This window comes from Patiria miniata, unplaced genomic scaffold, assembly GCF_015706575.1.
Source record: "Patiria miniata isolate m_02_andy unplaced genomic scaffold, ASM1570657v1 HiC_scaffold_20, whole genome shotgun sequence".
Lineage (NCBI taxonomy): Eukaryota > Metazoa > Echinodermata > Asteroidea > Valvatida > Asterinidae > Patiria > Patiria miniata.
Window position 1 is genome coordinate 22,018,619 of NW_024037059.1, and position 213,432 is coordinate 22,232,050.

The window sequence follows — 213,432 nt, forward strand, 5'->3', positions numbered from 1 at the left end:
ACAGCCCGAAGACATTGCTTTTCAAGGGAGGATTACCCTTTGTTATGACTTGTAACATGTTAATTTTATAAACAGATAAAGGGAGGCCGGATAGCCTTCCCCAGCTCTCAGCCTAAACACATAAGACCGTGATAACAATTTCATATTAATAAGCTGTCAGCATCTTAAGATCAGGGTTTTAAGAAGTTAATATAAAAACTAAAGATCACGTATAGCAGCCGCGCAGTGGCACCCCTCCGTGAAAAAAAAGAGATCGCAGGTATATTATGATTATTGCAAACTTTTAAAACAAAGTCAAGAGACACAAGGACAAAAATATCACGTGACATACAGTTTAGAAACAACTCCCTTACATTTGGAGTTTTGTTTTGTCTCATGGGAACAGTAGACGAAATTTAATGGCAGTCGTAGCTTCGACATTTAATTTTGTTTTAAACGAGTCAAGAGATATAAAGACGAAAAATACCACGTCATACATTGTTTGTAATTATACAGTCGACCCTCGTTAATACAAACACTGTTAATACAAATTAAGCCTTGGTCCCGACTGTGCACAGTCGGGACCAAGGCTTAATTTAGTGTTTGTATTAACGAGGGTCGACTGTGCATAATGAATGGGACTGGTACGCCACTTCATACAACATTCTGATATAACAAACATTTTGGCTATATTATAGGTCCGGCTGAGTTTGTATTAACGAGAGATTGTTGCCTGTATTGTTTTGTTTTGTTTTGTTTCAAGGAAATCGTGGACAAAAGTGACGTCACAATAAGTCTATCTAAGAAACTGAAGCTGACAATAGATGATGGCCGACCATAGAGCAAAGGGTGGTCACTGTGTACGAACTGAGCTACCCATAGCATGCAGTGCTAGTTACCTTGAGTAAGAATCCCGAAATCTGTTTTGTAAATTATAGCTCAATCATGAGAACCCATGATGGAGTAGGGAACCAAAAATGAAAGTCGTGTGATACGTCTTTAAAAGAAGGAGACTGAAACTTGGCTCTGCATGACAAAAATGAGTTTGAACATGACAGCAGCACCAGCGGCAGCTACAGCTACTGACTGGTAATAATGTTTGTCAGACATGGAACATGAACCAGGCTAAACATCTTGGAGCGCCCCATGGATCAGTTCCAGCGGCCCCCTTGTGTCCTATACACCGTGCCCCTCTCTCTCACGGACCCTTCATCCCAGCTTGCTCAGCGGGTACATTCCCCCTAGTGACTCCGTCTATCAGTGGTAATGATCCAAATTGGCCAATTTGTCAGGGGTCGGCGGAGGTGGGACACCGCCGATGCGAAGCATGTTATCGACGACGTCAGACCTTAGCATGAATGTTCCACACTCAATCACTACCATCAGTATCGATTAAGATGCTTATCGGGTCGTGAATATAAAACGACAGTCAACTGTTGGATGTCGATGCCCGGTTTCGATAATTGCATATAGTCCAGGTCAACTTTCCAGAGTCACTCACACCCCAGCAAATTAGCAGCACCTCCTAAATATCACAGTTATTAAATCTAAAACAAAAAGTAACCAAGACGTTTGGCCACAAAGGGTACATCGCAAATCAATGTTGGAAAAAACTTCGAAATTAAACTTCATTTCTTATGAGTCGATTGATTAATAAGACGATTTGCCTTATTGGAACTATATTTTATTTTATTTTATGCATAAAAGGTTTTACAAAGACCAAGTCACTAGGTATGGGGTTTGCGGTAGCACTATGTACTCTACAATAATTACACAATACGGTATAAGGAGAGAGAGAGATGTTGGTCAAGACTATGAAAAAACTGGTGTCGATATATGTGCAGAAGTGCATCGGTGCATCTGTTCCTTGCTCTATGGTGCATCCAACACCGTGGAAGGTCATGATTTCTATACCTAAGAGGAAGTAATCAGATGAAGATGGCTTATCACTGCTTCAAAACCTGCTATGGCAAGCAGATGCCTTCACTGCTGAAACCATGAAAATAAACGTGTTTATATATACTGGTGTGCCCACACACGTCGACGTTGGATTCTCAGCAGAATTTGTTTTGACAAAAAGTGACAGCCTTTGATGTTGCTGTTGCCCAGCAAATGTGGAACGGGAAATCACCTGACGGGTCTTCCCTTCCCACGACGATGGGAAGAAGGGCATTATAGATGTAATAAAGCCTTCCGCGTGACAACAATTTACAATTTGTCAACTTTTTTAAAGCAATTAATCGATTACCATACAGGCTCGATTGACAGAGCGCCTTCAACCTGAATTGACAGGCACAACATTTCATACTGACTGTCCAGCCATACTAAAAACCTAACAATTTTTTTTAAATTATATTGGTGTGTCTTTTTTTTTTAAAGCTTTTCGGATTTTAAAGCTTAAACTAGAATTTACAGATGGCCTAGATTCCTGGTACGGGCACCAGTCAGTGCTGAGCCTGAAGTTGCGTTCGTAGAAAGTTTCCTAAACCGAAAACAAATATGACATTTACTGACTAACTGTGGTTTAAAATGGACAGTAAGCCCCGCCACAATATGACGGCCGAGCGTTGAAAGCAATCCTGTAAATATTTTGACATGTCCGCCGTCAGACTGTCCTTCAAACTCGTTCTTTTTTTATACCGTCCGCGGTCCGCACGAGCAAATAAAGCCAATAACACACCGCTGTAGGTCCAACATGCCAGGGCTGCAGTCCATAATAATTGTCGCGGTTATAGCTGTGCAAGGTATGCAACTGTTGATGACAAATTAGATTTTGATTGGTGCGTTTGGAAAAGTGGAAGGTAATACCTGACTCAGCACCTGGCCACGCCGTATGGATCCTGTATGCTTAAAACTTAACTTGGCAGCAAGCACATGTTTTTTTGTTTATTTCATGTTGAAAAATCCCAGACAGATTTCGAGAAAAATTTCAGGCGATATCGCTTCTGATTTTGGTATAATTGACCCAACAACAAACAATTAACCATGTGAACGAGCCAATTGTTTTTACAGCAAAGTATCTAATTCCCGGCATTTACCTTTCGATTTTAGAAATCAAGTTTTCTTTTCAAAATGACATATATACTTTCGTCGGGGAATGCCAAAATTGGTTCATGCAATATTTGTTTTTAATGTAATCCTTCCAAATGCACCTTTGTGTCCCCTTTAACCTCTTTTTCAATTTTCGTTTTGCCATTTTCAAGGACGGTATTTTGGCGCGTTTTTTTTGTTTTATGCTAATACGAATTTCCATATTCATGAACAAAACTGTGATATCATTCGGGCAGAAACCAGGGAGTCGGGTTGGCGTAGCGGTTCTTTCCTCGCCTTCCACCGCTGTGACCCGGGTTCGAATCCCGCCCGGGCCAATATGTGGATTGGGTTTTCAGTCCCTACCTGATTCCGTGGGCTTTCCCCAGAAAAAAAAATGATCTTCTGGGCTTTTCCTCCCACCTCTAAAACTGTTATTTCTTCTCATTGTCTTCTCTCTAAGTTGGTGTGATGTTTCCCCTGGGATGCTTTACCGACTCTAAAGATACAGATAACATCAATGTTACAGCTATTTCAGCACAAAAAAAGTTACTAGATTTTCGCTATTTTGCTGTTGTAAATTTTCTTTTCTTTAGTGATTCGTTGTTGTGTCAGTTCATGGAAGTAAGCCAGTGAGCAAACCTTTCTCACACATGTTTCAATGAGCAAATTTTGAGGTTCACAATTTGAACAGAAAACTCCTAAACTGAACAGTGTCTTCCTGAAAAAAACATCACAGCAACAGTGCCCTCAGTTGTCCGAAAAAAAGCATGAACATTTTTAAATGTTTAAAAAAGTGCACTTTTTAATAAATTTAACCAAAAAGGGATGTCAAATAGTTTTCATACATTTAAGAGGAGTAGAAAGTTGCCAAAAATATGTTCCTAAGAAAAATTCGTTGCATGAACCCTTTAATTGTTGACTTACCGTACATGTATATATCTGGGTCACAAGAATTCCAAAATATATCTGATACGCAGATAATGTTGAAAAGGTTGTTGTTTTTTTGCCATGCCCACATTAGTATACATAATTATTTCCAGCAACGAATAAAGCCACAAATTATGGATCTTATAACTGTCAACAGGTTGAGTAAAAAAAAAGCGGAACCCAAACCCCAAAAGTATATTTCATATTAAAAAAAATATGTAGCACCAAAAATAATAATGACTGGAAAGCCAATTTCATAAGCTTCTTTTAAATGAAAAAAATTACTGAAATTTCTCAATCCGTTCAAAGAATATCACCATTTAAACACAATGACCCTAAAACCTCTTTCGTCCAAAAATGCGATTTCAAGAATCGTCGTCATTGTCTTCAACCATCACCAGCGATAAAAACTCAGTTAAAAAGTTAAAAATTTGCAACAAAGTCCATTGAACCCCCGTCTTTTCAAAAAAGTGGATTTTATCAATCATTATTGTTTGCCTATAACCAGGATTGTTAATAAAGATATTGTATATTACAGTTGTTGACAGTTGTCGAAACAAGTATTCTGTGTCATTTTCTTTGTTGTTCCAAACAGTAAGAATTCACAAAAAATGTCTTGTTTTTTGGACGAAACATGTTTTAGGGTCATTGCGTTTAATTGGTGATATTCTTTGACCAAATTAAGCAATTTCAGTATTTTTTTCATCTAAAAAGATGGCTTATGAAATTGGCTTTCCAGTCATTATTATTCTTGGTGTAATACATATTTTTTTAAATATGAAATATAACTTTTGGGGTTTGGGTTCCGCTTTTTTTTACTCACCATGTACAACATTTGCTTTTGCCTTAATTTTCAGAAATGGATGGATTTTGGGGTTGGTATTTTATAGCACATAGTTTTGTGTTTACAGAGGTGCTGTAAAAACCAAGAAAAAATGCTGTTCTCGTAGTCTGGTTCCCTGACCCTACATGTACCTCAGACGAAACGGGGCAATTTATAGACGTCTGGGAATTGTCAGTTCAGGGAACCAGACTAGCTGGCTTGCACCCGTTCACGGATGTGTTTAACCGATTGCAAACAAAATGTTGACTAACTAAATTTGGTATATTGGGGACATTAGGGGGCAGTATTAAAAAACGTCTTCTTTTTTTCAAACGATGGTCGGCCGACCACCGTTAGAAATTGATACAAAAATTCCACTTTTCTTGCAAATGACAGCACACCACGTGCCATGATTTCACAGGATGCTTGAGACTATTATTCACTTATACAGTCAAGTACAATGTAGGCCTATAGGTATTTCATAATAATTTGGTGGTTTTTTTTATGTTTGCAAATGTTGTATATTACCTTTAAAGGTCACACTTATAATTCACTTACCAAGCAAGTCACAATCTGCTATGGGAAATCAGGTCCAAAAATAATTAGAGAACGTGTTTGAAAAGAAATTGTGTGACTGGCATCAAGACTAGCACTCTTACAGCTCAATTTAAAAATTTTCGAGCAATAGTTAATGAATGGAATAAATTCCACTTTTAAATGATCGTTGGAATTATCTTTTCGTGGTAGGCGTTTTAAAGCCTTAAGCCGAAAAAGGCGCATTCCCGACAAAAGCCCTTTAATTTGCTGTTTGCCTAATGCTACGAAATTCATGAAGCCCATTAACTTGATGAGCTTTTTCTTATAATCTGAATGCAAGAAAATTAATGTAAGAAGTTGCCTTCTTCATTATTTATAATATTATAGGCCTATACGAAAAGAAAGGCAGAAACATGTTACTATAACATATCATGGGATTTTTGAAAAATATCGCAAGAAATGTATATTGAACATGAGTAGAGCCATCATGGAAACAAGTCTTTATAAACTCGTATACCCTGAAAAGGCAGAACCATTAAGTTGCGTTCGTGTATACAAATCCTGAGATCGAGGTGGGTGGCCGGCTAGAAATGACTGGCGTAAAATGTCTATAATTCTTGCATAAACATCGCGGAATCACTGGCTGTTTATTCACACGGCTGTAGACATTTTGGTGGTTGTGGGGGAAACAAGTCGGTCGGAACCATACCCCGAAGCTCCATAGGGAGGGGTCGGAGTTTTCCGAACTTGGAAAATAACCGAAATTGTTTGTCATTTTTTATTTTTCAAAACCAGTGTGATACCTATTCATGCGTTAATACTGTAAACCAGCGTTTGACATAGGTAATTTAAAGTGCATGTATTTAATCATGATGGGAATGAATGCTGAAGATTTACGAGCTTTTTTGTTTAAATCGTTTAAAAGAATGTTTCTTCGAGTAAATTATTTACGATTGAGAATTTGAAATAAATTGTTATCATTCCTATACAATGCACTTCCGTAATACTAAAAACGTAGGGACATTGATTAATGGAGTAAGTATGTATAAGCATATTGGCTAGCAAACTGGGCGGGAATTTCAAAGTTCCGACCACCGATATCTTTGGGGGATCTTATTTCTCCATGCGCATATGCGATGAGTCCAATCGCTGGTACGCGGTTTTCACAGTTGCACCACCCGTAGCAGAGTATTGCTGTCGACAGTGACCATAAAATCTTCCCAAGACAGGAACCTCAATCGAAGCCGCCTGCAACCACCCAGGATAGCTGTCCCGGCCTTGCTTATTTTCTTAAGACTGGGGACAAACCATTGCCGGCCGGGAATGTCCGCGTTGAAATTATTTACCCAGTAACGTATACAAAGGGAACAATTTATGAGCAAAAGGCGTTTTATGTTCACGGACAAGTGGAAGAGAACCCGAAAAGAAGTCGGCAACCTAAGATGCGTCAAGAAGTTCATCACTTTTTCCAATTTGTTTTTCTGATTGCGTTGGATCGGACCCTCTTTCATGTATACGATCGGTAGGTCAGGGGTCAATGCGTGACTCGGTAAGGAATGCCTAACGGATAAATAGCGCATAAATATCTGACAAATGATTCATAAATATCGCAATTCTTAGCTACAAAATATCAGAGAGATGGAGTTGGAAGGTTTATCATAATGGATCTGTTGTTGGATTAATGTCACATCCAAAAATCAAGAGCGGCCAATGGCCCCGGGACACCGACTTAACCATTTATACCTGAGGTAGGGCATAACTTTTTCCAGCAAAAAAACCCAATAAACTTTTTTCGATATTCGCAATGCATCTTGGGATTGGATGACTAACAAACCAGGCAATTTGTACACAAACCTATGGGGGAATAGGAACCAGTCAAACTTTAAAGTATTCTTAATTATTTTTCCACGGTGATCACCGATTCACCTATAAATGCACAGAATTTAAGAAATATAATCTGCAAATAAAATTCACGTTTAAACTTAAGAAATAATAATAAGAAAGCATCTTTGAATTACGTCAGGATACCAGTCATCAGCACAGTGAAGCGGTTGTGATCGGTCAGTGTTTGGAGGCCTGACCTCGACATCTTGATTGTGATTGGTCAATATCGTGATATTAATATTCCCGAGTAACAAAACTGGTCTCTAAAAGGGATTTCCTGAAACTTTCTTCATTCTAATAGGCTTTAAAGAATTATGTTTAAAACGATTATATGTCAAATTACCATGTGTGAACAGATATTCACTAAATTCCTGATAGTATAATGAGGAGGAATTAAATGGAAGTTGCAACTGTTACTTGGCCCCATAGGTTTGTGCACAAATCGCCTGACGGTTTGTTTGTCATCCAATCACAAGATGATTTGCGAATATCGAAAAGGTTTACATGACTGTATTTAGTAAGGAAGCCACGCCAAGCCCCGCCTATATATCAGTGACGTAGCTTTACAATTAATGACCAATCAAAATCCTGTAAAAAAGAAGGAAGATCCTGTCATGGAGGAAGTGTTGTCCTTCTTCCATGATCCTATTAGCCTTTAGTCAAGTCCCACGCGCCTATACCCAGACCATCCGGACACGTAATGCACCCCGGATGCTGGCACGTAAAAAGACTAGCACGAGCGGCGAAGCCGCGGCTTCGCCGCTCGTGCTAGTCTTTTTACGTTTTTTACTGTATATAGCGCTTTCCATCGGATCAACAATCTCAAAGCACTTTACAATAATTATTCCCCCCTTCATCAGGCCACGAGACCACGCTGCAGCCGATATCAGCGCTCAATCGGTCCTCGATGACCCTCACTGGTACCCATTTATACTCCTGGGTGAAGAGGGAATTGTAGTAAAGTGTGTTGCCCAAGGGCACAAACACCACGATCCGATACAGGGTTCGAACCCACGTACCGTCGTACATAGTCAAACACCGTAACCACTGGACCATGGCATTCTATACTCATGCTGCCTATAGCCATATTATCACTCTGTCAAAGCTCACTCACAGCAGTCATCTTGAGCATGTGGTAAATACAGGGAAAGTCGACATGAAATTTTTGGCATATTAAAATTAATGTCCTCCTATTCGCGTGAACGAATTTGCCACAAATTCTCCATAACAATTATATATAGCAACGGGATTGAAAAGAACATGGTTATTTAAAGGGAAAATACAACATTTGCAAACATCAAAAAATAAAACTACCAAATCATTTTGAAATACCTTGCTGGACTGTTAGTGAATGACAGTGTTAAGCATCCTGTACTGTCATTTTCAAGAAGAGTGGTATTTTTGTATCAATTTCCAACGCTGATCGGCCGACCAGCGTTGGAAAAAAACTGGCTTTTTTTCAAATACTGGCCCCAGTTGACCATCGCACTTGTTTGCAATCGATTACACACCTATGAACGGGTACAAACCAGCTAGACTGGTTCCCTGACCTTACAATTCCCCAATGTATGTAAACTGCTCTGTTTCTTCTTAAATGGAGTCAGGGAGCCAGACTACAGGAAAATGATTGTTTTTCTTGGTTTTTATAGCTTTTTCGAACCCAAAACCTCAAAAAAGTCAGTGTAACTATATTTGCTATATATTTCCAACCCCCCAATTCCATCCATTTCTGAAAATTACAGCAAAAGCAAATGATGTATATTCCCTTTAACATTCGGGTTTAAATTTAAAGAGAAAATAAAGTTTACATTCTAATTGTTGAATTCATTGCCTAAACTTAATGGATATTGAAATTTATTTTGTCGAAACCGACAATGTTAAATGAGAATGATTTTGTTCATATTAGTTTGGTATATCAGGTTGAACAAAGAAGTTGACTGCAACAGGATTTGGACCTGCGACCTCAGAAATTCAGGATAAGTGGCAGGTTGAAATCCCCTTAAGGTCAGAGTTTCCTTATAGCTATATGAAGTAAACTGATGAAGCCTTTCAAATCTGTAACTGCCGGATTTCAATCCAATAATCATTCCTGAAATGCACAAATGAACACCAGCCTCTACTGACCAGTGACCAGAGTGTTGTGATCGCGTCTTTTTTTGGTAGAAATAGGCGTGGGAAACGGTACAACACCAAAGTGCAGGAGATTTTGAGGGTGAATTTAGAACAACAAACCACCAGCTTATCTTGTGGGGGAACAGGTGTGTAGCGAAGCGCCTACACCTTTGGCTTTGCCTGAATAAATGTTTTCTCATCTCTATCTATGCACAGTGTTAGTGGTGGAGTGACTATTGCTGCGTCAGGTGCGCCCTCTTTTGAGATCAAGCGACTTCACGCCCTCTGGTGACGCCACTGAGCAGTGTCAGTTCAAGATTTACTTTCAGGGTGCAGAGTCACTTCAGACCTGCAAATCGACTCCCATAGACCTTAGTGATAATTACGCATACTTCCAAAAATAGTACAGATACTCACAACTCTTGTTTAAGAAATCCATCAAATTAATGCTTAATTCATCATTTTCATTTTCTGTAAAATTTTTGTTCAATAATCCGATAACTTTTGGAGGAAAATTCCATCCAAAGATGATCACCCCGAAAAGTTGTCCAGTTGCCCATGGCTATTTTGAGAAAGGATGCCTGCGCTCTATTGCAAAATAGAGCAATTTTATGGCCCGATTTCATCCAATATTTCACGGAAACACGAGCTCGAACTGTTGTGCACGACTTCCAGCCATCTTCTTTTTACAAACCTTCAAGTTCATGGCCCACAGAATGCTCTAATACTAGAATTTGAGGGCATACAAATCGTGATTTGGCCCGCGGATGCAATTCTGGGCCTATTACAGGTCTGCACCCTTCAAGATCAGTTTCAACATGCCTGGACAACGAGAAAACCGAATCTCAACTTAGCCTCTACAGTGGACGATTTCCAAGTGAAAAACAGACAGCTACCGCAGGTGTAAAATGTGGGCATCTGCAACCCTCTGAAACAAGCTTTATTTTGGTCACAAACAGATCTGCCTTTCGACTCGGAGCAGACTGGCTCCTGATCCACACATTAGCGATACTGATTGTGGGGCGGGAACCAGCCAAGCTCGCGAGAACGAAATTTAGTCGTGCTACAAATAATTCGAAATTTGTAAGGTAATAATTCAATACATGATAACAGTAAACGTGGGCCGATTTTTTTCTGGTAGATGTGTCATTTAGAAGTGAATTGCTTCTGTATTGCTAGAAATATAGCAATATAGAAAAGGAATTTTTTTCAGGCCGAAACTCGAAAATAGCACAGGGAATGAAATCTTTAAAGGGAATGTACAACATTTGCTTTTGCTGCAATTTTTAGAAATAAATGGATTTGGAGGATTAGTATGTTATAGCAAATATTGTTACATTGACTTTTTTCACGTTTTGGGTTCGTAGATGCTGGAAAACCACGAAAACCAATCATATTCTTGTAGTCTGGTTCCCTGACCCAACTTAAGATGAAACGGAGCAATAATTTATAGACTTTGGGGAATTGTAATATCAGAGAATCAGTCTAGAAGGCTTGTACCTCTTCACAGGTGTGTAATCAATTGCAACGAAAATGCAGACTAACTAAATATGAAACACGAGGAGCACTTTTTGAAAAAAGAAGTTCTCCAACACTGGTCGGCCGACAAGCGTTGGAAAAATACAGTTTTTCTTGAAAATGTCAGCACACCAGGAGTCACAACTTCACAGGATGCTTTAGACTGTCATTCCCTAACAATCCAGTAAGTTATTTCGTGGTAATTTGATCATTTCGTTTTGTGATGTTGGCAAATGTTGTATCTTCCCTTTAATGTCAGCATGTTTGGTCATAAGAAAGATAGTGTGCTGAACTTTATGTACATGACTACTGTTTCAAAAACGTTGATGTACACATACGTATACAAGGGTTACGTCACAGGCTAATTTTAATACTCATGTGGATTCAAACATGATAGAAATATTCAATGTGTCATTGTCATAATACAAGTGGTGATATTTTTGCACTCAATTACATTTTACATTAACATTCAATATGACATTTTCATAACCTCTGTAATGTATCCAGAACTGAATATGGAACTAGAAGCGGTAAATACAACCATGAAGTTGTTTCTATAATGATACAACCAACATACCTGATGGGTGAAATGAAATCCCTTCATAAAACGTTGTGCTAGCCTCCACTTCATGCTGTCCGATTACTTTGTCCTGAATAGTATCTAGAAGAGTCTTCTTGCTGTGGACGGTGTCTGCCGGTCTGTCCAAGTTCAACCATAGAGCACTATGGTTCAACACAACTCACTTTGGCTTTCAGCGGAAATGCCCTCAACTTGGTGGGTCTCACAGTGGGATGCACGCGGTCTGACCGGAGCGGGAGCGACGTGGTCTCGCTTGGAAGGTCTAGCGCTGCTGGCAGACAGTCAGTGTATAGCCGGGTCGAGGTCAAACCACCGTGTTCTCGCAAACTCTAGACGGACCCAATCTTATTTAGTGTTCTCGCAAAATCTAGGCTGACCCAACTGTAGGAGAAACGTCAAGGGCGAAAGTTCTCGCCGTTAGGTTAGTCAGATCATGCGAACGAGGACTTCAAGTCAAATGCTAAGCTGCCTGATTTCAGCGGATGAAGCCAGGAGGGTTTCTGGCCAAAGCAGTGTCTGTGGTCACCATCTGTGGCCAGGAGAATTTGAGCGGGAAAACTGTTTATAAGATCCTTCTAAACACTGCTTGTGAGTCCTCGTAGACGGTTTTGAAATGTTTATAATACGTGTACATGTGCAAGCCAAGAATGTAGCGCTGAGGTATTTTCTTCAGGTGAATTGAAGTTGTGGAATTGTATTAACGACCAATGCATGCGAGGCATACTACGGAATAATAAACTTCACCAAGAAAATAAATGTCATTGGATTGATATTAATAAGAAGTTTAGCGTTTCATGTTATCAAGATAGAGTAAGGAGATTCCCCAGATGTGATCCTGAAGGAGGAAGAATTGATGAGATTACTCCTCCTGGCCAAAGGCAAAATGTTGTACCATCTTTCCATCACTCGTCACCAAATTCGATATGCCACAGCTTTTGTTGTTCCACAGGACTAAGCGTCCCCGAGTGACCTTATCATTTGACGGCGGGCTCTGAGCTTCGTTGTCCGCTACATCCAGGAACTGTCTCCCTTCGTCTTACTCAGAATTATTTTTCCTCCTCTTGAAAATCAGCACGCGCGAGGGGTGTAAATCACCCAATAAACGCAGCGGAATTTGGTAATCAAGTATACACAATCATGCTGATCATGTCCAATCACAGGAGGCAAAGTTATTTCAACGTAGCCAGGGTAACTATTAGCATTCCGGCCAATCGCGTGGCTCTTTTCAGGGCGTTCGGCGGACGTCCCGTTGAGTTTCCAATCAAAATGCAACACGATCCTTGGACACTGTGTGACGGTGTTGGGTTTTGGATGAGCCACTTGGGGATTTTGTAGACCTCTCCAGGGAACGACTAAATACGCAAAGGCTGTGTTCTAGTGAATGTGTCACTTGCTAGCTCGAGAAAGACCGTCTATGATGACTTCTAAAAGAACAGGGACCAGGCATCGTACTTTGTGACATGAATACTTCGTCATTAAGGCAGAAATAAATTGCAAAACATAATAGACTTCCGGATGTTATTTAACGTGGAGCAAAATAAAAAAGTTCAAAAATCGTCACGAAGGTTATGGCGCCAAACAGTCTCGTCCACTTATACACGATTTCACAGCATATGTTTACATCTGCTCCCCTACTGCACAGGCCTATCTGTAAACAGGTTTCGTCTTCGCATGCACTTTTTCCTGCGTTCGCTGAGTTCAAGTGCCCATGTTAATAAAATGGCTATCCTTCGAATGGCATTTGTGTCACATTAATGTCTTATTTAAGACATTATTTATTTGTTTCAGGTTTTTGCGCTGATAAAACCAATTTCCATATTCATGCCCAAAACTGTGATGTCGTTAGTGTCATAACGCGGGTTCAATGAGAGGTCAACTTAGTGGGGCTTATTTTCTTGAGAAGTTTATGGGGACGCAATGGATCGATCAAGTGGTTTCAACCAGTACAATTGTTGCCTTCTCCAAATTCTGAGTAGAGGAGGGGCACAGGCGCTGGGAGTGGTCATAGGCCTCGAGGTGGGGGAGGGGGTCGTGACACTCCCCCCCCCCCCCGTTAAGCCACTGGATCAATGAGCCGAAGCTTCGATCAATCTTATACCATTGTTTTAAATCATCTGTGTTTTTGTGGTTGTGAACCATCCGGTTTTTGTGCTTCTTTATCAATAGTCATTCACGAGTAAGTTTAGTCGATAAAATACATTTTAGGTTTGTAATTTTTACAGAAAATCTTTGAGCGAGTACTGGCTCATATATAAGGCATGGTGGAAGATTATATTCCTGCGTGGCTGAAGTGACAGCAACAGTACCCTTAAGGACGTTACAAATGAAAAAATGAAAATAAAAATGCACTTTTTAAATAATTGGAAATAAAAAGGATGTCTAAATATATTCATACCAACAAGTGAAGAACCTCGACAGTTGTGACTTTGGGTGTGAAATTCAATTCCATGTCCTCTTTCAAGACTATCATACTTTGAATTTATCCTTAACCCTAAAAGGGCCGGGGCGGAATCCGCCCCCCCCCCCTCAATTTTTTTTCCGCGATACCCTTGCAAAAATAAAAAAATCCTGATTTTTAGCCTCGAGTCTTGCGCAATATTTTCGGCGCTGCGCGCCGTGAAAACTGAATTTCCCCATATTTATTATGTAGTGCACAAAGCAGAATTACCATTGGTGCATATGAATAATTAATAAGCCACAATTCCAAAACCCTTCAACCTATAATTTCTTGGGTATGTTTCTTGAAATTTCTTGAAATTTTCTAATTTTTCGTCACTCGATGGCCAATATCTAAGGCTGCCCCCCCCCCCCCCACCCCGCCTCCCGGTTGTGAGATGTTCAAAATTACCCGGCCCTTTTAGGGCCAGTAAAAGGCTCCTTGTTTGACAAAGAAAATGTGTCAATACACATATTTAAGATTTGTTGATGGCGTCACTTTCAATGTTACTACATAAGGTTCCCGAAAAATCTTGAAACCCCTTGTTTAGTCACAAGGTTGAGTTCACTATGAATTGTCTATTCGAACTGTGTTTGCGGGAACCAAAAAAAGTCTGCTTTTGAGGATAGGCTGTATTCACCTGAAAATGATCCCTTGCCAAATCCTGTTGAACGTGACGTCGTGACTTTATGAACATAACTTGGCTTCTTAACGAAAGCAATGGAGGCAAATATTCTTTCCTGAATTTAGTACTACGGAACCGAAAAATTTGATTGAAATTAGTGAACAAGTATGAAATATCAGTTGGTTTGATAATGACAGGCATGCATGTATGTATGTAAACATGACTGTATGTATATTGCAACTGAAAACAACATTGGAAAGTGCTGAAAATGGTTAGAGGGTGTCTGAATTGATGAAAAATCTGTCTTGTCCGGAATCCCAAAAATACAGTCGTTCCCTTCAAAATCACAGCCCTACAGTGCGTCCCAAAACACCCGCAACATTTTTTTGCGAGGCTCTAGTGTCGCGGCGGAAACACTCGTACCGCTATTATTGTTATACCATTTTAAAGCTTTGAATCTTAACTTTATCCCTGGTAAGTATTGGTATGATTTTCAAAAGGTTTTTGAAAATGATTCGTGTTCAAATAAAGGCATGTCAAAAACAAACTCAACCGATTTCAAGGAAAATCAATCATGCGCATTTTTTCTAAGTGGAAATGGTTCATCATGTTCATGATGTGACGATCTCGTTGCCTTTTACTTTCTGTGTTTCCTATTCTTTTCGATCCATTGTTCTTCGTTTCAATTTCAATTTTGAAATTCACGTGCAAGTATGTAGGCTACCTATTGAAAAAGCGCTCTCAAAGTGTGACTCGAGTTTGCATCTGATGTTTCGCATCATTGATTTTCCTTAAAATCGGTTGAGTTTGTTTTCGACATGCCTTTATTTGAACACGAATAATTGTAAAACTATTTTAAATATCAAACCAATACTCGCCAGGGATAAACTTCAGATGACAATTATTGTTAAGCTTTAAAATGATATAAAATAATGGCGGTACGTGTTTCCGCGCCGTCGTGACGCTAGCGCCTTGCCAAAAAAAAAGTTGCGGGTATTTTGGGACGCGCTGTAAAGGCAATGGTTTGAAAAACTTTTTGGTCAACTAAATTCCCTAAATTTGTGTTAAATAAATAATCTATGATTGGAAGTACTGACAAATGGACTGTCGTAGGTCGATCAATTTTTATAATAACGTTTTACTGAAATATTATCATCATTTTTAGGCCTATAGGGCAGGGAAGCTATTTTGTCAAAGTTATTGAAGCAGATGTCGGTTTGCAATTTGTAAATGTCATAATCTCTGAGTTCATGATGTTTCTAGAGCTAGACGTAATGCGATATTCCGCAGCCGCTGATGGCCCCGATCTGTAATTTATCACAACCCTGAACGTCGAGTCCAGGTTAGATATCAGAATTCAGACTTGGATAAAGGCTAAGAAGAAGATAACAGTGGGGTCCATCTGTTTTGAATGATGCAGTGATGATTTATCATCCCCGCCTTCTCTCCTCCTTCTTGTTCCACCTCTCATTCCAGTCTCTCATCATCTTAACTGGTCTGTTCTAGATGAAGATGATCATGAAGCATTTTCCCCCTTCTCCCCCATCATAAACACCATTCTCAGTTTATACCTCGTGAATTCCTTGACGCCATCGAAGAGATTGCTCTTCTCGCAAATATTATTCCTTCAAATGGATACATGGCATCCTCGGTATCGTAACGGCCTGGGTGGTGTGATCAGGGCAGGATGGCTCAAGCGGGTTGATGGGCTGGGCGCTAGTTTTTCTTTGCAGCCAAGTATAGTCACTTTCCATTGTACGCATGCGTAGAACATATATCACATGATTTAAAGTTTCATCACGTGATTTAACTTTTAAGATTACTTTATACGGTTAGATCTCCATCGAAGACTGAAGCCACACCCTGACTTGTTACTAGTTAATGGTGGACGGGGATGTTCTGGATGCCGTAGTGAATTCTCATACCGTAGTTTTCCTTACGTTCTCAAAAATGGGAATTTTCTTTTATTCAAATAATATTGTGCTAACAAGCCCAACTAATCAATAAACTAAATGTCGCTTTTTACTTTGTATAAAGGAAGGCCGAAAACCATGGCGTACATGTAGCGGTACAATACTGACGCAAGCGAATCTATACTTGGTTGTAGACAAAAGTGTTTGCTAGGTCCGTGGTTCCTGCGTCATGCATGGCATCTTCGATTGTATCCAAAAATGGATAGTACGTAGGTTGAAAATCTCTGGTGAACAAAGTTTTCTGTTTTTAACTCCCAACCACTGACACTTTATGCAAAATCACACAAAACACAACGATCATACATTAACCTCCAGATGACCCGAACTTTTCAAATTCCTCAACAAACAGATCGTATTGGACATGCTGGAAATACACTCACGGTTAACAGGAAGGTGGACAAACGACGAACAAACAAACCGTGCAATTAAAATTATAGTTGTCAATTGGGTTTTTTTTCTGCATAACTTAAGTTGCATGTGAAGTATGAACTTAGTGGTAATGGCTTCGGTTTTTGCCATCAGTTTGACCGTGTTATTTGGGGGGGGGGTAATTTGGACACGGTCTTATAAAACACTTTACCCAGCTATATTTCACAAAGCCTTATCAATCGAAAACAAAAATAATGTTACAAAATTACTAAGCCATTGAAGAAAGGCGGTGCTTAAGTTTGCGGCGATTAGGGGTCTTTTCCGATTTTGCCTTAATTTCTCCCCATGCACGGTTAATTTCCAAAAATACTCTCAGCTGCTGCAGCTGAAAATCATTAAGACTGGACCGTACCACTTTGAGCCAGGGGCCGCCAAAATACGAACCTTGATTACCGTATGGTAAGTGTGTACTCTATCATTATGCTTTTCATACTGCCCCTCAATGTTTACATTAGAAGTTCAGAGCGATCCCACCCAGGCTAACACGACATGGGCGGTCCGGTCTCGGCCGGGAAGATCGACGTGTGTGGTCCGCTTTGCCCTAGCCTGCTACCACGGCGGTCCCGTTCAAAGTATGGCCGACCGTCAAACAAAATCTAAACTTTATTTCTGAATGATTGAATTGGAAACAACAGATCTCAAAGACTGTTTGGCAGTTATTTATGAATGTCTATACTGACTTTCCACGCGCTGATTAAATAGAATAACAATGCAGGAATTTCATTCAGATAAATAATAATAAAGAATGCGACTTTATAGTGTTTGGGTTAAGTGAAGAGTAATATCAGTGACGAAAAAAAGTTGCATTAGGTTTACCATACCCTGGACTGCGCTAATCATTTTGTGACGGTAGAGGGCCTTTGACTGTGGCATTAGCAAGAAAGCTATATTGAGGACTGAAAAATTTCCGTCTATTTCCGTTAAAAAAAAGAAATATGTTCAGGAAGTTTTAACACGTACTTAAGAAAAACATTCCTGCAAATTTTACTGAAATTCATTGTAACCCATGCTAGTGCTTCTGTATTTCTATCTAGTTTTAGGAAAAATAAAACCCGTTTATTTGTACTCAAGGGCGGATCGGGGGGGGGAGAAAGGGGGCCATGCCCCCCCCCCAAAAAAGAACCCACTTTTTTAAGCGATGTCGCAATAAAAACAGTCACTGCATACACCACCATCTTTTCCTCAAAAAACATTGGTTAAAGTGGTCAGAAATTGCCTCAGATCGCACCACAGAGCATCTAGAATCCAAAAAAAGTTCGGGGCCCGTCGGCCTTGAGCGGGCCCCGAACCCTACACAGTAATTTTTTGGACCCATTTTGGGGGACCAAATTCCCACCCCCCCTCCCCCCCGAATCTGTCCTTGTTTGCACTCATGCCGTTGGGTAAAATTCCCTTATTTTAAGGCAGTTCAAGTTAACCAATTATATATATTGTTTTAATTAAATATACGCAACAGAAACTCTTGGTAACATACAGATTGTACATTATTCCGGGATTCTTTTAAACGGAAATAAAACCGTTAATTTCTCAGTTTATTGAATTATATGACAACGAAGATATTGTGAGCTAGACCTTTATTCTAGGTACTCTTGTATTTTCCGAATTTTCTGTGCTTGGATTTTTTTCGGCGTTAAAGGGAATATACAACATTTGCAAACATCGAAAAATAAAAGTACCAAGTTTTGACGAAATACCTTACTAGGATGTTGGTAAATGCAGTCTAAATTATGGCACCTTGTGTGAAGTCATTTTCAAGAAAATGGTATTTTTGTATACATTTCCAACGGTGGTCGGCCGACCACTGTTGGAAAAACCTAACTATTTTTCAACTACTGCTCCAACTTTACACTTTTTTCAGTCAAAATTTTGTTTGCTATTGTTTACATGTTTCATGAACGGGTGCAGGCCAGCTAGACTGGTTCCCTAACCTTACAATTTTCTGGCATCTATAAATTGATCCATTTTATCTTTAGTGGAGTCAAGGAACCAGACTACTTGAACATTTTAGTTTTTCTTAGTTTTTCCAGCATTTTCGAACACAAAACTTCAAACATGTCAGTGTAACAATATTTGATCTATTATACTAACCCCTCAAATAGTTCATTTCTGAAAATTACAGCAAAAGCCAATGATGTACATTCCCTTTAATACATACGTCTAACTGGTAGTTTCGTTTAAAGAAAGGATAGCAGGGCTTACCAACAATACAAGAGCCCATGACTTGTAAGAAGAAAACAATCATTAGCACTGTTTTAGCAGTGGATGACTTTGTGAAAGCAATGCTCTCGTGGTTCAAAATAGACTAATTGTTGTTGGGTTTTTTTAAAGCAATACAATATATTTTACTTTTAAACGAGACATTGAACAATAAAAATCCACCCGTACATTTAGTCATGGAATTATTACTTTACCACGCATTTCGAATTATTTTCAGTCTTGACGACATAACTCGCAGCGGCGAGATCATCGGAGATTATTGTTTGTGGCCCGTCTACGCTTCCGTACCAAAGTAACGCATGATATAGCTTATAGGAACACTTCTCTTGTTTTCGTGTGGTTGCGGACGCCTTGAAAACATACACCTTGAAGATTCATTTAGAGTAAAAAAAAAAAATCGAATTTCTTGAAGAGCCCGGGAAAAAACTCGGGAAACTACCATTAGACTAAAATGCGATATTCCTATGGTAGATGATTTATTTTTTACAAAAGAAAAGCCATTCTTCCTTTTTATTTTACGAAAGTTTCGATATTCCACCCCCCCCCCCCCAGTCTTCCCCCATTAGAAATCTAAGTGACCGTGGTTAACGGGTTTAACATAAATTGTGCGCCCCCACTGTAACAATTCATACCCCATTGCCCCTCTAAAAAAAAACTGGCATGGCAACGCGCGGATGCCAGTGATTGCTATGTTTTCCTTTCCGTGTCAAGAGAGGGCGCACTGACGTTACTACGGATCATCGATATAAAAAAAACCGATTCACTCGTTCACACTGCATTTCTTCCAATGTGACCGCGTATCACTTTAAACGAAATATGACAAACATGCGAATTTCCTAAAAGTTGATTATCGTGGTTAAAACGTATGCATCACCATGTTCTATACTCATGCCGAACTGTTCTTTCAGCATGCACATAGACATCTTAGTTAGATGTCTAAAAAGTAAAATTTGGTTCAACCAGGGGCGGATCCAGGAATTTTTGCAGGGGGGGGGGTTTCGTCAACAAATCATTTGCTGAAATGTAGACAGGTTTTTTGTCCGGACACTTGGCCTCCGTAAAATCAATGTGGTGGGGGGGGGGGGGGGGGGCTCGTACCATACTTCGATTGGGGCGCTGTTCAAATCCAACGATTATTAACACTGTCTTTATTACAGAATAGTGTACAAATACCCCCTAACCAAGCTGGCTCCGTCCGTATTTTGTGTACAGGAGGACATCATTTTTGGTTGTCAGAGCGTGGGGGGAGGGGTCGCATTATTTTTAATGAATTTCTATGAAAAAAATAACTTTGATAGAGCTGGGTTCATTTTGTGTACCCCCCCCCCCCCCCTGGATCCGCGCCTGTTCAACACTATCTATGAATGCTGCATTTTGGGGCTCTGAAAGGGCGTTACCCACGAAGTACAGGTTTTCCCGGCTATTTTAAAACATTTTTCGTTTGAAACACTTTACTTTTGAAACACTTCACCTTTTTTGGGTTATCCCATTGACTTAAATAATTTCCTTGCACTGTCGAGAGGGGGCGCACTCACATTACTACGGAATTTTTCTTGCTGAACGTCTAAACCGTTTTTGCGCACGCGTAGCAGGTTGTTCAAAATTTCAACGGGGTGGATCAAATTCTGTCAAAGCGTACCGGGTTTTTCACCGAATTTTTCGAGATCGAAGCTTCAAAATTGTAGTTCATCCAGTGGAAAGCACTCAAAATGGATGCCTGTACACTAAAAGTCGGCATGAATGTGGACATTCAGCGAAGTGATGGTAATTTCATTGGGGTTTTACGAACATGACGAAGGTCAACCTGTGATATTCACACGATCATTCGTGCATAATTTACATGACACAGTCATGACAGTCAACTGTAGTGTTGACTTTTTGGCAATCGTGTACAGGGAACCGGGCCCATCTCCATGGTGTAGTTATGGGCCCGGTTCCCTGTAAGAGAACAAAACCCTTTAATGGTAATCCTTACTTTTAGGACACCTCTATTTTGTACGAGTTCTGTTCAAAACTGACTTTTGCAGATGACTGTCCAGTACCAAAGTGACTTTTGCAGGCTAGTAAAGAAGTCTTTTTTCTTCAGACAAACTCATGTTAGTTATAATTTTGAAAGCACTTTCAAAGAAAATGTGACTTTCCTACCTTTTTTTGCAGTTCGCCATCTTGCTTTTTAAATTTATTTTCTGTTTGTCATCGTCGTCTTTAACCCCTCATAAATCAAAACCCTGCCCTCTTTCTACAAAATCAAACCTGCTGATATTCAAGAGGTGTCATTGCCAAATGTTCAAATGTGTCAATAAATATCAGAATGTCACTTTTGAGTGTCATAGTCAGCTGTTTTGGTGAGTCTTTTAACCTTATAAAGGAAAGGGGTCCTAAAAGTAAGGATTACCCCTTTAATTTACTTGACTTACCAAAGTAGTTGGTGACATTAACAAAATTAAGAACGTACCTGTCATAGTTTGAGATAGAGGGAAGGGTTTCAAATTTTTGAGGGAAATTTGGGGGTAAAAAAACTATAATTAAGTATGCAGTGGCTATTGTTACGGCAGCCGTAACGCATTTCCCATTTTCTATCGTATGAGAAGAAAATATAAATAAGAAGGAAAAAAGTGAATTTGAACGTTATAAAATTCGGACTTTATTTCCCTTTTAAAAAAACCCTCCAAAGCCTAAGGTTAGAAAAGGAAAAAAAATTGAGTGCAAAACTGAGATGCGAACCCGCAACCTCGCGGTGCAAAATCCTACCCGCTATCGACTGAGCTGTCGCACTGTTCACCAAAACACGGGAAAACAAATATTTATATACCTGCGTGCGTATCAAAAAAGAATCGTTGAGGGCGCTAAGAACGAATGCCGTAACGATAGCCACTTCGAATTAAGTAAAGTGACGATGACGACAAAACGCAACGCCAAAGAAAAGATGGTGATCACCGCACTGTAATGTGCACGCGTAAGGTGTGCTGCATTGCACGGCACAAACCGTAAATCAAAGAAAGTGTTCCAAATTACAAAAAAAAGTGTAAGGAATGAGAGAAGTCTGCTTTAGGTTGAAAAGGTCATTTTTGAATGATAAAAAAAACACCCTTGACTCTTTTTGATCGAAACCAAAGAGGGGCCTGTAACTACTCAATCGCTGACTTTTTTACCTTTTACTCTGCGTGATTTAAAATTTTACTTTTTATTATATACCGTCACAGGTCGGGAACAATTAAATCTGACAAAACAAATAGGTCTAGGGCCCTACTGAGCCTTGTATTTGTAAAGAATAAGAACTAGGCCATTGGTTGTGATTTTTATCATGAAAACTTTTGGTTTTAATTGAACATAATTTTAATCAAAATAGCCTAAACATTAACATGATTTGCGTTCCTCATTAGGCCAGATTTGGTGGTAAAATTTAAAGTAAGAAATGTCTCAACATTGTGCTAAGTAAAGTGAATTTTTTATTAATTGTGAACTTGAAGTGAAATGCCCCTCTAGTCACTAGTGACAAGGCAAGTTTGTTCTGTCACTAAACGGCCTGTTTCACATGGAAAAGGGAGAATTCACGTTTGACTGAAGTTTGAGAGTGAGACTTCCAAGTTTTACATGTCAATGTGTTGGAACACTTGCCTGGCCCAGCTTATATTGTACCAGATTCTCCTGTACTTTATTCATTTATATTGAGTAACAGTCATCCATGTGTGGGACCTTAAAATCGAATAAGTTGATTGACATTCTTTCCTCTTTTAAAGATCAACCGACAATGATTTGCGGAACCTTAGTCTTGGTTCAAGATGGCCGATTTGCATGGTAGTGCACCGTCTTATGACTGGTTATGGCTGTTTGATTTACTCATACCAACATCTTTGGAATCCTGGATGGATCATGGAGGGGGGGAGGGGGCAATTGACATGCAGATTAGACTAGAGTTGAAATATTCAAAAACATTGAACAACTCAGCCGATTAGGGCATAAAAATCGCATTCAAATGCATGCAACTATTCTTTCAAAACCGAATGTGAAAAGTTGTAAAGCCCCATCGTTATTGTGAGAATTGCGATATACATGTTCTTGTAGTGCAGTGCGCTCTAATTTCCGCAGTCACTGATTGTGTTGGGGGAAAAAAAATAGATTGAACCATGCGATGCAGAAATCCCAAGATGACAATGTGAGCGGTTTAAAATTCGTTATTTGAGGGCGCATAGCAGAACAAACAAGCGCACGGTACCAGTATGAGGTGAAAACTAACGTCTTGAACCAAGACTAGTTGGACCACAGAATTAGAATCTTAACCGGTGAACTGTTGATTTGGTTGATCTCGACTCTTTCTTCTCTTTGCCAGGCCGGGTCCACTCAGCGTGCATCAGCGGAATCAGCAAAGCTACAGACAGTGTCACTGTCGAGTGGTTTGAACGTGGAGAGACAAAAGGGAAAGAGGTAATTAATAGGGCTGGCCGTTTTAGAATAATTAAGTATTCAATTATTCGAAATCTGCATTTGACTGAATATTCGAATATTCGAAACCCGCCGATCAAGTTTTCAAGCGCCAGATGCAACTGCATGCCGCACCCATCAAAGATTGCATGCAAAGGGTGCCGTTTAAATTGCTTGCTACTTCAATTGCGTGCCGCTTAAATTTGTGCCACTATATTTGCGTGCACAATCGATTGCGATTGCAGTACGTAGTTTATAAATGTCAAGGGCTTTAATTAATCCTAACTCCCTCGGCATTTTGCTAGGATGTAAGCTCAATCCTGCAAAATCCTCCAACTGCCTCCTTGTTAAAATTGCATACAGCCTCAATCCTGCAAAATCCTCCGTTATGTCTTGAATGTGGTCCTTGGAAGGTTGACCACTGCCTCAATCCTGCAAAATCCTCCAGTTATCACTGTCAATAATGTTAAGGCAGAGCCAGTGACATCCTGGAGCAGTGCAGAGGATTTCAAGTATAATATAGGCCTAAATTTATGCACGGCTGAGCATAAGTAACAAGGTTTGGCCCAAGACCTTGACACAGTTCATCCTCCAAAGTCAGCCACACATTTTTGCCATATAGCTTCAATCCTACAAAATCAATTTTTTGAAGATTTGGGAAGTTAGGGTTAAAATAACATCACAGTCATGTTTGTGCGTAGTTTTTCCCTTCCAAATTCGAGCCGGTAAAAAGCTATTCAAATACTTGGTTGATAAATGAATATTCAAATATTAGTATATGTGCAAAACAGCTAAATTCATCACAGAAACAGAAGAGTTAATTTGGAAAAAAAGTATGGTTTTTTGTTTTGTTTTGATTTTTCCCAATGAAAAATAACGACTATTTTGTGCTTAATCGTTTGCTCTTGATGTTTTTGATGCCCAGGTGGAGATATCCCAGGTCTATGCACTCAACCCAGAGCTGGGCCCTGATATGGTGCCAGATGCCCCCATACCCCACACCAAACCCCCACCCGCAGCCCCTAGCAATCGCCCTAGGCCCAGTAGCGCCAGAATGCCGTTATCCAATGTACAGCAACCACAGCAAATAGCTAAACCAGCCAGAGAACAGAATAGAGGTGAGCTCGAAATATTGCAATCCATGTCAAGAATTAAAATAATCACTGGACCGCTGGACTGAGTCTAACGATTTAAGTGTGGTTGGGGTGTTTTTTAATGACCCAAGTAGACTGATGGTTTTTCATACTAGTCATCAGTATAACTTCAAGTGCTCCATTTGAAGTCCCATAATTTGACATTTTTAGTCAAATGTTTGTACTGAAACTTTTTTCCATCTTTATGTACCGTTATACATGTATACGTTAAAGGCGTAATAGGATCATTTGTTTTCATGCATTTTTTCATTTGCAATAATAACACCATTCAAAATCCAAGGAAAAATGATCAAAACCTAACCTGTAAAAGTTTCAGCTCAGATGTTACACTTTTTGAGAAAACAGTGAAAAACATCCACAACCTTTTGTCAAAAAAATAATTTCATGAGGTGACAGATGGAATGTTCCATTCCACAAGGCAAAGCAAACTAGAATGGAACATTCCTTTCACCAAATGAAATTATTCATTCCATTGATGTGAACCATTCATTATTTGTTTTATACAACACCTGAATAAATTCATGTGCCCGTGCAATGGATGTTCTATTTTATACCGTGGAATGGAACTTCTATTTTTGCGCCGTGCGTTGCCAGCGTTGGGAGGAATAATTCAATGACGCGTGATCAACGACCTATGAATAAGATGACAGGGATTTATTCAGGCGTTGAATAATACTCTTTATTTCCAACAATGAGTCAATTGACTGATCGTTGGAAACCACCTATATTTCTTGATTATTTCTAGATGACAGCAATCCAGACGGAATAATTTCAAGGGGTGTTTAGTACCAGTGTGTTCTTTAATCCAAATAAGCTTTTTGATAACTTTCACTTGGTTACTTTTGGGAAAAATACAAATGATCCTATGTGCCTTTAAAGATTTTACCCTTTTCAAATTAACACTGTTTTCAATTCGTACAACAAATATTCCCTTCTTTGCCCTCGTCTTTCATATTTGTTATATTTTTATTGGGGGATGGGGCTAGAGCATATGTTAATGAAGCTCTTCATTAGTTCTGCCTGAACACTCTGTCATCACATGAACAATCCTACATGGGATAATTTAGGAGGCAGACGCCAGACCTACATTCTGTATACAGAGTAGCAACGAACCATATTATTCAAAGTGTTCACAAACTATATTTCAGGTTGTATGGTTATAAATTTTTGTATCTGTGCAGAATTCCAAATTACTATTAAAATTTTTTTTAAAGATAACTATGCATAGCCCATGCTTTTCAAAAAATTGAGTTTTTTCCTCCTGATAAAGTTTCCATTTCTATGTTTTGTTGTAAAGAAAAAAAAATTCTTTATGAATTCTAATTTGGGGCGTCTGTCACCCTCTGAAAAAGAGATTTCATTTTGTGCACAAAAACCTGCCTTGCGAGAGCCAAATTATTGTCTGGCAGCCAATAATTAAAATTTTGTGAAGAAATAATTCAATAACTAAACATTCGTGGATTTTTTTCTCATTCGAAAGTGAATACTTTTTATATTGCTAGGAAAATAGCAATTGCAAAAAACAAATCTATTTTTCATGGTGAAACTCAAAAATAGCACAGGAATGCATCTTTGACAAACAATGTTTTAGTGTACGTACAATTTATGCGTACATGTAGTTGTGTACCAGCCTGTATGACTGAAGAAACTGAACTGAACAAATAATTGTTAGACTCATGGTACTGTTTTACATTAGGTATTTTGTAATCTTGAATTCTCAGTCAATTACACGACTGCTGCATTTCAAACTGCATTTGTTTTTCTACCTTATTGTTTCACTAATTATGCAATTTGTCTAGTGCAGTTGCAGAGATATATCACTTTTGTCTCATTGCTCTAGTATTCACGCATGAACCCAACCAAGCGTATAGAGTCTTGGGCTCAATGCTGGTGTGAACACAATTTCATATTGTGTCAAAAGCCATCTTGATAGTTCTTGGTGGATACGCATGTATACATGCATGCAATGTTTATAGCAAGGAGTTAGAAATGTGACAGAAATGCATCATAAACTGAAAATTAAGGTTTCACATCGATCACCTACCGTACATGTAATTATTTATCATTATGTCCAAGACATAGTATGCAGACAAAACCCTCTTTTTATCTCTGGCTGCAACTTTAGCAGGCATATTAAAGTATGATTCAATTTACAAATCCTGTACAGACATTCTGGCATCGTGTACATATTTTCTTCAATCATGCGTAGCAAATCCTGTACATTACAGTTGCCCTGCAGTCTGTTATTTGGTAACTTTTGCGTCTGCTTACAAGATACATCTATAGGCCCACATGATTGTACACAGTATGCATGACTGTTAATTGGAAATTGAAAATGACTGTAATTTGAGAGCTAGTTGTGTTCTATTTACATGAACTTGCTGATGTTCAACTACAGAATTGATTTTTTAAAAATCAGATGCAGCAAGCCTATCCATTTATGCGACTCATTTTGATTCATAAATAACACAAATTTTAGAAAAATTGTTATGCTTTTTCCCCATATTTACTTTGTTTGGCTTGCGGGCATGTAAATTGGGATTAGTTTTTTTTATTTAGAAATATGGACTCAAACCACAAGTACGAATGGACATTTAGTTAAAATATCTTTTCATCTCTCTTCAAAAAAGAAATTATATTGATTTTCTACATTTACCTACATGTAAACTGTATCTGTACGCAGAGTATTTCAGTGGAGAAAAAAAAAGGTTCAGAATAATTTTCACTTCTAGGTATTTATATTGCTTAGAAATTCCTTGTGGGTCATCGTTATTCATCATAGTTTGTGTGTCATCATCTTCATAGCCTGAGTGACATCATGGTGTCATCCTGGTCAGACCCATTTGCATGTGCCAATAGTGACTCATCTCATAGCAAAGGACCTTGATGATTGCTGTATTATACCACTGGGGTTTATTGTTTATGTTCCCACCCACCAGACAAAAATAATACATACTAACAGCTGTCATTGTGTGGAGACTGGTAGCAGCTGGATAAATTGACATGATATTATTATTATTATTTTTTAAGTTCCTAGAATTTTACGCTTACATGAGGGATATGCAGTGCATGACCCTCGAATGAACGGGAAGAACTTCTTTCTTTTTTTAAATGAATAATCATGAATGAGGTATTTGAATTTGGCTTATTTTTTTTTTAAGAAACAAAAGCTTGAAAAGGACAATTCAGTTATTGCGATAGAAAGTTGACACCTGTGTGGCTTAATCACCATGGCAACAGTGACTGGTTGATAGCTGTATTTGTAGGTTTTATGTTTTCATGGACTAAAGTACATGTAGATGGGTTTCAAGAGAGATTATTATGATATGAAAAGGGCATTTAATAAACTTGTACATTTATACATTCATTATACATTAAAAAGAATTTGCAGATTTTCAAAAGGAAAGAATGGTATTGGACAAGGAGGGCACCGGTTGCAAGGAGAGGGCACCAGCTAACATGACCTGTGACCTTCTCTCTATAGATATAGACCTTGCTTATTGCCGACACGTGGTTGGCACACATGGGTTGCCAAACTATGGAAGCCCCAACTCTGCAAAAATGAAGAATAATAATGATTACCAAAATATAACTTGATTGTTTAAAATCCAAAATAATCAACTAACGTTGCAAAATACTTTTTCTTATGTACTGAGGGTGTTATGAGGAATTTTTTTGGGAAAATATTTTGCCAACCACGTCTTCAGTTTATGCGCTTGCGGCAGCCCATACAAAATGGCGCTCAATGTTTACAAACAATAGAAAGGTCTATTACTTCTAAACAAGGGAAACATGGATACAAACCTGTACTTAGATTTCACCATGCTCTTTTCCTCTTCCACTTTCTGTTTTCTTTTAATTTTCTGCTTCAGAAGATGGTAAATCACGTAAATATTACATTAGTGTAGTTTGGTTGCAGATATTTAATGTTTTTAGAAATCTTTTGATCTGTCCACTCCCCATATTTCCCTTGTTAGTGGTATGTAGTTGTGTATGTGTTTTCTTGCCTTTTTTGTTGTTGTTGTTGCATGTTCATGTCTTTTTGTTTTCTACATCGATTTGTTTATGTAGACAGTAGCTGTGGTTGGTAATCATATTAAACATTGCTCACATGGAACAGATTGAAGTACATACATATGTTTGTGTAAATCAAATGAACTGACAAGTGACATTGTATGATATATGGAATTTCACTTATAAATTCATAATTACTCTCAAACGATGTACTGTTATTTGCATTCATGTTTACATGACATTCTGTGCATACATGAAGTGCTGCCAAATGTGCATTCACTTTATGAACATACATTATACATGTACATGTCTACATAGTATATTGAATTATTCAGTACAATACATGAACATTTAACCGCAGATAATTTTGCACAATTCAGTTTTCTGAAATGGATCCTCATTTTCCAATTCTGATTTGCATGCTAACAGTCACCGGTATATACATGTACCGGTATTTACATGTACAGACTATGTACATACATGTACATACAGACTTTTATTAATCAGAATAAATTAATAGATACAGTACATTTTTGGGTTTTTTTTACTTGAACATGTTATACATTGTACATTTGTTAGATTTACATGTACAGTGTACAAATTGGTTGACTCCGTAAAGTTGTTTGACTGTGAACATGTGAATGTCTCAGACCATACATTGTAATAATGATCAATGTAGCATTACATACATTTGTAAGTCTTACTTGTAATGTTTTATTTTATTTGATATTAATTTTGTACATGTGATTGTTCAAAATCTTCAAGTTAGAATTGTGTAGATAAATGACTGTGCTGTGAAGTTTGTTTGGCTTAGATCCAACATTGACTAAGCGTTATACCATTTTGACCATTCTTTCCCATCTTTGTCTTGTCTTGTCTTTGTATCTGACCGTGCAGTATCATCAGCCAGGGTTGGTCGGCCAAGCGTCTTGAATGCTGCAGAGAATGGGGCCGTCAACCATCACTCCCCAGCCCCTGCTGGCCCTGTGCAGAACCTGCAGAAACAAGCCCCAAGTATGTCTGTCTGCTAATTATTGTCATTTGCATGTAGCAGTAGTCTCACACCTACAGGGTTGGCCTTGCACTAGCGTTACCATGACCACATTTACATTAAAAAAAATCCTGACTGCTTGAAAAAAGAGCTTGACTTGGGAACTTTATTTACCATGTGAAAATATGCAGTATCATGCTTAGAAAGAGAAGTGCAACATTCTGCACTGCTTTCAGACTGCGTGCTCTGTTGGAGAGCAAGTTTCCTGCACTATATGTGTCCCTTCAATTAACTTAAAAAAACCCTTCCCCTACTTTGGTCCAACAAAAATTTTCCCAAAGATTTTCACACAGAATATACATGTATATCCCTTGTAGTTTTGAATTTTATGTCTTTCATTGCTTCTGTGTTAAAATGAAGGCCTGTTAGGATACTCCTTATAAGCAATGCCTTTATTCAGTTATTTACCTTTGACCCTGATTTGTTTTCATTCCCAGCTGCTGCTTCTCGTCGAAGGTCCAACGTTGTCAAGGAGGTAGACAAGATTAAAAGAAACAGGGAGGAGAGACGAGCCAAGCAAGCTGAACAGGCTCAACAACGGAATCAGGTAGGAGCAATGACCCTCCCTCTCAATATTATGACTCCGCCTCCCATAGAGGGATAGGTAAGGGAGGAGAGATGAGCCAAGCAAGCTGAACAGGCTCAACAACGGAATCAGGTAGGAGCAATGACCCTCCCTCTCAATATTATGACTCCGCCTCCCATAGAGGGATAGGTAAGGGAGGAGAGATGAGCCAAGCAAGCTGAACAGGCCCAACAACAGAATCAGGTAGGAGCAATGACCCTCCCTCTCAATATCATGACTCCGCCTCCCATAAAGGGATAGGTAAGGGAGGAGAGACGAGCCAAGCAAGCTGAACAGGCCCAACAACGGAATCAGGTAGGAGCAGTGCCCCTCCCTCTCAATATCATGACTCCGCCTTCCATAGAGGGATAGGTAAGGGAGGAAGAGGGATAGGTAAGGGAGGAGAGACAAGCCAAGCAAGCTGAACAGGCCCAACAATAGAATCAGGTAGGAGCAGTGCCCCTCCCTCTCAATATCATGACTCCGCCTCCCATAGAGGGATAGGTAAGGGAGGAGAGATGAGCCAAGCAAGCTGAACAGGCCCAACAATGGAATCAGGTAGGAGCAGTGCCCCTCCCTCTCAATATCATGACTCCGCCTCCCATAGAGGGATAGGTAAGGGAGGAGAGACGAGCCAAGCAAGCCAATGGAATCAGGTTGGAGCAATGACCCTCCCTCTCATTATCATGACTCCGCCTCCCATAGAGGGATAGGTAAGGGAGGAGAGATGAGCCAAGCAAGCTGAACAGGCCCAACAATGGAATCAGGTAGGAGCAATGACCCTCCCTCTCAATATCATGACTCCGCCTCCCATAGAGGGATAGGTAAGGGAGGAGAGACGAGCCAAGCAAGCTGAACAGGCCCAACAATGGAATCAGGTAGGAGCAATGACCCTCCCTCTCAATATCATGACTCCGCCTCCCATAGAGGGATAGGTAAGGGAGGAGAGATGAGCCAAGCAAGCTGAACAGGCCCAACAATGGAATCAGGTAGGAGCAATGACCCTCCCTCTCAATATCATGACTCCGCCTCCCATAGAGGGATAGGTAAGGGAGGAGAGACGAGCCAAGCAAGCTGAACAGGCTCAACAACGGAATCAGGTAGGAGCAATGACCCTCCCTCTCAATATCATGACTCCGCCTCCCATAGAGGGATAGGTAAGGGAGGAGAGACGAGTCAAGCAAGCTGAACAGGCCCAACAATGGAATCAGGTAGGAGCAATGACCCTTCCTTTCATTATCATGACTCCGCCTCCCATAGAGGGATAGGTAAGGGAGGGGAGACGAGTCAAGCAAGCTGAACAGGCCCAACAATGGAATCAGGTAGGAGCAATGACCCTCCCTCTCATTATCATGACTCCGCCTCCCATAGAGGGATAGGTAAGGGAGGACAGACGAGCCAAGCAAGCTGAACAGGCTCAACAACGGAATCAGGTAGGAGCAATGACCCTCCCTCTCAATATCATGACTCTGCCTCCCATAGAGGGATAGGTAAGGGAGGAGAGATGAGCCAAGCAAGCTGAACAGGTCCAGCAACGGAATCAGGTAGGAGCAATGACCCTCCCTCTCAATATCATGACTCCACCTCCCATAGAGGGATAGGTAAGGGAGGAGAGATGAGCCAAGCAAGCTGAACAGGTCCAGCAACGGAATCAGGTAGGAGCAATGACCCTCCCTCTCAATATCATGACTCCACCTCCCATAGAGGGATAGGTAAGGGAGGAGAGATGAGCCAAGCAAGCTGAACAGGCTCAACAACGGAATCAGGTAGGAGCAATGACCCTCCCTCTCAATATCATGACTCCACCTCCCATAGAGGGATAGGTAAGGGAGGAGAGATGAGCCAAGCAAGCTGAACAGGCCCAACACTGGAATCAGGTAGGAGCAATGACCCTCCATCTCAATATTATGACTCCACCTCCCATAGAGGGATAGGTAAGGGAGGAGAGATGAGCCAAGCAAGCTGAACAGGTCCAGCAACGGAATCAGGTAGGAGCAGTGCCCCTCCCTCACAATATCATGACTCCACCTCCCATAGAGGGATAGGTAAGGGAGGAGAGATGAGCCAAGCAAGCTGAACAGGCCCAACAATGGAATCAGGTAGGAGCAATGACCCTCCCTCTCAATATCATGACTCCGCCTCCCATAGAGGGATAGGTAAGGGAGGAGAGACGAGCCAAGCAAGCTGAACAGGCTCAACAACGGAATCAGGTAGGAGCAATGACCCTCCCTCTCAATATCATGACTCCGCCTCCCATAAAGGAATAGGTAAGGGAGGAGAGACGAGTCAAGCAAGCTGAACAGGCCCAACAATGGAATCAGGTAGGAGCAATGACCCTCCCTTTCATTATCATGACTCCGCCTCCCATAGAGGGATAGGTAAGGGAGGAGAGACGAGTCAAGCAAGCTGAACAGGCCCAACAATGGAATCAGGTAGGAGCAGTGCCCCTCCCTCTCAATATCATGACTCCGCCTTCCATAGAGGGATAGGTAAGGGAGGAGAGATGAGCCAAGCAAGCTGAACAGGCCCAACAACGGAATCAGGTAGGAGCAATGACCCTCCCTCTCAATATCATGACTCCACCTCCCATAGAGGAATAGGTAAGGGAGGAGAGATGAGCCAAGCAAGCTGAACAGGCCCAACAACGGAATCAGGTAGGAGCAATGACCCTCCCTCTCAATATCATGACTCCACCTCCCATAGAGGGATAGGTAAGGGAGGAGAGATGAGCCAAGCAAGCTGAACAGGTCCAGCAACGGAATCAGGTAGGAGCAGTGCCCCTCCCTCTCAATATCATGACTCCGCTCCCATAAAGGAAAATGTAGTTAAGAGACTCTTGTATTGACAGTTGAATGTTATTATAATTCGTCTGACTGTATCTTCCCTACAGGATGTTGACGGCAGTCACCCACAATATGAGTTCATCCGAATGATCCGAGAGTACCAGGAGGATTTGGATTTTCGTCCAGTCACCAGTAACGACATGGTAAATATTATTCATCACCAACTTTGTACCGGCCAGATGAAACTTACAAAAGAATTTTTTTTTTTAACAAAGAATGTTTTTGTTGCCTTTTGAGATTCAAAAGCATGTATGGCACTGGTGTTCATAAGTTTGAGAAACATTCAAAAAAGAAAATTCCTTGTTCAAGAGTTTGGTGGGAAAAACCAAAGTCAAAGTGGGATTCAAAATCAGTTTGTGAGGTGGAATGTGGCTTATAATTGACTTTTTTTTTTGGTTGGATTCATTAACAGGTGGAGGACCATCAAATCACTGTTTGCGTCAGGAAAAGGCCCCTGAATAAAAAAGGTATAAATCTAAAGGCTGGTTCATAGTTGGCGCAAATAGTGAACGCGAATACGAATTTGGGAAGTCACGGTAAATTTTTGTGCTGTGAATTCACAATACTTGAACACATCTCAACTCATGCAAATTGCGTAGCGAAATTTTCATGAGGTCAAATTTGCTTCACATTTGCATTTACCGGCCTTTGGGCCGAGTCCAAACTTTCTGCTGTTCATTAAGATTATCAGGTGTTTACATGCGTGTTTCATCATGTGTGTATGTACTGAATGCCAATTCAAAATTGATTAACTTTTCTGTCAAAGAGTTTTACAAAAAAGTTAAACTTAAACAAATGCTGTATATTGTCCTTGATATAAAGCATATTTGTAGTAGTAAACTAGTCTGTTTTGTAATGTTTTATTTGAATCACTTTTAGGATTCAGATATGATAAAAGTCTGAATTCTTTCCATTTTCTGCAGAATCAGGAAAACATTTGCTTGACATGTCAACATGATGTCATGCTTTCTTTGCAAGTGTTTTCAGTTTCACGCTTCTGTGGTGATTCTTTTGGGTTGCAGCATATAAATTGCTAGCCTGATCAAGGCATGCTTGTAGAATATTCAAAGATGAAAATACAAGCTTTTTGATTTATATATTTGAGCTCATGCTGTTTGTGAACACTTTATTATGTGTATTGACTTGCCCTTCGTAAGGTAATTACAATCACTTCAAACATTTTATTTTGCAGAGATCAACAAGCGAGACGTGGATGTGGTTACGATACCATCCAAAGACTCGGTTATACTTCATGAACCTAAACTTAAAGTTGACCTGACCAAGTACTTGGAGAACCAGAATTTCCACTTTGACTATGGCTTTGACGAGCATGCTACCAATGATCTGGTTTACAAGTAAGTGAACTGTTGCTGTGTGGTGGGTTGACTAGCTTGCTTGCAGTCCAGCAGGTTTGCTAGTTGTTTCGGTGGCTGGCTCACAAGATGGCCCGCTAGTTAGGATTTAAATACACCCTTTTATATAGTCGGTGTTATTGGGTCAGGAGTCCATTCCATCTGTAACCCGAAAATATTTGGATTTTGTGTTTGAGGCCCAAATTCCATTGCAGTTTTCTCCATTCTTAAAGAGGTTGTGGAATGCTCGAAGACATTTCCGTCATTTTTCGGGTATATGTAGCCTAAGGTGTGATGAAATAAAAACGACTATTGTTTCTGTCATGAAATGAGTACAAAGGGTACTTTTGAGAGCAATTTTTCAGGTCCTGTTTCAACCCGAACGCGCAATTTGTGTAAAAGTCGTCGTTGCAGGCAGCAAACAAAACACAGTAAATCGTGACGTAATAAACAGGACTCGTTTATGCTACTCTGCATCGGGAGTCCTGTTTATTACGTCACGATTTACTGTGTTTTGTTTGCTGCCCGCAACGACAACTTTTACACAAATTGCACGTTCGGGTCGAAACAGGCATGACAGGACTTGAAAAACAGCTCTCAAAAGTACCTTTTGTACTCATTTTATGACGGAAACAATAGTCGTTTTTATTTCATCACACCTTAGGCTACATATACCCGAAAAATGACGGAAATGTCTTCGAGCATTCCACAGCCTCTTTAACCATTTCACGTCTGGTGATGTGTATACCAGCAAAGTAAGGTTTTGCGGTATTCAGAACGGATGATGAACAAACACGCAAGGAGCGAGGCCAGAAATATCTATCTGCGACCCGCTTGCAGGGATTGAGGCCAGATATACCAAGGTATACTACCCATAGATGACGGCCTGAGCCCGTCCGGCATCAAGGTTCTTAAAAGTCAATCCCGCGCCTGGGTCCGGTCAATGTCCAATTATCCTGGCACAAACTGGCTAAGAATTTCTACGCAATGTACCTTAGGTATTGAATATTACATTCTGCAAGTTTGATGAAAGAATCAGGCTTTTATACGCCATTTTTTGATGATTATCACCAGTCAGACATGTTCATGTTGCACTCAAGGTTTTCGGATAGCTAGTGACATCACTCGGCAAATTTCTACAAGTCAGCTTTGTTCCTGGTGGTAGCTTAGTGAATAAGCATTTTAGTTTGCTTGCTAGCTGGCAGGCTAGCTGGTCTTCAGAGTGGAGCCTGAAGAACTAAATGGTTAAAATAACTGGCTAGCTGGTCAGCTGACGGACTGAGTGTTAGATTTATTGAAAAGACTTTTGAAAAATTTTAAACCCAGTATTTTTAAGCTCTGGCAGGAGCTTCTACATGTCACTTGGTGGTCGGTTGGTCAGTCGGTCGTCTGTCTGTCTGTCCCCGAAAATTGACCGAAAATGTTTGACCAAAAATCAATGACTAAATGACCAAATGCCATGCCGTGGTCATAAAATGCTTTCTTTAAAAAAAGTTTTCGAAACACGGGTTTTGTTTCGATCAATGCGCAAGCACGTTTATTTTGCATATGCCTGTCCCCAAAAATTGACCAAAATAAGCCCCACAAGTTTTCCACAAAAATATAACTACCAAATTGAAATTTTAACAACAAAATAAATCTAATACATAACAACAGTTTGTAACAGTTCAGAAAGATGTTTGTGAAAAGTTTGTAAATGAAGGCAAAATAAGTGCAGTAAAGTTATAGTCATGTGGTATTTGGGTCATTCTATAAATTTGGGGTCCACTTTTTTTTCCGTCCCTGTTACATCTGACATCTATGATTGTATAATTCTGATGCACTCCTTACTGCAGTCATCCTCCAAGAGTGATTATGAATAGCAAGCTACATGTACCTACCCAACAAATAAACAATCATTTGAAGTCACTTTTAATGATGCTTGAATGGCAAATTACAAAGCACCAAGGTAACAGGGACGGGAAAAATGTCACACTTTGGACCCCAAATTTATAGAATGACCCATTTGTGTAATGGTTGGACGGTATCCAGAAGGAGGAAATGTCCCCCAAATTGACCAAAAGTATGGTGTTCCATATGTGCCATCGGCGGCGCAATTTTCACCAGAGCTTATTGTGCACTCGCACTTGGTTTTTTTTTGGGGGGGGGTCAGAGCGATGATTGCTAATTCTACATGTATTATCAATCAGTTGCATTTAGTTTTTGAGCAACTGCTGGAAAGAAAAAAGACTTTCCTTGAAGTTAGTTTGTTCTTGTGAAACAAATAACAGGAAGACTAACAAGCTGGATGTAAGTCCTAACAACAGAAAATACAGGAACTCAAATTCTGTCTGCCAGAAATTCAAGGTTCTCCGTCAAAATCGGTTTTGGCTTACAACCAGTTGGAATTTGCTTTTTAAGTTTGGTTTAACCTGTTTAGAAAGGGGGTCTTTTTTTTTTAAGTTTCACCAGTAGATGTTCACTTGTGTTCATACATGTACTATAACTTACTGTATTCATATTTAATTGACTTTGCTGCAGATTCACGGCCAAGAAGTTGGTAGAAACGATATTCAACAAGGGTATGGCCACATGCTTTGCATATGGGCAAACTGGTAGCGGGAAAACACATGTAAGAATCATATCCAATAGTTGAGAATAACTGTATTCATTAGATATTAGTTAAGTTTAAATCACAGTGATTTCAGCCTTTGGATTTCTGTGTTTCTAGTAAAAAAGATTTCAGCTACTAGTCACTACAACTGAAATTCGAACACTACAAAAACTATCAAATCTTTTCTTTCTTTTTTTTAAGAGTGCAGTAGACTCTCGTTAAAACAAACTCCGTTCGGACCTAGCCAAATTGTTTGTTATATCAGAATTTTGTATTAAGAGGAACATCAGTCCCATTCAGTGTGCACATAAATGCACAGTTGGGACCAAGGCTTCATGTTTGCTATAACCAGAATTTGTATTAACAGTGTTTGTACTAATGAGAGTTGACTGTATAATTTCTTGGGTTTAAACAAAACCCACTTGACAATTGTAATATATTTCAAATAAACATGATGATAAATAAATGACTGTTTTACTAACTCAGCAAATGCATGTTCTCCTCCCCCTGTCAGACCATGGGAGGTAATTTCAACGGCAAGAACCAGGACGTGACTAAGGGAATCTATGCATTAGCAGCGGCGGATGTCTTCAAGCTGTACAACAAAGCGGAAAACAGAAAGAAAGATTTGGTGATCGGCTGTAGCTTCTTTGAGATCTACAGTGGCAAGGTTAGAATTTAAAAAATCAATAAAAACCAGACAACTCGGTTCACTCTAGTGTTGTAATCTGCTCCGTAACGAGTCCATATCAAGTCCATCACAAGTCCATCACAATTCATCACAAGTCCATCAAAAGTCCATCACAAGTGCATCACAAGTGCATCACAAGTCCATCACAACTCCATCACAAGTCTTTACAAGTCCATCACAAGTCCATCACAAGTCCATCACAAGTCCATCACAAGTCTTCACAAGTCCATCACAAGTCCATCACAAGGCCATCACAAGTCCTTCACAAGTCAAGTCACAAGCTGTACATATGAACAGTGACAGTGGGATTCTTTTGTTCTTGTTCATCCTCGGTTATTTGTGACCAGACTTGTGAATTGACTTGTGACGTGTAACTTACTTGTCATCAAACTTGGAATGGACTCAACCACATCACTGGTTTGCTATTTTCATATAATCCTTTCAACTCTTGTCGAAGTAATCTGGCCAGGATTGAGAAAATGTGCCCAAATGTTTGGATCATTACCAACTAGAAATTATATGAATTTAATAAGCCCTGACATTTGGATTTTAGCTGAATCATTTCTGTTACACTCAAAAGGATTTTGCTAAACACCTATGCTCAAAGTTAATCTATGCTAATGGTTATTTCTGGTTGCTTTTCGTTCTTGAATAATTTAAATTTTGGGTATATCGGGCACAGCCCTAAATCTGCCTTGTTTGCATTCTCCTATCCCGTAACTGAGGTTTCACTGCTTAAAGGGTTAGCGCAGAATTTCTGTGATTGCGCTGTCAGCACGGAATTGTTAAACTGGTAAGCAGGTCTATGATTCTGGCCAGGTCCTCCTTGTATCATAAATATGTTTTGGATATTCTTGTGAGCACTTTGCATTTGTATTTTTATATACCAAAACCTTTGGCATATTGTACCCTTGGATAACTTATATCCTGGACTTAATCTGCACAAGAATCATTTTGTGAACTACCTACCCCTCCCCTTCCAAAAAAACACACCACACAGTAAATAAAATCAAATAAATAAAAACAAAACCAAATAAATTAAACCAAAACCAAAAATGCAAAACACACATAACCCCCAAAATCAAATCTTTAAGTTTTTTTTCCAACTACTAAAATGTGACATAATTATTAGGGTTGTTGTTCTCGGTTTTTTTGTGTGTTACGTTTTATCTGAATAAATATGACTGCACCTTCCCACTTTTAAGATTAAGAAGAAAAAAAGCAGTGGTCTACACATTACCTTCCCCACATTTTTGATTTTACCATTTTGTTTATGGAATTGAAAGTTTGGAGATCTACTTTATTGTTGTTTGTTGTTTTGGTGTAGGTGTTTGACTTGCTGAACAAGAAGGCCAAACTGAAAGTTCTTGAGGATCGGAACCAGGTTGTGAATGTGGTGGGTCTGGAAGAGAAAGCAGTCTCCTCCGTGGATGATGTCTTACGCCTCATAACACAGGGAAACAATGTCAGGTAAGCACCAGAAAACATCTGAAATGGCAGACTGTAGCCTGAATTCATCCAATTTGGAATTTGAGAATCATGTACGGTAACTTTACAGAGAATAATATACAATTGTTGCCTGCTGTGACAGGGTCCATGGTGTTTTGTACACCGGAGCAGGGCTCGAAATATCCACTGGACCGTGGACCATGTCTAGTGATTTTAGGGTCGGTCTAGTGCTGTGTGTGACTGCACTAGTCCGGCTGTCTAGTGTTTTTTTCTTGCACTATTTAAGCAAAATGACGCCCAAGTATACTAGCAGTTGAGGTCTGATTAGCGTGCTCTGTGTTCATTACTTGATTGATTAAAATTACCGACCAAAAAACTCCCTGTGCCGTGCCAAAACGCAACGAAGCTGCCTGGCCAACGCGCGCGGCAGTCATGCCAGTTGCAGACATACGTACGTACATGTACAGTACACACAGAGCTGCATGAAAATACGTGGGCCCGTATGTGCTAGTGCAGCAGTGACTGGTTCCCGCTGCGCCGCGCACTAAGGGCCAAAGAAGGCATGATGGAGATGCGGTAACCAGTCAATGCAATAGTCGCGCGGTGCATGCACACTGACTGCAGTCCAGTGTTTTGCATGCAGGCCGGATGGAATAGACATCGTAAAAATGCCAAGAAAACATCGATGGAGAAAGACGATCTTTGCAAGCTTATATTCACAGAACTTGATCTCTCTTGTCTGTGTATGTATTTCCCGTGTTCAAGTGTTTAAAAAATATGTATACTATACAGAGATTTCAGAAACACACAATGCAATATGCTCCCAGAAAACAAGAGTTGGATTTTCGACTATTGGGTGAAATTACCAGTGACATCCCTGTTTGAGGATATTGTGATTTGAGTCCTGAAACCAAGAACCGAGTAATGAGTGTCAAATCAGAATTTTGTTTTTAGAGTCAGAATAATTCTTCACAAAAAAAACATTCAATAAATGCGAATTATTTTATGTTTTATCCACAGGACATCGGGGCAGACCTCAGCTAACAACCATTCTTCAAGATCCCATGCTGTATTCCAGATCATCCTACGGACGAAGAAAGCTCGCAGACTTTACGGCAAATTCTCCCTCATAGATCTTGCTGGTAATACAAATCTGGTAGCATTAGTGCTCCCATTATTTTCATAGTCAGTTCTGTGTCATTTTCTGTCATTATAACACCAACATACTCGGTAGACGTGAGCTGTGTCATTTTCTGTCATGACAACATCAACATACTCGGTAGACAGAAACATTTGCCATCTAGAACATACTCGGTAGACAGAAACGTTGGCCATCTAGAACATACTCGGTAGACAGAAAAGTTGGCCATCTAGAACATACTCGTAGACAGAAAAGTTGGCCATCTAGAACATACTCGTAGACAGAAACATTTGCCATCTAGAACATACTCGGTAGACAGAAACGTTGGCCATCTAGAACATACTCGGTAGACAGAAACATTTGCCATCTAGAACATACTCGGTAGACAGAAACGTTGGCCATCTAGAACATACTCGAAGACAGAAAAGTTGGCCATCTAGAACATACTCGGTAGACAGAAACATTTGCCATCTAGAACATACTCGGTAGACAGAAACATTTGCCATCTAGAACATACTTGGTAGACAGAAACGTTGGCCATCTAGAACATACTCGGTAGACAGAAAAGTTGGCCATCTAGAACATACTCGGTAGACAGAAACGTTGGCCATCTAGAACATACTCGGTAGACAGAAACGTTGGCCATCTAGAACATACTCGGTAGACAGAAAAGTTGGCCATCTAGAACATACTCGGTAGACAGAAACGTTGGCCATCTAGAACATACTCGGTAGACAGAAACGTTGGCCATCTAGAACATACTCGGTAGACAGAAACGTTGGCCATCTAGAACATACTCGGTAGACAGAAACGTTGGCCATCTAGAACATACTCGGTAGACAGAAACGTTGGCCATCTAGAACATACTCGGTAGACAGAAACGTTGGCCATCTAGAACATACTCGGTAGACAGAAAAGTTGGCCATCTAGAACATACTCGGTAGACAGAAACGTTGGCCATCTAGAACATACTCGGTAGACAGAAACGTTGGCCATCTAGAACATACTCGGTAGACAGAAACGTTGGCCATCTAGAACATACTCGGTAGACAGAAACGTTGGCCATCTAGAACATACTCGGTAGACAGAAAAGTTGGCCATCTAGAACGATGTGCTTCATACCTTATTGATAGAATTCCCATTGACTTTGTATGTGTATTAACGTTGCAAAGCCAGTGGGGATTGTTTCAATTCCCACTGGCTTTGCAACGTTAATACACATACAAAGTGAGGTTTGTAGGATGTCGTTCAAGATGGACCCCTTTTCCGTCTACCAACATACCCATGACCCGAATAAACTTCTGTCATTGTTCGATGTTCCAACACGTCAGCGACGCATCTGGGCAGTAAAAAAGTAAAGTAGCCAGCAGATGCCCAATAGGTCAAGACGACGTTGTATATTAGATACACGATCACCTAGCGCAATCACAATGAATCACTGTTACCAGTAGGGCTGTCCTGAATATTCTGACTATTGGAATATTCAATCATCAACCGAATATCGAATAGCTTTTTGCCAGTTTGATCATTCGAAAAGAAAAAAGTATGCACGTGCACACACGACTATGGTGTCATTATAATCATAAAGTTGCATTTTTATTTTCAGATACCACACGCAAAAACAGCAATCTGGCACACGATTGTCTTATAATCTTAATTAGGCCAAAAAAAATAATACTTCTGCTTCCGATTACATGGCATTCGAAAAGAGGGTAGGTAGGTAGGGAATTTTTTGTGTGTACGATCACTCTGCGTGTAGTCACGGGGAAAAGGTAGTAATTGATGTTTTTGGGCGTTTTTTGTCTCATTTTTCTCATAAAAAAAATTAGGGTAGGGGCTGTCAGAATAGGGTGGGTAGGGAAACCGGAAGCAGAACTATTATTGTTTTGGCCTTACCGTGATTTCCATTGTCTTGTAATGAGGAACCAACATACTAGGAGATCACTCCGACAGTAGAGCACTGCTACAGTACACCAGACGACACAGACTCGAATCAAACTCTGGTGTATATTTCTTTGTCCTCAGGTAACGAGCGAGGCAAGGACACACAGAGTGCTAACCGCCAGACACGCATGGAAGGAGCAGAGATTAATAAGAGTCTGCTTGCCCTCAAGGAGTGCATCCGATCCCTAAGTCAGAGGGGCGCTCATGTCCCGTTCAGAGCGAGTAAACTCACTCAAGTACTCAGGGATTCCTTCATTGGTGATAAGGCCAAAACCTGTATGGTAAGTACAGCGGTGCCTTGTAGATTACTTGATATTCATAAAAACCTAAGACAGTTTACCTATTCCTAATGGATAAGAACTGTCACGTGGCCGGTCTTAAACGGTCGATAAAGACCAGCAGGCTGGTCTTAAACACATTTTTCAGTGTCACATGAAATTTGGACTCCTATGAAATCCGTGCCTTTTGATTTTTTTGACCGAAAAGGTATTTATGAATGGGAATAAATATGTGCTTGTTCGGTATTAAACACTTTAAAAAGACCGGTCGGAGTGTGGATGCTGATATGTAATACTGCGTTGTATCTGATGAATTAAGTTAGAAAAGCTTACGCAAACTTTAGTTCTTGTTAGTCATTTTAAGTGCTACCTTACTGTCCTATGTGTTTCTGTTGTATTAACCCTAACCCCCTTGAGTGATTTACTAGGACCCTTCCTCACTCCTGCAAATTCCAACACCATATGGTAAACCCTACACCCAAACTGTTGGACTCTGATTATGGTGGTATGCCTAACCCAATGTCAACCATAATTAGTTTACTAGTGCAGTACTCACTCCAACAGATTCCAACAAAACATGCAGTTGGATTTTGAAAGGGTTTGGGTGTGTAGGGTTAATGTATTATCGCACGATGGAAAATGAAGTCCATAGTTTGAACTACTGTTGTGAATGTTTTTTTGGAAAATATAGGTCAGCATCCAAAATAATGTGTTATGTCTATCAATTGACTTTAAGGCTGGCTTTAAAAATTAGCTTCAGGTGGGCTATTTTCTTGAAGAATTGTGTGAAATTCTCAGATTTCATTTCAAGAGTCAATTATTTAACACACTGAAAGTGTTTTGGAAGTTTATGCTGGATACTGTTTATTTTCTTGCTACAGATTGCAATGATATCACCAGGCATGAGTTCATGTGAACACACACTCAACACGCTACGTTATGCAGACAGGGTTAAAGAGCTAGGTCCAGGGGGCAGCCCAGGGGCTGGTGACTACCCAGGAGACATCAATGCCTTACCATCTAGTCCTGAGAAGCTCCCTGAGTGCCTATCACCTAGTAATAGTGACTTGGCTATGCTCTGCACACACAATGTAAGTATGGCATGTCATCTGTTTGGTGGACTGTATTGTCAGACTTGTATTTGAGCCCTCTAACCTCGAGTCTGAGTTTAACTCCTCAGTGTCAGTGTCAAGTCCCAGTCCTGAGTCCGAGTCGCGAGTCAGTTGAGACGAGTCAAAGTCACAAGATAAACATTTATTCAATAAAATTTATTCAATTTGAAAAAGAGCCTTTTTGTCAATTTGCCATTGAGTCTGAGTCAACATCAAACCCTAGTTTGAAGTGTCAAATTTAAGTCCAAGTCCAAGTCATTGTCATTAGTGACTCGAGTCCAGGTCTTAGTCCCCAAAAACTTGACTCCAGTTGGACTCAGTCATGAGTCGTACATGCAGTCCACTAATAATAATAATAATAACTGGACTTATAGAGCGCCAAATTGCCAAAGGATACAAGGTGTTTATTATTACCCCTGCTCATCGGGCCAATGAAACATTCCAAATACCATCTCAGCTCCCTGGGGAGTATACAGCTCGATGCTGCCATTTGGGCGCAAGGCAGCTACAATCATTCACAATAACCATCTCTGCCCTAACAGGTACCCATTTACTCCTGGGTGGAGACAAGCAATGCGTGACAAAATGCGTGACAAAGTACGGTGCGTGTGCACACGCACCGTAGCCGCAGGCTGGACTCGAACCCACAACCCGCGGAATTACCTGCAGACCACAAATTCAATGCTCCAGACCACGAGGCCACAGCACTCCACTAGTGCAGTCCACTAGCAAATGTGTGTCCAGTCAAAAAATGACATTCCAAATTTGTGTAGTGTAACTGCATTTTGTACTGGACAGTGAAATTATGGTCAGACACCGGACATTCACTGTACTGTAAGCGAATTGTAAACTGCATGTGATTGCTCAAAATTGATTGTACTTGGTCCGAGTTTTGTCTGGTTTTGTCTGAGCAATTTTTGCGCCAAATTTTACCCCTTATGATGGACAGCATTCACCTTCAATCTTTTTTGTTTGTTTTTAAATATAAACAAAATATGTAGCAAAGCTTGAAATCAGCACGTTGTAGATCTTGAACTTCTAGATTTCTTGATTTCTCAGGAGGAGGAAGTCTCAGCGGAGATGTTTACCTTTCATGAAGTGATGAACCAACTCCAGGAGATGGAGGAACTAATTGTTGATGATCATCGTATATGCCTAGAGGTAAGAGATGGTTGTGGCCACACCCTTTCTGACATCTTCTTATCCCTCCCCCCTCTCCTTCTCCCCCCCCCCCCCCCCCCCCCTCCCGAAAAAAAGTGACAATTAAGGAACATCTGTTTTTCGTCATGAATAATACTGGTTATTGTCAGAAACACATCATCCCTATTAAAGATATAGTCCATCATTTGTAATTCTTGCATTTTGTTTGTTTGAAGCAACAAAAGTGCTCAAAATCTAAAGAAGGGTACTGAACAACTAACCTGATGAAGTTTCATCTCAGCTTCAGCTGTATATTCCGAGAAAAACAGCATTCTAGTATCTCAATTTCAAATCAAAAGTTGCTGAATCATGTTTTGAATTGGGCCTGAATTCAGCGTCCGAGACACGTTCTCACTGAGCCGATTGCAGCTACGCGATGTCGCACACTGATCCGACGAATTATAGCAACCGAGCGTGCGTGTGCGTCGTGCAAATGCTTGTGCGCGCTTCGCCGAATAACAAAACGAACAAATTTCCTACGGTGCGCCTTAAGAAGCACTGTTAAAAAGGCCTTCTTTCGTTGATTTCATCAAAATGACAGCTTGCCAGAAAGAATAATTTCACAGGGAGTTTAGTCCCCTTACTATCTTTCAACCAAGTATGTTTTTCAACAATAATTACGCCAGTTACTTTTCGGATAGCTGCAAATGATGGACTATAGCTTTAATGTTTTTGTGCGTGTTTCTGTCCATTGATGTCTCCTCATTTCAATTTTCTGTGTCATTGGCGTTAGGAAACCCAGCAACTAGCAGCTGAAGAAGTCCGGTTGATTGAGATGACTGATGAAGTGGATTATGACATAGAAGGTAAGAATAACCAGGCCTATGCATTGATTGGTGTCTGGATTCTGTTGTTCAGCTACTGGACTATCCCATAGCCTTCAAGCACACAATTAAGTAGGGATGTGCATTGACGGGTAGTACGGGTACCTGAGTACCCGTTTGAAAGAAACACGGGTACCTGTTAAAGAAATCCAGCCCCAAAATTCAAATCTGGGAAGTTGCTGTTCAGATTGTTCATAAAGGTCCGCACGATAACACTACCATATCGGTGCATCAATGCAGCAAGATACAAGTGTGTACAGTGAGCTTTATATCTTAATATTGTAAACTGCAACTTTTGTGAGTGTCATAAATGAGAAACATGTTTTGTTTTTCCATGTAACCTGGTTTTCATTTTGAAAATTCCCCACAAGTGATGTTCAAAACCTTTCTTTTTTCATTGTCTGAGAAGTTACCAAGTAATTTGTAAAGTTGGTTACGGGTACCCGATCCCATGGCTGTATCACATGAGGCAAGTTACAGGCAACTTGTTGCAAGCCATCTCTCAAAATAAGACAGCTGGTTGTTACTTCCCTGGGATGTTCTGAGGATTTTCCATAAACTGTTGGGAAAAAAAATGCACTTCATTCTTTCCGGGGTTGTGTTAGCTTGTTGGGCATTTGATTACCACCATGTTGCCTCTGAAAATGGCCTTGTGTGACTTGGCCCTTAGATTGTCAGGATCCCACAGGAAGTATGTTCCATTGGATCAAATTGGAATTGCGTGGCTTGGGGTCGATGTTTGTTGTCCTATTACCCTGAATCAAATGAAACCCATTGCCTTGTATTGCAGCATATGATGGATTGAATGCCATTGTACCTTCTACCATTAGACATTGTGTGTGATCTCCCAATGTTTTTGTCACCTAAACAAAGTTTGGGAGACACTTACCAGTCCTAAATTCTGTAAACCCGTAGACCTGTTTGTTAAAGTTTTGAAAACTGTATCACTTCTACATGCTTTCATGGATTTTTATGAAACTTGGATGCAGTGACCCTTGGGTGTGAAGACACAATTCTTCATCAGATTACTGAGGTCAAAGGTCATGTAGTGGTCGTTAGAGGTCATTGTTCAAATATGCTTCAGATGTTTCTTTGTCTACAGAATTTCATGGATTTTGATGTAACTTGCATGGAGTGATCCTTGGGTGGGGGTTCATTACAATTCTTCCAAACTTGGAGGTCAAAGGTCATCTAGGGGTCATTTGAGGTGGTCGTTTTGAAAAATGCACAAAATTTTACCTTTTTTTATTAACACAAAACATATAGGGATTGACCGCGGAAAAAGGCAACACATGTGGTCCGAAGACCACTTGTTTAAAGAGCTGTACTTTTTATCCTGGCTATAAGCCGGAGGGGGATATTGAGATAGCGCATTCCTTCTGTGAGTATGTCTTTGTGAGTATGTAAACACCGGCAATCGTGGACTAGGGACAAAAGGGTTAGGGCACAAACAATACGTCCACGATTGACTGATAGTCCATGATTGAAATTCAAGGTTACTATTGCTAAAAACAATCGAAACATTGTCAGTATGAAAACTTTAGAAATATTTTACTCATGAACTTCAAATTTGGTTTGTGGGTTGCTCTGGGTAATCTTATCCAGCCAGGACAAAGGTCAAGCTCACTATTGCTAAAACAATAGAAATTTTCCATTTTGGTTGGGGACAATTACAAGTATCCGTATTAACTGACTTAATGAAACTGCCAGCATGCCAGGGGGATCGCCCAAGTCTCACTTGCGGTATTTTTTGTGTGTGCTTGAAGTCCTGTTAATACCTTGTGCCTAAACTTAATTAAACCACAAAAGGTTTTCATGTTAAAAGAGCAAAGAACAGTATACTTAAAGGTCATGGACACCAAAAGCAAACATTCAAAAAAGAAACTGCCAAAATTTCATAAAACATCCTACTTGATTGTAGATAAATAATAGGATCAAGGATCGTGTGAAATAATTACGCCTAGTATGCTGTCATTTTCAAGAAAAGAAGAATTACCGCCATTTCCTTGCGATAGTTAGGACCAAACCATCACACTTTGAACGGAAACTGTGCTTTGCGTCGAGAAAAATGAAGATGTATTTTCACAGTTTTTTTTCTCAAAAAGTATATCTACTGAGTTGAAGTTTTGACAGGTTAGTTTTGTAATAAACTGTTTCAGATTTATTGTATTGTTGTTCCTTGAATCAGCAAAAACACATTTGTTTTGGTTGCAAACGGTGTCCATTACCATTAAGAGCCATCATTTTGAAGAAAAAAACAGAAATTGGTGATTCCAAAAGATATGCCGAGTGATACATCTTTGGAAATTCATGTGGTGGTTTGTTGAGACTGGCTCCCAGTTCCTCTCTTATCACTCTGCCTTCTCAAATGTAGGAGGCTGGAACCATTCTAGTGGGTTTTATTTAACATGGTGCATCTTCATGTGATCATATTTTTAGTCTGCATCGAAATGTGGAAAAATGCATAGACTTTCACTCAAGCCTGCTGGAACACATTTTTGCCGGGGAGTAGAGGGTTCTTTAGTATATTCCAGCATCCAAAAAGGTTGAGGGTGCTGCAGCACCCACAGCACCTCTCGTTCCAGTGGGCTTGCTTTCACTGTTTTCTCAAAGAGGGAGTTCAGGGGTAGAGTAAAGTTAAGAGCATGTTTTGGTTTCTATTTTATAATGATTTTCTTGATTTTGTCCCCTACCATCTGTCGTCCCGCATAGATTACGTGGCCAAGCTGGATGAGATCCTGACCAAGAAGATTGACATGATAAGCCAGCTCCGAGACAAGGTCAGCAACTTCCGCGGTCAGCTCCAGGAAGAAGAGAAAGCTAGTAAGAACATCAAGAGACCCCCTGCACCATGAGATGAAGACACTCTCCAGTCCCTGCCTAACTCCCCCTCCCCACCCCGCCCCACCCCACCCCACTCCATCCTAAACATGCCAGTCAGAGCTCTGCACAGCAGACTTTTAGTTCTTTAACACTGACCCGTTAGCACTTGTACAAGTTGTACTACATTGTATCACATTGTATTTCTTCCCTGATGAAGCCACAAACCACAGAGTGGTGGGGCGGTTTTAGGCGGTACCCGGAGTAACCGGCAGGGCAGTTTTTGGCAGTACAGGGAGTACTGGGTGAAAGGCAAGTTGTGACTTGTTGCCCTTTGAAGATGGTCAATGCACACAATCGCTGCATTGTAGCCTACTACTTTTTAAAGAATATATAAGTACCAAGATATTTGGATTGTAAGTGCTTAGGGAAGTACTTTAAAAGTACTCTAGTACAAGAACTAAAATGTGTTTGTTAAATGGAAGAAAAAGCCTAGAATACAAGTTGAAGTACTTAATGTATGTACATGTAATAGTACAATCACAAAACATCCTGAAGCAAAAATGCTGTGTCAAGTGCTTTTGAATATTTGTCTGGATCTGAGTTCCCAATAGAGTACCGAAGTGAATACATCATGCGCACAATTATGTGTGTAAAAGACATTAGCGTGTGATTCAGCCCGTGAACCAACACGCGTGCGTACTTCATTTGTTTGCACTACACTTTCTGGTTCTAAATGACGTCACACTTCGGTACTCTAAAGATTGATCCACTTAGCCCCACCCTATAATGCATTGACCAATCACGGCCATGATTAATGTCTGATATATACATGTATGCAATGTCCAACCTGCATGCATAATGACGTGGGCGTCCGAAACATGCATTGAAGGGTACGCGCAGTGGGCTCGGCTGAATGGACCGGTCTATTCATGAATACCACATGAAATTTTATTTGTGTACCATTTTTGAAGTGCACCATTTTGGAAAGAGTTATTGAGTATGGGACTTATAAACATACTAAGTCCTTCCTTCGTTACAAGAAAACCCTTTTTTTACTTGGAAAAAAAAAAGTCCATAATTTTATTCTGGAATTACTGATACTTGTGACTGAAGCAAAAGTCACATGCAATGTAAAGGCCGGTTCATACTCAGTGCAAAAGCGAAGGTGGACGCAAATTTGTGACATCACACAAACTTTTCGCGCTGTGAATTTGCAGAGAACTTCAACACATTTCAACACTGTCAAAGCTGCAACTAGGGGTGTGCATCGGAACCGGGTACCCGAGTACCTGACCGCTGATGTCAGGAACCGGTTCCAGATTATGGGATCGGGTACCTGTAACCAACTTTACAAATTACTCAGTAACTTCTCAGATAATGTAAAAGAAAGATTTTTTTTAATGCCATTTGTGGGGAATTTTCAAAATGAAAACCAGGCAACATGGAAAAACCAAAACAGATTTCACGTTTATGTGCATGTTAATGCACGACAGATGACTCTCGCGAAAGTTGCAGTTTACACCGCAAAGCTATTCAGACAACTTCCGGGATTTGAATTTTGGGGTTAGGTTCTTTTATGGGTACCTGGGTGTTTTAATTCAATAGGGTACCCGGTTCCCGTACTACCTGCGTAAATGCACACCCCTAGCCGGAAATGCACACCCCTAGCTGCAAGGAATGTTTAATGACGTCAAATTTGCATTCACATGAATGGGAACCGGCCTTAACACATTCTGAATTGCTTATCCCCATAGATAGTTTTGAGCATTCCATAACTGTTTTTTGATGACCAAATTTCCATGAGAATATTTAAAGTCAGATCTTGTGTAACTTTAAAAATCTAATTCCGATATCCAGATTGGATACAGCATAAAAGTATGGGAAAATCCTGGCAAAAAAAATTACAATGCTGAAAATTGGCTAAAAAGTCAATATCAATTACAAATTACATCAGTGTAAAACTGTTCATTTTCACGCTGAACACAGTTTGCCTAAAAAAAGCAGCTTTATTGTCCTGGAAACCCGAAGTTGTTTCCTGCGACGAGATTATTCAGAACCATTGTAAATTAGATGCTATTTATGCGACTTTTGTTTTCCACGTATGCATGATACTTGTACAGTTCTAAGGTTAGGAAATCAATATGTAAATATCTGACGTGTTACCAGTGCGTGTGTGTGTTTGTGTATATAGCCTGAAAGCAATCTTGGTTTTGCAATGCAGGGTGCGTGTCTGTCAATACGTCAACCATTGGCCTTTTGTAAATTAATTGATATAAATAAGCCGAATTGAATTCCGAGTGCAAAAATAACTTAAAAGATAGTTGGTCCAGTGGCACCCATAAGTACTAAGTGATGGGTGGATGGTCTTTCTGGTCAATTTAAGTGGAAGAAAATATGCAGTGAATCAATTGAAAGTCAAATTGGAAATTATATTAGACATCAGATGTCCATTGTTTGGTTATGAAAATAAAAGACAAAATTCCAGGTTTGTTTTTGTTGGCTTACAGAGCTGACAAAGAAACTAATAAATCTTGCAAACACGAAACCTATATAAGATGATGAAAGTACATGTATGTATTCAAAATTTCTTGATAATTAAACTCGCCCGAAAAAACCCCACAGGTTTCTGCTAACTGTTGATTCTTATGCAGCAAAGCAAGGAAACTTGGACAGTGTACCGTCACTATCCTGCCAAATTTCATGGCAGTGCTAACTGACGATCACCAGTCCGCGCTAGCATAAGAGTTCTGCGCTAACCCTAGAACCACAGAATCTCAAAGTAGCGGGATGTAAGCATGTGCATATGCCGAAATTCATTCTTAAACATGTAAGAATTCATTGTAAAACATGCTAACCGTTAGTATGGAATTATTATAACGAACACATTATTAATTTCCATTGAAAAGAGTAATGTCTGAAATCAAGATGCCCTTGAGCTAGTGGTTCCAAACGACTACAACAGCTGATCCTTTGACTTGACCAGTTCACGCCGGGATTATTTTGACATTGACCAGACCCAGGCGTGGGATTTGTTTTTCACGAACCTCGATGCCAGACGGGTTCAGGCGGGCTATCTGCGGGTAGCAAACCCTGATATTTCCAGCGTCGCTCACTGCGAGCGGGTCGCCGATAGATATTTCCGGCCTTGCTCGTTGCGTGTATATCCGTCATCCGTTCCGAATACTGCAAAACCTTTGCGTGTATACACGTCATCCGACGTGAACTGGTTAAGTCACTCCGAATTGTTCCTAATGTTGGAAGTTTCATGTTCTATTTGGAGCGACTTTTAAACACCAGTCTAAAAAAAAAGTGTAAACACTAAACATCACAATGAAATTGGTCCTTTTGGTGTTGAATGCTGTTAGAAGAAACCGCAGTATCATCTGGATGTTTAATAGTAACTAATAATCAGTTCATAATTGATTGTTTAACTGTGTGGTAATTTACATTCAACATTCAAAATGATAGGATAAAGACATCACTTCCTATTCAACAGATGTCTCATCGCACACTATGAAGAAGTGGTGAATATATCAAGTCCAGTTGATATCATTATTGAATTATACATAGATATGTTTACTGTATTTATTTTTTACATAATTCTCGTACCAAAGCATTCCTTCACTGTGTTGCATATTTTGTGTTGCATATTTTGTGTGCCATTATGCAGACTACTGTTCCATGTTTATTTCTTGGCATCTGCACAGAATATTTCCCAGCTTTATCCGTCCAGTTTCAGTCACTTGTATGCTGTTTTGTTTGCCTCTTTGCCTGTCGTTTTTCTGTTTAATGGTTAATGTATCCGTTTCAGATGAATATGATTGTTTTATGCATGATTTAGACGTGCTTATGAACCCTGGAACGTGTTGATATAGTTCGGACAAAGTACAGTACAGTCTGTGCTATTGAGAAAGCATTTTTAAGTAGACCTGGGGACAAGGTTGCTGCAGTCTTGATAGAAAAGATTCAATTTTGTTTCGGATAGTACAGGCCAGTTTGAATTTATGCTTTGCGCCCAAACGAACGTTAATATGTGCCAGTCACATATTTTTCATATACACTCATTGATCAATCTGTTTGAAGAGAGAAAATTGAAAAAGTGTAATATTAAACGTTCATAACCAGCTGATCATCTGAAATTGAGCAAAACTTTGATACAAAGAAACTTGTAAATTAAATATTTGTCAGTTTAACATCATACACCATATCTCTGCTGTACTTTGCATGCTCACCTCGAAATACTGTACCAATAAAATACGACTGTTTGAAATGTCTTCACTGCTGTTGAATGCAACGTTGTCTCGTCTGGAGTTTTGTTCATTGGCTCTAAAAGTGATTCAGATGTGGTAAACTGTTAAGATTCTTTGCAGTGTCTCATTTGATGTGGTTGTTTTATTGACAGGGTTGGCTTTTTCAAGATTTTATGTACGGGAAATTAATTTTCGATCAAGTTTTCGTGTTTGACTTTGCGCACAGTAATCTCCTACACAGCAACGACAGCCAGAATGCTGTTCCATCAAGCACCGGTCCTCCCCTACCTCTTAATTAATTATACTGGCTCCATTGTTGGAAAGAGCTGCAAATGCGCTATGATTGATACGATTCAGCTAGCTCCAAGCCAGTATATGTATGCACAGTACACAGGAAAACCCATAGAGGGATATATACACAATATTCGCTAGTCAATATTGGAGCGGGAGTGTAGGCTTTCGAATAATCAGGGCTCGCGTGTGGCAGTGTTGACAATATTGATTGCTTCCAAAGGGCACCGGCTGGCCAATTTGCCGTTGCCTTGGCAATTAAAAGACTGATATTTTACAGTAAAATTTGTTCTGCTGTGGATACGTTCGTGTTACATCAACAGGCTAGTGGTTTTATACCAACCAAAGACATTATGGGGAGAAACTATATTTGTTTCCTAATTTGTAATAATTTGCCAATCTTAAAGGACCATGTAATGTAATTTTTGTTAATGCAATGCTTGGAAATTGACCTTTGTGTCTCATTTAATGTTACATGTATTTTCGATTTTCATTATGACATTCTGAAGGGCGTTTTGGTGCCTATTTGGGTTTTTTTTATGCTAATGCATTCTGCATATTCATGAGCAAAAATGTGATGTCATCAGTTTCAGGCAAAAACCTCAATGTTACAGCTATTTCAGCATCAACAGTTGCTTCAATTTTGGATATTTTTCTGTCATAAATTTTCTTTTCTTTGGTGATTCGTTGTTGTTTCAATACATGACAGTAGTCCAATGAGCAAAGTTTTCCCCCAAATGTTTTCAGTGAGAAACTTTTGGGATCACAATTTTAACAGAAAACCCTTAAACTGAACAGTGTATTCCTGAAATGACATCACAGCAGCAGCGCCCTCGTTTTTCCAAGAAAAGCATGGAAAATTAAAAAAATTTAAAAAGTGCCCTTTTCAATGAAATTAACCAAAAAGGGATGTCAAATAGTTTTCATACATTTAATAGGAGTAGAAAGTTGCACAAAATATGAGCCAAGTACAATTTATGTCATGAGCGTTTTAAATCTCTGTCATCTCAATCAGGTTTAACAAATGGATTGTTTGCTGTCACGGACAGCTTACTCAGAATAAACTTAGATATCTGGGGAGTGTGGCGTAGTGGTTAGGGTTCGTGACTCATGATCAGAGGGTTGGTAGATCGAATCCGGCTGCTGGTCATATGTTGTGTCCTGGCCTTGGGCAAGCCACTTCACTCCCACTTGCCTCTCTCCACCCAGGAGTATAAATGGATACCAGCATTATAACAAAATATTATAGAATTATACCTGGGGAGTAACCCGCGATGGATTAACATCCCATCCGAGGGGGAATAGAAATACATGTTTTCTCAATCGTTTCGTGCGATTTTTTTTTAAGATACCGACTTATGGCAATTCCGACTTGAGTCAAGTCTAGGGCGAACCCAGTGGCGCCCAACGGTTACTTTAATTTGTGATTTTTCAAGCCCGCGTTCAACTCCACATCGTTTCACACTTGTTTCGTGCAAAGCGAGCTTATTTCGCTCTGTTGCTACTGTTTCGAGCCCTGGCGAGTTTCAATGTGGGTTGAAAATCTGAACCCTGGTCTGGAGCGCGGTTGAGTTTAGGGTTGACACATTTCAAGTGTGAAACGCCTCGTGTCTTCAACCCTGCGTCAACCCCGAGATGTAGGGGGAAAAGTGATCGATCGCTCATTCACTAAAAACCAGACCTGTGCCCTTTGGGCTTTGTGCCCCCTCCGATCCCCCACCCCCATCAGAATTTGGAGAAGGCGAGAAAAAACTTTGTAGGCTACTGTTTGAAACTATGACCAAACCCATGTTGTGCTGCCTTTAGAAAAGTGAGGCCTCTAAGGGGTGCACACATGATGTTCCCCAGTCCCTATTAAGTTCCCCAGTCCTTACGGTTATGGTTAGGGATATGGTTAGGGTTGGGGACCGGGGAACATAGGGACTGGGGAACATAGGTGAGCACCCGTCCCTCGTCCCTATGTTCCCCAGTCTCTATGTTCCCTGATCTCCAACCCTAACTCTATTAACCATATAGGACTGCATATAGGGACTGGGGAACATCGGGTGCCCCCCCCCCCCCCGTAAGTGCTCTACTGCATGGGACCCATTTACGCTACTGACTCAAAACAGCCAAACATCACATTGGCATAGATCAGTGCATGATGATATTGATAACCCATTAATCGATAAATCAACAAACCTATCTGTCAATCAAATCCCAGCAATCAGATATCTAACGCTCAGTCACTAACTGAATTCTGCTCTCTGCTATAGGCTTTATGTCATTGTGTCTCTGAAAAAAAAACAATGATTAGGTCTCCATTAGTTCGCAGTATATAGGCCTATACTAACAAAGGAAGATTGTAATAAGAGCATTAATTTATATTAAATGTGACTGTAAGCCTAACAATGCGCTGCAAAGATCAATCAGGTCATACAGTCACCAACTGGCGTTCTCGCACTGATTAACTACCCGGGTCTAAATTCAATCCAGACGATGTTTTTTTTTTTTCAGTTGTATTGTCATTCACTAGTGACGCACAAAACCCACTTCAGAAATGTAGAGCAACTTCAGTAGCCAAGTATCGTGTTCTATAAACCGGCGATATAAATATCTAATTGGGGCATAATAGGCTTGCACTATGTGATTTCATCGAGGCTTCGGGAATTGATACAATTCAAGCAGCGTGGAATTTGGAATTTTGAAAGTACACGACATAATCGGGCATACATGTACATGTACAGACAAAATGTACACAATGTACACGTACAGTGTGGATGCTCGGATTAGGTATTTCGTAGGCCCAAGTAGTGTTCCGTATGCCTTATATACTCCGTCCTACGCACCGGCCGCGAAATTCAAAGAGCACCATACAAATCAAGGGGGTCCGCTCATAAGTCCGACGCCTCAAAATCGCATCCCCTAACCAAATAAAGGCCCATAAGTCCGACGCCTCATAGCTCCGACGCCTCATATCTCCGACGCTTCGTAAGTCCGACAAATTAAACGCCTCGTCATAAAACGGACTTATGAGGCGTCGGACTTATGAGGCGTCGGACTGCGAGTGCGAAGACTAAACGGCGTGGAGGCCGCCTATTAGGGCCCCAGACAAAAATGGATTCTAGACGCTCTGTGGTGCGCGATCTGAGGCAATTTCTGACCACTTTAACCATTTTGTTTTAGCAAAAGATCATCATTTTAACATAATTTTGAAGGTTAACAAGGTTTGGAGTAATTGAACGAGCTTTTCTGAGCTATGGAATCAAAATACAAAATGTAGGCTACATTTTTTTTATTTGGGGACGAAAATAGGTGTGTTTTTTTGTGTGTGGGGGGGGGACGACATGTCCCCCGTTCCCCACATTGACATATACCCTTTCACATGGGAGCTAATATTTGTAATATTGTTTTCTTAAAATGTATCATTTTTTTATACACACTGTATATCTGTGTGTATAATTATGTGTATAAAAAGGGAAAATCTAACAAATCGCGGTTACATGGAAGAGTGGTATATACCTTCATTTCCTGATCCCTGATGCAGTCATGGATGACTGAGAAACATGGATATCAAAACAAACTCATACTTTTTGCCAAGTTGGTATTATTTCGCGGCAGCATGAACTGGCCATTCAACGCTCATTGTGGACTCCCCTTCCAAAAGTGCACAGTGACTGTGCAGTTAGACATGAGCTCATTCGCCACTCGGATTCAGCTCAATGCGGCAAAAGACGATTTTTACCTTCCCCTTTGAAATCAATGTTACTCAGTCATTCGTGACTGCCGGGGTGCAGGTAAGGTGGATATAAATAGAAATCTACACAAACCACCTTTTAAAGGCATAAAAGGATCATTTACTTTTCATGCAATTTGTTCGTTTCCAATAATGCGGCCACTCAAAATCCAAAGAAGAATATTCAAAACCTAACCGGTTGAAGTTTCAGCTGAGTGGATATTCAATTTTTGAGAAAACAGTCGAAAAGCCATGTACAACCTTCAATGATCACGAAACACGATTTCGTCTATCTATGGCACTCTTTATTCCAAATATCAGTCAATTGACTGATGTTGTAAATCACCCATATTTCTTGATTTCTTCTACAAATGACAGCAAGCCAAACAGAATCATTTCACGGGGTGTTTAGTAGATTTTTATTATAATAATTCGGTGGGCTACTTTTGGGATAAATGCGAATGATCCTATTATGCCTCTGGATGCAACCATGCTAAAGTACAAATTGTCAATCTTTAAAATATATATATCTTTGGATTACCTTTTTGATACACACTGGACAGTCCTATTGGTCCAAAATGTCGTTAAATTTACATAATCATGGGGGGTGTAATTACGACACTGTCTTTTTCGTGAATTCGCTTTCCATTGTGTTGTTATTCGAAACAAAGGCGAAGGTATAATACACGTAATAAACACCTCAGATTGGGGTTCCAAAAACGATAATCCAAATTGGTGCAGCCAGGATTTTGTACCGCAGGTGGAACAGGGCCTAACTTCTTTTGCAGTGGAAATTTCAAAACGGTATTGCCTTTTACGACCGTTTAAATTTTATGTGTACCGTGACCTGTTACTTTGGACTCTTTTTAACTATTCCCTGCCACTATTCCTCTGCTGAAAGTTGTATCAGATTGTAAAACTTTTTACGGCACACTTTTCAAAGATGTTCCTATTTTTAGAATTGTTTCATAACAATTCATTCTTACCACTACTCTCTTTTGTAATCATTCTCAACAGCGGAGCGACCGCATGCTGCTACCGTGAATCTCTACAAATTCCCCCATGAATAGATTAGGGCCTAGACCTGATTCCGTCTATAATCTCGGCGTTTGGTCCCATCATCAAACAAGGCCATGCGCATTGAGGTAAGCCGCGCGTGCATTCTGATCAGCGGTAAACTTTGAGGCCGTCGGACTTACGAGGCGTCGGACTTACGAGGCGTCGGACTTACGAGGCGTCGGACTTACGAGGCGGCCCCAAATCAAGCCAGGGCAAACTGGTATAGGTCCCAGCTCTAAAAACCTGTTGGCACCAAGGCCATCCATCGCTAAGTGGGGGTGGTACACAGTGGCGTAGCCACGGGGGGGGGGGGGGGGGGGGGCACGAAACCTTGTCCCCCCCCAGTCGCTCCCCCCCCCCCTCCACTGAGATTTTGAGTTTCTAAAAAAATTATCATTGATCTACACGACGCCCCCCCCCCCATGAAATGTTCCAGCCCCCCCACCCCCCCCCCCCCCCCCTTCCCCCTGAAAAATTCCTGTCTACGCCACTGGTGGTACATATCTTGATCAGAACTACTGCGAGTGCGAAGGCATAAAAGGATCATTTGCTTTTCATGCAATTTGTTCGTTTTCAATAATAACACCACTCAAAATCCAAGGAAGAATATTCAAAACCTAACCGGTTGAAGTTTCAGCTGAGTGGATATTCAATTTTTGAGAAAACAGTCGAAAAGCTAAGTACAACCTTCAATGATCACGAAGCACGATATCTATGGCACTCTTTATTTCCAAATATAAGTCAATTGACTGATCGTTGGAAATCACCCATATTTCTTGATTTCTTCTACAAATGACAGCAAGCCAAACAGAATAATTTCACGGGGTGTTAAGTAGTTTTTTTGATAATAATTCGGTAGGTTACTTTTGAGATAAATGCGAATGATCCTATTATGCCTCTGGATACAACCGTGCTAAAGTACAAATTGTCAATCTTTAAAATATATCTTTGGATTACCTTTTTGATACACACTGGACAGTCCTATTGGTCCAAAATGTCGTTAAATTTACATAATCATGGGGGGTGTAATTACGACACTGTCTTTTTCGTGAATTCGCTTTCCATTGTGTTGTTATTCGAAACAAAGGCGAAGGTATAATACACGTAATAAACACCTCAGATTGGGGTTCCAAAAACGATAATCCAAATTGGTGCAGCCAGGATTTTGTACCGCAGGTGGAACAGGGCCTAACTTCTTTTGCAGTGGAAATTTCAAAACGGTATTGCCTTTTACGACCGTTCAAATTTTATGTGTACCGTGACCTGTTACTTTGGACTCTTTTTTAACTATTCCCTGCCACTATTCCTCTGCTGAAAGTTGTATCAGATTGTAAAACTTTTTACGGCACACTTTTCAAAGATGTTCCTATTTTTAGAATTGTTTCATAACAATTCATTCTTACCACTACTCTCTTTTGTAATCATTCTCAACAGCGGAGCGACCGCATGCTGCTACCGTGAATCTCTACAAATTCCCCCATGAATAGATTAGGGCCTAGCCTGATACCGTCTATAATCTCGGAGTTTGGTCCCGTTGTCAAACAAGGCCATGCGCACTGAAGTAAGCCGCGCGTGCATTCTGATCAGCGGTAGGCCTAAACTTTTTCTCTATTAGTATTACAGTTTAATATAGGCCTATATGTCTGAGCTGTCGATTGAACCGTGATTGAACACATGATTACATGTTTAAAGCTTGGTGATATCAGAATAATTCGCCGTTCTGATGAGGCCCTGATTTTAGTTGGTAGAAAACTCTTTGTTCCCGTCGCCATTATAAAATGTAAGTGCTTTGGAGTTAGGCGACTTTCAAATTAGCAACGAAACTGAGGACTCTCTCCCTTGGGGAGAATTGTTTAAAAGAAAAAAAGGTCCTCCGTTGTCATATACTGGCTATAAGCACTGACAGTGCAGAAACATTTAGACCTACAACTCAATAACTCAATTAGCATAGCGCTTACAAACATGAAGAAATTTACCAGTGAAATATGACTATAAGCTTAAGGGTACACTTTGGAAAAATTTCTCTCATGAGAAAGTGGTGGTTCTGAAAAGAGCCAGTGGTGAGAATGAATCTCGATGTTTTGTTCTCAAGAGACTGCTGGACTGCTGGAGGATGCTACGAGCGAGGCCCTCGTTTATAAATACTCCATCACACGTTTATGCTGCGTCATGTATACGTGTCGAACAAAATACATGTCCCACTTTTGATCCTAACTAACCCCGTTGTTTACCAATGGCATTAAACCAAAATTTCAGATCATGTGAGCAAGGCATGACAAATTTTATGGAACGAGTTTTATCTGCTCTGTGCAAGAGGTTGAGGTTTAAACGCCATACGCCACAATTATCATTTTCAGAATGTCGATACAGCGCCGAGACGGTGGCGGAAGGCTCGCGCTGCGACCGAAAGCTTCCGAAGGAATGCAGGATCACCCCTGATGTCACTGCACACCTCCTCGATCGTGTGTTGCACCAAACGATCAAGGAGGTATGCAATGACATCAGGGGTGATCCTGCATTCCTTCAGAAGCTGTTGGCCGCAGCACGCGCCTTCCGCCACCGTCTCCAGCGCTGTATGGACATTGGAGACGCGAAGTCGAAAGTGGCAGACCCTGAAAGTGAGTATTTTTTTCGTACGGCGTTTAAATCCCACCCTCTTGCACAAAACTCATGAAACTCGCTCCATACGTTCGTCATGCCTTGTTTAAATGATCTGACATTTTGTATTCCATTGGTAAATAAAACGACAGATTTATTTAGGATCAAAACAGTACTGACATGTTTTGATTTGTTGACACGTAGTACCATTTTTGAATGTGACGGTACCTACATGTATGAGACGTCGGGATCGTTTTGCTAAAGAACCAGACAAGGTTTCCCTTAATGCGCATGACTGTATAACTGTTCACCGAAACCCACAACACTTATCCTCCTTATAATGAAACTGGAGGATTTACGCAAGGGAGGATTATACCACCAATTCACCGGGACAAGATCCAGTGAATACAACGGTGGTATTTTTAAGTTAAGCCCGTCCGCGGATTACCGACTGTTAGTGTTTGTTGCCAAGCTACTCCAAGTTCTAACGACCTCTTCGCGGATAACCCAAAAACTACTCGAAAAAAGACACGATTTGTTTGGGTTTGCTGAAGGCGCAAAGCATAAAAACACTTAACGTGAACGGTCTCATAATGGCCACTTCTTGCGTCAACATTGTCGTGCTTTGTTGGGGTTTTTTTGTGGGTTTGCTTCTACTTTTTTTTACTTCTCCAAAAAAGAAGAAATGTCTACAGTATATGTATATATCTTTTCCGGTGGGCCATTTTTGTTGAACAAATTGTTGAACAAAATGCAAATATTTGTAACAAGGAACGAGTTCGTGTTCTATTAAATTACCAGTCAATTATTAACCAACAATTTTTTTGCAATCGATATACAGATAATTCATACATCGCTCAACAGTATTAACATATAATTGAATAAACACATTTTTTTTTAAAGTTAGATTGTCAATTTTTACAACCAATTGCGAACTGGATGGACTGTGCTGTCACACTTAAAATGATGCTTCTCGAAAATATTGCACTAAACAGCAATCGCTGCATCGTAGTACATTCCTCACGATATAGTAGTTGGCCAATCTCCTACAGTTAAAAGTAAACGCTTCATGAAAAAAAAAACCTCAGCGAAATTACCGAAATGATTATTTCGAAGGAGAGGATTCAAAGACGCTACGAAGTTCTTCCCCAAGAAAGCAAAATTCTCAATTAATTATACCAAATTCTTCTATTAAAAAAACCCAGCCCTTTTGTCGTTCTATCGTGTCAAAAAGAGTTAATCATTGCAGAGTTACTCATTTATAATGTCCCCCCATTTTCGACTGATTTATGTGAATACGCATGACTTATTAATACGAGGGAAAACAGATGGTCCAACCTTATTTCACGGTACTGTTGACACACACATTATACTGGTGAATATTTAACCGGAAAAGCAAGCAAACAAATGAAGCTTTTTAGAGCTTTACGTGTGATAACGAACCACAAAAAAATGGCTCCATACATAATGATACTAGAGTGACATGAATAAGTTTGTCATTGGAAAGAGCGAGATGTGAGATTGAAGATATGGAAACTTTAACATCAAGTCAAACTATTTAGAAATTACATCCAATAATGAAAAATTGTCTGCGAAAGATATTTTGCGGGAAAACAAATGGTTAGGCTGCTCAGATTTATCCAAGACTAGGAATTGGTTACAACAATAATAATAATGAAACTGTTGGTAAAACTGAAAAGGAAACCTCAAATTCCGGTGTAATAGCCACTAACACTGTGACATCGCATTTTTCTATCTTTATCTTATCGACAAAATCAGGTAGTTCAGCAAATAAGTTAGAACAAACTATCCACTGTAAATATTTACAAGTGCTTTATATTACATTAGAGCTTTTAATGCGATAAGACAAGCTGATTTTTAGTGTTCTTTACGCTGATAAATAAATACCTGAAGGAAAAAAAATACAGGCACTTAAGCTCTGTTCTGTTCTGCTCAATTATTTTGGCTTTTCAAAGTTTTGCAAGGTGCATTGTTGTTCTTTACTTTTGGTACTGATTTATTCATAAGCAAAATGCGAGTGAAGCTTTGTATGAACTTCTCATGGCGGATCCGTATGTAATTCTCCAAGGCACAGTGTTCAACATTTCTAAGCCATGCATGATTGATCAGTTAATGGTTAAGCAAAAAGAACATGAGAAAAATACCTTGGTAACAAGAGGCTTGTGGGTCGTTTTACAGAGTAAAGGTAAAAGATAATACAGATGTGTTTAAAGGCTTCCAGAAAGACCAAGCAATTTTCTCCTGTTAACCACACGTGTTCCCGTTCCCCCGTCTGTTTTTCGACCGTGATTGTTGTGGCTCTCAGACGGGGCGGTGGGGGCTAAGTTACCGGCCGGCCGTCCACCGTATCGCCGGTACAGGTCCTGTTTAGCCTCGTCGAACTGAAACCTTCCGTTCTCGATGAAACTTGCCCTGCGTTTCATCATCAGGCGGAACTCCTTGGCTTTGACTAAATCAGCGATATTGCGGAAGGTCAGTGGTTTGGAATCGATGCTATCTTTAGGAGCCATGTCTGCAATTGTCGTGAGTTTGGCTCGGACGATCTCCCAACCCCGGTGTCTGCGCGGTTCGCTCAGTTCGTTATTGTTCGTGTCATCCGTATGCTGAAGTTTACCGTCTTTGGGCATGTCGCCCGAACCCCCCACTGTTGACGATTGGTCTTTCCCGACAGTTCCCCCCAAATCCCCGTTGTTCTTTGCAAGGACCGATGTTTGTAGGGAACTCCATCTCTTACTCAGTAACCGTTTACCAACTGGAGGGGTCGGCTTTTTGGAGGGTGCGATTTTCAAATCATCCAAAGCCAGCCTGTACTCATCACTCACGTTAGAGCTGATTTTCTTCTTACGAGTCAGTAGGAGCAAGTCAGCGTGCACGGCATTTACATCTTCCTCGTCATCGAGCTTTTCTTCGGGTAGTGACCGGCTCTGCAATCCTCCAGCTCCTGCTGCCAGGCCTTTACGTGAGCCCGGCCCATGCTGGGAATACGGAGGTGGTTGCGGCGTCGCCATGCCCGCGTTAGACGCTGGCGACGAGTGGGTGATGGACGGTAAGACTGACGTGGATTTTCTCCTGCTTCTCCCACTTGAAACCTCCCGTAAATTACTTCCGAGTGTCGGCACCGGGCTGCTGGCAGATTCACCTGCCGAGCTCAGCCGGCGGGTTCTCCGGTGGTTGGCCGAGCTGTTTGGTGGTCTCGGGCTGATGTTTTCACTGCTATCACCGTGTGATGTATCGCTGACGGTGTTCACACGCGATGATGATGATAACGATGATAACACATGGTTGTGCGCATGCCGCATCGCCCCGTCATCGACATTCAACGCAGGTGTTCTCTCTCGCTGTTTCAACAGTGATCCGGGTCGCCTCCTCTCCCTGCTGCCTGGCAACGTTTCCTCGGCCACCTGCATGATGACAGGTCGATGGGGGTACAGGTGTTTCCCCGACTCAGTCAATGACGGCGATGTCGAGTTGTCAACTCCATGACTGCTCTCCTGGCTGTCGTCTGACACTGACCTACGGCGCACGATGCTCCTGTGTTTATCCAAACCCTCACCCCGCACTAAATCTCCACTTGAGAAACTCTTACTTTGAGCTCGTCTTTGATTTGCACTCTCTCTACGATCCTCGGTTTTAATCTCCCTATAAGCTGCTTTCCCTTTGGAATATGCCCGCTCACTATAAGCCCGTAACCTTCTCCCCGTAGTAGCAGCATACGGATGATGATTAGCCTCATGGTTCTCATAATCAGCCGCGGTGTTGCCTAGAAACCCCGCTCTCTCATCTAGTTGTAATTCCGTCTTTGTGGAATACAATCCAGCGGGGATAGAATACCTTCTCACCCGCTGACTGGAGACAGGCCTCGGTCGCTGGACCGGGGTAGCCCAACGATCATCTCCCTCCATGCCTGCCATTGGCTCTTCCCCCAACACTCAAAAAGAATACCTACAGCAACTTGTTCATTCATGGAAGGTCGACTGGTTTCGTAGCACGAGAGCGTTAATAATGATGTTTGAGTAATGTGAAGACGACAAAAACGTCAGACAAAGCTAAGCATGTAGTTCCCGAGGCCAAATTGGCCAGGGCAATGGCCCAGTCCGTAATTTGGGAATCACTACAAATCGTAGTTTTTGTTCAGATCTTCTTGCGGAAAATATCCGGACAAAAACAGTCACTGCTGAGGCACGTTATCGCGGTAAACTGCTAAGGCAAAACTAATATCCGCAGCTTTTCTTCAGATCACGGTGCAAATGAGATCCCAGTTGAAAAAGACCTTCGAGAGATTTTCAATGGAAATGTTTCCAACACTGAACGCACGATCTCGTTTCGCTGAATCTCGTCGAAAACACCTTGAATATAAACACAAGAATTGTATAAATCTTTCCGTTGAATTCTGTTGAATTATTGTTTTCCTATAACGGCCGAAATATTTACATAAATGCCGGGTTTAATATTGATTTGGCACGTTTACCATTTCACATTGACCAAAATGACTGATGTCTCAGCATTGAGTTTGGCCTCTCGGGGACATCACTATTATCCAATCACAAAAGTATTTTCGAGGTGTAACACCGTCGCATACATTTGGTATGGGCCTACTAAGTATTTTATACAAGGATATTTTAGGCGCAGCCTCGCAGGTTGGTATTCTCCATCCATCTTAACGACCAAATCGGGGTCAGTAATTGAATTGGACCGCAGTGGAGTAGAAATCCCCTTTTTGGGTTTCTCTCACACTTTCAGAAGCGATGATTAATTTCCACGGCTCTGGGTTTTAAAAAGCTCTGTCTCCAACAAGATGAATTAAGCAGTGACTATAATTATATCCATCAACATAATGACCAATTTTCTGGAAAGAGAAAAAAGTGGAAGGCCGTAAGACTTTACGAGTGCGCCCAAGCGTCGATTAGCAAACACCAACCTAATCATAATAAAACAAAATCACGGGAGACTGCAACGACGGTTGTCATCATAATGCTCCGTTGGAAATTATTAATCTGTACAACAGTTTATTGTGGACATTATTCTGTAACTGCCGACTGGTGTAGGAGCCCGCCGTTTTCTCATTAACTTGTCATTTTCACTTGATTAATTGGTTTGTAATGAAAGGGCTATGAACTCTTAGCATGTGCGCGCTAGCAGCATTTATTTCAACATAATAGGTGGAATTAACGCATAATACAATGACTATCCCTAATTCCTGAAATTTAAAGAAGAAAAATCAAAAGAAGTAGGCCTATATTCATTTATATAGCCTATAATTTAGGTTTTTCAATATACTCTAAATTGGATGACATAGCGGCAAATTATGGTAACCGCATAGGCCTTCGCATGTTGCGTTGCATTATATGGGACAGTTTTGGGCTGTGTTATCATTGAATTTGAGCTGAAAGCTCATAATAATTAGCGTTAATACATGTATGCAAGAAATAATTCGGATGGCGTTGGGTAATTTACACGGTGCAATTTGGAGTGGACTCTTATTCATCGGATGACACTTTTTACTCTCCCGAAGAGCGCCCCCTTAAGTTAAGAAGCTGCCATTACATATAATCTTTAAAAAATCTAATTCCTTCAGTTTTTAAAAAAGTACAATGTACAGTTGTTCTGAAGAGGCAAACACAAGTCAGTACTTTTCTAGATGCTCACAATATTATTGTTTGCACATTACCGCAATTACATTTATAAAATCGAAAAACATTAATGCTCAGCATCACACACACAAAATGTTCCGAGGTCGTATTTTTTTATTACATCGTGTTTTCTCAACTCAGCGTGTTATTGCAGTGCCCTAACATTTTATTTACGACAGAGCATGATCCGTTACAGCCACATTAATCCCGACCATGGGTGGATCAGCTTTATCTTATCGTGAATATAATATATAGACTGGTTGTAGACTCTATTGTATTGGTCACATTCAGTTTTAGTGCATCGCAAATTTGTCGAGTGTTCAGGTAGAAACTTGAACAAACAATAAATATAAAGTTCAAAACTGCATTTTAGCATTCAATGGTTCCCCTTATACAGTAACGGGGGCCTAGACACTGGACTGCCTCCGTATCTAGGACGCGTATCCTGGATACGGCGGTAGTCACGCATCGGGACCCATTTATTATGGGCCACAGTTCCCCATGACGACTTTTGCGGTTGTTAACTGCGGTTAATTATAGTCAAGCAATATAATTGGAAAAGTATGTTCGTCTGTGTTTGAATTGCACAGCCTTTGTGTTTGAGTATCGGACTGACTCACCGACTCCCATACTGACTGCCTGGCCGTGCTATCGTATAGGGTTACCCCGTATAACACCAATAAATGGGCTCAATCCGGCCCATTGCTGTGCAGACTGATACTTCCAGCGAATAGCCTTTCTGAATCAATGGAGTGTTCAATGTAGGGCCTATATGCTTTGGACCAGCTTTACCATAGGCTTGCCTATAGTCTTGTTAAATTGGAAGCCAGAAAAATAAAGTATTTTTCGGGATAGTCAATTCGAAATACTGCTGTGGTACTTTTTGCTTGCTTACTGTTGTCCGTTACAAGAACATTTTGTTATTTTGATACCTTTCTGACGGCCATTCATTAAAAAGTACAGAATCTGGTGCATGTTTCGTTATTAGTCGCTTTTACACTTTGTATTCTCGGAAAACTCGATGTCAGTCATTACTAGGCCTATTTGGATTGGATGTTTACAGCTGAGTTGTTTACGACTTCGATTCCCCGCGCATTTGTTGTTTGTATAAAATGCATCGCTGTCCAAATACTAGAAGGCTTGCCTTTTACTTGTCCACATTTACCAAAACAAAGTAAAAGGGCTACGTTTCTATCCGAAGTACAGAGAAAGTGAACGTGTACATACCGTAAAACCATCGTGGACCTCTGGAATGGTTGAATTCTCGGCAACTGATGTCGACATTAACATAACATAATGCTACATGTAGTATCCAGCATTGTATGGCTGTGCGCGGCGTGGTTTGCTTTGTTGTGCTGGTTTTAATCAGGGTTCAAGAGTCGAAGATGATCCCGCCAGATAAAGATGATTGATAGGAATATAACGAGCAAGTAATGACTTTTTTTCTCTATTCTATTCTAATAAACATTATTGCACTACAGGTTGATGACGAAATGGGCTCAAATTTGCATCAGCACAGGAGAGTAACAAGGGCCTACTCAAAAAAGTATCAAACTATGATGGATGCACAATCGTTTTGATTTTTCTGCTTCGGGTAAAGTGCAGATATGGAGAAAAAGTTTATTTGTTTGTTTGTTTGTGTGTTTGTTTCTGTTTGTATTTTATTTTGGCCGTATTCCCGCTCCAACTTAGCTGACGGACAAAACTGGCTGTGTTTATTTGTTATCTTGAATATTGTAGAACGATGCGTTTCAATCGCAGGTCAGACGTGTGCCCTAGCTATTATAACACAATCAACTTCCAAATGTTTGTTCAGTACTCTGCAGTGTATACATGTAGTGCGGTGATAAAGTCCGCTTGGGGTCGGCATAATAGTTTAGCCTACTATCAGTTGATCACATAGACCATGTGACATTATGTTGTTGTTACAGGGCACATGGTCTATGATCGGCCTCTGTTTTACACATGCTGAAAGTTTGTAGTGCATCCTGCGCAGGGCTTTCGTCCCAGGTTAGGCAACGCATCTGCATAATTCATTAATTAATTAGGAAAGGCCTATACTAGAAGGGAATTTATGCAACCTTACTGATTTCTTATTTGGTGCAATGAAAGTTGTGATAACTTCGAGTTATAGACCTAATGCCTTGAGGCGGAGTCGGAGGGCAATAGTTTTGTATCACTAGGATAGGCATGAGCAAACCTTTTGTGCATTCAGCTGATAAGCATTCCACAGATTCATGCAATAATTCTGAGGAATTGGAAATAAGTGGTTTTGTAAATCAGAGAACAGCCTCGCATACATGAAGGCTCTAACGCGTAGGCCAGCTACCAATGAAGATGAGAAATTACTGCAGGCTGACCTAGACAACCTCATTGGATGGGCTACTATGTGGGGTATGCGATTTAATGCGAGCAAATGTAAATCGATGCGAGTCTCTCGGAAACGCAACCCTGGGTGAACCTGCCTATGAGATGGATGGAGTGGGTCTTGAAGCAACCAAGGAATTTACGTACCTGGGCATAAAAATCCAACATGACTTGGGATGGGAAAATCAGACGCAGCATGCTGTTACCAAGGCAACGAGAGTCCTCAACTTCATCAAACGAAATTTCTACATGAGCTCCAAAAACGTTAAGGAAAGGTTATATTTCACACTTGTCCGGCCACTCTTAGAATATGGTGTAGCAGCATGGAACCCTTATAAAATCAGTCATCAGTCTGCGATAGAGAAAATTCAGCACAGAGCTGCACGCTTCGTTCATGGAGATTACACCAGACAGAGTAGTGTCTCCCACATGTTATCGTCTCTTGGATGGGAGAAGTTAACTGATAGGAGGGAAACCCACCAGATCACTCAACTCTACAAGATCATCACTCACACCATTGACATTGATGCTTCAGACTTTCTTCAACCAAAAACACAGAGATCCAGGAGGGGGAACAACAACCAATATTTAACATAGTGCAAACATCCTCAACTGTATTCAAGAACTCATTTTTTCCAAGGACAATTAAATTATGGAATGACCTGCCCCAACACATCACCGACTCTTTGACGCACAAGACCTTTAGGGACAACTACTACAACCACATCATGACCGAGACCTAGGTGCCGACACCTCCCCGTGACCTCCTAGTCAAGATCCCTAGATGATGTTTCAGGAGGAAACCAACCAAGTACCAAGTACCAAGTAGCTACTGGAGACCCTAATCTCCTGGCATGGTCTCTGGTTATGGCGCCCTCATTGTTCAAATTTGAAACTAAACAAAATGGCGGCCTCCATATCGACGAAAATCTTTATTCTTGTCTCCCGGCCATCAGCAGCGATTGTTCCTCGGATTACCCCTTTAACTCCATTACTAGGTGAAAATTTCGTCTTCAGAATCTGTGGGGTGAGGTTCTGTAGTAATTTTAAGACAAAAGCAGCCGTAACTAATGGACAAACAGACACTGACTTTGTGGACGGCCACGATTTGTCCGACCATGCCGACGAACAGCCGCGGGTACAGGAGCCACCACCGATATGGAAGATGACCAGGCGGTATCTGGCCAAACAGTATGCAAAGCAGGGAAAAGCATCAGGTGTTGATCCCAGTATCATGTGGCCAACTCAGACCGAACTTGAAAATATCATCAAAGATGAAGAGGAGTGGTGCCCGTCTTTGCAACAGATGCAGTCAGAAATAGCAGAAGAAAACCATGCCATCGAGTTGAAAAGAAAGAAAAGGTAGGCCTAAGGCTAGAGCTAAGGAAATCATGTAGGTCAACAGCCCGGGCACTTAAACTTGTGCATGTTCTTTCACCCAACCCCCAACCCCCCTGTCTTTCATGTTGTAAAAAAAATAAAAGGAAAATGGATTTCTGTATTTAGGTTGTATCGAAGATTTGATATAAATGTATGTTCCTCTATAATACTAAGGCAAGGGGGCTCTTAAAGTATGTTTTCTCTAGCTTGAGTAACTCCAGCTGACATGTTCATGTGAATGAATATGAGCATGTCAGCTGGAGTTACTCAAGCTAGTTTTCTCTGTCGTGAGTCAGATTTTAATAAATGAAAGTTGTGATCTAGATTAAGACAGCGAGTGTTAAAACTAATTCTTCTTTTCTTGTCTAAACAAGTAAATATACAAAAAGTAATGACACTGTGGTAAGCAGAGGTACTGTTTGAAAAAAAACAAAAAAACATGAGTGCTGTCATCCACATGATCAATCTCTCACTGCACTTGTTATTTTGGGATCATTTTAGCTAGTGGTTTTGATTTGATAAATCATCCCCTTAGAGTTGAATAAACTTCTCTATAATTGTTCTGACTTGTAGAATTTTCTTTCCTTATGCAGAGAGCAGTTGATTGCAGCCAACATGGCCAAGATGCCCCGCATGCTCGCTGAGCACCGCAAGAAGATGACAGAGAAGGAAGCATTGGCACAGGAGCAGATCGCCAAGCGGAATCGTCTCCTGGAGGAGGCCAAAGAGAAACTGGGATATGCCATTGATCCCCGCAGCACCCGCTTCCAGAAGATGGTCCAGGAGATTGAGAAGGAGGAGAGGAAGAAGAAGAAAGAACTGAAAAAGAAAGGCATCATTGTATAGCGAAAGCACCACACGTGGATATGAGACTGTAAAATGAGGCCAATGGTCAATGATGACAAGGACTTTGATTTTTCAAGTTGATTTTTTTACTGCATACGTTTGTACACACTGCTCCAAATGAAGGTATAATGGACTTTCTTTGGTAGTACAAAATCATACCATCTCCCACAATAAAACTTTGTTCAGCAGAACAAATCTTTTGAAAATTTAGAGTATAATTTAGATAATTGAAAAAACATTACATTGCAATCTACAAGCCTCATCAATTTGGTTAAGGGTTGTGCGATCGAAAGGTGAAAGATATGTTTGAAGAAAAGGGACAAAAAAGAACAATAAAAAGTAAATGTTCAAAAACTAATGTATCAAATTCAGAAATAGGAATTTATTTCAAGTTATTGCATGTTTTCTAGAAGCCTCAGTATGAAGTTTGGGTGTGTCATCTCTAAACCTGGAATTTTGAACCACAACGCATGCGTTTAATAGACAACATAAAAAGCTTTTAAGTTAAATAGGGATGATATACAGAGCAGTCATGAAGGGTCAATATACAAAGGGTCAAGAGACTTTAACTCCCAAAATCTCTTTAACCCCCAGCCCCACTCCTGCCCCCCCCCCCTCACTCAAAATTAAATTAAAAAAAACTTTTTTAGACATAAGCAGGGGCGGCGGAACGGGGGGGGGGGGGGGGGGGGGGGGGCACTTCGCCCCCCCCCCCCCCCCCCCGATTTTCCCAGACCAACAAAAGTGGCCCTCTCGTGGTTATAAATGTGCCCCCTCGAGATCAATAGTGCTCCTCTCGCGATAACTTCTTGACAAAACTGCCCCTCGAAAGCACCCCTCTACATAACTAGTCATATTCATGGGCGGACCCAGAGGTAACTGCCGGGGGCGGAGAGTGTGCAGTGTGCTGAAGGCCCAAGGGCAGATCCAAGGGGGGGGGGCACAACGTGGCCATGCCGCCCCCCCCCCAAAAAAAAAGTCACAAAAAGGCAGCCACTACGTACACCACCATCTTTTCCTGAAAAAAAATTGTTAAAGTGGTCTAGAATCTAGGATCCATTTCCCCTCGCCCCTTATAATTTAAAGCGGGCTCCGAACCCACGCCGGGAATTTGTGGACCCACTTTTTTCTGGACCAAATTTTTTGGCTCCCCCCCCCCCCCAAGAAAAATGTGTGTTCTAGATCCACCATTTCGGGCGCCAAAGGCTCTCACTTTCACACCGACGGGAGGTACGTAAGGTGCCCCTTTTTCTGAATAAGTGTCCCTTTTTGGTGTTGCCCCCCCCCCCCCCCCCCCCCCAGTTTGAAATGTTTCCACTTTAAAATGCTTCTGGTGAATCAATAAGGTCATGTGGTAAAAGCTAGCAGATTCCCACCAAGGAAAAACAACAACTTCAGTCTCGATTTACACACCTGGTGCTGGGCTGCTGAACTCTCATTCAAGAAATATACAAAACCACTTCTTTCCAATTCCTCAGAATTATTGCATGAATCTGTGGAATGCTTATCAGCTGAAGTTTTAAAGTTGTTATGTTTTTTCCCTCTTAATATCAACGTCACGTCACCTCCCCATAATGATTGTGACCGAACTTTAGTGGGTGTACATGATAGGGTGAGCGGATGAAAACATCTGAATTAAATATGAAAGGTTTATGAAATGCAAGAAAAGTGTGTTTGAGTATAGATGACAGCTGCCAAACCATCTCGTCTTCGCGTAACCACCCCCGAACTAAGGCCCATTAATTGAGCATAGCGCCCTCTGTATAATTAAGGCTGGCTACTTGTACGTACGAGATTTAGTATGAGCTTCGTGGGGGGAGATAAACGTATACAACAAACAGGTGATTTATTGATTGGACTGGTACACTGCGATACCGATACAACCACGTACGCCGGGTTGAGGATACCATCGATCTAATGGGGGAATAAATTTAGAACGGTCGACCGTCTGGCGGCTCGCTGACATCGCTGCAAATGTAGTAAGTAAACGATTTATTGTGAGTGCAGCGGCTTAAGCACGGATCGTGTAACATTAGATGCTAGTATCAGACGAAAGAATGACGTGAAACATACATGTACATCATGTTGATGTAAGTAAAATTCTATATGTTGTCGTGGGCATGTAAGTAACTTGTTTAAGGAGTCTTTAATTATAAAAAAAGCCAGCCGGCCTATGGATGAAAACCATGATGAAGAGATGGAAATGGCGAATCATCTCTCTAACCATGGAGATTTCGAGATTTCTCCATGCTCTAACTGTGCTGGTAAAAAGGGTATACATGTAGTGATGTAGGCCTAGTACGGATGCATACCTGCATGGTACATGTACTAGTACAGGATGTATTTTAGGACCCCATTCTATATCCTCGATGTACAACTACAAGTGATGTACCGGTTCGAGGGTGGAAGGATTCATATCATCAAGCAAAAGAAAAACACTGACAAGTGACATAGCCTTCGGTTTCCAATTTTTGGGGGGCTGGCGGTGGAACACGTACCTCACACACAACAAATCAACTGGTTGTGTGTTACGAATCTGCGCGTGTACATCTCTACAAGGTCAAACCTCGAAAACTTGATGCCTCCAAAACAGGTACACGGCCTATAACTTATATTTACAAGGTTAAATATGTTAAATAACTTTAAATAGAGACTCACCAGAACAGCTGTCACTCAAAAGTGACATTCTGATATTTCTTGACACATCTGAACAGTCATGACACCTTCTTGAATATTGGCAGGTTTAATGTTGTGTGAAGAGGGCAGGGCTTTGATTTGTGAGGGAAATTACGTGGTACTAAAAGACAACAACAACAACAACAACCAGAAAACAGGCTCAAAAACAAAGATGGCAACTTTGAAAGTTCGATTGCAATTAAAGCATGCTGATTAGCCCCATAAATGTGGCCTATTTACTGGACTGCCTCCGTAAACATAGGCCACACATCCACATGTACAAAAATCGTGTCGACTTTGCCAAATTTTGATTTTCACATTTAGGCTTAGTTTGTAGGATTTTTTTGCTTTAGAAGCATACTCACCCTCTTTATAGGCTAGTCAGAAAGTGCTGCCTTTTTCAGATGTCTAATTTTTGTGAAATTTCATGTTGAAATTTTGATACGCAAACGTGTAAAAATGAATCTGGAAATTTCACGAAAAATATACATCTGAAAAAGGCAGCACTTTCTGATTAGCCTATAAAGAGGGTGAGTATGCTTCTAAAGCAAAAAAACCCTACAAACAGCCTAAATGTGAAAATCAAAATTTGGCAAAGTCGACACGATTTTTGTACATGTGGATGTGTGGCCTATGTTTACGGAGGCAGTCCAGTAAATAGGCCACATTTATGGGGCTAGATGCTGATTGGCTGATATTTCAAAATTACAACAAACATGTATGGAAACAATGTACATCCATAAGCTCTAAATGTTGAATTCCTGATGAGCATTAGAGCAGGGGTTTGCAGTTTTGAATGACTATGTAAATCTGAATTCGGTTGATTTTTTGGAGGTTAAGTAATAACCTTTGGGAAAAAATTCATCCAAAGATGATCACCCCGTGGTCCTGAAGCCCATCACCATTTGGAAATGAACGCCTACGCTCCATTGCAAAATATAGAGCCATTGTTGGGCCTAATTTCATCCAAATTTCACAGACCAAATTAGCTTTTGAAATCTTAATTCAAACTTACCGTTGATTCATGCCTCTGGTTAGTATACCCCTTATTTTATTGCTCCTTGCTGACCTGGCTAGTTTATTTGATCTGTAGTGTCTGTCTGTTGTTTGTGCCTGAATGTGTACTGTGTTTTGTTTTTCTTTGTAAATTGTGTGCCTTGCCCGTTCCATATTGTGCGTTGTATGTTATTTCTTTTCTCTTGGTTTGGGCTCAATGAGCATGACTTTCTGGGGCCATGCTTACAAGCTTTGCTTCTTAATGGGCTCCTCTGCAGTGTCTTCACAACATTCACTTTCTATAGCATCTGTGGATTGTTGTATTACTTGTAACTATTTTCTATTATTGATTGATTTTGATAATAAATAAATAAACCTTCAACCTTAACCCTAACCCCTTGAGCCTTTTTACTAGAAAGTATCATGAATCCGCCAAAATCCATCAATTTTGTCATGCCAAAAAATATTGGTGTCCTGAGTCCATCAGAATCCACCAGTGTAGTACATTTATCATACACAACAAACATATCCAAGGAGTTAAACTGTTGAGATCCTGAATTCATCAAAGTCCCCCAACTGCTCAATAGTGAGGTATCCTGAATCCATCAAAATCCTGTAGTTCCGCTAGGCTTACTGTCCTGAATCTATGAAAATTCCCCAACCTTTTCAATATGAAGGTATCCTGAGTCCGCCGAAATACTCCAAAACAGGGGTGTGAATATTGGTGGATTCAGGTACATTAGGGTTAAAACTTGAACCTTGAACAGTCACTTGACTGATTTTGACTGAAAGGACTACTTGACACAGAATGTATATTTGCATAGGAGGGTTAACCCTAACCGAACTCAACCCATCAAAGTTCAACAGCAGGTTTTGTTTAAATCTGTTGGGATAGGTACAGTACCCTTAAACTGATGGTCTTTTACCCTGGGTTTGGCATACCTCCAGAAACTAAGCCCAACAGTGTGTGTGTACAATTCCAATGTGGGTGTTGGAATTTGCCAGGATGGGTATGGTTCCTAGTAAATTATGCTAGGGAGTTAGGGTTAATGTGATAGAACAGAACAGCTCAAGTGAATAATATTGTGTCATTTTTGTCTTTATTCTTCAACAGTTAATACAAGATTGAAACTGCGTACCAATGTGAACACCCGACTGTCAACATGTGATCAGTCTGGTCCTTTCCTAGTGTCTGTGATGATGATTCAAGGTGTCAGTTACATTGTAAGAGCCAAGACCTGCGCTCTGTCACACCCTCAGTGAAGATGCTCTTTCATCCTCGTTGCCATGGAGCCAACATCCAACTCTCCAAAGATGGCACTACAGCCACGCGCGTCAACGGCTTCAGCCACGCGATTGTCTTTAGCAGTGAACCCTTGGAGCCCGGGCGGAGGGTGTCGTTTGAATTCTGCAAGTATGAGACCTGCTGGAATGGTGCCTTACGAGTCGGACTGACCAATCGCAATCCAGACGGCTTAGACCCCGGTGCCTTACCCCAGTACCTCTTGCCCAATCTAACTGATCTGCCTGGCTCATGGGCCAAGTCCGTCCCAGAGAGCAAGGCCAAGACAGAGAACCTCTTTTCGTTATTCTACACACGAGAGAGGGTTGTACAGTTTTTTATAAACAATGAACATCTACAGCAGTACCAGCTACCACAAGGATCAGTCGATGTTAATAGACCCGTCTGGGTGATACTAGACCTGTATGGATGGACAGTTTCTCTACGATGTATTCAACCTAGTAAGTGTGCATGACAAAACTCTCTTACAAAGAACATTGTTCTTATATTTTTAAGAATCTAAACTTTGTCAAACTTAGTTGGGTAGACCAAACCATGACACAAACATTTTACAGATAACTTTTAAAGTTGAACAATATAATTGACCGGGGCTGGGTTGAACCTGGGACCTATGAATTGCTGTTCCGGTGCTCTACCAACTAAGCTATACAGCCCTATGTTGGCGGTTCCTCACTTCGTCACGGTTCCTCACTTCGTCAATGTCTTTGTTCAGGGGGTGCTAGTCAGAAGCCATAAACCTGTAGGCCTATGTCATGCAGCCAGGGATCACGTCCAAAATCATGATGCAGACCTGGGAAGACATATTTGGGTTCATTGCTTCTGACTAGCACCCCTTGAACAAATTGAGGAACCGCCAACATAGGGCTGTAAGCTCAGTTGGTAGAGCACTGGAATGGCAAGTCTCGGGTTCAAATCCTGCCCCAGTCAATTTCATTTTTCAACTTTTAAAATTATTATAATTTCACGTTGTCAGTTTCTTTTTGTGGTTCATTTGGAAAAAAGACAACTTTTAGGCTAAAAGTAAAGTCTCTGTTCACATACTGGTACCTGTACCTTCATGTGCATGTAATATCGGTGATAGTTAGAATAGTGGATGTTGCATTTAATACAATATGAAATCCTGAATCAAGTTTTTTTGCGGCGCTCTTCAAATTAGAACAACAAGCTTTTGGTGTGAAAGACACCCATAGGTGGGGCTGTTAACACTGGAAGAAGCCTTTAAGAGGGTGTCGTTAACACTGAAATCTTGTGTTTGATTCTGAAAAGGGTGGATGAACAATTGGTTAAGGGTGATTGTGTAAAGCATAGTTCCTGCCAAACAAATGAAAAATAGTTTGAAGTCAGTTTTAATGATACTTGCATGGCAAATCACACAGGTCAGGTGTAATAGGGACACAAGAAATGTCACACTTTTGAACCCCATAGATAAGGAACGACCCTTATTTAAACATTCACTGTTGACTATGTTTAACCAAATTGACACAAATACAAAAACAATTTATCAAAATCATGCATGGTGGAAATGAGAAGATTAATCAGTAAGTGGCATCTTCTTTGGTAACATCTGTCTGTTCTCCTGCAGTCAAAGATGACGTGCCTTCAGAAGTCCTGGCCAGGGGGCCCGAGGCTGCCGCTGCATTCCAAGTCGCCGCCAACTCTGGCACCAAGGCGGTGCACCGGACACGCCTGATGATCATTGGCCAAGCTGGGGCTGGCAAAACCTGCCTTAGGAGAGCTCTACTCGGACAAAGGTAAGATATACTGAGGGGTAAGACAGGGCCCAGGGCCTTACACCATGGAATAACTCTTCTGTGGAGAAGTGTGGTTCTGAAAAGAACCGGAGGTGAGAATTGTTCACAATGTTTTTGGAAAGTGTACTCTGTCCATTCTCAGGAGAGTGCTTGAAATTAGCAAAATTATGTGCTAAATATAGTTCACAACCAGCATTCGTCTCTTACCATTTTGGCGTGTAATTAACCTGTTTTATTGCTATGCAAATATTTTCTGTGTTTAGAATATTTATATTGGATGGCTTTGAGGGGGATACAAGAATATACTGCAGGAGCTATAATATTGTTATAACGAGTGCAATATATTCTTGTATCCCCTGAAAAACCTCATCCAATATTATTATTATTGTTTATATCAGGCTGACTTGATCCGCAAAAAAATACATTTCATGTCACTGTCTTGTAAAAATCGGCGACTGCTTCCTCAATACTTCAACGTTAACTTCAACAAAATACCCGATAGTGAAAGATTTTCCAGCGTCTCAAAATCCATCAGTAGCTTCTTCTTGAGCAGATACCGGTACAAGTACTCACAGAATATTTACTTCTCAATAACCTCCACATCACTCCAATTTGTTTACAACATTGGGTTTGTCACCGACAGGCTTTGCAGTGTTACCCATTTATTAGTATTATTATTATTTATTTTTTTTAAGATAAGTTTGTATATCACATCATTATTATTTATTTATTTATCAGGATTATTTATATTCAAATACATTCTACCAAGATGTTTTAATATGAAGTTGACTCCTATGACTTATTTACTTATGTATATCTTCCCAACAAAATCCGCACATCCACGGAGTGAAAAACCAGAGATAAAAACTCATGGAAAATACTCTGGGAAAACCCCATGAATAGTGCTGATTTTGTTAGACCTATTAAGCTCTCCATTCTCAGCATCACATTTGTTTTAAAGTAACAATTAAAATAGTATGTGAACTCGTTGCCTGTCGGTGCGCAGATGAAGCCAACCCTTTATCCCTTTCTATTTATACCACGGTTTTACCACCTACTAACTCCTTTTCACCTCCGTGTAGCGGAGTGATATTCCAATTGAGAACTTAATTTCGTTCTATTTCACCTGGTTCAACCGAACGAAATATCATTGCTTGATATCTTGGTTGCTTTCCTGGCATTGTCAGCATCTTTAGTTCTCAATTCTTTGAATTCTTTGAAGTGAATCTTGCGCCGCTCGAAGCTGGTTAACAACTGTGGGTTTCTACAGCAGGAACAAGCAAATTTGAAAAATGCCCAGCCAGACGAGGACAATATCAAAAATAATATTGTCGTCATCCGGGTACTTTTACTGACATAGCATTGCAGTTATCGGGGTACTTTGTACGAAAGCATACATGTGCAATACGCTGATTTATTTTTTATCACTGGAATATACATAATTAACTGATATAAATAATTAACTGCAAAATTGACCGCACTTCATTTCTGTGCCCCTCGTAATTGAAAGTGCTTGCTAATGGAGCAATATTTCCCCTGCACCTCTTTTAGTCACGGACCGTATTGTGCATTTTTGAATGAGTTTTTTTTTGCAGTGGCCATAATTCATGTAATTAATATCAGTATGACTTGCAGACTAACTTCCCTGTGACAAGGAACCAAAAACGTGATTAACAAAGAGGGTGAATTTTGGATTTTAAAATGAGGATCCATTGTAACACCAAAATAGGAGAAAATATTGACTTCAGTGGCAGTGAAGCTTCACCTCTCTGTCATGCACGTACCATCGGGATCTTCATTTACATTGACTCAGTGTTTGTTACTATGTAGGCCTACATTGTATGTTGATTGAACCAATAGAACATGTGCAGTACTTAGATTTAGGACTTCAAGCCCATTACAACTGCAACTGGGCTCTGCAGTCCCAAAACCATCAAAATGAATTGTAAAATCATGCAAAACCCGCTCATGACCATTGACAAACTAAAAAGTTATTTGTATAATTTGAAAAATGAACCTGTCATTTGTACGCACCCACAGATTGCAATAAAGCATGTTTTTGAAGCACTTCTTGTATGTAAAGAGTCACAATTTTCAGTAGGTTTTGAAAAAAAGTGATTACATAGTAAAAAACCTGTATAGGGCCTACTATATAAGCAGTTCGATGTTGAATACAGTAACTCTGTTGTAAAACTCAAAGCAATAAATAGGCTTTTGGTCGTATTTCTTTTTTGAGGAATGTGTTTCAATGCTAATTATTTTTTTTTAATCACAGTTCAGTTTAGTATCTCGTACAAAGCCATTTCGGTTGAGTGCCACAGACATGACAGAGTTGTCACAAAGTAATATTTCAGACAAAAATGTGGGAAAAAGTAGTTTCTTGATTTGGAGAAATCATACAATTTCTGGTATTCAAATCAAAGATCTATTTTTGCTTTGCTTTTTTGGTTGAAAACCCTCTTATGTCATTGAAATCTAAATTCAGTTCGGACAAGTTTTGGCATAAATATGAGTCATACTATGGAAAAAATATTGAAAAGAAATTGTCAACTCATTTAAAATTATTTATACAATGTATTATTGATTATTTCTCGTAATGAAACCAAGGATTCCTCAAAAGCGCCCTAGGCACTGTAGCTCGCAAGCCTGAAGAAACCTGTAGAGAGGAGACAATGAGAAGAAATTACAGTTTTAGAGGTGGGAGGAAAATCCCAGAAGAATATTCTGGGGAAAAACACGGAATCAGGCAGGGACTGAAAACCCAATCCACATGTTGGCCCAGCGGTGGAAGGCGAGGAAAGTACCGCTACGCAAACCTGACTCAATTAAATTTGAATTTATTTCCAACTCTATGGAGTGTATTTATAATTGTCCTAGTGTCACGCTACAACCTACAGCACTGAAGTACATGTAAAGGCAAATTGCTTTATTGGATGTTGTATAATTAGTTTTTGTGTTCTGTCAAAAAATCCACACACAATTATTTTGCATTGTGACAATACAAGCATGTACGGGAATGAAACTTGTAGGGATATTTTCTTCTTAATCCAAGGAAAAGCCATACCTTACACGTATCGGTATGTTATGTATCTGTTGTGCCATTTAGGAGAACTATGTTCATTTTAAAACAAAATTAAGTGAACTTAATAAATAATGTTTAGGCTGGCGCATCTGAACCTCTTGTCTAGAACTAATATTGTATACATTGATCTTCATCCATTACAACTACATGGTAACATGCTGAAAAAACATACATGTTGTATCCCTAGCTTAATTCGGATATTGATTTTGGACTCCTTACAATATTGGAATTAAACCTTAACCTTCCTATATAAACATGCATTCTGGGCAAAATTTTCCTTTCGGTCAAAATAAATCAAGTGACTGTTTTTAGCAGTTAAAAGTTTCCTGCCTACATAAAGCCTGATTGACTTGATACAGCTATGCATTGACAATATGTGATATCTAAAGGCCAGCTGTGCTGCAACTGCCAACCACATCCCTGCTTTTGTCTGACTGAATTTGACTAGTCACAGTACACTGTACTTGCTTGAAATATGATCTGACTGGTGACTAGCCTGTGTGAAAGGCATGGCAGGGGAGAAAATTCAATTTTTTTGACAGTCTGTGACTGCTCAGACAGCAGTCTGAGGTTAATAATATGGATTATAAGGAATACAGCTCTTTAATTGAGCTGAAAAAGAGCGAAGTCTCAAATATGCTACACTTGGTGTAAAAACAAATGGACAATTGTACATGAAAAAGCAAACAAACAAAAACACCCCCAAAAAAGAAACAGACAATACATGTACATGTACATGGTACGCACTTCTGCCCGCCAATGATTGCTCGTTATTAGTGGCCTTCAGGCATGTCGTAATTTATCGGTCTCGATAAACAACTGGCAACGTATGATGGCCACAAGCCCTACCTCCTCTTACATGTACATGTATAACAGTCACCAGTCTGTTGCCATAGCAATGGATGCAGGCACTAATAATTGATAGCCTTACAGAATACATGTAGATGCTTTCACCATGACGATGGACTCAAGGGAAAAAATACGGTACCAGCCCACTGGTTGGCATTTGTTGTGCATGTACAAATATTCAAAAGACTGTAGTCAATCGATATAATGTTATTACAGTGACAGCGCTACAGGTAAAAATAGCAAAGGAATAACTGAAAGTAAAATTGCCTGTCTCTGTTCAACAAGAGAAAGGAAAAACATCTAACTCATGTACATGGGCAGTTCCATCATTACAGACATTACATTCAGAGCCTACTGACCACTTTGAAACAACAAAATAAATTATTCGCATTGAAGCCAATTTTATATATTTGGTGCAACTCTAGCTCATGAAATGGTTAACATAGTGCTACATGTGGATGAATTAATTAATGAGATATAAGCACTGTAAATGACATTACACTTTAAGACATACATTTAGGTATTGACTTTCAGTATGCAGTGATAAAAGTCTTTGACATTTCTTACAGGAATTTAACCCAAACTCCCTAGGCATTTTTGCTAGGATGCAACCTCAATCCTCCAACTGCATTCATGTAAAAAATGCACACAGCCTCAATACCGCAAAATCCTCTGTTATTTCTTGAATGTTGTCCTTGGAGGGGCGACCACTGCCTGAATCCTGCAAAATCCTCCAACAATCACTGTCAACATGTTGAGGCAGAACCAGTGACATCCTGGAGCAGTGCGGGGGATTTCAAGTATAATCTAGGCTTAAATTTATGCGCGGTTGAGCATAAATAACACAGGGTCCGGCCCAAGACCTTGACACAGTGCATCCTCCAAAATCAGCCACACAATTTTGCCATATATACATGTAGCCTCAATCCTGCAAAATCCTCCATTTTGCAAGAGGATTTTGGAGGATTTGGGAAGGTCAGGGTTAATGAAATAAATATGCCGTGGTAGATATAGCTTCACTCTATAAAAACACCAATGACATTTTACAAAAAGGTGCTTTGACGTTATGGATACATCATGTTTTTGTTGTTACGCATATTATAATGATTACGGACGTTAAGTGTCTGAAATAACTTCACACGTGATAAAAAACATACTGAATTTTTTTTTTTTTTACTTCAGTGTGTTGTTTTTTTATAAAATATTATAAGCCTTTCTCTCTGTCTTAAAAATAAAAAAAACAAAATGCCATAATGGCTACCTAAAAACTTTGACTTGAACTCCCAAAACATTAAAAAAAAAAAAAAAAAAAAAACATTTTACCACATTCCATCTCATTGGCACAACACTCAAATAAAAGGTTTTGTTGTCCCCTTTTATTTGACACCACATGTGAGGTTGTGATGCTTGTACACGTGTGTGTAGTTCTGAAAATTTCATAAATTTTCCACTTTTTATTCATGTCCACTTTTGTGTGGAATTGGCCACATGTATCATTGTAAACAAAATAATAATATCAATTGAAAGTGCTCCAAAAAAAAAAAAATGTAGTGATAGTTTTAACAGAATCAATTCTTTCCCAATATTAGGCAACACTGTCAGCAAATTTCTTAGCCTAATTAAACTGGAGTTAAAAATCACCAACACAACACTGCATGTACATACTGTTTATCCATCCAATTAAAAAAAAAAATACTCATAGAAATAGCATTTATCCTCTCTATTGTATTTCTCTACCCTTCTTTACCATGGAAACCATGAAAAAAAGTATTTGAAGAATTCATTATATTTCAGTGCCATTTGGCTGAAATTCCATGTACCTCATTTTAACGCTAATGAGAGTTTCAATGATTAACCAAGCCTCAAGGTTCCTGCAAAATTACGACGATGATTAAAAAAATACGACAAGGGCGTGCGGGTATTCATGCATCTTGCAGACTACATGAATTCTTGATGAGTTTGGAGGGCTGGGCCATTTGCATCAAGTCAGCCTATTATTTATACATGTACATGTTTGTCTGTCATGTCAGGCAGAAATCTCAGGGACAATTCTTGAAAATATAGAACAGTACAGTGAGGAAGGAAAAGGCCTGAGGTTGAAAAAGTAAGGTGTTGCTACAATGTAACTTGCTTACAACCTTGGTTGTCAGTACAGTGTACATGTTTGTATAGTGCCAAAATAAAAAGAGGGGAAAAAAATAACCCCTTTTCATATCAAAATTGTCCATGTTTTGGCCATAATTGCCCATACATGTACAGAACTATAGTACACTTTGTACTGTTTTGTGCAAGAATATGGGAACATGTACACATGTTCACCAAAACAAATGCAAATAAGACCTGTATTGAGTGTCTTTATTAATATTTAGTCTTTTTTGTTGTTGTTGTTTCAGATTATTGATTCAATGGTTAATTAATGAATTATTGCTTGTTTAGTAATGGTTATAGTAAAATAGTTTATTGTAAAATAGGTTACATATTATAAGATGGAATTGACGTTAGGAAAATATAATTGGGTTTTGCCCTTCAACAACATATTTTTTTTTAAAACACTGTGTGCTCAGTGTTGTCCGAGGACTTTCCAGAAAAATGTCACTTAGCTTATCGATTGAATTCAATATTTGGTTTTGCCTGTCACGGTCACCGGCGTATTTTATAAACACTGTATACTCAGTGTCGTCAGCACTAAGTGGTAAGACGTCTGCACTAGTAAGCAGGAGGTCGGGGTTCGAGTCTTACCTGAGTAGTTTGTGAATTGCTTGTCACTTGCACTTGGACAACACTGAGAATACGGTATAATTTTTTATATAACTACATTGTAGGTCAGTGACTATTGAATTTACGTCACCCCAACATTATGATTACTTACATGTATGGGGTGGATATACATGTAAATGTACAGTGTTCATAAAATACTTTGGTGACGGGCAGAACCAACTACATTGTACTGAGGTAACATGTACATTGTATATGCTCCCTAGCATAATTTACTAGGAACCGTACCCATTCTGGCAAATTCCAACACCCACATGGGAAATCATAGGCACACACTGTTGGACTTACAATGTAGTTTATGGAGATATGGCCAAACCTAATGTAAAAGACCATCAGTTTAGGGGTACTGTACCTATCCTAACAGATTTCAACAAAACCTACTGTTGGGCTTTGATGGGTTGAGTTCGCTAAGGGTTAACACACAATTAAAGGTAACATTTGCAAACATTCAAAAACAAAACAACCAATTTTTTTTATGAAATACCTTACTTGACTGTAAGTGAATAATAGTCACAAGCAACCTGTAAATTCATGGCATCCTTTTCCAACAATGGCTCGGCTGAACCATCGTTGGAAAAAAATAGCCATTTTTTTTTCAAATAATGCTTCCTATTTGTTTGCAATTATTACAAATCCTAAACGTCTGAAGTATTCGATCAGGGAACCAAACTACAAGAACAGTATTTTTTCTTTTTTTTCGGCATCTATGATGAGCACAAAACTTTAAACAGGTTTTAGCGGACCGATATTTGGTATAAAAAACTAACTGCCAAATCCATCCATTTCTGAAAATTACAGCAAATGCAAATTTTCAATGTTCTTTTTTTTGTAGAAATTCTATAAACTGAAGTAACGGCCTTTGTTCTTAATTGACTTCATTGCTTTGAAAATGATTTCTGTTGGGGCTTTCTTGAGCTATTATGTAGCCATGGTCTTGACTTATTCCTAGCCTGAGCCTCAAAGGATGCAAGTCCCGCTGGGGCTTAATAAAGACAGTTGTTATTCAATTCTGGCAGGTGCTGAGACGCCCCCTCCCTCAGGAGCTAATGTACCATTTCAGTTGTCCATTAATGATGACCTTGATTCGGTTGAGATGCTCAGACAGTCAACGATAGTCCCAGGGTTTTGAAGACTAAGAAATTAAATATACTTCAATGTCAAAAGAAGCTGACTGAAGACCGACTATAGTTACCATGGAGCTAAACTGATTGCGCCGGTATGTGCCCCAGGTTTCAAAGTACAAGCTTGACAAGAGGATAAAATTGAAATGTATTTTTTAGGGTTAAGTGGTTCTTTATGTCTTACTTAGCAATATTTTGCCTTCCCAAAAATGTTTACATACGTGTACATGTAGGTCTTTGTAATCATGAATATATACCTGTAGGTACATGTACATGTATGTTCAAATCATGTACATGTACATGCATGACATGTGCATGATGCAACAGGACTATTTTAAGATGGAATACAACAGGACTACATGTATTGTACATGTACGAAAGCGGAAAATGCATGTAGTGTTCATTACAATGTAAGAACAGGTTACAGCATCCTGTAGTTCTTTAGACCCCACCCTTCCAAAACTATCAAACAAAATTGAAAAATTCTACAAATGGTCTTGCTTGCTTCGATGGATGTACATGTAGGACTGTAGATTTCAGCCTCTGCCTATGTTTTATATCTCATGTAGAGAGATTCTGGCGTAGGTTTGCCATGGAAGAAGGTCATCGCATAAACTAGCAGTTGGTTAATATAACTGGTAATCTTGCATTGGGAAATTGTTTTTCCTCCGATCTTGAAATGTTTTTATGCCCCGCGGCGAAGCCGAAGGGGCATACTGTTTCCGCCTTGTCCTTCCGTGGGTGAGTGGGTGGGTGGGTGGGTGGGTGGGTGTGTGGGTGTGTGTGTGGGTGGGTGGGTGTGAGCTTGTCTTACATACGCAGTGTGGACTTCCGAACAAAACACGTCCACATAATGTAGGTAGCACCGACGTTGTGTGGACTTGCCCCACGTCCACACAGTGTTTCCCCATTTCTGGAAATCAGGTTTAGAGGCATTTTTGGGTTAGGTTTATCTGTAGCAGAATGAAGAGAAACACTAAAGGGAATCATAGAAAAAAAATTGGGTTGAAAGAGTTTTCACAGTTTGAGAAAAATGAGTTTTTTCACTGGTTTTTCTTAACTACACGAAAGCAATGGAAAGTCCACACTAGTCATTTGAAACAAGTATGGGTGTGGGTGTGTGTGTCCGGACAAATCTTGTCAGCGCGATAACTTGAGAAATACTTAACATATGAACTTCAAATTTGGTTTGTGGATTGTTCTTGGTAATCCTAAGAAGCCTTTCGCATTTGGGGCCAAAAGGCCAAAGGTCAAGTTCACAGTGGCTAAAACAATAGAAATCTTGTCAGCGCGATAACTTGAGAAATACTTTACATGTGAACTTCAAATTTGGTTTGTGGATTGTTTTTGGCAATCCTAAGAAGCCTTTCGCATTTGGGGCCAAAAGGCCAAAGGTCAAGTTCACAGTGGCTAAAACAATAGAAATCTTGTCAGCGCGATAACTTGAGAAATACTTTACATGTGAACTTCAAATTTGGTTTGTGGATTGTTTTTGGCAATCCTAAGAAGCCTTTTGCATTTGGAGCCAAAAGGCCAAAGGTCAAGTTCACAGTGGCTAAAACAATAGAAATCTTGTCAGCGCAATAACTTGAGAAATACTTTACATGTGAACTTCAAATTTGGTTTGTGGATTGTTCTTGGCAATCCTAAGAAGCCTATTGCATTTGGGGTCAAAAGGTCAAGTGTCAAGTTCACAGTGGCTAAAACAATAGAAATCTTGTCAGCGCGATAACTTGAGAAATACTTAACATATGAACTTCAAATTTGGTTTGTGGATTGTTCTTGGTAATCCTAAGAAGCCTATTGAATTTGGGGCAAAAAGGTCAAGGGTCAAGTTCACAGTGGCTAAAACAATAGAAATCTTGTATTTATTCTGAGATTATAGGGATTAGGGATTAATTCATATAAAACCTACAGAAGACACTAATTCTGTCAATGAATGTTCCATGTGACCAAGGTACATGTAAGTTGATGTTAAAAGAGTGGTGTTATGTCATGGGAACAGTCACGGTTGCGGGGCATTTGTGTTTGTAAACACACCTGACTTGTTTCTTTCTGTTTATGCTGTCTCTAAACTCCTTGCAATATATAGTAATAGTTAACATTTCATCTCTAACTCCTTGCAATATATAGTACTAGTTAACATTTCATTAAATTTTAATAAGTATGTAAATTTGGTAGAAAGCAGGTTTTGCTTGTATTTACAGTTGAAATTTCCATTTAATGAAATGTGCAAATTTTGATTTTGAACCCTGGATACATACATGTTCGTCATCCTCACACATTTTTACTATTTCACGTACCAAAGTTAATGTTTGTGAGTCATACTCATACTTTCATCAGAAGAGGATACACATTAGTTAATATATTTTATTGCAGGTTTTGAAAGTTAAAAGACTACTTGTGTTTGAGGTGTTCATTTTGGTGTTTTTTCCATTTTATTGAAGTCGCGAAAGATGCCATGAATTTAAAACAAAGCTATGCCTAACTCTTACTTCTAAACCTGTGGATCACTAGAGTGTGTGGGTGTGAGTAGAGGGCAAGGAGAGTCTTCCTGGCGCTCAAACACCTCAACTGGAAGAACCAAGGTTGACACACCAGAGCAAAATCTACAGTGAAAATATTTGTAGAAAATACTAAGGCCAAGTTAAACAAAAAAATATATTCTCGTCCAGGTTTTTTTTTTTAAACAAGGTAGGAGGGGGCCCTTTTTTCCTAACATGGTGGATTTTCCAAGATGGATTCCTCCATTTTCTTGACTCTTTTGCAAATAATTTTGTGTCCTAAAGAGCCATCACCCTATTTACTAGATGCTAAACTTGCATACATTGCTACAATTTTGCTGGAAGCACATAAAAGACAAAATGTATTACAAATGTATGAATTAAAAAAAAGGGGAGGTGCCGGGGAAAAAAGGAAGCAAGCGGGGATGAGGAACTGGTTTATTTTTTAACTTGGTCTAAAGGGAAGCAACCGACCTGTGGTGTGATAATGAGTAAAGTGAAGAGCCCAACTGTTTGTTAAAACATTGTTTGTTGATCTCTTGTTTGACTAGTTGTGTGTCGGAGGAAACATCTACCGGAGGTATTGATACAACGCAGCACTGTCACATCATAGATCACGATGGTAGACATACCTGGCAAGAACAACCTCTAGAGAAAAATGATGAAGAGAAAGGAAAAGGTTAGACAGCTAGGGATTTGGTCAGGAACTTTTTATTTATATCAATCCATTTCATATTTTGTTCACCGTTGGAATTATGTCAGTGTTTTGTGTTTTTGGTGGATATTGTGTTGAATGCATGCTAAAAGTATACATACTTGTGAAGTCACATATTTCATGGGCTGCATGCTCAAGTTTCCCCCTCAATGGTAAGAAAGGGAGAGTTTGTGGAGACCATTGGGAAGGACAGTCGAACGCATTGCCATTATGTACGTTAAGACGTTATAGCTTTGATTCAGAATAAATTTGTTGTACCAGTATGCACTTGCGGTGTGTCTCGTCCAATGGCGCCCTCTCTTGTTGCCGCACAGAGCCCATACAAAATGCTATACGTCAGTTTTTATGCATGTACCTGCAATTAAAACTTTACGTATATTCTTGTTTGTTGCAAGCTGACCGCAGAGTGCTCTTAAGAGTTTTTAAATACATTTATGTGGCTCGTAGTTTACATGCTCACTTCATTTTGTGCAAAATGTGACCACTTTGATTGCAGATACAACCGCTGAAATAGAGGAAGAGTATGCACAAGCCATTGCCTTGAATATCACACACGAACTGCTGAGGAGGAAACACAAGGAGAACAACATCCTCAGCAGAGGCAGACAAGACGACAATTCTAAGGCGAAAGATGAGGGGGTAGAAGGGGAGGAGAAAGGAGTTCAGGAGGTGACCAAGGGGGAGGAGAGACCAGATGAGACAAGGAAAGAGCAGGAGGAGGACAAACAAGAACCAGAGATCATCAGTGACCTGGAGGTGACAGATTCTAACAGGATGTCAGAGGTGAGGAAACTGAGGGCAGGAAACTTAGGGCAGAGTCGTAATGACTGAAGTCAGTGACTCGATAAGAGTCACTCTTACAAAATTAGTCGCTTACTGGTAGCAAAAGACTCAACTTGAGTCAAAGGCTAATCAACACGCCAGTTGTTAAAAATTTAGAGAGAATTGAGGTGACGGCTAACTCAATTACTACTTCATGTCAAGTACAGAAAGCTGGTTTGTGCTAGCAAGACGCATGCAAATTTACTACAGGGTCCCACCTTGTACTATCAATACAGAATTATATTATCCCAGAACCAGAAAAAAAAATAAAATAAAGAAGCGCTGAAACTTCAACCAGTCTCGGTTTTATACTAAATTATGCATCACAATGTTGTTGAACAGTAAGTTTTTTGTTAAATTGTACGGGTGTCCTGAATATACCGAATACTAAAAAATTTGATCATCCATCGAATATTTGAATAGCTTTTTGCTGGTTTGAATATTCGAAAACAGAAAACCCCACGCACATACACACAGGACCGAGATGATATTTTATCATAAAGTTGCAGCGTTTTATTGTCAGGATCCACTTTTTGGTCGATGGTAACTTTTTTGTTGACAGCAGTTCATCGTTCACATCCTTTTAGAAGATTAAAACCCTTTACATTTATGACATAAATACTGCACAACAGTCCAGTGCCCCATATCGATGCAGCATGCAAATTTCAACTGGCACGCTCTTCATGCAACTTTTTACCGGCGCAGCACATATTTGCACCTGGCAGTTTCGAATATCCAAATATTTGGTCAAGTGCAATTTCGAGTAATTGAATACTAAATTATTCAAAAATGGACAACCCTTTAAATTGCGCCAGGGAGTCAAAGAGGTAGAAGTTGGTGCTTGTCAAGCAGTGAATTAAATCATCACGGTGTTATGCCTATCTGAGCACTGTGAGCTTTCCTGACATGCATGAAATATGCTGTTGCTAGGTGCAGAGGACACACTTGAAGTTGTGTAATATGTACATTCCCTGTGTGACAAAATAATGTGTAAAGATCAGTTCATACTTAATGCGAATGCAAAGCATCAGTAAACGATCGATACAAAGTTCGTCTAAGTTACCGGGGGGGGGGGGGGGGGGGGAGGGGTGTGAATGGTTAAACTTTTTCATATAAATTTATGTTTTCAAATCTTTTTTTTGGCAGCACAAACTGGCCTTCTTGCCATGATGTCACAAACTCGCATTATTTGCATTTGCAATATTTGAGTGACTTGAATGATGTCACATTGATTTTGTTTAAAATATTAAATATGGCTATTGAAATTATCCAAGGCAAAATATAGCAACAAATGTCACTTGGATCACTATTAAAGTAAACCAAATGTTAGCACCACAGGACTGTACATGTCTTGAGAATTTCATTCCCATCAAATTAAAGTTCAATTGAATTACACAAAGAACAAAGAATTGTGATTAGTGAAAAACAAATACGCTGCACTCAACAAAGCCATTTACCTCAATACACTATCCCAATACATGAGAACACGCACCAAACATTATCAGTCTATGACATGAGTGAAAGCTTGTGTGCATTCATGACGTACATTTTACATTGTGGCCCCATTTTAAATTCACAACAGAAGCAATTGGACAACGTCCCCATTTTTCAAACAATGGAACACTGAATGAAATAACCCTGAAATATTTCTCTTCACGGACACTTTTATAACTTCATTTGTTTCCAAGGCAACTATTCATCAACGGTAATTTTGTTAACAATCTGCCAATTCATTGCATATATCGCCCCCCTTGAAGTCGAGCCTAGCAATATGCAATTACCGGTCGACTGATTACAAAACCCAATTGACAGTGTGCCTGAAGTAATTTAGTATAGGCAGGCACCCAGCACGTATGCGTAGATTGCGTCTATTGCAGTGTCTCGCCTCGCCGGTTTAATTCAGTTTGGCCAACTCAATGACATTGTTTTTTTCCCTCAAATGCAAGAGATCTGAAACTGAATGGGTTGGTCATTTGTGTTTTGGCTTGAAGATGCTGAAGCTATGTACTTCGCTGATAGCACATTGTACAATGTATTTGGACATTAATGAAATGCAAATCATTTTAATCATAGTAACTAAAGCCATGTCCACACTGGACTTTTTGTGTGAAGGTTTTACCGAGACGATGGTAACATGAAAAATGGTCAAATGTGACCATTGTCCACACTTGGACTTTCGACATGGGAAATTTTACCCAGACCGTGTGGTAGAAGTGACCGAGCTGTCAGTATAATGACTCACGCAGGAAATGAAATGTCGATCACATTTTTTTCAGCCCCCGATACGCACAGTATAATATTACACACGCCATTAAAATGCACAATATAATCGTTACATACGATATTATTTCATCTTGACATGATAAATCTTGACGAAAATATCTACATTTCTGACGCATTTGTGATGAACAAAATCGAAGCCATGCTGCTGTACGATGTTCCGTGTGGCAGCAGTTCCATCGGTAATCACTGGTTCCCACCGCCTGCTAACAGAATCAAAGCTATGATGTAGGACCAGAACCAGTGACTGCGGCCTACGTACGGTGCCGTGCAGACTACACGGCGTAACAGGACGAATTTGGATCGTAGAAAATACCAAACAAACATCGGTGGAGAAAAAGAATAACTGCAAAGTAGTTCCCAGGACGTGATCTTGATCTTTTCTGTGTATGTATTTTCCGTTAAAATATATTTATAACGAGATTTTACCGCTCGGACTTGACACACCGCAGTGTATGTGTTTCCACAAAATGTTCGGCCACATCATGTGTGGGATTGTGCGGTCTCTGTATGCATGATACTCGTGCTCGGGCCAGATGTATGCTTTTTCCCGAGCCGCTTTTACCGACTCGCACTGTCCGCACTGGACTTATCGTCTCGGAAAAAGTGACCTGGTCAGTTTTCCTGGGCATCAGTTGGCCAGTAGAAGTAACCCAGGGGTGTGAAATCTCAGCTATAAAGCTGATTTCAGCTTTTTTGTGTGTTGGATTTCACCCTTTTTTCAGCTTTTTCCCTCACTTGCTGTGTACAAAAGTATAGGAGATTTCCAATGTTCAGCTTTTTTACACCTTTTTCAGCTATTTTTATCAGTGGTCACTCACACCCCTGTAACCACTGGACTCAGGAAAAGTAACTGAGAGGAAAACGTCCTAGGCTGTCCGCACTGGACTTAAAATTGGAAAAGTACCCATAGTCTCAGTAAGTTTTACCAAAAAAAGTCCAGTGCGGACAGGGCTAAAGAGGCCCAACATGCTCGGACAGTTGACCATACAAACATAATACACACATACATAATACAAACCCTTATAACTAAGCGTTTTTATCCATCTGACTGCAATAATATTTTGGAGGTGCAATATTGAATGTACAATACATGTACAAGTTCATGTTATTTTCATATCAAATTGTTGGTTCACACCACGAAGTGACGTATTGTGTGCACAAAGTCTATAGATGGTACGTCACTTCGTTTTGCACCCGACGAAATGAAAAATCCTTTTTGGCAAAAATGCATGTATGTAAACAGGTAAGCTGACAGGTAGGCTTTTGTCACCCTGGTTACCTGCATGTACAACTCTGTTGCTAGGGTGCACTTTCTACCATGAGACAGTATGTATGTACATGTATTAGACCCTGGGATGGTGCATTTTGTAACTTGCTTCGTATGCTGATTCAATCTCGCAATAGGAAGCAATGGATTTACAGATCTTGTACTTGCTAATTTTTTTAACTCTCTGAAGTTTTTGTCCACCTAAAGAATGGCCGCTGTGCGTGTATGTCGTCACATCCATGTGTGCGTGTAGTATAATGAGTACACTCTCTAGTTTGTCAAATACAACTCTGTGCATCGCGGCCCCGTTCTGCCTAGGATATTTTTGTGGACGAATACCAGTGCACTGCATCACATGAACACGCAGTACGTTATGATCGAGCAGCGAGCATGTAGCAAGGCAGTATGGAAATTAATGTATCATTATTCCTTTCTCTGTTTTTGGTCCAAAGGTAGGATTGCGTGAATCAAAATCTTGTGTAACATGTAACTACTCAGAAGGCGACAATTTTTTTCGGGGGGGGGGGGGGGGGGTCATCAAAAGTGGCGTTTTTTTCAGCGGTGATTTTTAAATGGTTTTTTTTTCAAAATCCAAGTTTTTTTCCGTTGACGATTCCGTAATCCATGTTAAAAAAAAAGAATGGAATCAGTTAAACCGCACGGGGAACGCAAAGGTCTATAAAATTGCATGAAGACGTTTATTATCATAAGATATTTTACAAAATATACACAGAAATATGTCAACATTGAAAAATGCTGTGTGCATACATGCAGTGTACATACATGGATGTGCAAATATCCCTGTCCACAGTGCATTTGTTTGCATACATGTACGTATAAGCCGCGGCTTATATTCCGAAAATTACGGTACATGTTTACTGTGATGTTGCTTTGAATATTAAAATTATGTGGGTGCAACAGAGGTACTGTACATGTCCTGCCAAGAAGTATTGCCAACTCTGCAAACATGTACGGTACATCTAGATTTTAAAATTTTTACTGCACAGTATACAAGTTCACATACCAAATCTGCAAACTGCAATTGTTCAAACAATGCAAAAAGAGGAAAACCAGTTTTGTTCTCCAGAACAAGCACCTTGAAAAAATCGTTTGAATACCTTGCAGATTTTTCCTGCTTACACTCAGTTAGTGTTATAAATACAAACTGGAATACCAAGCTGGTTTTATAAAGTCAAAACTTGACTCCAAAGATAAACTAAATCTTTAAAAAAGTGCATTGATTTGGGCTTTCAAAAACAGCTTTCTCAAAAAACTTTCTTCAAAAGTCTGTCTTTAAATTTTGTTTTCACAAATAATTAAACGCCCAAGATATTCACACCTCCTTGTGTTGTGAATAAGGAGGCGGCTTTACGTTTAATTTTGTAAACGTTAAGTAAATATTTTAAGAACTGATTAAACGTTTAACAGTTTCACAAAGGCTGACATATTCCCATTATATCTGCAGATAGGCACGATTGACATGACATAAAAATAGCAGGCAATCATTAAAAACGTAAAAACTAATCTACATGTACCGGTACCCCGAATGTAATCCAGCACTGCAGTGCTTCTAAGGTTTTGTCAATTAAATAGGTTTGAAAACATTGTTAATTAATTTTGCTATGTATATTTAACTCAAAGGAAGATCGTGTGATCGTAGGTCCCTTTTTCATAACTCGGGTTTCGTTTAAACATTTTGGAAAATTTGTAAACAGGTATTGAAATTGTTTTGGTTTAAAATGTGTAAATGTCACATCCTTCAATGTTAACACGCTCCACAACACGTACAGTAGAGCTCATTTGAGAGGCTTCTTCTAAAAATATAGCATGCACATTGTTTGAAAGAGAAAAAAACATGTCATGGACTTGAAATATGCATCACTAAAGTAGACATGATCCTTGCCGTGTAGGGTGCCAGTATATACATGTAATTATGCTTACACGACAACTGAAGTTTCTAAAATAGATGTCTAACGTTTTTCCCAACAGTCGTCTAGTTATTTCCTTTGTTCTACAGGTACATTCAACAGTGTGTCTTTTGAAGTCTAATTAGACACAACAGAAAATAATGGGCAAGACATTTTAAATATTGTCCCCTTGATTAAAAAAAATGCTCGATGGTGAATTTATTTCTTCGTAAAGATGACAAAGGAGTAGATTGGTAACATGTATCTAAATTTGGACTTGTTGGATAACATTATATACACGTACATGTACATGTGTAATTTTGTCTTCTTCTTTTTTAAATGTCAATGTATTTGTAGATCACTATTTCAAAGAAATAAATATACCCCCTCCCAAAAGAATAATAATAAAAAATCAAAATCAAATGACTGCTTCGAGTGGTGTAGTAAAACTAGCCCCCCGAGGTGATCCATGAAGCATTCTATTTTTATCGACGCGAAGCTGAGGAAAAATACAATGCTCCATGGATCACCGAGGGAGGCTAGTTTACTACACCATGAGATAAAGCAGTTAATATTTGTTTTATAACGCCTCTCCCTCATATTCTACTTGATTTTAAGGGATAACTGATTAATCAAATTTAAATACCGGTACAATAAAATTGTTTTTTTAATTTGAATACGAAATTACTTAAAAATTTGCTTGTATTGTCCAAACTACCCCTTCACGAAATGTGTGAACTTAGCTCTGTAGCTTGGGAACAATATGTGCAACGCGCTCACCCATATGCATTTGCACACAGTACTGGTTCTTATGCATAGTACATGTACCTGGTTGCTATGGGTATAGTACATTGGTTGCTATGGGTATAGTACTTTTGGTCGTGCACAGCAAGATAGCAAAAATAGCGAATGCCATGTGACTCGCTCTCGGCCAATCAAGATACAAAATCTGTGGGTGAGGTGTTATAAAGTAAATTTGTTTCAAGAATTACAACTTATAGAGAACGACGGGATACTAAAAAAAGTAAGAATATTTGCAGGACATGGCTGCATTTGGCGTGAAAAGTCGCATTGAATTTTCCCCTTTTCTGCCCAATTTTTGTTGTTTTGGGGAAACAATTTGACATTTCTTGCCTGAAAAAATGCCAAACATTTACATTGACAAATAAGTACTTTAAAAAAAAAATGCCAATTTTGGTTAAGAAATTTCAAATTTTAGTAATGACCTTGGATGCCAAAGCTTGAATAATAGAATAAATGTTGACCCAAAAATGTAAATGTTTATGCCAATTTGGAAGTATTTGAATGAAAAAATAGAATTATGCCATTTTTTTTGGGGGGGGGGGACACCAAAAAACGGGTATAAAACATAGGAAAACGTCCTATTGTGGTAACCCCAGTGCAACCAAATGAGTAGATTACTGGCCAACCAACATTTATGCCAAATGTTTGGAAAATCAGCCTATGTGTATGGAAATTAGAATGGAGGGGGGGGGGTCAATAATGTGCCTCTCCCTGGTCCTTACAAGACCCAGCCTCTTCCTAGTCCTGATAGGGTTCATTTGTTTGTGCTGGTTAACTCCAATTTTGTTCCTTGCACCTACAGATTGACTCGCCTGACCTCAGTGATGGCAAAGACCACATATACCGTCCCAAGGGCGGAGTAGACCCCACCCTGGCAGAATTCACCTCCTCTCTGGATAAACTTGTCGCTGAGAGGGTGGCAGCTCTTGTAGACGAATACTTGAAGAGGAGTGAAAAGATGGAAGACAATCTGAAGGAGAAAATTGAGGATGGAGGCCCTAGAAGCATTGATCTTAGTATATGGGACTTCACCGGACAGTCAATGTACTATACGCTCCATCAGGTAAGATATGATGCTAAGGAGAGGGTGTGGAGGTTGGAAGATAAAGAATTGCAACAGTTGGAGATTTGACAGAGGCAGGAAGAGAGGGTGAAATGACTGTGTGTATGGCAGAGCTGTAATTCAGTCTGTTACACGCAGTGTTGTTGGTTCGAGTCGCTGACTCGGACTCGAGTCACTATTTTTTTGACTTGAGACTTGAATTGACTTGGGAAAAATGACTTGAGACTTGACTTGACTTGAAAAACATATGGCTTGTGACTTGACTTGACTCGAGTAACTTTGACTTGCTGACATTAAAACGTGACACAAACCTCTGGGCGTTCGTGCGCACTAGCATAATCGGTTGAAAAGAATGCAGATATACATAGCGAACTAGCAACCAGCATGTGATAGCTGGGCATCCTGAGCCTGCCACACGTCATGTACATGTACACGTACATGACTAGCACTATACGTGTGTTATGGACAACGTATCATACTTGACCTAGTACATGCGAGGTGAAGTTTGTGCCGTGCGTAGTCTGAGTAACATCTGTCGTTATAGAGCGGTCATTCCATAGAGACTATAGGCTATACATACACATCAACTTGACTCAACTTGTTAACCTTATGACTTGACTCAAATCACTACAATTTGTCGTGTGCCAAGGAAAAGGACGTTAGCAGCCCAGAGGCATGCAAAAAAACCACTTATGAAGATAATCGAGTTCAAAGGTGTTGTGCTACCATTTCTAAATTAAAAATCACACAAGACTGAAATTTTGACCCATGAAATTTGTTAATAAGTGAGATGATGTGGTGTATTTTTGTTTCAAAGTATTATTTAATTTTGAAGTTATTTACACTTTTATGCTAATGACCTTTTACCGGAAACTCCCCCTGCCTTAAACGTGCGCTTAAGTGGCATGTTAAATCATAACAACCTTTAGCTGAAAATAAACTTGGCTTACCTGCCCACTTCAGAGGGATGTTAGGACACTTGGAATGTATTTTGTTACATTAGTATTACACACTAACGTCCTTTTGCTTCATACTGTTAATTACGTCGGAATGATGTAGCCCCTTGAGACAAAATGTGTATCAAATGAAAGATATTTCCATGCTCTATCAGTTACCGGAAAAATCAGAATGACACCTTTTGACCCATTTTTCACCCTAATCACCATCTTCCACGCACCGGACGACATGTACTTTTGAATGACTTGACTCCACTCAAGTAACTCACTAAGAATGACTGGGCTTGACTGATCACAAATTCCCAGGGTCTTGTGACAACACTTGATAGGAAAGCTGAAAGAATGACTCCACAGGGGAGATTTATGTAAGGTTAGATTGTACATGTAAGACTTCCAAGCTACACTGTGCATTCCCATTAGGGTTGAAAAGTGGTCAACGGTTTTAGAGTTTAGTAGGTACATGTACATGTAAAAAGAAAATAGCAAAATATAATCAGGTATAAAAGTAAAGAAGAAAGAATGTGTTGATTATTTTTCATGTTCTGTCAACAACTTCTCTTTGCAGGTATACCTGTCATCAAGGGCTATATACCTACTGACCTTTGACCTCACCAAGGACCTGGATGCACCCATCCAGAGTCATGCCGATGGTTGCAGTGAGCAGGTGGGTAGAATGCCATGATATTTCACTTTTGTTCGATGGACTTTTCATTGTTTTTTTTCACATCAGGGAGATGTAAATTTAATACTGCATTTTCTCCTTCATCGATGTAATCTCATAACAAAAATTATGTAATCAAGAATAACATGGTGGACGGAAAAACTCCAATATTAAAATTTACAATGGTGATTACTGTATTGTTTGTGTGTCCCTTTTTTCCCCGTTCTTGTCTCTTTTCCCCCTTTTTCATCACAGAACTTGAAAAACTTGCCAATGTCTGTTTCACATGATTCTTTTTTCAGTGCTGGGCGAATTTATACCTACTTTAATTAATTTAGTAATATTCATTGACAGTTTCAGAGAATAATCGTCCAAAAGGAAATGCAAAGGGAAAAAGTGTCATGTTTCATGTTTGGTGACATTGTCTTTAGATTTAACGATGTGTTAAACAGCTTGTTCCCTGTGAAAGAAATGTACATGCGTTGCATCTCAATCTGCTGATATTATTCCTTGATCGTGGCCTCAGCTGCATTTTCCCACTATTTGTGTGTTGCATTACAGCAGATACATGTAAATAACAGGAAATCTGTTATCTTGCCAGGCACTTATATTAGCCACAGCGCTTATACTTGCTTCTCGTAACCACTCAACATGTAATTATCAATCGTAAATGCACCTGTCGGCCTGTTAACAATTGTGTTGTTTTGTCTGTATGTGCAGGTGGAATGGAGCCAGGGAAAGTTCACTAACCTAGACCACATTGATTTCTGGTTGCGATCCGTCCATGCGCACACGGCAGAGAACGCTCGCAATGTGCCTGGTAACACGGCCCTGTCGCCACCCATCTTTATTGTTGGGACACACCGGGACGGTCTGGGATCGGACCCAGCAGAAAGAGATAGACTGGTCAGTATAAACAAAATATTACCTAGTAAATCATTTCTCTTCTGATCCATGCAGTTATTCTTTTAGTTCTGTTCTCTTTCGCAGACTTTTTTTGGGCAGAATTTTTTTAGTGACCAGTCTTGAAAGGGGAAATAGGTGTGGCCAGAAGGAATAAGGAGTGGAGAATAATTAATTGGTTTAATAATTATTTTTCACCATTTGTTTACAATGATGTCATTATAAAAAATCCCATGAGATATTACCGTATGAAATGTTTTCTTTTGGTTTTGTTTTTTATTAACCTATAGGTGGCTGATAAGTTTCGAGCGATACGTGCTTGTGCACAAGGCAAGCCGTATCAATCACACATCATACCTACATATTTTGCCGTTGAGAACTGTGCAGACAACACAGATGAGGAGGTACAGTTTCTTGAATTGTCCAGTTTTTCCCATTTTCTCTTCTGCCCATCAAATGGTTTTTAGTTGTTCGTTTCTCAAAAGACAAACTCTTTAACCCTAATTCCCTAGGCCTTGTTGCCAAGATACTCCCTCAATCCTTTTAAATCCTCCAACGGCGGCCATGTGAAATTGCATACAGCCTCAATCCTCTAAAATCCTCCATTATTTCTTGAATTTGTTCATTGGAGGGGTGACCACTGCCTCAATCCTGCAAATTTTTCCAACAATCATGGTTAATACGTTGAGGCAGTGCTGATGATATCCTTGAGAAGTACGGATGATTTCAAGTACAGTAAACTCCGGCTAATCCGACATCGTACAACTCGTCAAATCGCTCAAATTTCCAAATTTCAAATCCCAAATTTCCATTGAATTTTTTATTTCTAAGTCGGCCTTTATAAGTTGCCATTTCGCTCAAGTCGTCGTGTTACTCCCGGTCCCCATTCCATAAAAAGCATTACAAAATCTTTTGTGTAAGTCGGCATTCAACAAATCATGCATTGGCATCGTCTTCCTGTACTGCGGGTGGCAAAGCGTCGAGTGAAAAGTGGTTTCGCACGGCCCGTGATCGCTGCATGCATCGGTGTCGAAAAATGGTGTCCTACTGCATACATCGCATATGCATCGTAAGCATATCAATACCAGTACCCCCTCTAGGCTGTACGCATGCGCTCTGTCCATTTTGGGGGTTGTCTTATTGAATGACTTCTGCTGCGGTCAATGCGTGAGTGGTATATACAGGACCACGCACGCATTTAATTCGTTACTGTGCACGTACATATGTATCGTGGTCTCCACTATCAATACCCCAAACCTGATGATACAATTTGAGGATTAATTTGTTGGATTCAACTCAAGCATTAAGGAGATAATCCAGGGTAAATCGTAGCCAATTAGTGCAATGAATCATGTGTGCATACCATTCATGTAAGTCGGCAAAATGACGACTTACAGCTGATATTGGCATTCGCGTAAGTCGTCACAAATTCTCGGGTCCCGAGAGTGCCGGTTTAGCCGGAGTTTACTGTATAGCCAGAGTTTACTGTGTAATCTAGGCCTAACTTTATGCGTGGCTAAGCATAAACAGCCTAGACCTTTGCACAATGCATCTTCCAAAATCTAATGAAACATTCATCCTTTGAATCAGCCTCAGTCCTTTGAAATCCTCCACTTGTGCGAAGAGGATTTGGGAGGATTTGGGAAGGTTAGGGTTAAGTTTACAGGCATGACATTTTGAATGTCAACAGGTGTGATGCATGCATAACTAATTTTAGATCCGCATGCCTACCAATGAATAACTATTCGCTAGTTTACACCCTCACTTTTGGCCCCAGATCTGTATGACATGATGACCATTTATTTGGTTTCACAGATTGTCAAGTTGAGGGAGTGCATTGAGTCAGTAGCGACGAAGGAGCCGTACATGGGAGAACACATCCCACTCAAATGGCTACGGTTTGAGCACAGCTTGGCTGAAGTGGTCATGAAAGGCACCAACTACTTGCCCAGTGAAAAGGTGGGTTCCAGCACCAGAAGGCTAACACTTCACGTGAATACAAATGCAAAGCGAAGTTGCCATCACAAAACATTCGCTACGAAATTCGCCACAGTTGAAATGTGTTCAACTTTTGCGAAATTTGCAGTGCAAAATGTTGGAGTAATGTCACAAATTTGCACACACATTTGCATTTGTGCCAACTTAGAACCGGCCCACACTTGTACTGGAGAAACAAAGGTTCAGTTATTATTCAGATTGAAGCTGGGGAGTTCTACACATGCAATTGTAATTTCTTTAAATTTCCTCAGATTCAAACAAAGGTAACACCCTTTTCACACTGATGTTCCAGAATTGCACTAAAAGTTAGTGTCAGACAGGCGAACTCAGTGCATTAATTTACCATGTCCTATAGCAACATCAAAACCAAGACGTGCTGTGGTTGAGTTATTGCGAATGACTCAACAATTGATCTTTCAACATCTTGTGCGTGTAGTTGCTCCTGTTTCAAACATTCAACTTAATTCAAATCTTTTGATTAAATTTAGTTTTTGGCATGACTCTTGAGTGCCTGGCTAAACAGGCGTGAAACTACAAATAGCCAACAAATACAATACAAGGGGGCGCTGTGGTCCAATGGTTACGGAGTTCCACTCGTGTGCCGTGGTACATGGGTTCAAATTCTGAACGTGGGAACATGGTGCTTGTGCTCTTGAGCAAGGCACTTTACCATTATTGCTTCGTCCTTCGGATGGGATGTAAAGCCGTAGGTCCTGTGTGTTGTGTAATGCACGTTAAAGAACCCAGTAACACTTGTCGCTAAGAGAAGGGGTTTGCCCCGGTGTTTCTGGCAGTGGCAGCAATATGCGCTGCAGCAGCTAGCAAAAAGGTGCCACATAATGGGTCTCATATGTTCATATACTTATACCTGTCTTTGGTTGCATTCTCACCCAGCGCTTTGTATCCTTTGGAAAAAGCGCTATGTAAATACGGTTACTATTATTATTAACTACCAAGCCTTGATACTTTTCTCCTAAAATTGCAATTTTTTGCATCGACCTTCCAAACAGTTCAATCAGTAAAGTTTCAGCTGGAGCTGTCTATAGTGCTTGCCGAGATGATGATTAAATTTTTTTTTAAATTGAACGTCTCATGAATTTGTTTGTCATCCATTATTCAGATGAGACAGATGGCAGGTGATGTGGGCGTGTCCTCTGATCAGGGCGTGGCTACCATGCTACAGTTCTATCATGATTTGGGAGTGGTTATCTACAACCCAGTGCCGGGGTCATCGGATGCATCCCTTCAGAATATGATCATCCTCAGACCCCATTGGTTGGTGGAGGTCTTCAAGAAAATCACTGTGGCCAATCAGGAGGATGCTGAGGTCAGTTGACTAAACATTTTCTAGACTTTTCAAAAAGACCCTAGGCATGAAAACATACTTGGTGCACGCATTTTTAAAGGCATGAAGGAATGTTAGTTTTTACCTGAAAAAGGACCTGCTGGTTCAATGAGAAATTCTTGTTCAAAGTGAAAATATGTGAAGTTATTCTACCTTAAATGATATTTTTTTTGGAAGAAAACGAAACAGGCACATTTTTTTAATACTTAGTATTTGTTCAATACTATGAGAGCTGAGTTAGGGATTGTAAACGAGAAAGTGCAGTTCATGATACGCAACAGCATCTTTTTTAATCGGAAGTGCTATCCATGGAACCTCTTAGGAGACCAAAAGTGGTGCTTACGTTTTCCCTGTTTCTGAGGTATAGTATCCACTAAGCTGAAACTACAACACGTTCTTTTTTATCATCGTACTTAAGATTTTGAGCAATTTTGTTGCTTCTAACGGAAAAAAATTCACTAATTGCAAATGACCCTTTGTGCCTTTAAATGTATAGTTATCAGTATCAGTGTGAGATGATTGAAAAAGTACAAGGATAGTTTTAGAAATGCAGCCGTGTTTTTATTCAGCCTGAGGAGAGTTTGTTGTGTTGGTCTCTTGTAGTTTGCTCCATGTTGGAAGCATCTCCAGGAACAAGGCATCCTAGAGGATCGACTAGTAGACCATCTCTGGGCAGAGACGTTGGAGCAGAAACCGGCTCTGCTGGGACTGATGGAGAAGTTTGATTTACTGTGCCGAGACCACAAGGCTAAGGGACAGGTAAGTAGAGAGAGAGAGAGTGTGTGTCCTGAATCGGGGAGATCTCTTAAGGCTGTAGATGCAACATAGGTTGCATGTATCAGGGAAATATAACATCTTCTCCAAGTAATCAAGTCTTGATTCTATTCTTTATTTGTGACCATATCCCACGAAGTAGGTCTTACAGACTTGTTTCCCTTCACTTTTTGGTTTGTCATGTGAAGTGGAAAGAGTATACTCTGCTCTTTAGTTTGATACATCACTCAGTTTGATATCTTAATATATATGCAGATTTTTTGTAGGTGGAAATGTTGACTGTTCCTGATCGAGTCCATTGAATGTCACCCAAAATAAGGATTTATTTTTCCCGTGATGCAGATGTTATACTACATGCCATCCTGTCTCAAGGAAATGACCAACAGAGAAGAACTAGTGACTGATGCTAAGACTGCGGTGGTCTTCTACATCACATTCGGAGGTTTTCTACCAGGTATAGTGTTGTAAATTAAAGAAAATTGGTCTGGATGTTCTTGAGAGAACTCGTTGACTGTTGCGTTCTTAGTTTCAGATTGATCCCAGTTTGGATGAGCCTTCAATTTCAGCCATTTCCTGTTTTCTTCTGTTTTTAGTTGGTTTATTCCATAGCAAAGTTTTCCTGGGAACTTATATAAACACTGCTTTAAAAAAAAGAAAAAGGCCCTCAAGAAAAAGGGTTGGTCTAGAATTTTGAAGGCGCTTTTTAATTATCTTTTGACTACTGTTTTTATAATTTGCATGTTAAAATATGTCCCCTCAATTCAGATTTTGAAACCGTCCCTTATGAGCCCTATTCTTGTTTTCCTATGTTCATAGTTGGTTTGTTCCATCGCCTGGTGGTTCATGCCTGTCGTTGGTCCCAAGAGCATGGGGACCAGTCACCAAAGCTGACCTACAGACAGGCCCGGTTCTTTGTGGACGAGCAGCAGGACTTTGTCTTGGAGATGGCGCCGGTACGATTTGCTCGACTCAAGGTAAGTGCAGATCACAGATATTCTTGTCAGGTTTGGGAGTCGGCACATTTCATTTGGATAGAAAAACAGTTCCGAGTGGAAATGATGTGGTCTTATAAACTTACAATGAGATTTAATTTTGTGTGTAAAGTTGGATTGTAAAAAACATTAATTTGGCAATTGAGTAAAATAATAGCCAGTGAAATGTGGACATGAAATGATTTCCCTTTAAACCAGGTTGTTTAATGGGCCATTCTTAGTCACGTGTGTGACATAAAATCGGGCTCTTCTGAATTTTGAAGCTTTACCTTTTGGTAACTACACCTGACATACTCATCAGGTTAGTACTTTTTACTCCCTATCTCCGAGTATAGTTTCTACTTTCAAACATTGTGTCAAAATATTAGGAGGGGTCATCAAAGTCTGATCACGCGGCTGTTACATCAGACGTAAAAATCCATATCGGAAATTCACATTTTTCTCTAAAGTTTCTAGGGCAGACACACGCATACTAATTTTGGAGTAAGACTAGTCTGTTGTGATTTACAGAATGCATAAACAATGTCCAACTCTGCTGTAGTTTTACTAAATGGGAATTGTTCTGTGGTCATGTGTGTGACATTTTGTAATTAAATTTATGCTAATTTATGCACATTAAGACCAACTTCTGAAACATTTTTAGAAATTTGCATCTTTACTTACTAGCAACACTTTAGAGAAAAATAATCATTTGCATATCATCGCATAAAGAACTTTTTCCTCCCAAAAATTAATTGAGGTTCAATTTCTGAAGAATCGCCTTAATATTGATAAAATAATGCTTGAAGATAGTTTTTCATTGATACCACATGTCCCAATTAGCATCTATTTATGAAATTCTGTTATTTTATAAAGAGTCATGGAAAAGTGATTCTAAGAAAAATTCATGGAATCTTGCACAATCCACGCGAGATGATACACCTGGGCTATGGCAGTCTTCCAGCTTGCATTGTGAAGCTTTGTGGTGCTCAGAGGTCTTGTGTCAAACTTGAAGGCCGAAAGGTAGTGGCATCCCTTCTGATGACTGACCAGTGTATTGTAAATAGGCTCTTAAGATGCGTAGGAATTGGTCATGGAAACCCTAATATTGTCCTGGAAAAGTTATGGAATTTAATGTTAATATTTCTGTGGGAACCCTGTGTGGTGCCTAATGGGATCAGGGATAATATTCAGCCCTTGCCTTTTATTTTCATTGACTTGTAAGGTGACTGTGATGAAGGCAGAGAGATCAGATGAGGGTGGATCACGAAGGATGTCATCCAAGGGACCAGTAGGACAGAAGGCTTGTGCTAAGGTAAGACCGAGATCAGCATCGATGATAACAGAAGCCCCTGAGATGATTAATTGCTCCCTGTATTCTGATTCCATTCTACAATAGCACATAATGGCTTTGTATCGTGTACCTGCGTGATTTAGTTTGAGTGACATGTATGCCCAATCTTCCTTTCAAACAATTCTTCCTTTTCTATTGTACTTATCATATTTAGTGTATTATTGTCTTACATGTATTTAGTGTAATAGTGCTTGTTGGATGGGTTTGATGTGATTATCACATACAACTTTGCTTTTGTTTAAACATGTTTTTCTAATCTGATGCCATGATGAATTGATGCAGTCTGAACTCTGAACCCTGCCTTTAAAAACCCAAATGGACTCGCAATATTGTAAAGGCACCTGACTATTCCCACACCTGATTATAAGATGCAAGATAAATATGCAAATCATCCAGTGTCAGGGCAAGCAATTTGATTTTAGTCCAATGTGAAAAGAATCTCAATGTTCTGATTGTCAACATATGAAACTGTTGGGTTTTAATGTCAATGTAGGTTTTAGAATTTCTATTTTATTAGGAAACAGATGTTTAGAGGTCTCGAAAAGGTCTTTGTGACATTTTGGCTCTGAAAACAAAAACAACACATATTCTCCCTGACTATGAATCTTGACACAAATACCAGTAATCTTTATCAAAAATGAAAATATAGAATAATTCGGTTACTTATTTTGTGTATGAAAATGTAAAAGGTCTTTAAAAAGGTTTCAACTGCATCACTGCTAAGTTAATCAGTGACAAGCATCTTTGCCCCTGTTGCATGTTGCTGTCTGTATGATTTCACCACTTTTCTCATGGACTTTCTCCGCCCCTCTGTTACAGGTGCGTCATTTCTTAGACTCAGCCCTGTCTGACCTGCGAGCCTCCTGGATGAAGCGTCTGTCCCACTGCTTCTCAGTCACCTGCCCATGCAGCAAACGCTGTAGCCTCCACGGCACGGAGGGATGCAAACGCCCCACCTGCCTTCACTTCCTGAACCTGGATGAGTGTCTAGCCAGCAGCTTTGTCATGTGTGAACACAGACAGGTCAAGACCAGCACGTTCAGGAAGTGGTTTCCCAAGGAAAAGCCAACTATAGGTAATGAAATTTCATGATTTCACTGCAAATATTTGCGCTGCAAAATCAAGGAGAGTCGGGCGAATTTCACTTTGAAGGGTTTGTGATAAACAATCTGCTTCATATTTCTGATATATATGAACCGGTTTTCAACATCAATGTTTGAATACAACATTTTCAGATTAAAGGGAATATACAACATTTGCAAACATTAAAAAACTACCAAATTATCACGAAATACCTTACTGGACTGTTAGTGAATGACAGTCTAAAGCATGCTGTAAAATCATGGCACCTGATGTGCTGACATTTACAAGAATAGTGGTATTTTTGTATCGATTTCCAACGCTGGCTGGCCAATCAGCGTTGGGAAAAAAACTGGGTTTTTCAAATACTGCTCCTTACAATGTATTTTATCATATTTAGTTAGTCTGCATTTTCTTTGCAATCGATAACACAACTGTGAACGGGTACAAGCCAGCTAGACTGATTCCCTAACCTTACAATTCCCCGACGTCTATAAATTGCTCTGTTTCATCTTGAGTGGGGTCAGGGAACCAGACTACAAGAACATGATTGTTTTTCTTGGTTTTTCCAGCATCTACGAACCCAAAACGTCAAACAAGTCAGTGTAACAATATTTACTATAAAATGCTAGCCCCCAAACCCATCCATTTCTGAAAATTACAGCAAAAGTAAATGTTGAATATTCCCTTTAAAGACAATTTAACAATCAGATCCACGTTGTGAGCAGACTGGCTCTGGTCCATACATTAACGATACTGTGTGTGGGGCAGGAACCAGCCTGCTCCATGACAACGGGAATTATTGTCTGGCAGCCAATAATTTGCAATTGAAAAGTAGTAATTCAATTTTCGGTCGATGTCTCATTCAATAGTGAGTAACTGTTGTATGGCTAGAAAAATTGTAATTTAGAAAAGGAATCTATTTTTCGGGAAGAAACTTGAAAAGATTACAGGGAATGCAATTTTAATGTGGCAGTTCCCTAGCTCAGAGAGTCCTAAACGTGGACTATTAAGTAATATATCATGGACATTTTTGGGGAAGGACTTGGCTGGAATTCATGTTTTATTGTCTTTGTTTTCAGAATCATTTGCATGAGGTTTGGAACCTTGCCAAAAGGATCATACTGCCTGTGTCCTTGGGCAAGGCACTTTACTTCAATTCATTTCCATGCAGTTGTTAAAAGGGTTGTATTGGCTATTGGTGTGCAACATTAGCTTCTGTTGGAAAAATATTTTAGGCTTGTTAAAACCATTAATATCATTGTAAAGTCTGATTTATATAATCTGAAGTTACAATTCTTCACGTCTTTGGAAGGCTTTATAATTTGTTGTGTTGCTTGCTTGTAGTGCCTTTGACCCTGACCACACCTAGTCGCAAAGACAAGATAACTGAAGACAACATTCCACCCTGGGTGAAGGCTGCCAGCAAGTTGCTGAATTCTGGATGCGATGGATCAGATTGGCTGGCGTTGGCTACAAAGCTAGGTAAGTCATCATCTCATTAACCCTAACTCCCTGGGTTTAAATACTGGGAGCCTTCCCAAGTCCACCAAAATCCATCAAAATTTAATCAGAGTTGGGGGCACAAAAAGATTCACTACTAAATCTGCCAAAATCCACCAGTGACAGTGCTGGCGGATTTTGATGGATTCAGTTATATGGAAACTGAAAACTAATGAACGACATGGCTTATATGAAACTGTACGATATCTACCAAGATCCAACAAAAACAGGGTGTGGATTTTGATGGATGTGGGATGGTCGAGGGTATTCCAGGATGAGTTGCAGACAATTTGTCTGCACTAGGTGAGTCATATCTGGATATTAGTTTCAGGATTCTGAACACCTTTCCCCCAAAAAATCTTCCAACATTGAAGTTATCAGTTTTTTTTAAAGAATGCTGATGACTTCACTGCAGGGAAGTTGTTCAAACTCTGCAACTTTTATCCATTACAATTGGCCTGTTGCGATTATGACATGATTAATATTTGTCCATGAACTGATTGTGGTACCCCCTGCAATATCAGACTGGATCTGGCCAGCCGACGTTGCAGCTCAATGGTGGAGGTTGAGACATCTGCACCAGTAATCAGGAGGTCCTGGGTTCGATTGCCACCCAAGTTTGTGGATTTTGATCACAAGCTGTCAGACAGCACTGAGTGTACATTACCTGTAACATAATTTGGGTGAAGAGCAAAACCCAGCATTTAAATTTGGAGTTTATATTGTGAGCTGATTTGTTGATGAACAGAGGACTTGCAGCATCCAAAGTTTCTTGCTGCTTGTATAAAAAGATTTGTTAATTTCTTGTCTTTATGATTTCCACCATCCTATTTCTTCAATAAAAGCTGTACCTTTATTTGCATTATCATTGACACAACAACCTCATTCTGTCTTCTGTTGCCTAGGTTACAAGAAAGCCAAGATCCAGAAGTTTCAAGATGAGCTGAACCCCGCCCTGGTCCTTATACTGGATTGGATCCAGAACAGTGGTAACACAGCCCTCTCCCTGGAGATGATGGTTTCTTATCTAGAACAGATGCAGCGAGAGGATGTCATTGATGTCATTCAGAAAGGTCAAGGTCAGTGGACAGTCAAGGCTTTAATTCACTCCCCTCCCCTGCCTCCTCCTGCCCTATGTGAAAAACATATTCAGAAGACGAAATTACAGCCAGACATGGGACATTTTTCAAAAATTCTATATATATCTGAACAAATGTTGGTGGTGTAGTATATTGCGTCCAATTTCACCCTCTGATATTATGTTCCGATTTGTCAGTGTTTTGTAAAAGTTACTCTAATGCAAGTTTTCAAGGGATTCACAGTAATGTATTGTAACATGGGGTAGCAGTCTGGGCCTTCTTTGAAGTTATTTGAGGTTGACAAAGGAGGGCTAACAAAATGACACCAGGCACACAAAAAGTAGTGAAGTTGACACGCTGTCGTAGTGCCGTCATACTGATGACTAAAAAGCAAAAGTGTGTTCCTGTCGTGCACCAAAAAGTATAACAAAGTAAAGCCAGGCAGATCTAAAAATACACCTTGGCAAATTGTTGTCTAACTGTTGCTGCGGGCAGCCCTGCCATGTGACAAGTTTGGTTACAGTATTTTTGCTATTCAGCTTACGAAAATCTGTGTCTAAAGGAGTATTTGTCTCAATATCAGCTTCTGACTTCTAAACAAGTTAAGACTGAATTATTAATTGATACACAACTTACCAGTATGTTGTTTTTTGTCATTTGTAGAATCTAACGCCCCAGCACCAACTGTTTTCATCAGCTACAATTGGGGTATACAGGAGGAGGTCTGCCTGATGCGTGACCACCTAGAGAGGGCGGGCTTTCCTTGCTGGATGGACATTGGTCAGATGGGTGGAGGAGATGCCCTGTATGCCAAGATATACGAAGGCATCCGCAATGCTAAGGTATGTTGCATCAGATTTTAAGGGATATACCGGTGCAGTTGTGTACCTTAAAGTGGAATCCGGTGATCAGAATTAGAAGCTTTTACTGCGGTGGTGTCATGCTCATGCGCATGCTGCATGCTTTATTAAAGACGAGGCATGTGCGCTTTTTGGTATTCCTATTGGTCGAAGTAGCCAGGAGTGTGTGTGTACTACCTGAGCGTTGAGTTCGATCCCGATTCACGAGTCACCTTTTATTGGAAATAAATTTGAGTCATCAAGTTGAGTCATTAGGTCAAAAGGTCGAGTCGAGTCGAGTCAAATATTTAGCTTGAGCCAATTCGAGTCACGAATATTTGAACACTTTACCAAAATTTATAAAAGAGGCCATAAGTTTAGCCAGCATTCGAATCCAAGAGCTTTATAAGAAATCGCCCAAAAACCAATGATAAAACAGCGAATTAGAAAGTGTGTTTAAAAATCTGGTTCCTGGATAGTATTTTGTGCGTTCTAGAACCATGAGGTGGGAGTCTGTGACACGTTGTATATTTGTACATGACTGCTATTCGCAAAGTAAAGTGAGCATAAATTTTGCACCGTAAGTCATTGCAAATACTTTTCGCAAAGTTGTGCTTTTATTTTTGGGACTCGAGTCTTATTAGCCTTCACTCGAGTCAAGTCGAGTCTTCTGATGAGGGACTCGAGTCGAGTCGAGTCATTTACTTGCAGTGACTGGAGTCAAGTCAAGTCATTTACCCTTAGGGACTCGAGTCGAGTCGAGTCACCAAAAATTGTGACTCGAGTCGGACTCGAGTTAAGTCATTGACTCGAGTCATTACAACTCTGCCTGAACGTGAAGCACTCAATTCCCCCCCCCCCCCAACCACAGGACACTCACTTGTAATATTTTAGCACAAGGGTTCCATACCAAAGAGCAATATTCTGGACACTCATCTAAGCCTTACAAGCCTCTATCTGGTCCGATCATTCTTTGCAGGCTGTCCTCGTCTGTGTGACTCCACAGTACGTCCTCTCAGAGAGCTGCAATAGGGAGGTCTGTCTTGCCGATCTCTTGAAGAAGCCTATCATTCCAGTCATGTTTGGCAAGGTGCCGTGGCCTCCCCCTGGTGGGCTGGCACTCATCTTCTCACGGCTGATCTACGTTGATATCCACGGTAGGTCACTCATTACTGTCACGGACTTGCCTTTGAAATTCAATCTGTGATGTAGTCGAGACCTTTCTGAGATCTACCAAGACCTCACTCATTTTTATCACTTATTGAAATTTGCAGACAAAAAGTCATATAACTATACTTCAAGTTCAGGCAAAAATGCCTTATTGAGAGTCAAATCTGTCCGAAACCTTTACTAGACCTTTTTCAATAAAATGTTTATTTTAAACTATACAGTAACATATGCGGTGTTAAGGGCTAGACTTGAGTAGCAAGTATGCTATTTTCTAGTCCTTTTACCTACTGTAATACAGATATATTGTTAAATCTTGTGAGTTTTGTGTATTTCAATTCAATTCAATTCAGTTCAATATTACATTTATTTCCATACTGAACAATAACATAATAGAAAGCAAAATACAATATTGTGGAGGCACAATCCTAATAAGCCAAGGCTTGTAGCGGAGTGCCTTTAGAAAAGAGAACAAAGACATGAAATAATCAAATAGTTAGTTGATTAAGTCAAAGACAAAGATAAACAAGAGGACAAAGTATTCTGACCAGAAATAGATTTAAAAAATGACTGGGGAATAAAAACGTAAAAACTGCAAGAGAGATGGCAACTCTGGAGAACAAACCAAAGGAGATAAAAATCAATGCTACATATTGGGAGATAAGATACTCTTTGAAAGAGTTCTTAAAAGAGCCCACGGAGGTTTTGGACTATTTCTGTATATCTGTCATATGGGGTAACAAACCAAACCAACCAAACCAACCCAATCCAACTGATATTATTTATTAAGTCAAGGCACTGAGAGTCTTTCCTCATTCACATTACACTTGACTCCAATCTGACATTCCATTACATAATCATTTTTGTGAGGTCTCAGAAAAGGTCTCGACAACAGCACTGAACTCAGTCATAAACTGCTTTAATATGATGTGTCTTTAGTTACATTGTTCTGTAATAGCACTCTCATTGAATATTAATATTAAATCTTGCCTACTTCTGTGCTGTCTTTGATTCTTAATGTTCATTTCCATGTTACAATTTCGAAACGAGTATGGTCAAAAGATTAGAGACTTGAAAATTATTTATTATAATTCTGACTCTGTGGTGTAGTGGATGTTCAGTAGTGTATCGCACAAGTTAGCACGTTCCAGCACAAGTCCTCGCCAGTCAAATCACAAGTCATTCAAATCCTAGACAAGTCACAGCCTATGCATTGTAACAAAAGCATTCCTTGGAATTGTTTATCCTGTTACGTGTGATGGAACTTGTGAATTGACTGGTGACCAGACATGTGATGGGCTAGGTACATGACTACAACAGTCTGGATGTATTCTTACCTTTCATAGTAAATGGATCATGGATCAATTCCAACTGCGGTTGCCAGTCACTATGTACACTGCCAGCAGAATATCATTGAGTACTAAAACTTCCATCAAAACATTTTGAGATTATAATTGTTCCGTTGCCACACTGTTGCATAAAGAAATGCTGTGTTAGAAATCTTAATCTTTGACCTTGATACCAGTTGACCAATCAAATTCCCTTTCTGATTTGTTACATTACGCAGGGGTGGGAGGTCACGGCGGGTCGGGACGCAAGGCTGATATCGAGACTAAATACAATGACATCATCAGTCAGATCCGCCCGCACGCCAACCCCGTCGAGCCCAAGCCAATTTTACAGATTGAACGGGCTGGTTCCGATCACTGTACAGCAGAGACTGCCTCGGCGAATGGTTCCCAGACTTCACAGCCATTGTTGCCTTCGTCACGCGTGCAGCAACAGCAGCAGCAGCAACAGGGGCAAGACGGCGAGACGGCTGAGGGAGAGCAACGACAGGCCCCACGGGCTGCAGTCACTAATTGTGTAGTCTGTGCCATACTATAAGCAGTTTCAAGTTTCTTGTGTATTGAGTCGGACTCTGTGTACAGGTACTACATAACCCCTGAGGACAGACACACAAAGGGAGAACAACAGATCCTTTCAGTCCTTGGGTGTTGGGTCTTTTGTTGAAAACGGTCCTCGATCGTATGGTTATGTGCTTAGTCTATGGGATCGTGCTATATTACGGGGACAAAGGGAAACACAAAGCATTGTCCTCAGGTGTGTAGTAAAACACGACTGTATGCACAAGTACACCTCACTCAGTTACAACCAGAGGAGAAGTTCAAGCGCTCTGGCACTGTATGCCAAGCACTTGCGCGAAGTTTGATACAGAGTTATGCACAATTAATCATACATACTTCAAGCCATATGTGTGCCACCCAGTGAACGTACACACAGTGTAACCTGTCACGGAGCTCTCAGGATTGTTCATGACGGGCCAGCTGCTGTTCATGCATGGCGTCCGTAGTGTCTGGGATATTGTACTCTTGGCTAGTTGAGCCAATTTACACTATAAACTCTAGATTCAGACAAGCAGCTTGCATAGGCTGTACAGCATACACAAGTCACTGTATGTGACTTCAAGAGGAATTTGACTGTAATTTGCACAGAATCCCTCACCCAAAGACTAGAGCTAGAACAGTCACTGAAAAGACATTGTAGCTGACATGACGTGACTGCTGTAGTCTAGGTTAGCTTAACAAACATAGCTTTAATTAATGAACAAAAAAAGTGAGCTTAGGAAATTTGGCAAAGGACAAAGGAAAGTTTGCCTGTTTCTTAAAATTTTATTAAGGGGTTAAGTGCAATAGATGAAATTTCCAAATGACGCTTGCAGGAGCCTTGTACAATTTGACCAAACTTGAGCCCATCAAGCAGATTTGCTTTTGATTTGTAAATAAGGTCCGTTGTGTAGTCCACATAATCAGTATATGCAGTTCTGTGCTGTGATTTGAAATGTTTTGAAATTTAGCATGGGAACATTTGCTCACTCATCGAGTGCAGTAAAGTCATCAGTTTTGGTTTCGTAAAAAGGACAGACACTTCAGGGCAGGACTGTGTCTAGAAGTTGGAGCAAAATTTGTAAACATTTTTTGAACCCCTGAAGATTGGATCAGATACATATTTAAGTGTCTGAAATCTACTAAAAACTCTATGGTACTTATTTTGAAATAAAAAAAATATTTATGATTCTCTGATTGAAATGAACGCAACAACTGAGATAACATTTCAAATCGGATGGAATCTTAAAACAGTCAACACTGTTAGTTTCTTTATAACGTTGCAGGTCACATTTTCGAGCTTTGCTAAGTACAAGACTGATTTTGCAGTATTTATTGACGAACAGAAAATTCCACGGCCTTGTTGAATCTTGTTGAGTACCATGGCCTCTTGTGGGTAAATTCACAGGTTGTGGGTTCGAGTCCAGCCTGGGTTTGTGGTGCTTGTGCCCATTGGCAAGACACTTTGTCACTCTTTGCTTCTCACCACCCAGGAGTAAATGGGTACATGTGAGGGCAGAGATGGTCATGTGTTTAATTTAGCCGATTGTACCGATATGGCAGCATTCAGCTGTGTGCATTGTACTCCCCAGGGATAGATAGTCTTTGGAATATTTTCATTGATCCGGTTAGCTGGGGTATTAATATTGTACCGCGCCATGATTACCTTTTTGATTGATATCTGTGCTATATAAATCAACAATATTATTATTAAACCACTACCGGTACTTATAAGATTGTGGCACAATCTGTGGGGAAACTCAAGATTTGGGCCACAGTGAATCAGGTTTTAACTTTGAATCATGCATTGCACCCTTTGAAATTTTGCAATCAATCTTTATTTTTCTGAGGAAGACAATTTTAAGGTATTAAGTATTTTATCGATTATATTTTTGACCTTGATTTTTTTTTGGGCCTATAGGTATGTCACAAAAATGTACTTGGTACTTGCATTGTATTTTACCCAGTTGAAAAAAACTACTGATCATTCCGATTTTCATTGCATTAAGGTTTTATAAAGAAGAACAAAAAACAGTGACTAATGGTTTCTTACTTCGAAAGATGTGCCTTTGTTGTAAATACCTGTATAATACACCTATATTTCTTCAGTGCAATAGATGGTTATGTAAAGTTCATTGTATAGCTTGTACAGTGCAAAACGTCTGCTGTTGTGCTTTTGTATGGTGCTTTGTACACAAAAAATGTGTTATAAATTTTATGGAGTTTTGTGTGGAGAGAGTGTAGGGTTTTAAATTGTATGCTTGATATTGTAGGAATAGCATCATAAATAAGTTTTGGGATGTGTACTGTGATTGATTTTTCTTTTTATGACAATTTATCAATATTTTGGGGGCATTTTAAAGAATTTACACCCGACAGTCTTATGCAGGCATTTTAAGCAGTGGGCTTGGTCTATGAGTAGAGTTTGATGTTATTCCTGTAATACAGCCAGACCCCGACAGTTGTAGAGCCACCTCAGCAGTAAAGGTCGCTATCGTCAGGATGATTGAAATGCAGTCTTGGGAAGTTCGGCAGGGCTACCCATAGAGTTCAAAGCACACCTCACACCCGTGTATTAGCTTGAATGCAGCGTGTGTGTGAGGTGTGCTCAGAAATGTCTGCATCTTTACCATACTTGTCACGGACCGGCTGTATTTGGGGAACAGACCATTATCATGTTGCAGCCGTTTGATTTTTTCCTATTCAAATCAATGTAACCAAAGGCTGGAAGGAAAAATAGTCTGGTTCCCTTTTGCACAAAAAAAATGATCATTCAGTACTGTTATTGGATACAGGGAACATGACTGAAATGGTGGCAGCATGATAAAGGTCTGTAACATGCAAATCCAGTCTTGGATCAAGGCTATCTATGCAGTGGACTGCTTGGCTTCATGTTGGGACTTCAATGCTGGATAGATTCAAGAGTTACTGTGTTTATCATGATAGATGATTATTACTACTTAAAAGAGTGTGTATGTTATCTAAACCCTCTGGATAAGCCCTCTCCTTTCTTAAAAACGTACTGGGGTGATGACAAAAAAGTTACTTTCTCCCAGATAAGTCATGCATGCTGCCAGCACATGAACAATTTTACTCCTAAAAATTTGCTTCTTGGAAAGCAGTCTTTCCTAGCAGAGGTTTGTCTACCGCTGCTTAATAGTATACAAATAATTACCGTTGATGAGTGCAATGGTAAAAATATTTTCATGAGTTGAAAGATGGAATGTTCCATTCAACGAGGTGAAGCCGAGTTGAATGGAACATTCCATCTTTCAACAAATGAATATTTTCTCTCCATTGCACGAGTGCAAAACATTCATTATTTGTTTTATATAACATCCAAGTAGATCTTTGTCATTCGATTGGAGGATAAAACTATAAGAACAAACAAAAATTCACAAAATTGTATTATATCCACAACTTTTTTTCCAGTTTGTTCAAGGCTAACAAAGGTTTAAAAGTCAAGTAACAATATGAAAGTTAATATTGTAAGTTTTTAAAACAATGCAAAAGAAAATCAGTAAGTTCATTTCGTAACTGCATCCACTTCAATGGCAAATTTTGTGCTGCTGAATAAAACGCATGATGTGGTTGTATAGCTGCGCGTCTTTGCGCTGTGCTACACGATCTAGCGTGTGCATGCAATAGATCAAAAGGAATGGAACAAAAAGGCACGGTCAATGGAACCAAAAATGCATGGTTATGACGTAGGCCATGCAATGGTTGATTAATGAATGCCGCGTGACCTACAATCCTCCAATCACATGACAAGGATTTACTTGGGTGTTACATAATATTAAATATTTTAATTTCCTCCCCCTCTTTCAACAAAAGTGCCTTTGAAGGTGCTTGGCAGTGTAAGTTCCTTAAATGACTCAGTGCTTTGTCAATTGACCTTCAGGTTGAACACATTTTTTTCTGTGTTTCAAGAGTTATTAGGTTATATGAATAGCTATATTAGCATAAAGCTGAAAGAAATGTTAAGCTAAGTTTTTGCAGGATGTAACTGGTTACAGTTTATGAACTCATGAGCCACATTATTATCCTTTGTCAATATAAAGGTTTTGAAGTTCTTCAAAAGTAGAAAAAAGAAACCCTGTATTCATGAGTGATTAGTTATGTTCCTAATGAGAGAAGTATTACAATGTACATTACGAAGGCTATCTCATAATCTGGGCCTGCGTCATTGTGGTCTGACTAGTTTGTAGAGTCTGCAAATTACATGTACATTTACTTTCCTTCAATCAGTTAATAGTTACAACTGAGCCTGAAGCAAACAGGATAATATACCAATATTGACTGCTTTTGAGTGTAGTAAAACTAGTCTCCCAAGGTTTATGGAGTATTTCCTCCGAGGAGAGGCCGAGGGATAACAATCACCTCGGCTCCAGAGACTACTTTTACTTTTAACATTTATGTCTCACCCAAAGATTCTGCTTATTTTCCTCCCTATTTTTTTCTTAAAAAGAGGATTTTATAGAAAGAGAAATGATTAATTAAACCAAACTAAATTCATTGATCCACTGCAGCAGCAGAATCCTGCATTTGAAATGTTCTTGTGTGCTGGTTTTTGTGTGTGTGTGTGTGAAACCCTTCAAGTTTTTTTTTAGGGGGGGGGGTTTAGAAAATGAGTGTTGAGTTTTATGCTCAACAGATGAAAAGCCAACTTATCAGAAACCTTACTTTTGGGGAGAAGTTTTGAAATTTTTGAGTGAGTACATTTAGTTTTGTTTAATATTTTAAAGGTTTTGGTTTAGCAGATCCGTTGTGTTTTGTTAGTGTTCACATTTACCTTGTATTTTGTTCACATTAATATCATGTGAAAAAGAACTCACAGTTCGGCAAAGAATCTACTATTTGAATTTGATTGAAAGATTGTAATTTATGACGGGCCTGAGAAAGAAAAAAGAGGGATCAATAAACAAATTGCATTGGGAGCTTTAACACTGCAAAACAAAACGAGTTGGGTATAAGTCTTTTATACCAAATTGACATCAGGTGATCTCACATATCTCATGTCTACATTTCTCCCTGTTTCCCCCTAATGTTTTTCGCGGTCTTCACAGACTTAGTCATAGTCACGTTATAAACACTAAAGGGGAAAGTAACGCCATAAACCTGAAACATTCAGTGTGACTTTCAATTTGATACAGTTGTACAAATATTGAGCCTCTGCTTGGAAGCACTTTGAGTTTTATTTTACATACATGTATAACTACGCAAGTATGAAACTGTACAAGGTAACATTACAAGCAAGGCAAATTTGATATCAAAACTACCTTTTTTTCCCCCAAGTTGGTTAGATGTATTTCCATGACCAAAGCAATGGTATTTTTGTTCAAACTTGACAAACCATTGTTAATTGGCTTCACTGCCAAAATATGATACAAATTGGTTAATTCTCAAGTGACGTTAAATATTGAAAGGACTTCTACTTATGTATACATCCACCAAATGACCTTCATCAATAATTTAAAAACTAATAAAATTGATATTTATTTAAAATAGGAAGGTTATCTTTTAAAAGTCACAGTGAATTTGTAATCAACACTCCCTTTTTTGTTTTGTTTTTGTTTGGTCAGTTGTTGAATGTGGCCTATTAAAACTCTAGTGCTTTGATGAAAAATGAATATTTGTTAATTTTGTATTCAATTATTTCAGAAGAATACAAGTGCGATGAATAATGACTTGACTGGATGTTGTGCCAATCAAAGTCAGACCTCTGTTGCTATAGTTACTCCCAACAGACTCTCAAGATGCAGACGAATCCGGGCGCGTGATCACTGTACACTAACTTAAGCTACTGACAGATTATCTAAACAATAGCTAGCGCAATGCTTTCGCCATTGACGGGGGCCTCCGTGATAGAATTGACAGTGTGCCCGGATTGGTCTATAATCAATCATACAAAACTATTCTTTTCAAATGCTACTTTACAAATGTACAAGTTTGATTCCAAATGGTGATTTCAACCAATTCTATGGATGATACACATATTCAAATGTCTAAGCTATTAAGGCACACTGGATTCATTACATAAGTATTTGGTCCTTGGCTTAAGTTCTAGGCCGACATGTAGTACTGTATTTTCAATGCATCTGGAATTTGTAAAGAATAAAACAAAGTCTGTAATAGAGAAATCTGAACCCACATTTTCCAGGGCACAGACCAACACACCCATTCAAAGGCACACTATATACATGTAGATTATGCAAACTAAAATATATTCGTACAATTCTCAGTTGAATGGTCTCATCGTCCTGAAATGTTTATATTTAACACTGTTTACTTATCCTATTCTGGTCTGGTTGAAAGGACTAACTCAATGTCGCACTGTTTCCTAGACAAGACAGGGAAAAAACCCTGGTTGTTTACTTCTGACATGGCGGACATTTTGTGGCATACGCATACGTACTTCTAGCCGTAAATATCAGTCTCTTTCTTGGACGTTGCCGCCAACTACCTGTCAGACAATTCAATGTGCGGTACATGTCGTGTGTGTGTGTCCACACATTATACAAGTACACACGACACCAATGCACAGGTTGTTTCCCGCACGTCCGCAGCATGTGATGCGCCGGGAACACGTGACTGGAATTAAGACTAGCACCCAAACAGCTCGATTTTTGAGAGTCAAAATTCTGACCCCTGAAATTTGTTTTCGCAGGAATAACACAAAATGGCAGGATGGTTGTGTGCACGTTTATATATTCGACCTTTAGATACTCTCTCCACTTAATACCACTTTGTTTAAAACGCATTTTGTAGCCCAATTGGGCACTTTCCAGGACGAAGTGTCCCTTTAAAAAATGGCCTGGGCTTGTTCAGTGTTAATGATCATGAGGCCAACAGAAGATTTTCATCTGAGTTCCTTGTAAGTAAATCATGTGAAGGCACTATTGTTTGAAGTTTCCGAGGAAAAACAGGTTTTCCCAGTTACTTAAAACACTTGTATCATTCAAATTCCATGGACAGACTTCATTTCATTTCGTCGTTGGGCTCCATTTTTCTGATTCTGAATTTACACCAGTCGATTTCATATTTGGTGCAGTGTAATTCGCAAATGTAGCATTCTAATTCATCCAGATGTTGAGAAATTGGTCTCATCTGGAGATTGCCATTGAACTGAAAAGCTATATTTGTTTGTTAGCATTTTCAAGCTTTGGTCATTAATATTCAGTCTGTGCATTCCTCGGGTGGCAAGGGAGGAGACCAAAGGATTGCAATTATGACACTTTGAAGTTGTTTATAGGTTCATGTGTGATTTCATTGTCCCTTGTAATGAGATGAATACATAAATGAAGACATTCATATCTGTTTGCCCCTTAATTCAAGGACCTAGAGAATCCAAGTAAAATGATTTATGCATTTTATGCCTGATTTCCATGATCAACTTTACATAAATTTACAATGCTATATTACCCCTTTTTAAACTGAATCACAAAAAGAAGAGTGGAAATAGTTCATAAATTTACTTAATCAGTTTGAAAAAGTCAAACAGACCAAAAACATATCTGACCCTAATGTTTCAGCTTGCCGCTAATGAAATTGAATGACCGCAGCATTTAAATGAATGCTAGAAAACACATTAGCTTTGATTCAACATCAATCTCCTCATGAGACGAATTTCCCCAAAACAAGGACGAATAAGAATGCTACATTCGTAAATTAAACTGCATCAAAAATGAAATGTAATGTTGCAGATTGGAAATTGAAATCTGCAGTGGAGCCAAACGAAATTCTGGAATGAAATTGAATTAATTTTCTATGGAATTTGACTGATACAAGTGTTAAAGTAACTGGGAAGAAAATAGAGTGAATTGATTTATCTGTGAGCGATGTTAGGACTGGTTGCTGGACCTCAGCGGCCTTTGTGCTGGAAGAACACAAGCTTGGCCTCATCACGTCTAAGATTCTTGATGTTGTACATGTTACCTGCAGTGTCAAAGGATAACATGTTTGCAAGGTCAGATAAAAAACATACATCTGTCTACCGTCTAGTGGTGGGATTAAAATCCAGATTTTTTAGAAGTCGGTTTGAATTCCCCTATTAAGTTTTGATTTTGGAAACATATATTTGAAACAACCTTAAACAAAATAAGCCTTCCATTTTTTTGTGGCACAGACTAAAGAAAACTGGAACAAGCCCCAATTTGCTCCATGGTCTCTGATTGGAACTGCATTCACTTGCTAGTGGTCTTCTTGGTAGATGGCTAGCCTGCCCAGTCGACTTATCAGAGAGTTCCCATCCATTTTCCCCCCAATATTACAGCTCTGGAGTGTTTTTTGTAATAGCCCTTTGGTCACTGAATCCTGCAAACTATACCCAGTCATTGGGAGGGCATTTCATGCAGCATCTCACTCATCACTTTTTGTTGGCATGTTGGCAAAAATAGTGAAGGCAAAGTCCTTGTTTTACTGGCAAGTAGTTATATGTTGTTCAGTATTGTTTTACGACCATTCCTTTCAAACATTTGTAATTAAGATAATGATTTTGAATATTGAGAGAAATAACCTTAAAGTCCAAGCCTTATATTCAATGCAACTTAATAGTGAGCATAGACAGGATTGATGTCTTTGGGTGCCCCCCCCCCCTTAAAAGTCTATATTTATAATTTACAGATATTGCTGCCCGTATTGTCATATTGATTGAATAATTACAAATGGGGGGGGGGGGAAGTGTGTAGTGTGTCCATACCTTGAGGTACAAAGAACATGTCTCCATTCTGAAGGATGCTTGTAGTGTGATGTATGGTCACAGAGACTTTGCCTCGTGTTATGTAGAACACCATGGTATCATTCCGTACAAACTGCATACCTTTCTCACTGAGTGGCCTGATGGTCAGAATTCCTGGAAGAAGAAAAAAGATGGCAGTTTAGATCAAGGTTACTACATGACCAACTCATTGTCAGAGTGTCTTGGGGAATATCAGCAATCTAGTACTAGATTAGTCTTACTGAGTAGACCATTCTGAACATGCTATGACTGCACATTCATGCAGGCCCTCCGTTAACGACAAACACTGCCTCATGATGGTTATCTAGACAATAACTGGCACAATGCTGTTTCCATTGAAGGGCCTTCATCACTGTACAGTGATAGTATATATGTCTATATCTAGACAAGAAATATGCACAACGTCCATATCTAGACAAGAAATATGCACAAGTAACCGAAAGCTTGTATTGGATGTGAAGTGTGACTGGATCAAAGAGAAAAGTACAAAAACTAGGCTGAAGTGTTGAACGTTGAAGAGGCAGATTTTGTGGACAGATGATGGGAAATTACAAATCCCAACTCTGTAACATTACTCAGGCATGCAACTGGGAATTTAGAAAAAAACGAGGAAACTCCAAACCCAAAAAGACTTTGTACAGTGTTTTTCAATTTCTAATGGCATTCACAAGAACTAAAAAACGAGGAAATCAGCGGATCCGAGGAAAAGTTGCATGCCTGATTACTTGGTAATTTGCTTGCCGAGGCCGAAACTCCCAATAGACCCATCCATTATGCCACACCCACTGTGCACTAATGTTGTGCAAACCCGAAACCCAACCGAAAACTGACTCAACAGGTCAGGATAGGTCGGTTAAGCCATCTCGTGAAAAACCCGAAATTAACCGAAATAAACCAAAAAAGAAAGAAAAAAGAAACAGTTCGGAAATTCACACGCTGCAATATTATTGCCGAGTTACTGTGCCCAGTACAACCAATGTCAACCCACAGTGCCAATGTGCATGTGGTTTGCAGTCTATCACGCACAGTCTATAATGTGTATGCCCACCGGTAGGTAACATTATGAGTCTTCACCGTACCATACGGTTAGAATTTTTACTGATAGAAGACGATTTTTTCGCGATGCGGGTAAGTTCAGGAACAAAAAACGGACACGGTTGCCCAAGCCAGATAGGCCTATTCGGGTTTTTTTTTCGGGTCGGTTCTGTTTCGAGTCAGTTCGGGTCAGTTTTTGCTTGAATTTTGTCGGGTCAGGTCGGATTAGAGGAGTTCAGATCGGTTTCTGTTCGGATTCGGTTTATATCTATAATGTTTTGGGTTAGTTTGGCCTGGTCAACCCGATGCAAAACATTACTGTGCACATAAGCAAACAACACATGCGCCTTTCCAAAACCATACTGCATGTGCCAGCTGTGCATGTCGGACATCAATCACGGCTGTGATTGGTCAAAACACCATAGGGCTGGGCTTAGTGGATTGGTCTGTTTAATCCATACATATCTACAGCAGTCCATGAGAACAGTATTTGCATAGCACAGTGGGCTAGTTCGTCTCAGCTTCTGTGACCTCTTTTCTTCAGACCCTACAAGGGAGAATTCTATAAGTGAATGAGACATTAGTCACTTGTACCTGAGGAGAATGCTTTTTGTGAGATTGCCTTGCACAAGGTGATTGGGTCATCTGGTGTCGCCTCCTTACCACTAGGTCCAACAAAAACATTCATCTTGGCTGTCCGCAAAGTATCTTCCATAAACAAAAGGTACACATACAATTAACTAATCACAAATACGAAATAATACAAAAAGTGATAATGTGTCCTATTCGATTTTAAAGAAAACTGATGTTCTGCACAAACAGATCATACACACAATCCTTGCAACAATCGTGGAATTTGCTATAGATGTGATCAAAACGTAGATGTTATCAAACCATTTACACCAGCACACAAAATTTAAAATCTTTTGAAACTGTTTAAAAGGAGTCAAATATTTTAAAATGGGATGTCCAGTTAAATTTTTCAAAGAATCAAAAGGCCTGTAACACCTGTTTAATAAACAAAGCATCAACAGCAACTGAGTACTTGATTACATCATACCCTCTCCAATGACTAGCTACTATTCATTACGTCAACCACTGTAAACAATTGATTGTGTTTTATACACTGTAATATCAATGCTCAATTCCCCTCCTGCGTATGACTGTAGACATGCTGAGGCAGGCGGCAGCATTTGTCAAAAGATGATTAAGTGTTTGAGGGTGCATGCAAGTTTCCCTAAATGTTTGCAACATTAACCCTCCGAACATTGTGTGCAAAGGTGTCCTTTCAGTCAAAATCAATCACGTGACTCTTTTTAACAGTTAAGAGCTCCCAGTCTACATAATGTAGGATTGACTGGCTGTGACTGTTTATGTAACTTCATGCAGCTATGCTTTGACTGTAGGTGATTGATAACATTGTGTGCAAAGGTGTCCTTTCAGTCAAAATCAATCAGGTGACTCTTTTTAACAGTTAAGAGCTCCCAGTCTACATAATGTAGGATTGACTGGCTGTGACTGTTTATGTAACTTCATGCAGCTATGCTTTGACTGTACATGTAGGTGATTGATAAGCCAGCTGCGCTGCACTTGCCTGCTCTTGTCTGTTGACTGAATTTGACTAGTCACAGTGCTTGCTTGAAATGTGATCTGACTATTGACATGGCAGGGGAAGAGGATTGATTTGTTTGACTGTCTGTGACTGTTCGACAGCAGGAGGGTTAAGCATGGCTTCCTATCCTTAGAATTTGCCAGTGCAATGATCAAGTCCATCTTACCCACTTCAACTTCTTGCTGCGTGTCAGGGTTCATGACAACCATTGCTGGGTGTTCTACTATCTTACTGCCAGGGGGTGGGCTTACATGCATGGACAGGTTAGCCGGTGTCTGCATCAGTTTTTTTGGTCCTAATTAAAACAAGCAAGAAAAGAAAAACAATTAAAATAGATAAGTCTGCTACATTTCCCAAACATGTTTCAATGGTCAATGCATTACCTTCCTAATTCACTAGACGCATTTCATTCACAAAATAGACACTTGCATTAATCGAGTTTTCAGATGAAAACTCGGTGAATCTTCTCAAGAAAATTTACTCAGGCTTAAAAGTAAATTTTCAAATTTCAATTTTCTTTATTGCCTCCATCTCAAATAAATCCTGTAACCTGGATTTATCTCAAAAACTGAACAAAAAACTAACATGGAATTAAAACACAAATCTAAAGAAGTTTAAGACAAAAATACGTATCACAAAAGAGAAAATGACAGCAAAAACAGTTCTGGGTAAATCATGCAAATTTTAATACAAATGCTTAGTCTAGTTTCTATAGCAACCATTATTTACCCTGAGCTTTTTTCCTGCCTCGTTGAGTTTGAACGTCTGGACTAGATCCCTCAGGTGACTGTACCCCAACCAGCACGAATCCTCCTGACTTCCTGCGCTGATATTCGGCTCTCTCATTGCGCCAATACTCTACTGGCCTCACCCGGTTACGCCTGGTTCGTCGTGGGCCGTTCTCCGTGTCATCTGGTGGCACTAGATATGATAACAAGACATTGCAGAGAGAGGGAGTGGACCAAGCCTTGACTAATTCAGGATGGCTTGGTATTAATTAACAATCTTAGGCCTTGGTAGTGGTGTATCCAGTAGGGGGAGGGGGCAACATTTTGCACATTTCCCCCCTTCTTCTTTAGGAAATGAAAGTGCCAACTCTTCCTGCTACACGTGGTAATAGCCTACCACTTTTAGTCATTTTTAAGAACCCCAAAACATTTGCAAGGCCCTATTTTTCTGAAAAATTACCAATTTTGCCCCCCCCCCCCCCCCGGACCTAAAACATGGATGTGTTACCGGGCTTCGCCCACTGTCCATTTGGAACATCATGTGCCCCTCCCCAATGCCACACTACATGTCCAAGATATGAGAGTCATACACGTTTGGACATGTCGGATATCAATCATGGCTGAAATTGGTCAAAACATGATGGAACGCAGCTTAGTGGATCAGCGTTAATAGCATACGAGTCAGAGAGGCTACAATTTCAAAACAGCTGCTAAGAAAATGCTGCATACATTGTATTCAATAAGTAGTTTTTTTGCAACAGAACATTGCCATGCCATCTGAGTGTTCAGCAGCTCAACAACAGATAAGAGCCATACAATACAAATTCAGCCAGACCTTGCCAAAATATTTGTTTTACATAAATTGATAAGCAGAGGAATGGGAAAGTACACAATTAGATTGGTACTGAGAAATATGTTCACCAAACCATTTTTATATTGTAACTGTACCTTTTCCCCCTGCTACATGTACTTATCTGCGGTTGTATTCAAACAGAGAATTTAAAGAATTTGTGTGAAATTTCAGGCAACTGAATGAAACAGATTATCATAAGACTCAGTTTAACAATAAGACGAAGATCGTCCTGAAAAAGTTGATGAGAGTTGACGAAGCCGAGTGCTTACCTATGATTGGCTTTTGTTTTGGTACTTCAAAGAACTGTAGTGTAAGATTCTTCTTGCGAGCATCGATGCCCGCTGCAGCTGATCCCTTCAGAATGGACCGTGGTGTCGGTTCAGGATACACTGAAATGGTAAAATAGACAAACAAAAACGTGTAGAATTCAGTTGACTCAACGTTATCAAGGGAATGGGTCAACACTGTATTTTTCAGAATAAATAAAACTGCCACATATAAGGCCTCTGACTCTCCGTTTAAATGACAATGTCTGAACTAAGTTTTCTGACAAACACTTTCGATGCAGAATTTGAAATGAACAAAAGCTGCCTGCAACTGCACATAATGCCTGGAATGTTTTAAAGGAATCATCAAATTGGCAATGTTATTTTTCAAAAACAGGCATGCAGCTGAGAATTTAGAAAAAACAAGTAAACTCCAAACCACGCCACACTTTGAAAAGTGTTTTTCAATTCGTAATGACATTCATGAGAAGTAAAAAGCGGATCCGAGGAAAAGTTGCATGCCTGCAAAAAGCTGAATTTCATTTCAAAATGTTAAATTAGTTAGTGTCCGTTCTGATTGCTGGTGAAACTCAACAGGCCAACATCTAGTCATCTAGCAAGGAGTAAAGCAATACGGACCTGTAGTACACATGGCTGCTGGTGTAGCAGTGGAGCTTGTGGCATCAGTCATGTCCGATTGAGATGACTCCGTCACTCCCATGGTGGTAGGTCCACCATCAGAGTCTGTGGATTCACTCTCCTTACCACTCTCATACTTGGTTAGAAAATTCAGAACTATGTCGTCTGGTACTGAGGAGGGAATAGAGACTGAGAATGGAAAAAGTCCCATCAATGATTTGTTCCAAGCTTTCATTTGTGCAAATCATTCTTAATGGTTATTTGAAGCAGCATGGTCCCATTCAAATATTAAAACCAGAGCACAATTTGAACAAACCCCTGTGTGCACATATTTTTGTCTCTCGGCTACTAGTAATTCATTGCTAGTAATCCATTACTCTACAATGTTCCAACTAACCAACAAATATAATTCACATTAAATTTTTTTTCTCCTCACTGAATTTTACACAGACTATTTACTCCAGTTTCTTCGAAATTGTGAGGTTTAGTTAGCCCACAGCAGCTTGTACTGTCTTCAACCACCAGACTAGTAAAATATAGCAACATACATATCATTTTTTGTACCGAAGGAAAGTCACAAACAGCTAGACATTTGCTACTTGTATCAGAGTGACAGTTGCTACTGTTATCAGGAACAGTATGGACAAACCACCAACAAAGGGCTATTAACCCTAACCCCTAAGGGTATTTGGGATAGAAACCCTGCTGAACACAGCAACACGCAACACTTGTGAAAATGACAAGCCTGCTCAGTATAGCAAGAAATCAGGTTGGAAATCTCAAGGCCAAACTGCCTCAGAGTATGTGGTCACCAGCAGCAGCAAGTTACAACTATGGCATTGCTCAATGGGACTAGCTCTCATTGTCTCAGAATTGGCCGTTAATGCACTGGTGTTGAAGGCTCAATGCAGCAAGGTCCTACAGATTTGTACATCTCATGCACTGTGTTACGCCTTGCAGGGCTAGGGTTAAACATTTGAATAAAGACATACATGTACCTTGAATGTCTTGAGCAGCCTCTCTGGTAGGTTGTGTCTTCCTCACGCCGCCTCTTCCCCTTGTATTACCTCTGCCTTTCCGCCGTCCTTGTCCTCTACCCCTACCCTTACCTCGCCCCTGAATAGGTGCACCCACAGGAGCTTCTTGAGTCTGGTTTTCTTGTTTAGCTCCGACAGAATTGTCTGTGTCTTCAGCTGTCTTAGGGTCAGCATTCATGATGCTTGCTGCAGAGGGTGCATCATTTACCGACGGGTCAATGAGGAAGCTGCTGGGAAGGTCACCAGAGTAAAGCTTCCTCTTGCCTCCCCTCTTTCTGCCTCCCCTGACCACAGATGATGACGATGACCCACGCTGCCTCTTAGGGCTCACAGCTTCTCGGACATTCTCAGTTGTCCTCTTTTGAGGCATCTTGTCAGGTTTTTCCTCACCATCTTTTGATCTTCTGTTGGTAGAGCGCCTTTGAACAAGCTTTACTCCCGGAGTCCTTTTAAATTTCTTTCTTGGAGAGCTGCCATCTAAAGCTGTATCAAGAGTTTGTTTAGGAGGCGAGGAGTTGATAGCTTCTTTCTCTGCAACGGGTTCATTTCCTGCTGTGGGTGATAAGACGTCATCAGAGATGACCTCCACATTGCTGAAGTGAACACTGGTACGCTTCTTCTGTACCGATTTCCTGGATGATACTGCAGGTGGCTGCTTGAATGAGGAGACTTTTGCCTGGTCTGTGTTTGATTGAGCTCCTTTCTGATCACTCTCCTCTAAATTTTCAGCATCAGCAACAGGCCCGTTTTCCTCATCAGTCTTACTGTCAGTGGAGTTCTGTCCTCTCACAGACCTTTTTCTTCTCCTGCTAGTCTTGGTATTATCCTCAACGACCGAGTCTGTGGCTTTGTTGCTCTTTTCTGCCTTATTGCCAGCGTCCACTGTTCTAGGCTTCTTTCGTCTGCTCTTCCTTCTACCGTCATCTTCATCTGTTCTTGTTGAGCCTCTCTCGTTACCATCTGCATCAGATCTGGAAGTCTTCTGGGATGTCTTGGTCAGTCTTCTCTTGGACCGATTTCTTTTAGAAGCATCAGTGTCGGAGCCAGTAGTACTGAACTCCACCTCACCATTAGTGCTGCTTCGGACTGCCTTAAGAGAACTATTCCTAGCTGCAGACTTCCTTGACCGTGATGTCTTTGATGCTTGCACCTGTTTTGACTTCTCAACATCTGCTCCACTGCCTTCACTGGATACACCATTAAGGGACTGTCCTGCAGTTTCAGTAATTTCCTTGTTTGAACTTGGCACGTCTTGATCAGATGTTTGGTCGACAATGTCCTTGTCCGATCCCTCTTGTTTGTCTGTCTTCTTCTGTCTTCCTCTCCGACTCTGCGTCTTAGACACGGATTTCACTGCTTTGCTAGAGTCTGATTGTCTCATGGCTCTTTTCAAAGCATTCAAGGTGGACCTGTAGGAGTGATCATAATCTACGATTTCCAGCATTTCTTCATCATCAGCATCATGGAATGACTGATCACTGAGGGGCCTCTGGATCATATCAGCCACCGTCACTTCACTTCTATCCTGCTGACTGGCTGATGGTTTGTGGAGTGATATAAACATCCCTTCATCTGCTGACATTAGATCATCCTCCACAGGCATGACACTTTGTTTCTTTCTCCTTGATCTTGTAGTACCTGTTGTCTCTTGGTGACCATTGGTGGTTGTTTGCTGTTCTGAGATACTTGATCCTGTACTCCTACCTTTCCTCACCGATTTCTGTTTCGGGGCGCCTGTGGCTGTTTGAGCAGTTCTGCATTACAAATACAAATACAAAACTGTTGAATGAGCAAATATATAAAAAAGGAAATGTTGTACAAAATTTATATCTCTGAGCAAAGTTGTACTTTCAGTCAATATTAATCAAGTGACTGTTTTCAACAGTTAAGAGCTTCCAGCCTACATACATGTAAAGCAGGATTGACTGGCTGTGACTGTTTGTATAACTTGATACAGCTATGATTTGACAATATGGTGACTGATAAGCCAGCCGTGCCTACTTCTTGCCCGTTTTTGTCTGTTGACTGAATTTGACTAGTCACAATGCTTGCTTCCAATATGATCTAACTGTTGGTGACTAGCCTGTGTAAAAGGCATGGCAGGGAAACAGGACTGAATTTTTTTGACTGTCTGTGACTGTTCAGATAGCAGGAGGGTTAATACTCACATTTCCTGTTCTGGTACTTGTACTGATGAGACCTTGTCTGACAGTTCTTCATCTGAAGTTATTTCCACAACAGATTGGTTTGTCTTCTCCGTGGTCCCAAGCTCTGCTTCTGCTGCTGAAACTTCTCTATCTGTGCCAATGCCGTCCGAGTTCACATCAGACTGAGATCCTTTCAAGGTGGTATCCGATGAGACACTCTCGTCATCGCTTTGACTCCCGACTGCTCTTGATGATGTTCCATTTGTGGATCTCCTTTTTGGTGTATCGTCAACGTCATTACCAAAGCTTAACCTGGAGAGAAAAACCAGAATTATGATTTCTGTCAAGTTAAGGGCTGCGATTTGAGGTTGAGTTATGTAATGATTTTAACTTTTTAAAATTTTGGAAATTAAAAAAAATTCTAAACATCTGAACAACAAAGAGAAACTGCTAGGTGCATTAATGAGGGCTAATATAGGGGTAGATAGATTGGTTGGTAGAGTGCCGGTACGGTAATCCAGAGGTCCTAGGTTCAAACCCTGATCCAGTTAATTTGTGTGTTCAACTTTACAACTATTAATTACTTAAACAAAAAAGTGAGGACCTAACATTTTGATTCTAGCAGTATCTCATTCCATGTTTAAACGCTTGTAACGTTTTACCTATTGAGCAGCAAGAAACAAAATGTACATTCACATACTTATTGAGCCACATGGTTTTGCAGAAATTCTCTGTACTATTGTAACCAACCATCTGGGGCTGTATTTACAAAATGACTTAAGTCACAAAAAGTAAGCACCCCACATACATTTGTAATTATGCAACTTAAACGGTCTTAAAATGTATGCAGTATTCACAAAACATTTTCATTAAAAGCCCCTCTTATTTTTGTGATTTAAATCCAAGTGGGGGTGGACGTGTCTTAAGTCAAGTTAAGTGGGGCACTAGGATGTCATGGCGGCTTTATTTCCTTCCACTGGTTTGTAATTTTTAGCCACAAAATTGGACTTTCTAGGGGTCGAGGGAAATCTCCTCAAAATCAAATTACTGTAAAAGGAAGCCAAGTTGAATTTAATGTGCGACAGCCCTAGGATTGTAGTTCGTCGACATTCTAAGGGATATTTTCAATCAATTTGTGGATATTTTCAATCAATTCGTTGATTTTTGGGCAGGTGGCGGGAGTGGGATTGATGACATGTAACCAATGGCATGCACTGTTACCATGGTAACTTCCGACTATAAAATTCAAAGTATCTGTCTTACCTTCCAGCATGTATGAGAGAATGCAATTAAATTTTGAAATTTAAATCTTTCGTTGGGAGGAAATTGGTGTTTCTCTAAACAAATTAAAAAGAGTTAAATGCTTTATTGATATCAATACAAATATCAATACTGTAAGCATTTAAACATTAAAATGTTGCATAACCACAGCCTTACTCGTGCCAGTCCATGAAATTAGCTCGCATTTCAAAAGACAACAATCAGCTAGATGTAAAAACTACAGCAATGGTTGAATTGGGCAACATAAAGGTTCTGACCTTGTCTTGGTCTTGAACTCCTGAAGTGCAGAGTTGGGAACCTGGAAAGAATTTCCTCCTTTAATAATGCTTCCAGTGATGTCTGACTCTTGAATACCGCCTTCCTCTCGGCCTGGTGTTGTCACTTCATCTCCAGCATCACCTTCCTCCCTGGTTATGCCATTCTCCCTCTCTATAGCCAAGGGCTCTTCGTTAGTTTTAGCCTGATCCGCTTTAACTGACTTGGCAATCTTTGAAAGATTATTTGAAGCTTTGGTCAGAGTGGAATTTGAAGTGACTGTTTTGGAGACAACATCAGACAGGGGTTCCACATCTGTGCTGGCCCGAGAACTCGGAGTAAAGTCTGGCATGTGCTTAATGGGAGAACTCAGCTGTATAGGAAGACATGGATGTAAAAACTGGTAGAGCTTCCAGTGTAAAGGCTATTCTGACCACCTTACATGATATGGCTGAAGTTAGTTGAGAAAGTTAGGATTTCAGAAAGCACTTACTAACCTTGTACGGTCTCCCTTTATTTTCTTTGTTGGCATGAAGGGACAAGTCATCAACACTCTCCTCACCTAACCAAAGCACACAGGACAGATCACGAGTTATTAGGAATATAACCGGAGGATCAAGAAGAACACACACACAGGGATTTGTTGCTCTATTTTCATACAAGTTACCTTTGTGTATATTTTTGTGATCAGATGTAGGCTGTAAGATGTAAGCCAGATCTAATGAAGTCATGTCAAAGTTGTGCATTTAAATTTTTTTTTTACAATATGTACATGTACTTCAGTCCAGAGTTTTTATGCACATGTCTATCCTTTTACAATTTATACCTAATTTTTATTCATTAATTCCCCCTTTTAAAAAATAAATAAATTGACTGTAATTCAGCCTTTGGCTGCAAAAGTCTTTAATCAAACCATTAATAATAATAACAATAATAATAAGGCCAAAAAAAATAATAGTCCTGCTTCCGGTTTCCCTACCTACCCTATTCTGACAGCCCCTACCCTAATTTTTTTATGGGAAAAATGAGGAAAAAAAACACACCCAAAACCATCAATTTCTACCTTTTACCCTTGACAACACGCAGATGCCTCTATATGATCGTACACACAAAAATTGCCAATTTTTTTTTTTATTTCCCTACCTATCTACCTGCCCTATTTTCAAATGCCATGTAATTGGAAGCAGAAAAATTCTTATTTTTGGCCTAATAACTCAGAAAAGTCTTTGCCAATTTAATGACAAAAACTTTGTTCAAAGTGAAGATGCATACATGTGGGACTGATATCACAAATCCTGTCTCAAGTATTAACCTGCAGCTGATGTCATGAAGCTTTACGCAACTCTGCTTGCGCCACAATTTATTGCGTACACTGCGCAACATTTCACTTATGAGACATATTTCACGAAAGTCTCACAGTGCGTAAGTCCGCGACTTGCGCAATAAATTATGGTGTAACTTACGCAATTATTTTAGGTGGCATAAGTTGTGGCGTAGCGACTGAAAATGACCTACAATGTATTTTACAAGTAAATTATGATCGTCGTGGAGCCCGTCATTACACAATTTATCAATGTTGATACAAGACACTTGCAGCTTCTTGTTTGAGGTACATGAATTGCTATTTTACTCGTGACAGAATATTTAGAGTTGCCGCATGATCCCGAAGAAGTCGGACAATTTTTTTTTCAAAATTGCGGGCTGAGTTGATTCAAGAACTGTTTCGTGAACGAACAAATTCATACACAAACATCCATCGTAAACGCTGTTATTATCCTCGTCCAAGATGTTTAAATTATTTAAAACGTTGCGCAGCTTTGCCAAGTTTCGTGAAATTGATCGTAAGTTTATTGAGCAGCTGTGCAACAAATTTGTTGAGTAAGTCTTATGCATTGCACAAGCTACGCACTTTTTTGTGAAATCGGCTGCTGAAATGGTATCTTTTGGAAGAAAACTAACATTGAAGGTGGTTTCAAAACAGGAAGCTTGCCCGCGGGCACACTTTTTACGTGCATAAGCAACAGAATCCAGTTACGAAACCCAAAATATTTCACGTACTTTTCTGCGTTTTCTCAAAATGTATACTATCCACTGAGTTGAAACTTCAAGATTTTGAGCAATTTTGTTGCTTCAAACGAAAACAAAATGCACAATAGGCAAATGATCCTACGTACATATACCTTTAACTTTCTCCTAATATCCCATTTCTTCTTACTTACCAGAATCTGACCAGTAGTCATCAAATAACTCAAAGCCTTCACTGTCCTTACGCACCTCCTTGTTAAGCACCCATCCTGTACGTCTAGAAATCAATTTATTCAAACACAATTAAATGCATAATTGTTTTAAGCTTTCATTTTTGACATGTGATACATTTAACCCAAATCATTTAGGTTTCTAAGCATACATGGGGCTGATTTTACGGACAATCACTGAAGGCCTTTAACATTGACAAAAAATGAAATTGACACTTAAACAACTTTTGTGAGAATATCCATGTCTCTGAAATTGATTAAAAAAAACACGACACTTTATTTTTGATGGTGTAATACACTCCCTTCAAAATAAACTTCTCTCACTGTTTACAACATCCATGCAATTTCCATAGTGACCTGAGTGACCTGTTATTTTAAGGCACAGGCTCTCCAGTTTTTGTATTTATACATTATGATTCCCCTAATTAACTACCCGAAAATTTGTCCATAAAAGTTTGCACAATGAGAAGAACCTAATTAACAACTGCAACTGTTGATACTAATGCTGTAGTAAACTAGGCCAGCGCTCATGGATATGGAAATTTGTGACAGGCATAAAAAAAAAGACCTGAAAAGCCTTTAGAAATGAAAATACAAAGACTTTAAAAACAGAACTGGAACACAGAAAGATGCATCAAAGACTCCATTTCAAAATGTCTTTTGCACGGCGCTTTGTTACATTATCCCTTTGATTGATTTGGTCGTCTAAAGGCTGAACTCACCTGCCAATGCCTTGATCAATGGGATTCACAAAGCGATTCTTGTAGAGTTCCTGGTACTGTTTCATAAAGATAAGAAATATACAATGAAAGGATTAGAAATCTGAATGATAACCATAAAAGCATCATCACCAAATGATATTACATGTCAATGGTTTGGGCTCGTAAAATAAAATTTGGGCGAAAGAGTTGGGAATTTAAATACTGACAACAATCATATCTGAACTGATTCCTACCCCATAAATTCCCATGGCAACAGTTTCACTCTCAATCTTGGAATATTGATGTTTCAACCAGTTAATGTTCTTCGGGATCACATTAACAACGGGGACGTGCAGGAGGCCGACAATTTTGAATGTGCATGGTGAATTTTGTTTGTCTATAGATGTATTTTATATAACTTTGATAACTTTCTTTTTCTTTTTTTTAAATTTATTTAAATACATGTAAAATGTACGTATAATATTTGGAAGTGCAAAACAATCCCAATTAAAAGTCTGGACTGCTTGTGAGTATGCAACAGAATAAGTACATGTACATGTATGTTCTGACAAGTACATGTACATATGTACACTTGCCCTCCAATGCCAATATGTACATGTACATATGATACATTTTGTACATACATGTATTTCAGGGTTTGCACAGTAGGGCTGTCGCATACAGAAAACTCGAAAGTCAACCGAATATTTGAATAATTTTTGTCAGATTGAATATTTGAAAACCAAAAGCCGGTACATACTCTCACGACTGCTATATTGTCGGGTGCCACACTTTTTTGTCGACGGTAACTTTTTGGTCGACGGCGGTTCATTGTTCACATCCTTTAAGCCCTTTATGGTTATAAAATACTTAATGCAAAACACTCCACCGCCCCATATGCAGCAAAATGCAGACAGCGTTTGCTGTCGCAAAGAGCTAAGCCTATTTTATGTAGAAGACATCATGTTCTTCTCACTCTGATAAAAGCATTTCATTTGTAACACTGTTCATTAAAAAAAAGTTATACTCAAATTACAACAAAATTTGACCTTAAATTACATGTAATTTGATGCCGAATGACCTCACGACCATGTCACAAAATACACATGTACATGTATTTCATATCTTCGGACAGGGTTCAAGTTTGTACCAGGTTTTCTTTACATGATTACCTACATGTACAGTACATGTACATCTACTAACCCTTCCTCCAGTTAACTTAATGACCAAAGGCTTAGTTTTAGTAAAATTTATCTCAAGCGTAACTAATGTCATGCATTTTACAACTAGACAAAGTGTGAGTACGATGCCTCAGTCTTCATTCCATCAGCACTCTAGGCGGATCAGAAGTAAAAATGGTGCATTATAGAAATTTTGATTATAATTACATGTACAGCATTTTGGTCGACAGTGTATCATCTTGAGCACCAATTACCAGTGGATAGGTGCACTTTTATGGCAATCAGTTACCCATTGGTACTCGAGACGGTAACTACAAGGCGCTGTGTACATTGAGAATGGCTTAATGTGTCATGTCTCTGTCCCATAGTGTTGGGAACTTAGATGTTTAAAAATGACAGTGTGCATCGTGCCAATGCTTGCACTCACCCATTCGCCATACAGACCGAATACTAATGGACATTTCTGAAAATGCGCCACTAAACGCATCTTTGGAAATGGCCATCTTTGATTATTTTTTTGAAATTATGCGAGAGAGAATAATTTCACAGGGAGTTTAGTGCCATTACTATCTTTAAACCAAGTAAGCTTTTCAACAATAATTATGTCAGACGGGCAGAGCGTACTGTTCGAAACGTTGAGTCCCTCCGGTTCTTTTCAGAGCCACACATACTCACAAAAGAGATTTATTCACATGGTGCTACTGCAAACTCTTGTCGTAGTATCTTTCCACCATGCAAACCTTCCAATCTCATACATTTTGGATAGCTGCACTGCAAATGATCTACTCTATCATACATGTACCTTTAATGACCAAATTTACGTCAAGCTTTTAGTACTACATGTACATGTATTTATCTCAAGCGTAACTAATGTCGTGCATTTTACAACTAGACAAAGTGTTAGCAAGATACCGCTGCATTTTGGACATGGTACTGGTAGTGTATGTGTATCATCTTAATAAAGCACCAATCACCCGTGGATAAGTGCAATTTTATGCTGTCACTTAAAATTTCAGTTGGTGAGAAAATGTACAAATCAAAAAACACCACACAGATGTTTCCATGGCAACCAAGTAGTGGCACTAAGCAGACAGCTTTGGCTGGCGCAAACAGCTTGTTTACCGGGCAGTGCTAGTTTCAAACAAGTAGAAGACATCCTGTTCTTCAAACCCTGATTGTATTCATTACAAACGGCAACTGAAATTCAGTTGAAAAAAACAAACCCAAAAAACTGATATCATTTTGGGATCCTACAAGTTTGATACATTGGAATCGTAACAATGTATCTGGAGTTGCAAAGCATTTTGTTTGGAGGCTGGCTTGCTCTGATGGTCGGTGTTCTTAGCACTGATGCAATCTGTTTGAGATGTCCGCAAGGATGGACATACTACAATCACTCTTGCTACGTCAAGCTACTTGAGATCAAAATTCCTTGGCTTGATGCTTACAAGAAATGTGAAGGCCTTGGTTTGCAACTTGTGGTTCTCAATTCTCAGCAAGAGACAGAGTTTGTCAGCAGCATGGTGAGAGAGTTTTTTTCTGAATCTGAAGGTGGAGCAAAAGGAATCTGGCTGGGCTGTAAGGAGATAGACGGGAAGCGGGTGTGCTCTGATGATAACCAACAGCAGCTCGCAATGCTCAGCAACCAACAGACATGTACAGATTTCAAACACAAAAGTTTAAAATCTGCTGAAGTTCCTTGTTCTGGCTCCAAACGCATTGTATGCGAGAAACAAAAGGAGAAGAGTTCAGTTCGCTGCCATGCTGTGACCACGCCCTGCCTGCTGGGCCACGTCTACGGGGTCACCCAGATCAAGCACCCGTTGCAATGCTGCATGGCCTGCCACAAGGATCCCAACTGCCGCTCCTTCAACCTGTCAGGAAAGATGTGTCATCCTAACAATGCCACCATCTCCCAGGTTGATGCTGACAAGTTTGTGACTACCGCAGAGAGCTGCGTCCACTACGAACTTGACTGATTCTCTGCAGTATGAAACAGTGATGTAGTGCCTTGATGCTGGGCCTTGGCCTTAAGGCTGCCTTAAGGCTGGATTTTAGGGCCTTGGCCTTGGCCTCGAGGCTTGAGGGCAAAAGCCTTGGCCTTGAGGGTTCAGGGCCTTGCAATTTTGAGTCAAGGCTCTTCAAGGCCCATAGATTTTTGAATTTTCCAGATAAATCTGTTCGAAATTTTGCTGTTACCATTTTAATCGTATTACCATGGAGGAGGGAAGCACCCTAGATTTGTGTGGTGGGCACACTTCCACTTTTGTAGCATCACACTTTGTTACCATTGTAGTAGATTTGCTGCAAAAATATTCCGTACACTTGTGGGGCTAATGAGATGATCACTTTAATTGCATATAACTATGGAATAGATCTGATTGGTTGTATGTCTCCCTGATAAGTGCTAAAGATTTGCATGTATCTGTTTTAGATAATGCTGATATTTCTGACCATGTTGGGCAAGCAAATAAAAATTTCCCAAAACAGTTTCTTGGATCCCCCTTTTGTTACACTTGGGAGAATTGTGTGTCAATATAGAAGTAATCATTATTTTGTTTAGTTAAACCATATTGAAGACCTGAACTTATACTTTAATAGATACAGTGCAGTCATAAAACGGTGTAGGCCTATGCGAGCATGTTGATTGCAATTAAGGAAATGTTGTTCTTCGTAACGAGCAATTCGTGATGATAAGGGCGGATCCAGGGGGGCCAAAAGGGGCCATGCCGCCCCCCCCCCCCAAAAAACCCAACGAAACCATTTTTTTTTATGTGACGTCGTAATAAAGGCAGGCAATGAGTACACCACCATCTTTTCCTCAAAAAACATTGGTTAAAATGGTCAGAAATTGCCTCAAATCGCACCACAGAGCATCTCGAATCCAAAAACTTTTAGGGGCCCTTAAGCGGGCCCCGAAGCCCAAGCCGTAATTTTTTGACCCACTTTTTTGGGGGGGATCAAAATTTCTTTGCCCCCCCCCAAAAAAAATTGTGTTCTGGATCTGCCCTTGCGTGATGATGTGTCACTCATGTGACTATAATTACATGTAGTTCTATATCAGTGGTCATTTCATAAAACAGGGCCTTGGCCTTGGCCTTGAGGGTTAAGCCTTGGCCTCGAGGCTTGAGGGTCAAGGCCTTGGCCTTGGCCTTAAGGGTCAAAGCCTTGGCCTTGAGGGTCAAAGCCTTTGCTCCAACACTGGTATGAAATCGACACTTTACTGAAACTTTATTGCACAACACATCACAGCTGCACTTTGAGAGTTTCGTGGAAAAGTTGACACTTTACGAAATGAATTTGAAACTTTAATGTATACACATCACAGCTGCACTTTAGGATTGAGACATCGTACATACCGGTATGTATGTTTGATTACTGGATAGTATGTTAGATGATTAGTTATGCTGTTTAGTGATGGATTTTTAATTCAAATTTCCATTTCAGAATTTCACATGGGAGATCCAAGGATTGCTGTTTGTTGAACTTATTAAATAGATGCCATGGTTGATTGTGTCTGCATGGGCGCTTGAGAGCAACAGTGTCTGTTTGAGGCAAGGAGAACACTTCATTCATTTAGACACAATGCCCATATGGATGCAGACACTATGAACCATAGCATCTCAAATAAGTTGCACAAACGGTAATCCTTGGATCTCCTGGCTTGTGAAATTCTGAAAGTAAAATTCAGATTAAAAATCCTTAGACTGTCGTTCTGTAACCAGCTCCCCTGGGCCCAATTTCCCGGCGCTGCTTAACAGTTAGCCAAAAAGTTGTGTTTAGCATAGCAGAAAAATTTGCTAACCTTAAGCACTATTTCACGGCGTGTGTGTGCTAACGGTCGCGCGTGCATGGAGATTTCTATTGTTACGTCACTAAGTTAAGCAAATTTTTCCTCTGAGGTAAGCATGCCTTTTGCTGTGCTTACGGTCTCCGTGAAATAGACGGAGGCTCTGTTAGCAGAAAATCGTGTGCTTACCAGTGCCATGAAATAGGGCCCAGGTTATCCTAGATCAAACGGAAAGGCTGAAAGCGCTGTAAAACTGCTAAAAACACGATGTGTAAAGCAAAAGACTAACATGTATGTACCTTGCACTCATGCAATATATAAACATACATGTACATGTACCGCTAGAAGGCTTAAACGCCTCACCAGTCCAACTTCTCATGGGAAAAAGAACATGCACACTTTTCCCAACTAACCCCAAATTATTGAAACCCCGAACGCTGACCAGTGTAACAAAAAAGTTGAAAGAAAAGCAACAAAAACAGAAAACAAACCACGACAAAAACACCCGACCTTTAACTACATGTACACTTCACGCTGGAGACATAGTTAGAATGCAGAATCCCAGAAATCCAAACGTATGGCAAAAAGCAGTCGTCACAGGGGTATGCAAAGAACCACGATCATACATTGTGACTTCAGAAGGTGTTAAATACAGACAAAAACGCAAAGATCTCATCAGATCCAAAGAAGGTCAGAACCATACGTATCAAATATTATCAATACTATGATGATGACAGTGAAGACCAACAACCTGCTCCAAACAATATTCCTGTTGGGAACAACATCCCACATCAGAACAGTCCACAACAAAACCACCAGGACAACCTCAGTTTACAGAATGAAATATGGAAGATGCGTAAAACCACCCACCAGATACACAGATTAACGTCTTCATTCAAGCATACACTTCAAAATAATAACTAAATAGTACATACAGGTAGTAAACTAAAGAGCAATACATGTATGAAGTGGGAAAAAAGAGGGGGAAAAGATGTTGAATTTTATGGAACATGTATAGTAATAATGCATTTAATATGTCAGATTGAGCAGTGAGCACTATTATATTATACCATATTCACTTTTATTTAATCTGAGATTGCCATTTGTAGTTAATCTCATTTACAGGTTTTCTACATGTTGTATTTGCCTGATTTAACATGTCTAGAATGTTTCTTGTACATACCACATCTGTATTTATAATCTGTAAAATCAATCATGAACTTTGATTTTAGAACTTTATATCACTGGTTTCTACATGGACTCTATAGTTAAACAGCCAGTGAATGACATAGCATATTGCAGTTACCATGGTTACATAAATAAGAACTGCCTACAAACTAAAGCTGGGGAAAACCTCCACAACTGCAATTAACATACTCTCTGAATACACATTTGTTTAACATTGAATCATTATTGCTTTAAGGCCAAGTTAAAATTGGGTTGAATTTTACTAACTTGAATGTTATGATTAATGGTCATACCCAGGTACAATGTGTATAACAGATTAAAAAAGACAAACCAAAATAGTGCTAGACTTATTTCGTGAAAAAATCAACCAAGCTACCGAAAGCATGCAAAGTCCAGTATATATGTTCAGTTGTACTTTTGAAAAAAAAGTATACTATGTACACCAGCCGATTGCAATTTTTTTCAGCCTACTGAATTCATTTAAATAAGTATTTTTTTGTAACACGGTGAGTTTTTTCCCTGTAGAATTGCTCGTCATCTTGACTACATTTTGAAATGTTTCACTAAGGGTTTTTAACATTGTATACAAACATTGGCAGAAGCAGATTTACTGTTTTGTTGCAAAAAAAACATTAGGAATACTTTAGGTTTTTCTCAGAATAATTCATCATCTGGTGAACATCACAGTTTGAAATGTTTTACTCAGTGTCTTGACATTACATGTATAAAACATTGGTAGTAGTGTTATTTTAGGCCAAAAAAAAAAGTCTCCGGTTTCTGGTATGGAGCTTGCCCAAAAAGTGGTGCGGCGACGCGGCTTTTTTTTTTTTTTACCTGTTTTTTTGCTTCAAATGTCGGCTGAGGACTGCAATTGGTGCCCGACTAAACTTAGTGAAAATATATGGGAGTCCAGAGAGGCCACATAAAGCTTATTCTCGATCATATCCCCATCTAAAAACACGTTAAAATTGTGCAGCAGCAGGATTCCAGTCAAACCAGTGAGTTTGGCAGTTTTGAGACATCATCTTTTATTGAAAAAAAAACTTTTTCATTTTGCCGACGCGCATGGCTACGGCGACGCGCGCGCATACCAGAAACCGGAGACTTGTTTTTTTTGGCCTTAAGGACAAAATGGAAATATTGTTAGTTTTGTTGCAACAAAATTAGGAATTTTAATCCTTTTTTTTTTAAGCATTATGTATTCATCATCATGACCTATACCGTTTTGAAACGTCTCCATACAGGCTGAGGCCCTTTGTACGGTGAGCAGTCAGCAGTAGTGTCATAAATTGACAAAAAATTAGTATTATACATGTATTAGTTTTGGTGAAACAAAATTAGGAATTTGTAGTGTTTACCAGTATCTTTGAATTAGGCCTTCATATACTCATCATTATGGCCTACATATTACATTTTGAAATATTTCTGTCAAGTACATTGTAAGCCTGCAAGTTTGCAGTTTTAAAATTATCCGTGTAACCGTATCTTTTGCGGTTACGGTTAACCGTAACCGACATTCAAAGAAAAACAAAGAAAAAAATATCTGGAAGTTTGCACATAATCTTATTTGTTACCACGTGTGAACGTCGGGAATTGCACCATCGCAAACGAGGCAAATAGTTTACGGTGATTGCCTTCCCCTGTCACAAGTCATCTCAGCCACAATCGTAGACTAGACAGTCCCGCCCCTAAATACAACCAATCACGATGCCCAGACAAGCACGTGGGTAGTAATGTTTACGGGGATTACCCACTTCCTGATGCCCTATTGGCTCTCAGCCAACATCGTTGACAGCCCGTGCCACCCACAAAATATTTATCATCCAACCAATCACGATGTATTGCAAGAGTGGCAAAGAGCCCAAGCACGCGGGACAATAATGCTTTGTGTGTATTATTATTATTTACGGCCCAGATCGATATTTGTTATATATATACATTTTGTGAGTAGTTTATCTGAACATTAATTAGTTGAGAGATATATAGGAAAATAGGGAGTGATTCCTTGATTGCGGGGGACGTATTAGGCCAAAAAAAAAAAATATTCGGTCTCTGGTCAGACCAAAGTTCCGGAATTGATGCGGCTACGCGGCTTTTTTTTTTTTCTCTCTTTTTTTTCTTTTTTCTTCATGCTTGGATTGTACAGACAAGGTGGGGTACTATTTTGCTTTTTTGGTGTCCTCATGTACATTGGTGTCCTCCATAATTTGCCTTGGTGCTTTCGATCATTTGCCTTGGTGCAATTTCCCATTCCTTGGTGCTCTTTGGTAAAAAAAAAATTGAGGAGGTGCGGAAATAGAGGGCGCTGTTGGAGCTACCGCGGAACATTTTGGAAAAAAAAAAAAGATCGACGTGCATGATTAAAATCGACGCGCGCGCTGACCAGAGACCGACTTATTTAAGTGCCTTATGAATATTTAAATTTTATGCAAATAGGCTATAGCAGATGCAGTTTCCAGACTGATATGATTGGCATACATCAGCGGGGCGGCGATAAGCATACATGTGCTTGACAGACACGTGCTACAGTATGATTGGCTGAGACAAATAGAAGTCTATTTAGGAAGGCAGACCCTGATGTCTTTGGGGAAAACTGAGGATAATCATAACTCAACAGGAGCTAACGTTTTTAAAACGTATTATCCTACACAAATGGACACAGATCGTAAATCTAAAAAGTGGGAAAATTTACTCTGAGCGCTTACTTTATTTATTGATTTATTATCAACGTTACGTACGATTGGCTTTGGGTAATGGGTGTTTTTAATATTATTCTGGAAAAACCAAAGAAATACTTAATAAAAGATTTACTAGTCCTGAAAGTTAATAGAAAACTGAAATGTTTGCAAATTAAATGGGCTTATTTAGACAAAAAACAACCTTTAATACAAGTAAACCTGGCATTTCCACCGACCGAAATACATCAGCTACCGAAATAGTATTTTTGTATACATCCGACCACCGTTGGAAAACCCTAACTATTTTTCAACTACTGCTCCAACTTTACACTTTTTTCAGTCCAAGTTTTGTTTACTATTGGTTACATGTTCATGAACGGGTGCAAGCCAGCTAGACTGGTTCCCTTACCTTACAATTTTCAGGCATCTATAAATTGATCCATTTTATCTTTAGTGGAGTCAAGGAACCAGACTACTTGAACATTTTTGTTTTTCTTGTTTTATCCAGCATTTTTGGACACAAAACTTCAAACATGTCAGTGTTTGATCTACATGTATTATACTAACCCCTCAAATAGTTCATTTCTGAAAATTACAGCAAAAGCTAGCCCAGGTGGACCCTCTTTCCTCCCAAATTACGGAGGGAGTGAAGGGTATGAAGTGCTCAAAACCGGGCGAAAAAATTTATGACCAATATTTTCAATATTTTTACCTTGTTGGAGAAGCTAATTTTTACGTCTTACTCATGTGTCCTTATCTATTGATCCGGGGGGTTCAGGAATTCCATATGCGATGCTCACCAACGTTAATCAGGAAAATAAACTCTAAAGCAATGTTAAACTTGTACGTTTTTGTAGACTCTTTTCATCAGTTTCTCACACGTACCGACAATGACCGAGTCTAGTCGTACACGGCGTACGGGCTTGCAACGTGAACGCGCAGTGCGATTTGCTTAGTAACCACCCTCATACGCATGCGCACTAACTTGTAGGTGCGGTCACCTATCCAATGACCGAGCGTGTTTTTCGCGACAGAGAACTTTACCAGAAACATGTTTCGGCTTTGGTCAATGGTTGAGCGTTTCGTGACTTCGGTTGGCTGGCGTGACGTCGCTGTTCCAACCAAAACTAAACAAAGGAGGGCGCTAGCGTGTGTGCTTTCGTACGCACGCACATGTACATGACGTATGACTCAATGATAAACTGATGAAAAGAGACTACAAAAATGTACAAGTTTAACGTTGCTTTAGAGTTATTTTCCTGATTAACGTCGGTCAGCATCACAAATGGAATTCCCGAACTCCCCTGATCAATAGATAAGGACACATAGAGTACATTGTATGTAGGCGTGAAATAAGCTTCTATAACGAGGTAAAACGTAACAAAAATCTGGTCAAAATTTTGGGTGGTATTACATAGAGAATTCTCATTCTGGACTAGGGAGGTAGGCGTAACGTGGTCGATCTTCATTTGTATCTATTTGCGTGCGAAAGTGTGTTTCAAGCTGGCGCAGTTTTACTTTTTTCTGGAACTGGAAAAGTTCCTCTGACGAGATGATCACGGAGAGAACAGATGGATCTTTGCAATGATATATTTGCTTTGGATGATCGCCGTATTCGAAATCGTGAAATCTGGTGTTGAAAACGATGTTTATTTCCGGGAAGTTGTGATCGCAGTCGCTCAGGGAGCGGCCATCTTGTTTTTAGCACTTGACATTCAATCAGGTTTTGTGGCGAGATTTGCCGAGATTTTGTCGGACAAAAATAGCAATGACATCATCGTAAAGCCAAAGAAATTCTCTTTTGACTCATACCAAGAACATGCACGTTAGTTTGTATTTTGCCTTCCGAGTTTAGAGATTTTTTTGGACGAAATAAAAGTACAGATTGTCATTATTTTTTGGCCGCAAAATCGTTAAAAATCTCACATTAGGAGTTCATGAAAGAGGCCGCAAAATCGTTAAAAATCTCACATTAGGAGTTCATGAAAGAGTCTTTCATGAACTCCTAATGTGAGATTTTTAACGATTTAAAAATCTCACATTAGGAGTTCATGAAAGAGTCGTTCATGAACTCCTAATGTGAGATTTTTAACGATTTTGCGGCCAAAAAATAAAAGACTATAAAAGGGGTAGTTTCTGAAAGGGTGGAATTTCAGGAGTTTGTGTGACTAGTTTTTTTGTTATGTTTCCCTTGACGCTTTTTGACGCTTGGGGGTTTTGTTGTCAGGGTGCCTTCGGCAAGGTGATTAAAATATGACGCGCGGCGGTGTCACAATGGCTGCCTATTCTTCCTCCATGCTTTATGCATGCATGAAGAAATAATATTATAATGCCGTGATTACTGGGGTAAATTTTGGTGGATTGCTTTATTGGGAAAATTTACATAATAAAAATATGCAATTCTGCTCAAAAAAATTAATATGGTATTATTTCCACTGTTTCCGAATATTTTCCAAAATTGAACTAAATTTGCATTAAACATGTTAAAATTAGCTTATTTTTGTTTTTGCTATTTTGCCGTAGGCTTCTAGTTCCCAGCCTGAATATGAGTCAAGAGTGGTCAGACTCAAAATATAATGAAGAACAAGATTCGATGTGGCTAGCCTACATTATACGGTATAGATGAGAATAAAGGATGGTACAATGTAAGATTAAGCCGGGACCTATTTTATATGGGGAACAATTATACGGAATGGCTATTGAATGGAATCTTCAAATCTACTTGCAACTATTTTTTTCTTAAAATTTTGAGGTGATTGGGAATTTTTTATTTTATTTTACACCCCGCACTGTGCTGGCGGAATAATTGGGGTTGGACATGCCCTTCAAATTTAATGGACCATAACTTCACCTACATGTAGCTGGAGTTACCCAGCCCTAAATTTTATCATTGGGTTGTCATCTAGGGCTGGAGATAATTTTTCACGTAACCCAGCAGCGTAGGCAGGTCCCAAACAAAATTGCAGAATTTTTTGGAAAATGTTCAATTTTGTCCCCGTTACAAACTAATTGCAACCGCAACTCACCCCAAACTTGCCTGGAATAACCATTACACAGGTCCTTGAAGTAAAACACGATCCACGATGAAGATTCAGCCTACAATTGCAGTGAAAAAAGGAGGAATAACCGCTAACCTGACAACCTTGCAGGCATGGCCAGGACCGCAATTGGTTTGTGCACAAAAAAAAGTGTGTACAATGAATGGCGGTCGATTACCAGGCACAGCGCGCTGTCAACTAGTCGTTTTTGCCGGCTGCGCTGGCTGTTGGCGCATGACGTCACGCGGAAGCGTAACACACGATGACTGTTTCATGCACTATCGGTTGCGGTTCCAGTACCGCAGCTGTGATGCGAGTGGTAAACCTCATATTAGTGCATGAAACAGTCATTGGGTGTTACGCTTCCGCGTGACGTCATACGCCAACAGCCAGCGCAGCCGGCAAAAAACGACTAGTTGACAGCGCGCTGTGCCTGGTAATCGACTGCCATTCATTGTCATGATTGTACACAATTTTTTTTGTGCACAAACCAATTGCGGTCCTGGCCATGCCTGCAAGGTTGTCAGGTTAGCGGTTATTCCTCCTTTTTTCACTGCAATTGTAGGCTGAATCTTCATCGTGGATCGTTTTCTACTTCAAGGACCTGTGTAATGGTTATTCCAGGCAAGTTTGGGGTGAGTTGCAGTTGCAATTACTGAATTAGTGTGTAACGGGGACAAAATTGAACATTTTCCTTGGGACCTGCCTACGCTGCTGGGTTACGTGAAAAATTATCTCCAGCCCTAGCATGCCTAGACATGCTATTGCTAGATGACAACCCAATGATAAAATTTAGGGCTGGGTAACTCCAGCTAAACTTCACCATAGTCCATACTCCTAGAACTATGATGAGGGCGCGAGTTGCAAATGCGACGGCTGTTTCCTGTGCCGTAGATCCTGAATAGAGATCGGTGCACGTGGCCCCCTGACGATAAATGCATGGTACAGGAAACAGCCGTCGCATTTGCAACTCGCACCCTCGCGCGCTCGACAAGCAATTTGCATAAACGCGACGTCACAGCTTGAGGTCATCTCTTGTCCCATTCAAAATGGCTGCCATCACCAGACGTTTCACGAGTGCATATGGGCTCCAGAAAGATTGAAGAATATCTCGGAAAATGGAACATCATTAGACCTAAGCATCCCAGAAGTGATAGGTGAGACATCATAGAATACAACCATAAGAAAGTAAGAAACTGAGAATGTAAGAAACGGACCGCAGATTTTATGAAAACTTCGTCCTCAGTAGTAGTGTCAGTAGCGCACGGTACCACGGTGTGTGGCCAGAGGTTCAGCGCAGCATACCGACGGCCACACTAGTGGGGCTAGTGTCTACGTGGAGCCTCATATAGTTCTAGGAGTACATAGTCCATACTTTAAGGTGTAAACTTATAATTGGTACCATTTGTTTTCTTTTTGGAAGCTCTTTCCAATGACATGAATGATACCAAGTTTGTACTAGTTGGACAAAAAAAACCCAAAATTGCCGACCACCCTACCTGGACGTCAGTCGTAACGCAATGAAGACTTCGAAGTTCGAACAACCTGGGCTAAAACTACTCCTAGAACTATGAGGCTCCACGTAGTGGAGCCTCATAGGTTCAGAAGTCCGCAAAATTGTTGTCAGCACAAAACACTAATTAAGTACAAAAACGTCCATCCCAAGCAGGCCGTTTTCCACAGAACCGCTGCACAGTTTGCCCCTAAACTCCATACAATACCTCATGACATACTCACGTTATGTGCACCCAACAAACATCGGTGGATTCTGTCTGTTTTTCGACAAAAATGATGAAAAATATGCCCTTTCTGCACTGAGCCAACCTAACACTTGAAACGAGCACGCGTGCAGAATGATCGCAGTTATTTTCGGTTCGATCGCTCGGAGCGCGCCGCGGGGGGTATGGTGTAGGAGCGGAACGATAGTATGCACATGCATACAAGTGCAAGTACGTACCCCCCGCGGCGCGCTCCGAGCGATCGAACCGAAAATAACTGCGATCATTCTGCACGCGTGCTCGTTTCAAGTGTTAGGTTGGCTCAGTGCGGAAAGGGCATATTTTTCATCATTTTTGCCGAAAAACAGACAGAATCCACCGATGTTTGTTGGGTGCACATAACGTGAGTATGTCATGAGGTATTGTATGGAGTTTAGGGGCAAACTGTGCAGCGGTTCTGTGGAAAACGGCTTGCTTGGGATGGACGTTTTTGTACTTAATTAGTGTTTTGTGCTGACAACAATTTTGCGGGCTTCTGAACCTATGAGGCTCCACTACGTGGAGCCTCATAGTTCTAGGAGTAGGCTAAAACTTAGCCCGACTGCGTCTGGCCGTACAGTACTATCGCAAGCTCTGTAGTACGGCCAGACGCCCGATGCTTCCACAGAGACTGAATTTTGTTGGCCGCCGATGTAGCGATTTTGCTACATCTTTCGATCGCGATTATCTTTTCATCCAGGACACAAATTTCCAAAGTTAAGGTTCGTAGTCGTAGAGCAACTCATACCTTTTCGAAAAAACGTTGTTTGGTCTGAATATTTTCATCCATCTGGCCACAAGACAAATTTCAGTCATCGGATTCCACAAATATCGTCCCCCATGCGATCCCCCATGCGATTTCAAAATGGCGGCCGCGCTGTAATGTATGCAATATGCAGGCGCGCCCGCGCAAACTCATGAATATGCATAAACAGTCTGTGACGTATGACCTCGTGTTTTTGGACATGCGTGCTGCGGGGCCGTACGTCCAAAAACACGAGGTCATACGTCACAGACTGTTTATGCATATTCATGAGTTTGCGCGGGCGCGCCTGCATATTGCATACATTACAGCGCGGCCGCCATTTTGAAATCGCATGGGGATCGCATGGGGGACGATATTTGTGGAATCCGATGACTGAAATTCGTCTTGTGGCCAGATGGATGAAAATATTCAGACCAAAGAACGTTTTTTCGAAAAGGTATGAGTTGCTCTACGACTACGAACCTTAACTTTGGAAATTTGTGTCCTGGATGAAAAGATAATCGCGATCGAAAGATGTAGCAAAATCGCTACATCGGCGGCCAACAAAATTCAGTCTCTGTGGAAGCATCGGGCGTCTGGCCGTACTACAGAGCTTGCGATAGTACTGTACGGCCTGACGGCCAGACGCAGTCGGGCTAGCTAAAACTTAAAAGCCAATAATGTATGTAGGCTACATTCCCTTTAAAAAGGCGATAAGTTGGGTCCAAGTTACTCGGACTAACACTGTACTACTATAGATCTACTCACTCTTCTCTCCTTTTCTGCTGACATCGTTGATTTGTTGGGGGCATGAAAACAAGGATACCTGACACTGTTGAAAATGCAATGTCAAACATAAGCCGCCGCTGAATTTCATCAAAACAACCGCTGCTAGCGGACCGCCATTTTTTGTTCAAATGTTTAGGCTATTTCTAAAAAAACAATGTAATAATCTGATAATTTTCAGAAAAAAAAAATCAAAATTTTAAAAAGAACCACAACTTAAATAAATTCAATACATGTTTATTTTTAAATATTAGTTACATGTATTTTTATTTTTATTTGTACACATTATATTTATCTAGTTGTAGAGATGTGATAGAGCCTATTAGAGGGTTGCGCGGTGCCGCGCCATCTGACATGCCTGACGTCATGCCTGAGTACTGCATGCTCGTGGTACATGTACAAGCGCGAAAATTTGATCAGGCGAAGATCTAGTCCGAAAATTTGGGACTCTCAATACTGCAGAGAGATATCGAAATCCAAACGTGAGACATCACATTGATGTGTACTGCAATGCATTGTGCAAAAAGACTCCTCAGCTATAACATTTTCATCGTGTAGATAAAACAGCGCCCTCTTGTTGATCTGAGTGAATGCAAAATGTTTCATTTTTTAACAGAGGGCGCTATGTTCATTTGGCCATCGATTAAAAAACAAGTAAGCTGCAAGGCTCTTCCTGCACCTACCCAGAATACCTTGGGAATCAGACATACATTTCTAGAGCATGGAGAATGACGTGGATGGTTTGTGAACTGCCAAAAACTTGCCTTAAAATTGGATTTAAGGTCTCAAATTTCGCAGGTGACATGCTTGCAACTATAGCATTTTGATGTATGTGTTGTGTGGGCATTAATCAGCCTAATGGTGAGTAAAAAAACGTCAGTTGTAATTTTGCACGTTTTTATGCACTCACGGTCCCAGTCTGGCGAAGATCCCGAGTTGCAGCTGTGGCAGTGCAGTTAGGTTTTGCTCCAGCACTATAATTTTTGGTATTTGATGGTTTGTTATATCAACCCGTGGGTAAATACCCTACATGTTTACATTTATAAGCACTGACTGTCGATTTTAATAATAGTCAGTCTCAGTTGGCCATGTGGTTTCGGAGTTTCGATCCAACTCGGACCCAAACCAACTCGGACCTGTTGTGCGCTTTCTTGAAAATCACGCATTCTTAAGAAGAATGCGCATGCACATTCTTAAGATTGTGCAACTGGATCCTTGCGCAATCTTCGCAAAAAATAACTCTTCCAGATTGTGCGCACATTCTTAAGTCTTATTAGAATGCGGGACAAGATAACGGTCGTAAGAATGAAGAATGTGAAGAATGAATACTGTGACCTCCCATAGTGCTAATGCTATTTCCCATTTAAATTGCCACCAATTAATTGTTCACACCACCTCCGTTACACCGCAGAGCTGGATTCTATCTAGTCAAAAGAGCAATTTTGACAGCTTCAAGTTCTAGCTGGAGTTACCCAGCCCTAAATTTTTTCATTGGGCTAAATGACAACCCAATGAAAAAATGTAGGGCTGGGTAACTCCAGCTAGTAGCAGCTTCTGGACATTTTTTTTCTTTTCCTGGCATGCATATGATTCATACAGGGACTTATAACTTGTCTAGCCTAAACAAAGCACTTCCCAGACTAGTTCCCAGTCCTCCGTTATTACAAAACTTCCCATAGTGGGCAGATAAAAGCAATAATAACAGGTTTAATTTGATTCAAATTATCGTAGTTATACGAGTACAGAAGCATAGAAGTTTAGAACATTTTCTTTCCTCTTTATACATGTTATATGAATTATTTCCCTTTTAACCGCTATACATTACATTTAACATAATTATGTCGTACAATGTTTGTTAAGATTGTGCAAAATTCATAAATTGCGCACGTGATATTCCCATGCAATCTTAAGAATGAGTGCTCATTCTTAAGAACGCATGCTCATTCTTAAGAATGCGCACTCATTCTTAAGAATGCGCGCGCATTCTTAAGATTGCGTGATTTTCAAGAAAGCGCACAACAGACCCCAGCCAACTCGGACTCATGCCAACTGGGACCCACTACCAACTCGGACCCACGCCAACTCGGACCCACTACCAACTCGGACCCACGACCAACTCGGACCCACTACCAACTGGGACCCACTACCAACTCGGACCCACTGCCAACTCGGACCCATACATGACCAACTCAGACCCATCGTTGACGTTAGGGCCCGTTTTCAATCATTAGACATTTCATTTAAGTTTGTCCACTTCTCATTAATGAACATATACAGTGATGCTGTTTAGTATAACTTTTCATTGTAATTGTAAGGTAAGAAAAATAAAAGGACACCTTTTTAAAATTCTTGTCAGTTAATTTCTATTAACGGAAATGCAGTCGTCAAAAAAGGCCCCTGTCAAGTTGGTTTAGTAAAAAAAGACATACATTTAATAAATTATTTGTAATATCAACCCCCCCCCCCCCCCCCAAAAAAAATCATTTATTCATGTACATGTATGTTCACGATACAGGCCTAAATTACATGGGTGAAATTCCATGTTTAATTTAGTTTTCCTCACTTTTCGTATCGTATAAAGTTTTCCCCGGTCTTTGAAAATAAAACTCAATAAAATCCAGAACCGAAAAAGCCTTTCCAGGTGATAGCCGCATTGTTCAAATTGATACAATGCCAATCTTGTTCTTTACAAAGTATCTATTAGGGTTCAGCTGTAGGCCACCGGACTTCGAAGACATGCCGCAAGTAATTGGAGTGTTTTTGCTGATAATGTGATGATAATATTATATCTCAGCCAATGAAATGACCTGGTTCCCAGCAAATAAATACGCGTTGGTTGCTTCCATCACGGACCATTTATGCTTTCATGAATATGACTTCTTTCCACGCGCAACTGGAGTGATTGCTAATAATCAGCCAATAATGTTGGAATTCCCAGCTATCTGCCACAGGTGCATGGCTGCATGTAGTCTTGGCTCAACACGCTACATTGTAGTGATCGATTGTGGACGGTGCTACTTTATCGGGAACCAATCAACGGTCGAGATGCACGGAGCTAGTACAGATGGTCTAATTGACAAAATGGCCACGCCTCCATGAGAGAACGTAAACAAATCAATTATATATGCAAGGGCGCTACATACAGAACATTGCAACTATCGAGCTCTTGATCACTGACGTCTTGGGCCAAGACTAGACTGCATGCCATTGTCACATTCCAACCTGGTTGCCTAGAAATACTGTTGCTAGGGCGCTCCCATGTGATGCCTGGGACTGCCGATTGCATAGCCAGAAAAGAATGCTGCCGCTTTCGGGAAATTAATTGTGAAGGCAAAATTTTTCATATTTTGGAAGTTGGATGCAGTTTGCATTTCCGTTATTTTAATAAAAAGTGGTGTTTTTTTTAAAGAAAATCGGCGCTTAAAAAATACAAATAAACAATCTTATAAGCGTTTAGCAACAGAAATCAATAAAAAGCCCAATATATTTAGAATACAAGTTGACCTATAAATAAAATCCATATTGGGTCCGAGTTGGTCGTTCTTGAGTCTGAGTTGGTAGTGGGTCCGAGTTGGTGGTGGGTCCGAGTTGGTCATGGGTCCGAGTTGGTGGTGGGTCCGAGATGGAAGTGGGTCCGAGTTGGCATGGGTCCGAGTTGGTTTGGGTCCGAGTTGACCTGATACCGCCCATGTACAGTTGGACTAACATCTTGATCTTGTAATGTTTATTGTTTATTTGAAAGCTGAGTTGGCACATTGCCTACGCCGGCCAAATCACAATTTGCATGCCCTCAATTTTTGTGGCTATTACTATTAGAGCATTATGCGGACTGTGAACTTGAGGTTACCAGGGTGGAAGCCATGAACAGGACTGCAAGCTATTTCTGTGAAATTCAGATGACATTGCGCCCTAAAATGGCTCTACATGTATTTTGCAATAGAACATAGGCATCCTTTCTCAAAATGGCGATGAGCTGAGGACTACTTTAAGGGCAAACTGGGACCTTGAGTGCAGAAAAACACGCAAAACAAATTCAGGCCAACTTGACTCACTTTTCAGCAGTCAAAATTCTCCAAAATTGTCATGAGGCAAAGACGAGGTCCTCAGTATTTCACCAGTCAAGTTTGAAGTCTCAACTCAATTTTTTAAGGAGACTTTTCTTCAATGTTTTACACTGAGTGTGAAGCCAAGTGATTTAAATGTGTAAGCCTTAGACTAGACTGGTACATGTTCAACAGTTTGAAAAAAACTGACCTCTTCACTAGTACAGTCTGGTTTAAGACTAATTTTAGAGGTGATGTTTTGTGAAGGAATTTTCTCCCAAATGTCATTGGATAAATTAAATAGAACAGAAAGATGATGAAATGTGTTTTAATTTGATGTGTATCTCAAAAGAGATTGAAGAGTTGTGAGTATTTTTCATAATTTTTGGAAGTGGGCATAATTATCACTTAGTCCAAGCATGATCCAAGTATATACTTGGACCCAATTTATCACCCTTTTTGAACATTTGGACATGATCTTATCGAGAAGGCCTACTCACCAGATCATGCTCAAAAGTTTATATAAACAGGCGATAAGTTGGGTACCAGTACATGTATGTAACTCGGACTATAATTATCACTGATGTCTATGGCAGTTTATTTACTGGTCTGCAACCTGAAAGCCTGACTTGGCTTATAAATATTGAAAGACTTTGACTGCCCAGCATTTTGTTTTTCCCTCCCACATTAAGGGAAAACTAATGGCAACATTTGTGTTGACTATAATTTTAAAGGTTACATGTGGGCTACCTGCCATTATATAATGTTGTAAAAATAAGGGAATAAATGTGTGCTTCAGAGGTTTTTATCACTCTGTTTGAGGCCACTTAGAGTCTGGGTGCTGATAATTACCCGAGCCGGAGGCGAGGGTAATTATCAGCACCCAGACTCTATGTGGTCTTAAACAGAGTGATAAATACCGACGGAGCACATATTTATTCCCATTCATAAATACCTTTTCGGTAAGAAAAAATCATATAATTCGTTCAAAACATCCCGATTTTGTTCAACAAATTCACTTTATGCTTTTTGAAACATCCCTCTTGCAAAATAATGGAGTGTTCAGCTGGCGAGTAAGATGTAAACAACCCTTTTATGGAGATTGACGCACGCGTATCATGTTCTGCGCGATGTCGCGCAGAACGCACCTGGTGCGTTGCGTTTTGAATTTAGAACTTTAAAATTCTGACTCGCTTGTAGTGTTGCGCATGCCTACTTGAGGATTGTGAACATTCAACCAATGAAACGATAAGAGGCACTGGATTTTTAGGAGTCCACATTTTATTGTGATACTGGAAAAGTGTTTAAGACCAGCTAGCCATGTCTTTATCATCCGTTTAAGACCGGCCACGTGACGGGCTCTTGACCAATAGGAATTCGTAAACTGTCTTAGGTATTTATGAATTGTAATTTAAAATGACCCTTGATGGTATTTTGTCTTTAATATCTTTTTTTTTCTTTTTTCTTTTCTTATGGGCAGTTCTTCTTTGAGAGGTGAAATTTTGAAATTCAACCAATATGAGTGGAGGCAGGCGATTGGTTGAGGCTTTGCAGAGGATTGGCTTTGGAGAGTCACATGATCTTCAAGCTGAAGGATTTGATTGGATGTTTGATGATGAGGCGGTGACACCCTTCTTGGAGTGGTTCTGTGATAATGTGGGACCTTCCAACCTGCTGTCCGAACAGGAGATTAGAGAGTAAGCTTTTTTTTTTGGTTCAGATTTTCTCTGGCACTAATCATGTTGTGCGCTTTATTGCAATTTGCGCAATGTTAAGAATGAGCGCGAATTCTAAAAAATGAGTGCGCATTCTTAAGAATGAGCACGCAATCTGAAGAATGAGCACGCAATCTGAAGAATGAGCACGCAATCTGAAGAATGAGCACTCATTCTTAAGATTGCTTGGGAATATTACTTGCGCAATTTATGAATTTTGCGCAATCTTAACAAACACTACACGGCATTACTATGTTAAAATAAACATAAAGGGGAAATAATCATATGACGAGAAAAGAAAATGATCTATGCTTCTGTACCCGTTGAACTACGATAATTTGAATTCAATTAAAGCTGTTATTATTGCTTTTTTCTGTCCCCCTATGGGAAGTTTTGTAATAACGGAGGACTGGGAACTAGTCTGGGAAGTGCTTGTTTAGTCTAGACAAGTTACAAGTCCCTCACCGTACACATGCTGAGTGATCATGAGGAACACGTTATGTGTTTTTGTTATCATAATTCTTTTATCATTTCCCCCAATACGCATAATAATTTCATCTCTACTTTACATTGTTATATCTTTTGCCTAGTGAATTCGCATTGCCACAGTATACTTATTTAAGTACGGCCCAAGAATTAATCAGTGAACGAGGATGCAGCTAGACTCATTTAGCACAGCCGGTTCTCGGCATCGAAAAGATCGCTTCTCTTGTTGCACATTCTTAAGAATGTGCACTCAATCTGGAAGATTTTTTTTTGGCCGAAGATTGCGCGAGGATCCAGTTGCGCAATCATAAGAATGCGCATGCACATTCTTATGATTGCACAAATGGCAAGAAAGCGCAACAATGCCAACACGACGATTATGACTTTTTAAAATTCATTCAGTAGCAAAGCAAACAAAATTTCTAAACTAAGTCATTTCATTTTTTGATTTTAAAGTTTTAACAAGATCCAGCAAACATATGGAACACTATTTAGTTGGGGTTCATTATATGTTAATAATAAGCTGGCGACGAAAAGGAGGTTTGAATTTGTATTCATAAATACCTCAGACAGTTTAGCCATTCCTATTGGTCGAGAGCCCGTCACGTGGCCAGGATTAAACGGATGATAAAGACATGGCTAGCTGGTCTTAAACACTTTTCCAGTGTCACAATAAAATGTGGACTCCTAAAAATCCAGTGCCTCTTATCGTTTCATTGGTTGAACGTTCACAATCCTCACGTAGGCATGCGCAACACTACCAGGGAGTTAGAATTTTATAGTTCTAAATTCAAAACGCAACGCGCCAGGTGCGTTCTGCGCGACATCGCGTAGAACATGATACGCGCGCGTCAATCTCCATAAAAGGGTTGTTTTCATCTTACTCGCCAGCTGAACACTCCATTATTTTGCAGGAGGGATGTTTCAAAAAGCATAAAGTGAATTTGTTGAACAAAATCGGGATGTTTTGAACGAATTATATGATTTTTTTTTACCGAAAAGGTATTTATGAATGGGAATAAATATGTACTCCGTCGGTATTTATCATTCTGCTTAATACCACTTAGAGTCTGGGTGCTGATAATTACCCTCGCCTCCGGCTCGGGTAATTATCAGCACCCAGACTCTAAGTGGTATTAAGCAGAGTGATAAAAACCTCCGGAGCACACATTTATTCCCTTAGTATTGGACGGTTCCAGAATTTCTGGAACTGGTTCTGGTTCTCTAAAAAGAACCGGTTTCCGAGTTGAACCGGCTCCCAGAAAACTGAATGAAAACATAAGCCCTTGAAATTACATGTAAAGAATAACGGTGTCATCTTGTGAGGTCCGTGCTCTGTTTATTTTGACGTTCAATACATGCTATTTTATTATGTATTTGGTTTCAAATGTGTCTTTTTCCTTTGAAACTATGGAGATTGTGTTATTAAAAGCAAACTTTGCATTCATTGCTTTATTTTCTGTTCCTTGCCAACGATTTATTTATCATGACAACCCCTGAGTGTGAATAAGAAAAGAAAGATTCACTGCACTGCACATGTACAGTAACCCATGTGAGCATTACATTTCTACCTATGTGACCAACACTGGATCTCCACTGTAAATGTGGGCATAGCTCCATGGTCATACTGTACTAGGCCTCCTTGTTTACTAGAAATTATGCCCCCCCCCCCCCCTTTATTATCTGGGGCTGACAACAAGTAGCCATGATGTCTTTCCCTTGGTTGGTTAGTAACAGACTTCACTATATTGTTGGGGTTTTTTTGCAATCAATTATCTTGTCCCTTATTGGCCCAACAACACCTGCTTCAGGTCTCCACTGAGGTTAAGACCAGAGCTACCAATTTATTGCAGTCCTGGACTGTAGTGTTGGGTCATGAGGTCACTCATTTCGCATTGGGGCTAGCACTGTACTGCACACAAATTGGTGTTCGACATGCTACAAAATTCTCCATTGCACTAACTTACTTTCAACAAAATCTTGGGAATCCTTTTCAATTTACAGTCATAACCATGTGAGTACATGTAGTTTATACCGGTACATGAACATGATTTATAGGCTACAGCAGGTCTACAGTTGGGCTGCAGCTTCCAAGATTATTCGAGCTTGTTTTTTTTCTGTGTGAATAGCTTTGTCACGCCCCAACTATCGCATCGGTCCCAACTATAGTTGGGCCTGTCCCAACTATAGTTGGGCCTGTCCCAACTGTAGTTCCATAGTTGGGCTGGCCCAACTATAGTTGGGCCTGTCCCAACTATAGTTGGGACGGTCCCAACTGTAAGTTCCATTGTTGGGCTGGCCCATCTATAGTTGGGCCACTCCGATCTTTTTATTTTGCGGTGTCCCAACTATAGTTTACATTGATGTACGATTATAAAACATTCCCTACAGCTCTGCTTACATGTCCGACTTGGGACCTTTGACATTAGCTATGGGTGGGGCCCATCTATAGTTGGCCGGCCATGGCAATCTTTGAATTTTGCAAAATGTTGCTGGATAATAAAACCCAGCAGCTGGACAACTCGTCCAACTAGGCAGTACCACGTGACCGGCCAGCCTTGCGGCATGCATGCACGACGAATACACGGTGCCAGCGCCGCGGAACATTTAATCCAACAAGATCTATCAAGCATGAAGCATCCGGCGCAACTCCCGTCCTAACTATAGTTAGGCCGACCCAACTGCCGCACTATAGTTGGGACAGTCCCAACTATAGTTGGGACCGATGCGATAGTTGGGGCGTGACAGCTTCACGGTATAAGAAACACGGTTCATCATGCAGTGTACTGTACACTGTACATGTATGAAGAGTATCCCAGTGCAGGGGACAATACAAGAATGTGTTATGCAACACTTCCTGTTGCCCACATGGGCAAGAGTTGGGGGACTTTGTTCAGTGGCTCATTCTTGACTGAGTAGTCCTTGCTCTATGGTAGTACTGTTGTCCATTGAAGAACATAGACTTTCACAACAGAACACTTATGCAGATTTTCCCTTCTCATGACTTTTACAGGTATTTTATATGAATTGACAGATGAGGAAATCTCTCTTCATGTACTATGTACATGTGTTTTGGATGTTGAATTTGATTATTATTGGCTTATTTGGCTGAAGTCAACTTGCTTTGTCTGAAAAACATGTTGTGAGCAGAGCATGCCAAAGAAAAAAGCAATTATGGTCCTCTTTATACAAGTGGATTCACTTTTAGAGGTGTGTTGTTAAAAGTTTCCAGGGAAGACCAAGATTAGTGTACTTTGAGTCAATTTATTAGATTTCGTGATTTTTCTGTGGGCTTAAAATGTGACTTACAGGACATTTCTTGTTTTATATTTCGAGCTTGACTTTTTAAAGAAGTCACATTATGTTGTACCACTGCCAGATTCCAAGTAGATTGCTTGGACAATTGCTCGTTTCATTTTTTGATTGCTGATCATATTTGAGCTAACTGTATGCAGTAAATATTCTCTTCCTAAAATCTGTTTTGTTGGAGAAATGATTTTCTATTTACCTTTTGATTTTTTTCCGAAGAATAACCATGATTTGAGTTTTGCACAGATGCCCATGAGAAGATATTTGTAATTGTGAGAACTGATGATGCACTTGCATTCATACTTTGTCGAGTTAGTGTACAGTTGTATATAGTTTGTAATTTTTATCTTGTTGAAAGCCATTAAGAAAGTTTTGTCTATATATATAGCCTGAGAAGGGGAATTAGTAAAATGCGTCAACAAGCCTCAACTGGTGTAAACAAGCGTCAATGGTCGTCAACCCGTTGTCAACAAATTTTGTATACAGGGGTAATTTTCGGAACATAAAAAAACACTCTATACAGGGCAAGTCAAAACAAAAAACGAAACAAAAAAACACGAAACCCAAATGTTGGGACCATTGTTTAGTGAAGTTCTGCTTGTAGCACTTTCAAAATCTAGGATATAAAAGCCCAATCCATAAGCTTTCTTAAAGTACAGGAATCATTCAAATCACTCATGTACAAAAGTGATTTGAACGATTTTTGTACTACAGGAAAACTTATGAATTGTTAAACTTATGACGAGTTTGTCGAGTTTGTGTTGGCCGTCATCTTGTTTACGTGAAGCTAGCCATAGTACGGTACGCATGTGTGAAGTGTACAGTGCCAATCCAAAGAAGATGGCGGCCAACAGAAGCTCGACAAACTTGTTGAAAACCCAACTTTTGAATCAGAGCTGATTCCAGCACTTAAGAGTCGGGTCCATCAGAGCTGGTTCCGGGTCCATCAGAGCTGGTTCCAGCACTTAAGAGTCAGGTCCATCAGAGCTGGTTCCGGGTCCATCAGAGCTGGTTCCAGCACTTAAGAGTCGGGTCCATCAGAGCTGGTTCCGGGTCCATCAGAGCTGGTTCCAGCACTTAAGAGCCGGGTCCATCAGAGCTGGTTCCGGGTCCATCAGAGCTGGTTCCAAGTGTGTCCACAGTTACAGTGGAGATTGAGTGTCGCTCACATGGGTAGTGTAGAGTATATGTGCGGCGCAGTCAATCATTCTATACATGTATTTGTCATGCAATGGTAGAACCGTGACTCGTTCAGAGCCTGGTAATTTGTACCCAACCCGAGTCCAAACGAGCCAATTCCAGCGCTCAATCAGAGCTGACTACACCCCATGAGTAATTGTGTCATTTAAAATGTTTATTATCCATGGCACAGGGCCAGTATTGGTTTCAATGCTCTATGCCTCATGGCTGATCAGTTTGTCTCTGACTCTCCGTATAACGTCTGTGTGGTTTTCCCCGCCATTGTGTTGACTAGCTAGAGTGAAATTCCCCCCGGGACCCAGGCCTTCATGATGATTGAATTCCTATGGAGTCGATTCTCGGCTCTGGGCTTTGTGCTCAGAGAATGGGTAATTTACTCTGGAACCAGTTCTTTTGGAGCTGGAACCAAGTATAGCGGGTACCCAGTTCTTGAAAAGATTGGACTCGCGGTTCCGGTTCTCATATTGAAACCTGGGAACCAACGGAACCTCACAATACTAGTTTGAATATCCTCTTCCAATCCACCATTCACCATACAGTGACCACCAAGACGCTACCACTGAGAGGCCAATTTTTTACAGCACATTTTGAGGATAAAGTCAGCATTCGCACATTGTTTTTTCTCAAGGTTGCCAAAGACCTTTTCATGTGTGAGGTCAGCTGTCAGCATATAATGAAGATCAGGTGAATAAAGGCAGGGAAATAGGCAAAATGTTTAAAGGGACATCTGCGTGAAAGAGGCTTGGTTGTACTATTTTACTGGTTGTACTTGGTTGTACTGTTTTAATGGACTAGTAATATATATTTAGCTTTTTATAAGTATTGTAGGAATTTCTTTGTAAAGCGCATTGAGATTTCGTATGTAATGCGCTATATAAGAACTAATTATTATTATTATTATTATTATTACTATGGAGATATAGAAAAAGTAGCTACGTGGTTGTACACTACAATGTATGTTGCAAACCACTCTTATTACCATTCAGTATTTATTTTGTACAGGTTTAAGATACTGGAATCATCTGGTGAGGGCATCTTAGAAGGCGATCAGTTAGAGGATGCTCTGAAGAATGCATCAGTACCAGATGAGACACAAGAACTCTCTCCAGAAATGCTCAGGTCAGTCACTACATATTGTATCATCTGGGCTTCTTAATTTCTTAACATAAAAGTTTTGGTAATTTGCTTACCATTCCATTTCTCTGTCACAAACAGGGACAACATTTTGCAGATGGAAGAAGAGCTTCAAGCAGCTGAAAGTCGGAAAGAACACCTGCTGCAGCAGAGAAATAAACTCAGGTAATTTTCATCTTTGTCTGTATGTTCAGTTCCATAGTTGATATTTTAACACCTCACCCACAGACTCTGTGTCTTGACTGGCCGACTGTGCGCATTGTGCGTATAAGCGCGAGCGCTACAGAGCTGGGTTCAAACATTTCGTGAAGGGGTAGTTTGAAAAAGTGCAAGTTAATTTTCAACTTATTTCCTATTCAAATAGAAAAAAAGTTTTATTGTATTCAGATTAAATTAATCAGTTATCACTTAAAAGCAAGCAGAATCTGTGGGAGAGGTGCTATAAAACAAATATTGACTGCTTCATCTCGTGGCGTAGTAAAACTAGCCCCCCTCGGTGATCCATGGAGCATTCTATTTTCCCGTTGGCTTCGCCTTGGGAAAAATAGAATGCTTCATGGATCACCTCGGGAGGCTAGTTTTTACTGCACCACTGGAAGCAGTCAACATTTGTATATCACACAATCTTGGTCATTCACTTTCACTCGCAATATTCTCGTTTTCTTTTGTCCCTTTCAGCCTTCATCACACAGCCTTAACCCACAGACTGACCAAAATGGGTCTGGTCGAATCGGCAACGAAAAACCAGTACAAGAAGAAGCTTGAACAGAACCAAACAGACAATGTTCAGGTATAAAAACTAATCTGTGTCAATGAGCAGAACATTTCGGATCTTAAGAAGTACGATGGTGCAGAGTAAACGTAGTTGCAGTCGTAGGTTTTTGAGTACGGAATTAATTGCTTTTTAGACAGTAATAGATTGCATTGTTATATCGTGTGCTTGGATACTGTAATTTCATTGGTCTAGGACGGCCATGTGTCTGGACAATAAAAATGCATGTCACACACTGAGGGTGATATCGCACTGCGTTCAGTGCACGCGTGTGGAACCTGTCGGTGTGCTAACTTTGCACAATGAGAACTGTAACGTCAAACACTCAGTCTCGTGTTCAGTTAGATATAAAAACCTTCAGTCATCTCACACAGTAAGTTACAGCCATTTATCTTTTTTGAGTTAACGGCTCGATAAAACAAGGCAATTGTTGACTGCTGTGATTTGGGATATGACATTGTTAAAAATGTCGTATCCCACATCACAGCAGTCAACAATTGTTATATCTATCATCAGACGACAAGTCACATTCAATCTATTGGCTCGTAGTAACCATCAGGCACCAATTTTAGCCAATTTGTTTGCCGTATGTAAAGAGTAAAATCTTGTGTTTAATACTAAATAGCCCTGAAACATTATGTCATGTTTTGTTTACATGGCCGTTCCTATGAAGCACGGTGGAGACGAGAGCCACCAAGCTCCCTTAAGAATGCACACAATGACGTCATTTCTCTGGTCTATAACCATTTCAACATTTCAAAATATGTCTGTGGAACATTTGCTCACAGATGAACACAGCCCTGGAGAGACTATGCCAGTCTACTAAAGACCTGCTGGAGTTGTATCACCGGATAGACAGCTTGCACTCTGCCACTGGTTCATCAAACACATCCCAGGATGCCGCATTCCTGTCCCAGCAGCCTCTTGGGCATTATCACCACTCAGAAGAACGATTCACCCAAGAGTTGACAAGTTTCACCAAAAAGCAGTTTTTTGAGGTCAGTAATTGTGACCCTTTTTGATGTATCTGCAACTATTTCATGTTTCATTTGCAAGCAGACCAAAGGGCTATACAACTTTTCAGTTGACAAGTTGGAAGAAGAATGCATAAAACAGAATCTGTACTGTTGACTTAACACATTGTTTGCCCGTGTGCTCCTATAGAAGCCTGGTGGGGATGACGTAGCCGCGTAGAAAAGCGCACAAATAAACAAAGTGTGACGTCATCAGTACAGAGGCTTATTATATGCTGTTACTGAGGTGACGCCATGCTGGTACGCAGATGGTATGCATACACTCAGAGCACCTTGGAGCATTGGAGTTTCAAATAACCTTTGCACATCAAATTAAAGAACGCGTGCAATATGCGCACAAGCATGGTGCCCCATGTTGAATTGACTGTATTCGTCTCCTTTCTGATCATATATATCAGGGCATTGCTGATCTTGTGGGGCATGATGAGGGTTCACGCTACCAGATCCTAGACATCAGTAACCCCAGCAGTCTGGTCATCAGAGGAGAGAAGCAACACGTGACAAACAGTGACTGCAAAGAACTAGCCAGACTCCAAGCACTGTAAGCTAATCTTTAACAGTGCTGTTATATTCTCTGTCAGTCTATTTGGTTGTCTGAGTTTAAATATCTAAAATTATATAACTCATATACAGATCCTTGCTCATTTGATTGGTGGAACTCACATCATGTGACATTCGTTATTGCTCCCATTCATGCCCTGGCTCAAAAAGTCCCATTTGCCCATGGGGAATGGGAAATACTATTCAACAGTTAGGATCATTCTTGTTCCATGACGCGGTATTTGTGTGCAGATGCATGCTGGTGTGCGCGTTCAGCATTGCGCGTAGCACGTATTGTTCTAAAGAGACAGTACTACAGGGTTGGGTTCAAACATTTTCGTGAAGGGATGGTTTGGAAGAGCGAAGTACATTTTCCACCAATTTTGTATTGAAATAAAAGTTCAAATATGTCAAATGACAAGGATCTATATGTCAGTTATATAAAACAAATATTGAGTGGCTTAAATTGTGAAATGGGAGGAATAGGATCGCTCGGTAAAATCTGGATTTTTCCAGTTCACGAGGCGAAGGGAAAGTCCAGATTTTACCTTGCGATAATATTCCTCCCATTTCACTCTGAGCCACTCAATATTTGTATACTATTCCTTGATTTCTGAGGTTGCCCAGTTTCTGGCTAGCTGTTTGATTTGACATCTTGTCTTCAGTGGGTCGTGGCTTATTGCATTTCAAGACACACCCCTTTGTTCCATGTGCCTCAAAGCACCAAGAGGGATGCCTGCCTGCTTTAGGGGAACTATGAGTGGACTGCTTATATATTTATATTTCATTACTTTCATATATTTATTACTTCACAGGTGTACTCGAGTCTCAGTCTCAAGTCAAAGACAACCTTTTTCAGTGAACTTGACAATGGCATTACTTTGTCATTGTATTCTCCTGTTAAGCTGGTTTTTACTCAGTGCGACAGCGAATTCGTAAAAGTTGAATACATTTCAACTCCGGCGATTTTGCTGACGTATGTGACGCCAAATTCACATGAAGTAGAACCATCCTCTTGTGCTTGACTTAAAGTTTTGATTTGCTGAGCGTAGAAAAGTAAGAACATTTTCTGCTATGGTAAGATACAAGTTGTGTGCCTCAAAAGAGGACTATCTTCATCTTTTTGGGAATGTCTGTCTTTAAACTCTGTGCATTTGTCAAGCTCTCTTCCATATGTCTCCCTAGCTATCCGACAAGTCAGAGAAGGCGCATCAAAGCTCAAGTTGAGGAAGCACGTCTGCTGGCGGCCTGCAACTTCACTGGTGACAAGCTGCAATCCCTAGGCAATCATGGCTACCCAAGCAACGTCACTGAGCTGAGGTAGGAGAGAATTAAAATTCTCCTTGTTAACCAATGCTAAACAGCATAGCAATGATTCGCTTTAGAAATACCTTGATTTAACATATCCACAAGGTTGCCACTTAGAAAAATGTAAAACATACTTTCCGACTTCACAGCTTGGGAACACGAATGGACCATTCTGCAATATTAGTCCCACCCACATTGCACCTGGGCCATTTGTTTCCCCAATGCCATGTTGTATCATTCCAGCCAAACGTAAGTGCACACATGTCAGAATGTTGAGGGACGTTTGGTGTACAGTAACTGGCCGTGATTGCTCATAACACCATGGGTCGGAACTTTCAGATAGGTGCCTACACCATGTGTAGCACATTTACTATCAGGTAAACCATATGCCAAGAATAATATGTGATTGCAGTGCAGCATACATTGTACAGTTGTGAGTCAGATATTCAAAAAGTCATATATCAGTTTTTATTAAGTTTTGTTGGTCTTTGATTCCTCAACTTTAATTGTTGTCTTTGTTTATCAGTGATAGACTAAAGGAGTTGCAATGCAAACTTCAGACTGTCCAGAGGATTGGGTCAAAGGTCGCAGAGACTGATCTCCATGACCTGATCCAAGAGAATGCAATGCTGCAAGCTACTAGAGTCTTGTATGGAGACTACAACCTGAAGATTATGAGGCAGGATTACTTTACGTCCAAACAAGATCAAGTTAGTCTATCAATAACATATATTTTCTTATTTATAAGATGAATTTGCGTCAGGGTGGAGTAAATCAATATTAGGTTTTTTGCCCTTCATTGACATATAAACACTGTATACTCAGTGTTTTACCCTCCCGAGTGAAAGATGGAAAAAAGGAGGTCATGGGTTCGAGTTCCACCCGAGTGGGTTTTTCCATTTTCACTAGGGAGGTAACACACCGAGTATACCGTTATACGTCGGTGAAGGGCAAAAACCTAATATTGATATACATCACCCCAACGCATATTCCATCTTATGAATACTTTAATTGCGGTACCCACTGCTACATGTACATCAGATTCGAACCAGCCAACTGATCCCGCAAGCTTGGTGGTCGAGTGGTAAGACATCTGCACTAGAAAGCAGGAGGGTGTGGGTTTGAGTCCCACCTGAGTGATTTTCTCCAACTTTCCCTCGGGATGTAACACTCTGAGTGTGAAGTGTTTTGCGTCGGTGAAGGGCAAATACCTAATACTGATATATTTTGTTCCATTGTAAAGTTGTCTTTTTCCTGCACTCTTCATATCCATCAAATTTTGGCAATGTAACAAGAAGAGAATTTGACCTCAATCAACCAACAAAGATGCTAGCCTTCCTGCTTTGTACTAATAACATGTTTTGTTTGTTTAACTGTCAGCTGATAGAACAGTTGATCAATCAGCAATCTCGTCACAAGTTCCTACTGATGTCATATGAGGTAGAGGCCCACAGACATCGGGAGACTCATCGCCTTCTGACCGCTTCAGAGCAGTTACTGTCAAGAAATCTCCAAGCTCAGCAAACCAGAATGGTCTGTCAATATCTGTGTTCTGTCCATCATATTACGTTATCCTATTCAAAATAATGATGCAATAATGATCAACTTCATAGTTGACTTCCTTCCTTCCTTGAAAGTACAGCCTCATATGTATGAGGATAAACGCACTTACCTACTGCTTAACGTCCCATCCGAAGGACGAAGCAATAATGGTTAAGTGCCTTGCTTAAGGGCACAAGTGTCCAGACCCGGGCTCGAACCCACACCACTGTTGCCTCTGAAACACCAGAGCAAAAGTCCAATGCTTTAAACCACTATGCCATGACACTCCATAGTTGACTGTACTTCCTAGTTGACTGGTATACAAATATTGACTGCTTTGAGCTGTGTAGTAAAGCGTTCTGTTTTCCCCAGGCAAACCTGGAGGAGATGGACCCCTCTATGGATCACCGATGGGCTAGTTCTAGTGTACCACGAGTCAAAGCAGTCGATGTTTGCTTGGTTTGCCTCATCATCCACAACATCTGCTTATTTTTAAGCTCTGTTACAGAGCTTCTACGTGTCACTCTGGTCGTTCGGTCGGTCGGTCCTCGAAAAATTTACCAAAAGCGAGCTCCTTAAGTTTCCCATAAAATACCAAATTTAAATCTTCCCCCCAAAAACAAACATTATCAATTAAATACTTAACAATTGTTTGTAGCAATTCAAAAGTTGTTTATGACAATTTTGTAAATGGTGGCAAGATATAGTCACATGGTATGTCACATGGTATGTAGCGCGCTATATTTTATGGGAAACTTAGGGGGCTTATTTTGGTCATTCACTGGTGCAGAAAGGAGACCGGTGCCCCGTTTGACACTAAATGTTGAACAAGTAGCCAGTTACTAATTCAACATTCACACTACATGTACATACTAGTTCTGGCTACGTTAAGGCGTTGGGCAAGGATAGATTTTATGCAAGACTTTCATGCCAGATGGCCAGAGCTTATCGTGCATTCATACTTATTTAGAGATATCTCGTGAATTAAAACCTAAATCTAATTCAAATTTACTTCTTTTTCAGTTTGCATGTTTAGTTGGAAATTTACGTGCACTTTTTCAAAGTACCCCTTAATGAAATATTTGTACCCAAATCTGCACAGGACAAGTCAAAACAAGCAAAACCCAAATATTGGGACTATTATTTTAGTGAAGTTCTACATGTAGCACTTTCAAACTTTAGGATATGAAAGCCCAATCCATAAGCTTTCTTTTAGTATAAAAATCATTCAAATCACTCATATTCTTTTCAAGTTATGCAATTTTAAACACAACCACCGTTTTAAAGCTCTGTCCACAGATCACAAGAAGGTAAGCGTTCTTCCAGCAAAACGAAAACAAATCACATAGGGATGTGTGTGAATTGTGTTCGTTTTGCTGAAAGAACCCACACCTTTTCTGTGATCCATGGACAGAACTTTAAAACGGTGGTTGCGTTCAAAATTCTGTAACTTAAAATGTACGTGGGTGATCTGAATGATTCCTGTACTAAAAAAAAGCTTATGAATGGGACTTTCATATCCTAGATTTTGAAAGTGCTACATGCAGAACTTCACTAAAACACAAGTCCCGACATTTGGGTTTCGCTTTTTTCTACTCACCCTGTAGTGTCCAAAAACAATGTGCACTTAACGCATACGTCTGTGTGCCTGTGTACGCATACCTGTGGTTGCTGCGTTGGTTGCTATGCGTATATTATGCTTTCAGAGTGAGGCTTCTGTGGTATAGTCTTTTTTGGCATGCATGGTTAAAAAATGTGAATACATGTAATGTGCTCTCGGCCAATTACGAGACAGAATCAGAGGGTGAGGTGTTATAAATGAAAAAAAAAAGGTGGAAGAATATTTTGTGTCAAAGTGTCTTTGAAGACCCAATGAGCCTGTATTCTATTTTGTCTGCAGCGTATGATGTCAGACCCTAGTCTAGCGCCACCATCAGGTACCCGTAGCACCATAGACAGCCGAGATGTGTTCATTAATAGACTACACAACATCATTGGTAAATATCACTCTCCAGCAATAGGATGAAAGACAGTTATTTTTAAAGGCATATAGAATCATTAAGAAACCAATAAAAAAACCACTCCAAATCCAAGGAAGAATGTTAACCCTTTCCTTACCATGGGCGACTTTTGTCGACAAGAAGAACCCCCCTGCTGGTTCCCATGGGCGACTTTAGTCGACCAGGAAACCACACACAGAACACCCTCAACACAGATATATTCACTACTTTTCAGAAAGGCGGCATTTCGATATGTTTGACCGTCCATACATCAACCATATACCAGCTGAAAGAGTATTTTCGGATCGTTCTAATGGTGTAGTTTATTCATAGTGTTGCCATTACCAAAAAAAATGAGAAAAGTGCTTCAGAAGTATCCACGCCAAAAATTGAGGTATGGAGTGCCATTTGGTCATGTGGTGAAATGGCTTGCAGTTTGATAAATGGGACCAGACGAACAAACAGGCATAACTTTCTTATATTTGCACATATGGACTTCATTTTTACATCACATACAAGAGTAAGGTTCAAGGAACAAACTTTACACACAACACCTATGATTTAAATCACTCCTTGGCAGTGAACATCTGAGTTGAAAAAAGTGAGTTTTGGACTTGTGGTCATTTTGTTCACGCTCTAGTGATTTCCGCATGACTGAGCAAACAATTTGGTCCTGGGGAGAGCCAAGTCAATAAACAATGTGGTCATGAAAGGGTTAAAAACCAAACTTGTTCAAGTTTCAAGTCGGTGGATATTACACTTTTTGAGAAAACAGTGAAAAAGCCCGCCATGCACAACTGTTTTATCATGAAATATGATTTTGTCTGTATTTCCAAAGATCAGTCCATTGACTGATCGTTGGAAATCATCTACATTTATTGATTCTTCTAAGTGGGCAGCAAGCCAGACAGAATAATTTCACAGTGTGTTTAGTACCAGTACAATTTTTACTCCAGTAAGCTTTTTGATAATAATTTTGTAGTTTACTTTTTAGAATAAATGCAAGTGATCCTGTGTGCCTTTAAGGCAAGAAAATCAGTTTTAAACAAGTAATCTGCGAATTTTTACTCAACACAGCCCTTGAACCGTGTTTTTACTGTCCAGTTGATGACAAAGAAAGGAACGGTCACCAACAGCTATTCCTGACCTATAGTAGCCTGCTAGAGGGCGCCAGACAGCTTGCCGAAAGACTGTCTTCTGTTCAGGAGATGCTGTCGTCTACAAATAGTAGTCAGGACAGCCGGCTGGCGGATTTGTAAGTACTGAAGGAAACGTGCATTAAAATAATCCAGAGCTTTCATTGTTTTATCAACAAGGTGATCTCTTCAGTTGGAGAGATTGATTTTGAAATTGTTACTCCTCAAAATCTACAGGGAAACGACGCTCAAAAGATGTGAAGACATGGTGTATGCCGGCTCGGCAACGATTGATGGCCAGCCTGTCCTCAGCCCCCTAGAGTTGATGAATGGAATGACCCGATTAGATCAAACGCTACAGAAACTGGAGCAGACCATTCGGGATATAATAGGGGAGTACAATAACAAACTGAAGGTGAGGATTACTATGACATGCTAGTCTCTGTTGCACTGTTTTGTTGTGTTTGATGCAAACAATTGTGACGTGCTTTCAGTTCCTGCAGTCTGAGAATTTTCAGAAATGTTGCAGAACCTCAAAAAGACAGTGACGATAAAAGAATTAGGTTGCGTAAATAGTTGACCAGTGGCATTGAAAGAGAATAACTGAAGCTAAAAGAATATTCATGGAACAGTTTGATCAAGTGTATACAAGATGTGCCTTGTAGATGCACACTTATATTAATGAGTGCACAAGCTCAGGTGAATTATGGCTTAACTTCATACAACAAAACATGGCTTCCAGCTCTCTCTCTACATTGCTTATGACAATGTGTGTTGGTTCCAAAATGGTTGATCAGATGAATTAACCAGTTCGCGCTGGTTGACATGTATACCCGCCAAGGTTTTGCAGTATTTGGAACGGATGACAGATAAACACGCAGCAAGCGAGGCCTTAAAGGGAATATACAACATTTGCAAACATCGAAAAACAAAACTACCAATTTTTTTACGAAATACCTTACTAGGATGTTGGTAAATGACAGTCTAAATCATCCTGTAAAATTATGGCACCATGTGTGAAGTCATTTTCAAGAAAATGGTATTTTGTATAAATTTCCAACGGTGGTCGGCCGACCACCGTTGGAAAAACCTAACTATTTTCCAACTACTGCTCCACATTTACCATTTTTTTTCAGTCCAAATTTTGTTTGCTATTGGTTACATGTTCATGAACGGATGCAGGCCAGTTAGACTGGTTCCATTACCTTACAATTTTCCGGCATCTATAAATTGATCCATTTCATCTTTAGTGGAGTCAGGGAACCAGACTATTTGAACATTTTGGTTTTTCTTGGTTTTTCCAGTATTTTCGAACACAAAACTTCAAACATGTCAGTGTAACAATATTTGATCTGTTATACTAACCCCTCAAAATAGTTCATTTCTGAAAATTACAGCAAAAGCCAATGATGTACATTCCCTTTAAAATATCTGTCAGCTACCCGCTCGTAGCAAGCGAGGCCGGAATATGAGTGTGCTGCCCGAGGGTGATAGCTTCAACCCACCTGGCTTGAGGTCGGGTGAAAAGTGATCTGCGCCTCGTTCCGTTCGTGTTTAAGTAATCCCAGCATGAACTGGTTAAACTGTCATCAGCTAGCATTTGTTCAATGTTAGTCAAACTTTGCTTCACATACAGTTCATGATTGAACTGCTATAGTCCATATTTCTCTCGTTCCCGGTATCTGACTGGTAGCATCGTGCTACCAGTCAGATACCGGTAGCATCGTGCATCGTGCATCTGTGTATCACAAATTTAAATCAAAGCCACCAAGTTGAATGAAATAGAAAGAGTTTTTGAATTGGACTCATTTCTTTGACAGATGTTAAAAGGAGACCCATTGCTGGCCAAGCAGCGTCGGCTGTTCGTGTATTTCCTGACCGATCCACCTAGACTGCGCCGTACCGTCAGTGAGCTGTCACAGAGATTGGAAGCCCAACTCGTCACATAAGGACATCTAAAAGGGTAGAATAAGAATAGAACATTGTAGTGTGGAACTTGGATCGCATTCATTTACTCAAACGCAACTCTTATTTGACAGGGTATCAGTTAACTATGATGTACAAACTGACTGAATCATCCTTTTCAATTAAGTTGGAGGGAGGAAAGAATGTAGTATCTAGATGCCCCTTTTTCGGTCATGTACAAAGTCTATGGAGAGTTGAATGCATTTTCAAAGTATTTTCCAACAAAATTGGAAATGTTTCTCAATCCCAGATTCATGTCTTTTCAACACTTTTGCAATGACTGACCTTCAATGAGATGATATATGATGAAAAAAGTGGCATCAGGATGCAACGTTGTTTCCTTCAGGGATAAGAGTTGGCTACAAAAAAGACTAGGTCCAAGTCCAGTAAGGCCCGTCCCAGAGCCCACAATTCTATTCAATTGATTCAGAATGGCTATTCATTGGAAGTCATCTTGTGCATTTGTTTAAACAAAAAAACAGATTTAGCCCATTCATTGGTGAAGATGGGTAATCCTATACAATAGCACTGCCTGTCTTACAAATGACAGTCAGTCAGTTGGATAGGTACAAATTAAAGGGGACTCCAGGAGAAAATCCCAATTGAGTCCCATTTATAAGTCCTGTTCCATTTTGCAGTCAGACTTAATGACAACCAATGGGACACCAACAGGACCTTATGGGAATTAATGAGAACTGACTGATCCAATGGGATTCTAGTGAGTTCCCATTGAATACAACACGTATGTCCCAAATTCCATGTCGAGTCCCATTCAAATACAATGGGAATCATTGGGAAGTAATGGGATCCCATGGCTATGGGACCCAATTTGAATTTTCTCCTGGGCGTGAATGCAGCTACACTGGCCCACTGGGACCAGCAAAATTAGCTGTTAATGGTTTTATTTTACTGCATACTTCTAATTATAATCTCATCATAAGTTCACTGTACATCACTTCACAGCTTTGATGCTTGAGTGGTTTATAGTCAACTCGTACCCGGGTCAACTCGTGCCCAGGTCAACTCGTATCCAGGTCAACTCGTACCCAGGTCAACTCGTACCCAGGTCAACTGGTACCCAGGTCAACTTGCACCCAGTTCAACTTATAACCAAGTCAAGAAAAATTTCGCACAGCAGCCGCCTTAATCAAATAAATCAGGATTTGCTAGTGAAATAAGATGGTGCCCATTGAGGTAGCACGGTTTTATTACTTATATTTAGAAGTGAACTACTTTTTGACTGCTCAAAATTATTCACAAGACTTCTTCACCAGCTTGCACTGCCCTTTCTCTTAAAACAATAACTTGTGCAAATGAGCGTGATGAGGTCACAAACCATCATGCATTCTTATTAAGTGTTGAGAAAGGTTAACTTTATTCAAGTGAAATGTTGATTAACAGTGTTGATTATCATATACAGCCTCCTATTTCACTATTTCACCAACACTATACAATCGCACATTCAGAAACCTCCACTGAGAGTAACTGCTTCTGTCTGAAGACGCAAGTGAATTTTAACATGAAAACTTAACTCTATCGCTACTGAATTTAATTTTCCGATTTTTTCACGTTTGTACGTAATAAATCACTAAAAATTCCGCCAAAAAAGGGAAGTGTAGGTGAAGCAAAGAACAATACAACCGGTAAATCTGTGCCTGGGCTTTTCATATTGAACCAATTCAGGTATGTGTCATTCAATAACATGCCAGTTTATCTACTGACCAGACGCTAATCAGATTGTAAATAATGCAAAAGTAGACGCATGTCACATGTTACGAATGTCACATCCTCTATAGGTAATATTTTCGAAAATTAGAAATGAAAGTACACAAATTAGAAATTAGTAAAATATTAGAAATTTGAAATATCCATATCCGGTCCATCACGGTAATGCTGAAAGGAAAGTGTTATTAGGAAAATTACTGATAAAAATATTACTTACCTGAAATATGAACTAATTGGATGCATGGTACTTGTAGAAGCATTCCTTTGGATGGAGATGCGAGTTGCCAGTGCAACCAGAACACACAAAGTTTGTCCTTTTGCGAGCGGCAGGAGTGCTACAAACCACACAGTTTCTGTCATCCTTCACATGCCTCACAAGGTGCTTATTCCCTTGATATCTCTCAACTGTACTCTCCCTGGTCCTGGCCTGGCCACATCAGCATTGGGGGGAAGGATCTGAACAGATGCCTCCTCAATCTGAGTTATGAGATTGTACTTGAACTTCCTGAAATTCAACTTGGGGGTGCCATCTGCACGTGTTAGCGAATGCAAGATGTAAGCATTACCCTGGCAAATCTCCAAGAGCCACAGGAAGATGCGTTTCCACCTCTTGATCATTTTGCGAGTGAACTGTCCATAGTATGATACAGCTTGATCCATGCGATCACATCCATTCATTGACATGTTATAGTCCTGTATGACTTCCGGGATGTCAAATGGATCACCCTGTTTCCTCGTAAAGAGCTTGGTTTTGACCGAGGCTTGTGTTGACACAACAACAACTGGCTTTTTCTCCTTCCTTGATTTTCCTTTTTTATCCTTCCACATGACACAGTAAATTGTTCTCTTAACGCATTTTCCCATAATTGGGCAAAGGCTTTGGACAGCAGCAGATTCTTCTTGATTATAAAATAGTACCGATGTGCACTGAAACCAACTAGGTTTTTGCCCTTGTGTTGAGTAAGAGCATAAAAGGCAGCATTCAGCAATTGCACTGATTCTTGTGGACTGAACCATGCACGCAAAATATTAGACAAACACACGTCTCAGATATTTGCATATTCTTTGATCAGGATGCAAAAAATTTACAAAAACAATCAATCTGATTCAGTGGATGATGAGATGATGACTGGTCTCAAACTGGTCAGTTGAGATGTACCTGTCGATGCCGATGATAAATCCGTGTGTGATGTATCTGATTGATCCCAACTCGGACCGGCTAGTGCACAGTTCTCTAAAACGCTTGACACTATGGCATACACCTGCTTTGCAATGTCTTGTTTGTAGAACGCATATCTTGAAACAAAATCTTCAAAGGGGAATACCATTTGGCATTCCCCAACGATTTTCTGGGCAGTGGAAACAGGAAAAACTGTTGTGATGTCTCCACCTGCAAGTAAGTGGTGTCCCTCGGAAGCTTCTGGTCTGAGTAATGTGCATCTGTACTCGAGTGAATCTTCCAGCATTGACAAACCAGCAGTGTTTGTCCTACCTCTTTAAAATGCATTTCTGAGATTAAGATACATTTCATCATGGTCGGAAATCCTTTTCGTTAACGATGCGCTCAACTCTGCTGGTAAACCTGCAAACGTGCATTCTATTAGCATTTCCCATATGATTATGTAATTCAATCCGGTTTGATTCTGAATGAAAGCTTTGTTTTCTTGAGTGTGTGTATATAATTCGTGCATAGATACTTGTTGCATGGGATGTAAAGTGTCGGGTCTGTAACACTTGGGGCATCTGTGCCAAAAACAACCGCTGAGTTCATATACAGACGCCCCCTCTTCACAGTATCCGTTCATTTTGAATTTCCCAACTTTTAGCTCTCCCCCATTTTGAGTGTGTCGGATATGCTTGCTTTCCCTGCGACTAATGTAATTTAACCAGGTGATTGCCTTGGGGGGTTGTTTATCCGTAGTTTGATAGCAGGCATGCAACTTTTCCTCGGATCAGCTGATTTCCTCTTTTTTTACTTCCCATGTGTGCCATTGAAAATAGAAAAACACTGTACAAAGTCTGGGAAAAATTTGAATTTCCTCTTTTTTTGTGATTTCCCAGTTGCATGCCTGTGATAGCCATTAGGAGGGAGGACTGCAATTGTATCCGTGGTGAGGAAATTACAACGATATACCAGGTTACAGGCTGCAGCTATGGTAATTGTAAATTTGAAGGGGTTAACACCCTTGTCCCTAGGCCCTTGCGACTGTAGGCAGCAGAGCTTTAGATTGTCAACGTCACTTATGCAATACACCAACAATTCTTTCTGCAAGTCAAAGGGCTGGTTTAACTCCTCTTGCTCACGGTACCAGGAGTAAAATTTCTACAGACATTGAGTCTGTATTGTAGTATTTTACATCCAGGATAAGTCCTACATAGTTCTGATTGGTGTGTGTTTTAATGAGGAAATTAGGGTATCTTAGGAACAGATGCATTAAGGAACTATCCATTCCTTCCTTTCCAATCTCAGGGTTTCAAGGTTGATCACCCTGGGAGCCAATGTAGCCAGGTTTCTCTTGGTCTTTCCCCCTTGTAGGTCCAACCAGTCACTAAGGGCAGTGTCCATGGATCTGTCAAGGACATTTCCATGATCCTTGGTCTTTCAGATACTTTCTAGACAAAAAAACAACAGATGAAAAAAATAACATCAGCTTTAAGTGGAAGTATATGACAACGAGAATGGACAGGGGATGGGTTAAGAACAGTGCTTGTTTAAGGACCAAGGACCTTGCAAGCAGGCATTTCTTCAATTTTCATACCTGTAAAACAAGAGATTTACAAACACTTGCCTTCATAATAAAAAAGCATAAAGTCAAGCAGAAAGTTCTAAGCTTAAATTTTTCAGTCTCTTTCTGTCTCTTTTTCAAAAATTGCAGTTTGGATGCATGTTATTTTATATCCGGAAAAACATCAAAATTTGTACTCGCTCTTTACGGTCTACACAATCATTGGTGTCAACATTAATTGATCCATTTAGATTGCACTGGAAAGAAAAGGATGCTGCCAATTTGATGTAACTGGGACATCAACATGACCAAGCAACACACCGCAAAAAAAGTTATTTTATGTCAGCCTATTTTGCATTGTAAATGGAGTTACTGCATTAAATATTATGATATTTTCTTTTTACTTTGTTCTTGTGGGGTCCCAGTTAGAGATATTAGACAAACACACTTCTCAGATATTTGCATATTCTTTGATAAAAGATGCAACAAATGTACAAAATGATGATGAGATGATGACTGGTCTCAAACTGGTCAGTTGAGATGTACCTGTCGATGCCGATGATAAATCCGTGTCTGATGTATCCGAATGATCCCGACTCGGACCGGCTAGAGCACAGTTCTCTAAAACGCTTGACACTATGGCATACTCCTGCTTTGCAATGTCTTGTTTGTAGAACGCATATCTTGAAACAAAATCTTCAAAGGGGAATACCATTTAGCATTCCCCAATGATTTTCTGGGCAGTAGAAGCAGGAAAACCTGTTGTGATGTCTCCACCTGCAAGTAAGTGGTGTCCCTCAGAAGCTTCTGGTCCGAGTAATGTGCATCTGTACTCGATGAGTGAATCTTCCAGCATTGACTTGTACTCATCGGACACTATACGTAACTTTGCTTGCAGAGGTGTCACTAGCTATTTCTACATTTATGTGCCACTCTTGATTGGTGACGTTTTTTTGAATTTCCCAGCAATTTCATCATTTCAGCTAGAATAGCATTTGACGGGTCTCACTCCTCTTGCATTGCTTATAGATGTGCCAAAACTACGAAAACTGCAGTTCTTGTTGTGTTGAACCACTTCGTAAATGTGTTGTACTTCAACAACATGGGATAAATACCACTTGAGCAAGGGTGTTGCGATTTGGATCAGGGATTCGAACGTACTGCCTTTAAGACTTCTTCGCGGTGTTGAAAATACTCTTGTCTCTTCAGCGTACAATGTATCTTTTCATGTGCTGCCCAATGTCATCTAGTTGTATATTCACGTTTTGAAAATGGGCTGCAAAAAACATCTACAGGCAGCTTTTTTTAACCCCACATGTTCTTGACACTGTTAAACTTGTGTACAACGCTTATAGCCTTGCTCCGAGCCACCCAAACCAACCACTCTGCAGCCATAGCACCGTATTTCTGTCTCTGGACTGACTTGAAATTATTTTCTGCCTTTCGTCTAATGAATACTCGTTGGCATATCTTGCATCAGTGCCCAAAGATACAACGCATTTGCATCGAATCCCACTACATTTTTACATATTTTCGTCCCATTTCGAATGTACAGTTTGTCTTTTGGTGGTATCTGTTAAAAACAAATACGGATATGGCGCATTTAAAGCCTACGTTCCCTATACAATGTGACCATTTTGTCTTCTGCTTCTAGAAATGGTACAACATGTGAGAAAATCTTCATATTGCCTTCGGAGGGATCTACGAAGTGCTGGCCGTACTGCTGTCCCTGGTACGTCTGCAGGAGACGCCCAGGAACTTCATAGGTGTGAACCACGCGTGTCCGCATCAGCTGGTGGCCGACCTCGTCTGCTCCATGGACTGTCCTTTCTAGCCGCCATTCGTCCCGCGCATGCTCGCACAGGGGTTCCAGCATGTGCGTGGCGGCCTCCCTGGTGGTGGTGTCAAGGTGGAGGGCGCCGGCCATCTCCAGTCGCAGCGAGGTCCCGTCCGGAAGACTCACCCGAGACCCGGCCGGCAGAACCCTCCGCTGGCCATGCCACGGTTGGACCGGAACCTCGGGGGACATGGGGGGTTCCGTCTGCGTTCCGCCCTCCGCCCATGTCGACTGGGGGCGACCAGGGCTTGCTTCCGCTGCCCTGCTGAAGCGAGGACGCCTGCCCCGGGCACGGCTCCAGGGGAACCGCTGGTCGGGACTCCGCTGGGGTGGTGGATGGCAGGGTCGCTCGGCCCGGTCCCGGTCTTCTTAGTGGCGGCGGCGACTGGGCCGTCCTGCCGGACCACACCGTCCGAATGGAGGTGGGTCCGGGGTCCCCTGCCAGGAGAGATGAGGCGGGGACCGGGCCTGTCCCATGTCGTCGTCACTGGCGTGCACCTTCAGCGCATCGGCCTCCGCCATCACCACGGCCAAGCTGTCCCCTTGGCAGAAACGGTGGTGTCTGGCGCGGACATCGGGCCTACAAAACCGGACTCCACACCCTCTCTGGCAGGGGTATGGGCGCTCCGGGTGGAGCGCCACACACGCGGTGTTTACAAATGTAGGTGCCTCCGCAAGTTCCCCCTCCTCCCGAACATCTTGTCACAGTGCGGGCAATGAATCGGGGCCGGGTCCATCCTGCAAGGGGAAGAAAGAGAAGAGCATTTGGTTATTTGTTGGCAATAACGGCTTGGTCGGATTATCTTCTGGCCACCCCGGGTGACTCTCCCAGGAGCCTGAGCCGATGGTGGACTCCAACACAGGTATACTCGTTTCTGCTGGCTCTAGGCTATTTATTCCTCACAGACAAAATACACCGCAAAACACAACTATTCTCTTCAGCAAGGAGGCAACAACAATACTACTGCGCATGCGCCGCCCGGAAGCTTGGGCCTCCCCGGCCGGCCACCAGGGGCTCCACTGCGCGGCTCCACCGTGGAACCGCACTGGTGCCCTCTGGCGGCCGACCGGCACGGACGCCACAATATGTTTATGTAATTCATCCGTTTTGATTCTGGATGAAAGCTTTGTTTTCTTGAGTGCATGTATATAATTCGTGCAGGGATGTAAAGTGTCAGGTCTTAGGGCATTCATGCCAAAGACAACCGTTGAATAGAATCCGTCCAAATTTGAATTTCCCAACTTTTAGCTCTCCCCCATTTTGAGTGTGTCGGATATGCTTGCTTTCCCTGTGACTAATGTAATTTAACCACGTTATTGCCTTTGGGGATTGTTTATCCGTAGTTTGATAGCCATTAGTAGGGAGGACTGCAATTGTATCCGCGGTGAGGAAATTATGACGATATACCAGGTTACAGGCCACAGCTATGGTGATTGTACGTTTGAAGGGGCCGACACCCTGGTCCTTAGGCCCTTGCACAGATGCATGCATAAACAATTCTTGGAACTGTAGGCAGCAGAGCTTTAGAATGTCAACGTCGCTTATGCAATACTTATACAAGTCAAAGGGCTGGCTTAACTCTTTTTGCTCACGGTACCAGGAGTGAAATGCCTCCCGTCTTTCTACAGACATTGAGTCTGGATCATAGTATTTTACATCCGGGATAGGTCCTACATAGTTCGGTTTCGCGTGTGTGTTGTAATGATGAGGAAAGAATCACTTTATCTCCTGTAAGCCAAAAGTAGCAGGTAGATTTGACAGGGCCATTGGCAGAAAATTCATCAATTCTATCACCTTACGCCTGTACTGCAAGACATCAATGGCCATAACCTTAACCCCACTGTACACAACTGAAGGGATGCATGCATTCTCAAACTTCCTTCGCATTATGTGCGGTTGCAATAGAAATTTCTGTTTCGGACGACTGAAATAACCATTCACAGAAGTGACTCTGTGTTTGGTCCCCTTGAAATATCTTACGTGAACTACAGAATGGACATTCGTAATCCGAAGGTGGTGGAGGGGGGGGGGGGGAATATCATGTCGTTTGTCCCCCCCCCCCCCCCCCCCACACACACCCACACTTCTTTGGTCACCGAATAAAAATTGAAGCCAACATAATGATTCTTTAACTCAGAATAACTGATTCAATGACTCCAAACTCTGAAAATAATGTTTAAACGATGATCTGTTGCTCACAAAAATTGGCGAAAGTGGTCAGAATTTTTTTGGTGAAGGTTTCATGTATATCCATTGTACCATTTTGAAGAAAAGTGTTAGCTAAGATCACATGCTAAAAACACAGTGAGGAGTGTTCAAATACCCATGAGTCATGACAATTTCCAGGCCAATCTATATCAAAGTCAATAAATTGATATTGATGATCCACCAGTCCTTGTAAGAGAATGCTGTACCACCCTTTGTGATTGTAGTAGTCTGTATGAAATTCAGATGTACTTGTATTGGGTTGTGCCATCAATTGCCCCACCTCACTGTGAGAACCCCCATTTTGTATCAAATCTCTGGACAATATTTAAACATTCCTCGTCACTTGGCTTTTTGACACAATGTATTAACACCTAACAGATTGCTTTACATGGCTAGCAGACTGGACGCTGATGGCGGCATAATATTCAAAGCCGGAGGAGCTGCACTTGCCGGGTACTGGTACTGGCTGGTTGTCATGGTGTTTGATGCCGCCTGGGAACACATCCTTGTACCGCCAGCCATGCTGAAATGGACAGGCGCATTGGCGAGTGGTTGTAAGACCGGTGCACTCATGCCGCTCGAGAATACCGGCGCCGTAGGGATGAAAATTGTCCCAGGATCCGCAGAGGAAACCGGAGGCACTAGAAAGCACTCGTTCAGGCTGGCTGGTGGCACTCCTTCGGACAGGGGAAAAACATTGGTGCGGGATTGGCGTCCTGGTGTTGCTGCTTTGGCCCCCCCCCCCCCCTACGACCTATACCGGTAGGTCGTGACCCATTCATCTTTTGCTGACACCCTGCCTTGTTAAGTTCTCAAGAAGCTCCTCATCTGTGATGGTTTGGTCCTGAAGATACAGCCGCATGTCCGTCCGCACCCCTTTGCTGCGGAACCCTGTCTGCAGTGAGTGAAGGAACATGACCCTTACCTGTTCTGTCTTATACTTTGGGCCCGCAGTCAGTTCCTTGGAAACAAACCGGACTTTCTGCTGCAAGTCCATAGGTCTGGTGAGGAGTTCCTGGGGGCTCTCCTTAACTTCTTGTCGGGCTCTCGAAAGTTGGTAGTACAGGTCAGTAGCGTCGCTCTCTCTATAATGAGATCTTAAGACACGACGGAGGTCCAGGAGACTGAGGGTTGGCTTGCCCTCCTGGTAGCTCTGCAGGAGTAAGGCGGGATCAATGGCACGGATAACTGCTTCTACCACCTCCCTCTCTTTGTAGCCCGTGGCCAGTCCTGCTTCAATCTGCCGGTGCATGAGAGACAGAAATGTGATTTTATCTTACTGTCCCGCATCCCCGATCTGGCCAGAGATCTTGAATTCCCAGCGGAAGACTGGTCCAGTTGTCACATCTGCAGTGTGCATGGAACCACTTGGCTGACTAGAGGCTGGTGTTTCCGCTGGCTGACTGGTTCCAGACGACTCAGAGGAAGGGGTCATCTTCACAACCTGCAGCATTTTCTCTATTACTGACAGGCCCTCATCTTCTTGACCTTCCACCTCATCGCTGCTCAGGTATCTCCGCACTTGCCGACGGAGGGCTGGGATCGTCTTTTCACCACCCTCGATGCCGACCTCCACACACACCTTGAGCAGAGACTCTCAGCAAAAGTTATGCACACATGAGTATGTTGCATAAAACTGGAAGATGGTCTTTATTCATTAGCTGCTCATCAAGGAATGCTTGAGACACAGCCAAGGCGAACAAAGGGGGTGAAGTTACATTTCCTACTGGGTGCCTTAGCCAACTTTATATTTTCCTGGACAAGCTGGAGATGGATGATTTTGTTGTGATTCAGCTCCTGGGCAGTGTACGAGCCATATTTGGCAGAATACCCAGGGCTGTCTGCCCGGCCATCTCCACCAATGATTAATGGCTTGCCGGTCTCATTCAGCATTCTGTGCAGATCATGCACATGCTCAGTCCAGGTCCTCTCCACAGCAGGCAGGAGGTACTTCTGTGGATGGATAAAGAAGGACCTGACTGAGTGTATTACTACACCCTGCTGTTCAGCAGGCGCAGTGCCTCATTGGGACCCTGTCCACCAAACAAAATGGCAGCGGACAGTAGTAGGTTGCCAGCTGGTGTGGCCGCAAGAAATGGCTGTGAACTCCATTCGCTCTGCCTGTTGCATCTCAGACAATCCTGTGTCACTTTCAGATTAGAGCCAAAGAGACGCTTCTGCAGCTCTACCCTTGATGACCTGCACTTCCTGCAGCAGTCGAACAGAATCAACAGTGCATCTTATAAGACGATTTTGGCTGAAAGTGGGGACTGACATCGTCCTCTTTGACATACACCGTTCTTGGGCTTTGTCCTCTTGTGGTAAATCAAAGAGAAAACATTAATGAAAGTTATAAGGCATATATGTGACCGGCTCTGCCAAAAGGTGTATTATGTCACATTTGTTTAAAATTTGAGTTATATATATAATCCAATTGCTCACATCCTAAGCTTTCATTTGATATATAATTCATCCCAGTGGCATTTTGCATTGTGGAGTTATTTGTGAATTAGCATATTCATATAATTTCATTTCATCACACGTGCTTTTTGAGATAATGCCCTTTACACATAACGAACAGAAACATTAAACTTAAATTAGACACTCTCTTGGTTTTCCTTAGCAACAAAGGCTTTCTGGTCAAGCAATTGGCCTCAATTTTTTAGGAGTTTGTGATAAGCCATTGTTGAACACAAATCCATGATTTATGAAATTTTCTTATTTCTTATTCATAACTTTTTTCCTCATTTGCATAATGTTAAAAAATAAAGATTTTTGGTCATTTTCAGAGTATGCTAAAAAAAGGCAAAGTTTGATTAAGGTGAGAAGATGCATAGCTCAAGATGAAGTTGCATTGATACTTTGATTGTTTGAACATGGATATACACTTGAACATGTTCTCATTCAAATGAACCATTTTTGGGGTTAAAATGGTACTTTTTTGTTACTTTTTAGACATTTTCTTTAATTCCGCCAATTTCCTCACGAGTTCAACTAGCTAGTTTCATATAAAAGTCTGAATCATGTTAATTAGCGGCAGTATTATCAAATGGACTCATAAGAAAGTTAATTGCTGTAATTTAGGCACATAGACCCTAATTTGCATAAATGTGCACAATATGAATATTGTGTATTCCAATTGGAATGTGAAAGATATTATGATGTGACACAAGGCATAGGCTTTTATGCCTAATATTATGTTCAAAGAATGTTCCAATGAAAATTATGCCAGCCATTTCTGCCCCTCCCCCCCCCCCACACACACACTTTTTTTTGGCCTAAAATAAAATAACATCACACATGACAGACTCCTTTTTCTTGTAAACAATTATTTTGCAGTTTTATTCTTCACTTTTGCAGCATTATAAGAAAAGCTCACCATGGGTCTGAGCCTTAACCTTTCATATTCAAGGCAGCCTTTCGTCAGCAGAGTATACAATTTCGAAATTTTCTTTTACTGAACAGCGATTTTTGACAGTTAACAGGTTGTTTAATGCAGTTCTGTTTTGCATAAACAAACTCATTATTGTTTAAGCTCACTTTACTGATGGGTTTTGTTTGAAGTACATGGATTTTATTTGGTTTGCTCAGGCATTTTTGGTTAATTTACTTTGCTAGTTGATGATGTTTAAAAGGGACTTTGGATAACGAAACCCTATCAGACTTGTCTGTAAAAATTCTAAGTGTTTTCGCAATAAATGCTTAAATATTGACATTTTAGGACATATTCACGCTTTCTGATGGCTGATAGGTCACTACAGGGAAATGTTAGTGCTGGCCATGTATGGAATTCTTTCCTAACCAATTATCATCATGGCTTTGGCACTGTCGGTAATGGGCACACAATGTCCTTGGTTGCGTCGCTGCAGAAGTCTCGTAGTTTCTCGTAGAGATACCATTGGCGTGCAGCATCCATCCCAGGAGGAAGGTCAGCAGCTGGATGCGTTCCAACAGTCTTCAGCAGCGTGTAGCCTACCTCGGGTCATCAAGGTGCTTTCGAGCATACGTAGTGCCCGGTTCATCAGATGTGAAGCTAGATTTGGTCAAAGAAAACAAAAATCATAAGTCATGCATGTCTGTTGAATTATCAATACAAGTTAACCTTAAAGTCAAGTTGGTTTGTCCATCATTTCAGTTGGGTAAGGTCAGTTGGGTTTCATATTTGCAACTTTTGGGTTGTGCTGTGTCATTATTCTTTGCTATTTAAAAAAAAAAAAAAAAATTATACAAACTGAAATGAACCAAAAAAAGACGAAATTCAAGGGGAGAAAGTTTACGTGATCCAGGTCAGTTGAGGTTTTCCTTAAATTCTTTGTCAAGTCAGGTCAAATCAAGAGGGATTTCGATTGGTTTGTTTCCGTTCAAATTCTGATCAATGAAATAATGTTTCCAATCAGTTTGACATGGTCAACCCAATAGAAGGTAATGCTTACCGGAAGTGTTGCAAGCTCTTGATTCCCCGGAGAGGTTTGAAGAATGGGGTCAGGAACACTTGCCAATCAAACTGGTGGACAAAAGTGTTGCCAGCCTCATCACCGACCAGCTGACGGATGTTCAGCCCTGTCTGTGTACTGTTTGAGACAACTGCAGCAATATCATTCAGGCAGGAGACTGCTGTTCGGCGGAAGCGTTGTTTGAAAGGCCAAAACACCAGTCTGGTGCAAACTGTGTGTGTCCTACTGTGGTGACCTGCCCTACTATCATTCTAGGGTTGGGGTTCGTCCATGTACTAAAACATAGATGACGCTGGAATCTGACACCAATCAATCAAAGGAAGCTGTAATTATAAGGTGGATCTATATAATCTTGGCATAATGAATACTCACTTCCTGAAACTTAAATTCCCCAAAATTGTACAATTTCGTCCCATTAGGATGCCCGGTTTTAATTCACTCCCGAGTTCCTGACATACATGTACATTGTAGGCCTCTTCGCATGCACACATGTCCGGATTTCTCATCGCCCAGTTTACGCGAAAGTATTGCTCATTGAGGGAAAGTCCCTCCGCACGCAATAGCGCGCGGCGTCATAGAGAAAACCCTCTCACGACAAATACACCATACACAATGGCGGTGTCCTATTATATCGGGACTCCCACACTACCACCATGTGAAGCTCGATGGAATGGTGCAGGCCACAGATACATCGCCAGAGTAGATACCAAAGAACAAAGCGGTTCTTGTTCTGCCCACTGCAGTTGTCACAGTGCAGTTGTGCAGTGTGCTCGCCCAAACCGTATGCTTCAAAAAAGTGGTGGAGGTAGCTTATTACCGAATTGCTGCCCTTCGAGATAAGCAGAGCCTCATCAACAAGATAGTTAATCTGCTGCCTCACTCCCTCGCAGTGAACTCCAAAAATACCAAGCTTTCTTGGAGTGAGAAAGTAGATAGGCCCTGGCTGCAAAGGGTCAGCAGGATAGTGCACCTGCTGTGCATAGTCGAACGAGTAGTGCATTGAGTGCACTTGTCCACCGCAGGCCTCGTTCCTCCCTAGATGAAACACTCCCTGCACCTGGGATGATTCTTTTGCGTGTTGTACCAGGTCTCTGTAGAAATTTCATTCCCGGTTGACCTGCTCAAGATGGGCCTGTTGTAGCTGGCAGCGAGCCGCCTTTTCATTATCAGGAAGATTCGCTGACCGGTAGAGGAGGCAATTGTTTTTCTGGCACTGCCAGCATACATCTGTCATTGGTCTGTGGCAGATGATGAAAGGGCAGACCGCATTCAACACCTTCCAGAATGTGGAAATAGCCACAACTCTGTAACCTGTGCAAGGAAAACAAGATGCAAACTATAAAAAAAAATAAAGACGAAGGAATGGGGGGGGGGGGAGGTTGGTCCTTAAAACCCGATATCAAAAAGTTACTGTCAACTGTAATCCATTTTTAAAACAATTTCAAATGCGTTTATAAAAGAGCTTATGCTTTGCTGCCGTCTCCATGGTGTCTCCGAGGCTATTTTTGTTATTTTAATTTTGTTACAATGAGCGCACAAAAGATTTACTCGAGCCTATCTTAGTGACACAAAACACTTATCCTCGTATCTCGTAATTTACCTGATTCTTCAGTGGCAAGTTTGTATCTGCGCCACACATTAGCCTTGGTCTCACTGGATGGAAGTAGCTGCAGATCGTCCCTCTTGAACCCGGGAATGCGACCAGGCAGGAAAACAGCATGGGTCTCTGCATAGTTCGCAATGAAATTCTGGATACGCATCCTATCGTTGAAGTTTAGATGATTGGCAAATGATTTGCCGCTGCTGGCATGGACCCTTGGAAGACATCCCCTTTCCCTGTAAAATACCAAAAGCATGTTCCCGGTCGTTGGGTCCCCCGCGGAACCTTATTAAAATACCAAAAGCATTTTCCCGGTCGTTGGGTCCCCCGCGGAACATTATTAAAAAACCAAAAGCATGTTCCCGGTCGTTGTGTCCCCCGCGGAACCTTATTAAAATACCAAAAGCATGTTCCCGGTCGTTGTGTCCCCCGTGGAACATATTCACCAAATAAAAACCATCATACCATAGCAAATATTGTTCCCGGTCGTGCTGTCCCCCGCGGAACAATTATATAACACAGATCATGTTCCCGGTCATCGTGTTTCCCGCGGAACATAGTCACAAAATAGCATAGAATGTTCCTGGTCGTCGTGTCCCCCGCGGAACAACTAATGCAAATTACAAAATGATTAGAATAATTAAAAGGTCACCTACGGGTGTTCAGTACAATTTTTCCGTCTCAATTCCTCTGGTCATAAATTTCGGAGAAAGAAAATACAATGGGTAAAATTATTATGAGTTTAACCAAGAGTAGGCCTACCCAGCATTAGTGTAAAAGATTCAAAATGACCAAAAACTTATAGCATTGTATCAATGACTTGATTAAAAAGAAACATCGCCTGAGGCCTATGTTGGTGACCAGAATAAAATTCCGCCAAATGGTCAAGCATGTCCGCCGCCACATAGGCCTAGTGAAGAGGTTTTGCATAGGGAATGAGTGGAAGCTGTAGATCTTAAATTCGTAAAATAATTCGGACTGCCACCAATTGATTTGGGGGTGTGGGATTACACCTCCTGGTGCACTAAGAAAAAGGCTAGCAACCATGCGGTTGATAGCCCCCCGGGCACGCTCTACCTTATTTTGCTAAATGAATGCTAAATTGCTTAAACAATGGCAAGTTTTTAAGAAAGCAATTCCTCTAATGCTGTTTTCAATGGACAATATTGGAAATCCACTCGTTTTCAAAAATACAGTTGGTTTACAAGAATGTAAAATGGAGTGGACTAAACAATGGCAAGTTCTTAAGACAGTGATTCCTCTAGAATGCTGTTTCTGATTGACAGTTAAAAAGAGTCCACCCGTTTACAAAAATACAGTTGGCTTAAATAAATGCAAAGCATATGGCAAGTTTTCAAGAGAGCAATTCCTGTAGAATGTTGTTAAACAATTGGAATTCACACAGCGACAACAAAAGTAATGGTGGCTTAAATGAATGTATTAAAATAGACCTGTAAATAGACCTCAAACATAATGACGTCATCTTTTGTCTACATGTGCGCTTTCCAGGCTATGCGAGTTTCTTGGATCTCGTCCCCATTTTACTCCCATAAGCTCTCATAGGAAACGAAGCGTGACATCATTATGTTATAGGTCTATTGGTTACCATAGCACACATTGAGTCTGATCAACAATAGGAATTAACACAACATTTGAAGAATACAATTGGCTTAAGTAAATACAAAATGGCTTAAACAATGGCAAGTTCTCAAGATGGTTAATCAGCTATAACCATGGCAGGATTTCATGCTGGTGATTCCTCTAAAATTTTAAGAAGAATATTTCGGTATTTTAATTTGAGAATACATGTACTGGTTAATATGCGATGCAGCTGTCTGAACATTTGGGAGTATACATTGGTGGAATCTCTGCTTTACCATGGCAACATATTTTTATGGCAACAACAACATTAAAACGAGAACCCTTTTATTCACACCGGTCTATTTCATTAAAGCATAAGGACGGTCCAGTGTACATCTTTAAGGCATTATTTGGCAAAGTTGTTTAAATATAGTTTTACTTTGGCAGTAGGAAAAGTTGCTGTAGAGTTAGTAATCAGCTGCAAATGTGTTCAGTCTTGTCTTACGATAGCTACAGTTGCAACACCCAAGAGCTAACCGCTTCTGTAATATTTTAGCACCAAATACTAAATATTAAATGAACAAACAAAATATAAAATACATTTCTAGAAATACAATAGGTTACAAATATAAAATATGAAGGCAAGGTAAATGTGAATGTATGTAATGTGATCAAAATGCAGCCACACAGAAAACTGGAATGTCTCTGCATAGAAAATGTAGTAGTGCTTGAATCAATAATGCAACAATGAGTCAAGATGTAAAATCTACTTTAAAACATATAAAAAGCTGCTCAATTTGTTTGGCTTCCTGATTGAAATGTAATCTCTGGCAATTGTACTACTGTAACCCGTTTTGTGGTTGTCCAATACATGTATAAAATTGTTATTTAAAAAGTTCCTATAATAAATACCTTAAATTCATAGTAATAGTCATAGTAATTCTGCACCCCTCCCCCCAAAAAATTCAATTAATTTTTCTGGGTTTTGTATGTTGCACAACACAAACAAGTCTGCCTACTTAAAACATTAATGTAAGTTCTGTAGATATAGATCTTCAAAATATGCACTTTTCAATAGGACGTCACATGTCATGTGATGACGTCATTGTGACGTCAATGCAATTTTCATGTATAACACATCCTGGTCTAGGTACATACCTACTTCCAACCCAATAGGACCTATAGTTCTGTAGAAATGGGCCTTCAAAATATGCACTTATATTGTGATGTCACGTGACACCCGATGACGTCATGATGATGTCATTGTTCGGCGCCCATCTCTGGATGGTGGTCTAAGTGAATGCCAGGTTTATAAAGGCAATCAGATTAATTTCAGTGCCCAAAGTGCCAGGAGCATAAAACATGTACAAATGCAATTGGCAAAAATGACTGAAAAAGAAACCAAAAATATCTTAAGAAAACAATGCGTGCGTGATATACATCCGCAAGTCACCATAAATGACGCAGGTAACGCTTGCAACACGGGTGCGTTGTCCAATGCAAATTGAATGCGAGTGCGTCAAATTATATCCTCGTCATTTTAGGGGGTCTGATGATACCGGACCACGCACGCATTTAATTTGTTACTGTGCACGTACATACACATGGTATCCACCATCAATACCCCAAACGTGATGATTCAATTCGAGGATTAATTTGCTGGATTCAACTCAAGCATTAAAGAGATAAACCAGGGTAAATTGAAGCCAATTAATGCAATGAAGCTGATGGCTCCACCAAGGACCAGTTCTATACCAGCTTGCAGCTGTAACAGGAGGCTAGACCCCTCTTGAAAAGCTAGTCATTCTTGGTGACAAAATTGCCTTACCAAGATGCTCAAGGAGTGGATTTCAAACCACACATTTTCATTGTGCTCTATTTGTTGGCAACATTGTGGGGAAAACTAGCTCCTACCCAAAAAAACAAACAATACAACAGACAAAAACTGTGTCTCCTGCACTAGCAAGAAGCTTGGCCCTGATGTACTGATGACAGATCCAGTAGCATTACCTCAGCCTGCAGTCTGTTCTTTTTCTCTTGGTACTGGATGACTGCCATGAAGACCTGAAATATGAGAACACGTATTGTGTTTATTGCTTCTCTATGAAATACCTTCTTAATGAAATATCTTTAGGAATTACCCTCAAAAGTTGTCAAGCATGTTCACTGGATGACACATGAAAAAAAGTGTGCAAAACTGGTCAACAGCCTTGGAATTGACCTATCACCTTTTGTGAGCTAGCCACGCCCCTTAGACAACTCTATGGATTTTTTGCACACTAAGTTTTGTTTGTCTTGGATTTTGCGCGTTCAACGCCCGTTTGTATATCATGTAATTGGCCAATATTTTGCAAGCTGCGTTGATGCCATTCTAATGCGATTCTACTAGGACATGACAATTAACCTTTAAGCCCATTTCAATGAATAACAAAATATTATTTACAATCAATGCATGACATTCTTGCAAACTAGTAATGCATCACACATGCAACACTGATACTGACATTGCACACTGTTTACAGTATAATTATTAAGGGAATCAAAGTGTGTTTGGGAGGTATTATAACACTCTGTTTAAGACCGGTTTGAGTCTGGATGGGCGATAATTACCCGAGGCGAAGCGTTAAAAGGCACCGGATTTCATACCAGTCCAAATTTCATGTGACACTGGAAAAGCGTTTAAGACCAGCTAGCCATGTCTTTATCATCCGTTTAAGACCGGCCACGTGATGGGCTCTAGACCAATAGGAATGCGTAAACTGTCTTACGTATTTATGAATGGATTTTAAACATCAAAATGTGAATTTCTGTTAGCTGGCTGTTAGCTGATGCAGCTGTATGTTGCTACCTCATCCTTTGCTGTGTGACTGTTACTAATGTTGTCTTTATAACCTACCAAATCTGGTGGGAAGAGCAAACTTGGGCTGTGTCTGGATAGCATCAGTTGGTGCTGGTTGATGCCTGCATGATCCTGAAGACACATTCGCCATGACTTCCGCTGTCCACGTCTCAACTGCTCTATAACAGTCTAGAAAATGAATGAATCAGTTACCCTGTTATTTCCAAATAAAAACTCCAAAATCATAGGCAACTACTGCATTTCTTGAAAGAACAATTATGCCACCAAAGACCTGCGAGCTCAGCTGTGACACCTTTGCCCTTAACTGAACTTGGGACATGACCAGACTAATACCTGTACAAAAAAATCCCATCTGTCTGTGGGCATGACCCATCTTACCATCTACTAAATTTACAATGTTGTGGTATTTTAAGTGCTTCCCAAAAGCTGTGATTAATACCTGAAAATACTTAGGACTACAAATATCAGCTACGGGTACATGTATTGTCCATTGGGGTCATTCCAAGTGGAAATTGGCAAGCATAACTATATACACATATAGTTTACATATAACTGTACAAATCTCTGGACAATATTTAAACATTCCTCATCACTTGGCTTTTTGATACAATGTATTAACACCTAACAAATTGCTTTACATGGCTGGCAGACTTGACGCTGATGGCGGCATAATATTCAAAGCCTGAGGAGCTGCACTTGCCGGGTACTGGTACTGGCTGGTTGTCATGGTGTTTGATGCCGCCTGGGAACTCATCCTCGTACCGCCAGCCATGCTGAAATGGGCAGGCGCATTGGCGAGTGGTTGTAAGACCGGTGCACTCATGCTGCTCGAGAATACCGGCGCCGTAGGGATGAAAATTGTCCCAGGATCCGCAGAAGAAACCGGAGGCACTAGAAAGCACTCGTTCAGGCTGGTTGTTCGGTCAGGGGGAAAACATTGGTGCGGGATCGGTGTCCTGGTGCTGCTGCCTTGGCCCCCCGGCAACACGCCGCCTGCCCCACGGTAGCTTCTGCCCTCTTGTTGGTCTGCTTACTGGCAGCAGAGCGTACGGTGGTCTCCTTAAAGCGAGCCGGCCGTCGGCGAGTGCGGTGCAGATCTGCGCGATTCATATCTTCAGACAATACATGGGTTGTTGATTAAATCCAAAGAAATCGTTGAACCCACGGTTGGGCGATTAATTCCAAAGAAAGAATATTTCAATTCCGATGAAGAAAAACTCAAATTAACCAAACAACAGATTGCAAACTCCAAATAACCAAACAACAGATTGTTTTTGACGGAATACAAAAATTTTGCAAGGAAACTTCCTCTGAGTACTGTCTTGGTGACTGGCTGTGACCAAGTGACCATGTGCTTGCCTCAAGCATGCTTAAGTGACCAGAGGCCCCACGTACCAAGATTGGCTATAAAATAGATTTATGATGATGATGATGTGATGGCATTCCTGTGCCCCCTGGATGCCTGGTCAGCCCCCCCCCCCCCCCCCAATAACCAGACATGCTGTCTCTGATGATGTCTATGAAGATATACTGGAGCGCCTGTTTTGCTTTTCTTTTTTGTTTACTTTGCTTCAACTCTCCCCTAGCATCTTCTTCTGCCAGCGCATCAGCATCAGCGTCTATGGAGTTAATGTAAAAAATATTGTCATTAACTGCGTTTATTTCAAATGGCTGCGCACCCAACTCCTTTACAACCTAGATCTAACACTTGTGTTCAAACAACACCATTTCCATACAACTAGGGCAGTATTTTTTTGTACAGGAGTGTTTACTGCGCCTTGCATTGATGGCTGCACTGTAATACGTATGTAGTGGTCAGATGCCCCACACCTGAAGCAGTGTTGGCACTGATCGCCAACACCTTGGGCCTGACATCCCTGGCAACCCCACTTCCCTGGTGGGCCCTTGGGACGGCTTTCTCCTTGCTCAGCTCATGGTTGCCACCTGTCCAAATAGCTGTGACCAGGACAGCAACCTGTAGTTTCAGCTCTTTCACGTCTTCTACTAGGGTGTTGGGCTTGGGGGTTTTGGTTGGTTCAGGGTCGATTGGGTCGCGAGAAACGCTGTTTACTGCTACTCGTGACCCATTCATCTTTTGCTGACACTCTGCCTTGTTAAGCTTCTCAAGTAGCTCCTCATCTGTGATGGTTTGGTCCTGGAGATACAGCCGCATGTACGTCCGCACCCCTTTGCTGCGGAACCCTGTCTGCAGTGAGTGAAGGAACATGGCCCTCACCTGTTCTGTCTTATACTTTGGGCCCGCAGTCAGTTCCTTGGAAACAAACCGGACTTTCTGCTGCAAGTCCATAGGTCTGATGAGGAATTCCTGGGGGCTCTCCTTAACTTCTTGTCGGGCTCTCGAAAGCTCTGGTAGTACAGGTCAGTAGCATCGCTCTCTCTATAATGAGATCTTAAGACACGACGGATGTCCAGGAGACTGAGGGTTGGCTTGCCCTCCAGTTAGCTCTGCAAGTTTGAGGTGGAATTATTGCTTGTACCACCTCCCTCTCTTTGTAGCCCTTAGCCAGTTCTGCTTCAATCTGTTGCATGAGAGACAGAAATGCGATTTTATCTTTCTGTCCCGCATCTCTGATCTGACCAGAGATCTTGAATTCCCGGCGGAAGACTGGTCCAGTTGTCGCATCTACAGGGGGCATGGAAACACTTGGCTGACTAGAGGCTGGTGTTTCCACTGGCTGACTGGTTCCAGACGAATCAGGGGAGGGGTCGTCTTCAGCACCTGCAGCATTTTCTCTATTACTGACAGGCCCTCATCTTCTTGACCTTCCACCTCATCACTGCTCAGGTATCTCTGCTCAGGCATCTCCGCACGAAGGGCTGGGATCGTCTTTTCATCTCCCTCGATGCCAACCTCCGCACACACCTTGAGCAGAGACTCTCTGGTCGCAGACTGTAGCTGGGAATGCACCTCACCGTGAAGATCGTCAAGTGAAGCCATCTCAACAGGAAAGTGACAACTGGTTACAGGGGATCGTCTCGGCTGTTATCAGGGATGTAAACCTTGTCACATGCTCTGGTCGCAGAACAGGTGCATGTCATCTAGCGGGTCAGGTTGACATGACTACCAGACGCACCTGTCCTGGCAAGATCGCCAAATGTAGGCCAACCCCCAAGGGGTTGGTTGAAAATCTTGAAAAATGAGCAAAAGTTATGTGCACATGAGTATGTTGCATAAAACTGGAAGATGGTCTTTATTCATTAGCTGCTCATCAAGGAATGCTTGAAACACAGCCAAGGCAAACAAAGGGGGTGAAGTTGCATTTCCTACTGGGTGCCTTAGCCAATCAGAAGGAAGTGACCATGGCAACTGGGTCACTGCCCAGCTGACCAGCTGTACATGCTAATAGTGAGCATGTAGGACTAGCCACATGTGCATGGGGAAAGCACATGAGGCGAGCACAAGGGGAAAGACTATTTTTTTTAGGGGGGGTAATTTCCTTCTGCTCTCTGGGAGGGGCACTACACTTATACCTGTAAAAGGACTGGCATACCGTCTTTTTTCCAGTCACCCTTTCCTTATGCTTATTGAAACACTCAACACTCTTGAAATTATGGTTACAATCACTACAGTGCAGTGAGTTATAATCCCAGTGAGTTTGCATCCCAGAGAATAGGACAATTTACACAAAATATTACACACGTGATTGACTCGCCCTGGCCCCGTTATAACCCTTCTGGCACTCATGGCAGAAATTGCTCCGGTTCAGAAAACCAGGCATTGATTGGATGATATCATAATGCCCCCATGCCAAATGGAGGTATATAGTCCGCGGTTTGTCCGGACCTTGGAAGATACACACATAACACTGTTCCCTGAAAGCGCTATTACACGATAATTGTGGTGTTTGGAGGCTGGTCGGTAGTACTGGGGGGTTTGGGGATAGCAATGCACAGCTTGGTCTTCACTGGAGGAGGTTTTGGAGCAGCTGTACATGGTGGGCCAAGAGTCGTTGTAGCGGGTTGGGTTGACTGTGGTGGATGAGCGTTTTTCTTTTCTTTTTTCCTGGGATGAGGTGTTCGGATCAGTTGTTTCAGCTCACGTGGAATACGGGGTTGAGGGTTACCGGAAGGGTCTCGAGGTTTTGACCGTTTCTCTAATTGGTCCTGGATAAGTTGGCTGAAGTGCTCATTTCCTCCCCAGTTTAGATGTAAACCATCCTTGGCAAGATGCAATTCAGGGAACTCTTCACTGAAGTCCAAAAATTTGCAGTTTGAAAACCGCTGACAAATACTGGCAAGTTTAATGTTGTGTATAACAGGAGATGGATTAAGTTGATTGTTATCAGACTGTGGTAAAATTCTAGTAACGAGGATCTCAGACATGGGAAAGTTCTCCCTCACAGTGGCGAATGTAAAAGTGACCGATTCTCCTGAAAAAAGTTTGCAGAGTAGGGCTGGATCGCAATCGTCAGCTTTAGTGAGTCTGTTGACGGATACCTCTGGGCAGACAATAAAGCCAATTTGGTTGTCGATGAGTTTTCTTCCCAGACCTGCGGGAGTACATTTGTTGAGCATTGGATTTGGCAAATCCTTCTGACTGAAGAGTTCCAGCAGAGGGCTTGTGGCGATGGATCTGATAGCTTGGGTTTTCCCAGTTGATGGAGGTCCGACGAATATGGTGAAAAAAATTTTCTGGAGTATGTGAATGATTGGACGACAAAAGAACCTCCTCATGTTTAAATTCTTCGAAACTGTTATCAGGTTTTTCTTTTGAGCTGCATTCTTTTTCTGCTTTTTCCTGACTCCAAACAGTAGGCATATCGTTTGTGCTAGTTGTCTCAGCTTTTTCACTTCACGTTATTTTGCAATGTTCATCTTTAAGTGATGGGTCTGAAGTGTCGGAAAACGATTTTCTTGTTCGTGTTTTGAAATGCCTTTATCTGTTTCTTCTGAAATATTTGTCGTGTTTTCGATATTCCACTGTGTCACAATATTTTGTTTTTGGTTCAGTATCAACAGATGAAGATTGAGTTTCATCAGCGCTACCATTCTGAGCCTTACTGTTCATTTGTCCCCTCAGTGCTCGAGTGCTTGTTTTGCATATGGTTGACAATGGAACGCCACTTCACCTCTCATGGTCCTCTTCTTTATTGGTGGTTGATTGAGGCACACCAGTATAAGTGATTGTTGATGCTTCTCTTCCAGTCCCCCACTTCTTCGAGACCCTTCTTCTTTGCGAGCTTGTCAACCTTCTTTTTGAGACCTGAATATCAAATACCGCACAAAGAGTGGTGAATTAAAACACAAGCTTCAACATGGACCACTTTCATGAACTCCAACCTTGCGCAAGCAGCAAGATGCAGGAGGTAACACATTCTGTGGGATTCTGTTGCATTGAACAATAGAACAATAGACAAAGAACTGCACTTTGCTATTCAAGTTTGATGTTGTAGTGTTTTTAAACTTATGATATTGTTGGATGCCAGTCAGCTGAGCTGTTTCCAGACGAAATGCCAAAGTGACATGGTTAGGGATCTTTGACAACATGCCTCACCTCGAACATATGTAGTACATCTAGTTCCTGCTCTCGGACATATTTGGCGAGCTGGCGGTGACGGTCTGTGACGACCTTCTCAACTGTTAGGCCAGCTACTCTCAAGGATGACATCATTCTTTTAAAACCCTCCAACTCCATGTGTCCCGAATTCTTCACTTCATTGTTCTGTTCACAAGAAAGCAAAAAAAAACAACAAAAAACAAGAAACAATGATGCAATGTTTAGCTTTTCGGGTGGGTAAGAAACTAAGTTGGTGGGCCAAAATTAAATGCAAAATCAAAAGAACTTCCCAGAACAGAAGGGACTAAAATATAAGCACAAAGAAATGTAAAAGTATGCACACAAAAGACCAGGGAACACCTGCAACAAACTGATATAACGAAGGAAATCCAGCAATACTAGTGTTAGAGCCACCTGGAATTGTTTTTACACGAGGGAGATAAAAATGCAAACACACGGTCACAAGATCAGAATTAACGGCTGGACAAGGTCTACAGCACGATGCCTATCTGCAGGCACTCACCCTCGCATGCTCTCGTTTTTGGTAGGCTCCTCGGTGCTTGATTTCCTCTGATTGTGCCTCATCCACATTTGATGGTTCTTTTTTTGATGGAACAGCACTTGGTTTAAGCTTAAAAACGGACAGTAAACCCATCCTTTGCTTCATAGCAGAAGTGTCATCTTCCGAGTTGTCCGGAAAATGGGCACTGCAAACGTGCGACCATTTCGTCAGAGTAAAATCCGACCGGGTTGTTTCCACGAAACGAACCCACTCACGGCAGACTCTCTTGTCCGATGGAAATCTAAAAAACCTTAGATCCGGGTTATTACTTGTAGTTCGAGTGCAACCACTGACGACACAATTTCGAGGCATCTTAAATAAACGCAATCAATTTCTTCGATCGTACATATCTATCGTATCTACACGTAGTAAGTACATGTGCATTGTTGTGTACGTGTCGCGATGGTCCCGATGTCCAGCTAGCTCGCTGCTGAGTACACGTCATGACGTCATGTCTAGCGCGCACCGCGGTGCACCCTCGACGGCAGCATGAGGGAGAAGTTGGGAGTAAGCGCGAAATTATGAATATTTAATAAGCATACTTTTCATGTCAATTACATAATATTTATGCATGGAAAATAAAAATAATTAGCATGGTTTTGTCTCTCGTGCTCTATAATCAATTTAATAATATTTTTCAGAGAATTTAACCTTCATTTGTGTCGGTCTTTAAACTTGATATTTTCCTGGGCAAGCTGGAGATGGATGATTTTGTTGTGATTCAGCTTCTGGGCAGTGTAGGAGCCATATTTGGCAGAATACCCAGGGCTGTCTGCCCGGCCATCTCCTCCAATGATTAATGGCGTCCCGGTCTCATTCAGCATTCTGTGCAGATCATGCACATGCTCATCCCAGGTCCTCTCCACAGCAGGCAGGAGGTACTTCTCTGGATGGATAAAGAAGGACCTGACTGAGTGTGTTGTTACACCCATGCTGTTCAGCAGGCACAGCACCTCATTGGGACCCTGCCCACCAAACAAAATGGCAGCGGACAGCAGTAGATTGCCAGCTGGTGTGGCCGCAAGAAATGGCTGTGAACTCCATTCGCTCTGCCTGTTGCATCTCAGACAATCCTGTGTCACTTTCAGATTAGAGCCAAAGAGACGCTTCTGCAGCTCTACCCTTGACGACCTGCACTTCCTGCAGCTGTCGAACAGCATTATCAGTGCATCTTCGAAGACAATTTTGGTTGAAGGTGGGGACTGATATCGTCGTCTTTGACATACACCGTTCTTGGGCTTTGTCCTCTTCTGGTAAATCAAAGAGAAAACATTAATGAAAGTTATAAGGCATATATTGCCAAGAAATAATTCGAAGTTATGCTAACAATCTTGTTAAAACAATAATCATTTGCAAATTAGAATGTGTAGGCATGTGAAAGGGGACATATCTTTGACAGTGTTGAGAAAAAACCTTCAAAATCGGACAATGCAATTTTGCATGTATTTTTGATTCCTAATGCCAAAGCATCACATTTTCTGTGTATTCACAGAGCCAAAGTTTTATGGAGAACCCACATGCAAAACACAGTGATGAGTAGTGAACAGATACATATTTATCCCTTTAAAGCTACATCACGCTAGTACCCCACAACACACGCACACGTATTATTTGTCAATGGATGGCAAATGCTAGATGAAATCTTTATTAAACAATATGGGCCTTTATTTCTTCTAGCGAAGGGCAGATTGAGGGTAATAACTTATGGGGAAACATACAGGTAGCCTCCCAGTATTTCATCTTCAGGTCTGCTTCTAGTAGTTAGCTACATAAAAACCATGTTCGTTTGCAAACAAGACATCCGTTTGCACACAAGCTAAACTCCTATTCTATGTCACCTCCATTACGTAACTCCGAGACCATATGAGATAGCGCCCGCCGCCCAGCAGATCATTCTTTAGCGCAAAGTTGAGTTTACCTGTGAAGAAAACAAGGGAATGGGGTTGGATACCAATTAGGGAGGGCATATGATCTCTTTCGATACGTAATTACGGTTCCGTAGAATCTCAATCAAACATCGTAATTATACTTGTTTAATTTTAGGATTAATCAGCTACCCATATACAGTTGTTTTCCCATTGAATATCCATCATAGTTTGTACATCTCACACTACATGTCATGATATTACCTTCTCTTCATCTGGCTTTGTGTTAGGTTTCCTAAAGAGTCGGATGAAGATGACGATGGTAGATACTCGGGGGAATCATCTCCAGGAAAATCATCACCTTCTGACTCATTGAGATCTTGAATTGCTTCCTTTTGTACTTTTTTGTAGTAAATCAAGGGCCTCCTCGTGCATCACCTCTTCTTCATCATCTAGTATCTTGCAGAGGCCTTCGATAAATGTCATCTCTATTGTTGACTTCCTTTCTGCATCTGTCGTTATGGTTGAACAAAGATTACCACAAATTATTACTTCTCACACAAGGAATTATCAAAAATATACAGAAATACACAGTACCTTGTTTGCTGACACTCCAATTCTACTCTTGACTACATGCAGACAACAATATACATTCAACACAAGAAAAAAATTGCCTCCCCCCCCCTAAAAAAATAACCCTACCCACCCACCTAAGTATATACACCAGAGTAAACAGGTTGAAAAGTAACATGATGTGTCTTAAATAGCCTCAACAATGCAAGTATATACACCAGAGTAAACAGGTTAAAAAGTAACACGATGTGTCTTAAATAGCCTCAACAATGCAAGTATATACACCAGAGTAAACAGGTTAAAAAGTTATATGATGTGTCATAAATAGCCTCAACAATGCAAATATATACACCAGAGTAAACAGGTTGAAAAGTAACGTGATGTGTCTTAAATAGCCTCAACAATGCAAGTATATACACCAGAGTAAACAGGTTAAAAAGTTATGATGTGTCATAAATAGCCTCAACAATACAAATATATACACCAGAGTAAACAGGTTGAAAAGTAATATGATTTGTCTTAAATAGCCTCAACAATGCAAGTATATACACCAGAGTAAACAGGTTAAAAAGTTATATGATGTGTCTTAAATAGCCTAAACAAATGCAACAATTCATTGTGAACAGAAGTCCAGAGTTGCTTTGTCTGCGTCTTAGAACAAGCGAAGTTGACTGTTGGCCATGTCAGGTTTCTTCAACCCTTACCACTTGATTTTTGGACCATAGCAGCAGCTGATACTTCCCGATAACCTTTGTACCACACCTTTCGCTCGTACCAGCCAGCTCATCTAGCCTCGGTGTTCTTGTGGTTGGTTGACCGAAAGAAGACAAATGTTTTACTTTATCATTACATGTTTTCATTGGCTTGTTGGTTAATGTTGTTTATTGATCCATGCAGTTTGAGCGATTCAGGAACATGGTTCATGAATGTGTGCATATAGGGTGTGACATCTTTAGCATGGAAAGTTTGCGCATGATTTGACACCCTAGCCCCAGCACAAGTCTTAACTGCTTCTGGATCTGCCTTTTCAGATTTCATGATTATGATGATAGTCATTATATCACAGCATTGTTTTCATACCCACTTTATATAATGTGTTTTGGAATGCCAAGAAATGAGATTGTCAAGATATGATGTATTTTCGGACCTTGATGTGCTCAGTGAAATCTTGATACTGAATTTGAGCAGATTCCTTAGAGGTATAAAATGACGATGGTATAGAAAGGGCCCTCACAATCTCTTCAAATGCAGCTATGTTTTCACACTTGGACAGGTCTGCATTAACACACACACAAAATTCCGTACATTGTCTCTATGTCTCATAATCTGAATGAGCAACGGTACAACACTAAGTTGTCTTAAATTCTTTAAAAAAGTTGTAATGGATCTGCACTAACATTGTGCACAGGGATGAATTGAGGAATGGGTGGTCCAACACAACTTTTTGGTTTTTGATAGTGTTCTAAGCATGGTAATTTCTTCCACATTACTTGTGCCTAATTCAACATCAAGCACTGACCATTTTCGCATATGAAAGTAGAGTTCGTTACTGGGGCACTTGCAACACAAACAACTGTACTTACTACTACATGTACATGCCCCTAACCACATCGTCTCATCCAAAGAGTTCATGTCAGCACCCAAATAGAATTTCAGTGGAATAGACTCCTTACTGATAGGAAACATTGTCTGGCAAATTAACGACAATGGGTTCAAAAATTGTACATGCAAATTTGTGGTTTCTGGTTTTTGAACCAAGCCCAAAGTACATGTATACTTGCTGCTAAAGTGCTTCTCATATATCACACTAAAGATAATACTCACACAGTGTATCCGCTTACTAATTCATGCACCAATTTTGCCAATGTGGTTTGGCAGAGCTTCATCAGGGTACATCATACTCATTTGGTCAACTACAAATTGTAGTTGTCGATTGTGTCGATTTTAGTGGTTGGTGAGGAGGCCTTACAAACAACCATGCGGTTGCCCTCCATGGCCAGCGTAAGCTCCCCACCGTCTTCTGCCTTTGTAAAAGTGGCCGCCGCAGATACGGTGTCGGAACAAAGTAATGCAAAATTAACATAGGAACTGTTCCAAATTTGTTCTTTTATGGGCAGGGGAACTTGGTATCCCAGTGGGGTGTAGACACTGGGAAAGATGGGTGGGGCGTCCGCTTGGTGATCGGCGGTACCAACCCCACCCGTCATATCCACCGTGGACTCACCCCTACCCGGTGCGACTGTCTGCTGCCAAGCGGCATCCTCCGGCACGTTCTTGGTAGTGCTTTGGGCCCCATCCACCGGCATGGCTCCCGCTGGTTGTTCGAGGGCTCGCGCTGGCTGTTTTGGCGGCGGGAGGACCCCATCGCCGTCTCGCGATCTTGCTGGAGGCTGCGCTCGACGTTTTGGGCGTGGCATTCTCCTTCTCCGCGATCGTCTTTGGAATCACGATGCTACGAAAGGCCACTCCTGGTCGGGTTCCTCTTCGGGGATGCCCACAGACGAGCTATTAATATAGATGGTTTTGGCCCACAACCGCTTCGGTCGAACAGCCGCGGCTCAATTTTTCCAGGAGGAATTTCAATCGTTGTTGAGACAACCAAGGGTTCAGAAAACAAAGTTATATCGAACCTAAAGCTGTGCGTCCTTTATAGGATATATCCTGAGCACCAAATGAAATATGACTTTCCAGTAGCGGCAACAAACACAATTTTGAAGACGCATTAAATTATTCCAGTGTTTGTCCGTTGGAGGCTGAAACAAAAGTGACTGCATGCTCAGTTTGCCTCCAAAATTGCGCAACATGGCTTGGTTTGCCGCCAAATGTGCCTTGCCGCCCATTTCTCATTGGCTGAAAATCACCTCATCCTGAATGGAATGCTGCAAACTTTTCTTGCTTGCCAATTGGCTAGAAATCCCGTGCTCAATTGGTTTATTCTAGCCGTTAGGTATCGTGTATCCCAGCTGTGTGTATGGGCTTGTTGCACAAATATTGCCATGCAGAGGGACTGCTCGACTATCAGACATCAAAACAGACCCAGTTGAATCGATATTCCTGCTTATAAACATTTTGATCATTTAAGTGATAAAATTTATTGTAGTTGTTGAATAAGAGGCTGTCATGCACCAGTCATTCCATTATGGCATCTATCTCTTTCGCTCAGTTTTTAATGGTTTTACACTTCAAAGTTTATTCAAGCTTTTTGAAAGTTTTCTGTAACTGTGGTAAGATAGTTTTAGATGCAGGACCTTGTTGATTGAGAGTTGCATATATCTACTTAACTGCCAAACTTATCCAATACACACAGAGTTGTCACCTTCAAACCAAATTTCTATCAGGTTTTAGCCATCTTCTAGGCATCATTTTTAGGGCCACCAGAAGCAAAAGTTGTATGTACTTATCCGACTCCGGTTCATTGGTCCGTTCACCCAAATAATCCTGATTTGGTTCCCAATCACCCTCTGTACAAATGTAAATGACACTATCTGTATCATAGTACAGCACCGTACGATCTAGCCCGTCTAATAGTTTGTATTGTGAGCCGTGGTATATGCCGCAATGATGACGTTGGTTCATCCAGACGGTTCAATGAAGTCTTCCTTGTGCTGCCAATGAACCTCTACCGTCTCCTTGTTCATAAAGTTGGCGCTGTTAACCTCAATGCTGTCACTCGTCATCATATCAAAGTACTCGGATGGACCGGTCACATGGGTGGTCTTCACCATGTTGGTCCCTTATGAAAATTTGCAGCAGAAGCTGAGACAAATGGATAAACAAAAGGAAAATTATCAGCACATGTACTAGTTAAGAACAAAAAGGAAGTCAACACTGCAATGATACAATATTTGGGAATTTTAAATGCAAACTAAACATTAACAGTACCTGTATAGCATAAGTTTAGCCAGTGCCCTCTGACCAGTGTTCTTCTTGATGTTATCCCACTCTAGCCAGACTCCCTCCTTGTCAAAGTACTGCTTGATGTACTGGTGCTTCTGTTCGTCGGTCTGGCTCCTCTGTGGCCAATCACTGGCTTCCTGTTTCATCTTCAGGAAAGCATTGACATATGATGCAAATACTCCTCCTTCCTTGGTAGTGGGGTCGCATTGGGCAACTTGGTTGCAATGCCACACCTCAGGTCCCTGCCTGCCGGATACTCCACTACATTATGCTTAAGCCAATTTGTCTTTTCAGAGATATTGGCTTCTGCAGCCTAAATTACAGTTTGGAGAAGTCTATTTTTGTTTCATTGATTCCTTTTCTTCTTTTTTTGGTCCCAGTTTAAAACTAAATCGCGACGTAATCATTTGAACCAGGATTGTCTACGCTACACATACAGTAAACATTTTTGTTTTCGGCTGGTGACCAAAAGTGTGTAATGTGTTTGTGTTCACAAATCCCAAAGGAGCTATCCCACACACTGCATTTCATTTCAGTGTTTTGTATAAGTACCGCTTATAGTCGAATTGACCTTTTAAAATGTATAATTTTCTGAGTACAATACATTCATATTTTGATTATTCAAGCCCGAATTAACCCAGACTAGGGACAAATTAACATTTCACAATAGACACTGTCCACAACAAAATATATATTAAAAAGCATTGTGACTAACTCCATATTTGACCATTACAATTCTTGAACATAGCAAGTGTCGTGATCGAATAGCAACAACTTAAAAATGAAGCAGCTGTTGCTTTTAAGTTGATTTTAGCAAGAAAAACGTTGGAAACTAAATAAGGTGCTAGTGTTTGTAACACTCACAAATTATGCTGGTCCTATATGGAATACTTTTGTATACTACAACTTACACTTGTTATTATCCCTTCCACAGAGACTGACTTGTTCTCTCCAGTAATAGATGCTATTGCTTGCACTCATGGCGGGGTTGGGTCAACCAACTGGTCTGCTATTTCCATCACGTTTGCAGGTACAGGCTGTAACAGTTTTGGGGTCTTCTTGATGGTGGATGACTTATTGACAAACAAGACGTCGGTGCTCTCTTTTTTGAAATTCCTCAATAAGATGACATCCCCAACCGCACATGCCATCTTGGATAAAACGTTGTCATAAATGATGGCTTTTATGGCACCAGTATGATCCACCAGACTTGTTTCTGCAGATGCATTTCTGTTCTCTATTATCTTGACTTTTTCACAGAGACTGACTTGTTCTCTCCAGTAATAGATGCTATTGCTTGCACTTGTGGTGGGGTTGGGTCAACCAACCGGTCTGCTATTTCCATCACGTTTGCAGGTACAGGCTGTAACAGTTTTGGGGTCTTCTTGATGGTGGTTGACTTAGTGACAAACAAGACGTCGGTGCTCCCTTTTTGGAAATTCCTCAATAAGATTTTGGGGTTTGGTTGATGGAATAATGGAATACGCACGATGTTGGTCGTACAGCGACTTTATTCTAACAATCTAACAACTAGACTACCGTAATTACAAGATATGTCTGATATCACAGGTAAACTGTGAAACAAAATCGTGGTGGCGAATTTCGCAAGGGGAGTGTCTGTCCGTTGTGGTGCCGTGAGCATATGTGAGCGGTTTGTGGTCCGTTAGCACATGAAATTGACGACCCTCGAGTGAGTGACGAAAATGGCGGATGGCAAGGTATATGGCCAAAAGGTCGCGACCAAATGTGCTGTAACGTGTCTCTGCTGGTTGAAGTCGCTTTGAGAAGAAAGCGAGTGGTTGCCATGCATTGTCAATTCGTTGTTGAAGAACAGCTCCCACTGCGACATCCGAAGCGTCCGTCATGACGCACAGAGGCGCGTCTGGCTTTGGATGTGCAAGGAGAGTGGCGTTAGCGAGGGCAACTTTGACAGCGTGAAATAAAGCGGTGGCGGAGTCATTCCAAGGGAGTGGTGCCGACTTCTTTCCAGCATAAGAAAGTAGATCGGTGAGTGGTTGGAGGACCTGGGAACACTGGGGAATGAAACGGCGGTAGAAGTTGACGAGACCGAGAAATTCCCTGAGTTTGGTGAGAGTTGTTGGTTGGGGAAAATCACGGATAGCACTGACCTTTCCAGCAAGTGGTTGCACTCCGTGACGGTCAACGTGATGTCCAAAGAATTCCAGTGACTCTGTGCCAAACAGACATTTCGCGGGGTTGATGATCATGCCGTATTGTTGGAGGCGGTCAAACAGAAGGCGAAGATGCGTTTCATGTTGATCGGCATCAGTACTGGCAACTAAGAGGTTATGCCTCGAGTGGTGAATTGTGCCTCCAATTGGGTGAACCATATTGTTGGGTCAGATGGCCAGTATGGTGGGAGTTTGAGGCTGATGGTAGCGGTTACGGGTGGCTGTGCTGTTGCATCAGTACTAGTTGTAGCAGGAGTAGTAGGCATCGCTGCAGTTGATTCCAAAATTCCACTGTTTTGTTGTATAGATCACGTCTGGGTCACCAGTTTGGGGTTTGGTTGATGGAATAATGGACTTTGTGGCTAGGTGATGAAATGTGGTAAGAGGGACAAAGTAATAAAAGTGGGGCTTGGCTCAGTAATAGTAATCAATCAGTCAGGGAGATTGATGCCATAGGGTCATAACTTTTACCCACCACTGGACTGTTGCTGGGGGCAATGTACGAGGGGTTAAAAGTTCACAAATTAAGCTATAATTATATGGAAGAAAATGCTACAATTGCACGTATTGTTACAATTTTCTCACCTCTTTCCTATTTGCCGTGTAGCCTTTTCTAATTAGCTACAAGCCTCTCACAACTCTTTGCAATGTTCTATAATAAACTCCCCCCCCCTTAAATTTTGCACTATCACATCATTTTTGATGTCACACATGTACATTTATATTAATAATGAAACCAGTTTTCTAAAGAATTCACAGGATACATTCCCCCACCACATAAGTTCATAACATTCTTACCCGGCTCTTGTGACTGAGTTTGATCACTTTCACCTCCTTGGGATTTGTGTACACCTCACAAACCAAGATCTTCACGAATTTCCCCACTTCCACCTTGGCAATCAGGCTATCACATCCACTTGGGACTGTGATATCAACAACCACACCATCTTCCATCACTCCACATCCTCGAAACACATTCCCACGTTCTATCGGTCCTGACAGCACCTTCAAACTGATGGCAGACGACATCTGTAACAACATCAAAGCAATCACTATTAACAACTCTTTTTAAAACTGTCATAAATACTTACCATACACAACCAACAACAAGTCTATCTGTTCAAGGAAGTATTTTCAGTGTCCAGCAATTCCCTCATTATTGTGCACAAATTACAGCCCCTCACCCCTCCAATTTACACTATTTCCCCCAAGGCTACAGAACTTCCGTGTCATAACTTCCCCTCCCAAAAAAACCAAATATCTGCGGCATGGCAAAATGTTCCACCAACTGTCTTTAGTCCTCCCATGGTGGCACTATTTTTCAAGATGGCCGCAGAATAAAAAAGACAAACATGTGGAATTATCGATCGGCCTCGGTAGTAGGTCCAAGTTGGTATGGGTCCCAGTTGGCATGGGTCCGAGTTGCTTAGTCCCATAATGCTGCCATCATATGATGGCAGCATGGCACCTAGTCTTACTAACTGGGGCGCTGGAACTCCTTTTTTGACATTCAGGGTTTGGGTCTGTCGTCTAGCGTCCCACGCCATGAGCAATGTCAAAATGGCAATTTTAAAAATTCACCAGAGTTCACCACAAAAGTTGCAAAAAATCACGCAAAATACTTGACAAAAATACCTTTGAAGCACCTACTGGCTTCTCCACATGTCAAAGACGAAGTAATGGGGCTTCAATGATACAATTATTTTTTTGGGTTGCAAATCCGTGAAATTCAAGGGTAACCAAATTCAACCACTATAGCAAAGACATCATACAGCGACCATTCAAAAATGTGAGTAGCTCAGGTTTGCAGCGCATTGTCTATGGACGTACATACAAACATGTACGCAAAGCGCAGGGACACGACCGTGACCTGCGTCAATAAACAAACTCCGCGTGTAGATCAAGGATACACCAACGACTGTTTCATGACAAAGTGAAGCCTTTTGTGACTTCAAACCTCCTGATTTTACATGTTCCTGTAATTTTTGTTTCATTGATCATGATCCCGGCAAGAGATGGACCGCTCGCGCTATCCATTCGTTGTGCATGCGTGCCACGCTACATGATACATGCAGTGACTACCTTGTCATGAAACAGTCGGTGGTGTATCCTTGATCTACACTTTGCGTACATGTTTGCATGTACCTCCATAGACAATGCACTAAACCTGAACTACTCGCATTTTTCAATAATCACTGTATGATGTCTTTGCTATAGTGATTGAATTTCACGGATTTTCAACCCAAAACAATAATCGTGAGTATCATTGAAGCCCTGTTACTTCATCTTTGACATGTGTGCTTTTTATTTTCAAAGGTATTTTTGGCAAGTATTTTGTGTGATTTTTGGCAACTTTTGTGGCGAACTCTGTTTGGCTTTAAAAATGGTTAGATTGTGTAAATACATCCAAGGATCAACTCCCTGGTTTTGGGGCTTCCATCTGAGAGCAGACTTGACAAAATTACAGTTGAAAAATGGGTCCTATTTGCCCGAGATAGTGGAGGGATGCACTCTGTAAAATGGCTGCATGCAGCCTTGGGAACTATCACTTTTCGGGAGGTGAGTTTGTTTGGGTCTGAATGTAATTGGCTACCCTACCAAAAATTGAAAAGAAATGGAAAGATGAAGGACAAGACAATAACTTACATGTGTATTTGCTGCTTGAGAAACCTTAGTGATGTCAGCGTGCGTGTTATTTGGCCCTGAACTTTGTTGATTTTAGTATTTTTTACGCTGTTTTCAATGGGGCTTGAATTAGCGTACCCGTACGGTAGTAGGCTAGGCAGTAGTCTGGTTCCCCGACCTGACAATGTTTCCCAGACGTCTCGCGCCAACGCACAGACGTCAACATTGTAGGTCAGGCAGCCTCTACCGACCAAAAAAGATCAAGACGCAATGCAGCTATTTTTAGGTGAGTTTGTTTATTATGGTGGCAGGGGGGGGGGGGGGTAACTTTGACACAGCGAAATGGCGAGCGACTGCATGTAAGTTTGACTGTAAAAATTGAAGAAAAAAAAACCCACCGAGAAAAGGCTTAGACCACAAGCGTGTGGCATGTGGAGAAAATTAAACTTTTTCCAAATACGGTGGGTAATACTGCCAAAACATCCCCTTCCAGTGCATGCTTCAGACACATGTGATTGCATTGGTTTTATATACTGATCTTTGGCATTTCGCCTTTTGTTGACTTCCGCCAATGCCATCTTAGATTGCTCTCAGTTTCCTTTTTTTGTAAACACCCCTATACACTTTTTATATAATTGAACACATTCATACGAACTAAGCCCGCATCGCCAGCTTCGAGGGGTAATGAATAAAATAATTCACTACAAGGAAAATTTTCATCTATAACACATCCCGGTCCACCTACATACATGTACCAAGTATCAACCCTACCGGACTGACAGTTCTGAAGATATAGGACTTTGTAATATGCACATGTATGATGACGTCACATGACCCTTGATGACGTCATGATGACGTCACTCTTCGGGAAACAACTTTGCTACAGGGGCTATGCCTGTGGTAGCTTTAAATGATACATGACAAAGATTAATGGCAAAAGTGCTGGGCAGACAAATTGTGTATATGCAAAGTTCGAAACAAAACAGTACAAATGCTTCTGTTTCAAGGTCTAATTACAGGTATAGGACAGAAGACATGAAAGACGAGGGAAATGAAGAGGAGTATTGAAATCAGTGAAACAAAAAATCTGGTTGCATGTATTTGAGACATATGGGTATACCAGAAATAGTTGGGCTTTTTATTAGGCTTAATGAGAATGTTTTTTAATGAAATGAAATAAAGCATTATAAGCACAAACCTCAATTGTTGTTTGTGATGTTGAAGACGTTGCTATTTCTTTCAAGAAATTGTTGTGTTTGGCTGTCAAATTGGTGACTGTGATAGTATCACCACGCTTGACTGGACTGTGCACTTTGTCGTTCCAGTGGGCAACAGAAATTGTTCCGGTGTCATCTTTTACTTTCATGTTGCGGACAGTCTGTGTGCCATTTACGCGTCGTGGTAGTTCATCCTGTAGGAAGAAATGAGTGATTAGTATAATGTGTTATACTAGGTTTCAACCCAAATTTTCGCAAACTGCGAACAAGCCAAAAAAAAAGAGAACAAAAACAAAGGCTTTTTGCAACTATGCGGAAAAGCCCAAACAAAACAAAAAGAAAGCACAGGGCCCCACCTGTGGAGTTTTCGGTTTTGGAGATGGTCCTGAAATGTTGGTTTTAGCTTTTTCCCGAAGGTGACATGCATGCAAATGTTGGGAATCAGAGCCCCAGGGAAAATGCAGACTCGCCTGGAGGGAACAATATTCTGCATCGTACTGAAGAACTGAATACCACTCGTAACGAGTGGCAAGTTCACCTATTTTTGCTGTATAGGCCAGATATTGATTGATTACAGCAGTGCCCTCCAATTTGCCATCACTCATAAGTTTGGCCACGATTCAGGAGTTGGCGACAACCCATTGGGCTTGAGTAACTGAGGTTAATTGGGGCATCGTGAGGACGCATGCTTGAGTACGATTGATGACCTATCAGAGGTGGTAAAAAGGGGTTCATCTTCAACCAAAATTCCCCCTGGTAAAAAATTACAATTTGTAGGGCCTTTGTCTCACCTTTGGGTTTTTGTCGCAAATAAACGGCAGGGTCGAGATCCATTCAAAGTGCAGTACACGGTGCCGGTGTTGAAGTCTTGGGTGGTTGTGTAAGGTCCTTCAAAAGTTTACGCAGTGACGTTCCTGCGGCAGGTTGGCTGGACTCATCCACGTATTGCACTGCTAGTCACAATAAATGATATCACTACCTTCAGATCGAGACATTCCTTGTCTTAATCCCATCCCATCAACATCTCAGCTATGAGATTGTTAATGGTGTCATCAGGGTCTGCCTGATTGTTCTCTTGGGTCCATGAACCCCGCTCCTCAGCCACCTTTCTTCGTCAAGGCATTGCTATTCTGACTCGAGATTTCTGCTTGGATGAAAAAGGTTCTTACTCAACCACTGTGTATGTTGCTGCAACTCGCAAGCAAAGTAGGCCCAAGTTTACAGATCACAGTTGGTGAACTTAAGCAGTCAATCCTGAAGAACTCCAATGGCAAATCACGGTAATCACGGGCAATTAAATGCTCAGTTAAATTTACTGCAATTCAAAGAAAAATCCAAGGCTGAAACAACTGAAGACTACACACATCACTTGATGATGCTTCACTGTAGGTCCCATGCTATATTTCATAGACCATAGACAGTACCATTTTAAGTGTACATGTCTCAAAAATGCACCAGCTAGCACTTTTGTAAGCTAATCTTCACTATCCAAGATAATGTCAAGATTGACCAAAGTGACTTAAATATATTCAGCTAAATTAAAATTATAAATTAAAATAAACTTTATGAAGTTTATTTGCAGTAGGGTGGTGCAGTTTGAAGAAACCAATCGGCTAACTGACTGAACACTGTAGCACCCTGTATGTCATTGGGTGACATCCTCGTAAATTTTTGTTTTGGAGATACTGGCTTCTTAAGCCTCTGGTACTAAAAAAAATAAAAATTTAAAGTTAATTTAAACCTTTGTCTTGTCACTCAGATATTGAATCATCTTCAACAGTTCTATCGGATGTAGTTTCATCTGAAGATGAACTTTGTATGTTTTGAACATTCTTGGAAAAACATGGCCACTTCCCCAACCCCAACATCCTCTCCATTCATGAAATCAGATTAATCTGAGCATTTATCAGAGTTTAGTTCTTCCAGTATCTTGGGTTCTTTGTTAGAATTCTTAACGCCCTTTGAAATAATATGACCTTTCACGTTTTTAACCGTTTGGAATATATTTCTTCTTTGTGATTCACGTCGAAAGTTCGCAGATGATCACTGTCTTTTTTTGGAGTATCCGAATGATCGGACGACAAAAGAACCTCCTCTTCTTTTCTAAATTCTTCAAAACTAATGTCACATTTTTCCTTTGAGCTACATTCTTGAGCTCATTTGTCCCCTCAACCCTTTCAAATCATTTCCCTGTGTTATGGCCTATTTACGTCTTAAGGAGTATGATTCTTTCTCGATTTTGTATGTGCTACTGTCTGATGCGTTGTGAAATACAAGTTTCCAAGACTAATAACCATTTACTCCACAGTAAAATGTAACATTATCCATGAACGATTCGTCTTTGCGTTCTGGTTCTAGATTCATTCACAAATGATGATACCATCCAATGCATTTATCGCATGCAACCGTGCTTCTGTTATTGTCATATGGCTAATTACATATGCAGTACAAATCTGACTGAACATTTTCAGATTTCACTGAGTTTAGAACCGATTCATAATCAGAGTCTTATGAAGTGCCGGATTTTTGCAAATTTTCTCATTTTCTTGATCTTTTTGTATTCCTACATTTTTCTTACTGGCACTCATTGTTACCTCTTCGCGTCTTCAACGATTAAGCAGAACTTATAAAATGTGCCTGTTCAGTGCTCCCATTATGCAAAATTCTTCCCAAACCGTTCTTCTCTCTTTTATCCATCTGGGAAGGATACTTTCATCGAGTTGTCTGAGAGTGCTACGTTACTGCCTCTGCTTGATCACACCTCTCTTCTGCAGTAGTCCTACCCCCGCCGCCACCAATAGGGATAGTTTTTAGTTTTTTATCACTTGTTTTTTGTTGAGTATAAACAGATGGAGATGGAGTTTCATCGTTGTTACCTTCCTGTGCCTTTATGTTCATTTGTTCCCTCAACCATTCATTCCTTCAGGCAGTTCCTTGCTCCCCACTTTCCATTTTTGGCTCTTTAACATCGTAAGGAATATGATTCTTTTAACATTATCCATGGACGATTTGTCTTTGCGTTCTGGTTCTAGATTCATACATGAATAATGATACCATCCAATGCATTTGTCGCAAGCAACCCTGCTTCTGTTGTCATATGGCTGATTACATATGCAGTACAAATCCGACTGAACATTTCCAGATTTGACTGAGTTTGGAACCAATCCATTATCAGAGTCTTAGTATTAGAGTATATGCCACGTTTGAGCCTAGGTGGAGCCCTTGGGGTTGATAGGGTTAAGCAAAACCCCCGGTAACGTTACAACTAAAAACTTTCGAAAAAGAAAATTGTTACAGGAAACACTTTTACATTTACAATTGACTTATAGTTACGAATAAAGCAAAGTTGCAGTTATTCAAGATATTTTTATTGTAGTAAAAAGTTGAAATTCCGTTATTCATTTTCTGCTGGGGTGCATTTGCAATGGCCACAGAGGGCCACCGTAGTTAGTCCCATGGGAAAAAAAATTAAGTTTTCCGCCAAAAATACGGCCTGCCAAAAATACTGCCTTATTTTTATGCTAATATCTGCCTGATCAAACTTTCAGCGATGCAAGCGAAATGCAAAATCCTGAAAGTATTCAAAGTAAAGAAGGTACGAGTTGATGTGGGTACGAGTTGACCAGGGAACGAGTTGACTAGGGTACGAGTGTTCCTTCCTCCATGGTATGAGTTGACCAGGGTACAAGTTGACTAGCGTATGAGTTGATTGGGTATGAGTTGACCAGGGTACGAGTTATGGTTGCGAGTTACTAGGGTACGAGTTGACTACGGTACAAGTTGACTAGGGCACGAGTTGACTAGAGTACAAGTTGATCCAGGGTACATGTTGACTAAAACTTCTAAAAAATTCTGGCACGACGTGACAAGTTGACCTGTTACCATTTACAGCATTCAATGAACTACGAGTATGATCAAGAACCCATCCGCCGTAACTGTTGGAAAAGTTTTGATTTCAGTTGTGAATGTTTAGACAT

At 40.6% G+C, this 213,432-nt stretch overlaps 8 protein-coding genes across 11 annotated transcripts; 4 read left to right on the plus strand and 4 right to left on the minus strand.

The window, feature by feature from the left end:
• The first annotated feature begins 20,635 nt into the window (after positions 1 to 20,635).
• On the plus strand, positions 20,636 to 49,204 carry LOC119728315 (kinesin-like protein KIF2A). The gene is made up of 17 exons (XM_038200509.1): positions 20,636 to 20,838; positions 23,405 to 23,499; positions 24,422 to 24,614; positions 29,562 to 29,678; positions 30,153 to 30,262; positions 33,171 to 33,266; positions 33,536 to 33,590; positions 34,316 to 34,478; positions 36,996 to 37,086; positions 37,583 to 37,738; positions 39,087 to 39,229; positions 40,229 to 40,350; positions 42,375 to 42,574; positions 43,453 to 43,662; positions 44,743 to 44,844; positions 45,617 to 45,689; positions 48,420 to 49,204. The coding sequence occupies exons 1-17, from the start codon at positions 20,784 to 20,786 to the stop codon at positions 48,560 to 48,562; spliced, it is 2,124 nt and encodes a 707-aa protein (XP_038056437.1). The 5' UTR covers positions 20,636 to 20,783; the 3' UTR covers positions 48,563 to 49,204.
• Positions 49,205 to 62,064: 12,860 nt separating this feature from the next.
• LOC119728740 lies at positions 62,065 to 67,412 on the minus strand. Its single transcript, XM_038201099.1, has 2 exons — positions 67,322 to 67,412; positions 62,065 to 64,810 (listed from the first exon to the last, which is right to left on the minus strand). Exon 2 carries the CDS (start codon positions 64,373 to 64,375, stop codon positions 62,672 to 62,674), a length of 1,704 nt encoding a protein of 567 aa, XP_038057027.1. The 5' UTR covers positions 64,376 to 64,810; positions 67,322 to 67,412; the 3' UTR covers positions 62,065 to 62,671.
• A 1,923-nt stretch (positions 67,413 to 69,335) lies between these two features.
• On the plus strand, positions 69,336 to 71,058 carry LOC119728825 (growth arrest and DNA damage-inducible proteins-interacting protein 1-like). Its single transcript, XM_038201221.1, has 2 exons — positions 69,336 to 69,823; positions 70,435 to 71,058. Exons 1-2 carry the CDS (start codon positions 69,366 to 69,368, stop codon positions 70,685 to 70,687), a joined length of 711 nt encoding a protein of 236 aa, XP_038057149.1. The 5' UTR covers positions 69,336 to 69,365; the 3' UTR covers positions 70,688 to 71,058.
• A 1,451-nt stretch (positions 71,059 to 72,509) lies between these two features.
• Positions 72,510 to 116,137, plus strand: LOC119728209. 2 transcript variants are annotated; one of them, XM_038200348.1, is made up of 21 exons: positions 72,510 to 72,777; positions 75,474 to 76,102; positions 77,245 to 77,413; positions 88,296 to 88,423; positions 88,956 to 89,242; positions 96,345 to 96,605; positions 98,127 to 98,225; positions 98,943 to 99,128; positions 99,416 to 99,529; positions 100,941 to 101,084; positions 102,244 to 102,450; positions 103,072 to 103,227; positions 103,585 to 103,696; positions 104,059 to 104,216; positions 105,439 to 105,528; positions 106,387 to 106,642; positions 107,995 to 108,132; positions 109,056 to 109,229; positions 109,893 to 110,071; positions 111,048 to 111,225; positions 112,803 to 116,137. In XM_038200348.1, the coding sequence occupies exons 2-21, from the start codon at positions 75,625 to 75,627 to the stop codon at positions 113,120 to 113,122; spliced, it is 3,834 nt and encodes a 1,277-aa protein (XP_038056276.1). In that variant the 5' UTR covers positions 72,510 to 72,777; positions 75,474 to 75,624; the 3' UTR covers positions 113,123 to 116,137. The 2 variants fall into 2 exon arrangements, with proteins under 2 accessions (XP_038056276.1, XP_038056277.1); XM_038200349.1 differs by having other exon boundaries at positions 72,510 to 72,666.
• A 2,274-nt stretch (positions 116,138 to 118,411) lies between these two features.
• Positions 118,412 to 149,962, minus strand: LOC119728210 (centromere protein C-like). Of its 2 annotated transcripts, none has more exons than XM_038200351.1 (14): positions 149,813 to 149,962; positions 134,689 to 134,744; positions 133,931 to 134,013; positions 132,209 to 132,273; positions 131,714 to 132,084; positions 130,197 to 130,487; positions 127,990 to 129,782; positions 126,992 to 127,162; positions 126,356 to 126,475; positions 125,235 to 125,426; positions 124,672 to 124,800; positions 123,488 to 123,601; positions 121,820 to 121,972; positions 118,412 to 121,056 (listed from the first exon to the last, which is right to left on the minus strand). In XM_038200351.1, exons 1-14 carry the CDS (start codon positions 149,834 to 149,836, stop codon positions 120,983 to 120,985), a joined length of 3,636 nt encoding a protein of 1,211 aa, XP_038056279.1. In that variant the 5' UTR covers positions 149,837 to 149,962; the 3' UTR covers positions 118,412 to 120,982. The 2 variants fall into 2 exon arrangements, with proteins under 2 accessions (XP_038056279.1, XP_038056278.1); XM_038200350.1 differs by having other exon boundaries at positions 126,992 to 127,180.
• Positions 149,963 to 150,754: 792 nt separating this feature from the next.
• On the plus strand, positions 150,755 to 172,255 carry LOC119728717 (HAUS augmin-like complex subunit 3). 2 transcript variants are annotated; one of them, XM_038201057.1, is made up of 14 exons: positions 150,755 to 150,847; positions 155,354 to 155,570; positions 161,586 to 161,702; positions 161,799 to 161,882; positions 162,396 to 162,507; positions 163,278 to 163,487; positions 163,922 to 164,064; positions 165,249 to 165,383; positions 165,898 to 166,081; positions 166,752 to 166,904; positions 168,814 to 168,910; positions 170,018 to 170,168; positions 170,287 to 170,464; positions 171,870 to 172,255. In XM_038201057.1, the coding sequence occupies exons 2-14, from the start codon at positions 155,392 to 155,394 to the stop codon at positions 171,996 to 171,998; spliced, it is 1,872 nt and encodes a 623-aa protein (XP_038056985.1). In that variant the 5' UTR covers positions 150,755 to 150,847; positions 155,354 to 155,391; the 3' UTR covers positions 171,999 to 172,255. The 2 variants fall into 2 exon arrangements, with proteins under 2 accessions (XP_038056985.1, XP_038056983.1); XM_038201055.1 differs by having other exon boundaries at positions 150,755 to 150,816.
• A 13,710-nt stretch (positions 172,256 to 185,965) lies between these two features.
• Positions 185,966 to 187,778, minus strand: LOC119728211. Its single transcript, XM_038200352.1, has 2 exons — positions 186,566 to 187,778; positions 185,966 to 186,276 (listed from the first exon to the last, which is right to left on the minus strand). The coding sequence occupies exons 1-2, from the start codon at positions 186,819 to 186,821 to the stop codon at positions 186,068 to 186,070; spliced, it is 465 nt and encodes a 154-aa protein (XP_038056280.1). The 5' UTR covers positions 186,822 to 187,778; the 3' UTR covers positions 185,966 to 186,067.
• An 8,314-nt stretch (positions 187,779 to 196,092) lies between these two features.
• Positions 196,093 to 198,354, minus strand: LOC119727916. The gene is made up of 3 exons (XM_038199995.1): positions 197,777 to 198,354; positions 196,522 to 196,693; positions 196,093 to 196,230 (listed from the first exon to the last, which is right to left on the minus strand). Exons 1-3 carry the CDS (start codon positions 198,244 to 198,246, stop codon positions 196,093 to 196,095), a joined length of 780 nt encoding a protein of 259 aa, XP_038055923.1. The 5' UTR covers positions 198,247 to 198,354.
• Between the last annotated feature and the right edge of the window lie 15,078 nt (positions 198,355 to 213,432).

Coding starts and splice junctions, on each gene's coding strand:
- LOC119728315 (XM_038200509.1), top strand. CDS start 20,784: ATGGATGCCTGTACACTAAAAGTCGGCATGAATGTGGACATTCAGCGA. Junction 34,479..36,995: donor ACCAATGATCTGGTTTACAA/GTAAGTGAACTG, acceptor ACTTTGCTGCAG/ATTCACGGCCAAGAAGTTGG. Junction 39,230..40,228: donor ACACAGGGAAACAATGTCAG/GTAAGCACCAGA, acceptor TTTTATCCACAG/GACATCGGGGCAGACCTCAG.
- LOC119728740 (XM_038201099.1), bottom strand. CDS start 64,375: ATGGCAGGCATGGAGGGAGATGATCGTTGGGCTACCCCGGTCCAGCGA.
- LOC119728825 (XM_038201221.1), top strand. CDS start 69,366: ATGGCGGCCTCCATATCGACGAAAATCTTTATTCTTGTCTCCCGGCCA. Junction 69,824..70,434: donor GAGTTGAAAAGAAAGAAAAG/GTAGGCCTAAGG, acceptor TTCCTTATGCAG/AGAGCAGTTGATTGCAGCCA.
- LOC119728209 (XM_038200348.1), top strand. CDS start 75,625: ATGCTCTTTCATCCTCGTTGCCATGGAGCCAACATCCAACTCTCCAAA. Junction 96,606..98,126: donor TGTACTATACGCTCCATCAG/GTAAGATATGAT, acceptor TTCTCTTTGCAG/GTATACCTGTCATCAAGGGC. Junction 106,643..107,994: donor CAAGGAAAAGCCAACTATAG/GTAATGAAATTT, acceptor GCTTGCTTGTAG/TGCCTTTGACCCTGACCACA.
- LOC119728210 (XM_038200350.1), bottom strand. CDS start 149,836: ATGTCAGCAGAAAAGGAGAGAAGA. Junction 126,476..126,991: donor AGCAGCCATGTGTACTACAG/GTCCGTATTGCT, acceptor TTACCATTTCAG/TGTATCCTGAACCGACACCA. Junction 121,057..121,819: donor CATGTTCTTTGTACCTCAAG/GTATGGACACAC, acceptor TTGACACTGCAG/GTAACATGTACAACATCAAG.
- LOC119728717 (XM_038201057.1), top strand. CDS start 155,392: ATGAGTGGAGGCAGGCGATTGGTTGAGGCTTTGCAGAGGATTGGCTTT. Junction 163,488..163,921: donor CCAAAAAGCAGTTTTTTGAG/GTCAGTAATTGT, acceptor CATATATATCAG/GGCATTGCTGATCTTGTGGG. Junction 164,065..165,248: donor CTAGCCAGACTCCAAGCACT/GTAAGCTAATCT, acceptor ATGTCTCCCTAG/CTATCCGACAAGTCAGAGAA.
- LOC119728211 (XM_038200352.1), bottom strand. CDS start 186,821: ATGCTTTTGGTATTTTACAGGGAAAGGGGATGTCTTCCAAGGGTCCAT. Junction 186,277..186,565: donor ACTTGCCACTGAAGAATCAG/GTAAATTACGAG, acceptor TTCCTTGCACAG/GTTACAGAGTTGTGGCTATT.
- LOC119727916 (XM_038199995.1), bottom strand. CDS start 198,246: ATGCTGTTCGACAGCTGCAGGAAGTGCAGGTCGTCAAGGGTAGAGCTG. Junction 196,694..197,776: donor ATCATCCATCTCCAGCTTGC/CCAGGAAAATAT, acceptor GCTTTCTTGTGA/ACAGAACAATGAAGTGAAGA. Junction 196,231..196,521: donor ATGTACTACATATGTTCGAG/GTGAGGCATGTT, acceptor TTTGATATTCAG/GTCTCAAAAAGAAGGTTGAC.